Below are 243793 nucleotides of genomic sequence, written 5' to 3'. Positions count from 1 at the left end.
CAGCATGCGTTTGGGAGGTGGGAAGTAACCAGCGTGCCTGGAGAGATCAAGCAAAGAGAGATGCAAACTCACACAGGATGTTCCCCAACCTGGAGTTGAAGGCAGGACCCAAGAGCTGGAAGGCAACAGCACTAAACCACCATGCTGCCCTACAATAATTACAGGACAAGGAGTCTTTTTGTGAATAATTGACTCTTAACAATTTGTGGTTGTGGTTTATAAAAGCACATCCACATTCATAATACTGTCTGCAGTATCGGACAGTGGTCTTCAGCAAACAGGCAGGGTGCATGAGGGGGGCCTGTCTGCCTGCTGTCCAACGCACAGTCTGCAGTCTGTGTACTGAAAGCTTCTGTTTAAATTCCGTTCATCCTTGTTTACACTGCACCTGAATTCTTCAAGTTTGCAGTGTAAACAGTTATTTTCTTTCCAGTTAACGGTTTATTGAAATGGTTTATTTCCACAAGCATATGGATTAATATTTGCTGTTCTATTTAAGAGACATGCAAAATATTATATTAATGAATTGCACTCTCAGAAAAGCCTGTTTTTTCTGAATTGAATTGGCATCAAGAAAAGCTGGACCGCAGGGCACCATGGGAAAAGCTGGTCTCTACTATGGGAAGGCAGTTCTAGAAAGTTCGGAAGTTGCATGTTGCAGTGATTTGTTCTCCAGTGGAATATTTTATGCATATTTACACTTCACCAACAAAGACCATAGCCAGCTTCGTGAAACAGGAAGCATTTGTACATCTGAGCACCTAAAACGACTTGGTTGCCACAGCTGCAGCGAGAGCAGAGTCCTCAGTCAGCCTGTTGGCTCCCAGCAGAACAAGTCTCTTGCTCCATCTGCACCTCCGACCATACACAATTCAGACTGTTCGGAAACGTCAGGGGACATGACTCCCACATTTGCACTTCAATATTTCATCAGTGTGTGGTTTTCTTGTTTTATTACACAAAAAAATGCATCGATATAAATGGGATGCCCTGTATTTTGTTCTGTTTCATATGCATGGACAGAACGACACACACCTGAAGTTCTAAAACAGCTGTATGTCTCTTAACAGTTCCTTCGATATCCTCCAGGTGTCCCTGTAGTCACTCTTAACCCAGCATTACGTTATCAGCACAGGTGTCGAGATTAATTACACAATCAGAAACTAAATACGAGGAGTTCAAAAGTGCAAATAAATACATTGATGTATGAACTACACTGAAGCATGTCAGTGAATGACAGCAACAATAATCCACCTGGTGTCACGGACATGGGTGGAAGTATCTTACAGTATTAGTAGTGCATAACCTGCAATTCATCATTGGAACACACTCAAAACAGAACAAAAGACGGAAATTCAAAACCACAAAAACACAGAAAAGGAAAAACTGACACTAGTGAGACAGTTCTGTGGGAAGAAAAAACGGCAGAAATGTTGGGATGCAGATGAGCCAAAATCTATGATTTTTATCACACAGGCGCCAGTACAAAAACTCAACTATCCCAAGACAGGAGCACTTCTCAACACGAACCGTAATAAGCAGCAGGTCAATTCCTACAGCTAGTCAACGGGTTTCTGCACAGTACCAGCAGATACTGAGGAATGAGGACTCCACATCCCACCGATCTGCACAAAAGATAAAACACTGATCAGATCGCCTCGCAGTGTGTCTGTAGTTACAGAGCAATCTAAAGATATTACAAATTGCTAAGCTTTGCACACTTCGTAATACAAGGATAATGACCTGTGAACTGACATATTCTACCCACACCAGTTGATCAGTCCTCTGAATAACTCCTCAGTGATGCCAGACATAGTGATAAGAAAGATCACTTTATTGACCCTATACAATTTCTTGTATTAGGAATTTGTCTTTTCGCATACCCCAGCTTGCTCTCCATGAGACACAGACAGGTAGAGAAGCTGGGGGTCAGAGCAGGATTCCTCTGCCTGGCGCAGGATTTAAACCGGCAGCCTTCCAGCCACAGGCGCAGATCCTGAGCCACAGAGCCACCGATCCGGCCCTCAGACAACGCCAGTTACACGATCAAGGCACATAACGACATACTGAATGTGTCAGCGAGCCTCGGAGGATATTTGGCCCGCTCACATTATCATCCTTGAGAATATCAGATGGGTAAAGCATTTCCCAAAAGCTGAGAATCTTCTTGCAAATGTGGAATAAAAAGAGAAATTCTACAAGTAAAAAAAATGAATTTTAAGATGATATGAGACATGGAATCAAATTCGAAGGCTCTGTTGTCCTCATACAGCTGCCTTTTGTGTATGTGGCATGAACAACATCATGTGGCACTAGGAATTTTGCTGCAGAATACCTTTCCAAAAACAGCAGATTTTTTTATCACGCCTTTTGAAAAGAACATTTCCTCCAACACACTGCTGGAGGATGTAAGAGGTTTGGAGTCTCACCTCTCCGATTCCAATACACGGCCAAAATGTTCAATCGAATACAGTGGTTTGAGAGTTGTCCACAAAACAAAATAGAACTGAGGAGTTAATAAATACACACACCGCCCTGCCACGACAGATGCACAGCACAAGATCCAGACCATGTTAAAACCTTCAGTGAAGCTGCTGGAAAACGGACTGCAAACCCAGACCAATTGAAAAAGAAAACCCATTTCAACCAGCCAGAACCTCGACCAAACGTGTGCAGTTTGGATCCTTTCTTCTTGGATTTGATCAGAAATGTTAATCCAGAGCAGACAAACAGGAGCTCTGAGAAACCAGCGGGATGAAGGATGTCGAAATTCCAGTGCTTCCTCATTTCAGCAGGTTTTCACACAACAACATCAATCCATGACACAGCAGGTAAACCAATGATAAGGAGTCAAATTATGATGCACTGCAGGATCTCCTTCACTGAACTGTGACCTTTGCATACTTCTCGAGATCTCTTATTTTCGGTCTTACATTGTTTTAATATACGCTACTATATTTAAAGCATCTGAAGCTTACTTTCTGACTTCAGTATTTTTCATCTCTTCAAACAAAAATGGCTCTGTTCACACATATATTGTATATACTGTACATGTCTGTGTCAAGCCTGTGGCATTGTCTGTGATACTAATGATAAGCACGGATGTTAATCTACATGGTTATGCATGTAAAAGTAGAAATTAAATGACTAATTGAGATGATTAAGGTACTGCAATGGCATGATTATTTAATAGGTGGCTTTAGGAGAGGCAGTACTGACCTCCAGATGCTGTAGGACTGAAATACAGGTTAGATAATTAGTCAAGAAAAATGTCAAACAACTATATTACTTTCTCACAGCGTTCAAAACAGGCTGGGCCACAATAGCCTTACACAAAAAAAAGAAACACGTTATATGAAATAAGATGGAGAAACGTACATTTCTGGATAGCAGGGGGGTTAAAATCACGTTCAAGTTCAACACAGCAGGAGCCACGTCTCACAATTTCACACAAAAATACCACACTGGTCACCAAAACCCTTTGTAAGTTTTTGAAAACACAAGCAAAGAACGACAATACACAAGGAGGTGAGAATTATGGCTACTTCTTTTACTTTGAAAGTTAGCATAAGGTCTGTTAACGTACATTATCAAAAAAGGCCCAGCATTATTCCACCTCCGAAACATTGTAAAGCTGCACAATGTGTACCAGATACTCACGAGAATAAAATACACAATGCTACATTGAGTGGTTAAAAATTCATAAAAAGTAGTTTGCTTTTTAAACAATCTTTAAAGAATAAAGATCTTTCTTTTTTAACTAGCAATGATTTAGTAGAAAGTGCATTCTAAATAACAAGGAAAGGAAAATCAACCGTACTTGAAGAGGGGCGCACAGTGTGAGTGGGGACCCCTCCCTGAGCCCTCCCACACAATAACGCAGTAACACTAATGCAGGAGGCGAAGGGTGAGGGGTACGGGCTGGGTGACACCCCGCAGGAACCCCTTGATAACAGACTGAGGGCGAACAACAGCCCAGCACAACGCTCTGGAGTCTGCAGAAATGCAAATCATCAATTTTATGATCGCAGAACATGGTGGAGACACGTTAAAAGAAATGTGGGCAATGACTTCACATCTGGTTTAAAAATGTAGAAATGACCAAGGCAAAACCTGCTTTTTGAAAACAATATTCCCACCCCAGAACCCATCATTCTCCCAGATCACCAACATGCCAGAATTCCCACCCTTCTCCAGGGAATAATATAAAGCTTTCTTGCTTTGCTTTCCCATTTCCAAGTTTAACATACACAGCATTAAAGTGCAGAAGGTCAATATCAAAGGAGTTAAACCTTTTGAGTATTTTTAAGCAGTGAAGGACGAAGAATCGCTCACAGTTTTGTTTTTCCCAGATACCCGTCCAGCTGCTGCTAACCTTGGCAGGAAACAGCCCCCCCCCCCCAGGATGCAAGATGTGAAAAACACCTTCTTGTCACTTTGCCATTCTTGCCTGCACTGCTGCCCCGAGCCTGACTGACACGCTGACGTTCGCTTTGCCAACAAGGTCTAGAAAGAGGAGTCCAGGTGTTGGACATACTGTTAAAGCTGGGGGCATCCTTAAGAGTTACCCTAAAAAAGTTTTAAAATCAAGACTCTGAGAATAAGCTTACTTTGATACCCCTTGCAAACAAGTGTAAAAGACCTCTCTCAGTTCTAAAGAATAGCAACAGTTAGGTCACAAAAATGCATCCTAAATCATACACAGCAAACAAGCTTTCAACCAAATGTGCAAGGGTTTTTTCCACACACAAGGGAAAGGCAGGATCCCATTTCTTGCTTATACAGCTCTTAGCAAATCGTTCCAGAAGTGACTCAAATGTACAGCTTGGACCACACTGGCTGGAACCCTCAGACGAGCCCTACAGCTCATTTTGCAGATGCACGCACACTCGCTCACTGGCAGGCACGCACACACAGTCGTCTATCTACACTCCCAGAGTCCTCCGACAGCTCTGGGGCTCTAGCTGAAGTGGAGAGAAATAAACAAGACAGGCCAACAAACTCAGACCCCTCAGCACCTTCGGCACAACTGCAATCCAGCCTCAAAAACAGCCACTTGCTGAGTTCTCCAGGGCACCAGGTTCAGGAGGGCTTGGGTGACAGAGAGAACCGGCAAAGCACAAGGAAACAGCTACAAATTCCAGGTTTGGACCAAAAACTTGAGTCCATCTGAAGAGACAGATGTCCTACATGAACTGCAAGGACAGAACAGCCCCTCCAGCTCTGACTGCAAGAGTTCAGGCCGGTGCTGAGACAGAGTCTGGGCAAGGCAACGCTGTTATTACCCTCCAGAGAGAAACCAGCAGCGTACACACAGAATATTGTTTAGAAGAAATTTCAGTGTGGCAAAAAGCTGGAGCTCACATGAAGAGCAGAGTCCAGGCACACAGAAGCAGTTTTGTCTGCTTTTCTTTCTAGAAGACTATGATGCCTCATAAAACTAGTGTTTTGAGTCCTTCTGCTCAGGAGCACTTAGGAGAGAGACCATGAGGCACACTTTTATAAAGCTGCTTGTGGGATTAGGGGTTAATTAAGATAGTGACAAGCAAATGGGCAAACTGGACTGAATGGGCTCAAGGCTGTTGTGCGACGCACTGCTAGCTGTGACTAAGGTCTGCACAGTGAATACTCCCTTCCCTCCACAGACAATAGAACAGTACACTTCCTCTTGAACCTTGAACCCAATCCCCGTGCAAGCCACATAGCCCAAAACTCAATCCAGTTTAGAAGTTTGTGTACAGCTACAGCTCCTATTGGAAAGTACAACAGGGCTCCACTTATTTTTACATCTTTCAGTAACAGTCCAAACACATGAATTGGACATACAGTCATTGCAGCAGGTGGTCCAGAGGTGTCCTTCACAAGAGGCCAGAGAGTTCTTTTGTTCAACGAGGAGGGAAAAATAGCTCAAGTTACATTCTTGTAACTCTATAAGCTAAGAACACAACAGCTAATGAATTACAGACTGGCAAAAGGAGGGACCCCAGGAGAAAAACTGCATCTTCGTTAGCCTGAGTGCAAGAGCTCAGCACCTCACACTCATGGCTGATTATCATGCAGCTTTACTGAACATCTTCTCTCACACAAGACGTGCCCGATCAACCCTGGACATTCAGGGTTTGAAATCCTTGTCATTGTCAGAGAACCAGACAGCCATGAGCAGGCCTGGCCAAAGAAAGGCTGCACCCAGCCGCACTGAAGCTGCTGAGCCTGCAGCTCCACACTCCTCAGAGAAGGAGTTCAAGTGTACTGTGGAGCCAGTCAGCAGCGACAAACAAGCTGTGTTTCTACTCTGACCAGGTGCTCTACAGCGCGAGTGAGAAGCCAGAGGCTGTGCCGTGCCGAGGGAGCGCACGCGGCGCTCTCAGCGAAGCTCTCCCAGTGTATCGTCCTGCACCACCCTTCAGCTCGTGTTTAAGATCAAGAACATATCGCCTGTTACTAATGTGCAGCAGAAACCCAGTAACCTACAACTCAAAAACACAAGCCACAAAAACAAAAAGCTCCACATACACAACCTGTAATAAAACTCAGATCTATTCTGAGAGCATGAAGTCAGTTTCACTAAATGTGAACTCTGCGCAGAGCTTATTTGCATTCATCCCAAAGGAAGAGCACACCTCTCTGTAGTGCACAGCCTCTAACACCCGATCGCTGGAGAGCCAAAAACGACAACTACTGTCCACGACATAAGTCGGGCATTTAGACAGATACCGTTGAATTTAACGGCTTAACACAAATAAATGAAATCAATTTAGCAAAGCAATGAGCAATGAAAATTATTATGCACAAAAATTATTTTCAAGAATTGTATGGTGTCCCCCTGCTTGTAACTTTTAGCGATTTCCCTGGACTGCTTGCTTAGCTCACCAGCTCCTCCCAGATAACAAGTCTGGGTCTCACACCCTCTTACACAAAGGGCACCCACCAGAGAAGACCTTGAACTGCTATATACACACACACTATGTAACTAAATACCCCCACATCTTCAACAGCAGAAACTGCAACCGTGTCATTTAAAGAATCAACAACCGTGTAACACAAAGAACATCATGAGGCCAAGTACAGAGAAAGAAAGTCAGCTGAAGAGCATTTTAGCCAATGAGCTCCTGTTAAGCAGAGGAACGCCCACGATCCCCGACGACCTCACACACTCATGCCGCAGGCACACACGCAGACGAGGAAGAGCACTTCTGGAGCGAGGAACTTGTTCAGCAGCCTTCGGTCCTGCCCGCCAAGGCCGGGGTACGACAGTACTTCAGCAGCAAATCCACCCTTGCACATTCCTGGCCAAACTGGGGCAAAAGAGCCATAACAGCATGAAAACGGACACCCGTCCCTCTGCTGGTGTCTCCCCGTCACGCCCAGCGGGTCTCTGGGACCCAGGACCGGGACAGAAGCACGCCAACAACTCACAGCGTGGGGCGGGAAACACACCTTCCCTCAACAGCAGCTGCACGTGCAGGATTAGTAATTAACAGACCCAGGCCTTACACTCTTCTTCGAACTAGGGGCTTTGCAAACAAAACAAGGACCCTTGCCAGGCTGTCACCTGGTTTGAGTGAACAATGTTTAGTGTAACTCATTCTACTAAAGAACATAGAAGCACACAAGTGGTTTTGCCATGACAGACCACTTTCAGGCCCGTAAACTGCCTGCTTCCCGACTTCTGCGCTCAGAAGTTAAAAGAGCAACATATTCTTCTGGTGGGGTTAGCTTGAAAATGTCTTCAAGACACCACTGGAGGAGCTCACATGGGCTCATCTTCCAACTTGTATGCGTTACAGTGATCCAGCAGCGAGACCTTAACTGTATCAGCCTTTATAAGGAGAAAGGCCTTCATCCCAAAGAGAAGCAGAAAGCTACCTGCACTGCTGATGTGACCCGAGACGACATTCACTGACCTTTTAGCTATGGATCCACCATTACCTTAGACTCCATAAAAATAAAAGCTACCAAAAGAAAAACTCTGGGTGACAAACAGACACAGCTTGGGAAGCCCAGGGCCTGCGGAAGGTTTGCAGTACTTATGGAGATATGAATATTCATATTCATAGAGCAAATCAGAGACTGTAATGAAGGTAACTGCCAATTAAAGAAGAAATGGACACTATTAGTTTGAAAGATCAAATATTGAGTCAGGGTCTGATCTCCGTCCTTAGCCGGCATGCTCAATACCTCTTTACCAGGGATTTCTGGTTTATATTCCACCTCTGATCTTAATTACTTAATTGAACGAATTATCTGGAACACATTGGACCACCACCTTCTTTCAGCACATGTAGAACCGGCAGGGCCCAGGGTCTGGTTCCGCAGGGCCAACTCTCCTGGGCCTACAGGTGTGGACAACCCATCACCTGATGAAGACCTGGGAAAGGAGGGATCTATGGCTAATTAAGCGTATAATTTGCTCAAGCAATCAATAACAAAGGTGAAACAGCCCAGAAGCACTGAGGCCCACCGAGACCTGGCCAAGAACCCATCGGCCGTCAGCTGTGAGAGCGGGAGCCAGCGGGCACAGGGCCAGGCAGGGTGACATGTCAACCTCTGAAATCACATTTTATAGAAAAAAAAAAAAGATTATAATTTGATTTTCTTAAATCTGTCATACTACATAGGACCAGCTACACAGGAAAAAAAAAATTACACCGCGCCATAAAATAAATTTCACTTTAAAAATAATGCTAGTAAATATGTCTATGCAAAAAAAATCTCTAAAAGAGTTTTGTAGGAAAAGAGAGTGCGGTAGAAACTAGATACATCAAATCCATTGTTTTCCTCATGTTGTTCCGTTCAACAAAGCGCAGCTAGAACTGGGGACTGCCGTCTTAGCTGGTCTCCAAATTCTTTTTTTGCACATTTTTATAATTTGTTTTTTTTTACAAAAAGCTTTGTTATGATACACAGTGATAAACGTAATGCTCAAGTCCAGTCACACATTCTGAGGAGCTTTTTATACTGGTAAACAGGTCCTAACAAGTCAAGGGTCCTCCAGAAACAGGCTGTGCCAGGAAATTAAAAAAAGCATACCTCATCTGGAAAGAATATCACAAAAATTGGTCTCCGAGAAAAAAAATAACTGACATATTGCTGGCACGAGTTGATATGGGTGTGTTCTTGTCAAAGAGTCAAATTTTTAGGTGTTTAATGCTGTTCATTGTTCTGGACCAGAGGCAGTTGTGAGGAAAGGGCAGAAACTCATCAGAAGTCTTCTGCACCGGTGTGTTTAATGCTAGTAATCACCTTCCGTAACAAACCTGCCAGCGTGAGCCTGAAAATGTGCGCGCATATCTGCCCCTGTGAACCAATCAGAATGCCACAAGAACCACTCGATCCAATCGCACACTGACCAGGGAATCAGCAATACTGTTTCACCACAGTATAGTGACTGAGAACATTTATATTGATCATCCTTTGTTTTGTTCTGCTCATAAAACGTAATCTGAAATGTGATGCATGAGCAAGCAACTTTTATGTATCACAAGATTCAAAAACAAAAGGACATAGTAAAAGGTTTCTTTTTATTGGCACGAAAGGGGACTAAGCTATGGAATGTCAGTCATATGCATTTCTATTTAATGTCACAAATCAGTTTCTGTTGTAGAAATGCCGTGTAAAAATGCATTACTAATTTGATATAATTAAGAAGTTGATATAGTTAGGAGCAGTTTCTGTGACTGAAAATATGTAAAAGTAGAGTAATTCTTATATTGAAAAGCCTTCTGAAATACAGAGGAAAGCTTCTGGACCGACTGTCTGCAATGACTTCTGAAGGTTCAGAGCTCTCTCTTTAAGCAGTCAGTGGCTTGTCTGTGGTTATGAAGACATACTAGTGGCTCAGAAGCAAACAGTTAGAGAGACTCCTTCTCTCCAAGAGTTAGTGCACATTCACACAAATGGAGACTTGTGGAACACGCACCTGAAGGGTCATTCAGTAACATGGCGGGGATGTATTTCATTCCAGTATTGAGTTCTAGATGCATCGCCGTGTTTAATTCCATTCTAGTATGTGAGCAGATCAGGTCAGATGAAGAGCTAGGTGTCAAGGATACCAACCTAAAAAGCAGCTCGGTTCTGATCAAGTTTCGATCTCACTGAAGCCCCATGTCAGGGTTTCCCAACAGTTTTTCAGCAGCGTCAGACAACAGCTTTCCCTCGGGGTTTCAAGGCACAAGGGAACAACCCGTGAAAACTTTTTAACTTTTAATGTACAATTCACCCACCGGTTAGCAAGCAGCAGCTGACTCACTGTGATAGGGAGCCCTCTGTCCACTCACATGCACAAGAGAACGACTCTTGTCGAACAATTCGGGTATCACGTACAGAGTAGAAACAGAACATTAATAACAGAACCTTTTTTTAAAAAGAAGGTTTTCTGTGCGAAACATTTCTTTTTCCAGTCAGAGTACACTTTGTAAAAAACAAAAGGCCAACTCAATGAATGTCAGTAACTGGGAAAACTAAGTGTACCAAATATATACAGCAGCAGAGTAAAGACATTTACCTGTTTCTTTTGCTAAATGTATAGGTTTAAGAATTCTATATTTTCTTTAAATGATTTCACTGAACATAGATATGCCCTGTGTGTGATCTGTCTGGGTTACTGTCCATCTATAGTTTGTCCGGGAAGGAGTGGACAGTTTGCTGTCAGTGTACATGAAAATATGTGTTTCTAAGTGAAACTGTTTTTTCTCTGGGAGGACTTCGAGAACCCACTGAGAGCGCAAACACAGCCTGATAAAACAATCACAGCTACTGTATCTCTCCTGTAACAGTTTGTGTTGCACAGAATACTGAGAACTTTTGTTATACTAAGAAAGATTTTTTGAAAAATCAGTGTTAGGTTTTGCATTAGTGTTCTATGCTATGGTGGTGAGATTTTGTCAAATACAATCATGATGATCTTAAATGCTGTGCTACAACACAAATAAACTAACTTCCTTCACATCCAGCCTCCTACTTAATTGACCTGGGTCACGTTCCCAAATTCCCCAAAACAACGTATATACGGCCATATATGCAGGCACACACACGTGCATTCTCGCACACGCACACAGACAGAAATGTGTGGGGACTCACGTGTGGTTACTGTTACGGAAGGGTTTTGAAATTAATTCACAGACATAGCTATTTGTATATAAAAAATTCAGACAAGGATGAGGTTGTGGGAAACAATAGAATCTGATTAAAAAAATTCACTGTAGAATATGGTAACGCGGGTGTGTGTGTTGGTGCGTGTGTGCAGTACGCTTGTATACAGAACCCGCTGTGTGGAAAAACGGCCAGCGAGTGTCTCAGACCCCTGCCTCTTCCCAGCGCCAGGGGCCGCTTTTAAGTGCTTCACTACGGGCCGCCAGTCCAACGCTCACGGGCTCGAGAGACCAGACCCACCGGTTCAACCAAAATGAAAACCTCAGCAGCACGAGGAGGAGGCCCCGGCAGGACTGGCGCCACTCGCTGTCGGGAAGACCTTTCCAGCTCGGCCGGAGACCCGAGCCGTCGCATCCCAGGAGCGAGAAACAGGCCCACGGTTTCTTTTCTGGATACAAAGGCTTTCACACACCAACACACCCACTTTCTCTTTTTAAAGAGACGCCCAGTTGTGTATGCTCTAGGATCCCGGGTCTGTCTGGCGCAGCCTGGCGGGAGCTCAGTGGTGGTGCGGGGCGCCCGAGTTCTTGTCGGCCAGGTGCCGCAGGTAGCTGTCCTCGCCGTGGCCCCTGTGGTTGAGCTGCGGCTCGCTCTTGAAGAGCGCGGGGGGCGGCGGCAGGTGGGAGACGGGGGGCACCGGGAGGTGGTGGTGGGGATGGTGGGGGTGGTGGGGGTGGTGGGGGTGCAGGTGCAGGTGGGAGAAGGGGTGGCCCAGGGGCCGAGGGGGCGGCGCGCTGACGGGGCTGAGCCCCAGGGGGGCGCCGGCGGGGGGGCTGGTGGGCGACGGGGAGGACGCGGGCGGGGGGGCCGGGGGCGGGGCCTGGGCGGCGGCGCCGGACGAGGAGGAGGTGAGGGGGAGGGGCAGGGCGGGGGGCACGTTGACGGGACTGGTGACCCGGAAGCACTTCTCCTTGTGAGCCTTGAGCATGTTGGAGAAGCGGAAGCGCTGGCCGCACACCTCGCAGGGGTACGGCTTCTCCCCGGTGTGCGTGCGGCGGTGCCTCTTCATGTTGGGCCGGCTGGTGAAGCTCTTCCCGCAGATCTCGCAGATGAAGGGCTTCTCTCCTGGGCCGGGCGAGAAAACACAGGGTCTGATCGCATACAAATCCAAGAAGGATGCTGGGTTCATCCACAGCAAGGGCCTGAACCAGAGAGTTACACTACTGAGTGTGCTGAACTAGAAGCAGCCTGCTATCTGATGCTGCACCTGATTGCCCCACAGCCCAGTCACACAGCCTGGCTGGCACTGGTAACAATCTGCAATCACAGTGTTTCCACGGGACAACTATAACAATGAGCCTCCAAGACTCAAAGAAGAGCTACTGTATGACTGAAAGCTCAAACAATTTTCTTTAGATATGTTTTGTCATTCAGGTCTTACAGCATTAAACACTGATTTTCAAAAAACCTTCATAATGGGAAAAACCAGGGTTTAATTGAACTTTCCAAAGGGCATACACAAGACTGATATAAAAATGGCAGGCAGGCGATATCAACATCTGCAGGTCTCATGGCACAAAATAATTTTCACTCGGTTCCCAAGGTAACCTTGTCCAAGCAGTCGCAAGTACTGATGAATCTGGAAGCTCCTAACCCCACTCCGGAGCACAGCTCAGAAATCACCAGCTATCAGGACGAGTGCTCTTAAGTAAGTCGAAAACAAGTCCACGCACTGCAACTGATCTGTGCTCCCTGAGCGGTCCCAGCCTGAACAGGGGAGATGTGTATTTGTATTTTCTCTTCCTGCACTCTGAATTGCTCAGCAGTTCTTCCTCCAGCACACGGTTTCTATTTCTGGCTGAGGTGTCTGAACAGCTGTAATGAATGGGAACAGAACTGCCCACAGCCACTAAGAGCTGCTTTTAGGACGTAGCCCCACAGATGGAAATAGAGTTTGTGTTTATTCTGGGCTGGGAGGGAGAGATGTATTCCAGGCTTTATTACATAGTGCTGATCAAACTGGGTGTGCCTTCAGCCACAAGTAAAATCCCACAAAGCAAAATATAAATGCATCTTACTGCAACCCAAGAAGGAAAACGCCAGCGCATGAAAACAGCCCTTTCAATTAACTCTGGAAAAGGCAATCTGGGAAACGTCGCCAGTGCCAGGCTGTGCTCAGCCTGCATTAGGAACTGGAGCAAAGCAGAGGCCCAGTTCTGCACCCTGTCATTATCGCCGGGGCAGATGGCGGGGTGATGTGAGCAGCTGAGGGTGCTCCTCCAAGGGCGAGGCTGTCCTTAACACTTTCCTCACACGAAAACCAATACTTCTAAACTACAAATATTATAAATTGCAACCCCCTTCCCAACATGATTACTGTAGTCCCATCTCAGAGGGGACGAGCAAACCAGTTTCCACTGGAGCTACCACACCTCCAGGATCACAGCGCCTCATCTTCTTACCTAGAGCTCAACAGCTGGTACTAATTAGAGCTTTAGGTACTAATTAGCTACTAACTACCAAATGGGCTAGGTGGGCCCATGTGTGACCTTCCTTGTGATCTTAGTTATCCAGCCATTTTCTAGCCAGTTCCACCTATTCAGGGCCATGGGGGAGCAGGAACCTAACCCAGCAAGCAACGGGCCCAAGGTAGTGCTGAGAGTGTGCAGCAATACTGAAGGTCGCACACACAAAACCTGATTTCAGAAGTACGCGCTTCAGGTAAACACTGATCGTACTAGCTAATAGAGAAGAGCAGTTCAGAAATGATCTGTTCTTTTTAAATGAATCGTTTCAGTGAATCGAAGAGTTGAACGAGTCCCCTGAATGATGTGTTCACGATTCACAAAAAGCTTTTGGCTCAGTGAGACAAATTGAGTATTTCCAGCCAAGCAGGTCAAAGCAAGAAATGATTCAAGACTCAGGCTCTGTCCCAAACTCAGTATAAAAAATACAAAGCAATTTGGTGCTCTGTAAGCCCAGCACAAGATAAACGCAGGGTCCAAGCACACCTTACAGCATTATCTGAATTTAAACAGCTTGTCCACAGCTACATTTTGTGATTTAAAAAATAAGTGTTTACATCCCTGCTGATGAAATAAAAGTAGCTTTAGCCTTTAAATGCTACAATTTCAGCCTGGAATGAAATCCCCTTAAACATTTTATAACAACTTCATAAATATAGAAAGCAGAGGTCTGGTTCAGGGTATAAATTGAAGCCGAGTGAATCAATGTTTCCCGGAAATCTTTTTTTAGATACTTTTTGGGCACACACAGGTTTAACACGTTTAGCACGACCTCGAGTGGCGGGGAGCATTGTGAGACACCCGAGTTCACTCTGTGTGGAATCGAGGGAGGGGAACACTAGTCTGACACTGAACAGAAGTGTGTGTCACTTGCCCAACCTTTCTCCCGGCCACCTTCGGAAGTTGGGAGTTGCTCAGGGTCGGTCCTGCCCGCCTGCGGTGACGCGCGGTGCTTCTTACCCGTGTGCGTCTTCATGTGCTCGTCGAAGTACTGCTTCATGTTGAAGTCCTTGCCGCACCACTGGCACATGAACTGCTTGTGTCCGATGTGGATGCTCATGTGGGAGCGCAGCTGGTACTTGTACTGGAAGCGCTCGTCGCAGTTCTGCAGCGAGAGGAGAGAGTGGCGCACAGGAGGGCTGTCAGAGGGGGGGGGCATCTCGAAACTACAAGGCCGCACAGCACATGGAGGCGCAGGCCAGACCCGCAGAGCAGCACATGGAGAACACAAACCAGAAGCACTGCAGGAGGGTGCGCAGGGCGCCCTGATGTTTCTGATGGGACACGCCCCGCAATAACAGTATCAAAGTATTTTTACATGACATATGTACATTTTGAGTGAAATAAAAAAGAGGAACAAGTGATTTTTATGAACACACTGGCCTGTACATCGATCAGTTCAGCTGTCACACAGTGAGTGCATTCTTCTAAAGCACTGTGTAAGTCAAAGGACAGGACAACAGGAACTTCATGAAATCTAAAAGTTTTTTACATTTCTTCTGAAGACAATGCAAAAACTAAAAAGGTTAAAATGCTAACACAAAGAGCATCTACAAGATCGAGGCAGCTGAAAGTCCTCATATAAAAACACTTTTCTAAGCAATAAGAACAGAACAGGGATGTCTGTTAGGAATTAGCTGGTTTTTAATTTGAGCTTCAAGAGATTTCATGAGTCCAAGGGCTCAGCCACTCTGTTATTAAGAGTATTTTTCCTAATGTAGAAAGGCTCCTTTTTCAAAGCTCTTAAACACCAGGTTTAATTTTCCAGCAGAACAATTAAGACCTCACCCTTACTAAACTAGGAGTTGCTACAGGCTCAAATTGTTTAGTGGTTACACTCTGGTGTTCCTTTCCATATAAGTCTGTTTCCAGGGACTCTTACAAGTGTAAGACATTATAAGATAAATGATCCAAACCCAACCATGACTGGGAGCTATTAGAAAAATAAGTGCTTACTTGGTCAAACTAAAGGCCTCTACCTATAATCATCTGAAGGCCCAAAACTTGAAAGACGCACAATCAGTAGATGACCACAGACCCCTCTGCCCCGACAGCAGGCACTGCAAAAATCTGGCGCACTGCAAAAAACGCTTTTATCGCCTTTACCGTTCTTCTTTTCTCATTTCCCTAATCATCCCTGATTTCTTCAAACTGTACCTGCCCTTCTGCACAAGGCCCTTCTCAAACGTGCCAACAGGTCTCCTGTTTTTAACCCCACAGGTGCACTTCTGTCAACAGCAGCTCCTTCGTATCGCGCAAAACCACACAACTGAAGCTGCTGACAGAGGATGATATTTTCTGTCAACGCCTGTCAATGAATTACCAGAACTTTAGGCTCCATAACATCCATATCCCTGGCCCCTACAAGCATGTGTGCCACGCCAGGTGCCATGCTTTGTTGTGACCTGGATATTCAAGGCTGGTTTATCAGTGTCGCTCTGGCACATGCATGCTGGGTACCGTCCAGCACATCTCAGCCTGTGAGAAGCGTCCACGTCCCAGAAACCCCACTGAGCCCCAAGCGCTTCCTCGGATAGTTCTGGCTCCTGCTCAAACTGCATGCCATCTCCCCTGTCCTGCACAGCAGGGGTGACCAAGGTGCTCATTCATGTGGAGCCGGCTCACCTCAACATGGGCCAAGTTAAGTAAATGAGGTAAACTTGGCAATACCACTCCGTTCATTCAAAGCTTCACACGGTAAAATACATTGTCTTTCTATATAAAAAAACACTGTAGGTGCCATCAATCGAAATGGGGTAGTCAGTTAAAAAAATAATTGCTTGATGTCAACACTTTGTACCTGGAATACACGTGTAGCCTAATGAAATAAGATTTTTACATAAAGTATTATGAGTTTTAAACTTTGAAAAAGTTCAATTTAACTAAAACGTGAATATTTTATTTTGCACGGCAACTTCTCTCTGCTTCGATATATGAGAGCGTGTGCCTGCGAGGATGGGGCCAGTTCCCTCGTCAGGAAATATCCTGAGGTTCCCTTCTCACTGCAGTGCCTCAGCTAGGGTTGGGGTTAGGGTTTGAACAACACCTAGAAACTTTCTGACCCATGTACTGTGCTTTAGGATGCTTTGGAAAGGCAGGAAAAGTGTTACTTTGTTGTTTCCTCAAGAAATAAAAATAAAATTGGCCCATTTATGCAGTTTTTGCTAAGCACCTCTCCGGGACTCTGAAGTCCAGCCTGCTGAGCCAGAGCAGAGACTGGGCAGGAGATCACAAGAGCTGTCTGTCCAGCTGTGGACACCAGCAGGAGCAAGCCCAGGCACCACAAATACAATATCAGAGACACTGTTTTTTATTTTAGTGCTAAAACACAAATGACTTATAAATAACGGCACTTCCTTAGGGTCACAATTCATGCTCTCTTTGAAGCCAGCGTCTTGCCCTTGAAGCTGTCTCACCTTGAAGAATGACGCAGCTTGAATTTATCAACTATCTGTCTATGTCTCCACTCTCCTTCAGACCTGAAGGCTCAATCGCCAGCTCGAGACTCTCCGGGCCTGTCCGCCCTCACCCTGACGGCCAGCAGGCGCGGGGTCGGAGCCCTGCGATCCGGACGTACCTCACAGCGGAAGGGCTTCTCTCCAGAGTGCTGCAGCGAGTGCACCTTCAGGGACATGCTGCGCTTGAAGGACTTGCCGCAGGTCTCGCAGGTGAAGGGCATGTCCTTGGTGTGAGCTGGGCAGAGAAGAGCAGCGTCAGACAGCGGTGTGACCAGCACCACAGCCGAGAGCCCAGCAACAATCATCGTTCATTTTAACAGTGGGATTGTGTCGATATCTGGTGCTAGAAATGGATGCGGTCTGATTGTCTGCTTGTGGTTCTTGAAACATCCTACTTTTGTACCAAGACATCTTCACTACAGTGAATGCTTCAGGGGGACCCCAGACAGGGCTGGATCCCCAAGTCTAAGCACTGTGAGGAGTCAGCAAAGAGAAGTGGGAAGAATCTGGAACACCTTCACACACATTAACGGAAGATTCTAATGAAGGGTCTGAATGCTGTGAAGACACTGGAGCTCATTTCCAGCTACATGTTAATTGCTCGGAAACCAGAGCCCAGTGTCCTGCTTTATTCTAAGGGGTGCAGTTCGTTCAATATTGCACACACAGCTGGTTGAGCCTGAGGGTACCCCAAACTTACCACACCCCCCTCCAGTCAGACTAAAATTCCTGCTGGGAACTCTAAATTCCCTTTCTGAGCACTGCCTGTAAGAGGCCAGCCCACCTTTTCAGTGCGAATGAGCGAAATACACAGACAACAAACTACTGCCATGTGAAATGTCAAATTAAATCAAGATTAAAGTTTTTAGCTGTTTTGCCATTTTCTTTCTCCAGAGCAAACTGAGGAATTCGGCCCCGAGTCCAGCAGCTGAAACCTCTGGCAGCTGTGACAGGAATGCGTCTGGAATTGCAATTGGGAAGCAGGACTGCAGCTGTGGCTGTGGGGCGTGTGTACGGACGACCCAGGAAGGTCTGTGAGCTCCGCGGGCTCCTGGGTTCACCCTGCTCGCTCCTCAACTCACCGACCATGTGCTTCCGGACGTGAGCCATGGTGTAGAACTTCTTCTCACAAATCTCACAGGCGAACTTCTTCTCCGCATAGCCGTGGACAATCTTGATGTGCTCGTGCAAAGACCACAGCTTCTTGAAGGACTTGTTACAGGAAACACACTGCAGGCGAGAAGGAATAGAGCATTACACAGCGACCCGCGGGCGCCCCGATCCGGGCGGCACACAGCGACCCGCGGGCGCCCCGATCCGGGCGGCACACAGCGACCCGCGGGCGCCCCGATCCGGGCGGCACACAGCGACTGGCACAGCGTCCAGCACTATGACTATGAATTACTGCCAAGTTCTCCACATTCGAATTATTCATAGAATTTATTTCACACTTTTATACAGTTGTCAAAAACACTGTGCTCCAAACCATGAGTGTGGTTCTCAGCTGCAAAAATGAAAAAGTACAATTAATATTTTATAATGTTAGAATGATATTTTACTGCAGACCAGAGAACTGTGCAACAGTAACAGGAAATGCAGGCTGATGAATTTCAGTCTCACCGGTTGGTCAGAAAGTGTGGATTTGCACTTACGAAGAGTAAGAAAACGAATTTGAATGAGAAAGCATTCCAGTGAGATCTGACTGTACGATTTATTGAAAATAGACAAGAACAGAAGAACAATATTGTAATACAGGTTTATCCGTCACACAATTCAAGCACAAGGGTCCGCCGGAAAAAACAGTCTTAAAACTCTGACGCCCCCTGCTGAGGGAAATGAGATATCAGACATTCCAGCTTTAATCTGCTCCAAAAGTAATCGGCAAAAAATGTACAAAATTATTTACCTAAAGAGAAACAATAACTGTGAAAGTCACAGTTAAAAATTCTGAATGTGTAATAGTTTATTACTATATATTTATATTGTTTTAAAATGAATCTTTCAAGTGTACTTAGAGGTAAGTGGAGGTGTGTATTTTTATTATATAAATATAACTTATTAAATATGTTAAATATTAAGGTTAATATTCTGTACAGTTCTATCCAGAATATCTTTGTGCACAGTCTTCCCCTACACACGTTCTGCTATAAGTTCCAGAACAATGCAAAGTAATTCCAGAAACAGCACTGGAATTTCAACCAGGTTAAGGACTGGTTTTAAGATCATGCAATGCAAAACACTAGTCAGAGCATGTCAAAGATTGTGCAAGATGCTGGTCACCAAACATAGCCAGCGAAGTTAAAAGAAAAACTACCTGAATAATTCCTTGTTTCGGGGAGAGTTAGATACACAGGTAAAAGGCACCAAACATCTTTTATAGACAAGGAGAGCTTAAGAGGGGACTTGACATTAGTACCAAAATCTCGAAAATTACTGACCAAGCCACTCGCGGACTGGACATTGAAATTAAGCGGAAGTGAATCTAACACTGACAAGAGCCACGTCTTTACACAGGGAGGTGTGGGTGTCTGGAACACGCAGGCCAGCTGTGCTGTCGAGCCGGAATCCCAGCAGCCTTCCAACAAGTCCAAACTGTTTCTTCAAGCCAGGAATGTTTTTTATTCCAAGGCTCTCTCTCTGTCTCTCTGTCTACAGTATATTATTTGGGTAACTTACCCTTTGGCTCCGAGAGGACCAGCGGTCTGCCTCTGGCCCACACTTGACACACAACATGCAGTGCATGACTGCTGTGCTGACTGCTGCAACTGACCGTTAACATGCCCAAGTGTTTGCAGGGACAGGACTCATCTTGTTTTCCAGCTGAGCAATCATGGGTTTGTCAGCACTAACTGGGACCCTGGTGCTCAGCAGTGTGAGCCTGGCCAGCACCTGGAGGGGAGACTGCTGGGGAAAGCTCAGGCTGCTGCTGGAAGATGCGTTAGTGGGGCCAGTAGGGGGTGCTCACCCTGCGGTCCATGTGGGACTTAATGCCCCAGTATAGCGAAGAGGACACTGTACTGTAAAAAGGCACCATCCTTAGGATGTGATCTAAAACCGAGGTCCTGACTCTCTGTGGTCATAAAAAATCCCAGGGCTTTTCTCTAAAAGAGTAGGGGTGTTAACCTGGCATCCTGGTCAAATTTCCTGTTGGCATTTACCAATCATGGCTTCCTAATAATCCCCATCTCTGAACTGGCTTCATCACTCTGCTCTCCTCCCCACTGAGAGCCGATGTGTGTTGAGTGTTCTGGCGCACTATGTCTGCCATCGCATCACCCAGGTGGGGCTGCACACTGGTGGTGGTTGAGGGGAGTCCCCATAACCTGTAAAGTGCTTTGAGTGGCGTGTCCAGAAAAGCACTACATTATGTAAATATTAGGTATTATTAGAATAATCAGTAGCATCAAAAGGGAAGATACAGTTGTACTAGCACAGCCTCACCACCAGAGGGTAGAGTTTCCCTTTCTAATAGGAATTTAGCGCTCCACTCCAGCTCTCCTAGGAACACAAGAGGATACAGCATACAGGATCAGAGAAGGCGCAGAATCGTGTCAGGTACACAGTTATCTTTAACATTTATGCATTTGCAAAATCCAGAGGACTGGAATGAACTTTGAGATCACTTTTCCTCTGAAGTAAAAGCTCATTAACAAGTAATTCTCCAGCCAATATTAACATATTAATGAGACGGTTCTCTCCTGAATCTATAGAACTGTCCCGTTTTCCTTCTAATCCTACTTATATGGCCACTATAGGCATATAATGTTGAAAAATAAAAAAAATACAAAACAGAAAATACTAGCATAGATGACGCTAGTTATGAAAGACTTATAAGGAACAAGTAATAGGTTTATTCCATGCTGAAAAGAGAAGAAAACAACGTTTCAGCCATGGAGCCTTCTTCAGGTGTCTTCTTCGGATGAAGAAGACTCCTAAAGAAGGCTGAAGAAGGCTCCACGGCCGAAACGTTGTGTTTTCTTTCTTCTCTTTTCAGCATGGAATAAACCTATTACTTGTTCCTTTGCAGCCTACGCATGCTGACGCAGCTCCCCACCTGAACTGTGAAAGACTTATGTTCAAAATTAACATCTGCTAGACAATGTAGGAACGTAATTTAAAAGGCAAAATGCTAGAAAATAGTTGAAAGAACAGTTTTAAATCAAGGGATGTTAGAATTTTATATCACCTAGTAAAGCATCATTCAAACTAGAGCAAGCAGATACATCCCAGGGCTCAGGGACACTGTCAGGCTGGAGGAGAAGATGAGGAGGAGACCTGAGCCAAGAAATGCAAAATCCTCGTTAGTCAACATTCATGTTTCTGCAGAACATGGGAACCAGATGTTCCCAGGTGGACACTACTCAGAACTGCATTTAAAACTGAGGAAAGGAGGCACTTCTTGTCACAAAGACTGGAACAAGCTGCCTAGACGTGTGGTTGAAGGCAAAATTCTGGTTTCTTTCAATAAAGGGCTGGATGAGATACTGGATCAATTATCGACTAATGAAAAGACTAGATGGACGTTTGTAACTTCCTTATGTTCTTAATTGGCCTCTTTTAACAATCCTGAAAATGACAAAGTCAACTCCGAGCAATGAGATTTGATCCACACACCCAACAGCAATTCTCTGCATCTATATAGCGCTTTTCATCCCAAAGTGCTCCTCGTACAGGAGGGAACTCACTGTCGCTCCGGCAGCGCAGCCCCACCTGGGCGGCTCTGTATTCCAGCCCTACTGCGCAGCACATCAGGTGGAGAGAAACGGAGAACCAAGGGATCTATAACCACCAGGGAGCTCCGTTAGACGTCTTGTCCAAAAGACGCGTAGCTCTAACAGCACAAGGCTCCTGGGCACCATACTGGGGCTTCGCTCTGCAAAATCTCCTCCAGAGGGCAGAGTGGCACCAACACCATGTGCAGCAGCAGACTGACTTTCCCGAGAGGTCTCCCATCCCAGCTGTGAGCAGGCCCAGCCTTGCTGACAATGCCAGGATACACGAGGGTAACACTGCTCGTAACACAGGCCCACAGCCACAGAGAGCATACTGACTGGAGGACACCCCAGCACACACAGCGCTCACGTCAGTGACAGAGCCCAGGGCCCCAGTTATACGTGGCCATTTCAGTGAAAAATTGGGCGGATCTTTCATGGCAGTTCAAACAGAACAGATCTTTCTGCCCTGTATTTCAGCTCACAGATGCATGAACAGCAATGGCCGGCACCGGCCGAGTGGGCAGCAGGCCTGAAAACTGACCACGAAGCTCAAAAGAGAAAACCAGACTGGAGCCAGCAGGCCTGCCATTCTGGCATGTGGACACCAGGAAGCCTCCAGGACTGCGGCTGCATCCACCTCAAGGCTGCCTGGCAGCTGAAGACACAGCAGAGGAGGAGGGCTGGGCTCGATGCTGCAAATTCAGTTCCTTAAGTCACCGGAATTTAAAAAGCCATAACCTTACGGCACGGAAAAAAAACACTATCAGCCCTGCTCCCACACAGGCCCACACAACACCCGCCCCCTCACCAGTAACAGAAACACTCCCTCCACATCCCTCCCACACCTTGTTCCCCACCCCAGCGCTGCTCCAGCTGCCCACACCCTCGTCCCACCACACCGCCGACGCGGCACGGCTGCCCACATGCACTGCTGGGCTCAGGGCACTCCAGACCTGCAGCTGGCTTTCATCTGGACTGGTCACGAACTTCACCACCCCTGACCCCGGTCTCGCACCACACTGCCCTGTGCTCACAGCAAGGCTCCCGGCCGCAGACACACCCACAGCCCTCCTCTGCTGTGGTCTTACCCAGGGAAAGCACAAACACGTCTGTCTGAAGAGCTAGACCTTCAGGCTCTTTTTAGAACCAGCTGATAGAAAACAGAAAGCTCTCCACGCCGCTGACAGCGAGGCCTCCCCATCAATATTCTTAAGTCTTGCTGGAATCGGCAGGTAACTCTCTCTAGTCCAGCAGCATGAAAATCTACAACTCTACCTCTGTGGCCCTGACCTGCAACGTAAGATTTTCAAAACAAATACTTGGCAAGACCCCTCAGGGTGAGAAGGAAGACCCCTGTCTGCACATCTGCCACAGAGAAGAGCTCTCACAGCAACCCCCCTGACCTGGAGCCTTTGTGAGCACACAGGAGCGATGCGATAGACAACCAGGCTGCCGGCAGAGTGAGGCCTGTCACTCCAGCACAGCCTGAGCCGGGCTTCAGGGCCACAGGGCCCACGAGGGGTCAGTGTTCCTCACAAGATATCAGGAACCCCCCCCTGAAAACTGGACAGGCTGTGGCACACCTGACCCATCAGACAGCGCAGCCCTGTTCTGCCCAAGTCTGCCTCCTGCTCCTCCAGTCCCGCACTGCTTGTCTAAATGTGTCCAACCCTGCAGACAGTGACTCTAGGGACACTAGCCAGTGTAGCCACTATTGCAAACAGCTTCCCACAGGGGCACCTTGCAAGACACACCCAACACTGCCAGCATCTGCAGGAAGGGGGTCAGAGCGCCCCCTGCTGGCGCCGGAGCGTACCTGGATGTTCTTCTCGCAGTCGGTCTGCTGGTGCAGCGCCAGCTCGCTCTCCAGCACGAACTTCTTGCCACACTTGTCGCAGATCTGCATGCGCCGGTGGGTGACGTTCATGTGCTTCTCCAGGTACCAGCGGGTGTTGAAGACTCGGGGGCACTTCTCGCAGGTCAGAGTCTCCCTCTCCTCCCCCGCACTCTTGCCCCTGTGAGAGCCCGCGGGGCCGGTGGGGGCTGAGGGGGAGGACGTGGCCGCAGAGGCAGGGGTGGCGGCACCCCCTGGGGAGGACCCCTTGGCTTCTCGGGGTGCTCGCCGTTTCCTCTTGGGCGGCTCAACGCTCTTGCGCCGCCCCCTGGTGGTTACGCAGGAGGCGACAGCACTGGCCGCTGCCATGGCGGCCTTCCTGGTCTTGCGTGGAGGCTGGGAGGCAGCAGGAGCCCGCCGGGGCTTCTTGGCCTTTTCCTTCTGCCGTTCATTCTCCTCTTCCTCCTGATCTTCCTCGGGGCTCTCACTGGCCTCCTCCTCTTCCTCCTCCTCCTCGTCCTCCTCACTGCTGGACTTGATGACAGGAGCCACGTTCTTGGACTGCGAGGCCACCCCCTTGTCGCCCTTGGAGACGTTGAGCGTCTGGTTGTTGAGGTTGACCTCCACGATGATCTGCTCCCGTTTGAAGGACTCCTCCACCTCCTCTTCTTCCTCCTCTTCCTCCTCCTCCTCGGTCTCCTCTGAGCCCTCCCCCTCTCCGGCTGAGGCCTGCCCCCCACCCTCCGGCGCCCCCTTCCCCCCTTCCCGGTAGTACGGCTGCTGCTGCCCCTGCGGGGCCTGGGCCTGCTGCCCGCCGCGCTCCGCCAGATGCCGCTTGCTCAGCTCGGTGTCCACCAGGACGGAGTAGGCCTTGCCGCCGCCCTCCCGCTTGAACAGCTTGGTGGACAGGTCCAGCTCCTGGCCGGGGGCGTGGTAGTAGGAGGGGGGGGCTTGCAAGCGGCGGCTGTCCTCCGGGGACACCCCGGTGGCGCTCTGCATGGCCAGACCCTCCTTGGGCTTCTGGCACGACTTCATGACCGGACGGCCCGGGGCAGGGGTGGGTCAGTGACCAGGGCTCTGCGACTCCTCCTTCTTGCTCCTTGGGAAAGCTCGTCCACAAAGGGGCTTACATTAGCTTGAACCAGGAACGACACCCCACAGAAACACAAAAAGAAACAAGGATTTGAGGTCTACTTCATCTAGCCATCCTGTCCAGGGGATGAAAGCAGGCTTTTGCGCTGGTCCTTGCTCTCCCACGGTCCTCAGACGTGTACTGTATTCCTTGAAGATCTAGCAGCAGCAGACGTAGCAGCAGGAAAAGGCAGACATCGTGCAGGACATTTCTTAGTTGCTTTTCTTCTAGTAAGGTTAAATTTAGCTTAGTTGCTGGTCGGAGCTCGAGGAATTTGTCCCTCTCGTTTTAGCAGCCATCGGCAAAGCTTCACCTGAAGAAGGAAAAAGAGAAAAGGTGTAAGAAATCAAAACTGTACACGCGCTGCCAACTGAATCATTTCGCTACCTGCATTTCTGAATTATAAAAGACAGATTCTCCTTTCAAAATGACAGCATCCTGTATGCGAGTCACCAGCTTAGGTGTAAGATGCAATCTTTGCAACATGCTTTCTAGTCTTTACCACAGTCCTTAATTTCTACATAAAACCACAGGCAATACAGAAGGCTGCAAATCAGTTACCACACTCACTCTTGCTAAGCTGTGGGAAGGGCTGTTTGTTTTTTGTTCTCGATTTGAATTTCTTTCTAACAGTAAAATTATTTCAAAACCCCGAGTGCACGGGCAGCTGCACTCTCCTCGTTGCGAAGACGGGCCTCGCCCCGCTCACACGCACAGCGAGAAGAAGCCGATACGGCCCAACAGGCACACAGGTCCCGGTGAAAAGGGGGCTCCTGCACGTGCAGCAGCGCCCCCCCGGTGCCGAGCGCAGGAAGGGACGATGTTGCGCGGTTGTGACTATACGCGCCGTTTCCTGAAAAAAACACCGAAACTTCAAGTGAATGTCTAAGGCATCTACAGACTAAGGGGTGTGACACGGCTTCCATTCCACAACCTTTTCATCCATTTCACGTTTTATCAGCTGCAAGTTGATGTAAACTGGACTGATGAAGCTGGAGAGTGTACACAGTCCTTTGCTACCATTATGTTTCAGCTCTATGGTTGAGTCCATCCAACACCCTGCAAATAACATACGAATACATCCACCCAGATCTGAAATATCCATCAGCTGCTGCTGGCTGACCGAAAGGAGCCTGCAGCCTGCGGAACCAGACACGGCTCAGGGCGCTGTGCAACAGGAGGCGGTACGTCCATCCCTGCGAGCTGCTGCTCCAGAAATCCTCCCAATTCAAAGGAACACAAATACAAACCACCAGTCAACACTTCTACTCACAGGGGATCTTCATCAGACCAGACAGCACACGCCAGCACCATTTCGACCGATTTAAAGATGATTAATTACAGGTGAAGGGCAAAATTATTAATGGACAGAATATGAATTTGAATAAATATTATCGATTACATTAGTATCAAAGTATAGACACCAAATCATTTCTATCCTCCCTTACATATTAACCTTGTAGTTTAGGAGTTTTAAATATGAACCAACAAATATCCTTAAAGCATTGTGACTGGAGTATTCAGATTCAGATTTCTAATTCACTAAATATGAATCAGAAGGACTACAGACTTGGAAGAACACAGAGTGAATAAATATTTTGGGGAAAACATTTACATAAAAAATATTTATATGCAACATTATTTGACATTTAGTCACAGAAACAGCTTAATATCCCAGTTCCCATTACAATCCCTCGGTGATAATGGAAGATTGAGTAGTTATTAGCATCATCACCCAGAGGGTGTAATGAGAACTGTGATCCAACCAATACATCCAGATCATCACCCTGTGATCAGCTACAGGTCTTGATGAGGTTTGTTTCACCTGCGCACCAGTGAGCAGAAACTGGGGGGGGCACTTCACTTGCACAAAGCATGGTGGGAGTATGGAACAAGCTGCCAGGCAGGCTGTAGAAGGCTATACCCTGGCTGTTCTCAAGAAAGGGCTGGATGAGACCCATCCTTATACCAATTAGCTACTACCTACCAAGCAGGTTAGGTGAGCTGAATGGGTGCCTCTTGCTTGTGTTCGAAAATGCTCTATGGAACAAAGCTGGGAGTATTTGAGGTACTGTATCTCTCCACAGCTCTACTGTCACAGCACTGGGCTTCACTGTACTTCGTGCTTTTAGGGACTTGTACTATTGAGTACTTTACACTAAACACTCAACCACAGTTCAAAACGCAGCACGGTGAGACACGACCTGCAAGAGCTCCTTCCTGTCACCGACTCTCCAAACCAATCCTTCACACAACAGGCTCGGCCACACGTCTCGAGCTCAGACCGGGCGCAGCGCCGCTTCCAGAGCCGGCTTCTCTCTCGCAGCAGCAGGCCAGACATGGGCAGAACAAAATGTCAGGCCCTGAATATCCGAAGGATTTCCAAGCAGAAGCATAAAACTGCGCAGCCTCGCTGTTGCACCTTAAACCACAGCCTGACTCTGCTCAAGCTGAGTGCGTGTGAGGTGACAAACCTCCCCACTGGTGTCTTTTTCCACAGAAGCGTCGCTATTTATGTGATTGAAGTCAGGCCCACTGAAGTAAATAAAAGTAAATAAAATACCTCACACCTTTCTTTTAGAAATCTCTGCGATCTAGAATATGTAGCGATGAGTCACGGGGGTTTGAAACACCGCTAGTATGGCTCCTACAGCTCTAGCCAGGGCTGGGACAGCTGCTCACATACTGGACACTCTGCTCAAGAGAGAGGTATACTACAACAGCTCAGAACTCAAGGCCCAGTACGATCCTCCAGCTCAGCAAATCAGTGCTCATTCGCTTTTCTCTTGTTCCCTGAGCACAGAGGTGCCTCGCTGTGAGAGAGTATCCATCTTGAAGGGCAGAAACTGACCGGGTATTTGAGATCTGAAGAGACCATCTTTCAATTTAGAAAAGCGGGTTGTTTTCACTTAAATGGTGTCCACCAGCTAAGAGAAACCTCTTTATGTTGTACGGATACACTAATTTAGCACTGGAGAAAGCTTCCCTCTAGTTTACCATGAACTTTGTATTTTTGTTTGATAAAATCGTCTCTCTTATACTGATTTTTCTCTCAGATGGGCCTGGAATCTTGCCTCCTAAAGACTAGGTCTTGGTTATAGGCTGGACTCGGGTATGTAAGACTCATTGTGAATATTTGCGAATAATAATTGTGTGTTTTGTATTTGGCTGGTTTTCTAGTCTCCTATTGGCTCAGTAACACTGCTGTGCCAAGAAACAGAGAAGCCACATGACCAGCTCTTGACACTTCCTGACTGTAGGGGAAGTGCTGTTATCTTTCAGAAATGTGCTTCCTAGGTAAGCTGGTGTCTGAACTGACTTTCTCATCTTAAAATGTTACCTCAAGTTTTTTACAGCCCACAGCCTTCCAGTTTTTGTATAATATATGGTGTGGAGCTACTGAGAACATTTATTACTTTAATAATTTATAAATGTATTATTTATGTGTAAAGCCTTGGCAGCAGGTAACCTCAGAAACAGGGACTTCTATGTTTCAGATAAGACCGTTTCCAGGGACAATAACGGGGATCATACAGATTTTGCCTCCAAAACTCCTGATAAGAGAATCTCACTTCGTTTCTCACTATTGCAGTGCAGGACTGGGGGGCTGCTGATGCTGTCAAAGCCCCCTGTAGCTTAGCAGGCAGAGCTCCCACAGCTCAGCTCAACCTGCGGCTCCGGACTAGCCAGCTGGCCAGTACCTGCCGAGTGCCAGACCTCACCAGCGGCCTCCACCTTCTCTGAACTGCAAGATCTTGCACAAATGAGATGAAAACATGCAGCACCTGATTACGCAAGACCGTGGGGAGGCACATGAACTGGAAACTGCTATGCAAAGAGAGTCTTCTGTTCTGCATCAAAGCGCGGCATATTCCCGAAAAGTCACGCACAGCTCAAGCCAGAAAGTTAACATGGCAAGATCTATGTATTGTAGACGATAGTGCACGATGCTACAGCATGGGGCTCAGCTAGTAAATACAGTCTTGCCCCTTACTGTGTCAGTGATGAGGCACAGTAAACACTGAATGAATGAATGCTCCCTAAGGCGGGCACACAAAGGACGGGTTAAGAGATGTACCAGCAGTCAGAGCACCCATGCAATGTGCACGAGCCTTGAACTCAATTCCTGCCATTCAAATACAGACTATAGAGTGAATAAAATGGGCCCGGATGTTGCCTCTTGTCTCTCACCACATGGTGTAGTGTGGTCAGCAGCTCCTGCCATATAAACACATGCACACCTCAGGTGCCCACACGCGAGAAACCTTTAATGCAGTCAAGTCTCTCAGAGAGAACGGAGCTGCTGCACGCCTACTCAGGAGACTGGCGTCAAATGTGTGCAAAGCAAGAGTAGCAGGGAAATCAGACTCCCAGTGCTAAGCAGCCCATAGAAGCCCTGTACGTCGGAGAGGACTCCAAACTGGCTGGGGCGACAGAAAGGCATGGAAACTCAGCCCTGCTTCCCAGACAGGTCAAGCCAATCTCTGTGGCTCAGTCTGGCCACGCTGGAATACACCAGCATGAGCCGAGAAGCGTGGCATTGCTCACTTAGTCTGGTTTCCCTTCCACGCCACACTGACCTCAAAACCCCATCATTTATCTGAAAGGAGAAGGGGCATCTTGAAAGATCGGGGAAGAGACACTGGCAGAACACAACTCTAATTATAGCACTTCCCTTTGCCAAGATCGGGCCCACGTGTACGTAAACACTAAGTGTCACACACCCATGAGTAATGAAACCAGTTCCTCTTTTTCATCACAAATCTCTCGAGCGGAGCCCGCTGAGCCCGGACTCGCTGAGGAAACCAGACGGAGGCTCACTGGCTGCACGACTGCTGAGCTGAAGCTCTCCAAACAGCAGCACAGCGTCAGGCCATACAGCTGCTTCCCCGCTCAACCAGATTAGTCCAGCGAGGTGCAAAAGGCAACCGTGACCCAGGAACAAGGAACTCCAGCGCTTAAGAGCCACAACGAACCAGGTTTTAGCCAAATGATCTAGCAGAACCGCTCAGACAAGACGTCCCATCACCTGCATTCAAGTCAGATGAAAAATGCTTCTACAACCTTGTACGGCTCCAAACAAATCCAACATTTAGCTGTACACTAGCCGACTGTTTAAAACGATATTTACATGCCTCCGTTGAAATGGTTTAGTTAACAACATGAAAAGCAACAAACCACAGGATAACAAAGAACACTGATATATGAAGACACATATATGTATTCAGCCAAATCATTCTTCGTTATAAAGTGTGAAAACAGCACCTCAGAGCACTTCAGAGGAGAACACAGGAACAGATCTGCTGCTCCAACAGCTGCACTGCTGGCTTTCCAGCTGTGACACCTTGTTTCCCTCTGCCGCTTTTACAATTTGGAAAACAATTACTTAAAAGATTAGCAACAGGTAAAACAGGTACTTTTTGCAGAGCTGCTCTTTTGGCAGAATAGTGTCATGATGTTATAGTACTGCTTTGAATAAAAAAGGAATATTCACAGATGCACTCTTCCAATCAGGGAAATATAATATTTTGGGGGGGAATTAAAACCCGAAGAGCTCTCAGCTTATGTCCCACTGTAAACTGCATTCCCCTACAGCTCTGACTGCCACCTGCTGGCAAATGACATCACACACGCAAAGCAACGGGTTTGAGCTTGTGACAGTGAAAACCCTTCTCTGAAAAGCCTGACCGTCACATCGACAGCAGGCGTTTCGGTACCGAGATCCGATCGGGACTGGCAGGGACACCTGCAGAAGGAGCAGTCATGCTTCCCATTCTCAAACATGCCCGGAGAGTGCTACAAGCTGACCGTTTTCACAGGCAGGACAAAGCGAAAGCACTCCGATTCTTTAATTCGGACCTATTTTGGGATCTCTGCCTTGTCCCACTTGTAAATTATATAGGGAGTGTGATGTACAAATAACTGTGCCTGCTTCTCACTTCAACGAAGGACATAACATTCCTTCCCAGCAGAACAAAGTACTCAGGCTTTTGCAAGTGGAGCCATAAATATGAGCTGCAGGGAACACAGGTTCAAACACCCCCACCTCGATTACAAGCAGACGTTGAAAAGAACTAAAGGGTCAGTTTTTTAGCCACCGATTTCCCAAAGAGTACCTTCTTTCAAAATGAAGGACTGTGCCAACAGATGATCAAGAGAGCACCTGAGCAGGAACAGCAAATACAGCACCTTTCAAACATATTTAGACTGTCGCAGCTTTCACACTGCTGATTAAAGCTTACAGTCCATGAGACTTTGAAAGGGGAATTAATACTTCATATTCACCATCACTTTCAAAGATAAAGCCAAAATGTAGTAGGAATAATAGGACAATTCATATGAAAGAAAAACTGTAAAGTCACAATTACAGAAGTATTCAAAACACAAAATTACCTTTTTGAGCCACACAATTAGTTGAGTGGCCTCTGACTGCGCGCAAGAATAGAGAGTCACAATAGAGCAGAATAGATACACCTGACTCTGGGAGGTCTCTTAGTCAGGTTGTGCATTTCAAGCAAGGAGTCAACAAAGAAGAACAAAGAGTTTCCAAAACAACTGAGGACTGAAGTTGGATAAAAGCACAGATCTGGCGTGGGATATTAAAACATTTGAAAGTCCCTTAATATCTCTTTGAGCACAGTGCAGAGGATCACTAACGAGCGGAAGGCACCCAGGCACTGGCTGGATCAGGCTGCCCCTCCAAGCCGAGCCGCTGGAGCAGGAGGAAACCGGAGAGGGTGGCCACATCACAGCACCAACATCCCGCACGGGGATTCCGGCACAGCAGCTGTGTGGCACTGCAGATCCTCACTTGGCATTTGCAAATTCTAAACTTAAGTGTTTGTATGCGTCTTTAAAATTAGAGGAAAGCTTCAGAAATCTTTCAAATGTTTTTTTCAAAAACTGTATCGACCTCCATGAGAGCCCATATTCCACAAGATGAGATTTCCAGTTCACAGCTCCAGTAACTCTGCACAACCCGCCTCCAGCTCAGGTGCTCAAGGTGAAGGAGCAACACAGGCAGGTCACTTCAATCACTCAGCTGCCATTCATTTCTGCGTAGCTGTGTAGAAAGTTAATGACTAGAAATATCCTGCATCTTTCTAGTTTCTGTCTGATGGCCGAAGAACATAAAAATGCTAAGCAGCAGAAGATAATGTCCTTTACATGCAACCATCAAAACAAGCCAACTGTGCAGTGCACATACTGTATATATATACACACACCCATATTTGGAGCTTGTATTGTTACACACTTGATAATTATTAACTATATGATTAGAAAGTTCAATGCTGCTGTTGTATAAGTGTCACACCCCAGATAAATGTCTCTTAGAATTAAAAATAATAAAACAAACTGTACTAATATTTGTGTAGATGTGGGGGAAGAGCTTCAGTCCAGGAACTCTTCTAGCTCACATGTTTGAAAAGTTTTGTTATAATTTGCATTCATACCCTTTTGATCAATTAAGCAATTTACATGGTAAGTTAAGGAACATCTCCTTGAGGGCTCTCAATTTACTTTCCAATTTTTCTCTTGATTAAATTAAACAAATCAGCATCAGAAGATCATAATTAAATTGTTCCAAGTCAGATGAAATTGGCAATCTTATTGCTGCATGCAAGCCCTGCTGGATCGAGGCTCTCCAAAACAGAGTTAGAGACACCCATTGTAGACGAATCGAGCTTGTTCTGCAGGTATGCATTTGCATTTGTGAAAGTCCCTCACTGAGACCGTGCAGGACAGAGGAGACACACCGACATAAACTGAAATGCAGACACAAAACACCTAACTTAAGATGTAGAAATAGAAAGCACAACCTGTTTGATAAAGCTGATCATTTTGAGTTGGAATGAAAACACAGCAGAATGAATGAAACATCAGCCCTGCACCAAGACTTGACACCCCATTCTCAAAGTATCTTGGAAATTTTCCCTTTGAAACCTACAGAATATAAATATTTTATTAGGATAATTTAAATTGTAAGGACATGGTTCAAGATTATTTTAAGCTGATCTAATTAGCATTAATTTAGCATAACTAATTCTAATTCTTATAGTGCAGAGTAAAAAAGTTAATATTGAATAAAAACACTATTATGACTTATACTGAGGTTTAACATAAGAGAAATGTTTTGCTGTCACTAAGTTTAAATATACTGATGAATCATTAAAGGAAAATATATTTCACCCCTGGAGTACTAGTGAATACTCTTCTGGTCTCACTATTGAATGTGTTAAATCAGTAATGTCACATCTACTTGTCATTGTAAGAGTGTGGCACAGGAAATTCCATATTGCGATCGCCGAGATACTGCAGTTATGACACTGGCTCACAGAGCAATACAACCCCCCTCCCTTTGGAAACTTAAGAGAATACAATGATATTTAGGGAACAAGCAAATGTTCAGCCAACACTTTAAACTCTTGCCTTAGGGGGAACAGAATGATAAGTCATTTTTTGCTTGTTACTTCAGAAAACACAATGAAATAAAGCTGGAAAGTTAGGGTGATCAATGTATTTTTATGAGGCTGTGCACAATATGACCTAATAGGGCTGTGCAATTTTGAAATTTTATTTAGGTTTTCTTTCATGTATCGGCCTCAGGACAATACCAGAAATCAGACAAAAGTTTTAAGAAGAATATAGTAAATTTTAGGAAAGCAAAGCTAAATTCAGCTGTAAAGATTCTTCAGCAGTCGCTGAATTTAAAGATGCTGATAATACATGGAATTATTTATTGTATGCATGACAAACTGGTGGTTCAGAATGAAGAAAACTTCTGAACCAAATTCGAACACAGACTTTCAAGTTAAGTAGGCAGATCTATTTCAGTGACCATATTTCCCCAAGAGCACTGACTCACATTGACTACCTACCTAAAACCTGTCAGAGGTAAGGAGCTAAACTTAATTGACAGTGTTACTACTAATCTGCCTACGTGTAACAACCTACTCAGTTACAAATATCAATCTCTTGATTTAAAGAAAATAATACTTGCAAGTCAGAGGACAGATTACGTTAACACGATTTCTCATTAAGAATGATTATTAGCACTTTTAAAAATAGAAAGTGTTGATGTGAATTCTACACATATAGTTATTTCTGTGAACTATACAGCTATGACTAAATTATTTGAGAAAGGATTTAATGAACATATCACAGTAACTGCTGTCATGCCTTGCTGAAAATACCACTTACAGGCTATTTAGACAGAGCCCATCAACCATGACTAGTGACCAGCCTTGTTATAGAATATGCTCTTGTTTGCAGTGCAGAAGTAACTTTCATTTTTTCCTGCATTATTAAATAAAAAAATCAAACATCACTAAATGATTATATATGAATAGTAATATTTGTGCTAGATAAATATTCTAGCACACCTCTACTCAGAAACCCTAAAAGCACACATGGAAGGATATGTCATTATTAATATCTCGTTTCTTTTTCCACTGTGGGACTTGGTGATCTTTACCTTTGTTTCTGAAACCCTGCAAAGACTGACATGCTTCTTGAAGATGGAAATCGAGTTCAGGGATTATCCTGAAGCTTTACTGGTTAGTGAAGGTATTTTGTCTGCTTCAGCTTTGCTCTTGCAGAGCAGCACTTGTGCACAGTTTGCTGTTGTTTACACTCACACTGAACCGCAGCTTTCTACAGTACGTGGGCAACTGCAAACACTTCCTTTGCTCTCCTCTGCACCGTCCTTCCAATTATTTCCTCTGTGCTTAAAAAAGCGATCTGTCTCTCTACACTCTGTGCTTCACACGAAAGCTCTCTAACTTGACAAGTCAGCCCAAGTCCTCAGGCTCAATCGACTCCCTGAATGATGAAAACAAGTGGGAAACAAGCTGATTATCATAAGAGAGCCCCTCCTCTCTCCTCGAGACCCCACACTCGTAGAGCTGCATCCTGCTGAGCAGCTCCCAAGACTGGCTGAGTCGCCAAAGCAGCACTTTCTCCCGGCAGTGAGCTGTAACCACCTGACCACAGAGTCCGCAGCACCGCTGGCTGGAAATCGCCGCTGCCCCGCCCCGCCCCACTCACAGCCTCCACATCCCAGCCCCGACAGCACCTCCAGTGCTGCTCACGTCAACCTCTTCTGCAATCGTTCACGACTTCCTGCTGCAAGCTTCTGAGCGCAGACCAAAAATCCTTTTCACATGTTTCGGCTGGAACGGAAGCCAAAATAAGGCTTTGTTTTATTTTCCCCCCAACTTTCGCACGGGGGCCCTGCAGTGTGTGCCCGCTGGAGCTGAGCTGCTGCAGACGACGCTCACGAGCTGGCTGGCCGCCGTGGGTCGAAGTGCGACGATGTGGCGCAGACCTGGTAGTCGCTCGGGGACTCCTTTCCACAAAAGGCAGGCTTGAAGGCAGTGCATGCTGGGCCTGAAGATCAGGAGACAGACCTTCTCTCACCAAGAGGAGGTCATTCGGTCCATTTAGCGTATGTGGCTCAGCATCTAGCTACACTCCCCACTCCCACAGCCCTTTGTGTAAAGAAGCGCTTCCTGTTTTCAGCTTGAGACTGACTAACAGTTTCGACTTGTGCGCTCTGGTTCATGTTTCACCTGTTCTGAAGATCATGATTCTTGTTATTCTGTGTCGGTACATCAGTATTGGTCTTGAAGAAGTCTGCGGGTTTTAGTTTTTCAGGTCATTTGAGGATTTTAAATGAATAAATAGAAATAAAAGATATCTGGCGTTTTGGAGTACAGTTTTAGTATAACATCCTTTGATTTTAAGTTCTGTACTTTTAGCTACATACTGTATGGCTACAACTTTTATATTCCTTTCCAACATTGCCTGGAAGATGTTAACGTTTCTCTTTCACAAACAGCTTCTTCAAGCTTGGCGACTCCCATCTAGTATCTAATTTGTTTTTACGACTGGCATGGTGCACTCTGCTCTTGTACATTAAACCTCACCTGTCAGGTGCCTGATTCGTCTTGGATTCTAAAGCTTTCTCAAGTTCTTTTGCTGCTTCTATCCCACTTCACCACAGTCTCTACGAAGACTACTGTCTTGGCGTCTTCTGCAAACCTCACTAGGCTACTTGACCAGAACGATCCCCCGATCTCAGGACTGTTAAAAACTGTCTGGAACTGACAGAATGTGCACTTAGATCTCTCACACCATCAGCCTCATCACCAATTCAGCTGAGAGTGACTCAGCTAGAGGAAGGGGATGAAATGTGAGGTGAAAATATTTCACAACACTGTGAAATTCCCATAATGTCTTATGTTGCTCCCAGAGGCACAGCAATGGGGGGTTCCTAATGTTGTGGCCAGAGGATGCTGCTTTCTCTTTTTTGGAAGTCCACAGCTATCAGGAGTGAGGTGCAGCAAACTGATATTTTTATATATTCCATTGTTTTATGAGTGCTGCCCAAGAAGCAGAATCGGGATGCTTGGTTCTTAGGTTAAAAACATAATGTTTACAAGGGAGAGGAAACACTTGTCCCATCAGGCTCATTTGGTAGTTATCTGGATGAGACCCTCTGATCAAATCTCACCCTGGTTTCCTGTAAGAACATGGCCGAACAACTGTCTCACGCTCCCGCTGCCCTCGGTGTAAAGCAGCGCCTCCTGTCCCGAGTTTTAAAAGCATTTTCTTCCCGTCTTCCTCCTAGAGGACATCAACGGGATACCTACTTTGATAGTGGGGAAAAGGGACTGTGCTTCTCCAAATCTGACTCCAGCACAAGCAAGTGAGCCCCCCACTGTAGCACATGTTGTAGCTGTGTAGCTCCGTTAAGGTTTATACCTGTACACCTGACAAACATCAGGAGTCAGCGCTCGAAACCTTTCGACAAACTACCTAACCCACAAGAAAACTTCCTTCCAAGCCAGCCTTTATACACCAAAAGAAACAACAGCTCCATCTAAAAATTAAATCTACTAATTCTGCAATCCTGTGTCTGAATCATTAAAGCTGTACGCAAGAATCTTTCAATAGGGCTCCTTTATACCTACCATGAAAACCTCTTCCCTTCAGATAAAATAAGACAGAAGGCTGGTTGGAGATGAAGTATTTCACAGAGCAGTCGTTGGCCTATGGGTCAGAGGTGTACCACAAGCACAGGTGAAAGCAGACCTGAAACTACCATGATGAGTAATTCAAAGAACTCCGTGCAACTATTTCCTTTTAAAGAATAAAAAAACAGATTTCTGCGTGGAGGTAAGATAACCGTAAGGTAAGCTCTGCGCGTGGGAGGCTTTCAAAGATTTAATAATCGTTTTGTGTTCTACAAAAAAAATTGTCAAGCCTCTGAAAGAATAACCGCAACCTTTCAAGGTTTTAAGAGTTTTTTAAGCCAGTAAGAGAATAACGGTCCGTTCTGCAACAGAAACATCCAACAAAGGAAACAAAATGGCAATTAGCGTAACTCTCAGCCCCACAGTGCACCAGAAACAGCTGCCGACAACATAACCAAAAAGTATTTTGCTGCAGCTGTGTGCACTTCTGGTCTGACAATTTCTCAAATGTTTTTTGGAAATAATGTCTATTACAGCTTGTGTGCAAATTCCTGTTTCTGTGCCTGAGCTCAGGCTCCAGGGATGAAACAGGAGATGTTGCAAAGCCCTCTGCCCCAATCTAGGCAGCAGACTAAGGAGGAACTCAGTCCCTTTATACTGCTAAAGCACTACGGGTTCAAACTTAAAACACTTCTGTGTTACTAATATTGCTTTGCACAAGAAAGGCATCTCTTCACACAACTGTAGAAACAACTTAGAAGCAACTTCATCAGTCTCTTTAAGTCTCTATATCTACACACACACACGACTTGAATTGAACTTTTTGAAGGTTTTAGATGTTCAGTTTCTCCCCCATCACCGTTATGAAACTGAAAACTGAAAAGGGGAACTGCAAAGAGGAGATAACTTTGTTGCCAGCTGAGATTATTAACTTGTATTCACATATCGCAGCATGCTGGAATGAGAAAATATCAGTTTAAGCATTACACAATGTGCGAATGATATTGTATCCTGCTGAAGATGTGAGATTATGTTTAACCCTTTCTATGCACAACCACTGAGCCTGAACCCAAGGTCTGCTTCCTGTAGGGTGTTTTACCAGTTTTACAATCATCCGTTAATGACTACACACCAACTGCAGCACACAGACTGTGTGCAATTACTTGGCTTTATTAGAAAAGATGAATAAAATAACTGTCTTTCCAACGGCTAATTAAATATCCAGCAACTTATATATTCATTTAATTGCCACTGAGCAGCACAGAGTTTGCCACTGGCAAGGGGTGGGTGGGACAAACTTTTAATTTTATGAACCTTTGAAAACAATCAAATCTCTTCCGTCATGTCACAGCTCTTCCAGGGAAGGCTGCAGGCCCGGGCCGAGTGCCGAGAGCTCCGTTCGTGGAGGGGAAAGAGGGCCCAGCTGCACACACAGCGGCCCCCCGGACTGCTCCAGACCGCTGACCTGCTGGTGCGAGCCGGGCCGCCGCAGCGGGTCTCTGAAAGACCAGGAGAAAAGATAATCCAGAGGCTGACATGGCTTGAGGATTTCTCCGACAGAACTACATTCCGGACAGCACAGCGTCCCAGGCTGTGTGGAGAGGAGGGGTGTGTGTTAATTTCATCCCACCCTCTCTCCAAACGTCCACGGCTTCTTCCTCATTAAGTACACTTAAACACTGGTTTAGATACCAGGCACCGTCGCCAAGCGCAGCAGACACCAGGCCACAGACATGCAGCGCAAGACTTACAGAGGCTTTTTTTTTTATCTAGAGGCTTTTCTAGCCAAAAGAGCAACACATTACAGAACTAGAAAGTCCACTTCGGCAGTGCTGGTTTAGCTCTGGGGAGGGGGGCATGTGGAAGCAGGAAACCAGATCTGTACAGAATACCCACACCGACACAGGACACGTTTCACAGCTGGCACGAGGTCAAAGGTCAGATTGGAGCAACACTACTGCCACAGGTCTGACACGAACCTGAAAGTAACCGGGCACAACCCGACTGAGCCCTGCAATTAAGACATCTTCCATTTCAAAATCAACGGAAAGTATTGGTTCCTACCAAAAGCAAGTAAACATGTTTAGAAATAGCAACCAAAACAAAAAACAGGTCAACAGCAACATGTCAACATGAAACTTCAAAGCTGTGTTAAGGCAGGAAGCTGCTCATGAGCAGTAATTCTCAACACACCTGAAGGCAGACATTGCACCCAGGGAAGCCCCGGTCATCAGCATGAACAAAAGACCAGCAGCTTCAAAAAGATCAAAATACGGACTACTGATCCAATTGACCCCCAGCCCAGAGATCCACTCCTCTGGACGCTGGAAAGGCAAGACGCTGAGGTGGCAACAGTTCCCCATGATGCCTCGTGGGAAGGAGTGGAATCGGGGGACACTCACTTCACGGCGATCCACTCCTCCTGCACTCAGCTGAGAAACACCCACACCAGCGCCCAGTCAGCGCCCCGAAAACTCAAGTCAGTTTTCCCAGCAGGGAAAACAAGGGGACACCAAAATCCGAGCGAGGCAGCTGCCCCCCGAGGGCCGGCAGGCCAGGGACAGCAGCAGGAGCCGCTCCTGGAGAACACTGGGCCCCCGCTCAAATCCAAGACAGTGGCCATCACCAGAGCCACGAGACCAGCCCCCTGCTCTCTGCTCCAGGCCGTCTCCTGGACACAGCCCTGCCCGCAGCCACAGGTGACCCGCGCAGGCCAGTCAGTGACCTCTCACACAGAGGCCAGACCGCAGGGCTGCTTGACCTCTGCTGTGCCAAAGACAGTGCAGTCTGAAGAGAAGAGAAGATCAGGTCACTTTATTGGCCATACACAATTTCTTGTATGAGGAAGGGGTGCTACTGGAACCTTCTCAAGCCGCTATGTGAAAACCCCACACCCAGCCAGTTCCCTGATTCGCGCCCGGCAGCTCGGTGTGCAGCTTGAGCAAACTCCCAATCAGCCGTGGGCTCCCACTGGACACTCAACTCCTTGCACATTCTGGACGTGTGTGTACCGAAGAACCTGCCGTTCTTTTGTAACGGTTTTAAATGCACATCCGCACAATTCCCACTTGTGTCCTTTGGTTCTTGTTTCACTGTTCATCTGAGGGCGTCCTCTGGGAATGACTGAAAAGCTGTCGGCATCACACAACTCCCACGGAACAGGCTAAATCCTCCACACAAGGACACAAGGACAAATGTGCGCAAAAGTCAAAGCGCCGCTATACACAAAAGGGTGCAAACTCATTTTCTAGATTCGTTTTTGCACAAGAAGCATGCAGGAGAGTCTCAGTCAAGAGAATCTAGCCTCTTCTCTGGCACTGCTTCCAAGCCACAGCACTTGAGGCAATGACAACACACTCGGTGTTTACCAAGGATCTGCAGATTTCTCCCCATGGTTTCTGCTGTTTGCTCTCAAAGTTCCTCAAACAGAGCAGGTTTGAACTCGCGTGACTGACAAGCTGCACAGCAGAGGGCTGTGACTCCACTGCGCTTTAGCTAGTGGCTCCAGGGAGTGCCTCTCTAGGTCTGGGGAACTCTCACAGCAGAGGACATCTCAGGACAGGCTGCAGTCGGCTGAGCCTAGCCCTGTCCTTTCTACATTTTAAAATGAGCCCCCTTTGAACCACGACAATTATGCCTCTACAACGAACACAAACATCAATTGACCTAATTTTTTTATGGTACGATATTCTAGCAGATTAATAATCCTTTTGGAATTTTTCAGAGCTGTTCAGATCGTAATTTAGGAAGATCATTTTGACCTTGTGTATTTCTTGTGGCAGCCATCAGCAAAAGTCATAGACCACTTTGAAAACGGTTTCATTAACTAAATCACTATTTAAGTCTTCATGAATGACTTTTTAATGTCATTAGCGGAAGACGTTGTGACTGGGAGCGCTGTTTTTGAAGAGCCAGCCTGGGCAGAGGTCTGCTCTCAGCTGGTCCCGACGGGGCGACACAGCGGGGCAGAGCGAGAGCTTGCGAACGGAGGCACGTGGCCTTGCTCTACAGAAAAGCCTGTCACAGCCACACGAACACAAAACAGGGTTCCAAGCGCATCTGATAAGCAAGAGGAAAAAGAGAACTTTAAACAAACAAGCACACAATCCTCTGGACAACATATTCCTTAACACACGTCTGAAAAAACGGGGGGATGAGGGAGAGACAACAGACTCCTGCTCTCCCTCAGAGGGAGGGGGTTCTGTCCTCGCCCTGTGCGGTAGCTCAGCTCAGAGGGGCTCCATGTCTTCGCCAAGCTTCCCTGCCGCCTGTCGGCACGCTGAAGGAGCAGGGCAGGTCAGTGGAATCCACAGGGGGGCGCTGCTGAGGTCCCGATACCATGGCACCCAAGAGGGGAAAGCGATCACCAGCACCCCCTACCTCAGGGGTCACTACAAACCACTGCACACAGAGCAGGGGGGCAGGGGCTTTCTCGGAACACCGCTGCAATCTGAAGATGAGATTATCATTTTCTTAATAAGTGGCATAAAACTGCAACACAATATAAACGTTACTGAATTTCCCCAGACCTGCCCAGCATCCCTCAGTGCAACGACCCATGAAGGTGATATTTACCTGGCCTCCATCTTGTCATAACACCTTCCTGCAAAGTTAAACTGCATTTGCATGACACTTCCCCACACTTCCAGGTTATCTTCTTACTTACAGAACTAAAATATCACAATAAGAACACTGAAACCATTTAACCATTTTACGTAACCAAACACCAAGATCCAAAACTTTTGTTCACAATGGCTCTAAAAACAAGGAAGTGAAAAAACAACACTACAGCTGCTCTATCAGTCGTCTCTGGTAATAAGCCTCCTGCCCCCATGATGACGAGGGCCCCCCAGAGCTCATCCGTGTTCTCAAGCAGCCTCTCAGAGCATCAGTGGCAGTGATGAGGTACTGTCCAAGCTCTTCTTCTCTGCTCATATTCTGTTCTAACACTGTCGTTCTACATGCATCCACTCGGCAGGAGTAAAGGATGTATCATCACCCCACTATAACGAGGGCTTGAGCAACTGCACCCAGCCCTTGTTTAAATGCAGGCTGCTACACACAGCACATTGCATACATTAACCTGAAAAGGCGATACGACCAGTTGCGTGATATTGATAAGAACACAATGCGCTTTCCTGGATGTATACTGTAAGTCCCGCTGTTCTTATCACAGTATGAGAGCTGGAACAGGCCAGCTCTTTAACACATCCCCAGATTCGTTCCCTCGAGTTTTTTCAACCAAATATTCTCTCCACTGAGTGAGGCCTACGTATCGACGGCTGTCCCCTGGCCTCGCCTCCCAGGGCAGAAGTGACAGGAACAACGAGCGCCGTGAGGTACAGGCACCGGTGAGACTCAAGATAGTTGACAAGGGTCAAGCGCCCCCATGCTGCCCCCACCTTCCAAAGGCAATGCAGCCCCCCGATGCCCCCCCACCGCAGGGAGCGGCTGCACACCGTTGCGATGCTACACATCACAGCAACCTGCCCTGTTCGACCACAGCAGGCTGCAGGGTTATGCAACATCGTTAGTCAAAATCCATTCTTAAAAGAAATGAGTCAGATGTCATTTCAGTAGCTATGAAGCGTTAACTTTGAAGTGGGGAGCCATTCTATTTCATGTGGTTAGCAAAAGTAATTAAATGATCACAAATGCTGTTTCTATCAGGCTGCAAGTCCTTTTGATTAGTGTTGCAACTACAGGCCCAGTCCCACAATCGACACCAGCCACAGGGGAAGAAACATCCAGCTGCCTTCGACACGTACCACAGTCCACACCGCCTGGGCTGTCAAAACAGCAGCTGGAACTACCTCCACTTACTGAGCTGAAGATCTGATATTCTGTGAATTTAAACATTTCTTTTGAAAACATTTTATCTATCATTTCATTTTATCATCTGAGCTATTTTATCTTGATGGAAAACAATATATAAACAAATAAATGATGCTTGTTGTGCTTACCTATGTCTTTCATGGAGTGCAGTTAAATAATACAATGTAATAACTTACTGGAAATAAAAAAAAATGAGATTGCATATTGCATACGAATTTCATAGATAATTTTATAAGAATTACAATATAAATACTGAGGAATGTAATCACTCAGTAGGACCTAAATTTGGGGAAAACTTCCACATGGAAAGGAGCTCTGTGCGCGCTCCGGAGCAGGGGGAAGGGCTCTGTGCGCTCTGGACCAGTGTCTTCTGGTTAAATTTTCTGGACTGAAATCAAATTCGCAAATGATTCCCGCTCATGAACTGACTGACTTGGTCCTTTTCTGCATTTCTTCTCCCTCTCTCTCCTCTTCTGGTGCCATTTTGGGTCCATTTGAATTTCTTCCCTAAGGAGGCGTTTCTTTCACTTCTGTTTTGTCGATTCATATATGGAAAAGTAAACTTTTTCACTTCCAGGTCGAGCGCAGCACGGCTTATTCACATTCATCTGTCTCAGACGGCACCCACGGCACTCACTCATCTGATTGCACGCCTGAATTTGACAACTAATTCCAAAATTACTTGAAAAATAAACAGCATTGTTTCTTTTACAGCAAAACAGGACTAAACTGACAGCGAACATAAAAAACAAGAAATATTCAACCCTGTCCAATTCCTGCAACTGCATTCAGCAGATCTTGTTACAAAATAACTGTTTTAAATACACTGTTGGTCCTTGTGCTACTCCGAGGTTTATATGGGGTATCAGGAGAAAAATCGTCTAGATCCCAAACAGGAAGTTCCAGGGCTCATTTGGTTGTTACAATCCAAACAGCACTGTCGGGGTACAGCGAGGGTGTCGGGGTATAGCGAGGGTGAAAACCAGCCATGAGCTTATAGTATTGAAGACCACACATCGAGAAGACGTGATTGCTTCAGTGCGAAAGCAATTCATATTGCAACGATGAATCATACAGAAACTTCGTCTGAATTATTCAAGCACAACGAAACCCACAAACCAGCTTTAACTGTCCATCCTGCGTGTCTACTGTCAAATTTCCAGCAACACTAAGAACCCTGTCGCCTCGACCCTGATCTTCTACCTTCACAGGCCAGTACAAGGCTCAGAGTGTCGGCCTGCCTGCCTTTAGAAAACCCCACGTGCCAAGAGGAAGGCCAGAGCTGTCACTTCCTCCTGCACGGGGGTGCTGTCGGATCTCAGCTCGTCTAGCTTGAATAAAACCAGCCTCAGAGCGAACAGGCAGCCAACACCGAGACCTGCTTGCGTCCCTCTTTCTGTCATTCAGAAGGCGGGCCTCTAAGCCAACACTGTGCACAGCTAATGTACAATTGTCTTTGAAGAACTTTAACTGTAGGCATGAATACGAGACCAGTAGTGTAAGGTCAGTGTGGTCCTATTTCCTTGAAATGGTTTGCCCTGAATCTGCACATTCCAAGGCATGCTGCCTTCGAGATACAGCCCTGCCACTCTACCGTGAAGCCAGGGGTTTCCACCCGACAGGCAGGAGGGGGCGCCAGGGCGGGTCTCCGCCCACGCTGGAACAGCGCAGAGCGCGCGGCGAGGCGAGGCTCGGGGGCGGCGGCACCCCCACACTCTTTCCAGACCCTCAGGTTGTTTCACAGAAGCCTCGCGAGCCGAGAAACCTCAGGTTAACATTCACATGCCGGTTCTGGCTCCAGCCATCTCTGCATCGCTGACACGGTTTAGAAACTTCTGCTTTAGCCAAAATAATGATAAACCCATCTGGAATAAAAATCTGTTTGCAAAACAAAGTTGCACACATTCATTCTCGAGAATGAAGCATTTTTCTTGCAGCACTAAAATCAAATAATCAAATGTTGGCATCGCTGGAGCAAAGGTTAAAAATGACCTGTCACAAATTACAGCAGTTTTTCACACAACACATCGATACACAGCTCTTCAAATCGGTATTTCTGCTGCAATGTTCAAACACGAGTGTCACAATCTCTGCTTCAGTGCATGAATCTCGTGCTGCTACTGTACAACTACGAATTCACTGCTCTGCCTGCCACACGGACCGCTGGGCTGGAACTTCCCAGATCAAGGACTCAGCCCTCTGTCCTGAGGGCTTGATACCTCCGGAGCCCTGCGGCCGACGTCTCGACCGGCTCAAGTCCCTCGGGCGCTGTGCTGTGAATCCATCACCAGTGGGCCGGGCCGCGTGCGACCGAGCACTCACCCTAACCCTTACACGACACTGACTGCGCTCCCGGCTTCAGAGAAACAAGGAGAGGAAGAGAAATTTACAAATATAGAAGCTCTAACAATTGTATAAAACCTCAGTTTCTCGGAGAAACAAGCCTGGTGCTTGGCCACTCCCAGAGCTCACAGGGCCACACTTCTGTTAGTGACCGCTGTCATTATTTCCTTTTCTCTGTAACTTGTACTCCAATGTAACGTCTGCATAAAAAAGGCAAAAATCTAAAAGCAATAACCCAAATATAGTCAGATTTATTAGCAAGGTTTATTAACGTGTTGGTTTCAGAAGGGCCTGGACACATGCCTGACTGTCCTGGTGTTAGTGGGGGACTCCCTATATCTGATGAAGAGGAGGAGCTCGGGGACACTGCAGGTGTCCAGGCCAGCGCCCTGCGAATGTCTGTGCTGCTAGAGAGGACACCAGCTAAACACACAGGCCAGGTGACCACCAAAGAGCAGAAGTGCAATACTTTCAAAACACAAAGCCTAAAAACAACGCTATAAAACACAACACATACACTGAGCCCAGTGAGGACAGTCTGTATGAAGTCTCCAAGGTTAGACAAAAAAACTGCAGACAAGACCGAATAAGGATGAACACAGTATAACTCAAGGGCCAAGTGCATGCTCATGCAGAAAGAACACTGAAAGCCTTTCATTTAAAAGGACCACAAACTGAGTTACATGTTTGCCCAGGACCTGCCTTTTAACGCATGTGACTGACCCGGTCCAGGGGCTGAAGGCAGCCAATGTGCAGCTGCACCTGCAGCTTTCGGACAGAAGTGGCTTTATTTGAAGCAAAACCAACAAGAGGTGCCTTTTCTTTAATTTAACAGTTTATTTATAAGGGAAGTCTAGGGGGACACCCTGTAATTGTGGGGTTCTGCACTGCTGGACACCCCACTCTGGCTCTCTGGCCTCTGCTTGAGGGATGTGGGCCACAGAGGTGATGTGGAGCCCCAAATATAACATTCTGACGTAGCGGAACCCCCCCGAGACCCCCTCTTCTCCACACGAGCACAAAAACCAGAGACATGACGCCCTGTGTGCACACAACAGGCTTGCCTTAAACTGGGGAAAACAGACTGGTGGCCAGTATGGAATATCACACTTCTCTGCTCCATGGGCTTCTACAGCCTGTCATGTGCCAGTAAGAAAGAAGATCTCGTCCCTGCTTGTGCTTGCTTGGGAGACGGAGACTTTTCTGGTTACTTTCATGAGGTAGAGCGACCGTAATGGACTGGGGGATTACTGGAGGATGGGCTCTGGAATGATGTCGGAGGAACAAGGGTTTCATGGCTCAAGAAGAACAAACTCACAAGTGAGGTGAAAGAGCTCCCCGTGACTGACCACCCCAGCGTCCACCTGTCCTGGGCAGCTCCAGGGAAACTCCGTGGGTCACCTGCTGGCACGTGGAAGACCCACAGGTGCCAGGACATGCGGTCCGAAGGCTGAGTCACAGACCCCAGCCTCACGGTCGACTCTGGTCAGACAACTGGACACACCGGAGGATCACCCCAGCCTTTCACCGGACGTCCGAAACGTTTCCACACGACTCCAGCCCTGACTTACACGAGTCAGGATACTGGATGTCCCACACCGAGGAGGCAAGGAGAATTATTCAGGGCTTTAGGCTCGGGACAGTACGGCCACAGACCTGTGCCAACGGTGCGAATTTAGCCAAGCGAGTGCCGACCACTGGCTGGGACATATCTGCAATATCTCCAGCCTGGCCGGTGGGGCTTCCAGAAATCTCAAAGCCACACGAAGTAAGACCTCGGCTCCACTCTCATACAGCAGGTGTGTCCTTTCCCTTTCTGGGTTTAGTCGGTTATGGCCAGCTTAAACATTGCCAGAGGCCGCCCCCCAGCTCCTCAGATAAAACATTAAACTGGGGTCCTGCTTCTGAACGCCACTGTCGGAAGTTTAACGAGGGCGACTGTTAACTGGCTTCAAACCTGAGGAATCTCTGAGAGGCGGGTATGAACACACACCCTCTCTAGCCTGACGATCTCGGCAAAATAGGTCAAAGATTATCACCGCTTTAGGAGAAAACATCACACACAGGCAGACAAAAGCTAGGGGCAAAGAACTAGCATTACTTTGAAAAGATCCATTATATTTAAATTCATCGGAATTTTGCCATTTTCTGGGAGCTGTGCTCTCAAGCATGTAAAGTCCTCTGGGGGGTCATCAAAGACTCTGGGTACCCCCAGAAACAAAATGAAACACTTCACCCAAGTCTAGAGCCCCAAAGTGTGTATTGTCATTATATTGTCACTCTCTGACACTGTCCACCTACTCAAACAGTGCCCAACTACAGATCTCTGAAGCAATTAAAATCTGTAGTATTATTTTAAAAAAGCAATACTATGAAGACTGCGTATTTAAGGAGTTATCTTTAAATTACGGTTTTGGTTGAAAATGATGTAATGAAAATCATGGCATAAAAAAGTTTTGAGAAACTACTTTGGAGCAAGTCTGCGAGTGCAGCAGGAGCATGCTCAAGTCATGTCGACAAAACGTCAGGGTCCCCTAAAAACTCTGCCACCGCAGGCCGGCTGACAGCGCTCTCACCTCGACTTTCGGGGGACCCAGACAGCTGGCGTGCAGCTAGCGATTAGCTGCTCGACACTGTGGCAGGCTTCACCGGTTTGCCTCAGACACAGCCAGCGAGGCCTCAGGACAGCCTGGGAACGCGTACAGTCTGCCAGGGGCTGACACACGTACTGTACGCGGCGCGTCCCTCTACACCCGCCTGCAGTCGGTCTGCGCACCCCGAGAACACTCCGTGCAAACCCCAAAAAGCAAACGACAGCTGACCGTGAAACCGGCGCTGGGTTTCGACCAGAGGAAGAGTAGGGGGAATAAAACAACGAAAAAGCCCAAGCCCGAACACTTTTGCAAAACACTTGGTAGATGTCGTGGCCTACCGATGTCCTACCCCCTCCTCACCGCCGCCGCCGCGTCTATACTGGGGGTATTTCCCCACCATGCCCATCACGAACACCGCGTAGCGCCAGACAATGGACGCCGGGCAGGTCCGGGGGACAGCGGGGCAGCGGGAGCCCGGGAGCCGGGAGCGCTGCGCCCCAGCAGGCGGCTCGGCTCCGGCGGAGGCTGTGTTCGGCGCCTCTTTCACCCCAGTGCATTAGATCATTTAAAGAAAAAAAACGTGTGCTCAAGAAATAAAAGCACGGCAAACTAGCAAGAGTAATGCTGAGCGAGCTACCCTCGTCCCGCAGAAAATAACAGTGCGGTTCTGCAGACGGACACGGATGCCGTGGCCTAGCTGGCGGCTGCAGCCGTCACTGGGCACCGCCAGCGCTCCCACAGCCGCCTCCCCAGCACGACCAGACCCGCTCGGGCCGGAACACTCGCTCTGCTGCAGACGGCAGGACCAGCGCTGCACGGGAACGGAAAGCCGCCCTCGGCTTTGCCAAGGCGCACAAATTAGTGGGAAAACCGGCGCAGATAAAGGGTTAAAAAGGGAAACAAGCCAGGCCGTTTTGTTTTAAGTGTGGAAGTTAAATGCAGAAGAGTTTGCAGAATAAGGAATACGCGCCATCAGCGTTCGACACCCTGCAGGGGCGCGTTTCTCCACATAAAGAGGTGTTACCCCACTAAATATTAATAAATACACCCGCAGGTCAGAGCAGCGACTTCCACTTGTTTCAGACCCCGGTCTCGATCTCCGCAGCTCCGGCTCCGCCGGCAGTGCTCTGGGAGATTAACCGACAAGACGAGGACCGATCCCAGGGCTGCTTTTTAACATTTAAAAGAGAAGGGGGGTGGGAGGGGTACTGAAAAGGGATTCCTGTCTTTTTCCAAACAAAAACAGAAACACTTCGCCACAGACCTCTCCTCCCGCACGACCCGAGCGCACTGCCTCGGCCCCCACCCGCGACCGCCGCGCAGACCACGGCGCAGCGCCCCTTTCTCTTTGTTGTCATCTTGCCATCTTGCTAAATGCAAAAATAAATAAACTTGTGGCTCTCTACTCACCCACGGCCATAGCGCCCTCTCCCCCCATTCTGCTTCATGCAGAGAAAATGTTGCACAAGGAAACCAGTGCACATGAAAACAGATCTCGGCTCTCCCGTCTGCGCGCTGCCGCCCGTGGGTTTTGTTGTTTTGTTTGTTTTTTTTCCGGGACACGCTGTTCCGTGCGGGATCTTTTATTCCTGGGTTTCGGAAAGCCCGTGTTTTGCTCGCAGACTCTCTCTCTCTCGCCTCCGGCTTCAGCGCTACGTGGCCGGCCTGGTTCCGCGCGCCGTCCCGCGCTCGTCCCCGTGCCCGACTGCCCGGGCCGCCGTCTGGGGCGCGTGCACGCGCACCGCCGCCGGCGGCGCTGTTCTCTCTCTCTCCTCTTCCTCCGCGAGCTGAAGGAGAGCGCGCGCGTACGTGCTCGCGCCCGCCGGACCCCCCCTTTAATAACCCTCTTGATCTGAAAGCGAAAGGAACCGACTTCGCTCAAGTCAGGCTGTACTGGCAGAAATGTCTTCAAACTGTCTTATTTTATATATAAGTTCTTTAGACATTTTGATCTGCTGCCAAAACTATCAGTTATTTGTTCCTTTATTACTTTAAGTACCTTGGAAAGAGTGGACCTTTTTAGTCAAAGGGAATTATTAATATATAATAGTAATATTCTCTTTGCATACATAGACTCTGTAGTCTCATTTTTTAACGTTAAATTCAAGTTGAAACAACACGCAGTTGCATACATACTGTGCGAAACAAGAAAACGCATGAGCAGTTTTGTAGACATCATTTATCTTGTAATGCAGCGCATAACAAGAATAATATGTTTCAGTTTCAAGCGATACTCTGTGGTCTATCTACCTAGATACATGTACATTAACATGACTCAGAATATTCTTAGTTTCCCCATGGGAATTTCTTAAATAACAAAAGTGTTACAATCGCGTGATAATCTGTGATTTCTTTCGGCGTGACAATTTAAGAGGAAACTCATATTACACAGAGGCTTCAATATAACTATTGTCGTTTGATTTGTTTCATACTTAGAATATTATTTACCCTTTATAATTAGCTTTACATGTCCCATACATTATCATGAATAGTAATGATTTATCATCTTAAATCGTGCATTGTTAAAATATTCCCGTGAAAAGGTATTTTCCGGGCTTCAGCGAGCGGTGCGCTCTCTTGATCTGTTAACTCTATACAGTTAAAATATAACGAAAGGCGTCGCAGGACTTGTAATCCTGCTGCAGAAACAACTAGTTGATGTAAGCTTGGTATTAAAATCCCACTCAAAAACAAGACCAAGCACATTAGCGTTTTAAAAACGACACACTATTCAGCTGTGCCAACACTGCCCATGCCTGGGGAATTCCGGCAGCGATGTGCAGAATGTCCACTCCGCACTGCCGCCGCCTGGCGTGGACCGCACTGACCGGCGCTGTCACGGGTGGTCTCGCCTTCAAGCGCCGCGCCCGCGCAGCTCCTGCCTCCAGCCCCCGGCCGTCGCTCGTGCACGAAGCCCCCCCCCCAGTCAGCAACGCGTCCCGACACCCGACCCCCCGAAACAAACTCCAAATCGCACAACTTATCAGCCTTTCTGAGACAGCACATTCCTGCTCGTCCCCTCTCTCCTCCCCTTTTCCTGGAGGATTCAGAGAGGGGCGGTGCTCATCCCACCGCATTCCCGGCTCTCCCTCTCCTGGAGACGGAGCCCAGGAGCTCAGGAATCCCGAGTTGGAGTAAAACATCCAGACTCACCGCCCCGCCGGTCGCAGGATCTGACATCTAGCGACAGACGCGCTGATGAAACCCGCGGCAGGCGCGTTCCCCGCAGTCTAACTCAAAATGCAAACACAGGTGTTGCGGGTTCTTGCTCGGGGACGCTCTCCGGCGGCGCTCGGCCTCTCCGCAGGTCACCTGTGTGAGGGGCAGGGGCGCACGGCTCTCTCCGTGTCTCAGGGCTGCGGCGACCTTCTCCCTCCCGCCTCCTCTGCGCCTTTTCCACTCAGATGTGGGCTGGGTACCGCAGCTCCCGGCGCGACTGCGACTCGGCTTTGTCACGAAGAGAAATGTGCAGTTTCACTCAGACATCCCGGGGTAAAGGTCGTGACCGCAGTTGCAGGGAGTTGACACGATGTCTGATTTTCGCACAGGAGATCTGACTGATGACAAAAATTAATAAATTATTAGTAGAAACTAATAGTCGCTAATACTTAAATGTTAGACTATAATGTGCGAAATATTATTGTGTCTGAAGCGTGTGAACTTCGACAGCGGCAGGGAAAGCCTGTGTGACAGTGAAGGAGCCGGAGCCGGTCGGACCCCTCAGTGTGTGTTGATGCGCTGGGCAGGGCTGCATATTTACAGTTTACAGCTTCACTGGCGAGGAACATTCCCTGTTGTTGTTGAGGAGAAGCCGAAGAGCTCAGTTTTATACAAATTCCTCTCCCAAGCTCCTGGCTCCCGAATGTCCTCAAACTCTCTTGCACCCAGCCCCTGTCGAGGAATTATTTTTGTAATCATTATTAATTTGTCAATCGATCAACAATTTGGAAATAGTGTGAAAATGTCCAATATTTAAGGATAATTTGCATACTAATTTGGTGTGTTGTCAATTAGCAACATGAATTCATTAGTAGTTCAGGTGGGTAGCTGCGTCAGCATGTGTAGGCTGCAAAGGAACAAGTAATAGGTTTATTCCATGCTGAAAAAAAGAAGAAAGAGAACACAACGTTTTCCACCTGAAGAAGGCTCCATGGCCGAAACGTTGTGTTCTCTTTCTTCTTTTTTTCAGCATGGAATAAACCTATTATTTATTAATTCATTAGTTCTAACCATAAAATCCACTCCACATAATCAGACGTTTGCATCTCCCAGATTTAGCCGGGGTTGAGCGAGAGCTCTCTGCTGCCCCCTTCTGACCAGCGTGATCCAGAGTCCCAGTGCAGCCCCAGCATCCCAGCGCTTTATCCATGTGACTCCCTGCAGACACCCCTTGACACCAGGGTCTGTCTCCCTGACGTGCCCGTCTCCCTCGAACCCTACTGGATGCCCGCTTGGCCTCTGTAGGCGTCTCTTGTCCACTGAGCCAGTGCTCCTCACAGCCCTGCAGTCAAATGCTTTTCCACTTGGTCCAATGTGTGGTTTCTTCCCATTTCCCTCCTCTTAAAAAGCCCCCCGTCACTGAACACCAGCCCAAACCTGGAAGCAGGGAGAAGGGCAGTCCGGGTGTCTTGCCCAGCGGGAATGCGCGTGCAGGCCGGCAGTGCTGTGCGCTGGCACAGGTGCACACCAGCACGCCGACCGAGAGCCAGGGACGCACTGGATCTGAGGCTTGTCTTACTGCAGCAGGCTAGCCGGAGAAAGACAGGAGGCTCTTCGCTTTTCCAAGCTTCTAGTTCAGATTGAAGTCTGAGCCAGGGGAAGAGAACAGCATTGCTCTCTCTATGACAAAACTGGAACCAGTGCAACATTTCAACCTGGTGTCCATCTAAGGGAGGGAAGGATTGTCATAATTAATTTGCAGGAAAGTTTATCTTTTGTTTCAAAATGGTCTTATCTCCCATTTGTTCTTGGAAACAATAGCAAACAGTTCAAATCTATCCACCAGCAGACCAGGAATTGCACAGAGGCTTGGAGATCTGTGTGGAGAAAAAGCAGCAGATTCCTTTTCCAGGAAAAAGGAGCGCCGTAGTTGGAGGTCTCTGAAGATTCCTGGTCAAGGCCTGGTTTGGGGGGGTTGTACTGGGGAGGCAGGAGGAGACCGGCTGGGAAGGACGGCAGGGTGGCACGACACTGGGGCCGCGCAGGTGCTCAAGAGCCCCCGAAGCTCCGCGCCCAGCACTGGCCCGGGGATGCGAGACCTGGAGTGTGGTTTTAACGTCCACTCAGTGCTTAAAGATGCAGTGCTGTGCTGGAGTCAAGACAGGCCAACAGACCTCCATTATTCTTCTGTCTCCTTCTGCACACTGAGCTGAGGGTCATGTGCTGCCCAGAGGCACTGCCGCACATCACATTTCTACAGAGCTGATGTCACTGCACAGCCCAGCCGCCGTCACATGTGCTGCATGAGTGAGGACGCTCCGGTCTCGGGCAAAGTACAGCGGCTGATATCAGATTGCACAGTGGAGAAGGCCGAAAAAAAGGGAAATGGCCTTTGATCATATCCCTCACCGCTGAGTCATTTCGTCATCACACCAAGACTGCATGGGTTAAGCTTAAAAAAAAACCTGAATATGTGAAATTAATAATCTAGTCAAATGACCTTTCTAAAATCCTGCAACTAGTTTCAGCATGTTTTGTACTGTACAACTTCAACAAAATCAGCCCAGTCCCTTCAGCTGAAGAAAAACAAATTCCAGGCTTTTGGAAGTTCTTTCTTTCCTATGAAGCCAAGCAATATGGGCCTGTGAGGAACACGAGTAGAAGGTGTTTTATGGACAAATGAAAATGAAACCCCGACTGTCCAGGGTGGATCTCAGAGTGTGGTGAATCGATGGTGCACATTTTCTGCCTGCTGGTTTAGGTGCGCTCAGACCCTGTTCCTCTGGAATCTCATTTTAAACCCATTAAGAGTCCAGAATTTGCATTCTCCTTGCGCTAACCAGTCCCCACTTCTTAATAATGCTGTAGGAGCTCAGGCAACTTTAGCAGATAAAGCAATTTCTCTTTTAAATGAGATGATTCAACAGACATTCGGGTCCAAAGGTGCTTGATTTCACTGTCAGCCCCCTGGCTACAACCAGCCAGCAGCTCCTGAGACTGAAAAGCATTCAGCTTCTCAGAATGCTCACAGCAGAGGTGTGTGCAGTGGGCAGTGTGCTCCAGAGCATTCTGCTGTTGAATTCTGCCCAAAATGTGCTCTACACACCTTAGACCCTACACAAAAACACACACCACTCCAAGGAGTGGCTACCTATTGATCTTTAGTACCACAACATGTTTGTTATAGTTTCATTATGACTGTGTCACCTAACGTGGGTTTAGTTACACCCTATATAATATTCTGTCCGAGTCCTGTTTTCAAATTGATCTCTAAACTCCTGGGGTTGTTCACAACATCACCTGTTGTTTTCTGTTCTACAGAAGCACTGAGGCAGCACTGCTGGTGATGATCACTCCCAACTAACCAAGCAGCCATTTCACCTCAGCAGTGACAGCAAATAATAAAAACACCCCTTTTACAGGATAGAAGTTGGTTTTGGTGTGAACATGGTAACCACAGAATTTTTATAACAACTATTTTTTAAACCTTTAAAAACAGAGACATTCAACAAGTACAGAAAAGCACAGCAGTGTTAAAGGTCAGCTCATAGGAAAAAAACTGAAGGGAAAAAGAGCTGATTAAACAGCTTGTAAATGGAAAGACACTTCACAATGGACTCACACAATGAGCTCAGGCCCCGATACGTTCCTTGAGCACAGTTTCCATCAGAGTTTATTTTAATGAAGTGGAAATACAGTGTTGGTTGAGCTGCACGAAAAGTGAGCATACCCCTGAGATGGTAGCTGGGGATGAAAGAATGACCCATTTTCATGTTTATCAGGCTTACTGACCTCAGCTCAAAGAAGTCAGCAGAAAGAAATTTGTGGAAATGTACAATCATATACAACGATGAATGGTCTTAAAATAAGACTGAGCAACGGAAGAAACAGCCGTTTTCACACAACTACACGCTTACACATCAGAGCTTTTTTTTGCCAATACAGACCAGTAACCAGAACTGAGCTCCTAATGAACGCCTTCCTAAATATCGCTACAAGGTTTGTACTTAATTGAATTCAACACTGCGGATTATAACTAGCTGAAATAGTATGGATAGAGACGTCGGTGAGTTTCGGAGCTCTATGCAATACTGTAAAGCTACAGAGCTATCCGTTTACAGACAGGTCGTCTCTAGAACTGCAGGAGCCCGGAGAGGACAAAAGTAATTTTGACTGAGTTTGACTGGAGACGTTTGACTCAGAACTGTCTCTCGGTGTGTGCTGCACGACAGCTTGACCTGGACATCCGTTAAGGACCGGCGCTAAGACTTCCTTCTGGGCGCTAGACTGACTGAAGAAGACGTCTGTATACCGTCTGATGCAGACGCTGTGAACGTGGGCTGCTCTTCAGCATCACGGTAAGACATCTGATGCAAATGAGCAGAAAGCCGCAAACTAAATATATCCGCGGTGCTGTTCAGTCACTCTCACACACGCTCGGCTAGGTGCTCTCGCAAACCCAGGCACATCCTTCCTGTTTCTCGCCCGGCGCCCGGCTCTTCGGAGTAGCTTCATCTGCGCGCCCCCCGCCCTGCAGCGCCCACATCACAGCGCGGCCTCGCCTCCCGTCAGCTTCCCTGGAGGCGCCGGGAGCTGCAGAGGCGAACCTCTCCAACTCAGCGTCCCCGGAAATCTGTGTCCCCCTCAGAAACGCGAACCCGCCGTTACAACCTTTCCCCCTTCCTTCTCCGGGACTCACGAGATTTCTCTTCTCCCACATGTAAAATGATTTAAATGTCACGCCTAAGCCCATAAGAGGCGCACAGCGCACAGCCTCTGAGTTCCTTGTCTTGTGTAAAGATAACTTCAGCTTTCATTCGCCAGTTAGCAGTACATGGTTTCACATTACCGTAATCCCTACCAAACACATTAAATACACAGAGAAACCGATATAAACTCGCGCACGGAGGGCTTTTTATCCATTCTGCAACAAGCCAAGACAAACGTACGCAGTCCCTGCCTGTATTCTTAACTATCCTGGAAGGTTTTGCGTGCGTGCGTCGGGGGCAGATTTCCAGAGGATACTGACTTGGAATCGATCTTTCCCAGAGTCACGGGCGGCGCTGAATAGCGTCAGACTCCATTGAGTCACATTTAAGGAAACGCGCTGTCAAGTCATTTTTTTTCAAATGAGGCATCTGAAGGCCTTCATGTGCCTGAGTGGGCGCGTAGATATGCATAGCTAATTATATACAATCCACACAGCTGTGGTTGGAAGTATTCCCTGAAAAACACATGGTCACTGAACAGAAAAAGCGATCATTGATGTTAGTAGACAGATATAGCTCTTAAAAATACAGAGCTTTTAGGAATAACAGTCATATTAATAAAGCTTTTAATTTTTAGCTCTTTTTTTGGAGTGCTTGTGAGTGAGTTTGGCAGCTCTTGACATCCTGGAGGAGGAACGTTGTCAAGGACTCTGTTTCATTTCTCATCCTCAGCCCAGCAGGGGAGTAGCTGCTTTCTCTAGGCTTGTCCACAGCACCTGAGGGGGACCCGGGGTAATGGCAGCTCATGTCAGGATCACAGAAACGGTATGAAACGCGCACACCCACGAACACCTGGACAGGGCTGCTCACTGCTTCCCGCACTGATCCCTGCAAGAGCCCATGTAGATACCCTAGTAAAATACCTCCCTGAGGAACAGGCTGCGCTTTTATTGTGCAAAAACATACTGTACACAGTCTGGAAATCTGTAAAGAGAGACATATTGCAAGCCAGCGCTGTGCTAGACTTGAGAAGAGTCTGGGATCTCGAGACACTAGCTCCACACCCTTGTGCAGGTCGCCCAGTGCCTGCAGACGAGGTCCTGCCCAGGGTGAGTGGAGTTCTGAGCAGACAGAACTTCGCTCTTCTGAAACAACACCTTCGCCTTCATTCCAGCCTCGTAATAGAAGAGTGGAGAGGTATAATATGATTGAAGGGCAGATTTCAAGACTATAACTGTGTTTAGTGCATTAACTGGTCGTCTCTCTGAGGCAGTGACTGAAGTGTCTGTGATAAGAAAAGTGCCCACTAACGGCCCAGAGGACTTCTAGTGTGTAAAGAAAAAAACATCAACAGGATGCTGTAAGTGATTTCCTGTGTGTGGCGCAGAGAGAGCCTGTAACAGGTGTGTCTCAGGTCAGGTGGTTAACTTGCCTTCTCAGAGACTAACTGTCATACAGACACAAGCACAACCGCCATGAGCCAGGGACAATGACAGAGACAGGTAACGTCACAAGAGTCTTACCACACAGGTCTGTATGCAGACATTCACATACTCAATTCTACACAAACTCTACATGGGATTTGAGCACTTATAAATCTAGAGTTCAAATTTAAGACCATAAGAAAGATTATAAACAAGTGGATCTAATCTAATTGTTTGGTTACTAGTTAATAAAATGATTAAGGTCTTGTCTGGTCATTTTTTAAAGGATCCCAGGGAATCTGCTTTAATAAAATGAGCAGGCAACTCCCACAACACTTTGTGTAAATTCCTCCTGAGAGGAATCGCTCCGAGACTTGCACTCCCCTGCAGTTTGCACCTGTGTCCTGTGATTCATCTTTCACCTCTTCCGTTGCAAATCATTCTTTGCACTCATAAGCCAACAGGTTATAATTGTGTTCTGTTATGTAATATCTATACACATCTGCAATTTTTTGCTACTTTCCAGCCCTTCTAAGTTAATCATGAAGGCTATGCTGTTGTAAACTCTAATTTTATTCAGATCCCTTAACTGTGCAAAAGTTAACTGGTCAAAAATAGAGGCTCCTATGAAGCTGTATTATGAATAAAAATAGTACTGAGAATCAGCCTGAACCTTCCAGGCTTGGGTAGATGAGATATCAGTTCCTGACCAGCAGTGTGCCGCTGGATGGAATCTGAGAGAGGGGACTGCTCCTGCGGGCTGGAGACCTGCACCCCAGGGGGCCAGCGGTGACCCGGGCCGCTGATTGTGAGGCACAGAGGGGGTGCAGGAAACCCCCAAGTGAGCAGACAGGAGATCTGGCAGCGGGGCAGGGGTGGAGTCAGACTGAAAGGGGAAAGGGCGGGGGGCGTGAGCTGCTGCAGTGGGGCTGCCGAGTCTCACTATGAATTCATGTCACCCCAGAGTCCGGGGGTCACACGCGAAACAGGACCCCACCCGGGGCTGGGACCTGCAAGACAGCGGTGGCTGGGTGGGGACGGCTCCCCGCCCTGCGAGTGCCCTGAGCAGCAGCGTGAAAGCACACTTTCAGAAGTGTGAACGTTAGAACACAGGTTACACACAGGTCCTGCTACAACTGACACTCCAGCAGCGCATGATCCCAGCCAGGTGTCACAGAGCTGTACTACACTACACAGGCAGGACAGTAAAAATGTGAGTAAAAAAGTCACATAGTAATCTAGTAATAGTCTCTATTAATGGAGAGCCGGGATACAAGCACGATAGATTAAACATCAGTAATCAAATTCACTGCGTCGCGGCGTGAGACGAGAAAGCTTGTCTCCCAAGTGAGTCTCCCAGTCCAGGCTGCAGGACACAGTGCATCAGCTGAGCGCTGAGGTCAGGCTCCAGAGATCGGCTCGGCTGAGTACAAGCTGAAGACCGGGGCTCTCGCACACCGCATGGAACCCCAATATCCTTCTCCCGCTTTCAGTACAATTACGCTATATCTCAGGGAACAGAGAATGCCCCAGTCTGCCACGACTCGGCGATCTCTCAACAAACTGGGGGACCCAACACTTGCAGACTACCTCTCCAAAGTATTAGTGAATGCCACGTTCTGTACAGGAACTCAAACTCTCCAAAGCAGTGAAAATATCTGTGTATTATGTACCATGAGTCCCAAGAGCTGTAAAGTAGAAGCAGACCTGGCATTTCTTGCCGTATTCTATGCTACAGAAAAGATAAAATGGATATCTCAAAGAAGCCTTAAGACATCTGGACTGTGGGTAACATTGTTTTGCATACAAAAAATACCAAAAGGAAGAGCAGTTGCTGCTTCAAGATGCTACTGAGCTGCTACCCACAACCCAAGCCAACCCTATTCTTGTAACCCTATTCTTAATAAGATAAAATCACAAGCAGCTTAAAACCTTGAAAAACACTGCTTCATTCTGGTCCAGCTCAGTAAATGCGTCAAACTGGTGAACTGATGGTGTGAGTGAACAAACCATATGTTCTTGTGACATTTTATTTGTTCTGGTGAGTTAATTTCTAGTCAGATAAAGGGCCTCTTTACTGCTATCAAAGGGTCAGCTGATTTAGACATTAGAAGTAAGACACATACTCTTATTCAACGGTTCAATATAAAAATGTGGCCTTTTTCTGGAAAAACTTCAAAAGCCAAAAAGACATCAGCTTCATTTCTTTTGAGGAAAGAGTAGTGAAGCTCTTTTGTTTGTACAGTGCACAACGTGAACGGATTTCTGTCCAGTATGGTGTGGCCCCCAGGGGAACTGCTATCTAAACAAACACAGAGAGATGTGACCTTCATCCTTCTGAGAGTTAATCCTACAGCAAGGCCATTTCTCCAGGCCCATAGACCACTGGCTCAATGGTGGCTGGTTTCTGTTTAACTAGATTAATCTCCGGTTTCACCTTGACTCATGTGGGTAGCAGGAAAGAGGATCTCAGAATCAGAGCTCCATCTTTAATCAGGCTTAGAGATGTTCAACTGTCTGCAGAAAAAATCAGTTATAATTATAATACAGAATCTAACCACTTAGTAAATTGGGAAGGAATTCATGGAAACAAAGATGTGATTTTTTAAAACCATTTTGGAATTTTTAAGCCTTCTAGTTTGGTAATTTTATGAGATTTATGTGCAATTATACCATCCTATTGAAAGTAAAATACATCTCCTGCCCATTACTTTATAAATATACTTACCTATGTAAAATTGTCATGAAAGTTTCAATTTCATTCCCATGGCAGGCATGGTCACTAGAAGAAAGAGGGATGGGGGGCTCTGGAGAACAGCATGGGGGCACAGCGCTGGGGCCCCGGTTTCAGCTCCTGGGGTGCTGTTTGTGTGGAGTTTGCATGTTCATGTGCCCTGTGCTGGACTGGTGTCTCCTCAGGGTGTATCCTGCTCCCATGACCCTAAACTGGATGAAGCCATTACAAAATGGGTGGATGGGAAAAGTGGATGTTAATTCCAAGAAAAAAAGAGTGTTTTGATCAAAGATCATAATACAGAAAGTGCTAATAAACTTACAGATGTAATGTTTCACCATTTCTGTCTGCTTTGCCCACATTTAAGGACTTAAAATGAAGAAAGCACAATTACCTAGAAATACGTTAGTATTTGTAATTTTTCTCTCTGTAAGGAGGGTGTAATCTTGTTTGAAATAGCTTGTTCCATTAAATATTCTGTTTGCAGTTTGCATCTGGTTAAACTTTGTGAATAACACAAACGCAGGAATAGCACTGGAACAGAAAGGAGTGTTAACTGTATGTCTCCATTGAAAAGCGAACAACAAAGCTATTAGCCGCTACACAACAATACACTCATTGGGGCAACAAAACCAGCCCTTCAGCTCAAGTTTTTCTTTATGACGCGATGATTTTCAAATTTCAAATAATTATTTGTGCAACCTTACTGTCCCATTTATAGTGCAGCATACATTAAGCTCCTGTGATGGAGACTGTATAGCAAACATTTATTCTGTCGGTACCAATTAACCACCTAAGGTTGATTACCATCACACTGGCATGCAGTACTGCCATCACAGGGGAGAAAGAATTACCTCTGTGCAATGTCTTAATTCTTAGTTGAAAGGCTGCTTTTAATCAGTAACCTTTTTGGACATTAAAAATACTGATAAATGAGACTTATGCAACAGAGAAATTGAAACAGAAACGGTAGTCAAAGTTTGCTTCACCACAACATTCAATACAGACATTATTTTGCCCGAAGAGCAGTCTCCCCCTGGTGGCACTTCCATAGATCAATTAAAGAAGGTGTCTGTGGCTTAGGGCCAGTATACTGGCTGGTCTGCATCACGTATTGATGGATTTCACTTTAAAATTTTACTGAAAAGAGAAGTTTCACGTAAATCATGTGTGAACCGAAACATGTTTACACACCAAGGCATACCAACAGAAGAAATGAAGTTCACATTGTATTAGAAATAGTTTTATTTGGCTAACAGAGACCTGGTGGAACAACTGAAGACTTGTCTGTCTACAATCCTAGGGTGTTTCTTTACTGAAAGATGAAACTCGTAACAGGCTGTTTTCCCTTCTACAACAACTCACACAGAGCTGCTTGTGACGAACAAGATGATGCTTGACTGGGATCAACGCATTTCGCGATCATGAGGCCTTACCACAGGTGCACATATTCATATTCAGGAAGTTCAGGTAAATAATTCATCAGCCAGCAATGGGCAGGACCACCCAGAGCATCGAAACTGCAGCTTGATACCAGAGAAGGGTGTGCAGAGCCCACTGATGACACTCAAGAAAGGACAAGCTGAACAACACAATAGTAGGAAAGGGGGCTAGTCCGAGGTAAAACTTCATTCAATATGGACGCTACCTGACAGAGGTGTCGACCATTCTGCAGACCCCTCCAAAATATACCCTTAGCTACTCGATAGATAAAAACAGGAGTGAACGTAAGTGTCTGTATAAGCATAATCACAAAGACTGTCGGCACTGAAGTACTGCACTGGAGGAACGAGACGGATGAGATCGTGGTCACCTCGGACCGAGATACCAAAATGAAACATTTCACTGGACCACAGAAAGTTGCTAGGCATGAGGAAACGCCAGCGGACAATCTGAACCAGGGTGCAAACAAGATGACACAGTCTCACCTTCAACAAAATTTAATCCCAGTCAAGACCAGAGGCTGCTGCCCAAAGCTGACAAGTGACTGACTTCAGGAACGACAGCCTGCACAGGGAAATGTGATTGAAATGAATTTCTCTACAGGGGTGGGCTCAAATAATAACGTCACCGGTCCCTGGAGGGTCTCTGGGCTCTTTCAGCTCTTGTCGTCACACGCACGTACACACACAGAGGGATCGGCCCTGGGCACCAGGCTACAGTCCTGCCCCGGTCAGGGGTCACTGGGGCAGCTGCAGCAGGGTGCCCTGTCCGGAGGGCAGGTAGGTGATGTTTCGGGAGCGGGACAGCTGGAAGGCGATGTCCTCGGCGGCCTCCAGCTTGCGGAGCTCGACCAGCCCGTCGCCGGCAATGGACAGGGAGTTGGCGATCAGCAGGGCAGCCTGGGAGTCGCCCTCGGCGGAGATGATGGCCGCCTGCTTCTGCTGCTCCGCCTAGAGGGAAAGCAGACAGGACAGCAGGCCGGTCAGAAGCTGCGCAGAAGAACCACTTCAATTCAATACTGAAGACAATGAGACGTGAACAAGTCCAAGAGGGGGGGTGAACATTTCACCCACTTTACCATCCTATTTCTATCTATACCAATACTTAGAATGAGTTGCAGAAAGTGGAGCAGAACCATAACTGTGCCATTACAAAATCACAACTGAATTTTTATGTGTCACAGGAATTCTTGTTCTATTTGTGCTCGAGTGCTTGTTACCATCTGCAGACAAACAAGAATTTTATCATTTCCAACTTAACCAGAGGGGGGCAGGCGTCGGGGGGGGGGTTGTGCTGTACAGGCTCTGTGAGACTGCCAGGTGTGCCCATGGTGGTGAGCACCCTCTGGGGAACACGAGTTGCACTGCAGCTCTCTGCTGTGTACTGCAGCTGTCCAAGGTAATGGGCTCTGGTAGTACAGGCATGCACAAGACCAGATCACTTCATGGAGCACATGTTCCAGAAGCAGGTCTTACAGCCTGCACAAAGGCACCCCACCTTTTCCACGACGAAGCGAGCCCGTTCTGCCTCCTGCTGAGCCACCTGCTTCATCTCTACAGCCTCTGTGAACTCCTTACCAAAGGTCAGGTGCGTCTGTGGGGAGAGTCAGAGAGACATCACATCACCACACTGCTGCTCTCTCACAGCTTGAGCTTAGACTTCTACTGAAGAAACAAACAACGTTCTGTACGGATTGTGGGTCATTAAAGGATACCTCACAACTACAAGCTTGGTTGCTGGAGCCTTAGTCTGCATTACTCAGAATATGGCCATCTCAGGTTCTTAAAGTAGATGCAATTACAGAATGAAAAGGTATTGATGTCCAGGAGATATTTCCTCTATACAGGAGGAAATGTCTTCCAAGAATACAAGCTTTAAACTGCGGAACGTGCGCAGCTGGTATAACTTAATTAGCTATGAGAAGTTTTTTTTGCAGACTGAAAGTGACATTAGACATTTCACAACAGATGAAACAAAGATGTTGGGTTACTGACCTATCCCTGCAGTCACTCAGATTTTTTTTGTACTGGCTAACTGTTCTGCAGTTACACTAGGTTGACTGGTCCTGGACAGACTGTCCGCTGGGCTGACACACCGCTGACGCCGACAGTGCTGTGTGCTGGACAGACTGTCCACTGGGCTGACACACCGCTGACGCTGGCAGTGCTGTGTGCTGGACAGACTGTCCACTGGGCTGACACACCGCTGACGCCGGCAGTGCTGTGTGCTGGACAGACTGTCCGCTGGGCTGACACACCGCTGACGCCGGCAGTGCTGTGTGCTGGAGGCTCACCGTACCAGTGAGACGTCGTCCAGAATCAGGCCGAAGGTGGAGGCTCTCTCGATAAGGTCCTCGCTGACCTGCCGCGACACCATCTCTCGCTGCGTGATCAGCTCTCCAGCATCGAACCGTGCCTGTGGGACGAACAGGGAGTCAGTGCGCAGCCCTCAGCACGCTGCAGCTGGAGGAAACCAAACAGACCGGTTTCCAGAGCCTTTATCCTGATTTCCTATGATCACTGAAAGGCTCAGCTGTCTGATGCCGACTCACTGAGCTTGCCTGAACAAGTTACCAAACCCCCAGTGCTCCACCCCTGAGATAAGAGGTAAAACCCAAGTCTTACCTTGGGCCCTAATGGAGAATGCAGCCAATATCGAAGAGGTTTTCAAGACATACTAGCTAACAAATGTGGACCTGATTTTGGAAAACCTCTTTTCCTGTCCCAGTCACAATGAGGGGACAGTGTCCCACCCTGAAAGCCCGTGGCCACGGTCAGAGAGAGGTTTGTTTCCTCATTGTTCCAGGTCTTCTTCCATGGGCTGCACTTAAACTTGGCCTTTGCACATATTCCAGTACCTCTACGGTCTCAGTGTGAGTGTGCTGCTGAGAGTATTGACTGGTTTGTGTGTTGTTTTAACTTTTTAGATCTGAAGTCTGATTACTTTGCTGCTTTACTGCTGCCCCGTGCACTCGCTGAGCTCCACTTCTCACAAAAGCGACAAATCAGGAAACGAAGGAACAGAACCCCAACTCGACAGCTCCCTCGGCCGTCCCCTGCGGAGGAGGGGCTGCTCGGTCCCGGCGCCGGGCTCTTACCACCACGGACTTGAGCACCTCGGTGGTGATGGAGGGCAGAACCCTTTCGTCGTAGTCCTCCCCGATGCTGGTGAAGATGCGGGGCAGCTGGCTGGCCACTGGCCTGAAGAGGATTCTCAGGGTGATGTTGACGTTCTGCAGGTCTGCAGGAGGAAGAGAGGGACAGGAGGGCGGGGAGAAATGAGGGGGGTGTATCGGATTCACAGAAGTGGAGGTCACGGCGCGGCTGGCTGCGTTACCTTTGCTGCCTGTGATGACGGGCACGTTGCGGGGGCGTGACCGGCAGTCGAAGATGATGGGCTTCTGAACCCACGGGACGAGGAAGTGGGTGCCCTCTCCCACCACTATGTCCTGCACGCCACGGAAACGGTCGAAGATGACCGCCCTGTGGCCAGCGTCCACTGCAACAAACACGGATCAGAGATAAGACACCTTTCACCTCGTTTTGCACTGTGTGGAGCGAGAGGCACAACTGTCTCCCATCACACCGATCAGTCACCTTGGAGAGAACTGCCAGGAGACCAGGGCGTGCAGCCTGGGTTCTGAAGGACCCTTCTGACAACACTTCTTTATTCCACCGTTAATAAAAACCATTAGTAGTGTTCGGTATTATCACATTTTTACCCATTTGGACCTTCCATTTGACAGCTTACTTCCCTTGTGCAGAAGAACAGAGGCTTACGAAGTGAGTTGAACAGTGTCATGACTGCCTGTGTCTGCGCAACACTGACTAGTCACTCACTCAGAGCTGCTCAGAAAGCTACAGGAGAGCCACATGTACAGGGAGGGTTAAACAGCGTTTTCTGCACCCAGAACACACAAACAGCACTGCAGGAACTGCACACACCAGCACTGTGAGGCTGCAATGCTGACCAGTACAGCACCGTGTTGTCCCAGATACATTTGGATTACTAACAGGAAAACATCTTTAAAAAAAGGGAGCCTGAAAGGAAACAAAGCAGCTGTGAAATTGAAGCTGAATCCCTGTGATGTTTTCAGAAATGGCTGGATTGTATTCTCGCATCCTTGGTTACAAATGTGCAAATAAGCACAGCATGTCCCAGAGATTTCTTCCACTTACCACCTGTTATTTGGCTTTTCACCACAAAATTACATCTGCGTAGAAAACAAAACCCAGGACGTCCAGCCCATGACAGCCGACTCACCATTATATAGGGCGGAGTTCACCACCCCCCCTGCGATGGCCAGTCCCAGGCCGAGCTTCCCGATAGCTTCAAACACTCTCGCCATGCTGGTATCTCAGGAGCCCTTGGGGACACAAGGCAGGGATGTTTAGGAACGACCCTCCGCCCAGAAAAGAGAGGATCAGAGAGGACCGGAGAGGAACTACAGCTACAGCAGCAGTACTTACAGCCTGCTGGTCTGGAAGAACCACATTCACTAAAGACAATGGTGACATCAGTGTCAGTGGGGATGAGTTTATATTTTCAAAACAAGACAGCCAAAGGTTGAAGTCAATATATAAGCATGCCGTTTTACTCAGAATAAAAACGCAGGAATCAACTCTAATCAGAACATTAATACCACTAAATGTTTTGAGAGCATAAGACCTAAAAAGTGTAATAAGTACAGCTCACTTTAAACCTAGAACAGGAGGCATTTTACACTAAGGGCTGTGAAAGTGTGGAACAAGTGAGATCCTGGGATCAATTAACTACTAACTACCGAACGGGTCACACAGGCCGAATGGTGTCGGTTCTGGTATCGGCTCCAGTCAGCCAAGAGGGACCCCCAGCAACACGTCCAGGCACTGTAATTTAATTGAATCCGAGAATTAAACAGCATTTTGTAACGATGGCGGAGGCTGCCCGTGCACTTGAAGCCTTACAAGGTCTTGCGCCACGGAAATCGCATCTTCTTCGGCAGTATCAGCATAAAACGGTAATGCTTCGAAAAATAATAATTATAAACTAACATCTATAAAAAAAAACTAACATCTCACGACCCAATAAAATTGCGGTGCCTGGAGGCCATAAATAAACGAACAAACATTCGCAGGTTTTTCATCCATTTTTCCGAAAGCACACCGGCTGGTTTGAACTTGGGAAACGGAGATCCTGGCGAGCCCGCCCCGGCTGCTCTCTGCAGCGGACCCCGGGCCGGTCCGCACCGCGGCGGCCGGGACAACAGTCATAACACCGAGCGCCGCCTCCGCCCCGGTACCGGGCTCGCCTCACACGCGTTTACCAGCGTGGCGGGGATAAACACCATGTGAACTCCGTTTAAGCACTAAAAATCTTCTGTCTAGACTATACAGCACCAACAGATCTTCAACTCTAAAAGTCGTTTTTCGTTTCTTCTTCCTAAAACCGCGCTACTCACCTTTTCCTAGGCACAACATATGACCTCCACAGCAAAACGCGTGAACCAGGTAGCCCAGTGCGCAAGCCTCGACGGCTTCCTAACATTCCCTTTCCTGATTGGCCAGCCTAAGCCGCGAGGGCAGCTGGGACTTGTAGTTCTAAGAGCCTCGACACCGCATTTGAACGTATCTCGGGCCTCGAAGTATCGTGTTTTCCAATTGGCTGAGAGGGAAACGCCGAGGTTCGTGGGAAATGTATTTGTTTGGCACTTGTGTTGGTGTCCATACACCCTGCTTCGCCTGGCTGGTGGTATTACCATTGGGAGAGGGAAAACTAGTCTAGTAAGTAGTAGACTGCCATAAAAAATATGAAAATCAGAAGGACAGAAACAAATCCCCCCTTTTAACTGTACGAGGATAATATTGTTAATGAAATGATTTACACATGGCACTGTGGATATCGCTGCAAAACACGCTTCCATAATACGATTTTATTTTTAAGAGCAAACAAACAAAAAAACAGAATCGCAAAATATACCACTTTACATTATTATATATACCTAAAACAGTATAGATGACCACATCTCGTTAAGGTTAAAAAAGGAAAAAGCTTCCATAATACAGGCTTTAAAAGTTACAGTTCGTTTTTCCACGCAGATGTTTCCCAGTAAATGCACCGCTTATGCAGTTATCTGCCCGGCAGGCCGCCGGCGCCACCCTGTGGTGAAGAGCAGCAGCTCAGACAGGCCTCTCTATTTCCAGACGGAGCTGCGGCAGCCGGCGCGGGTTGCAAAGGAACAGGTAAAGGTTTGTTCCTGCTGAAAGGAGAAGATAAGTAGCAACGTGTCGGCTGTGGAGCTCCTTCAGGTGCCTTCTTCGGTCTCCACAGCCGAAATTTGTGTTTCTTCTATTTTCAGCATGGAATGAACCTTTACTTGTTCCTCAACGCGTATCTTAGCCACCGCAGCCACACAGGATGACCCTAACCCGCCTGTAGAAGTTAATCTCTCAACTAATCTTATTTTAATTATTAAACGTATAGAGAAAGTACATCCCGAGGATCAGACACAGTACGAGACTACAGCAAGCGCCGTCTGACGGGCACCGCCGAGAACTACACCCACAAGTATTCATACAGCATCAGTCTGTTTTTTCACCAGCTCGCCAGGGGAGAGCGCGAACGCAGTCCCCCACTACCAGAAATTATGCAGTCGAGATTCCCACATTTGGGGAATTCGCAGGGGTCAGCACAGCCGGAGTGCAATGGCCGAGCCTCGCCCTGGGTGAACCTCCTTCATGATCAAGGTGTCTCCCCTGCCAGGTAAGTATGACTTGAATATGGTCGCCGCTCGGCACCAGCCTGCAAAACGTATGACTGCCGTTTACGGTGAGGAATTATTCACTCCTTCGATTTTAGTAATTTATAAATATACGTATTATATTATATACGTATAACTTCATTTATGATGTTTCAAATTATTATGGACCTTATAATTAGACAATTTTATTTTAAAACAGAAATCCTCTTTCTTTTACCCATGATGCGTTTCTATTTACATACTCTGACGCTATTGGTCGAAAGCCCAAGCCTGCGACTACGCATGTGTGTGTGGGGTGCTAGGAAGCAAGTTCGTTGACGTCACAATGAACGGATATGCTGCGAAATTTTTGTTAAACAAATCCTTTCAACGTATTTTACGCTGTATTCATGATGAATATATTTTGGATTTCCTTTTACTAGTTAACCAGTAAAAGTACTGTAGTACTAACTAGTTGTGTGTAACAAAGCGATGTAAATGTGAATGTTCAATGTATTCATTTGAATTATATTCAGTAATAACCCTGATAAAACGTCTTTAAAAATAAATTATCTTTGTTGGTAACCAACAAAATGAACCGTACATTATTTGTTCAGAAACATAATTCTCTTATATATATATGGAACCCTGCATACATCTCAGAAAAAAAACCCAAAGAATAATGTGCCCCTCTGCGTGCAGGGTGTTTTCTGTTTTTATTAATAATAATTACTGGAGTATTGCGCTTCTTGGCCTCTCAGCTGACGAAAACAGTGCCTGTAAACCTGGGGCATCGCCCGGTGACAACAAGCACCGCAAACCCTGAAGACCCGTGTAGCTCTGGGGCCGGAGAGGGGAATCTGACGAGCTGATCAAGGCAGAGGGCGGACCCGGAAGTCCGGGGGCCGCAGGAGCGCCGCTTCCGGGCGCTGGAGGGCGGCGGCGCGGCCGGCGCGTGACCGCCAGAGGAAGTGACGCAGCTCCTGCTGTAGCTCCTGCTGTCTCGGGTCCCGGCGCTCTCTGGGAACAGAGCCCCAGTTGTGGAGCGGTCCGGGTTTGTCAGTGTTACAGAAAAAAAATGTCTGGCTAAAAATGTTGTCTTGATAAAAGACGCAGATTTGGGTTGGTTTTGTAGTCTTTTCAGCATGTGTGCACATATACTGTTTAAGGTCTTAAATAATATTGTATAATTTTTGTATTCTGTATTTATTTGTGACAAGTAAATACAGTTCTTATAAAATCAAACAGTTTTTACAGTCCTTTGATTATCTTTGATGGGAAAAAAACGGTCAAATTACCAGCGAAAATCAACTGAAAAAAAAGGTGGAAATGTGGAAGGAAACTGGACACCACAGGCACAGCTGCAGAAGCGCTGACTTCGCTGCGATACAGGAAGTAATTCTTACAGTGAAGTTAACACATCTCCAGTGTTTTATCATCTATATAATTATCAGCGCTGGTCAGGGCTACAGATTTTTGACCAAGTAGTAAAAGTGGAGCCTGTTTCTAACAGCGGAGCAGAATGTTTGGCATCATCGGGTGATATGAGCGACCAGTTTGTAATCACTCACAAATGCTACTGTAAACCAAGGAGAACTCGTTTCTATTAACACGTGGCTTTTCTATTTACTACAGCGGTTTTGCTCCAGAATACAATTTGCTGTGTAAAGCCTTGGGTAGTACAGGTCTAGTAAGACAATATTCACACAGAAGGTAGACGTTACAGGCCTCTAATAGAAAGTCACAGCGTGTTTTTCTGGTACGCTACTCATCGGGTCTGACTTTAAAAAAAAAGTGCAGCAGAGGTTGTGACTTTGCAATGAATGTTTTTGTGTTTAACATACAAGAGCTCCGGTTTTGTGAAGGCTTGCTTTTAAGAAGTAATCCATTGCAGATATATTGGGTACATCACTGACAGACTGTTCTAACCCATTGTCGTCTCAATGACATATCTGAGCTTCGTACTGGGTTAGAAATTCCCAAAGTACTTCACTGCCCACGTCAGGAGAAGGTTGAGGAGGTCTGGACATGGCCTGCTCCAATTTCCCTTTGATATTAAACTGGTGGCGCCCCCTCCTGGACAGAAACTGCCATGGGCGATGATTCACTATTGACTATTGACAGATGCTGTTATCACAAGCAGCTCACAAAAAAAGCTTTCAGGTGGTATGGAGTTTCCGTATAAAACACAGATTCCATTGGCTAAAATGAATGTATAGGTATATAAATGGTTCCAGGTGGATATTATCACAACAAAGCATGACAGAATGACAAAGTGACTTTGAAGTTAGTGACATATTTTAAAAAATATACGTTTGATTTTGTCCCAGATTTCTTCACCACCTTGTTATATGAAACTGTGCCGGGAGAATTTCACACAGGGAAAATATTGCTGGGTACCATGTTTGATTACAATCATCACAACAGAAAGGATTCCTGGTACCTAGTAAGGCTGGCATACACTGCACAGTACATATTCAACGTCACAATGTAATAAATCGAATCCAAAAGAAACTGATATACTGTTGGACTAGCATTCAGAGCTCACTGACTCCGGAGCAACGCAGGTGCTGGAAGCCAAACAAAGAAGACATCTCTCTGTCAGTTCTCAAGATCTGCTCCAGCACTGTAAAAACATGGAGAGACGTTGTACTGGCCAGGTCTCGCTCATGTGGGCTGTAGAAGTGAAACTCCACAAGGCTGAACCCAGTGTGAATGGAAAGCAGAAGTGGGAAGAATGTTAAGAAGCCAAGCTTACTGCTTGGAGACACAGTTGTGTTGAGCTGTGTGATCATGGCTGTCTGCTTTCTCCTGGCCCTGTGCTGTGTGCTGAGAGCAGGTAAGAGACGTTGCTTCGCTTCGGCTGCCCAAAAGAGCGAACTGCGCCGCTATCGGGAAAACTGTCTGGTCACCTGAGATGTACATGGATGACTGGTCAAAACCCAGGGTTGTATGTCAAGGTAAAAGCAATGTAAAGTATAGTCAAACCTGGTAAAATGATAGTAAAAGCATGCAGCGCACAGTGAGGAGTTGCTAGTTATGAAAGCATTGCAGGGAATGCATGTTTTAATAATGGCAAACCACTGTTAAAATATCTTGCATATTTACCACAGTAAACATTCTCAATGCAAGGTAAACACGTCACTCAGGAGAGGTTAATACGGAATAACACTGTTGTCAAAACACCCAGCCCAGGGTTTAAGCAAATGAACATGCAAAGAGGAGAAGAACTGTCTGAAGGCGAGAGTGAAGCACGAGAGAGGGCGAAGTGCTGCCCAAACCGAGCTGAACCGCACTCAGCCCTGCTCCGGCGCGGCCAGGGAGCGAAGCGGGAGAAACAGAGCCCCCCCAGGGAGCGAGCGAGCCACGCGGTCAGTGTGCACAGTAAGAGTTTGGTGCTGCCTGGTGATCAGACACTATCATGTTTGCATGCGGTTCTCACCCCCTCTTGAGACCTGCAATCTGTCATGTCTTTAGTCAAGAGCTTGAGATCCAGATTGAATTGGACAAAACAAATGGACTGTTGTCACAGTCAAGCAACTGAGACCTGGGCCAGAATGAATCCCTGGGGATCCAGGTTGGACACCGACACACATGACTCACATGGTGATGCACCGTTCTGCCGTCTCAGTTCCAATGCTAATGCAAAGGGTTATGCTGGCCATGAAAATAGCCTTTCCCATGTACAGTAGCTGAAAGTGAAACCGGTTCAGGTTTAATCACTGCTTGGCTATTTACAGTCTGGATCCAGAACACTACAAAACACAGGCTGGAGAAACAGCCTGAATATAAAGAAAAGGATAAAAACCCAAATAAGGACCAAATAACAGGAATCCAGGAGAGCCATCTCGTGCTGTGACACAAATGAAACTTTCAAGTTTGAATTGTGGAAGAAACAAAGAAAAAAACTGACTAGCTGCATGAGTCATTCTTTACCAGATAAATAAAAAAAGTTTCTCTTGTGGTGAGAACAGTTTTTGTGTTTGGTTAACACAGCAATATCAGAAAACCCTTTATCTCCCTTAGACAAGGACAAAAGAGTTATTTTTATAACTTCTAGTAAAGTCACTCTACTGACTCTGAGACAAGTGACTGGATTAGTCTGCAGCAATGGACAAATGTCTGTGGGCCACCAGGCTTTGAATGCCTTCAGCTAGAAGCTGAAGCAGAAACACAAGTGTGATCACAAGTGCAAGGGCCAAATTACAACGTAGGTTGACTATCAAAACCTCCAGGGCAAACATTTCTGAAACATTTTCCGAAAGTAATTGTAAAAGTATAAAGCATATCTTTACACAACAAATTGTATGTGTTGGGAACAAATTACCCAGCCATGCTGTTGAATTTTTTTCACCCCTAAGTAGTTTTGGAAAATTGGGTGGAGTTCTCTCGGATTTCCCAAAGGCCTAGCGGATTCTGAAAGCCTCCTGTAAGGAGGAATCGTTGGGAATCCCTGTCCGTGCAGATGGGAGCTTCTGCATTTAAAAACAGTAAGCCAGAGCAAACATGAGTCCTGTACAATGTGATACTTTTTGATTTTACGACTATGTTTTAAACTTTATCCCTTGAGAGATGTCTTGATAAAGGCTCCAGCAGTCACCTGTCATGTTACTGTAAGTGGAGGTCCTTTAGATTACCTGAGCTGCTTTTTCTTTCCAACAGGGGGCGTCCCACCTCATGTGGCAGCACAGAGCCAGGCTGTGGGTTACCTGGGGCAGAATGTCACCCTCAGCTGCTCGCTGCGGGCGGCCGAGCAGCCCATGACCGTGGTCCAGCTATCCTGGGAGCGAGGGGGAAGAGCCGTGGCTGTTTTTAACCCCATTTTTGGCACCAGCTATCCCACCGGCGACTGGGGCGGGAGACTGTTGCTGTGGAACAGGTCCGGCGGGCTGTGGGAGACCTCGCTATCCATCGCCAGGAGCCGACTCGGGGACAGCGGCAACTACAGCTGCATCTTCACCATCTTCCCTGACGGGACACTTCAGGAGCAGGTGTCCCTGACCATTGAAGGTGAGACGCGGCCTAGTGGTAGACCAGCTGCTGCTGATGAAGGTCTCGTCTGCAGGGCACAACGCATTGAAATCCTGTACTTCTTTAGTTGCACCTTTTCAGATTTTGACAAGCTGTCTGAAGGACACAGTTGCAGGTTTTGGAAAGAGTATTTGGAGCATCATCACTTAGCTCAGGGTGCCCAGCGGTGCTTCAGGGCTGATTGGACTTGGTTTCTGTTTCTTTCTCACAGAGCTGGTGGAGATCCCTGTAACACGGCCCTTATCACTGGACTGCCTGGATCCTGACTGGAGCACTACCAGAACCTGGGCCTGGAACACTAGCTCCCATAGAACTGTGCTCTGGTACAGGCTGGGTCCTGCAGGGTCTGACAGGGAACTGGTTCTGGAGGTCCAGTTTGAGGGCAGTTCGACTTGGTGCAGAGGAGATCTGCTAGCACACATAACAGGCTGCACTATGGAACTGGTCCCCAATGGGACCAGAGGGTCGAGGAGATATGAGCACCCGATGTGGACTCCTTCTCCAGCTCAGGCAGGCCGGTACCGTTGCGAGTGGACTAACGGAACCTACCTCTTCCACAGGACTTTTCATCTCAAGGTCAAAGGTCAGATCTCTTGGTGTGTTGTTCATATTGCATTGCTGAATTCAGGGCACCCTGCAGAGCTCAGCTCGTGAGCAGTGCCCTGACTAGTTTTAAGATTACTGTTTCTCAGCCCTTTGTCTCCCTGCAGCATGCAGTCCCCTGCTTAGCCTCCTACCAGTGGTTCCACCCTTATTCTGTCTCTGCTAGACCATGGTGCCTCTTCTTAGCAAAAGCTCAGCACCGAATTGGCAGTTTTCTGGTAGAGGTAGATGTGAAATGTTTATACCAGCCTTAACGTTTCCAGGATTTTCCATGAATCCAAGTGGGGAGGTATGTCAGTGTGCATTCGCTCAAAAGGAACAAGTAAGGGTTAATTCCACGCTGAAAAACAGAAAGGAGAAATACAGCATTTCTGCTGCTGAGTCTGCAGATTCTTCAGCGTGGACTAAAACTACTTGTTCCTTACTTGATCCTTTCCCATACACCATTAGATATTGATCACACCAGGAATGCACAGTGCTTTACTAAACCTTACCCAGCTTTTACCCTTCTGCATCACAGAAAACCTTCAGTCACCTGGTTGGATTCTGTTAAATGCTAACTCAGCTAACAGTAATCGACAGACAACACACTGATTGCTCAGAACAGAATAGCATTGTCTGGATCTTATTTAGATTTTTGGCTTTCTGTGTTGTGCATGTGACATGAGATCATCTGCAGATGAGAAATATTTCCCCTGGCTCCCTCTAAGTGCTGCAGGACTCCCTCTCTCTGTCCCCACAGAATCTGCCCAGAGGCATCACCGCAGCCATGCCACCACAGCCCTGGTCCTGGCTGTGCTGGGCATCACCATAGCGCTGGCTGTGCTGGGACTGGTGATTCGCAGCAGGAGAGGTCATTGGCATTGTGGGTAATGGCCAGCAGTGCTGGTTTGGGGCTCACTACAGCACCCCCACTACAAGTCAGCTCAGTCCTTTCAGTAACAGGGCTTTAGGGGGGACCTCAGTAAACATTGCATTGCAAGTGTGTTTCTGGGAAAGTATTATTTTGGCAGGAAATATGCATTTTTTTAGAAATCCCACACAACAAGATTAACATGTTAACTCCCTCAGCGTACGTGAGATTCTGCACTGCTCTAAGCCAGCATTAGAAACCTCTAATGAAATCTTCCAACCTCTCAGTGGGAGGCACTGTCAATGTCAGACTTACTGTACAACACTGCTCCAGGCCAGAACAGACCCATGACAAACTGGTGGAACCAGTGGAATATGAAGTTCAATTTCACACTCCGTCATTCTTATCTCACCCTCAGGCGTTAACAGGATAGCATTGGTTTGAGCAGAACATGTTTAATTGCCACATATTATTCAATCTAATTCTTTCAATTCACATATATTTGGGTAGGCTTCTAATTTTCTGGCCAGCAAGTGCATGTCCCCATGGCCTGTTTTACATTCTGACACTGGGCTGTGGAAGACCAGGAACATGAAAATCCACTACACTTATTCCAGTTTCCAGCTCTCTGTGAGCCAGCTGACATACTATGTAAATAATACACAACTATTTAAAATCAATTTACAAGCAACTTATTAATTTACAAAAGGAATCCCTTACAAGGGTAACTTATAACTGTAATGGATTCATTTTTTAAAAGTGACTTCCTTTACACTGCCTGCACTTCTCAGTGATTGATTACATCACTGTCTCCATTCCCCAGTGGCCCCCAGCACAGGAGGCAACTGCCTCAAATCAGAAACAGTACTGGGCAGTTAGGTTGGTATGAAAAGTCTGATGTACTACAAATTCCTCCCCACTTATTACTGAAATTCACAAAAGTGAGTTCAAATTATGAGCTGAAATTGTGTCACAATATGGATACATTATGACATTATTATTTAAATAATCATCATGCTTTGAATAAAGTATATTTAAAAAAATAGCATTAGTTCCTTCAGAACTGAATTTTTGTGAGGAGGACATTCCTTTATGCCTCAGAATGTAGCTGGGTGTCATTCCTTGTCATGTGTGCAGAAGTCCACACAGAGCTGACCCAGGTCTCACTCCTGCATCTCTTTTACAGCTGGTCAGCAGCCCATAAGGTACCGAATTGATGTCACTCAGGTGAGTTTCAAGAACTCTCAAACTAAAAAAAAATAATTGAGCTTTCTATAAAAATAAATAACATTCTAGTTCCGGATTCTTTGTGCTTGGTGTCCTCAGACTCGGCAGATTGTGTACTCCACGATCTGGGTGTCCCCGCCACTTGTCCCTGAGGCGACGGAGGCCGACAGGAGAGAAGAAGACCCTGTGTATGTGAACCTGGTGCATCGGAATGCGGAGCAAGCTGTGTACAGTGAGGTCCGGACAGGAGCACAGAGGGAAGGAGATCAGTGATGACCCTCCACCTAGGAGCCATGCTCAGCAAAGCCCTGGTGCTTACTGGCTGTACCACCGCTGTGGTGGGGGGGCTGGAAACGTTAAATGTCGAGCAGGATTTCTAAATCCTCCCACATTGACGCCCCTAACCCCACCAGAATTACTATACTGTGTCATTAAAGTACACTCACACGACACAGTCTAGGGAATGGCTGGGATCATGGCCAAGATGGACACCTGTGCAGTCTCGCAGTCAGAATGTTTTGGGGAGCATACACTGTGTTTATTTACAGACGAGCTCTTGCTTGTATACAAACTTCAAGAAAGGCAATGATTTGATGATGGTCCCTTAGCAGCAAGAAGTTAAGAGCTGGTGCTCCATGTCCAAATCTGTGCAAACTCCAATAAAGGATCTACACAATTGTGTTGTCTGTGATCATTGACTGCTAACTTGAGTGCTTCTTTTTCCACTCATAACAAACTTTATTTTCAGAACTAGCAAGGAACTAGCAACAATACTGGAAAACACAAGATCACACTTACCATACATTCTATTGTTTATTTGTAGAGCTATTCTCATATTCTTCTTTTCCAATGAAGATTCTAGTGTATGCCTAAGAATATATATGATTTCAATACGGCTATTTCAGTTCTGTTCAATAAAAGACAGTTCTATGGCTGGTTAAAAATATTTTGTTTTGGGGTTAGAGTATGACTGTGAGACTGTGTGCCTTTTTTGTTCCTACTTGAGATGTCAGTTAAACAATTAACCCTATAACCATCTAAATTACACATGCTTAGGACTATTCCGAAGTGTAATTTTACTGATTACTCAATTCATTTTCTCCATTAAAGATACAGTTGTCTGTGTCAAAGCACCAGGACCTAAGGAGCTGGGAGAGAATGACTCAGACAATCAAGAGGATAATTAAGTGCCTCTACCGGCTCTGCAATACATTCTTAATGAGGTCTTGCTAGTGCATTGTACAATTTTAATATATCATCTGTCTATTTTCTAACAGAAAAAGCAACATCATCAAAGATGGTCTCTCACTTTTCAATCTAAGTTCATTTTTAAATTTCCCAGCATCTGACCCAATTAAATGCTTCAATGGTTCAGATCTAGTAAAACATTTTCTCTCTTAATTTTGAAGGTTCAATTTTGTCATTAGAGTTTTCAAGCTTTTTTGTGACATAGTTACCAAATTGTTTTTCTATAAAACAAATCCACCTTCTAAACAACATAACTGAACCAAACAATACTGTTGCTACATCACAAAAAAAGACTCCCGGGCAATGGCTCTTTATGCATTCTGCACAGTGACGTTGCAGCCAAAGTAACGCACCGACACAATGTTGCTGCAACATTCACTTGTCAGCTTGGATTCAGTTATATTCTAACATCTAAGTACCTGCAGAATACATCACCAAGTAACATCTAAAAATATATACAAACAGCAAATGTCTTAAGTGTTTGTAAGGCTGCTACATGTTTGGTTATGCGGAATTCACACACAGCATCATTGGAAAACATTGGAAAACAATGCTGTAAAATATTGCTGACAACATTACTGAACCGCAACTTTGCGGCAACATTTGGAAATGTTGTTACAACAATATACATTAGCTGGGATACCCTAATTTTCCGTCCTGTGCTCCTATTGCATGTCTATTCACTTTGGACGTATGAATTTTACTATTAGGAAAATTGGAATTTTAATATTAGGAAAAGCAGAGCTACAGAGGCATTCACCACCCTGGCCCCCTGAAATTAATGAAATATTTCCTGTCCTAATTTCAAGATGCAAATTCCCCCCCCCAGTGGAATCATCCTGGAGCGTTGTTCGCTTGCAAATTGGAAGCTGTGCATTTCATCCCCCTCTTGGGGGGCAGGAAAGGTCTATAAAAAGTGTGTCCGCATGCAGCGTGGAGTTCGCTGGGCTCCTGCAGACATGAGGGTCTCCTGCGCTCTTCAGCTCCTGCTCGTGGGCACCTGTCTGGGTAAGAGAGGGGACGTTTACACCGTTGTGAGTCTCAAAATGTGCAGGATGAGAGCCTGTGTGTCCTAATTAAGTTTTACCAATTACTAACTTTTGTAACAGTAAACTGTGATTTTAGGTAACTTTATCTATTTTCTTCACTAACATTTTGACAGGAATTCCTAAAAGTAATTTATTTTAGACCTTCAGATACTTTACAACCTTTATCTGAGATTTTCTTATCAGATTCTCATCTAAATTTGAGAGAACTGAAATAAATAAATAAATAATGTATAAATATTTATGAATAATATTTATTAAATAAAGTCAGGCTTGAAGGTGCTTTATAGGTAACTGTGTTTCTACTTAAGTACATTTGTTGTGCAATTATCTGTAAAACATCTTTAGAAAAACTCTTTATGTATGTAATGAAGAAATTTGTTAGGTTAATTGTTTAATTGGCTACTCAAGTTAGACAAATTCCAGAAAACACCAGGCCGTCCTGGAACTGAGTCTGACATCCCTGGTTTATGTTCAGATGTTTAGCTAAGTTTTTCTGTTCAAAGTGGTATGAAGAGACTCATCAGTGCACAAAGGAACCAGTGGCAAATCAAGGAGAGAGGGCTCTATATTTGCTACCTAGCTGCAGAACAGAGGTTGAGCGACTTTCTGTAAGACACACACTCCATTTAAAACCCACTACAGGAGTGCAGAGGCTGATTTGGAATTAATAATCATAGAGACACATTGCACAAATACTGCAGTTATCAAACAGAAACACACTCAGTAAAGCATCTGAATGAATTAATGGCCTGGTATTTAATGGCATGGCTTGGGCTTGTATGAAGCATTGCTGTGGGCTGGACGATGGGTAACACTGCAGTGGCCACAGGTTCAGACAGAGCGTTGAAACTGCTTCTGCTGTGATTTGAGCCGCTTAGCTGAGGGCCAGCCCCAGGGCTGCCAGAGGCCGGCTGAGACCCCAGCAGAGCGGAGGGGACCGAGGGCAGCGGGGACAGGGTGCAGGAGAGGATTAGTGACAAGAGAGGGACTAGCAGTTGATACAGACAGCTCTGAGAACGGCAGTGGGAATGATCATGATTTCAAACAGCTGGGGAGAAATGCTTGGTTGTCATCATCTCACCTAAATGTCTGTTAAGAACTTCCATTAAGGATCTTTCTTATGATGAAAAACAGTCTTACAGCTTCCGAAGACGAAAATGAACAGTATCCGTGTCCTCCAACTACAAAGAGCTTGGAACAGGATGGGATCACGTATATTTTGAAACTTTCACTCTCAACCACAATTTCCGACTGGCAGACACTCTGATTCCAGAGTTTCCCGCTCCTCGCTGACACCGAGGCACGGAGCTGTGCTTTTCGCCTCATCCCTCAAAACCTCCGTTTGGAAGCTGCCAAAACGCAATCAGCTGGCAATGGGCTGGTGAACAGAACACCGAAGAACAGCAACAAGATTGTTTCCATATATGAATATACATAATTACGGAGGCCAGCTTCTCTGTCTTTCAGCCTGGTTTACATATCTTTCCCAAGGGAGTATGAGTCTGTATCCAGACATGAGGTCTATGTAAATGTTTCAAAGACCTGACAAAGTCTGTTTTGGCTAAATTCAAATCTAAGCTGGCTGGTTACTGACAAAATAACATTTAAAATATTATCTCATCTTCTTTTTTTACTTATCTACATCTCTAGACACAGAATTGTTTAATCTTATTGAACAACCTAGAACAGATGGCTTGATTTACTGTTGAACATTTTCTTTCATTTTTTTCCATTGAGGTCTCATAGAATAATCATTTGGGGAGCTGATTCATTCACCTGCTTTTTTCTGCTAGATGATGAGAGCTCAAAATGTAGTCATTGAGGGACCAATCTCATGGGATGTAGCAGTCCTGCTCAATTCAACACCATTGGCTGATCTATAATCCAGCTGAGTTTACAGTTCTTCATCTAAAGCCTTCAAGATTTTTAAAGTCTTGCTTTCCTCTTACAGGTGTTAAACATCAGCTATTAACAGGGGCATGCATCCCTGCATCTGAAAGACTCAAAATGATTTTTCAACTTAAATTATAGCATTTTTTTCACAATTGTAAACATCTTACACAGAGAGACAAATAAGACATCCACAGCAAGAATTTCTGACCTAACCACTCAGGGCTGCAACCTAAGAAAACATTGTAAAGCTAAGATGAAATATAAAAATCTTATTTGTAGTGGAAAGAATTAAGGTAAGAGCCTGCCAGGGAACAAATGAAATCCATTTGACACTGACAGAAAGATTTTTTAATGTAACAGTTTCACGTCATTCTCCAGCTCCGTCTGTTTGGAAAGTCCATATTCTAAGTTCTTGTCATGAATCTGATGTGTTGTACAAGCTCTAGACCAGTCCTTTGGTCTTGAGTTCAGGATTATGCGGGTCCCTTCTTGTGGGAGAGAGTGGGGTGAAGACCTTGAGCCTGCTGCTGGAGCTCAGCTGATTCCGAGACCTTCCGGGCCCTGGGGTTCTGCCACAGCGGCAGGGATACACCTGGGCTCCAGTCAGCGTCTTGAGCACGGGAGCTGCGCAGGGTCTGGGCTGCTGTTCTGAATCCCATGTGTTTGGCCAGAATAAAAATACAAAATCCCAAAACTACTCAATGAGGCCAGTGATGCTATCAGCAGGACTCTATCCACCTTCACAATCTGGACGTGTGTGCGTCGGTGTTTGTATCTGGATGTGCTCTATGATGGACTGACAGGGTTTGTGCCCATTGCTCTGCCAGGTTAGACTCCAGCTCCCCCTTGTGCCTCAATTGGATAGAGCAAATAGAAAATGGTTGGATGTTTGTCGTGGTTTTTCGGTTTGGGCTGGAGTTTAGGACACCTTGCCTGGATTAAGCATGGCTTGACTGTGCATGAATGCGCTCTGTTGCAATCTCCCTGTGCAGACCTATGGCTGACCGTTGGGGTGGAAGCGATGAAGCCACATCAGCACGCTCTTCTCTTGCAGGATGTCTGCCGTCGGACAGCGAGGTGTTTAAGTGCAGGCTGATGGCGGGCCTCCTGAGGCAGATTGACGCGGGGGCCGGGCAGGTGTACGGCCTGGAGTTCGATAACAGGATCGTCAGGTACACCGGCGGGTGCTGGGCCCGCGTGGAGGGTCTGCTCAGGCACATCACGGTTGGGACAGGGGGAGTCTGGGGCGTCGACACCAATAACAGCATCCAGACGCTGGTGAACGGCAGCTGGGTCCGCACGGACGGTACGTAGCTCCTGTCCTCCGCCTCTCACGTCACACTGCCAGGCCTCAGATCTCTTGCTGTTGGACAGGAGGGATTCCTTCCAAAAATAAGAACTAAACGAATGCTTGCCTGGTATTTCAAAGTAGAAGGAAGTACACAAATGTGTGGATTTGTTAGGGAAGGAGCTGTTGGCTTTCATGTTGTGAATGAAATGTTTATTTCTTCAACGCATCACACCAGTTGCTGAAGAGCTGTGAATTTGTTTTGATTAATGGAGAACGGAGAGGCTCGTTGTGAGGCGAAGGCTTGTAGAGCTTCACAAGACTCAGCTGTGAGAGCAGACCTGGAAGAGCCTGGTTTGGGGGCAGCAGGCCACAGTTTTCACTGATCTTAAGCATGCTGCTGAAACTGAGTCTCAGCGACAGACACACCCTGGCCTCAGGTTGTGACACATCCTGCCATCCAGCATGCTTTACAGCTTCAGCCACCTAGGAGCCCCCATTCAAATGATTTCCTGGCCAGCACTTTATTACTGTAACCTAATTTTATCTCAATGTCCTTCACATAACAGAAAGCTAAAGAAGAAGTCAAGGAACTTAAAAATGACTAAGAAGGAGGAAGATAGGAAATCAGACACTTCACAGTATCAGAGGTTGATGGCCTTGCCGGTACAGAAGGGTTTTAAGATCTTGTCTGAGATGACAGGGAAGCAGGGTCACCTGGTCTGGGGACCTGCAGCAGATCACACTGACCTGATCTTCACGACCGCGGTGAGGTTTGAAGAAGAGCAGGTCAGTGAGGTAGGAGGGACCCTTCTCTTTTAGAGCCATAAAGACCAGGAGCAGCTCTTTGAAATCGTCTTTCTGGTGGACAGGGAGTAAGTGGTACTTTTCTAGAATAGGGAAAGAATATGATTACCTGTTTCGCAGGGAATCTTAAGCAAATCGACCTCGGGGGCGAAGGTTTTATTGCCGGCGTCAGCTCCTGCAACAGCGCCTTCTGCCTGAGCACCGATCCGGCCGCCCCCCAGCGCCAGACCGTCCCGCCTCCCTGGACGAAGATCCCCGTGAAGCTGGACTACCTCTCCTGCGGGCCGTACTCCTGCTGGGGGGTGAGCGGGGACAGCCAGGTCTTCGTGCTGACGGGCGTCTCCCGCAGCTACTGCTCCAGCGGCGAGAACACCACCCAGACCGACATCCACGCCTCCCAAGTGAGTGGGCACATGGCCAGGATCGAGGTGGGCGCCGACGGCAGCGTGTTCGGGCTGAGCACCAACGGCATCGTCTACCAGAGGTACGGTGAAGCCCCGCCGCTCGGCTCCAGCTCACCAGCCTGCGGTTTCAGATGTGTACCCCTTCCGTCCTGGCTGGCCGGTGCTCAACACGGCATGAGCGCTGTCTGAGCTTCACTGCACATATTAGAGCACAGAGCTGCTAGAACATGTCCCGGGGTTTGGAAACACGGCCAAGACAAGTGAAAAAGATGGAAAGGATTGTCCATTACCATTGCACGCATCACGGACAGTGATCCCTAAATACCACAACAGTCCTTTATTTCCCCAGAACCACCAGAGCACTCACAGACCAGACAAGAGACTCATCCTATATATGTAACTGCCCTTTAACAATCACGAAATTCTCACTGCTAAGCCAGAAAAGGGAAAAGGACAGAAACACACCGAGCCTTAAGGAGACACTATACTGTGTAGACAGACCATACAGTGTCTGACACCTGTTCCCACAAACTAACTTTGGTTACTCTGTGACAATGAAACCGTTAAACTCTATACAATTGACAGGTGTTTTACAAGATGGCGTCATAATGGTAACTGATTGCTAAGGTACCTGCGAGGTCCTGCACGGTGAGTGGGACAGCAGGCTCCACGCCTCAGGAAGCACACAGGGCGCCGCTCAAAGCTCGCTATTCTGCGGGAAAGAGCTCACAAGCGGTGTCCTCAGCCGCTCTCCCGTCTCTGTGTCCCGCAGGCACGGCGTCACCTCCCGGAACCCCGTTGGACACTACTGGCTGCGGCTGCTGAGCAGCGAGGTGTCCAGGAGCCTGTCCTACGACGACGGCGTGCTGTGGCTCATCGGCCAGAGCGGCCGCATCCGGCGCTGCGCGAGGGCCAGGCTCAGCGTCTGACCGCGACCTCTGACCCCAGGGTCGTCCGCACCTGCGGCAAGAGGAGCTAGTGTCTCCATACGAGCACGATAAAAATGCGCCGCAACTAGGGAGGCTATAGTGAAACTTTCAAGCGGTTCTACAGCTCTTATTGGATATTAACCAGGTTTATGTGTGCTATACAACAGGACTGGGCAGCGGCTGTGTGATCTTCTCACTTCTTTTTCAAACGGCGCTCATGATTTTTCTCAGATGCAGTTTTAAGATAAGGGGAATAAGGACCTGTACTCTAAGTAATTGTCCAGTTACACACCAGATCAGAGAACTCCAAGTCACAAATAAGACCGCTTTTTTATCCATTTCTTTTCGTCACCAGTCGCTGCCCGTCTAGTCACGCGGTTAGCAGTCATGACAGGACTCGCCTGAAATTGCTTTCCGCTGTTTGTCTCCTTCAACCTGAATGTATAAGATACCATTATGCTGCTACTCTCTTTGGATTCCAGAAAGACGATGAAAAAGCATGCCTTTACCAGCTTCCTTTAGTTTTATGCTTAATAAACAATCTTGACAACATAAAAAAGCGTGTTTCATTATGAAGTGACCGACACCTCAGAGTAGTTATTCGCAGTATTTAGGGCTTGCAGTCAGTTCCACTTATACTCCTTACGTAAGGGTTTAGTAAAATAAATTATTTTGAAACGTTAGCTATTTTAGCTCTCTCTGTAGTATTGTAACGCATACGGCGGACATTGCAGGTTGTTCGAGCCGGCTTACCAGCGCGGTGACGTCACCGCCCTTCCCTGTGAATAGCAGGAGCGCAGCCGCTGGGCTGAGGGGAGATCTCTCCGGGTCCCTGTTGAGTGACGCCCGGGTTCGAGTCCCCGACAGTGGGGGGGGGGGTGACTTGAGGCGGCAGCGGCAAGGGCGCATACCCACGTGAACCCGAAAACGCTACAATACTTTGACAATGAACACAATGAAATTAGTCATTTCATCAGCACGACTTCAGAAGATTGTCAAAAAAACGGATGAAGCAAAATGAGATCTAAGAAAACCTACATTACAGGGATGAAAATTTAATGTTTAACAGGATACCGCAATAAAAAGAAAAAAATAGTTTTCGTTTTCAAAGACTACCGCTTTGCATTAAAATCCAGATGCTTAGCTCTGCAGTGCAGTAGGACAAACTGGTCCGTTAAGTAATAAATAATCAATGAAACCGCAATTTTATTCCAAAAAGGATCTGAGAAGCACTTCTGTGTGTGTGCTCATTAACCTATTCGGAATATATAGAGAGAGAAAGATGCACGGACACTATATATTCACCCTCGCCGCAGCGCGCATGCGCAAGGCGACTTGAGTCGCACATGCGCAGTCCGGCCGCACGATATTCTGCACAAGAAGGCGAATTTGTGTTGCAGGGATATTAGATATCTATATATATAAACTTCACAATCCCTAGACAGGCAACAATCTATTAGATTTTCTCCTTTCTCCGTTTGTGTTGTCCACTGATTATCTAAATAAAGGAAGATAAAATATAACGAATTTTCGACTTTCTATACGTACAGCACAGCTACGTATATGGTGATGCCGGTTGCTTTCCGCATATGTTAGGAATGTTTTTTTTGTTGCCGTTTCCCTTCACTTAGTATTTATAAATTGTTAGATAACATAATAGCTCCTTTAAAGGATAGAGGCCCGGGAACCAGACACCCATAACTGCTGTGTCACTAGAGCGCCGCCTACTGTTCAAGCAGCGCACAGGTCCGAGCTCAAGTGTTTCGCTTTCTTTTTCTGAAAGTAAATGTGTTTTCCTCGGTCGCATAGGAAAAGGACATTAAGGTAAGCTCGGAATTTGCAGATTAAATAGAAAGTGTTTATTTCTCTACGAAAACATGTTTCTCCCCACGCACATGAACCCAGTCTCGGCAGACGCGGATAATTTCGCCATTTTCCGAAGTGCTGCAGCGCTGCGGACTTCCTTAACCTTTTTGTGAACAGTTTTTGACACCCACGTCTCCTCGGCGATGCGAAAGGCTTTGTTTCTGCACTGGAGTAACAAGTACGATGCGATAAACACTCTACGTCGACAACACATGTACTAGCATATTGTCCGCCTGTGCATGTGTTCAGTTGCGTTTCAGGAGAAAACGTGGAAATTAGGTCTTTCCTCTGTTTAAACTCGACTAATGAGCTAATGGTATCGAAAGGGAATCAAAACCAAAACACGAGATAACGCCTCGAGGTTAACGGTCCGCGGCGAAACGTCTCACTGTTACTAACTCATCAATAATCTGATCGCAAACGGAACCGTGATTGATTGCGGTATAAAGGGCACTTGCTCAGGGATCAGCAAGGCAAGGTTCCAAATGGCTGGGATGCATGAAGGAAAAATATATTTAACTTGAATGTGATTGATGCCCAGAGATAGGAAACGCTAATTAAACAACCAATGACCTTTCTGAATATGATGTGCGTCAGTTCGTACACGATTTTCACCACCACAGTAAACTTATATATTGGTAACGGTGCTCTTGTGCCACATTGCACGTCGTTATTTTACCATAATAATAAGATATTTTAGTACTGTATGTAAGAGGTCTAAGCGGACCTCTTCATTTTACAAACGTTTTAGTCTGACAGTAAATCAGTTCCCATTTAGTTCCCTGTTCATGGTGTCCACGAATACTTGGCTCAGCTGTCGCAGGTGAAGGTTTCGCCATTAGTGTACTTTAAATAACTGTAAATAATAGCGTAACCCCCCTTCTACTACCGGAAGTACAAATTCCAGTGAATTAATAAAATGCATTTGCGTATACATTAGACAGCTTAGACAACACCTATCTGAATTCAGATAGAATGTTTAGTACATTTCAGGGATATGTCCTTCATATTGTTATATGTATTTGACGGGCGATTCGGTCCAAAATAAATTATATTCACACTCAGCCAGATGTGCGTTTCGGCAGGAGCAGTGTCCCACTCAGGACTTGAAACCACAGCCTGCTGGTTACAGGTCCCAGTGCTTCAGGGCACTGAGAAACATCTTTCTTCAGGCGGGGGAACTTGGTTCAGAGTAAACTGATTTGTGAAACATTGAATGCAATTTACACAATTTGCTTCTATCGACACTATTCTTCATACTGGAACACTTAAAGGAGCAGAAAGAATTGCAGGAATTGCCTTATTTTATGATAGAAAAGTCATTCGTCAGGTGGAAGCACACCCCTTTATCCATGTGTACATTACTGTAAATGCCTCTTGTGTACTTTGGCTACTTCTTAAGGTGGCCAGCAGAGGGTTGTAGGCTATCAAGAATGGAGAGAGTTTTATGCTGTGCTTCAAATGGGAAATCATCAATTTCTTTCATATCTTAAATAAATAATCATAAATAGTCATTGTTTTATTTTCTACAGCACCTTTAATGTTAGAATCATTGTAATACGATTTATAATAAAAATGCAATAAGCAAAAGATGAGAGAGAAGTATAAACTCTGTAAACTATAAACACTCTAAAATACTTAAGTGTCCATCATTGTAAAGCCGGTACAAATATGAAAGAACAGAGCACAGGCTAGCGCTCTAAAATTTCAGAAGAAATGCATTATAAACATTTTCGCAACAAAAAATCCAAAAAATGTTTAAGCCCGTATACATCATTTGTGATTCAGCAAAATGAGACATTTGAAGGGGTTGAATAATCCCTTGAAGAAATTCTCTGTTATTTAACTCTTCTGAATAAACAAATCTCTTAATGTCCTATAAGTACAATTTGATAATGTGCTTCTGTGATCCTAGCCAACAGCAATACCCGTCTGGCAGCTGGACACTACTGAATCACCACCTCCCATTTTATTCTGAATGATAAGCTGAAAATATGGCCACAAACTAAAATCTGTTCTTTCAGTGCTTAAGAACCCATGTAAGAGAACGCCAGATGTGAAGTGAGCAGGTGCTTTATCATGCACATGGGGTGGTGTGTTGGCCTGGGTTCTCATGAGGCTCTGTCAGAGCACTGCCACACAGCTTGGGGCTGCGGCTCACGACGTCAAGGTTGATCTTTGGAACGGTGCAGTTGGACATCAGAAAGGCGACAGTCTAGAGGAGGCCATGTGGTGGTTTTTAGCTCCTTTTGTTTGCTGGCAGTTGGTCAGAGATCTGGATCTCTGGATCAAGCAGTTTGCTTGGACAGTGGGGTTTGAGAAGGAACTTCTGTCTTGACCCTGCATCAAGCAGAAAAACTGTCCTCATGCCATGGTTCACCCTTTCAGCCTCACTTTCATGAACACCTCATTGATTCCAAGAGAGATGCTTTAAACAAAATAAAAACCTACAAGCCCACTGGCAGCGCCTGAGCTTTGTGTATTTGGTCAAGGTTTTGTTGTTTTTTAATCGCAGGGTTAAAATAACATGTGGAGGAACAGATAATCATTCCCATTTGCCAAATATTCATGAATATTTATGAAAAAAACAAATTCCTCACGTATTGGTGTGTGGGAAGCAGTGTGTACCTAAAGAATAATCATCTCATCTCACTTTGTTGATTTAGAAAGAACACCTTACCTTCTGAAGACTTCAGAGCTGCACCTCAGTGCAGGAGAGCTTCCTGTTGTTCATTCTGTTGGGTTTCCTGTCTTCATTCTTTTGGTACGTTTTGTTCTCTGAGTCCTGTAGAATTGCTTTCACCCTCAGGATAGATGAACATATTCCCCTTTGGTTTTCTATCCCTGCAAAATGTACTTGTAGAAAGATTGGAAGCCAAGGGTCTCCAGTTTGTGTTTCTGTATCCTCAGCCTGCAGGAGGGGAAGGAACAGTGTTCTTTGGGGTGCACTGTGAGATCCACAGAGCCAGTAGGAGAGGATGAGTAGTGTGCAAAAAGGATTGTGGTTCTTCCACCAATACTGCATTGGTTTTATAAGAAATTACACCTAAACATGTCTTCCTATAATGCATCTGAACTGTAAAGAATGATGCATCATTTTCAGTTGAAGCACCACTTGAGAAATATTTCTGCATTTTTTCACATTTAAACTTTTCATATTCCTTAAATGTCTGGGCGGAGTTCCTCGCTGGACATCATGGTATCTAATTCTCTTTTCTACCTTAGGATGTCTTCATTCAGGAATAGATAAGTAAAACAAACAAACAAACAAACAAACAAACAAAATTCTCCAATAAATCCTGCTTTTTCAGAGCAGCTTTGATTTCAGTTTGAGACTGGGGGCTGCGTGCAGCCCAGGCAGGAGTTATAATCAGACGTGTGGGTGATAGATGGGGGTTTGGTTGGCTAGTGGAGTGGATGCACTCAAGAAGGTAGAGTTTATGCAAACAGGTTTCCCAGGCTTGGACTAACAACTGAGGTAAACAAAACATTTGATTTTGATTTATATCTGTATCCAGACCAGCCTTGACAGTCTTGCCAAACACAGTCTTTAACACTCCCAAGTTCATGTTCATATTCTTTGTGTTCTGAAGAGGATAAAAGCACATTGATCACACAGCATTTAGAAGGTTGATTTAAGAATTCGACAGGCAAGCACAAAGGACTTGGTCTTGTGTTTGATTCCTGGCTAGGAACATAGTGGATGAAAATTTGATAGTTGGAAACACTGCATGAATATAAACTGAACTTGCTGTGTCTTCAGTAGGAAGAGAAAACCTGGAGGGTAGTCTCGGTGTTCCCTGCTGCGGCAGCTGAGCTGGTGCTGTGTTGCAGATGGCAGAGGAAAGGAGGACGGTGCAGGTGACTGGCTTGCCCGCTGGCGTTTCCAAGGAAAGGCTGGCAGACAAGCTGGCCATCCACTTCTTAAGGACTCGGAACGGAGGCGGCGAAATAATCGGCATCACGATACCAGACGACTCCTCCACCACAGCCCTCATCACCTTCGAAGACAGTGAAGGCGAGTGCAGGGCGGGACACAGCTGGGGAACACAGGCCCCTGAGCTCTCAGGAAGACGTACTTCGACCCAGAGGGAATCACAGTTCTGACCCCGCTGTTAAAACCCAACTTCTGTCAAACTGAGAGCTAGAGTCAAGTGCAGAGTTTGAAAGTTGTGAGTGACAAAGGGGTCAGGGTTCAGATTTTATGTTGGCCTTAATGTGACAGCAGTACACAAACAGAAATACAAGCAGATTCTTACTGCGATTAATGTCACCATTTTGTAGTGTTAGGTCTGCAGTGCTGCAGTCTAATTAATAGTAATTGTATATGTCGGTGCTGACTGTGATGATAGTCCTTGTTTGTCAAGAACAGAGGCATAATTGTAACCTTTAAAATTCTGTAACAGCATGCATGAAAAGGACTAAATGGTATTTTGAACTGTACTATCTGATGTGCCTTAGGTGGGCATTCTAGGCCCCAGAGTGGTTTGTGTGGTATAAATGAATTGGACTTGTTTGTTTAGTGGCCCAGAGGGTTTGCAGTCGAGGGAAGCACATTCTAGCTGTGAGTGACCAGCAGTATGAAGTGACCGTGAGCCTTCCCAGCAGTGATGTCAGCCCAGATGAGGTAAGAGCCCCTCCCAGGTTTCTTGATGAGTGTTCAGATTGATTCTTGGCTGCTGCTCCTGGTTTTTTAATTTGCTAACTATTCCACCTAAAAAATAGCTTCTGAGAGTGCACTGCAGTGTAATTATGAGATGGTGCAGAAGGAAAGTAAATTAATGTATCCAAGCCAACTTCCACATTTAGAGCACATTCTGCTTCTCCAGTAATGCCACAAGATGTCAGTCATTAGAAATCGGATTCCTTTGGAAACGCGTAGTAATCAGTGTGCATGATCTCAACAAAGGCACATGCTTGTCAAGGGAAATAAATGTAGCTTGATTTATAAAAGAATGCTTACTTATGAACTTACATTCACCTGCACAGATGATTTCATGAATTGATTTAAGGTTTGACAACAATCTTCTGTCATCGTATGTAAGGAGTATGAAGCAAGATCATTACAGCCTGGTGATTACAGCCCTGCAAGGTCTGTCTCTTAGAAAGAAGTGGTTCAAAAACTCAGAAAAAGTCATTACCGCCAAGATGATCTTATTGAATCAGTAAATTGTGCTCTTAATGCAGTGATAGTGTTGGACATTAAGAATAACTCTGAATATGTGGATGAGTTAATTTACTAATGGGCTGTCTACAGGGACTGAAAGAATTTCCCAGAAGCAAATTTTCTAAATAACAATTACAATGCATTTTTCTGAAATGCCTGATAAGGTGCTATTTCCGTTGACTTAAAGGTGATGTTAAACTTACTGCAATAAAAATACTTAATTTTAAGTTCCATAATACAAACCTATTACAATGACAAAAATAGTTTGTATTTATTAAGGTCTGTGACAGGGAAAAACTATTAGAACTTGTTGCTGGGCTGCAGAAAGATATGGAAAGAAAAAATATATTATTCAAAAGTAACTTGAAATAGGTATTTTCTATACATTCTGATCCTTCTATGCAAGTTTGCATGCTCTCTAGGTGCTACAGTTTCTGTAGGTTAATTGATGCCTCTATATGTTTTGCTGTATGTCTATGTATCTATGTGGTCCTACACTGTCCCCACCAGGGTGTAATCGCTTCTTGTGCCCCGTGCTTGGAATAGGGTTGGGTTGCCACACCCCTCACCAGGAATGATGGGTAAATGAGCTTGAAATGAGCAAGCTGTTGTCCGGTCTTACTAAATTGGCCTAATTAATCATTTGGCTATAGAACTTGTTTCGGTGTTACAAATCTAGACTGGGAAAGAAAACATTGAATGCCGTAAAATATTAAGCCCGAAGAATGAATGAAAGATTCACCCTTTATGGTATTCTCTTCCTGTGTCTTTCCCAGATCTTCCTGCAGGTGGCTATGACTGTGGACTACGGCAGGCTGCCTGCTGGCAGAGCCACGATGAGGACTCTCAAGAAGAACTTTGTGGACGTGCAGTTCAGCTTTGACCAGAGAGAAGAGCTGTGCACTGTCAAAGGTCGCTTCTCTGACATTCAGGACCTTGCCAACGAAGTGCTGAGCCTTCTGCAAACATCTGAGCCTGCTAAATCCCCGGTCCTCAAGACGAGCGAGAAGAGCCCAGGTCCTACTGGGCAGGAAGACCATTCCCAGAAGGCTGAAAGGAAGAAGGAGAACAAGATGAAGGAGCGTGCTCCATTCCCGGTTCCCAGGAGTCCCAGCCCGCTCTGTCCTGAGTCTACTGGGGCTGGGCATCTGGACAGCACAAGACATGCCACAGAGGCTTCGGAGGATTTTAGCTTGATGATGGACTCCGATATTTACAAGTACATTCAGAAGCACGGTGAGGAGAAATACAAGCAAATCCTTTGCAAGCATAAAGTGGAGGTGGTGGATATTAGCACCAAAGACGTGACCACCTTGTTCTTACAGTCCAGCCTAGAAAATTTGGCAAGCATGGAAAGCTTACAGGAAGCCCACTGGGATCTGAGAAGTCTGTACCAGGAGTATGAGAACACGCTACGCAAAGAGCAGATCCTGAAGGAGGATATTACCGAGAGCAAATTGTGTTGCGAAATCCTACAGTTTCGCTATCCCAAGATCCTTCTGAGCGAAGATGAGACCTACATATACATCATAGGCAGCTCCAGCGATGTGTCAGAAGCCAAGCAATTCTTGCTGAATATCCAGATGAAGCAAGGAAGCATTGGAAAATATGACTCTGGTAACCCTTCTGCACTCTTGCCTACCAGGACCTCCCTGGACAATAAAAATGACAAACATCCCAAGCTAGGAGGCTCTGGTAAACCCGATGGTGGCAAAGATTATAGATTGGCTGCCAATTTCAATAGCTGCAAGGAGCCTGTGTGGAAAAGCAAGGTGCTTGGTGACGATGACCTCTTCTCCCGGCTGGGGCCAAGTGAAGGGGCTCATATGTTCTCCAGGGATTTTGCCTCCCAAGGAAGTCAAGCCTTTTCAAGCGGAGGGTTCTACCTGAGAGATCTCAAAGGCCCCGACCGGACAAGTGAAGACGTACTTTTCAAGAAATATGAGTCTTCTTCTGCCGGCAGTAGAATCAAAGACCGCCGCCCCTTCCAAAGTGGCACAACAGTCAGAGCCACAGGACCTGTGAAGGCTGTTCAGGGAGCTGCTGCATCGAGCACCTTCCACCACATGGACCTGTTTGCAGGTGGCGAGGTGCTGAATGACAGAGCCCTCACCACCACCTCACACAACTTTGAGTTCAAGCCTCTGGTGCAGCGGTCCAACAGCTTCTCGGGAAGGATTACATCTAAAGAGGACCGGAAACCGGCTGGTCTGAACAACATACCAACAAGGCAAAACAGAAACAGTAGCAGCAGCCCTGGAAAAGAAGATTCCCCTACAGCACAATTGTTTGTCTCTGAAGTTGTGTGGGTTTATGTGAAAGATGCCTACAGTGATCACATCGCCAGTATGACGTCAGGCATTCAGATAAAGGAGAGCAAAGAAAAAGGCTCCATAAAGCTGCTTCTGCTGGGGCTGGACCAGCTGAAGCTCAGCTTGTGCAAACAGGAGTTGCAGAGGCTGTGCTCAGTGGTGGAAATGGACCTCACCAGCACTGAGGTCAGCCTTTCACAGCTGGGCGTTACACATCCGAAGGATGAAACTTTGGAGATGTTTTGCAAGGAACTAAAAAACAAATATGAAAAAATAAAAATAGTGACAAGTGATTGCAGTGTCCGTGTCTGGGGCCCCAAGGAGTTGTGTGTGCTGGTGACCTATACACTTAAAGAGGTTTTCAGTGCAGGAAGTTTAAAATCCCAGCGATCCGTCTCAGAAGCCTACCCCACTGCAGCTTCCCTCTCCTCTGTAGTGGACACACATGAAGACGAGATCCAGTCCAGCCAGACCAAGGTGGAGGCATATTTGAAGGACCTGGAGTCTGCCTCCAGAAAACACAGCTCCAACAATGGTAGTCTCAGCCAGCACAGACCAGCGAACTCTGCCCTCTTCTCAACAGATCACTCGGAACATTCATCACATGACCTGACGTTGCAGACAGAGAAAGAGCTGAAGGCTTCCACTCAAGACGAGATGAAGGACAACACCCAGGAGACGTGGGTTGAGGAACAACATCAGGACCACTACAATTCAACTCTGAAGGGTAAAAATCATTCTTTAGCTAAGAAGGACAGGAACAGCATGTCAACACAGAAAGACTCTAATGTCACACAGAAATTGAGAAGAGGCACAGTGGATGGAGAGGCCGCCCTGACAATAAAAACCCTGAATACTAACAGGACCTTATCTGAAACCCACTCAAGGCTCATGGAGGTGCCCAAGATGGGTAATAAGACTGACAGCGGGTTGCAGTCGCTGCCTACATGGGCGTACAGTGCCCAGAAGATGGGTCTGCAGAGCAAGGAGTGTGATTTAGGAAACCTGAGAGATCCCAGCACCCGTCAGCAATGCCAGGGCTCCCCTAGTGATCCAGGCACAGAAAGTCCAGGTGCCAAGCTTCCCCTGCAGAGCTCTACCAAGACACAGGATGCCCAAGCTTGCGTGGTGCCCACTGAGACCTGCATACAGTGCCAAAATAGCAGTGTGTCCAGGACAAAATGTGGTATTTTACTCTGCATAGACTGCCAACTGAAGATCCATACCAGCTGTAGAGTTTGTGCTCAGCCCAGCGCAGTTGGCATCAAAGGCTCCATGACCTACACAGAGTTGTCCACCAGTCTGAGTGGACATCCCAGAGACATGACGTTAAAGATCACCTACATCATTCCTGATGGCATTCAAGGGGTAAGGCTGTTCAGAGGGTCAACAGAAAATTAGTCCAAACTGTGTGAAACAAGTCTTTACCTGGGCTGATGTTTAGCATGTGGTTGTAGAAAAATCAGGCTTTCCAGGGATAAGAAAAGCCACATGTTCCAGCCATCCTGTAAAATATATCAATACATATTTCCACAGGAGACTTTGTAAAACACAATTGATTACTTATCTGCCTATTCTGTAGTCTTCCTGACACAGAGCCTTCAAAAATGATTTCAGGGGCTATTTCTTCTGGAGCACAAAGTAAGCTCATTTCCCAGATAAACCTGAGTGTAGCATTTGCAAGATCCAGTGCAACTACAGACATACGAATTGACTTCATGCATCTTAAAATAATGAATTCACTCTAACATATCAGCTACGATGTTCCATACTGAGTGAGTCTTCATTAGAATTTATAGGAGGCTTCACAGACAAAAAAAGCGCAGCTTAACAATAAATCATTTTTATTTTATTAAGAAATTTGGGAAATTTGGAGTGCAAGTTAAGTGCAAGGGTACATCAAATTCCTTTTGGTTTCTACTCAGACTTTTTTTTCCCTCTTTTCCAAAGGAAGGCCACCCTAACCCTGGCTCCCCATTCTCGGGAGGAGCTTTTGATGCTTACCTGCCTTTAAACCCCAAGGGGAAGAAGCTGCTTTCTCTGCTGAAGAAGGCCTTCGAGCAGGGTCTGACCTTCACAATCAGAGCAGGGAAGACAGAGGACAGGGTGATGTGGGGCAGAATTCCTCACAAGACCAAGATGGAAGGAGGAAAGTCAGGGTACGTTTGTGTGGAGGGAGTGGCTACTGCTGCAGGATTATGGGTAGAATAGAACCTACTGGAGCTTTCTTGACCAGCATGCTTTACCCAGAATTCTCCAGCCAGCCCTCTTCCTGAAATGGTGACCTGCGACACGTTAGTGTCCTGTCTGCAGGGTTTCTGTGCTCTCAGTCTGCTTAACACTTAGACTGAGCTTTTACATTGCTTTCATCTCTGTCAGGCCTCAGGCCTGTAAAAGTCTTAAACACAAAACAATCATTTATCGAACATTTACACATGCGAGGAGGCACTTTGGTCCATTTAGCTTATTAGGTTTTTAGTAGCTAATTGATCCAGTGATTTCAAATCCCAAACATATCTATAAATTAGATATCGGTTTCAACACTTAGCTGAGCAGCATGTTCCACACTCTTACAGCCATTTCTGGATAAAAGTGCCTCTGTTCTCCATTTGAAATGCACCCGTGTCCCCTGGTTCGGGGGTCACTGCTTATTCAGCACATCTGAGGATGAAACAGTTACTGAAAAAAGAAGGAATAAGAATGAGATAGGCACAGCAGGCCCCTTACAGCAAGGGATCACCAGGGCTGAGCTGCAAAATTGTAATTAGACAGAAAAATGTAGACAGGCCCTGCCCTTGGCATTGTAAACCTGTCCCCATGCTTGACAAGTTGCAGTCAAACTAGGCTGTGTATATCTGGTATGAAAAGCATGAACATAGATGAAAAAATCAGTCTGATGTTCTCATCTACATTTTGTGTCATAAACTCTGCACTGGATAAGCAGTGGCACGCTGTGTTGTGGAAAAAAAGTGTTCATTTGTCTCCTAGTATATGTACCCACTGTAACTAATCCCACTTAACTCTCCTCCCTAGGAACGGCTACCCAGATGCCACATATCTCAGTAACGTGCTGGACGTGCTGAAGTCCTTCGGAATTGAATCCAGTAAGTAGAGTGAGACTCTTTCTAAAGGAAAATGGACCTTTCTACTGCTGGATCAACAAGCTCGTCCAGAATCATCGTAAAACTCTTCATGCTTACAGGACAGTTTTTGTTTAATTTTATAATAAGGAGGTGTATATTTTTTTATATTTGCTGAAAAATGTTTTCTACCTACCTGCATATTCACAAATGTCCACATGGTGAAGCTACAGCTGTACTGCTGACACTTGTATTCCCTCTCAGTATACTGATAAGAGCTTTCCAGTGTTCAAGGCAGAACAAATTGTGGCCTTTCTTCAAATTAAGATGAGTTTGAGAATGCCGTCATGATTTTAATGGAAAAAAATGTCCCTAGTTGCTACTACTCTACACTGTGGATCTGAATCAACATTTCTTTGTCTTGTATCTGGAGGAAGGAGTTCCCTATCTTTCCTTGTAAAATTAACCACCCTTCTCCCAGTTCACATTCCATGCAGATTTCAATAATGATGCAGCACATCTTCCCTCTTAAAAAAGGACAAATTGTATACAACTGAATACAGTTGATTTCTGTTCCTGTACCATGATGCTGGTAAAGTGGAGTAACCATTTCAGGTAACGTCCTACTTTGACTGTAAAAGTATCATTTAACAGTTTTATATTATTGAATTCTCTCCTTGAGTGATTCCAACACAGAATCATGTAGAGTAATTCACTGGTTTCTTTACTCAGATTCTGAATGTTTTATTGTGAAATGTTTTTCTATAGCTGTTTGTGAATGACATTCCAGGAGTATTAACTGAGATACACAGTCTGAGCGGATCTTAGTGGTCGTCTCCGAAGGCAACTCCTGCGCTCTTACGCAGCACTTTAACTCTGGGACCTGCTTCTCCCAACGTTGGAGCACAGCTTCAATCTGGTTTCCAGTCCTTGCTCAGTGTCTACTGATCAACGCAGTCAGACGACATGAATAAAAACTGCTAAATTTTATGTTACTCCGTGGAGTTCTGTGTGATTATTACTCTTACTCTGGAAAAGACTAAGACTAGAAATTGTCTCACAAAAAAACATTCCAGATAGGAGAGTTTATTAAACAAGATTTTCACTTAGCCTTCAGGCAGAAATAATACAATGGACACTCTGTATGGAAACTTATCTGCAGTTAATCATTGACCTGGTATGTTTATCATAATCACTTGGGCAGACAGGGAACACTTGAGGTGAATTTCAGGTGAAAGTCTGTCTCTGTTGGAAGCCTGTTCTCAGCCCAGCTCACCTGTGTTCGCCTGTACAGGAAATATGGACCAGGGGCTTGGGAGGCCTTGCCAGGGCTGAGCAGGATGCAGCAGCAGCTAGGGGACTGATCTGATGCCCAGTTCAAAGCTGCGATGCTCTATTCTACGTTTTGCCAAGTGCAGTTTACCACAATTATGTGGGTTGAGGCAAATTCTTACCAAGAATAGTTAATCATGAAAAATGTGATGATAGTTATAAGAGTGTATGGGTAAAATTGCTCTTTGGTGTGTGGGTGTGATGACCCCTGTTCTAGAGTTTGTTTTAGATTAAAAGCTTACACCTAGAACTTCATTGCGTTCTAACTTTGTGATACCTGTAATGACATTTTTGGTTTGAGATTATGCACCTTTCCCACAGGGATCAAAATAGGGAGCCGAGGTTTGCAAAAGAAGTACCCTCCATCAGCCAGCTCCGAGGATAGAATCACTGAGCTTCAGGCGTTTTCAAGCTCAAACACTCCCAGCACAGCCACAGGAGCTGGTAACCTCACCCAAGATTTTAAGGCAGAGGAGCCAAATGTTGGTCCTCAAATACCCCTGTCCAGCAGTTTGTAGGACTGGAGCTGGGTCCATCAGCTTTAATGGCATAAATTCATTATTTATGAATTCATTATCTGTGGTGTCCTAATGACTAGTGATGCACATTAGAACTGGAGAAACAAGCTTCTGTTGGAGTGGCTGCCTTGTAGGAGCCATTAGACCAGTGATCCTCGTTCCTGGAGAGTCATTGTGACGTCCACGTCCATTCTACGCTTCTAAGGACTTCTTTGGCCCAGAGGAGACTCAGGCACGATCCTGTTTGCTTGAGATTTATATGGTTAATCGATTGCTTCCAGGTCTGCAGCTCCCCATGATGCTCAGTTACCTAGAAATCCTGCCGCAGCAGGAGTCTGGATCACTGATTTAGACCCCGAGTGCAGCCCTGCTGCACCTCTCTCTGATCTCTTAAAGATCCTCGAGAAGTGTTGAGTCAGTGCAGTCAAGGAGATTTTTAGCTCGATAAAAGCCTGAACATTTTGCAGGCCTCTTGCTCTGTTACCACTTGCTTGAACAGACATATGCAAAACAACCTCATCTTTTGTTATGCTTTTTATTAATTTTGGAAAACACGTAAGGCATGTGGTAACATTAGGCAGAAAAGCAGTACAGGTTCTAGTCCATGTAAACAGCATTGGCACAACATCTTCAATCCAGAGGCAAGCACAGAAGCAGCATTTTTCAAAGGGTTTAAATACAAAGTAGAGAATACTTAAAATCATCACAGTTTGTAAAAAATCCAAAGTAAAAAAAAAACACTTTAAATGTTCACAAGTAACTACATGAGCAGGCAGTGTAAACAGAAGTGTCTCTGAAAAGAAAGAACACAAATGAAGCTCAAAGCTGAAGTAAGAGGAATTACTGAGAACAGGAAACGTCACAAATTAGAAGCAAACAGGGAATAAACCGCTAACAGTGTAGTTCAGTTTGAGCTCCATTCACAAAACAAGCTGCAGGTGAAACAAAAAGACATTTGCAAATGAAGGTCAGTAGATAATTTTTACTGTTATTACTGTAACCAACAGTGATAATCAGAATAGATTTTTAGTTGAAAAGAAAAATCAGAAATTTCAGTTTCTAACCAGCCATCTTCTACACATTATAGAAACTGTCTGGTTCAGCCATCTGTCAGATCTAGTCATCAGAGCGCCACATTCCCGTTACCAGGATGGCGATGGCACACGAGGACTGGCATTGCTGTGCCACACATGGCACGCTGACTCACTCCCTCCCCCGGCCGAACCGCCCGCCACAGCCACCGACAGGAGGGCCGAGCCCCTTGCAGGGCACACACTCCGAAAAGAGGTTTAGAAAACATACAAAGAGGCATCAAACACCAGCAAACGCTCGTGATTCTAATAGCCCTCTACTCATTAAGGACAAAGCCCAGATCTGCCGAATTCCCTTTGTGCTCATATAAACCCCACATGGCCGACTCACAGTTGAAGAAGATGGATGAAACTGACGGTGTATGGCTGGGTATCTGTCACTAAGCATCAAGAGAGACTACAGTCTATTTACCTTCAACTTGCTCTTTTAAGAAAACATAAAAGAGGTAATTGTGAGAGTTATTCTTTGAAAAGCATTTGGAATCTAACTATGATAACTAGTATTGGTCAGGACAGACTTACAGTCCCGCAGTCAATTTTTCATTCTCAGAACACTTTGCAACACACAGATATGGATCGACCTTACACACAGAAAACACCCAGGATTGTACAAAGTGAACAAAGCAACAAGTCTCCTTTTACAGCTTTTTGAACATGTTTAACAAGGATCATTATTAATGCACCAAAGTTGGAATGACCAATTTTCACATTAAAAATATCAGGGTTTAATCATAGAATGTTTTTTTTAAGTTCTTGTTTTGAAATATCCTACAGCTTGTTGCTCTTGTACTTGTAAATCTTCAAAATCAATGATTTCCACATGTATCACAGGTATAGCTAATTTACAGAGCAGAGAGACAAAAATGGGGTTAAAACACTCATTCATAGTACAAATTGCAGGAATGTTTTTGATCCATTCCAGCCATTAGTGGTTCGTTTAAAACAATCGCCAGGCTGTGCAGTCATCCTCACAGAGCTGGGAAAGCCATTATCCCCTCCCAGGGACCTGGACAAATTCCCGTCGTTCCTCCCTCCCACCCTCCTGATCCGTGCTTCAGCTACAGCTTCTCACTGCCAGAACATTTCAACAAACCCCTTTTCTGAACTGAAGAGACAAAAATGGCTTTAAATATCTGGAACTTTCAAAACTATCTTTTATTTCTTTGAAAGTCAGTGCCGTTTTATGTTTGAGCTGACTCAAACCCCTCAGCTATTGGCTCAAAAGCAGAATGTCTCAAAAGGGCCCTTTCAGTGGTTCCTGTTACTTTTACCTTCACAGCACCAATAACATAACACATTGAGCTGAGGACTCCTTTAGCTTCCTACATAACAGCACTTTAAATTACAGGACAGTATTAATGCCGCACTGTCACTGGCTTTAAAAACTACCTCAATAAGGAAAATGTAATTTTGAACTTGAAGCCTTTTTTAGAAAACCTTGATCAGAATAAAAGTTACAGAGGCAAGCTTATATAGTATATACATCGTTCTTGAGTGAAACCATTGCCGCCCATTAGCCCAGTTTAATCTTTTAAGCCCTTGCAAGGCCAAGGATGAATATACCCTTTACCTGAATCGTAACCCCTTTTCTCTCTAACCATGAGCACTTATGACACTAAACAGCAGCTCCCAGAGCTCTGCTGAGCCGCCAGTCGCTCGGAGACTGGGATGGGTCCCTCTCGCTTTAGAACCTGGACTGCATGTTCCAGGAACATCCCATAATGCAATGCAAGTGCTCGAGGTGGGTCAGTTCTGCTTGGTTTCCATGGACAGTTGGCAAAGCAGTATTTCCACTGAAGCTTGAATACAGCCTTATTCCACTGAGAGACTAGGGTGTCTGTATGTGAGCAGCTGTATGGCTAAGGCAGTTGCAGACTGAATAACAAGGCACTAGGATTTAAAGCTGGCAGCAGTTTCTTTAGTCACACTAGACACTGTAGTGTTGCAATCCAGCAGGCATTAAGACTACATGGTATTTTAAAATCAATTATGTGGAATGTGGACAAGTCAGATTTATCTATACTATACAGAAACTGTACTAAGTACCAAGTTATTGGAAAATTACAGCAAAATGCAACATTTCCTTACAAAACTGCAGTCAAGAACAGGCACCTGGTAAAAGCTAAGACAGTAGTTATTGTACCTTAATGGGCAGAAATTCAGACACAGTGCGTTTTAAAAGCCACGGGTTTGAAATTGGGTTATGACTCTTAAATGTATAAAAGAGGAAACATGACAACCGTGCATATAGACATGAAAAGAAAAGTTTTAATGTTGCTCTAAACAGCTGCAGAGGTACTTTTTCTTGAAACAAATCATATTTATCATAACCTTGTGTGCAACATTAAAACTTCTTTTCTGATTAATTTATTGGCAGACTGAACCTCAGCCTACTGTGAAATCCATATATGTAATATACAGAAAAATTACAGAATTAATTAATTGTAGCCATAAATGTATAATAAAACAGAAAACGAGAGTGACTTGAATAACTAAACTTTTGCATTATGTCCTCTGGCTCTGAAAGATAATCATTATAAAACAATTCTGCAGATTTCGCACATGCCTGGAAGATGAGCTCTACAGAGTGGAAAAGCTTTTGGGATAGAAGGTTAAAGGCCAGGCAGATGTTTTTCACAGCTGCAAATTAGGCAGTGATTCTGTTGTACCTCTTCCAAAAACTTTAAAGGCATAGCATTAACAAATTAGCTTAGCCACATTTCTGAGCAATCTTTAAAAAAATGTACTTTAAAGCACTTTGTTAGTTTCTTTAGCTCAGATTTAGACAGGCCCGTACACACAAAGATAGTGTTAATTTCTGTATTAATGGAGAACTATGCTTACCTCTTCCATTTATGAGAAAAGTACAAATCATTTTGTCAGCCCATCACAGTAGAGTCTAACGTTATCCCACTAGGGGACGCCTTCTGCAATCCCAGCTCTTTAACTAGGGTAACACCATCAGCTGACAGAACAGGAAATCTAACTCAAGCCGACCACGGCTGAAACATAACAGATCCACAAATCCATTTGACAAAGAGACTGCCTTTACACTACGCCCATTCTCCCCAGAAACATGAAGCAGCATGTTCTGTTTCATAAATGCCCAGAAAATGAAGACTTGCAAAGTTTAAAATGATATAAAACGTGTCTTGCATGCAAAGTGGCTGTGATCCAAATTATACCACAAGTCTGCCACAGTGCACACCTGGAGCTTGGTTTTCGCTCTGAAAACACTGAGCTGCTCTCACAGGCAGGACATACAGATGCAGGTGGATCAGAACCACCCTGTTTTCTTCTGCACAAAACCTATTTACACTGAAACCAACTTGTGCTTTTAAAAAAAAAAGGGACAGAAGCTGCAGAACATACCGACGCAGCTCTAGCAGACTGGACTGGGCCGGGAGCTGAGGTATCAGAACACTCTTGGTTCTGTACCACGACGACACCCGTTTTCCACAGGCCCTGCAGGTGGAAGAGGGGGTGAGGGGAAGTCTTCCAAACCTCCGCAGACCGAATCCTGCTTTCTGAAACCCATCTTGTCCAAGGCAGCAGAATCGTGCCTATTAGGCCCAGAACACGAGGCTTGTTCCCCGGTTTATTAATTCTTCACCTTCCATAAAATCGGAGAGCCTTTGGGTCTCCTGTCTGTCTGGTCACACCCTCAGAGGGTCCTCCATTCCTCCACCTGATCCTTGAACAGGCTCATCACTGGCAGAATTCAAGCACTAAGCAGCTTATGCTTTTCTACTACTAAAAAGCTCCACTCTAATCAGATTACTAGTTTAAGTTAAAAGGGTTAAATGGGTAAGGAGCTCAGATGGAATACAATCAAGAAGGCAGTGAAATCCTGAGAGGCAGATAGGTTATCAAACTCCAGCCTAGAGATGCCTCTTTGGGGAGAAACTTTATCAGAATGACGTTTGGTTATCGGGGTTCAAATAAAGCGTGACCCCTGCCCCCACACCCATCTGAACGAACAGTTCAAGCTCAGCGGAGGGAATGAGTGAAACCAGGAACGGAGTCTCGAACCCAGGTCTAGTCAGACAGGGAAACGGGGAGATCGGGGCTCGAGGCAAGTGGACCCACACACAGGGGAACTCAGATTTGGCACACGGCAGCGCTGGAATAGTAGCAAAACATCTGTAGACATTTTAAACTGGTGAAATAATTCTATTTGGTTCTTTTTTTAAAAGACAAGACAAAGCCCATGAGTAACAGGTGCTAAAGCTCTGACAATGGATTTTCACAGAATTTGGCACACTTGGTCTTGTGGAAAAAATATTGAAATTATGCAGCAGATCCTTGAAAACGACTTTGAATTTTAAACCCTTAAAAAAAGTAGACCATCCTTCTATTGAGCTTTTGTTACCGACACAAACGTTCTCTACACCATCACAGGTACAAACACAGTAAAACAGGAACCCTTGGAAGTGCAATAAGGTCAGCAAGCGGAGTGCAGAAATATCAATACTGTCCTCACACAGGCACCAGGGCTCGGGCCACCAGCCCCCACCTGCACTGCTGCACTAGACCCAGCAGTGCTGGCCTTCCCCACTCAGCGACTTTCCTAGCAGAATTAGCACAAGCACAAGCAGCAGGCCCTGCATGGCATCAGACCAGGCACTATGGTGTTCATCTATTTTAATGGCCTTGTGTGTTGCAGGTATATTATCTCCAGGTCAAGCTTGGCTTTGCTCTAGTGCAGCAGTAACCGTGTTTGGGAAAGTGTGGAGAAACCAGGGCTAGTTGGGTCTTAGGATCTTACAACAGGCAACTTTCCTTTTCACTAATCAAAACATTGGTTTAAGTTTTATTGTCCAGGTGCATTAATACAAGAGCCGTTTCCTTGTGCAGTGCTCTTGGCTCCCAGCATGCCCTGCTTCAGCCCTGCACCGCCCACAGCAGGGGGACCGGTGCGACCAGGGACAGAGTCACACCAGCCTGTTCACAGCTACAGCGGCTGGATTATCCTGAAGCTCTTGGGAAGCCTCAAATTGCTGTGGCAGATCCTCTGGAAATGCAACTTAAATTAACATTTGAAGGACAGGCTCATATATGGAAAACACTGAAATAAAACCTAGGAAGAGAAGCATTTTAACGTGTGGTTGTAACCATCACTTGCGAAAGACCTGCGTCGCTGCATTGTTAGCAATGACCATTTCCTTAGTCCGCAGGCCGAGGAGCAGTGCCTTTACCTTCACTGCGGACGCAGGGTGCGGCTCAGGTGGGGAGGCTGCTGCCTGAGCCCCTGTGCGGTAAAGCCCACACACACACACACCAACAGAGCGCAAACAGACACGTGTCCCACTCACACGAAGTCTGTCACAACCTCGGCTAGTCCGAACGCTAACCCCAGTGCCAACTCCTCAGGACCCGTAAAGAGACACAGTCAAGCCCAGCATGTGGAACATGGAGATGATATTCCAAAAAGGAAGATGGAAGCAGTTGCTACCAGTCAAAAAGGCTGCATTCTGAAAAAGACACTGAAAGCACCTTCATACCAGAAGTGATTTGCATAACAATTGTTCAGAGATGAAAACAGCAATATTTTACTTAGGAGGCAAGTTCAAAATATGTGGAACTGGTAATTTTCAGTGGGCAATAGGAACAAACATCATTTATCCAAGTACCGAAGGGGGGAACTTCCTAATTCTTCATGCATTTCTGTGCAAGACCACCAGGTGTCATCTGATCACAGCCTTTATAGCTGTAACCTATATACAGGCTGATGCATCATCAAATTGATCAATTTCCCATGCTTGAAATTAGAAGTCGCTAAGAATTGGTGTGATTAGAATAGTAAGAATGTGGGTGTGACTGTCCCTGTACTTGGAAACTTGAAGTGCCTCTGTAGTCCCACCTGGATTTAAACAGAATCAAGTGATCTGGGACAGCAAAAGAAAAGATCTTGCAGGGCTGAGATTTTGTCCCTTTCTTCCAGATTAGCTCACTAGAAAAACATTTGCTGATAAAATGAGTTTATAAACCTCAGATCTTTGCATGAGAAGTTTTAATGCGAGGCAGGAGCGCTGTGCTCCTTCTGGGGCCATGAAGCACAGCGCTCCTGCCTCATGCGTTCGGGGTGAGGGCCGCCAAGAGCTTTCCCGTTTCTGCTGCTGCCTGTTGCCATGCCGACCGCCTCCGCGGCTCCTCCCGCGAGGAGGGAGACGGCGTGGCCGGAATCCGCTTTTTATTTCCGATAGGTCACAGAAGATTGAGATGCCCTGGGTTGTGAGGGAAAAAAAACGCCAGGAACCAAAATCATGAGGAAAAAGGCTCATGTCCCCTGGAAAAACACCTACAGTACACAATGACGAGACCAGCTGTGCTGCTGGGCGACATGTCTTATAGTTGCAGCCATGTGTTCACTGCAGCCAGGTTCTCATTTGCTGGAAGGGTGTAGCACTGACTACGTGCCTAACCATACATCAGTCAGCGGGCATTTTCACATTTGAGCTTCCCTGCTTGTGGAGAGCTCTTAAACCACAGGTATGCTACTTGATGAACTAATTAGGCCACATTCTTGCCATCTGACCTGCACAGCACAAGCAAAAAGTATTTAAGCCTGTTTTGTGCCAGCTTGCATTACCACAGCTGAAAGGAATTAAGTGTTGAGAAGATGTGTGCAAAGGGAAAAGACAGCAGCAGGAAGGTTGAGGCAGGAAGCTCAGAGATGCTCACTTTTTTTTTTTTTACTATGATTCATTTTTATTCTTCGTTCACTTAGGAAACATAGTGCTACTAGATCTTGCAATACCGAGTACAAAAATCTGGAAATAGTCTCTGGCTATAAAGGGTGAGCAACAAACTGATGAGGGGTGACCATCATGCACAGAAATGCCAGTAGCCCTGTTATTCAATAGGTGCGCATGCATTCATGTATTTTTTCAGCAGCCAAACCCAAATGCTTTCAAAGCCTCTGGCTCCTTTGCAACACCAAAAGAGACGGATGTAGACCCAGTCATGTCCAGATTTTAATAACCGACCTGGAACAGCCACCTGAAGCGCTCGTTCCAATCTGCTGAAGGGCCGATTTCCTAACAAAACCAGGCTGGTGTTAGGAAGCCTGTCTGTCTGTTTGCGGGTCCTGAGCAAATAAGCAACTCAAAACTCAAATCACAATCATTTTCAGGGGAGGGCGGAGGAGGGGAGGACTGGGAAATGCCCACTCCTGTTGCAGAGCAGTTCGAGCCAATCCAGGCTGCACTGGGGGCCTGGGCTCAAACTGCTGTGCAATCAGAGTCTGGGATTCCACTCCTGCCTCGGAACATGGCTCCCGAGCGCCTGCCTGACCCGGGTCCTAATTCTCCTCCTTCTTGGCCTCATCTTTCTTGACCTCCTCCTTCTTGGCCTCTTCCGTTTTCGGCTCTTCTTTCTTGGGCTCAGGAAGCAGGATAACTTTGCCGATGTTATTCCTCTCCTGCATCCGTCTCATGGCATCTCCCACCTGATGAGCCAGACCAAGAGAGGGGTTAGGAATAGACTCCTAAGATTCAACTTCCTCCTCCTGCCTTTATGTGCAACATTCACCTCCTTCATTGGTGCGCAGAATCAAGAGTGCCCAGCTTGTTACAAAGACCACTCCAACCAGCTGTTTTCATATCATGCTCATCTGACATTACACAGCGCAGAACCTGGAGACAGCCCATATCTGGGCAAGCCGACTTTGGGCAATGTAATACAAGGTTTCAGAAAGCATTTAGAATAGTTCTAAATCAGAGATTTGAACTGTCAAGGAATTAATTCCATTACAACACATCAAAATTATATTTGCATTTCAAAAAAAGGGCCTCAGCACTTGAGTAATTAGTTTATTACAAATCAGTTGTGTACAATATCCCCAGTGTACAATTCTGGTCAGAATCCCTGGATCAAAATCTGTTGGAATCCCTTCAGTGCAGTGCAATACAGTAGACTGAATACTTAAACTCAGGAATGAACTGACAGTCCATTCAGTTGGCTACTCCAAAAGAGAAATGACCAGGAAAATAAAACCTTTTAGTTCAGGACAAACATGAAAGCACTTTGATGTTGTGAACATCCAGAAAATGCTATTCATTAATGTAGTTAAGTCCTTGGGACCCTTCAACATCTAGTAAAAAAAAAACTTGAGCTGAAAGCATTCTAAATAACCATAATTAAAAAAAAAATTACACCTCAATTCACGACTACAAACCACAGCCACACACAGGAAAATGAATGTCCTTTGCTACACCCACTTAGAGCCACTTGTCTGGTCTTTCAGCACATAAGCAACACTCTGTAGCTGGAGGAGAGGTGTGCACTGCAGACCTCACTGCTCCCATGAGACAAGCAACTCCTGGCCAGCTAATCCAATCCCACCCTCCAATGTCCAGCCAATTGTGCTCTGGTATTTAGGGAAATATTTTTGTATTCGTAGTGATAAAATCCATCTGGGTTTCAGAGGAAAAACCCATCACGTACTCCAAACTGGGACAGGCAAGGGGCAAACTGATGTTCAGGTGGGTAAAACAAGCACTTAGATTAGATTTCATTCTCTTAACCCAAAAATAAGATTCTCAGTTCTGAGCTTATCAAATGTCTGGTAGGACTGATCATTTATCCTCTGAAATCTTCAAGCAACTGTCGCTGTGCCTCCTCCCCCACCCCTAGAAGCTACCTTGACTACCAAGCAGGCATCCTTCCCCAATCCCCAGCAGCCATCGCCACAGAAACATCAGCACGTCTCTTAGCAACACCGAGCAGCTCCGCTCGCCTTGGTCGGCTCTTTGATGTGGCAACAGATTAGAATGGAGGACAATCAAATGCTGATGCAGTTCAGTGGAAGGGGCAACAAGGAAGCTGAAGTACACTCAACTGGTGCAGCTGTAAAAAACACTGGCACTAATCTCTCGCCAAAAATAAAGGGCTTCAATTTGAGATTGAAACTGAAATAATGCTTCATTTGAGAGCAAAAAGGAAACACTTGACTGGAACCTTTAATCCAAAAAGACCAATCACCGCTTAAACTCCAAAGGCAAGTGGTGGACGAACTGGAGTTTCCCCAATTCCAGTCCAAAGCCTGCTGAATTCTGACATTTGGCAAAAGCTCAAGCGCGCCTTGAATCAGCACCCAGAAAGCCTCCTCTTGCATCTTCACTGAGCTCTTTCAGGCTGTGGAGGTCTGTGAAGTTCCCGTCTATCCACCAGGGAGGATGACCTTTGGATACTCCACTCACAGCAGCACTGGAGCTGCCAGTTTGAACAGTCCTGTTTGGCTGAAGACGGGATCAGGCTCTGGCTGAGCAGGGAGGTCAGAGGTCATGCTGCAGGAGTCTAGATTTATGCACAAGCATATAAACAGAAAGGCAGCTTAGGAGAGCAGACAAGCAAGCAAGCTCACTTTGAAGATGAATTGGTGAAATTTACTGCATGAGACCTACAGCCCGGAAGTGGAGGGACCGAGTCGGGGTCATGACATGTCCGTGGCACTGCTGGGGGCAGGATGGGCAGTCGTGCTCTCATCTGGCAAAAGGGCAAGTCCTGCGTCAGCAGTGAGCTTGCAGTGCTGAAGGGGAGAGGGCACCGACAGGGGCTGCAGATCTGCAGTCTTCCTTGCACAACAGCTGTCATTCAGTCAATTACAGAGCCAGTATTCTGTGAAGCAGAATCTCAAACTGGTCTTTTCAATTTACGTGACAGAATCAGAGATTTAGGGGAGAACATTTGTTGCATTTGGCCTCCTCTGAGGCCATCAGTTTGGCTATTTTTTGCAGACTAAATAAATCCACCAGGACGTATGCCAAATCTACAAAGGCTTGTGCCAAAAAAGTCGAGCGAAATAAACTGCTCTAGAAGAACTGGTGTGGTAGACCTCCACAGGGTGGAGCTGTACATTAAAGCAACAAACTGATTAAAAAGATTGAACATCCCTTAGAAAATAATGCATTACTGCAGATTAGCTGCTGTGACAGTGATGAATGAAGGACAAATGTTTTTGATGTATCATTACACAGTTTACAAGAATAGTTCCTCAGAAGTTATTGAGGATTATGGTGCTCCAGTTCTGGCTGTCTACTGCATAAAACTCTAAATCCTGTTTTAAAAAGTCTATTAGCCATAATACAAATGACCACAGGCATAATTGTAACCTTATGCTTGTGCAGGAAAACCTGCGACTAGATTTTCCAGAATGAAGTCCAACTCCTTCATGCATTCAATAACCTCTTTCCAGAGCTAAAAAAAATCCCACATTCTTTACACACATACGCACACAAACTATCAAGACAGCAAAAAAATACTAATTCACAAGACGTGAAATACAACTATAGGTTTTGCAAACCCCAACTGCCTGCTTCAGGTACACTTCAATAGGTTCAGCAACAGCAGTGCTCCAGTTGGAAAAGCAGGGAATTGTGTACTGATGAGGAAAGATTGGTACTGGTCTCCGAACGCAAGAGGAAGCCGAGGCAGGATTGTCTATCCTCTCCCCACCCCCCTTCTACCAGGAGGGTTAGGGCTGCAAACACTGCTCGTTCCATTAGCAGAATAAACAAGCCTTCTCTGACTAAGCCAGGCAGGTAGGCTGCGAGGTCTCCATGGCAACAAGAAAAAGGTCATGTGTACCACTGATGCTGGTCAAAGTGGAGAGCTTTGATTCTAATTCTTGTGATCCATCAGAACTGGGCACTTCCCACATCCCCATAATAGTCCTTATAAAATAAACTTTAAAATGTACTTATTTAACATGTGGAATACAGACAGAAGTAGATGAGCTACAGTTAGAACTGGTATAAGAATCACACCAAACCATTGATCCTGCAAACTTAAAAGGAGCAGATTCATTTTTTAGTGGAATTGTTCATTTATTCCCTAATACATCTGCACCCCATTCACACTAGGTGCTGGATTAGATTAGCCATCAGGTACCACTGTTTGTGCTCAAAGCAAACAAACTCATTTTACCCACACTAGCCTGTTTGGTTGCTAGTAGCTAAATGATCTGAAGATGAGCCAGCTGTTGGTTATAAGGACCCAGAGAATCTGAACATTTCCATTGAACATTTCAAATCTGACAAAACATACCAGAGTCTCTTTGGACTGATTTCAGAGCAGAAACATCTGCGCGCACATGGAGATGCAATAGTGCTTGATATGCTAAATTGTATAACAGTTGAGGCCTGATTTTAGAATAAGATCAGTTGGACACCATAACTAGCTGGATACCTGATATTTTTCCCAAGTTTTTCCATAGGTCACCTCTGCAAGATTACTCACTTGATATTTTTCAGTACCTGCAATGCTGAAGTTACTTAATGTAGATCTGCCAGCTATCTTAAATTTTGCTTAAACCTTTGCTACTTCTACAGCATTTTCCAATCTTATTTTAAGATCATGGATAGTCTAGTTTAACTATAGTATGATTTCTAGATCACAGATATTAGGAAAAGCACTGGTTAATCCAAATATCAAACATCTTCAGATATTCTAAATATATCATACCCTGTGACATGTATTCATTACTGTTTGTTCAAAGACCTTGCAACAGTTGAGCAAGACCTACATTTTCCAATTCCATTCTATACAGTTGCCTAGAAATACTAGGTGACCTTATTACAGGTAAGAAGTCATGCATCTGCCGATATTGAACACTGCAGCTTAAATAAAATGCAGTTCTAAAAATTAAACATGCTCTGTGAACCAAAAAATATACTGTTTAAATACCTCCGACTGCTCTCTTAAGTAAAAATCCTGATTAGGTAAAGCTGGAACAAGTCAGTTTATAAATATCAAGGCATCTGGCTGGATAGTACTTTGACTTTCAAAAGGTAAACCTCAAGCTCAAGTTTACATTGGTTTGTGCTGGTACTCCCCATCCTGGGCTATGCTGAGGTTTACCTTATGGCTATTAAAATTACTCTTGGGAACATCGACATCTTATAACAGTGTTCCGCATTTTTAGTTTCGTTTTTACAGTGATTGGTTGCAACTGTACATCCACTATGCTGTAAAGAATATTAAACGTTACCAACCATTCGGTTAATAAATTGACTGAAACGCAAGGTCAATTGGTTCTGGGTTTAGACCAGTTACTTGCTTGACTGGAATCAATGAGAGCACTCAGCAATGTGATTCACGGGTATTAGACCATTACAAAGCCTGAACTAATTAATTTATAAACTTCTTTGAGAAAAGGTAGTGCAGTTTCCTGAGCCATCCTACAATTTAGCATTTAGTGTTTTTATCAGTGAAGACTTGCACCCAGGGTCTAGAGTTTCTGGGAGGTTCGAATGGTTAGAACTTTTCCAACAGTTTATACTGCCATGTTTCATTAATGTTTTACTCCGCTTTTCTTCCCTGCTGTCATCTGAGAAAGCCTCTTGCTTAGGTTATTAATATCAATGAGAATCCGTCATCAATTATGTTGAATTATGAACCAGTCTGGAATCCCCATCGCTAGAAACAAAAGGCAGGCAGAGAAGGTGGTGACCTCCATCCTCCCACATCCCTGCAGTATCAATTTCTGCGCAATGGTAAATATTCTTCCTGATATTGATAATTTAATTTCACCTTTCAGTAAGATTATGCATATTAAGATCTTTGTTTTTAGAGTGTGCTAGTTAATAGAAGTTGCAAAGCCCTGAAAAACTGCTACAGGCTTCAGTAACCCTGGATCTGAGCTGTGTGGCTATCTTTCCAGCAAGAGCCCTGCCAACCCCTCACCTGCTCGAAGTGCCAGGTGCTGTCCACCTTGGGCTTGATCTTGCCCTGCTTGAACAGGTCCAGCAGCTTGGCCACCACGTCTGTGATCATCTCAAACTCGCTGTCCAGGTAGCCCAGGTTGTAGCCGCACACGGCCTTGTTGGCATGCATCAGGCTCATGGCGTTGATGCTGAATTGGTTGTACCAGGTCTTAGCCAAGGCGATCAGGTTCTTTCTCTGGCCAGTCAACACATTGGCAGCCCCTAGCATTGGAGAGGAAAAACAGTTCATATCTCCAGAAAATCGTCTGCATCGACAAAACACACTGTGGCTCCAAAACCGCACTCATAGTAACTTTTTTAGAACAACCTAAACGGAGGAGAATGGTTCCCTTTTCCCACCACTTCTGAACGTCAAAAAGAATGAGTCTCCAAGGTCAAGCTGCTGTGCAGATGTCAGCACTCTGATATTTAGCCTCCATTGTAGCGGTCAAGGCTACATGTTTTAATGTAGCAAGTCCTTGGAGAATCCAGGACAGCTTCCATCCTAGTGCTTCAATATGGCTCCTTTAAGAACATGGAACTAGGAGACAGACTGAAGAAAGCAGATTCTCCGCCCTCCAACACAAAGCAGCAGAGATGTAGAAGACTGGAATAGCCTGTCAAAAAGCTCAAGATCTAGATACAAGTGAACCAGGTCTGCTGAGCCTTATTTGGACTTGTGAACATGAGAATTACAAGTCCTTTATTTGGTGGAAGAAATGGGGGGTGACTGGAATGAAGGGCATAATCAAATCAGCTTTGGAAAAACTTGTGCGGCAGGAAGGATTAGGAGAGGTTAATTAATACGACCATCATGGATTAATTTCATAGCTATCTGCTTTAGCCGAAAAAAAAGCTGTCAGCTGTGAAAAATTGAGCACTGTAACCTCAGAAGAGACATCATTGTCTCTGCCCCCCTCTGAGGACTCTTTAAGAGCTGCACTCATCTCAATCCCCTCTTTATGCGAAGTGTGGGAGACGAGGTCTTGAGTCACAGTTGAGCTCCTTTTCTTTCTCCTCCGCAGATGAACACTGCTGCCCCTGTGGCCTTCAGACAAAGGGATCTTACACTGTTGGAAGCCCCAGAGAGGGGCAAGTATGTTACGCTGAGATGCATTCCATTCACGGGTATAAAACACCAATTGTTAGTGCATGCATATTTCTGATAGGAGTCTGACAAGCACGTAGAGTCATTTGCTGGGGTGGGGGGGTCAATATTTTCAACCTTGGACAGCAAGCATTTGTCATGCATGCCTCTGCTACCCACTTTTCTGCCTCAGACTGTCACAGCGATGAGACCTGCTGTGGTTTCTGGTGCTCCTCACCACCACAGACATCTTCCCGATCAAAACCCTATAATGGTACAGAGGTCTGGTCTCCAGAACTGCTCTGGAATACGCCTCTATTCTGCATCCATACTCACACCAGAAAAACAGAGACCAGTTTGAGATCCACAAATGCTATAACACTCAACAGGAGAGTCAAACGCGCATACATCTGCACAGTCTGTTTCATTCACTTGCTACAAAGAATGAGTTGAACTGTGTCAATCTTGTTACAGATGATTCAGTGCCAAGAGTATTTAAAAGGTCAATGAACTCCAGCATGAGAAATCCCTTCTAGAATCGAACCTCACAATATAATAGTGAGCAGAGGAGTTGGTAGAAAGTCCACTCAAAAACAAAACTGCATCATTGCTTTTAAAATAAAACAATTAGAATTCACCAGATATTCATCACAAATGACTCATTCCAAAGATCCTCCGTAGTCCATCTGCATCAGTTTCCCCATGGCACTGGCTAGTCACAGTTCCTGTACCGGTATCGATCAGCATTGCCCCAGCGCCTCTTACCATAGGTGATGAGCTTGCCCATCGGTCGTAGGAGGTTGAAGGCTTTGTGGGTGTCCGAGCCTCCCAAGGGGTCGAGGACAATGTCCAGTCCTGCAGAGCCAGAGAGGACACAAGCTCTTGACGGGGCACCAGAGCAGCCAGATTACCCCACTGCCTGAGCCAGGAGGACTACAGCACGCTCTTTCACACCTTAAATATTTAACGGAACAGCTAGATGGACAGTGGTAATCTCAAAGACTGACACTAAACCAAAGCTTATTCAATTGCAGTTTCATTCCCCCCCTCCTTGGCAAGGCATTCAGAATATATGTCCATTAGAATGAGTTTACAACTAGAAAATTGTAAACAAAGTTCAACCTGGGAAAAATTATTTAAACAGCATTAATACACATCTCCAGATAAACCATTTTCATGCATTTCTGACATTCACAAAGACTTGCAATTTCTGATCTCCAACATACAAATGGGTTGCTCTTTGGCTTTTTTAGGTGAACTAGAGATAATTTGAATGGCTCAAAATTTAGAATGTTTTTGATTTAATGCTTTTATCGTTGAGTCTTTGGGCAATCTTGAATGAAGCAAAAGATATTATAACAATTAGCTTGATCATGTCAGACAGTCAGAGTGGGACAAGTTGGGTGGGAGGTGGATGAATCATTCAAGGGGGCACAAGGCATTTTTGTGGGAACATTAATAAAAGCCAATAGAATTCAGCTCATCTTACTTGCACAGGTTGGCTATTTCTTTTAAAAGATGTATAACTTTTCTCCATTAAGAGGGGAATCATATTTCAATACTAGTTTAATGTTTCCCCAAAGAGATTACAGCATGTTGGGATAGAGAGATTGTCTATAACCCATAGCCCGGAGGAATTAAAATGGAAAGATGATCCAACTCAACTCTTGACTGCTGAACAGAACCAAAATTACCAGAAGTCAGAATTAGTAAAGGAGACCAACACTTGAAGCGCTAGGACCAAGTTAGAGACCACTGCCTCAAGTGTCTCTTCTGTACCACCCAACCTTACTTGTCAAAGCTAGATTGGAGTGGCCAACCTACATTAAACTCAAGAGGCATGGCTCACAATGCTATTATAAGATAAGCAGCCAATGCCAAACTTCCACAGCTTCCATCATCCCACTGTGGAATGTAGTGACCAGACTCCTGTGCTGCTCCTCATGCCTCTGCATGTCTGAGAAGAGCTGGAAACCGAACTGTCAAAAACCAGGCTGGTATGAAACAGGAAGAGACCAGGTATCCTGGAGGTTGGCATCACGCCAGCATCGGAATGAAACAGTCAGAACCTGAACCTTTGGGGCTGATTTTGCGGATCTCGTCCACGTAGTCACGGGTGCGGTAGTCGATGGGATGGGTGACGCCCATGGCGCTGATGGCCTCGTGCTTGCTGGCTGAGGAGGTCCCGAAGATGGTCACATCCTTCACCGTTTTGCACAGCTGGGTAGCAGCAACACCCACTCCACCTAAGGGGAGGGAAAATAAAACTGTCCTGAAAGTCTGACAGGCAGGCTTGAGGGAAAAAAAGAAAACACCACCTTGGTCAAAACAGGAAGGGAAATGAGTCAAACTAAAGTACCTCCTCTCTAAGAACCTTTTCAGTCGTTTCCTGTTGACCTGTGAAGAAAGCTGGCAATTTCCCCTTCACAGGTCTCACCACAACACAGCTAAGAGTTGGGCGACTTACATAAAACACTTCTTGTTCAGGCACAAGTTACTTTAGACAACTCCACTGCCCAAGAACTTCAAAATGATTCATTTAAGTGAATGACAATTCAGCCCAAACCAAGATAACATTTCAAAGGGCTCAACAGTGCTTTGATGGTCTGTGATCACTGTACTACAAGACTTGACCTATGAGAAGGAAAGTTGAAAGATTAGCCTGTCAGCTCTCACTGCCAAGAAGCAATATTAGTATCCACAGGCCACTGGAGACTTTCCTATAAACCTTCAACTTCTTGCTCATCATGTGTCCTCATTTAGATCATGTGCAACAAGAAGTTACCAGCAGAGTGACTAATTGATCCTGCTGGATCAAAAGTCTACGACCTATGCACTCCTTCACGTTTGCTGAAAATCTACAGTAGTAATGAGGTGCAAAACACTGATGACAGACTAGGCACCAGATGCACATCAATGCAGCAGGAGTGAGCTTCTGGGTGAGCTTAACAGTCTAGTCCCCAACTTAAGTCGGGAAGATGCCAAGCTAAAAATGGACTGAAAAAAGCTTACTGGCTAGCAGTCCATCCCAACAACAAACACTCGGAAAGTCGCAGAGCTACAAAAGAATGAAGTTTGGCCACAAACATCCCATACTAAAAGGCTTCTGGTCGGGGGGAAAAAAAAAATCCTTTAGCCAAAATCCTACAAGTTGACCAGAAAGCTATCGAACAGCAAGACGGTTAAACATTAAGACTGGAAGAAAGGTGTTTTGACTTGGTTAATCATAATTACACCTTTTAGCCTAAAGAACACCACTATGCTTTACAAAATGGACCCACTTCCTCCATGAAGGAAGTGCAGCCATTCTGCACCCGCTGCTCTGCTACACAACGGATTAGGGAAGAAGAGTTCAGATGCTTCAACCGAATAAAGGCAAACTCTGGCCAGACCAGATTTACTCCACCCTGGGTTTACTCAGCCAGGACACTGGGGTACCCAGCTATTTACAGGATCTGAAGAGTAAATAGTCCAGAACTCAGAACTCAGGTTAACATTTGCAGGACAGGGGCAGTCACCACACCAGAACTCCATGGTCATGAGACTCAAAGGGGACAATGCCCCTGATTACTCATGTACAAGAGCGCTCATGGATCCTGTATCTGATGGGGGGGGGGGGGGGGGGGAACTAAGTGGAGTTTTGTAATAAAGGAAAATGAATACAATAGTTTATACACCTATGGCAACAAAGGAATTCCAACTACCAGGAGATGTGGAAAGAAAATCCCACATACTGTTTCAAACCTGACTGTGGTCCTCCAGTGGACCATTCTAGATGCTACACTGACAGCAGCCCCTGGGCACAAGGCAGAGCACTGGTTGGGGCAGACTGATGGAGACGAATGGCAGCAAGGCCTCGTTAACCAGGCTGCCTGGCCTCCAACAGAAGTGAGCACAGTCATAACTGCAGTCTGGAACAGGCTACCCAGCATCCTGACTTTTCTTAAAGTGCTAGAAACTCAATTTGTCTGACCGTCTCCTCCAGCCACCCAATGAGGCAGAGGATCCAAACGGCCTCCACTCCTGCTGTTGTGCAACTACGATACTGAGCACGAGGCGGTCAGAGGCAGTGTCCTCAGCATGGAGCAGAGCTGGAAAAAACACTGTAAAAAAAAAAGTGGAAAACCTCAAATGAAAAAAATTAAATATGCAAAAAAGCAGTCTGTGAAGGTGCAGTTCCCCTTGCTGGGGCTGACCTGTCTGCGCTTCAGAAGGAGCAGGGAGGTTTCCATGGAAACCAAGGCCAAAGAAAACTGCTGATTTGATACATTTCAATTTTCTCTCTCCCCCCGAACAACGCACACGGTCAGGATGGGTCCCAGGGAGCAGTTCAGCTGCTTAAAAATCAAAACATCGTTCCTTTAATTTTCATCAATTTGGTAAAATGTCACTTTGATCAAATACAAATATTGGAGTCTGGGGGTGGGGAGCTAAATCAAGGGATTGCTATAGCGAGGCCATGGACATCATGAGAAGCGTTGATGCGTACTGAAATGGAGAAAGGCCATGTGGGGAGCCGACCCGAGCCTGACTGCATATCACAGGGGAAAAGGTTGGTTATTTAAGTTCCGAAATGTCTTTTCCACTTTATAGACATTCAAGTGCAGAAACACCACTGGGAAAGTGAAGTTTTTAAAAGGGAGTACAGTCATATAATCCCAGAACACAGGTGGACATCTTCTAAAAATGGAATTAAAACAGTTTTAAAACTCGGAACCAGTACATGGTGAATGTAAAAGACAAGGTGCAAATGTTACAGGGGTCTACGTTCTAATTGTCTTATAGTGGCTGCCATGAAAGGAAGTATAATTTCTCCACTTTAATTTGCCTAATTTGGAGAGTACTCACTTTCTCTGTTTTTTCCAACACAGAAAAAACAGTTTCGCAGACAAATACCAGGACACGAGCAACTCTGGCCATGAGCCCTGTTCTACATGACTGTCGCACAGTAATCCTTGACCAATACCAAAGGGCTAGAATACAGCCCTGCATACCCAGCCTGTTATAGCAACGGAGCTGGAGCTCACTCTTGGCTGCCAGTCAGAATCCATCTCTAAGTGCTAGCAATAAATATCAAACTGCTAGTTTGACAGTTGAAGCAGCCTACAGCTTACGATAAGCTTTTTTCTTTCAACAAAAGTGTTACACTAATCCAAACTTAACAGGATAAAAGTTTTCAATGTAAAACTTGAGTTTGCTTGGGCAACATCACCTGCCCCCTCCCGCCCAGTCTCCCAAGTGTTTATATCTCCCCTGCACACCAAAATAGGCAGCAAGTCGAGACCAAACATCTTCACCCCCTTCCCTTGGCCCCTGCCGACATCCTCCATAACCTCCGAAAAAGATCAAACAAGAACCATTCCTCTAGTTTCAGGTCAGGTGCTTCAAACGGTTTGCCAGAGTCCAGGTTGAGTCATTCTGCCCTTCTGTTAGCAATAATCGCTCTGTCCTTCAACAGTCTTTAAATTAAAAGAGGGCCAAAAATGGAAGAGAGCTGTGTACATACCGTTGCCATGGTAACACTCCATTCAGCTCTTCCACACGTCAGCAGGTTATGAGGAGGCAGCAACACGCTCAATTCAAGTATCAAATCAGTCAGAAACACTAAATGTCATCTGCCATGTTCTCGCAGACTTAAAATAAGAGTCTTGATTTCTTTTCCAGCACCAACAGCACTGCAAGAAAGGCCACAGGCAAGGGGAGGCCATTCCCCATGTAGCTCATTTGTTGCGCTTAGCTAGTTCATCCAAGGATCTCGTCCAGCGGTCTACTGCAGGCTCCAGCACAGCTGGGCAGCTGGTCCCCAGCTCCCAGACGCCCCCTATTGTTAACACTTACCCCAAGCTTACTTCCCCACATTGTGTAGAGGAAGAAAAGGTCTTTTGCTAATCCTCCTATTTTGTATCATGTTTCAACTGCACTTACCAATGATACCATGAGGCAGATCGATATGATCTTGGAAAAGCAGTGGTCTTGTTACAGCCCACTAACTGCAACACCCCAGTCTGAGGACTCACACCGAGCATCTTTTCCACATGCTTTTCCTGGAGTACCTACAATTTGAAAATTGGTCTAAAGATTGAAGACCATCTGAGTGCCTATTTCTTTAACTGAGGCAAGGAACTGTCACAATAGATCGTGAGATCGAGGTTATTCGCTAGAATCCCAATACCATACAGGAGACCCAGCAGGTGTGGGTCCATGGTCCTCATTTCCATAAACTCACATGAAGGTCACAGACAATGGCCGATAGCTGTTTGGTTTGCTCCCTGCGTTACGTTGCTAGAACTGGGGAAGTGCAGATGAATTAAGGAGGCTGACCACAATGAAGGCACTTGAACGGTCTGGGAACACGCAGTCTGGAAGTAACAGTTACCTGCTCGCTCTGCTGTATGGAATCGCGTCAGGTAAGTCTGCGAGAGCTGGTGGTTGAGTCACAGTGAGCGCACAGATTCATGAGCTCCAAGCACCAGGCCAGAGGACAGCAGGGCGCTTGCCGACTGGCATCGGTTAGCAACACCGCTCATGCACGCCTGCCAAGCGCCAGGAGCTGCTGCTTGGCTGGTCAAGGAAGACCTGGCTGGACCTCAAGCCCAGCCAACCCCAGCAGCACCTGTCCACATAATTGCTACCATCTTGACTCAGCAAGAGCTGTGGAGCTAAGCCTGTGCTCTGAGCAACAGGCTTTGTGCAAGATCACTCAATTTGTGTTAGGGCTACAGACAAACATGTCCTGCATTGGTCATCAGTTTAGATTTGGAACACAAAAAGGAAATTCAATAAGATGGCTTCTCATTTCAAGCCCTGAACAAAAAACCCTGCCTTCATCACACACCCAACACTGCACATCGCTGCTGCCCCCGAGCAAATCAAGATCACATTCACAATCGCATAATTCACAGGAGACACTTTTATTTCCGTTTTACTACCTTCTTAAACACTGACAATTTACAGGACCACAAAACCTCTCAGAACTCCAACTATTGCTTTCCCTCTTACATTCTCAATTAATTCAGGCACCACATCACTCATAAAACCCTTAACGTGACCTGCTCCTTCAATATCCACTGTTGGAAAGTGGGCCACAGAAGTGGAGAGCACAAGGCCTCCATGTTGAACCACAGGCTTAGAGCATTTCTAGAGAACCATCCAGAGGTCAAGAGGCAGTGGAGAAAGCTTGGGCCAACGATGCACACATTTAAAACCAGGACAAACAAGGACAATGCTGGCATCCTGAAAGACCCGCAGAGGGACCTCATCCAGAGCCCAAGCGCTGAAGCACATTTACAGGAAATTCACTCAGGACCAGAAACAGGAGGCGAGTCTTTACAAGCAGTGTTGAGCATCTACTGCATGTACCTGCAGATCCATGGGATCTCCTTGGGAGAGCAGCTGGATGACATACTGGGGTTAAAAAGATACTAGCTTGCAAACGTGCTGAATCGGTGGAGTAGTCTGATTTTTTTCATTTTTATCATCTTACAGAGCAACGCGATACACAACTTGGAATAGTATAGCTGTTCTGGAGAAATCCTGACTCCATCTCTTCTCCTTGATCCTGCAACGCGGGAAAGCAAATATCATGAGACCTTAAATCGAAGCTGCCAAAGGGGCCTCGTGCTTCAGAGGCCAAGTGGAAAATGTAACACTGCCCAGGTCCGCGTCAGCATGCGTACAAAAACAAGCTCTTCGTATTCAATTAACCCATCGCTGCATCTGCTCAGAGAGACAATCAAACACTCTGCTGTCGGGAGGAACTTCTTACCTCCTCAAACATTTGCCTCTTGCTAACTAAATTGTGGTCCGATTTAATTCGGCCTCGCATTGATTTAATCTAATTTAACTGGAGGAAATTAGCGGATGTCAAATCGTTTTCTACCGAGCTCTCTCATGATGAAAACCCGAAGTATCTTTTTTTTTTTACCTTTTCCTTCCACAAACAACTTGTCAAATACTGTATCTTAAGGTTTTGAAAGCTTAGATCTGCAGTGGTGACTTTTCAGTTTTGTCCAGGTTCAGCTTTATAACTTGGCCAAGTTGGCCTGTGGCCTTTCTTGCATTTAGTAGTCATATGCGCAACAAGCTCTTCAGTTTTAAAAGGAGACATCACGGACAGAAGGAAGGGCTCTACCTACCTGATGAGGTTGAAAGGTGCTAATTCTTTACCTGTTGTATTGAGCACATTCGTGAAGTGGACTCCCAGGATGTGCTTCAGACAAAAACCCACTCCCCAGCTACAGATTCACAAGCACATTCCACAGCTAGGAGATCAGGAGCACAAAGACTAACTGTGCTACTTCTGGACTGCTGCCTGAGGTCCTCTGGTGCAGAGCTGTTAGGGCTTCCTGAGGCAAGGAGACCCTTACACACCAGGGAGAAACTACATCCTCCATCCAGGATACCTTTGTCTCTTTGGGAATTAGATTGAATTAAATGCTACTCCTAAATGCTAGTCAGTGCAAACTGGTTTACAGGAAAAACGATACTGCGCCCCGTCCATCCTGGTGAGAAACCAGAAGAGGTGTATGGCAGGCCAATGCAATAATCAGCACAACAGTAGCATCAGACACGATTCGGAAAGAGAAGCTGGTACATCTGGTAAATCGTGTGGTGTGCTTCTGTTTGACCTTTCTCCTGGTTTATCAGCTTCAAGGCTGAAGACATGTTCAAGTTTGCTTCAGTGTGGAAATGAGAAACCCAGAGTCACACCAAGGTCCTCCAACACTTGGAGGGCTAGAGGTGCCGTCAGGAAGGTCCCTTTACTAGCTTTGCTAATAAGCTCAGATTGACTTCACTTTCTAGCAACACGGCACTGAATTTCACAAACACCTCACGTTAGCAGTTCCAACTGAAGCAAGACATGAGTCAAACTGGGGCTTCCCAGCAGTCCCTACCAAGTGGGCCACTTGGGTCCTACAGATTTCACCTGTGGTCAGCATTCTTCATGACGCTACACCACTGGCCACACCCTGCTGGGGCTGTGCATGCTTGAGGAGCAGGGGGTTTCCTGGGGGCCCCCTGTAGTTTGCCAGATGCCCATGGGAGGTGTAATTGCAAACTATGGTGCAGTTTGCATCTGGGAGATTCTGTTAAGAAACAAGCAGGGGCTTAACACCAGCACACTGCAGGGACACCCCGCACAGCCAGTCTTTGTCACTGCAGGTGTGAAGGTGGCAGTGCTGTGGCGATTAAGAACTGGGAGACGGGTGGTGGCATTAAGTGACTGTTAATCACATGCTACACTTCTGGGGAAGATGCTCGACTCTGAAGTGGTACGCCTGTATGAAAGCCCTCATGTCTTCTGGGGGAGTGGAGCCTGACGACAGTGATGAATCTCACTGTACACCAAATCAGCAACATCCTGCATTCCACATGCTGTGGAATTGTTTCATTACCAGTGACTGAACACATAATAACTCAGATTCCTGGGCTCCAACACTGCTGGTGGTTTTGTATCTTTTCATGCATATCATTTATACAATTTGCTAAGTTGTTAAATCTCCCAAAGCTGCCTTCTTGGAAAATTAGTCCTCCTTTAGGCAAATTAGATCCAGTCACTATAGAGTTTGTTTGCAAAAGCAGCAACGAACTGTCAGTCAGGACTCGACTCACTCAAACAGCGCCATCAAGCAGGCAGCTTGTTTTATGGTTCTCATAAGGAATCCCAACAGATCATAACTTCCTTCTCCATATTATGGCAAGGGAATCTCACTCTGTGCCACCGGCTCGAAGTGAATTCTCCCAACATCTCGCACCCTGCTCATCGCATCAGCTCTGGCCCGATCTCGTTCACAAACGCCTACAGAGCTCACTCGTCAGCTAGAGAGGGGAGGCCAGCCTGGCAGAGCCCAAGCTTTCAGCACACAGCGGGTTCAGGGAAAGGTTAGAGGAAGATTTAGGAGTGGTGTGGGGGGGTTATGCGCAAACATATTCCAACTATCACTTTTTTCCCCACTTTCCAAAAAAAATTGGAAGAGCACCGAGCACGGGCAGCGTTTCAGGACTGAACAAGCAGCTGAGGATACAGATGTGACTCTTGTCCAAGGGGGTGGGAAGGAAAGAAGTGGACAATACGGCATTGTTCTGCACGAGATGTAGCGAAGCAGTGGGAGGGTCTCTGAAACATTTATTACTGTAGCAGAGGAGGAGTGACGTCCTGTCCTCAGCTCCCACTCTTTACCCATCACTCATCAAGGCTGCAGCTAGGCCACGTTTTCTTGTTTTAAAAAAACAGGGCACTGCTCTCGCACCCCTCTTGACGTCTCAGATTGCCGAAGTGCATTCCCACAGCTGGGAGACCAGACTGGGCTGCACGAGGCTCTAGCTCATCTCCACCCTGACGCATGAGCTCACTTCACTCTGGAGACTTGCTCCACGCACGTGACCACAGCAGGAGGGATGGGCCGTAAATCCAGAAAAATGCCTGGAACATATCTGTTTTGAAAAGTGACAACCACTCCAAGGAGGCCATTTCTGCCAGGATATGCATAAAACTGCAAAATGCACCGTCAGAACAAAGAACAAAAACAAATAGGACAGCTGAGAGAATTACACCCAATACAACAATCAGCAGCTCATGGGCTAAGTCAGTCATCAGTAGGGCTCCACATTGCTAGTTACAGCAAGAAATCCACAGTCCCACATTTCACAGCTCTCAATCTGGATCAAAGTGAAACAGATTCCTGTGCAAGAACATTTAAATTCTATACTAGCAATATGAATATTTCTACACATCTTTAAAGTCAACACAGCCTCAGGGAGTCAAAATACAGGACTCATTTGTGTTCATTTCACCCGAAACACCCTGATTTTTAATTGGCTTCAGCTGGACCGGTTTACTATTTTAAGGACTCAAAGAGCCGATATCTGAAAAGGCAACCGATTCCAAGGTCGGCATTTTGAAACGCATCAGCAAAGCGTGAGTCTTGCAGTTCAAAGCATAATTGAAGATTTGGATAGAAAGAAAAGTTGCCTTATTAGCATCTCCAGAAAAATAGCTAATTAGTACTGTGGTGAAAAAAAAGCCACATGAAAACACCCAGCCATGTTGCTAAAGCTACAACCCTTTCTTTCAAGAAACAGCTGGATGAGATCTTGGACTGATTAGCTACCACGCTGTAACGGGCCTGATGAACCAATCAATGACCTTTCTGAATCTTGATATCTGTGTGGGTACATAACGGAACAAACTTATTTCCAACACGTACTGTACCTGAGAAAACTTGATAAAATAGAACTCATCAGCAATTTGAGACCTTCTTTAGGTTTTCACCAATCCTGAAGAAACTCATTTATCTTACCTTGGTTAGCAGGCTTTATACTAATGATAATCTGTATTTCTTGCAAATATTCTATACCAAGCCATTTTAGTACAATTAATAAAGCTGTCTACTGGTACTTTGAAAAAGCTGGTCATAACTGGACTACAAGTACAATTAGGGTTTTTGTAAACAAATTTCCATAGCAAATTTTTTAAAATCCAACAAGGGCTACAACTATCACAAACTACCTCCTAAAATAAGATTATAAACAGTCATCTGACATTTAAAAAAAACAGTTTGCATCAAATCAACCACAGATTTCATAATATCTGGATTAATAAGACCTTCCTTCCTGCTCTGAAAAGAAATCACGAGCTTCAGAGCCTGAAGGACTCTTCTGGACCAGCTGGTCAGTCAGAGGTGAGAAAGAGCCGCAACGGAGAGTCGATTCAGGAAGCCCAGTCTTCTACACTAGAGCACCCTCTAGATCTGAAGACACTCAAAGTGGAAGAAGGCGCCAAATACCAAGGTTTTCCCAATTGTGCTCATTGGAACACAATGGGAACCTTCAGACTTACATCCATAGATTTCTAGAAATTCTTGAGCTATTGCCGAGCAAAACAGAAGAATGAAGTTTAATGTTTAACAATCCTCTGCCACAGTGGAGGCCTGCGCTACGCGGCTCCCGGGGGCTTCAGGCCGATTTTAAACCCTCCCAGCGAGCAGCTGTCACCGAGCAGGTGGCAAAACTGAACAAGTGCCTGTTAATCCCACCCTGGGAATGGAAAAGTGCCGACTGGCTACGGAGCCACGGCTACTCCCAGAAGTCCCATCTGCTTGTTCTCGGAGCCGCAAGGCTGGAAACACAGGACCTGACGGGCCATTAACGAGAACTCGGCACCAGGACAGGAGTTGCTACAGGAACCCGCGCCCACAACCCCAGCAGGTCCCTGCGCCAAACCACACCGGGAGATGAAGCAAGCGATCAGGACCGCGGCTTCGTTTCCACATCTTCAGCAAACAGCAGGGCCGTGAAAACGCAGAGCTACAGCACACAGGAGAGCGGCTGGGCCTTCCGACTCATGACTGGCGGGTTGTGGGTTCGAGTCCCAGCTGTGAACAGTGCCGTTGTACCTGGAGCAAAGTCCTTGACCACAGCTGTATCAACGTAGGGACAAGCACTGCTGGGGGGGTAATGCCTGCGATATACTGGCAGACCGTCCCAGAGAGAATCACACCCTCTAGTGCGCTTAACACAGAAACCAGGATGAGCTCAGGTATGGGCCTTCACACAGGCACACATGACCAGTGCACAACTCATTTTCAAAATGAGGCTGATATATTTTGATAATGTGCATTTCAAAGAAACGTTTCTTAAAGCAGACTTTTTCCTCCATTATCTTAACTTGTGACAATTTGGCAATAACAGTCACACGCTCTTATCACCAGTGATTTTGCAGCGAGTCAGCAGCCAGAAGGAGTTTGCCGAGCCCCAGCTGGGGGAAGCGCTGGAGCTCAGGGTCACTGGAGCTCGGCAAGCTGAGGCCGCAGGCAGGGCGGGGCGCCCAGCTCGCGCTCGCGTGCTGCTCCAGCCCCGCAGTGGGAGGGGCCGCATGGACATCCTGGCAGGAGTATTGGAGAGGACCCGGCCTGTCCAATCCCCACGAGAGCCTGCAGCTCGCAAGAAAGCCACAAACTAAGCGACAAACTGCAAGTTGGTCAGAAATCTCCTAATGTGCTAGAGAGCTGCAGCACATGTTCTTCCTCCATTTAAATGTGTTGTTGGAACTATAAATATAGAAAAGCTCAACACAAGCCTCTTCTCTGCACCGGTTATAAAGAATAACTTCATTCAAAGCCCTTTTTTCCCCAGCATGGAATAAACCTGTTCCTTTGCTATCTATATTTATATCAATAGTAATATAATAGCCATTATGCACACAGATAAGACAGGCCTGGTAGTGATTAATATATGCGGCCCACGAGACTTGCTTTTAGCCATGGTGGCGGCCCAGTTGATAAAGGTTAAGAACCACGGCTTTAGACAAATGCTTCAAGTTGGACATGCTTGCAGCATTACCTACAGGTTTTGTTGTGCAGAATTAGTTTTGATAATGGTTTCCTTCCTGCCACTGTGCCACACAGGTCAGAGCCCAACATTCTCTCTCATCTTAGTAACTGAAATACTTTAACTACCGCCTCATGTCACTTGCACCCTCTACCTAGTTTCCTTCTTGCCTAGCAGCTCAGTTTGAAGGGACAGTCAGATCTTGGCAGTGTTGTATGATATACCATCCACTTCATACGCAAAGGGATATTCAAGGCCTGCTTGAAAAAATAATTTATACCAAATTCCTGATCTGTGCCTTTCTACAACTTAATCTATGGGTTGTGTTGAAAGATCTTTAGTTTCCATGGTTTATCTTTGAGGTCTGCCACAACAAAGGGCTTGAGTATTAATGCAATCAGGACTTTTCCCATTTTTCTTCCATATAATGATTGGCTTTGCTTTAGATGTCTGGAGTAGCTTGTGTATATAAATTGCTACAGTATATCAAGGTATCTTTAGAGTAATACATGTGAAAATTGTGCAAGAGTCTGAACACTGAAGATATGCTCTTCTACAGTGGTGCATTATGTACACCTGCTGCATACCTTTGAAACAAATAGGGTGTATCAAACTAGAGACCAGCAGAGATGTCATTTTCTACAGCAGTCATAAAATGTCAATGAGCACAGATGTGGAAAGCTTGTTAACGCCTAACTATACATTGGGCAGTGGCATTAATCCAAAGTGACTTACAGATTCCAATTATTCATTTTGTAGTATACATAGATATTTCTGTCTGATGTAACTATTGGAGCAACAGCACCAAGTATTTTCACTTAAGGGTGCAGCAGAGCTACACAACACCCCACCTGAAGTGCTGGAACATGAGACAGGAAAAAAGATATTCAACCTTCGAGGGGACTTTCTAAAATGCAATATTAAGAAATACTACATGAGCAGAAACCCAGCTGGTATTTCTCTCGGTGCAGTACAGCTCTTCAGAAAGATCAGTGATGCACACCTTGCCCATTAGTTGCTATGTAAACAGCAGCTGAGTGCTGATGTGTGAACAGGCCGTTATCATCAAGAGCGGAGAGCTGGGTGACGGCTCAGGAACCCTGGTGCAGTCAGGTGATGCACATCTTCATACAAGGCACTTCTGTACCAATTACACTCCAGTCCCAAGTTGCACTTGTTTCCTTCGTCTGATACATCCAGCTAATGTTTCACCCCACATGAACAAGGACTTGAGCCCTGACAGGGTCATCCAACTGGTTTGATTGTTAAGTGGACTGCATCACAAAGAAACACTGCACCCAGGGAGCCTGGTCTTGGCTTGATCAAGCTCTACCCTCCCTAGAACCGCTCAGTAAATGGCTTACGGAACAAATTAAAGCCTTGCTGAAAATATGCAAAATGCATCAGATACAGGGTGGATTTTCACTTGAAAAGTACGGCAGTCACTTGTCATTTTTGATCACAGAATAAAAGGATATAGACCAGTCTGACTGTTGCCATCATTACTGCCTTGAAGTCTCTTATAGAGTATGGAAAAAAAATGGCTGGGTAACTTCTAGATATAAAGGCTTTGGAGCACAAGTAAAAGCCGTTAGCATTTCTACTGTTACAATACAGGTGACCTTATTTGATTAAGTGGACAAACTAGAACCTTGCATTGTTTTTAAGAAGCTGGAGATTTAAAGACGTTTATAAAACCTGTATAAAGGCAGAATTAAAATACAAAAATGTGATTTTCTACTCTGCAGTGAAAGGGAAGTGGGACCAGTGACAGGCGTGCGCCACAGCCTGGTCTTCACTCCGAGCAGCACAACAGCCAGCACGACGCCTCGAGCTGAGAAAAGCAAGCAGCACAGCCGTGCTGCAAGCTGAAGATCGAGCCCGACAGGAAGCTTTTGTGATCCGCTGTTTATTAATAGAACCTAAAGCAAATCTAAAAACCTACAGCTTTAAAAGCAAAGAATGTTCAGCGTGGCTTTAAACGTTTAGTAGTGAAGCATACAGTCACCTAACCCAACCTCCCACATGCCAACGACGGGCAAGCAAGCCTCTGCCCACATGAGGGCCACCCAGTAAAACACCACATCAAGAGCTGCTGGAATAGCGGAACACGGGTCAGCCGCCGGCACTCACCCGCTGACCTCATTCACACTACATCCCTGCTGCCCCCGACCAGAGCAACCTTCTCCCTCACTTTCCTTGCTCAGCTTCCTCAGCCACAGCAGGCTGGTCTGCTCCACTCGCACTCAGCACTGCAGCAGTGCAAAGAGGATTCAAACAGCTGTTTAAGGTTTACGCCTGGTGAAAAACAGGATGTGGACTCGCATAGCAAGACTGCTGATTGAATCATCTGCCCCAACAACCTAAAGGTCACAAGCAGGAAAGCTCAAGAACCAGAAAACCTTGGATTTGATTTAAAAAAATCTGAATTTCATATTCAATGGCTTTGACAACTTTCAGGACAGCACAACCACCAAATTACCTCCTGCAACAAAGGCCTTATGGCCACCATTACAGCAGGAGGACTTTCAGAAAAGCAGCTGACATTTTTAATTTATGTTGGAAATCATTCTGATGGGAATTTTTAGAACTAAAACATTACATCACTATTAACTATCTTGGCATGAGTTTTCAAGTGGACAGCAACAGTATTTCTGCTTAATTAATAAGAAGCCTTTAATACTCCAGAAGTAACTGCACTCCTCACACAAGGTCCAACATTCCCCCTTCAACTCTAAAGATCTTCTACCAGGTTTTTCTGGAACTACAGCTGGTATTTGGACAACTGGCTTTTACCTGCTGATGAATAGAGAACAGAGGGATTCTGAATTTTCCGTATGATGAATGAGAATTGTGGATGACAACATCCATATATAATTATTGAACTATCAGAGGTTCCTCTAATTTTCTGAAAAATGAGCATATCCCACTAAACAATAAAACATGGAAGATTAATCTGGAAAAATGCATCAAGAATTAGATCTATTCACACATGCAAAGAGCTTTAAATTGAACTTGTGCAGATCACAACTGTCTTCCAGGGAGCCTGGATCAGTACAAAAGTGGCCCCCTCAAAAACAAAGATGAACACACGATGGCCCAGCCCCTCCTCCTCCAAGACCGTGTTGCACGAACGTGTTTTCTGCAGGTTACCTGCCGCCATGTGGATGAGGACGCTCTGATTGGGCCTCAGGTTGCCGAAGTCGAACAGCATCATGTAGGCGGTGATGTAATTCACCGGGATGGCTGCAGCCTCCTCAAAGGTCATGCCCTCGGGCATGAGGAAGGTGTGACTGGCGGCCACGGCAACCACTTCCTGCCACATGCCGGACCTGCTCAGCACGATGACCTTGTCGCCAACCTGTGGGGAGAGGAGGAAGAGGCAGTGTACCGGATTACTGACTTCCCACGGGCCTCCACAGCACCTCGGTCACACCGAGAGGCTACAAGAGTGACAGCCATACAAGAGCAGGAGGCACCTGTGCCACCACCAGGGAATACATCTGGAACACAAGCCATTCAAACTCCACCTCCACATTCAGGGCACGAGTTCCTGCCCGGAGCTGGATTGCATTCGGTCACTGCTCTGCAGACATCCCATGCAAGTTGCACTGCAGTTCCATTACAGTTGAGATGCAATTCAGTGTCCATTCAACAGGCAACCATGATGCTTCACAAATACCAATCTGGAATTATACAATTCCTCCAAAATTACTACCCCCCCGAATAAACTGAGCAATAAAACAGAGTTGCACAAGGACAGACAGGAAGAGGGTTGACATCTGCCGAGCAGGAAGTGGGCAATCTCGGCGCGTGGTGCAAGGTCTTGGTAGAAGCACCATGTCCAATAATAAAAGGAGGAGGTCAGCTGAGACCTGCTCCAAATAGACAGCAGGGCTAAACCATTCCTTACCGTCTTCTACAGAGATGAGACTAATATTTGAGGAAACTAGATTAAAAGCAATAAAGCTCCTTACAATATGATAAGGCCAGCAGAATGCCTGCGGTGACTAACAGTAAGGCACTGCCTAATGACAATAACTCCATGAGAGAAGAGTAATATCTTACACAAACGCACAGCTTTTTAATTAGGTTCAATTGAGTTTGGTGATAAGTTACATTACTAGCGCATTACTCCACACTACGGCACTTTGTTGACTAAAATCTCCTGGGTCAATGCCCAGCCTCACAGATCTGAACACTGACCCCTGCTCAATGAGATGGTAGTGAAACAGTTACCAGACCACAACCATCCGAAACCAGCGAGTATCCATTTAAGAACAAAGAATTTTAAAAACTGCCACTAAAGGTCAACCTAAAAAACAAACAGTTTTGGGATGCATGTTTGGAGAGCTTAAATCCTTTCCAACACAGGGAAACATTCCCTCCAGCTCCAAAAGCTATCGATTTCATTCGGCACACCCAGGGAAAGCCGCGTGCAGACAGGACGCGGCCCGTTGGAAACGAGACCTCCAGCTGCAAAACCATCCCGACGGAAAGCCAATGGATAAATTTCCTGGCCACTTCAGGAAGAGGGAGGTGTTGCCGGAAAAAGCCTTGGTGGGATATTATAAACCTCTTCCTGTTTTCTAGATAGCTCACTTCCAACACCCAAAGTTTTTTTCTTGCTCCTCATCCTTACTAGGACATTTACTCTCGCAGCATCCATCACTGAGTACACTATGGTAAGCAATAAAAAAAAAAGTCCTTAAAACACAAAAAATGAAATCCTGTCTGAGACGTTGCTCATGCCAGGGTAGGATTAATGAAGCCCTTTCAATCCATTCCAATTAGTGCACTCTCTGGATCATTAAATATCATGACATGGTGTTTTCCCATTTCCTTCAATATTTAATTGGGTATAAAGATCAATTAGGCTGACTGTGGGAATAAAGTGCATTACTGAAATGGACTGACAGACCCACATTTGTGCCTGGAAATAAAAAAGGTCCATTCCGAGCCATTTGCAGCGATCAACAGAGGCCAAGCTACTGTCTGCAATTTAATTTCACACTTTTCTCGGGTTTTATTATCCTGTACACTAAGAACTTACACAGTTCATCCCAGGGAAGGTTTTAAAATGCTGTTCATGCTGGGGAAATGTCACTCTCTGTTCTTTGGTTCAGAGAGTGAAGCCTTGTCTTGGAGAGAAAAACCCGAATCTCCAAGGATAACCAATGTCTAGACTGAGTCATCACACCCCTCTATCTGCCCACCAAAACACATCCTTGGAGGACAATCATGCAACTACTATTAGAACGACCAAGATAGGATAATGAAAAATCTTGCACACGACTTCGGAAACCAGACGAACACTTGATTCGCATGAACAAAAATAGAACATGGCAAAACACTCCGGGCTGAACTGTGCCGCCTTCATGACAGCTCTGCCATCAGAATTAATTCCAGTAAGTCTGCGGCAGGTTGCTCACTACACAAGGCAGTCTTACAGCTTAAGAAGTTATGGCCAACGATTACTTTCCCCAGTCAAAACAATAGAAAGGCTCTATAGCTTCACCAAACCCTTTGATTCCAATATCAGGCACACATACTTCCATGCCACAGCAGGCTGACCCACTTCATCCTTTTTCTAGGAGAGGTTTTAAAACGGAAAAGCAGAAATAACACCAGGAATGCGTTCTCTTTAAAACATCACATTGCAGGCTTTGCGAAAGGAAATACCAGGATGACAATGTGGGACAGAGAGCTAATTGAAAGCATACGGAGAGAGTCTGAGCTGGAGAGAGCAGCTTTGTTCTTCTCATGTCAGAATCATGGTTTTTAAACTTGCTCAGTTTTGAAACCTTTTGGTTATGACGGTTCTATATACCTCTAGTTACTAACCTCAGCTATCAGACGGGCAGCAAATTTTTTTTATTGCCAAGTTAAAAACACTGTTTGGCAGCAAACTTGGCATAGCAAATCGCTTCCAGTGGTAAACATCACTGATCAAGATCATACAGTCTGGGTTCCAGGGGTGTCGCAAGCAGCATTGCCACATCGAGAATGGTTTTCTTCCTGCACTTAAGTATGTTCCTACTCTCTACCATTTTGCCCAATTTGCAAATGCAAATTAGGATCTTGAATAAACAGCTAATTAACCAAATTACGCCTGATCTGTGAAACACTGCGATGTCTAACAATTAAACCCTTCAAACTTGGGATGCCAAGCAATCCTCTAACCCTCTTCAGTCCTAGAATGTTACGGCACGTTATCCAGAGACAATGCTGCACAGATTAAACCCCCTTCGCTAACAGACGTGGTGGCATGTGGGCATGGTGGTTGGCACTACTCCCTCACAGCTGCAGGATCCTGACTCGACTTGGGGTCAGGGCTGACTGCAGGTTCAAGCTGTCTTCTCCCAGGGGGCTCTAGGGTGCTCAAGCCCACTGCACAGCACTGCCACTGCACTGGACGGACACAGGGGACTAGAACTATCTGAGCTTGGAGGATTGAAAGGTCACTTGTTACCTGTGGCCCTTCTGAAGAATGCAGGAAGCAGAAGAGTTGGTCAACCTGTCAGGTGTTTTTGTTCCTAAATCTCTTCATAGAATGAACACCTGGAACAGATCCAGCAATAACTTACTCATGTATCCCGTTGAACTCAATGCTCACCTAGGATTAGAAAGCAAGACACCTGGCAGGGTCACAGTTTCATCTGCAGTTTCAAGTGCACCAGTTGCAAACTGAACACTGAAGTAAAAAGCCATGTGCACCCTGTTTAAACTCAAGCACTTGTTAAAGAGAAATTAACTTGTACCTCGGCAGAACACCCGTACATGCTGTGGCTCATGTAATTACCTGCTCACCATGTCTACAGACCGTTATGGAAACCACTGTACTGAAGGCTTTGTGCAGCTGATGTGAATACAGGTTTACACATCCCAACTGAACAGCAACAACTGGCCATTAACAGACAGCAGTTACCACATCACTGGAGAATTCTTTGCTAATAAAGGGATTAGCAAAACACATTTCAGATCATGATTCAACCCAATTGATTATATGGAGATAAATGTTAAAATTTCAAGGAGATGTTTTCGGATCCATCTCTAAAGGGTGTATTTAGATGCTGAGCAGTGCACAATTTCAATGCAATACACAGCTGGGTCCACAGGGAGAGCAGGCCTGGTGTGGGGGCGGTTTGTCCAGGAGCACCGCGGCGGCCCCTGCTGGACCCACCCTGGGGCAGGAGGGGGGGTGGAGCCGCCCTGGGGATCACACCAGGAGCTGAGCCCAGGGCAGTGAAAGTCAGTTCAGCCAGAAAACTGTTGCTCAGTGTTTGTCTACATTTCATCCTGTTGCCAGAAAGCTCCAGTGGGGGGGATACACAACAGGACATCTAAATCAGGCCGTTTATATTCTGAAGGTTTATGACATCATGTAAGATTAAAACGCATTTTTCCCCCCACACAATCATGCTTACAAACGGAAATGTAGTTCATCAGAGAAGTATTCAATTTCTGAAGACGAGTGGTTTGTGACAGAGGAATGGTGGTAGCGGTGTAGCGACCGCAGTCCAGCCCGTACACACCTCTCGGTGTCGGGTGGGGCTGCGCGCACGGCGGCCGCGGCCATTAGCACTGTCAGCTGGAAACAGCGGCCCGGTCCTTCCGAGACAGCCTGACCAAACTGGAGAGGGGTGTCGGCTGCGCTATGGGGTGAGTCATCAATTACAATAAAAAGGTTTCAAGACGCCCGGTACAGTTCTGTGATCGACGTCAAGGCGTTTCTGAAAAGGCAGAACGCTTTCCTAACCCACGCCGCCTTCCACAGCCGACACGCACAAAAAACAGCGAACAGACAAAACGCCATCAATCACAGCCCATCAAGCCGCCCGGCTCATCAGGCGCTATGGCAACAAGTCCGACTGCAGAGCTCACACGTCTGTTCACCTGCAGAAATCAATTAACTCGACCACGGTTCGCTTCGTGTTGGCTACATCCACGTACATGAAGCCCAGAAGGCAACATTTACTGGGCTGATACTAAGCCCTAGTACACCGTCCAACAGCTGCTCATTAGCAGCGAGAAGAGATGGTGCCATTTACAGTTTGAGAGGCTGATTTAAACAAGAGCTCGGAGTGGGCGAGCGTGCCCAGGCTGCCGCGCCTCGCCCTCCCCATCAGTCGCTCCAGGGCGCGCTGCCGGTGTGCATCGTAGTGCGTTATCGACCCACAGCTGGACCCCGTGTCTCCGGTTCCCCCCAGCTGTCGCCCGAAAGGAGACCGGCACTCGACCGCACCTCCGTCTCGGGCCGGGTTCGGTGCCCAGGGCTGGAGCGGCAGCCAGACATGCGCAGAGCGCCTCACGCTGTTGTGCTCGACACAGACCATGGGCGGTGGCTTCTAGACTCATTGATACGGTTTAATTAAGCAATTAAAGCCTCATTTATCACGGCAGTCGTTCTCCAGGATCGGCGTTTATGAATGAAACGAGGGAGATCCTGCATCCGCCGCTAACCCATTTTAATCCAGAGATTAAAATAATAGCGATACATTGTGCAGCTGTGTATTGCTTTTTAAAGCATCCCCAACATGAACTGGGCACTTACAAAAAAAAACGGAGAAATGAAATACAAATAAATACGTGAACTGTCATTTCAAACTTTTTTTTTTACACAAAACGACTGCTAATGTGTCCTGCGTCCATCCTTGGCGAAGCAAACTAGAAGTTTGGCTCCGTGCAGGATTGATAAAATCAGAGACGCTGCTGAGGGGAGCTCACCCCGGCATCGCCCGAGCCAGCGGACCGCGCAGACCGCGACGAGCCCCGACTGCGCTCCTTGGACAAGACAGCCGGCGAGCAAACTTACTTTCCTGTCCGTGACGTCCTCGCCCACCGCCTCCACCAGCCCCGAGCACTCCATCCCGGGGGTGACGGGCGGCGACGGCAGCCGGTCGTACAGACCCTGCCTGCCCAGCAAGTCGGCGAAATTCAAGCCGCAGGCTTTCACCCGCACCACCACCTCCCCGGTTTTGGGGCTCGGCATCCCCTTTTTCACTTGCAGTTTGACTTTATCGTAGCCTCCATAGCCGGACAGCACTAGGGACCGGTACGTGAAAACTTCTTCCTCGACCTCCTTCTCCGCCGGTGCCTCTGCTGCGGGCTTGGACTGCTCCTGCTTCGCCTCCTCGTTCTGCTGGGCGTCTTGCTTTTGTTCTTCGGGCGTCTGCTGCTGTGCAGGTGCTTCTTCCCCAGACATCTTCGGATGGGTAACGAGAACACGCAGCTGTCAAGCAAAAGCAAAGATGCGTTTTTTTTCTGTTGGCCCGCGTCAGCGAACGAGCTGTTGTATGTGAAAAAGCAACGGTGAAGAAGCAGCAGCAAAGTCTTGCAACAAAAGAGAAAGACACCGACCCTCCGCAAAGCCTCGCAGCTCCAGACAACAGTGTGGCGTGAAGACGACTGAGCCCTCCGCTCCCCCAGAAGTTGACCGCTGTGCGAGGCGAGAGCGAAATCCCGGAAAGCGGATTCCTGGAGCGGCGGAGCGCCCGGCTGCTCTTAAAGGCGCAGGAGCAGCGTGTTCCAGGAGCGACACGGATCAGTGGTCCAGAAAACTATGAACGTCTCCACGTCACGTCCGTGCGTGAAATATGAAGTAATAAATCTTCAATTATGTGTAAAAATATGAAAAGAAGGCATAAACCTATACTTACTGTATAATAGAATATATACCAGAAACAGCTTAGGTTACGTGATCTATGGCCGATGGTTTTGGATCATTACAAAACAGCTCTGAACGCTGGATAGTTTACGATCTCTCTGCGTACAGGCGAATTGCTGACAGTATTGGTGTGCCAAAGGTAACTTTAATTATCAGTCATATTGCCCATGGCTCTGAGTCATGGATGTACGGTAATATTGGATTGGTTTTTCGGAGTCAAAGTTCACTCACTCAATTATTCCTGTTTCTTTGTTTAGCCCTGAATGAGGTGACCTATTGTCAGTATTTGACTAATAAAATAAAAACGACTGGCTGTAAAATATAGGGAAGGAGACAGATGGGAGGACTCGCTTCAGCCCATCTGGGTGATTCCTTGTACTAGAATCTCATCTAGGCGTTTTTACCTACAAGGCTGGCCAGCTTGTTCCCAACACCCACAACTCACTGTGTAAAGAGGTGATTCTTACACCACTGCTAGTGCACTCTCTCTTCATCTAAATGAGTGTGCCCAGGTTCTGGTTTTACCAGTGACCCTTAAGCAGTTATTTGGATTCACTTTGCCAACACCTTGCAAGATTTTGAACTTGTTTATCAAGACCCTCGTCATCTCCTCTGCTCACATAGGAGAGACTGGTTTCCTAACCTGTTTGTGCAACTTCTGGTTTACAAATCATGCCACAACTTGAAATAATCAGGAAGTTTAAGTTGGAGGAAAGTTCAGCCTTAATGATCTTGATCAGTTTAACCCCCTAAGATGTTTATTATTTCAGCAGGTGTGCAGTTAGGGATCTCATGCTTTTAGTTAATCTATTATATTCATTCAGTCAATTAAGCAATTAAATCAATGACAGAAGTGAATGTTTGGGTGGAAGAAAATTTGGAAGAGATTCCGATCACTTTGGTCTCTCTCCATGAGGCCCTTCCAATCCAATCCTTTAACTGCCAGCTCTTCATGTGTTTAATTGTGGATCAGCAGGATCAATACTGCAGTCAAGGCGATGGCTTGATGGCACTAATGCACTGCAGTGGGCATGTTGAGTGTCTCTGGTCTAGACCACACTACTCCTGCCCCCCTGGTGCCGGTGGGTTTGCTTCCAGCTAGACCCTTAATCACCAGTGCTAGCTGGGGCTGCAAATGACCTGTTTGCTGGTTTTGACTTTTTCTACACGCATGCCTAGGTTTCATAAATCCACTAAAGTGCCTTATGTCCGGCCTGAGCGCAAAGACCCTTAATCAGCCTCTCCTGAACTTGCTGTGCAGCGGAATCATTTGCTCTCTTATTTTCACGTATGAGGGAGCATGATGAAGTAGCAGTCAGCACTGCTGCCTCGCAGGGCGGGGATCGGGGTTCGATTCTTGGGTTGCTGTCTGTCTAGGGTTTGCATGTTCTCCCCACATCCACATGGGTTTCCTTCAGGTGCTCCAATTTCCTCCCACATTCAAAGGGTAGGTTCATTGGCTTTGTAAAAAAATGGCCTTGGTGTGAGCGTGTTCCCTGCAATGGACTTATTGCCCATTCAGGATGTACTCAGCCCTGTACCCAGAGTTTCCTCGTATAGTCTCCAGGCCTTCATGGCCATGAACTGCAATGTTAGAAGAGGTTATTGAAAGTGATGTGATAATTTATGGCTGAGCAGCCTGTAACAGGTGATCAATTGACACGAAACAGACACAGGTGGTGGTGATACTATCAGACACACCCACAGTGAGTCGGTGTTTTTTCCCATGCTTAAGGCCAGTTGGTTAGATGTCAGTTCTCACACCTGAATGAGGTCAGTCCTGAAGCTGACTAATCAGCACATGGTCCATCCAAATCTCATTCAGCTTTATAAGAGCTGTGAGCAAGCTTAAAATGAATAGAAAATTGTAAAAATTGGAAATAAATAATCCAGTGATCAAAATCTTGGCTGAGCCAGAAGCCAGAAGCCAGAAGCCAGAAGCCAGAAGCCAGAAGCCAGAAGCCAGAAGCCAGAAGCCAGAAGCCAGAAGCCAGAAGCCAGAAGCCAGAAGCCAGAAGCCAGAAGCCAGAAGCCAGAAGCCAGAAGCCAGAAGCCAGAAGCCAGAAGCCAGAAGCCAGAAGCCAGAAGCCCCATGCAGCAGTGACCCCTGGGTGTTAGAGGTCCAGCTGACGCATATCTGCAGACACACTGGGCCCCTTGAATCCAGGAGTGAGAGCCCTGCTCCACAGAGGCGATCCAGGCCTGTGATTCAGCCACCTCCTCGGCTGTTACTTTCGTATCCACCACCGTGTTACACTGGTTTAAAAACTGACTGGTGCCAGACTCCTGGACTCGATCCCAGGTGATCCGGTCCTTTCTGATTTTTGCTCTAACTTAAGTCATCAGTGAAGAAAATAATCTATTCATTTTCTCAGTTTGATACAGACTGGATGTTTAAGTTAATTTACAGCTGATAATTCAAAACAGTTACTTAAAACATGCTTTGGTGCCAGGTTAGTAAAATGGAATTAAATGCATAATTAGAATAATTAAGTACATTATTTTGACTGACAGCTTAAGTAGAACAAAAATCAGAAGATGTCAAGAAGAACTGAATTCAGAAATTCCTAGACTGTCCTTGACCCTAAAATAAACAGGAAGAGCATTTTTTACGTCGATTAAAGAGTGTTGGCAGCTCCAGTCCTGGAGTACTCTGTCCCTGCTGGTTTTAGAAGTATCTTTTCAATAAGACCAGGAAAATACAGCTGATCTGACAGCTTATCCACTTAATTGGTTCAATGAAGTCCTGGAGGTCTGAGATGGAATGAAAACCAGAACCAAAAGCCCCACTGGAGTACTAGAGTTGCCTACTCCTGGTGCTCCTAATAAATATGCAGGGTTGGTTGCCAAACATGGACTGGAAATTCTTCTAAGACTGGATCTGGGAACTAATGGACAGGGGAACTTCCCAAATTGTGACCCTGCATTTGTTTGTTCTAGCTGAATTTCTGTTACACAATCTTTTTCAGTCTTGAGATTCTTTTCTAGACATTGTGCTGTTTAACAGATGAGTAACTGTACATTTAAAGACTTAAAATAATAACAGATTAAATTTAAATATTTAAGGTTACAGAAACTTGCTTAATATACAGAGGATCCTGGCACTGCCCAGGCCAAGTGCAATATATAAGGTTGAATGAGCCATATCTACAGATTGCTCTATTGATGTTGAAAAATATACCTACATACCTACAGCCTTCCTCTCCATCAGGATTTCTTTGTGTAGGATTGTAAATATTTGGACAGCCTGTCATGGTGGACATCAACAATTCAGATTTCGAAAAGTGCCCGAGCCCAAAGCAAAGAGTGTGTGTCTATTGAGGAGGAGGAAATGGGAAACAAACACAGGAAGTTGGATGTTATTTTCCTGTGAAGTCAGCCACTGGGAGTCACACAACAATAAAAAATCCTGTGCTTCTTGTTGATTGCAAACAACAAGAATTCCTCAAAGGTGTGTTATGGAGATAAGGAGGGGGACTCATCCTAGTGATTGAATGGGCTGAGATTTTAACAGAAAAGTGGAATTTAAAGTAACTGGCAACTCAGTGATTTACATGGTCTCCTTGATTATTGGCCTTGTCTTGAAACAGCTCTGTGACAAGTGAATGCAGACTGGGGAAGGATCTGATCTATCACTCATAACCTGAGTCATAGTGTCAATATCACTACTCCTATAGGTCCTGGCAAGAAATCACATCATGCCATTTCAAATCATCACTGCAGTAGGGAATATTTAATTTTTGCTAAATTTCTCTAAAGTTTACAATTTTCAGGTCTGTACATATACTGAGCTCCTAATATTGTTCAGAGTGTACAGCTACTCATTATTTCATTTCTTCTTCTCCTCTGTCATTTCTTCAGCTTTTCAGCTCCTCCTCTGTTTGCTAAAATACTTGTTGGATTCAAAATCACAGTCTGTGACATCTTTCAGAGGCAATGTCCAGGAAAAGTTGTTCAGTCATCCCATTACACTGATGTTTTGTCTGAGGGTCAAGCTGTCACTGACATTGGACTTAAAAAAGCTTCAGCCAGTATTGGCAGTAGAGATTTTGCTGTCTAAACACTGTGCTATAACCTAACATAACCAAGCACAATCAGCAGATAGATGAGGGTGGTTCAAAAAAGCAGGAAGTTGTAGAGGAAAACTCACGAGGCTCCTGAGGTTGGAGCCCCTAATGCAGGCTGTGCGTAATCTCCCAGATGGCTGAGTTCCTTGTTTAAGCTGTGTCCTGTTCTGGTTGACCATAGTGGATGATGGAAACAAAGAGGCACCAAATCTTGAGCTTTCGTCACAGTTTTGGTGCAGCAGAGCGCTGTTCTGAGGGAAGTGAATGTTGAGAATGTTTCTTTGGAGACTGTGAGCAAGATGGAGCCTGCAGCCTAGGTTTCTTGGAAAATTGTAAGAGGCAGGTTGGGCTTGGCAGCAAACCAACCTATGAAAAAGCAAGAAAGAACCACACATCGGCAGAGCTGGTCGACCATGACAATTCTAGATACCCATCAGCATGCTTCCAATGTCAGAACTCATTGCTCATTTTTCTTACTGGTTGCAATGTGTAATCTGGCTTTGGATGATCACCGAGTTTCAGTTTCAGCTGTTGTGAACTTGCTGCTTTAGGCAGTTGTTTGGCTCTAGTTAGGAGGTGGCCAGTACTGCCCCCTGGAGCTGGTGTGATGCAGGAACAATTGGCTGATCACTAAGCGTCTCTGCAAAGAAGCAAACTATAACTTTTAACTAAAGGGGGATCTGAGCATACCGACCTCATCCACTTGCTGGTGGGGAAATCGCCCAGCAGGAAGAGGAATGGGCCAATAAACAGTGGTGTCCCCTCCCTGTGGTCACGATCAAGGTCACAGCCTTTTAGCCTCTGAGTGGTGGAGAAACCCACAGGAAAGGGCTGTTTGTGCATTCCATTCTTCTGCTACAGCCGTGGATCTTTAATGTGAGCAGGCCTCATTGTCATTGACTTCCGAACCCTTAGTCCTGGAAAAGGGAGTTGTTGGCAGTATGTTCACTGTACTACAAAGCTTACACTTTTGTAAAGTGAAAAAAAAGTCAGTCATGTATGGCTGGGGCTTTTGTCAATTGGTTCAACTCAACTTCTTCTTAACTTTTCTGGTCTGTCTTTTAGGTGTTCAGTTTTACAGTTTGCACAACACACCTGTTGTACAAGCTGGAGCAATTGTACAGTACATGTAGATTTATAAAGAAATTATAGTTGGCCTTTAAAAATATAAAGATGTTGTGATTTCTCTATAAAAAAACATTGCTTACACGTCACTTTCCAAATGTGTTCTCATGTCCTGTGTTTCTCTTTATCACACAATATGGGGATCCTTTTCATTTGGAAAAGCATCTCTACTAACTGAATAATAAGTCTTGGACATTACAATGTCCATTTTTTATTAATTAATGCTATTAAACTCCTGATCTTCACTCCTGTTCCGTCCTTCATTGTGAATCAAAGCCATACTCTGGAAAGCATTCAGGCAACACAAACTGCTCCACTGAAATAGTGGTTTTACTGCTGTCTCTCAATCTGGCACAGCACTGCACAATTGTGTTTCACTATTCAATACAGACGTATATCATAGAATCTGACAGTTTGCCAAAACAACACCAAATTTTAAATTGGACATAGAAACTAACACAGGAGTAGTAATTAATCTTTGTCCAAAGGAAAGCTGCAAAACTTTTGAATATGACATGAATTTATCTGTGTTTGTGCTCTCAAAGATTCTTGAAAAAAATAATTCTAATGAAGCTGAGTCACTAGATAATTGAACTGTCTCTCATCTGGGCCTGTCAGAAAGGCTAAGATGTTATTCAGATGCATAGAAGGACACACGAGCCTTTGACACTGATGTAAGGCCATGAGAGACAGCTGCTGGTGACCAGGAGATCTCAAGACAGAATTTCTGGGATGACAAAAGTAAAGAAATAAAAAAAGCAGAGCGAGAAGAAAGTAAATAAATCCCTGATGAACCTGAACATCTGAGAAACTGGTGTAAAGACTCCCACCCCAGGGTTAAGGTGCTAATGCACTGCCTGACCACACAGCAGGGCTTAATCCATTGTAGCTCTGCATCACCAGCTCTCGTTAGACTGCCCTGTAAACCTTCTTCTACACAAATACAGCCACTCTGCATATTCAACTGTGAGAGAATGTTGCTCTTAACATCAGCATGCCAGCTCAGTCCTTTCTAAAGCTGCTCTACAAACTGAAGTCAATAGACCGCAGTGCTTTGATAGGAAGAGGAAGGCACATCTGAAATCACTGACTTTCTTACACAGAGGTACAGTTAGCATCTGGCAGGAAGGAAGTGGTCACTAAAGAAGGTCAAATGCAGTTGTTGTAACTCTGTTGACTGAAACACTGAAGTCACACACTAGGGTGTTGCAACTGTGTTCTGGCCTTGTTTCTTTTTCTGTGAAACATTAATGGAACTGTTCGATACCCTCTGACCCCCATGTGATGAGATCTATGTCACAATAAACAATAAATCCCCTTGCTCTAGAGCTCGAAATCCCCATTAAAGCCAAGCTTGGCTAGTTGACTCTGAAATCGTGATCCCTTCCAAAAACTAAATCCCCACACTGAAGTCCTTTGCAAAAGTGTAGCCAGTGATTCTCATTTATTGGAACAGAGAAGAAAAAAACAAGTTTTATTCCATATCCATGAGCTTGTGAGCTCTTTATAAATTGCAAGGGATAGTCTGGCCCAGGAAGTGACAACGCTTGGCTGATATGATCTGGAGTTGCAGTGAGGAATGTGGAACCTTGGGAAAAAAGGGATGTTATGGACCTGCTTGGATGTCATCAGGCCTGCTTATGACGGAAAGAGATGTTGTCATTGTGACTCTTGAGGTAAGAGGTTATGCAGGCTTTGAGTCCTGGAGGTGACGGGTTCCCTGTGGGGACGTGTCTCTGAAGAGGGTGAACCCTGGACATTACTGACAGCTCACTGGTTCAACTCTCACCCACCACAGGCTGTGGGCTTGCTGAATTCTGCAGGGATTGAAATGAACAGCAGTCAAACGTTATCTTACCATAGCACCTGTCCAGCGCCTTGTCAAACCGCTGGAACAACCTCTCCAAATTCGATAAACCGTAAAACAGAAACATGAGGTGCTGTAGGTTTTGTCAGTCATGGGTTCTTGTACATTAGCCATTCTCACCAATGAACACGTGATGAAGCTGTTTGCCTTGTTCAGTAAATTTACAAAGTGAGAGTAAAACTATGTGAAATAGTGTATGATTTTATGCTAGAAGAATATGCAAATTGTAAAAACTGAAATTAATCGAACTATTGTGTGAAAGGATCATGATTTACTTACTGTACAGGAGAAATGTATGCTGTCATGCTATAAATCGTCATTATTATTTGTATCATATTGTCGCAGGGTGCAGCGTGTGTATTAAGTCTAAGATTAGCGAGATCGTTTCTGATTGCCAAATCTATCGCAAGGAACTTTATCTTTTCAATTCTTAGGCATCAAAATTAGTGGCCAAGACTTAAACTGCTTCCGTGTTCAAAAAGGCTCAGAAAACCCAGTCTTGTTCTGCCATCGTGTGGCGTAAGAATGAATATCATTCTTTTCCGAATGTTGAAGAGAAATGTAATTAACATTAAAGACCACAGTCACACTCCCGATGTACAAACAATGAAGGATATTAAACATCTAATTACAATTTTTGTTTTAATTTATTTATAGTTGTTCATTTTATTTAAAAAAATGTGCCGATCTAAAGAGTTTTTCTGGATCTCAGTGCTAGATTTGGTCACAACAGTGCCGTAACCGGAAATGTCAAAATGACATCTGCACGCGTGTCTGTGCACGACTCGGCAGTTTTTTCCGGCAATTTTAAAACATAATACTACACCATACATATGTGCCAACTTTGGTGCTGACTGTGTGAAAATTTAAAGTGACGAACAGCTGACTCTGCTTACTAAGGGTTAATTTATATCAATAGCAGTCTCTGATATTTTAATACCTTCGCAGTTTTTATTCTCATGGCGCCTCACTCGATATTACCCTTGGGGCGATGCATTTACTTCAACCCCTGAAACTCATACGTACGTACACGTTCTTCTGGAATTATGCTCAAGTCCGCTGAATATTTAAAGGAAAGGTAAAAGCTCCGTGAAGACACACAAGCAATACATTTTCAAGAACATGGTTAAAAATGAAAAGAAAACACCTAACCCAATGAACTAGCATAATAACTCCTCCCTAAATGTGTTTATTCGTGTAAAGGCTGCAAAGTCTGGGGTCAACTGATCAAACAATCACAGCTGAAATCTGGTAGTCGTGACTTTGCTCTTTTGTACGTCACAGCCACGAAAAGAAGGCGCTATATTGAAATATATTGAAACATCCACCCCACCCGATCAGACAGACTCGGAAAACAAATTGCCCCCATTGTTTTCATCACAATCAGGAGCACCGAGTTTGTTGGTACCTGTACAGTTCCTTGTAGATAGTCACATGATTACCCGAAAAAACAAGGCGCTATATCTCGTAAACGAAATCAGCACAAACTCTACTTACAGCGACTCAAACCGGCACAAACGCAGCACTAACGATTGCGGTGGGTTTCGTCGTATGTGCTGTCTGTAGGGGGACAACTTCACGGAGCTCAAGGTAAACCGTGCATGGTATTTTAAATGCAATATTTCGGACGGATTTTAAATCTTCCGTTTGGTGTTGTGTTCATTGTGTTTTGCAATAAAATATTAACCTCAGAATAAGCAGGCATACGAAATAGTTAGAACTGTTACAAGCAACAAGTGAAAATGAGCTCTTGCAGCTTGTTTGTGTGTGTGTGTCCGCCGCGGCACAGTAGCGTCTGGCAGCCTATGTAATTGTTGCTTAACCTGTGTGTGTGAGAGAGACAGTATGTATATATAAGGTTCCGCTAATTCTGCTGTTCGATTATACCGCTCGAGGATTGCATTGTAAATCGGAGTGGGTCCCTATGCTGGCAGGACTGTCAGTTAGAGCCAGGGCCACCCACTTTTGCACAGGCCCACCTTAAACTCAAATCCTGGCTACGTCCCTGGCCTGCAGACCTAGACCTTGTTAGTGCTGTCTGGATTCCGCCCTTTTCCAGGTCCTAATGAGAGGGTCTGTTTCTGTTCTGCTGGTTCACCAACTGTGGATGATCGCATCATTCTCGTATCGGATCCAGCAATTACTCAACACTTTCAAATACTTTGTTCAAACTCACTTTTATACTTTATCTTTTTGTTCCGTTTAATTCAGCTTAGTGTACACCTATCTACTTTGTTTTAACGTACTGTACTGTGTTCTGACGCTGTAAAAGAAAACAATAGTTATTATTGTGCCCCCTAGTGGGCACAGTCATTCACAGCTACAAGCCTATTTATTGTTTACACACAATGTTATCTCGTTTAAACGCAATGATTTTTCTCCGTACTCCGGTTTATCGTACTTGTGCATCAAGTATTGAAGACCTTTTCACAGGCTGTGATTCTTCATGAGAAAACAGAATTGTTGTCGACAAAAATGAATAACAACTAGCAACATAGGTGGATCCTATTTTGTTTTTTTCACCACAGGACCTACTACTTTTGAGAGGGAATAACGTTGTGTGGTTAATTGTAGCTGAGCCATAAGAATATAACAAGAATAACCCTAACTGAAATATGGCTAACAAAATAACAAGAGGAATGAGACAGAACCCCTGTGAGTTCCGTGATTCATAGTGCTTCAAAAATGCAGCAGCGGTATAATGGAAAATACATTTAAACCACCTGTACAAATTGATTTTGATGATGATAAATTGTTCCTCTCTTGAAAGAGGTGGAAACAGGAATTTAACTTATACATGAATCTCAAATGGGTGATAAAGAGGTTGCCCTGAAAGTCAAATTACTTTATCACCTGATAGGAGACATAGGGAGAGACTTGTATCACATTACTTGTTGGACGTGGGGCACATAATCTTGCACTGGATGCTGTGATTGTTGCTTTGGATGCCTTTTGTGACAAAAGAAAAATGAAATGGTGGACAGATGCAATTTCTTTTCTTGGAGTCAGGGAGCAGATGACAGCTTGGATATATACTGATGGAAAAAAAGAAATGCAATATTTTCTGGAATGAGAATACTATAGTTATAGCTTATGTACTTTCACAAAAAGTTGTCAATTTGTTTTAAGCCCTCTGACCAGCAGTCTTGTCTGTTCTTTATTGTAGGAATATTATTATCTTAATATCTGAGCACAAATCTTCAACCTCTCCCGAATACCCCCACACTTCTGAATGCTACACTGGAGCAGTGAGGTCGGGGAACTCCCTACCCTCAGTGTTAGGATGGCAGTGGCAGTTCAGAAGTGCCACAATTAGAGATGGGAACTCCAACTCTACTTCTACAACCAAACTAGAGTCACGGCTAACATTTTAAATAGTTAACAGCGTAGTTTCGGACGTCGAAGTAAACCCAGCTCATGAATAATCCCAGACACTTTCTCATTGGGCGTGTGGCTCGTAGGCTGGGCTACCGAAAACCTGGGATTGCTCAAAACCGAGCGGCGTGCTCAGAGGCGGAGATGCCGCACTGTGTGTGTGAACGCTCCGCGAGGATCCGAGGCGCAGAAGGCAGGACAGCGGGACAGCGCGCAGCTCCACACCGCAGACTCGGGGATCATTGCAGACGCTCTTCAGACCAGCCGGACTGTAAATGAAGAGGAGATACCGAGTCAGTAGGCACGGACGAAACACCATGGAAAGCCCAATGAGCCGCTGTAAGATTGTTGTTGTCGGGGACACGCAGTGTGGGAAAACGGCGTTGTTGCACGTATTTGCAAAGGACTGCTACCCAGAGGTAAGTTTGTTTTTCATAGTGTTGAGACAGTAACAATCATTAAAGGGAAGGCGTGGGATAGGCAGTGGGGTTGTAACAACTGACGAGGCCGGTGAATTGTAAATTCACTGGCGTGATATTACCTTACTGGGCATCGGTGGGGCTCAGCTGTGCGGTAAAGTTTCCAAATTCAGCCGAAAGCAGACAGACCTCGGGGCCGGACTGGCTACGGGGACCGATAGACACCGGCGCGCAGTTTTAATAACAGTTCCCAGGCAAACAAGGGATGAAAAACAGTCATTATAATGTCGCACCACAGATACAACCCCGCCTCTAAAAAAAGAACAAAAACCACTAATTGTCTTGCCGTCTGTATTTTCTAGTCCGTAGTCGAAGGTATATTTTTTTACGAACAAGCCTATGACGAAGTTGAGACTGAATTTCAGATCCGTCTTTTCAGTCAGCAGTGGGCTGAACTGCGGTTTGTGCACTCTTTTCTCCGACACAGGTGTTGGACTTTCCACACCAAGGGCTCACTGTAATCGCACACTGGTGCCGAGGCGGTTGAACACCCCATTCATCCGACCGTGGAGCGTGTCCGGAAAAAACACGGACCAGGTTATTTCCACACGGGAACACAGGCTGTTCAAAAGATTATTTTTAGTTTTGCATTTAAACTAAAGGGGTTGTGCTTTCTTTTCCAGAATTACGTTCCCACGGTCTTCGAGAACTATACGGCAAGCTTTGAAATAGAGAAGCAGAGGATTGAGCTCAACATGTGGGACACGTCAGGTAAGACAGAAGAGCCCTTCTCCATCTGCTCGGCGGGTGAAGACTTTTTAATGTCACAGTCAGCGACTTGCTAACAGAATCTGAAAGCTCCCTGGTGTGTCCAGTTTTTGAACAGATGGCAAAGGAACATTCAGGGATCCTAGCGCCTCTGTCGCTGATCTCATTTTAAAGTTAAAAATGACCAGCCCTTTCAAGGTACAGTACAGTGTCCTGCCTTAAACGCAGACTGTAAATCAAGTGTATTGCACAATGGGTGAACTCGTTTGGTTGCTCTTTGGCATATATTAACCTGAGGAAAAATGAGCTGAACTAAACTGACATTGTATTGTCATGGGCATCTCATTAAAGTTGTAAATCAACTCTCCTGCATTAGAAGTCTTGTTAATATGGCTATCTGACATCTTCTTTGGCTGTTGGATTTACGGGCAAAGCCAGCCCTAGCTCCAGGCTGTTTGCATTCCACAAGCCATTAGCAGTCCCTCTCGTTCTGTTCTGAGCAGTGCGCTGTATGGATTAATGGGCTGGTCCAGGGATTGTGGTACAATGTCCCTGTGCTGTTCCTGTGTTATCACTTGTACCTTCGTTTCGCAATGGACAGGATCGTTAACATTCGTCTTTGCCATGACCTGCAAAGAGAATCAACAGATGTTGTAAATTAAAGTCTTCAACTGGCTTGTGCTTTCAATAGCATCAGTCTGAATGTACTGATCAGTAAATCAATAACTCTGTATGTGGATCTTATCTGAAGAGGAATTTGTCAAAGATGGGGTCCTTCTCTTGCGTGAATCTGATGAGCAAGCGCTTAGACCTGATAAAGCAGGTTACGCACAGTGAGAGCGACTCTCTATCAGCTGCCACACATTGGTTGCAGTTGCAGATGCTGATGGATGCAATCATAGTCCTGAAAGCTGATATGCTCTTCAGAATGTCAGATTGCAGTTTTGTTTGCTTTACCCTGCCTGCTTCTGGAATGTCTCCCTTATATTGCAAGATTATACATGGAAGATTGTTCTTCAGGATGACTTTCTGTGGTAGGGAGGGTTATTGGGACCTTTCCGGGGAAGGGACAGGAGTTTCTAGCATCTTGACCAATAACTGGACGTGTTAAATAGGAGTGAGTGACCTCTCATCCTGCTCTCGGTGTCCACTACAGTCTGCTTTGTGGGTTTTTTAAGGATTTGAGCAAAAAGAACCAAACAACTTTTAGAGGGAGAATAAGTATTTAAGAGAGTGGTGATGGGAAAGAAATCCCTTGTGCTTAAAGGGCATTTTCTAGTAATATGTTGGTTGCCTGGCTTCACGCAAGCCAACATACCGCCGCTGTATCCTCGGAAGTCGTACGGAAGTAAAGGTCCTTCCCCAGAGAACACCACAGGCTCGAGGGAGAGAGGGCCACTTTCTCCTGACGACCAATGTTTATCTGGCCTCTCATCTGAATGATCTTAAAGGAGAGGTTATCAATACCATCACATGTGCCAACAGGAATATGACTCCAGATGGCAAAGCACCACCCCAAAACCACATTTCACAGTGGAGATTACTGTTGTATAATATCATACAATATATATTATAATAGTAACATTTATATAGTGCCTTTAAAAGTAATGCCACAAAATGCTTTAACTTTTAAACTGAAATAAAAGAGCCATGTTTTTAAAACAAAGCAAAATACAAAATAAGCACATACTGTACTGTATAAGAAACACAAGAAACAGTGTAGAAGTACAATAGAAAATACATGATCATTAGAAAATGAAACAGGCACAAACCCTAATTAATAAAAGCCTTTCTGAAAAGAGAGGTTTTCAATCTGTAATAATACACCCAGGGTAGGTGACTCTCCGATACCCTTGGAGACAGAATTCCAGGGTTGTGGGCACAGCAGGAAAAGGCAACGCCACCCTTAGAGTGTAAACAAGCACTGGGACAAACAGGAGACCAGTGTGTTAGGTGGGGAGCAGACCGGTTCTGAGGTGCCAAGCCATGTAGAGTCTTATAGGTGTGCATGAGGATTTTAAAGTTGACTCGAGCACAATGAGTGCAAGAACTCCGAGACGGGAGTGTGATCCCTTTCACACAACCTGGTCAGGATTCCGGCTGCTGAATATTGAATATTGTTTAATGTGGATTTAGATGACACAGCAAGAAGGGCATTGCAGTAATCCATTGTAGAAAAGGTAAATGTATTGACCAGCTTTTCTTATACAGTAACAGAGGAAAACCCAGTGAGAACATACAAACTCCACACAGACAGCACCCCCGTCCAGAACTGAACCCAGGGCCCCAGTGCTGCGAGGCAGAAATGCTCACTACTGTGCTGTCCACATGAAAAGAATATATCTTTCATTTAGGCATTTATAAGTATGGCTTGGTGTCTGAATTGGAGATGACATGACGGGAAAAACCCTGACTTGTGTAGCTCCTGAGGTAGGACAGCAGTGCATCCTACTGCATCCTAGTTTTTTCCTTTGTTTATTTTGAAAAAATACTCTACTTGCATTCGGGGGCTTTGGAGTTTTTTTTTCTCAGCAGTGCCATGAATAGAGGCCGGCGGTAATGACTTTATAATTGGCCATTGTCTTGGGCAATGAAAGCACACCGGCGGTGTGACAGGCCTTGCCTGCAGGGTGTTACGCTGGGACTAAGTGCTGTTTTTACGTCTAACCAGTTTGGGCGCTATCGGTGCAGTGGCCGCAGGGCGCCCCGGGCTGCTCGATTCCCGGCTGCAGCTGCCGCCGCTAAATCTCTGAGCGGGAGTAACAAGTGTGGACGTATTTGCATAGCCAGTTTCAGGAACTGCAGGAGCATTCGCCCGAAGCCCTTCTACCTGCGACTGAATGTTAAAAGCGTTTGACCTAGTGACTGGTTGGGAGCCCCTTCCTGGCGATGCTCCGCTGGCAGTGCTCTGCTCCTCCACCCTTGGGGACTTGAGTCGCAGCTCTGACTTGGCTCTGGTTTCAAGAGAAGTTGTGGGGGAAAATACATCAATGTTCTCTGACTCAAATGTCATATGCTCTGGCTTTCCTGATCAATAATATAGAAGTCATTTATTAATGTAGGAATCCTTTACGTATATTGGGATAGATGTACTTACAATTGTTTAAAATATTAATGTGAGGAATCCTGATATTTAGCTCTGCGTGTCCAGCTGTGAATATATACAATAAAGACACGCAGTCTGCTCTCTGCCGCCCCCTGGCCTTGAAAGCGCTGTGAGACAGCTATGCTGACCACTGTGTACCCTAAAGTGATGTGGACTTTGCCGCAGTGTTTGTGTACTCGTTACAAATGTGTAAAAGTTAAAAGGGCAGTGAAGTTGGGGAAAGAAGACAGAGAGGTAGACAGAGATGCAAGATGTAGGCGTGGTAAAGTCACAGAAACACTGCACATTTACTGCGTTGCCCTTCTCTGAGGGATACCGCGGGCTCCCCTCCAGAACCCTGTGCTGCTCGCCCTGCTGTACCTGGCAGTGGAAATGCTGGCAGGGGGTCGGGGGAGAATTATGTTGAAGCTTTTTGCTCTGGAGCAAACCTTGGCTTCCAAACTTCTAAGTTTAATGGTGCAAATCCTGAAAGTTTTGTTTTTTTCAAGGCTCCTGCTATAGGTGGGATCTTGCCCTGCCAGTCTGTCACTAGGACCGTTGTGATCCTCCCCTGCCTGAGCTCCAGATGAATTCCTTGGGCAATACAAGCTGCCCGAGATAACCAGAGGTGCAATGAGTCCATGACATGCTTTCAGCCAGCAGGCATTTCAGGGAGAGAGAGCCGGGCCTTTCAGCATGTTCTAGTGTTCCGGCTTCTTCTGCAGCTCCCCAGAGCAAGTGACAGTCACTTGTCTTCAATGATGAGGTTGAATATAGGTGTCCTCTAACTTAAAAAAAAAAAAGACAAGTATTGACACCACTGTGTTAAAACAAGGTCATTTGCTAGCTTACTGTGTTTTAATTAGGAGTCATTAAGCTCTACATATTTGTCAGTAACACCTTGTATACTTGAATGAGATGGCAAATGGTAATTCATGTTCCAGGAGTGAGCTCACTGAATTAAGATCCAAGTGCTGTTACTTATGTCTGTTGCTGCAGCTGTGCCAAGCATTGATTTCTTTACATTACAAAGCACTTACAGCTGTAGAGATCTTTAGATGTACTCCACATCTGCTTGTCCATTCTTTGAGAGCATGGCGAAGGATGAGTTGTGGATGAATTTAGTTGTACAACAAGGTGCACACTTTGTTGTTTTTTACATCTGAATCTGTTTTGAGTAGTGAAACCTGTGCTGTCAAGGCCCTTGTGCATATAAACATGTACAGAGCTCCCAGGAATAGAATAAGCAGCCTTTTCAGAAGTCCTCCACCTGTGCAGGAAGGCCCAGGAACAACACTGTAGTCCAGTTCAGCTGGGGCTCCTCACTGCTGGTCAACTCATACAGCACTATCTGCAGCGGCAGTGTTGCTGAAGAGTGATCTCTGAATTGTCATGGGGGGTGAAGTCAGAGACTCTGACAGTTTGCTAATTTTGAGGCCTTACAATTCAAAGTTCCAAGCGTGACGGCTTTTAGAAAACTTGGCCACTCTTCTGGACCCTTGCTTTATAACGCTGAGCCCAGGGATCCATCTACTCTCTGGTGTGCAACACAGAGCCTTAAACCTCGCAGCCTACGGGGCTTGGGAAGGGGAGGGTGGGGTGCACTCTGAGCTGAAGTAGGCCAGGTGGTGCTGCTTTCTTCACTATTTACACAACACGGCTGTGTAATTAGTTCTAGCTATTTCTCCCCCTTCTGTACATTTAGAAATCCTTACCAAACTGATTCTGATCAAAGCTACAGCCAGATATAGTTGGCCTCTCTGATCCTGGCCTGCAGTGTGGGGTTAAATCTGTAAATACCATGCAGGAATTCCAACACGTCAGTCAAATCGGTACAAAACTTCTTTGTTCTGGATTAGAAGCTTCAGTTCTCTTAACCTGCCTGTTTAGGAAAGAGCTGGTAATCCAGAGATTAGTCCTGTTTGCCTCTCATTTCTCCTTTTCTGTATAATGGTGATTTTGACCAGTTTGCACCGAGATGCAGTGGGACCGTGTGTGTCATAGGCACCCTGTGGTTAAGATGTCTTTAACTCTGCAGTATCTGGGACACTGGGACCAAAGCACAGAGTGTTCAGTGCTTTGATTTCAATCAGCGATGGAACACAAACTGAGAACCTTAGTTGCACATCAGGATCTAGATTAAATAATGGGTTTCTTGAATCTTGATTTATTAAACAGGAGTGCTTTTACTTGTGGATACTGCCCAATAATCATTCTTTATGAGGCTACAGGATGGCAAGATTGGTAGATCCTATTTGGAGAAGGGCCAGTTCAGTGAAGTTCAGGGAAATGGCTCTTGTAGAGACATAGGGTTGTGGGAGTCTGTATTGGCTTTAGGCAATAACTGCTCTCCGTTTACACTGATCTACAAGGCAGAAGGATTTAAAAACACCTCTCCCCCACCTTTTCTTGACTTAGTACAGACTTTGTGAGAGCCATGAGGATTCAAATAATACCATCTTTTTCTTGGAAAATGGGAATGCGGGGACTTCGGTCATCATGACCCACAGAATCATGTTTTTTTTATTCCACCTCTTATTTTAATGAAGTAATATTAATATCTTGTCAAGTGATATTAATCACTTTTTATAGGTCTGAAGCACCAGTTTATTGGTTGTGGACATTGGCTTTTTAGAACTACATCTGTGTCTTAAGCCAACATAAAATGATAAAGCCAAAGCAACTGTCTGTTATACATGAAGCTGGAGAACTCTAAGCTCTTAAAGAATCAGAGAGTCTGGATTTTCAGGTTTGGTTTAAGTAGTTGTGTGTGGGCTCTCCGGGTGCTGATGGCACTCCTCAGGCAAGTTGAACATGTAAAGTAAAACAGCTTAATGTGGTCGGTTACTTTGCACTCATGCTAACTTTTACTTTCCAAATGCTTAGGTCTGACCTTATTCCAGTCTAACCTTATGACACATTATGAATTTTCTCAAGAAGACTATATATCATTTTTCTCCCTTTGGGGAATGAGGAAAATGTCACTATCTTTCCTATGCTGGATGTCATCTCTTGAAGATCGGAGAAGGGCAGGAAAGAGCTACCCTTATAGAAGGTGTCTGTGCTTTGTGCAAACAGGTTGTGTAAAATGTGGTTCAGTGATGCAAAACAATCTTGTGAAAATGTCAGAAGAAATCAATGAAATCTTCTATAACAAAACAGTGGCCTCACTGATTGCCATTTAAATATACTGTAAATCAGGTATTTCCTTTAGAGATCTCTTTGGTTTCTGTTTGGGGGGGAAAAATAACTTTGAATCCTAATATCATCAGTGAACTTTTAAGTGTTCAGACTTCATCTTACTTACCTTATAACTTCTAAAGCTCAAGTGTGCTACCAAAAGGTCTGCCAAGTCCTTTTCATTAAAAATGCCCTAATGGGAGACTTATTATCCTGTCTACTGGCTCATTTTTAGAGGTGTTACTGCCAAGTGTTTCATCTCTAGGGATGCTTTGGAGTCCAATAGATGCCTTTTCATTTTGGTCTTCTTCAGTGTATCTCATTAGTCAAACGAGAACTGTTCTTGGCTTATTTGCATGTATCTTTCTATCAAGACAAGGTGCCTGCCTTGTCATTTTCTGAGGCTGCTTAGAAGAGGAGTGTGCCATCGGCGTCGCGGCGCTTGCTGTACCAGCTGCGTAAAGCGCCCAGACTCTCAGCAGTCCAATTAAGTGCTGAGTCACTGCCTGCTACAGGGCTGATGAGCTGCTGCGACTCCAGTGATCTGCTGTGTAGGCTGTGCTGTCCGTTCAGCAGGGTGACTTGTATCATGAGGGGTTATAACATGTCCGGTTTACCTGGGACACCTCACTGCTTCTCAATGACACTAACAACCCAGCCAGTTGTACTCCATGTTTTCTAAATGTAAAGGTGCAAATACAGCAAAGAGACAATGCAGATGTGGACAAAAAATACATTTTTATTTTAGTTTGATAAAGGACTCCCAGCATGTGTGGATTCGTGTAGCTGATTTTGCATAGGTGTGAAACAAACTGATTTCTGTATGGCTACAGCTACAATTTATTTGATTTTTGAGTGATAATGGAAACAAGACTAGAAAAGCAGTGTCCTAATTCAGGTGCCTCACCTCTGCCAGACCTGCATGTCTGGGGCACGTGTGGGGCATATTAGGTTTTGTAGCTGCTTTAAGTATCTGAAAGAATGTCTCGAGTAAAATTATACCATATTAGGAAAAATAAAAACCATAGTGCTTCTGTTTACAAATTCCCATTTCCGGGATTGAGTTTTGTTAATCCATAATCCTTACATTTCTTAATTCTAGATTTTAGCTGTAAACTGCATTAATTGTCTGAGCAACTGGGAGTGCAAATCATGAAATAATGACATGGGACAAACAAAGGTAGATTAAGACCAAAATAAGAGGAAAGGAATCTTGTACAGAACTGAACTTGGGTTTTTTGAATGAAAATGAATAATGAAACCAACACATCCATTTTTCACACGCAACCAGGTATTGACCAGGGAGGAGGAAACGTTTAGTAAAAATGTAATTTTTAATGTTTTGTTTATGTACTTATGTACATGTACTCTGCTGCCCCACTTTGTTGGCCAAACTGCCAGGTAGCTTAAGACTCTGTCCACAAATATTGGTTGGAGATCGTGATTTTTATTTTCATATCGCACTGTTTTATAATTCCTCCACCTCTTGGCAGTAAAATCCCTTGCGCAGATATGATTGTAGGAACTTCCCTCTTTGCTGAAAGGTCAACAGGATGCAGTCTGAGAAGGGGGAGAAAATTGTGGAACAGCTGTTTGGTGTCTGTTTAGAGTGTGGATACGGGACTCCCAGGGTGATGTGTGCAAGAAACGGTGTCTGCTGCTTCTTGAGTGGTCAGGCTGGTGTTAAATGCAGAACTGATGTGGTGGATAGTGTGAGATGTGGGAGGCACGGCATGGAATCAGAAATGCACGGAACAGCTCTTAGTTCTTGCCACTTTGTAAACTCCTTTACAAATCGGCCCCCCTGGGAGTTTGGGAAATTCTGATTGATGCTGCAGAGGTTTCTGTAGTGACCTGATTCAGAACTCCTTTTTCAAAGACCTGTGTGAATGTGGCAAAGCAGAAAATGTTCTACTTCTTCCCGTAATTCTTCATTGTTTCCCAAGTCATTAATTGTGTGGAGAATGTTATGGAGATGGATAATGAAGATTTCAAGATCAATTTCCTCAAGCTAGCATGGGTGAGCTTTGTTGGGATCTTCTGATAAACAGGATGATGTTTGCAATCAGACTGGCCCTTTCACAGTCCTTAACAGTACATTGTTCCCTAACAATTTCTAAAATTTAAATCAAAAGTGTGAAGCAAACACACAAATCAACAGCACAGAACATTTTCATGAAGTTTCAAATGTCAGGGTGACATTTAATGGGCTTGTGCACATTTTTAATCTGGAGACTAAAACTCAAGTTCTCTTTTGTATATTAAGAGCTTCACCTAATCAATTTTTCCAGAGGGATGAATTCTGTGTTTGTATGGGCTGTAGGGGCTCTCGGTCTGATGTCAAGCCCATCACACATCATGTGTCGGGGGCTTGTTTAGGGTCCGGGAGAGCCCAGCAGCGTGACGGGTGGTGATTAATGGAGTTCGCCGCAGGGAGGGGTCTTTCCCGTGATGAGTAACAGCCTGTGTTTGTTCGGCGATCTCTCCCGAGGCCTGTGAGGAAACCAAGCGTGGCGCCCGCTGGAGAGGGTGAGAGTGCGGGACAGAACGTCGATGTGCTGGGAGGCCGGGCGACAGACTCCACTGCGGCTTCCAGACTCTTCTCCCAAAATGGTTTTATAGATCTTTTTTTAGTGTTCCACACATTTTTGAATAACGAGTGCTTGAGTGCCCTCAAAATTCTTGCTGGGTGCCCGTTTATAAGCAAACATGAATTCAGTTACCAAGATGGAAGGTGAATGCACACGTAGATGTTATTGTAATCCTGACTTTAATTTGCCTTTTTATTCTAATGTTTACCAGAACTGAGTAGCTTATCTTAGCGTTTCAGAGTCGGTCCATGTTCCTTTCTAAACAAACATTAAAAACAACCTTATAGAAAGAGGGCAAGTGTCCAAGATGCCACTAATGGAAAAAGGTCCCAGAAACCTGGTGTCTGTTAGGGGGTGTTGCGTTTGTAGCCCCAAATGCTTCTTTCTCTACTTTGTGCTGCACCTAAAGAAGAGGTAAATTTGATTGAGATTCATGGCACTTAAATAAACCACAAATTCCACGTCCCCACCTTCAGTAAAAAGCAGCTACTGAAACTCGCAAAATGACATTTATCTTCTGTAATGGGCACTTCACACCCCTTGACTTGCATAGCTGGGGCCAGTTCAGAGCTGGAGGACGGTGAGAGAGCTTGCTTATGCTCTCTGTGCCTCATTGGCTCGAGGCACCGCATGCCTGGAAGGAAAACGTGTTGTTGTTTACTTTAAAAGGTGCCATGCCTTGTGTTTAATTGTTCACATGTGTTTTTGGTCTGCAGTATGAGTGTGCATGTTTTGCTTTGATGCTGGCTTTAACGCTGCACAGCTGCTGTGCACCTGTTGTGATCATTCAGGCCTCTGTGAATATCTGGTCCTGTTGCACAATGAAGCTTGGGTGAGCTGTTGAAAGCCTTCCTGAACTGGGATGCAGTCGTTAAAGTAGTTCTGGAATAATTGTTGGTCTTGCTGTTTACATTTGATCCAGATCAGCAAGTCAATGGCCATAGGGTGCCACTGTGTGTTGTCTGTTCTTCTAAGGGAAGCTGTAACATTATCATGGCTCTCCTTTCTGTCTTTGTTGGTTGCTAAGTGATGTGAGTATTTATTGCCTTGTCAAACCGGGGTAAAACCAAAATTTATTTATTTGAGCAACACCACTCAAAAAAAGATGATAAAGCTCATGATGTCAAGGGACATTGTGAGTTCTGCTTGATAACTTGCCTACCAGTGGGACTAACTGAGAGGCACCTTGGATGTAGTGTGATGTGACAGTGGGGAAACCCCTTTTTTATCGATCACTTGAAATTGTTTCTTTTTTACTTTACCTTTAACCTTTGACACAAAATAAAGACCAGTAAGTTTGCTTTATGTAGATCAAACCCGATGTCCTTGCAGTGTTGGAGAACCATTGTAGAAAGAGTATCCTTTGTCTCTGTTCTTGCCTTCTGTGCTGTGCTGTGCTTCCACAGAAACGTTCGTTAGCACCTTGGGAAATTAAATTAAAATATCTACACTTTCACTTTCTTTACAGTCTCTTTAGTGCTGCTCCTATCGCTCTGCTGCATTTATATCCATTACAGCTGCTGATCTGCAGTGCATCTGTAGTTAATGAACATGCGTGGCCAGGCTGTATCCAGGCTGGAGTTCTCTCCACAGTAGCCAGGAGCACGTGTCAGCCTGCTGCTGTAGTGAACTGTGCAGTTATGAGTTCTGTACTCTGATTCTGTATATTAAACAGTTTCAAACCGAGGATCAGTTGGGATATTTTAGTAAGATCAGAAGTAAAGATTTAATGGTGTGCAGCTTAAAACTCATTAAATATCAAACACCATCCCGACCTGTTCAGCATGCTTAAGCCTCGGGCTCTAGGATAAATGTTCGCCAAGTGCTTGCGAATGTGCTGTGCTGACAGCAGATGCACTCGCTGCGGGACAGTGGACAGTCCAGTGCTCTTGTGAAAAGATTAGCTGGCCTGCGAAACCCAGAACACAGCAGCGCTGACCCCAAGCCCTTTACACACACTCTCTGAAGTGACCAGAGGTGTGTGTGTGTGTGTGTGTGTGTGTGTGTGTGTGTGTGTGTGTGTGTGTGTGTGTGTGTGTGTGTCCAACAGCAGCCTCTTATCGCAGCTGGGATGCCTGAAGTATTGATCAGCATGTCTCCAGCCTTCTGATTTCCTTGGAGCTTAGAGAAGATAGTGTTTCAGAGGAACCCTGCACCTCACACCGCCTCTTCATCCTCCTCTGAGCTTGGTCAAAAATCATTAGGCCTAGATCTCCAGAACTTCACAACAGAGGAATTGTAGGCACCTCTTCGTGGACTTGGTGCTTCTGTGCAGCCTGATCAGAGACCTTGACTCCCCCAGGGGCAGACAGGAAGGTGTGCATGCATGGTTGGAACTCTTCCAGCACTGCTTGTGTGTATCTGCCCTGTTTTTCAAAGAGGACAATAACTGCGACCAAGCACTTTAAAAATAATAGTTACAGTATTATATACTGTAGGTACTTGCAGTCATGCATTATAGTGACACCTAAAATATATTCTTTTTAGTGTTTTAGAAATATTTTTTTTCCACTTTAAAAAATCTAAATATTGTTAAAGTTGACAACCAAATTAATTTGGTTCTGGAATTTTGTCATAGGCCATTCTGAAGTAATATTTTATATATTTCTCTTGCATGTTTCACCCCAAAGGATCCCAAGGTGCTTTAAAATAGAAAGGGAGCCCAGCTGCGTGAACCACCATCTGCTCTGCTGCACAGTGGAACAGTTCTGTAGGCTTTAGTATTGACAGCGCTGTAGTGCTTTAATGACCAGGCTATCCGGGTCTCATCCAAGCAACAGTAGCTCCCCCAGCACAGTGTGCCTGGTCACCATGCTGAGCCACCACGCTGAGCCATACTGGTTTGGGAGTATCGCTACAGATCGAAGAGTGCCACTTACAGGCCAAATTGAAGACCAGGGTTTAAAAGAGCACTTCTCACAACAAACCAAACCCTTTTCATCTTGAGTAACATGGGCAGTTTCATAGAGGAGTTTTAAATCTGGCTCACAAGGTGTTCAGTGCTGTGTAGTAGCATGAGTAGCTGCTGTGCAGTAGTGTTTATCACTGAGAGAGGAAAGGATAGACCTACTGTAGAGGCCGTGCTATGAACCTATGGATTCTAATTTCTTCCCTTACTGCTAAACAGTAGGTCATACAAATTCCCTGAACTGCTTTTGCTGTTGTTAACTGGTCCTTAATCACATGCTGAAGTGGGAGAGTGGAAAAGGATGTGAGAGATGATGGAGTTGAATTGCTCCTGTATATCGAAGGGAGGGCTAATGTGATGTTCTGCTGTCACACTCCTCTTCCTCCTTTGTCCCATCCAGTGGTTTCTGCTCCAGTCAAAGCTACAAAAGCATTCCTGTCCCCAGCCGGTGGTGGAGTCCTTTCTCATGGTAATCAGGCTGGATTCCTGGGGTCATCACTCTGCCAGCCCTGCTGCGTGTTTCCCAGTGGCTGAATGGATAGGGAGAGGGGAGGCAGCACTGCTGACAAAGGTGCTCGGCTCAGTGCTGGAATTCTTCGCCTGCCCCCTCTTTTAAAGGGAATGTTTCCCAATTTAACACCAACAGCAGAAGCACGTGCTACTGTAAATCAGCCCAAACAACATGCCTTATTAAAAGACGTAGGCATTCTGTTTCTGTAAACAAAATTTCCAAAGACAATCTAGCTTCAACCAGTCATGTTAAATTCATTGGTTTTATGGGATTGTGCTCATTCCAGTGAAGACAAAGGCCTGTGGAGTACTGAAGTTGTGGCGCTAGTTCTTGCACCTTCCAATCGCCTTGTTGCCTTCTGTCAAAGCTCATCTCCATGTCCTTTTGTGTGACACTCTATTAAAAAAAAAAATACAATTTTTTTAATAAGCTCCTGTGAAACACAGTGAAGTGTGACAGGAAAATGCATCTTTGTCTGCGATGGGGTAGTGTGACCTTATTAGATTTAGGAAGTAATTCCCTGTGGTTCCAGCTCACTGGTCACTGGCAAAACTATTTCACAGTGATACGAGTTTTAAAGGACATGTCAAAGTCTTCTTTTCTCTTCCACTGTATTTTCCGTTGTTAGTTTTTCCAAATCTTCACCTAGCAGCAGTTGGCCTGATATGGAAAGATTATGATTTTTGCTCAAGGCTAAAAACACGAGAGAGGTTGTGAATCTCGGGAGGTGGTGTCTCCCTATGGATTCGCATGCACCACAAGGTAGAATTTTCTTGAAGAAGCTGTATCTCCTCTGTCACTCAAGGTTTGTTTCCAGACCAGGTTGCATGTTCCTCCTGTCTTCCCAAGACATGCTAGACTGGTTAATCAGTTCTCGAAATGGAGTCCAATCCAACCAGCCCAGGTGTCCTGTCATATGCCTTAAACTTCCAGGATAGGCTCTGAGTTGCTGCAACCCTTACCGAGAACAAGTGACTTTCTGAAAAAGGATGTGGAGTCGATTTATTTTTAAATTTGATTGTCTCCAAACAATAAAATACAAAAGTACTGTAAAGTGGTACACCCTTACAGGTATCTACCCAAGCACCTCTTAAATCTAGAGTTCAAAGGCCTTGACAACATCGGCAGTCGCCCCCCAGGCTCCCACTGTCCCTTCGCTGACACTCTGGATTTCTGCAGGCCTGAGCTCCATATAAATAGACAGGCTGGGACTTGGTGATACAGGAGAGGAACTGTGGGGGTCTCAGAACAACTCAGCCAAAACTGTTTCTGCCACTGTGAGAGGTCCATATCCACTGAGTACTGAATGTAATTGAGGAAACGTCTATACTCGCGTGTATAATCTGCATAAGATGAACAAGGTCTGATTCCCTGGCTTATCCTGGTGAACTAAATTGGCCATGGATGTTGCCTTAACATTTGACTTGGCTCCTGAGCCACTCGGTGAGATGGATTAATAGCTCAAAAAGAGTGAGGGATCTTTTTTAATGGGAATATAATAGCACTTTCAACATCCCACCCGAAGGAACATTCCTCAATGATTAGTGTAACATGTCAAGGAGAAGCAGATCTAATTGGGACTGCAGTCAGATAAGATTCAGGAGGGATGTCAAGAGTGCAGTAGACTTGTGCTTCGTCGCTTCCTGCGCCAACGCCTGGTACCCCTGCGCTAAAGAGTAAGACCGAGAGAAAGAAGAAACGGCTTACCTCCTCAAATTGAACGTTCAAACTGTGTAGGTTTGAATAAAATTAGAAATGTGGAGATGATCTCTATAACATTGCTGGTCATTCTTTACATGCCAATTTAACTGCAAGAGTTCGTGCAAAATGTTCATTATTCTCAAAGCTAGTAACTGGCTGGGTTGATTGCCATTAACACTTTTCCTTGATTCATGATGAGAAACATAGTGAGATCTTGGCAAAGGTTTTTATTTTTTATAGGCAGGTTAGTTTTCCAGTGCAGTGGTTTCAGTAATAATGAATTGTTAAACATATCCTAGAAAACCTGTTTCAGATTCAGACATTTTCGTAAGATTTATAAAATTCTGAGGCAAATGCAACATCAATCTTATCCTTGCTTAAAACCAAGAAGTCCATAAAATTGTTTGAAATTGTGCCCAAAATGTCTCTCAAATCTTGTAATGTGTTAAAATGCCAGTGGCAGGTATGTGAAGATTTTTTCAGGTACAAAATTCTGTAGACAACAGTTGGTTCTGGCACAGCTGGTTCTGTGTGGCTGAAAAAAGGTAAAAGCCTTAAAGAGTTAAAAATGCAATATATCGATGTACTGTATATAGTTATCGATCTATAACTCTAAGATCAGACATACAATTTCTTAATATCTCAGTTGCTTGAGAATGAACATTACTCTTGCAATTTTGAGTAATCAAGAATACGAATCTTGACGGCATTAATTTCTGCACCCGGTAGAATATCAAAGTCCTTTATAAAACAATCGCGCACCCAGCTAAATTTCCTTGACTTAGGTAATTGCCCTGATTCCCTGGAACAAGCTTTCCCTGCTGGAGGTCACTAATGGAACCAGAGGGCCCCTTTCTGCCCTGCTGCCTACCACAACTGGAATGCCAAATTAGAACACTTCAGCTGGGGGTGAATGGGCATGTTCTGCTGTTCAGTGTCTGTTGTCTCATCTGCTTCCATTATTTCAGAGAAGTCTCTTGGAAGCTAGCTGAATATGCGGAAAATCAATCCCTTTCCTCTCCCACTGAGGGTATCCAACTGGCTATCGATTTCCACCTTCCAACACTTCCTGTAATCCCGTTTCCCCCCGGTCACCTCCTGTGCTCAGAAAGGGCACTCGGAGCGTCTCTGGACGATTGGCTCCTTCACTCCGGGCCCTTTTGATTGTTTCAGAGGGATGACTTTCCAGACGTTTACATTAATAATGCAGGCCCCAACTTGTGATGTGTGCACTCTTGCTGGCTGCTGTGGCTCCTCGCCCTCCTTTGTTTCTGTGTAGCAGCTCAGACCTGAAAGGCTCGATTCTGCAGCCCAGTTCTGCTGGGGACACTTGCTGAAGATGGTTACAGAAATTACACTTCATGAGAAAGATTGGAACAAATTCACAGTCGCATCAAATGCTCAATATAAGTATATTTATTGAAAAGATAAAACATATTTAAGCTTTTACTTTATTTTGGTGTTTAAAACGGCCCTCTTCACATGTCAAGTGTTTTGCACTCAGTGTGGGCCAGACGGTAATCTCTGTATCTGCAGTCTGCAGACCTACACATTTCTACACCTGCTGAAAAGTGAAAGTCTGTGGTTCGCACTAGACCTGGGATACAAAAAGAAGGGGGGTGGAAGTAATGGTTTACATGGTTTGTCTGGGTTGGCCGTGTGCGCCAGCGTGGAGTCTGCTAGGTCCCACTCGGCCTGCGACTGGAAGAGCTGTGGTCGTCCTGTATTCACTCACAGAGCTCTTTCACTTCAAGTAACTGAGGGAACGAAGACGTTGGTAGCCTGAGAGAAGCAGATATATAATAGGATCACAGCTAATCTTTTCTGGCAAAAAGCAAATCCCAGATTAATGGAGCACTTGTTTTCCATCTTAAAACAAAAAAGGTGTCAGAATGGGTTTAGCAAGGGCAGACAGGAATATAGGTGGGGTGATGGGCTATGTTCCCAGTCTCACAGTAAAATCCTGTCATCCTCTTTCACTGCTTGACCTTGCAGTTTAGTTAAAGTTTTTTTTAATTGATGCCTAAGAGTGCTGTGCTGAGCCTTTGATCACAGATCAAGGATGGGGCTCACAGATCAGGAGGTGCATTTCACTCTGCTGGTCCGGACCAGATCCTCAGATTAACTCCCAGTGAGCCTGACTGGAGCAGACCTCTACCAGGTTGGAGAAAGTGAAATATAAGGATAGGGTCAAAGGGAGGGTTAAAGCACCAGAGTCCGCTCTTTCCTTACCGAGTCATTACTGACGGGAGCCACTGATGAGATCTTTTAAACTTAATTTCAGATCTGATCATTTCCTTTGGAAGGTAGTACACTGCAGATTTCCTTACAGTGAAATTTCCAGACTCGTTTATTGATTATTTGATTTCTGCTGTTTAGGTATCTTTTTTTGCCCTTTTCTGTTCTGCTTGTTTTCTTCTCATTATGTGTGCTGCACCTGCACGCAAATTCTGGCGCTCACAAGGAAAAAGATCTTTGCTTCAGGCATCTACCTTTTGCGGGTGTGCAGCTCTGTGTGAAAAGGAAAACTTGAGGACGGGATCGTGCAGCACTTGTTTGCCCCAACAGGCATCTCAACTGATCAGTACGCAACCCACTTTTGTTGTTTTTGTCTGAATTGTGAAGATTACCCAAGGTGCTAATGTGTTTTTCTCATCCTATGCACGTATGTTTATTTGTGAATGGGTTTCTATTGTGTTAACTGTATTCTGTATTGTAAGATCTTTTATTGGTCTTGGCTTTCTGAGTAACTGAGTTCATTTGTCACTAATGCAGCAATGCTCGTGGTGGGATGTTGAACTGGAGGGATTAGGTTATTGAATTGACATTAAGCAATATGCCTTCTTTGTATTGTAGATTAAGGACTTTTTACACAAGGTTACCATCTATGTACACAGTACATTCATTTTATGCAAAATAATGAGAGCTTTTTCCGTGGGTCCCAGTCCCACCATGCTCCCTGGGCTTAGCCATACTATTTCCATCTTTACCAAGGCTTACAGCCCTGAAATAATGAGCAGGCTGGTAATGCACTGGCTATAGTGATGAGCAGCAGGTGTAGCCTCACCTCATTCCCTGGTGGAAACTGGGCTCCCAGGGTCTCGGTAGGCCAGCTGGTCAGAATTGTCTTCCAGTCTAGCAGTGTCCTGACAGATGGTAATGATTATTTATTCAACCCCATCTCCGCTGCAGTCCTGCACCCCAGGCCTGGCTGTGTATGTGGATTCTGTTCCTGCTCATCTTTGAGGTACTTAAATTAGTTAATTTTCTAATGAACTAATTGAGCCTCTTAGAATTGTATTCAGCTGGAAAACTTTTGTAATTTTCAACTTACACTTTTATAGATGACTCCATGAAGAAGAACACTTCAGAAAACCTCCATCCATTTAAGACTCAAATGAAATAGCTCTTAATGCCATAGATAATTAGTTCACTTATGGCTTAAATCTAGTAATTCAATTGGAACAAAAGTCTAGAAACCAGTTGTTTCACAAGGACTTGTTTTGGGGGTATTTGTTTTCACAGTTGGGGTGTGTTAAGATTCATCTCCCTCATTTTAATCACATTAACATGTATTTAGAAAATAAATTCAGGATAGAAATGCCAAGTACTTGATTCTGGATCTAAAGCAAAAAGAAAGAAACAGAGGGAATGCAGATTTTGTTTCTGGTTCGGTTACTGGGATCAGGTAACTGGAAAAACTCTTCACTAGTCTCTGGCATCATGAGCACTGCAGCACTGGTGAGCCTTTCCACCTTTTGATCTTCAATTAACACTTCGTTTTTAATAACGTATCTAGCTTTTGTTTTCAGCAAAAGTGTCGTACTGAAATCAAAGGAGCACGTCCACTTTATTTATAGTGGATCTTCTGTTTTACATCCCCAAAGATGATGCACAAAGCATTTCAGTGGCTGATGTACAGTACCTTCCGTGAGGCTTGAACAAGTTACCTTCTTTATATAAAGTGTTCTATTTCCATACCAGTCCTCCTAACTTCCTTTTTAATACATCACTTGTTCTTTGTGCAAAACATGAACAAAGACTGTTTTTAGGATTAGGATTACTGGTTTAAGAAGATCCAAGAAAGAAAATAGTCTTAAGTCTGCAACAAAAGGTCTAATGACACCATATCCACAGGCCAACCCATAGGAAGCTGGATTAGTTGAACATAGATCACGTGTCAGGAGGGTGAAAACTGGTTTTAAATATTGACTGAAGGCGCTGTACAGCGCTTGTTAATGCCTGCTTTCTCTCTATAGATAGGGACTCAAGTATATACTAAAAAAAGTTACCAAAACCTATTTTGCCTGATTCATAGCAGTTCCTTAAGAGCAATGGTATTAGGCTTGTACCTAATGAAGCCTTCAGATCAATAAACTTCTACCAGATGCTCGTGTAGGGCCTAATGAGCTCATCTTGAGTGTTGCCAGCTGGTAGCTTTTCTTAAAGTGACGTCCAGGTTGAGCAGGCCTGTCATAGGCCCTCTGGGTGTGTTCCTTCAGACCAGTGTGCTCGCTCCTGCTCGGGAGCGGCCTGTGGTGGGATTTCTCATGATAAGTGAGTTGGGCTGTAGCCAAGGAAAACGGACTCAGGGTAAAAGAAAAAAGGAACAAGTTCTCAGTGAAAGCATTGGGCTCTTCAAGCAGGAATTCTACCCCCCTCCCCACTGACACACACTAAAAAGGGAAAAACCCTTTGTCACCTCTTTCCATTCTGCAGCGAGAACAGTCCCAGTTCCCTCACCCCTCAGTTTGCTCACTTAATTCTATTCACTGCAGCCAGGGCACAAAGAGAAGGTTTGACACTTGCTGGGTTGCTACGATACCGCAGACAAATCTTGAATTTTCTGTGCTCAGAAGCAAAGAACAAAACGTAGAAAAAATATTTCACAGAAGACGGGTGAGCAAGAAACACACTTGACTTAATTAGCCCGTTTGTTTTTTTTATTTCAGCCACATAATGGCAATCTAATTTAAAACGGCCTATCCTCTTTCGTTTCTGTAACTGTGCAGCTGTAGGAGAAAATTGCCCTTACTTTCTCAAAGGTGCTGTCCGAGGTGAGGAAAGTGACAAACTCCCACGAGCAGAAAGTTTTCTTTAAGAATTTTTTGAATTTCTTTGAGTCAAAAAGGAGGTTTATTTTTTTGTAGCATTGCAGGTAAGTTTCTGACCTACAGTAGTATTGATCATTGAGTGAAGCTTTTGCATGGCATTGCTTGACTGAAGCCACAAAGAACAGGTAGAAGCTGTTAACCCAACAGATGGATGTTTTTTATTTGTTCTGAATGGAATTTAAAGTAATAGACTTTTAAATACTTTGAGTGGGGAGCTGTGTCAGGGTGAGTTCCTGTAAAGAAATGAGTTGAGCTTAATTCCTTGCTGAAAAGTAGAAGAACTACAGCTTTTCACTTGTTGAGTCCTCTTCCTTCACTCAGACCTGAAAGCTCTAAGTAGTGCCAAGAGTACTGTCTTAACTGGAACTTCCTTTCATAAATGGGAGATATGCTCTACTGTAGATGTAACTGTATTAAATCACCCCAAAGCATTGCTCAGTGTCTTCTGCTCTCTAACCAGATCCTCAGATGTTTGCAAAACCAGATTTGCTGGTGACCATGAAGTGGTAAAAACAAATTGTAATTAAAGCTCGTAAAAGTCGGTGAGTGAAATATTAGTGTACAAAATAAGTGTTTGGAAATTGCCTTATCTGCAAAAAATAAAAAGGATAGCATTCATTTAGAATTGGCGTTACTGAGCAATAAACCTGTTGGCCATGTTTGAGGGAACAGGCCAGAGTTGAATTTGGTCCGATAAGTTAAGTGGGAAGTTGACAGCTGATGGCCAGAGCCCCAGAGAGGACATGACCCTCACACCCTGCACACCCATGGAATCTCTTGGGCCTCCCCTCCTAGGAAAAGATTAAAGATCTGTAACAGACACCTAAACCATAATCCGTTTGGTGATGCTTGGAGAGAATTGTGAACCACAGTGTTGCACCAACCAGTTTGTTGAACAAACTGTAGGAATGCCTGTAAATACTGAGAGTGTACAGTATTATTAACATTATAATAACATACACTTACTGTGCAGGGTGCTCTGCAAGCTGCAGGACTGAAAATCGCTCCACAGGTAGGGGAGAGTAATGGATCTCCTTTCTGCAACGGGCTTGCAGGTTCTGGATCAAGTGCCTGTCGAGCAGTGTGTCTGCAACTCCATCAGCTGCATCCTGCATTTTCAGTGCCATGGGCTGCAGCCTTTGCATTAATGTGAAGTCACATCTCAGATTTGTGCAGTACAGGCTGGTGCCCCTCAGGCTGAGCAGAGCTCTTCAGGTGGTGTGTGAAAGAGCACTGCAGCTTCATCACCCCCTCAACGCAAGAACAGCAGCCTTATGCTCTGGTTTAATTGCTTTTCTCTTTGCAATGTGACACCTATATATTTCTATTGAATAGACTGCAGGCACTGTAGTTGAGAAAAAATCACCATGCTTTGTTTTACATTTTTGTATTGATCCTTTTCGTATAGCAAGGAGAATCATTCAGTTTTGTCTGTGTGAAACTGTCATTTGGAAGAACAAAATGCTATAATTCAAGTTAAAGGTCACAAAATGTGTAATCAGGAATAAATACCTGCCACTAAATTGCCTTCCAAAGCTTCCATCTCCAAGTTAAACAGCAGGTGGTTTTCCAGAATCTAATAGTTCGGAGAAACTGCTGTGAATTTAAAATTTCCATTATCTCCAGCCAAATGGGACGCATCCATGAGGAGTGGCAGACCTCTTTATTTCCTGTGTGTCTCCAGATGAGTATAGCTGTCACTGTCTGATTACAACACTAATGAGCATAATCAGACTGTTGGCTCTTTGATTTTAATGATTCTCCTAATTATTTGTGAATGTTTCTGTGACCCAGACTATTGACTGCGGAGCAATTCTACTGTTCCTGGACACCAGACAAAAATAAGTGACTCCAGTCATAAACATGCCCTGGTGTGGAGATCAAACAGTTAAGAACTGAAGGAAGATATGATGGTTTTCAATCCTCTCCAACATCAGGCTGGATTGCTCACAATTCAGCATCAACTGTTGTGTGTCCCACCTAAAAAAGTTACCCTGGCAACCTGTGTGAATAATAACTACATAAAAGAAATATGAAATATCCTGTATTGGAGCAGGAGATTAGTTTCAAAGTAGCAAACCTCAGAGGATTCTGAAAAATGTATTTTAATAATAGGGAGTTTATTGGAAACTGTAGAATTATTTGAGAATTTACCTTAAACTGAAAGAGCAGGCATGCTAGTGAGAAATTAGTCATTAAATCGCTTGCTACACCTCTCTTCAGCAGGGATGCGGAAACATTTTGAAGATGTCAGATTTCTACCAGGTAAAGTGCATGAAGATTATGAATGCCATGCTTCCAGAGTTTCGGGACCATCAGCACATAAGTCACTGCGACGTAATGAATTTGAGCTTTATATTAGAATGGCTATCAGTTTAAAAGATTTCTAGTGTGCACTAGCGTTCAGGTCTTCAGCAGCTACAGCCCCAGTCCTAGTGCTGCAGCTGGGGCTCCGAGTCTGTGCAGGGTTCGTTTGTTGGCGGCACTCAAAACACGGCAGCAGCAGAATGACTGTCATCACACTTTCACTGTCCTTAACACTGTTCTCACCAAGGTTGACATTCAGTAGGTTAAATCGCCTCATCACCTGGGCCCAGTTGGCTCTTATTAGCGATGTGCTTGTACAGCAGTCACTTGGTCATACCGCAGTCAGTCACTATTCAGTTATCAAAATGAGGCTGAAAAATCGAATCGAATTCCAAAATCTGTAGACTGTCTTTCTAAAACATCTATGAATGATGATCAAATGAAATGAAATGATATGATAGATTTATTTGAATGCTGAGTTTTGTTTTATGGTGGTTAAAGTGTTCTGACAGGACTCTCGCCTTCTTGGCAGTCTTGTGGCTGTTCTGCAAAGACAAAATCTTCTAGTGCAGCATTTCCTATTAATTGGATCCGTACACTCGTACGTGGCACGTGGCCTCTCTCTGCCTCTTGCTTTCTCTTCTCCTTCCCTCACTCCCTCCGTTTTGCAGTGCAGATATCTTTCCAATTGGCCCAGATGTGCCTCTGTAATATTGCTCTGCAAGATCTCTGCAGTGTTGTGCATTTGTTTAAGTTCTCTTTGTGCTTCTTCAGCTCTCCTATTACAGTCCATTTCTCGGACTTTACCACACTGTGTTTTCTTCCCTCAAAGGGAAATAATTCCCTATTTCCCCCTTTCCCCCACTCCCGCTCCTCTGTCTGGCTGGGGTGGCAGCAGGCAAATTATACAGACTCTTGCAGGGTTTAACAACATGCTTTTGCACAGTTTGAAGAATTCTAGTAAATGACAGGGAAGTGTACAGTTGCTGTAACTGTTAGTATAATGGGGAAACGCACAGAGGCAGAAGTGAGGAGACTTGAACTTGATCTGATTCATTATACAAAGCATCAAGCCACGTGTGGCAGGGAGTTCATGTTCAAAGACTTGTTTGGTGGCCAGGTTGTCCTCCAGTGAGGAGTGCAGTGATGTTTCTCGGTAAATGTAGCTTTGGATTTTTCCAATATGCGTAACGTACGTAACATTGTGGTTCCCTGTGGTTTCAACCTACCTTCTCTTTCCTTAATGAGCCACACCCTGCTCTACATTGGGAACATGTCTTTATCCTCATAATATTGACAATTCTTTGCATTTGTACAGCACTTTTCATCCCAAGAGGTTGCTAAACATCAGCTCTATCGTACAGCAGATCAGGTTGAGCAGTAAGAAACTGCCTCGCTACTTGAAAGGGGGAAATTGGAGAGGCCAGACAGTACAGGGCAGAGCAGGTTTAATCCAGCACACCAGGGTTAACACCCCTACTCTTTTGTAAAGTGCTGTGGGATCTTTAAGATCTGGGATTTTCAACATTGCAGGGCTCTGAGTGACTCAACCAGTAAAAAGCACCTGTTTGGGATACAGGTTGGGCAAGTAGTCCCAGTCGCCAGTATCCTTGACTTGCTGAAAGCTGCTGTGGCTCGTGGCCTGTCGGCTACCTTGTGAGCTGGCTCTGTTGTTCCTGGAAGTTGCTGCTGTCACTACGAGCTCAAAATATGAAGGAAAGCCGATGGCGGGGCAGTGTGTTCAGGAGTATGCATCTAAGCTGTGCTGGCAGGAGACTTTGAGACAGAAGTGATAAGCCAAGATTATTAAGTTGTTAGTTGGGGGCAAGAGCAGAAAACTGGTAATTTGCAAATCCATTTTTAAAACAAAAAATCTAGACTGCATTTCCTTATAAGGACTGCACTGGAATCGGGGAAGTCTGGCTCTGTTCAGTGTAGCTGAGGGTGGTGATTGTATCACGGGCCTTCACAATTTGAATAATGGGCCTGCACTGTGCTGCGATTTTGGCAGTGAAGCTGTTCAGAAACAAAACATTTGTAAATCAGCTCTTTTACACATGAAAACAACAGGGGAGCTGTGAAGTGAAACAGATCTGCCATTGAGCTGGAAGGGGAAGAGAGAGGAAGAAGGGGCATCTTTTCACTTTGCATTGAGAAATACGCACAGAAGTTCTAAAATCCGAATATAGGACTCTTTTCCCTAGATACGTTCAGTGTAGCGATTTATTTTGTTTAAAACAAAAGATGCTTTTAAAGGGTGACTTACCAAGCCCAGTCACTCTTCCTTTCTTTCTTTTTATAACAGAGCTTCTGTTATAAAAAGAACTTTGTGCTTCTGCCCTCCAAAAACGTATTCTGGTGTCACATCAGGCTTTGTCTGCAGGATACCACTGAGCCTGAGCTGACATCAGGCTGTGGTAATGCCTGCACTTGACAGACAGTCCAGCTAATTTTTGTACATTGCTGCTACAGACCAAACATTATATTTGAGGTTTTTAGGCTTAGATTTAGAGTGCCAATTACAGAGATTTGGTGATGTTTTGTGCAAATTGGCTTGTCTTTTATAAAAACACTGCAGATAACTACAGGTTCTTACTGCTCTCCTTTTGAACAACAAAGTGAACCACTCACACTTATGTCTTGACCATCCAGATTAGTTAACTGGGAAATATTTTAGGCTCAATATTCCTCTGCTCCCTTGATTTGCTGACTGTAGTACTATTCTGCATTGCAGCTGTTACTTACAAGGCACTTTATATTGTTGCAGTCTGTTTTTCTGGTGCATTCATTTGCCCCATGTGAATTGTTTTTCACTACTGCACACTTTAACACAAGATAACTGATTTTGTATTTTCTTGGCATATACACTGCAGTGCAAAACAATAAGACACAATCAAGAGTTATGGTAAGGATACAATATATACAAGCTTAAATCTACTCAAGACCACTACTAGTGTTTTCTACTATTTTATTTAATAACTTCATTAATGCAGCTTAATTTGGGTCAGAAGAAACCAAAGTTGTGATTTTAGTATCTTCACACTGCTCAGAATCTCACAAACTTCACAGTAACACCAGGTAAACTATACTTGAGCAGCCAAGGTGAGGTGTTGCTGCAGCTAAATGCTCACATTCACCAGGGAAATGTGATTGTCAGGTGTTCCACCTTGTTAACATCATCTCTACCTCTACACATCCATAAAGATACTTCTTTTGTAATTCATATCACAGATCTATCAGGATCAACTGTGAGCTGAAACAAAATGGCTACGGTTTCTGTAGGCGATCGGAGTGGAATTGTTTCTGCATAAACATGAAAAAACACTGAAAAGAGCAGAACAGTGAACACAAAACTACCCTTCGGATGGATGTGCTGTCTGCTGTCTCAAGGCTTAGTCTTGCCAGGAGATTGCTGGTGCCTTGTGTGCACAATCGAAGGGGTCTGTTCTATTGCCAGATCTTCAGGGTCTCTAAAGGGGGGGAGGCCACTCTGCTCATCCAGAAATCTTAACAGTAATGATGTTATGAGCTTGCCTTTAGTCTCAGCACCTGAGATTTGAGTCTCTTGCTCAGACTATTTACCGTTACAGTAACAACATAACGCACACCGAAAGGATATCAGCGATATCAAGACTTTTTGCTGTCTGATACAGTGTAAACAGGTTTCACAACACTAAAGGGTCCCTGAAGTCATGACTTCTCTGAGGAAGCAGAGAACAGCTTGAATGGGTATGAGGGATGATGCATGCATTGTTGAGCTGTCTTCAGTGGCTGTGAAAGTAATGCTTAAATAGGCACATTTTTTCATTCAGCAGAGCCATCTGTACAGCAGCACTGCTGGCAATTGATCGGAAACTTTCTCAACATTATTGCTGTTCTTTTTAAATAGGGAGGGGTTTTGGCCCTTTGCAGTTACATTGTCTCCTCTGTAATTCTTACTCCTGCTCACCTGTGTCCTATCTGGCAGTGCTGCCTGGAGTGCTTGAGGGAAGAACGAGAGAGAAACTGCTTTAGTCACACCAGAACAGAAACGATAAGGATCATTTCAGGTGCAGTTGTAACGGAATGAAAAAATCCTTCTGACTCACTGTAGAAACATGACATTTTTAATGTTGCATAGGAGGAGATCTTTTCCTCCTTGCTCCTTTTTTTTGTATTAAAAATCCCAGCATCTGATCTAGTTGCTTTTAGAAGGATCTTTGTGAGCTTCAGATGAGTTGTTTGTCTGGATACCCACTCTACTCCTTATGCTAAAACAAGCGTTTGTTTAATTTTAAAAGCTTTGTCCATAATGTGAAGGTGTCCATCAAAGGTTTATGACCAGGAGTGTCCCTTTTCTCCGAGTTCCTTTCTCGTACCAGTTGTGCTTTCTTTAAATGATTCTACCACATGATGAAAAATCATATTTTTAACAATGTACTGAAAGCAAATCCAAGTTTATTGTAAAAGTCAGGTCTGGGGCTCTAGCTGCTTAACATGAGGGTTCCTTGTGTCTTAAGCTGCCAGTTCCCAGATGTGTCTTGCAGTGCTTCAGATGCTGAGCACTGTGCATGTGGGAGCTGATGTCATGTGTAAACGTGGAGCAGACTGGCCAGGAGCATCTGTCATTATTGTTCTGAAAGTGATCTTACAGAGTGTTAAATCATAGTAAAGCAATACCTAAAATGATGGCCATGGGAAACTGTTGTTCTTGACCATGGACTTTTGCTGCTTATACAGTAGGCTCAATGTGCTGTCCCATGTCTATGTGATCTGCAGCATTCTTTACTGTGCTTCACCCTGATCTTGCTATGCCTTGCTTTTACTACAAGGAAATGTGAGAGGCTAGTCAAGGTAAGATGAGGATTAGTTATCAAGACTGCTCAAATCTCCCGCACCACGAAATCAGCCTTTTACTGCTGGGGTGAGCTGTATGGATTCTTGGCTGTGACCGGCTGCAGTTTGTGTGCTACAGAAAGGCTTTTATAAGTGGACCTCCATACATATGTAAGGGTTCAAGTTCTTATTGCAGTTATGTTGTCATTCAAGTGTATCTGGGCCCTGATATAAAGCTCTTATCAACTAATAATTGCCATTCTTTGTTGTGAAGTATTTTACTGATAATTGCAATCAGTTCTTTTATTTTGCAAGAAACAGCCTTTTGAAATTGACCCCGCAGTGTTCTGAAGAGTTTTTGATTGGGCACTTTGAGATTGTGGCTGTTTTGAATACGTTACATATGCAAAACTGTATCAGAGATGGGCAAACTGTGCCTCAGAAGGGTAACTTCATTTTAGGCAGAGTTTTATGGGTTGTACTGAATGAAAATGCATTGCAGACTACATTTTGCACACCGACGCGTTTTGCAGTATTGACATCATTATATTACCATGTAAGAGCTGCAACAAAGATGGGAAATGTATTATTTGCTGCACTTAAAGAGCACTAAATTATCTGTGCAATGAATCATCTTCACTTATACCAATCCAGTCTTTCTTCATCTGTAAGCAGCTGAAAAAGAAAAAAGAACATATGTTTTTTTTCCCTGACCTTTTCCTCCACTGCAAACTGTCATTTTCATTAATGAAAATCTGATCCTTCGTAAACAGACCCTGAGTATGTCTGCTTTTCCTCTGATATATTATTAGTAAAATCCACAGGGCATACTAGAAAGTGTGTGTGTGTGCCTGTGGATTAGACAAATGTCTTGCACATTATGTGTGGAGCTACTCCTGCAAGATATCTTTTCTAGACTTGAGAATTGGATAGTTCGCCCTTGTGACAAATGGGAAACCTTCCGTTCACTTGACCCAAAGACCCCTTGCTTTTTTTCTCCTTTGTCCTCTTCAATAAACCCTTTACTCCCAGTTAGCCACCTCCACCCTGCCCAAAGGAGGACCCGAAGAGTCCCCATCACACAGCAGGGGCAGCAGGCCTGGTGGCCCCACAGAGTGGAGAGAGCCCCGTGGACAGTACTGAGCAAGGACAGGGTTAGGGAGGCCAGGGAATACAGTGGAGGACGGGGCCCGCTGCCTTTTCCTTAAAAATTCCAAAAGGCAGTTGCTGCATGGCTGGGAATTGGTCTATTCCATTCCACTATTTGTTGTGAAAGATATGCCACCTTTTTTGAGTTCTTGCACTGCTTGTGAGGTTGGATTCCTATTTAATGAGCTTGAAGTATTTCCTTTTGGTTGACTTTCAGTGGCTTTGTAGACAAATGACTCTGTACTCTAATTTTAATAGAGAATGACTAGACTAGAGATTGAGCTTTTAGTTTACAGTGGTTGCCTATAGTTGCACTGGTGTATCTCTTTTTTCGATGTCATTGTTTAGCAACCAGATTTTCTACTACTGTCTCTTTTGTGGTAAGTGCCAGAAAAGTCTGTAAATGAAGTAAGAGTTTTGATTTAATATAGCCATACTTTTTATTTCTAATGCCTGTGGCTTTTGACAAAACCTGAAAGACATCACAGATAATCCTGTTTTGTAATCTGAAGGAACAGCTGTGCTTTCTACCTCTTTGTGCATTGGGTTTTTAATTAATTTTGAAAACCAAATGAATTCAAGCAAAGGCATACAAATCCTTTATTTCAGATATATTGCTACACTTCCATACTGTTCTTCTTTCCTGGTAGCTTTGCCTCTGGGCCACATGACCTCCAGGAGAATACAGCAGAGGGCACCTCCTCTCCATTCATCTTCCATGAAAGCAGAGCTCGCTGTAGACCTCTCTCCTGCTCTTTAGGCCACATCCGAAGGCTTTCTCATGTCCAAAGCATCTGTTGGCACAGCAGCAGTAGCCGGATCCCAGTTTCATGCGTTAAGCCCTTGTTTTTGTCATAGAGGAGCTGTAGACCTGCTGGCCTTTAATAAACTGTAGGACGTCTTTAATTGGAGGTCCTCCGTAAGAACAAACTAGGATGGTTGTGTACAGGAGGGGACCTGAGGGGAGGAGAGCTGCTGGGACTCGTGTGTTGTTTATAGTCTGGTGGTGACAGTGTGTTATTGTCTTTTTTAAATATTCTTTGGGTGTACTGCACTCAAATCGTCACATTATATATGCTTTGTTAGTCTAGCACCTAGACTGTTTTCCTTTGTTTGGTTAAAGGAGCAAAGTGGCAGTAATAGTCTAATGTAGTTAAGCATTTGGGCTTCTGATTAATTTCCTGGCTGTGAAAACAGCTGGATATATGGGTATATCAATCTCTAGCAAGTATTTAGCATATTCCATGTTTAATTCAGTCTTGTAACTCATTAGAAGGAAACCTTTTCCTCTAGTGTTCAATCACAGGTAGACAAGTCTCAATCAGCAATGAAGTCCAGTTCACATAACGTCACCAACACCTGAGCCTGCTCACAGTATATGTTATCATTTGTTTCCTTGAATTGATGAATACATTAGGAAGCTGCTGTTCCAGTTTCCTAACAAGGTGCAACAAAAGCGTATTGACTCCTTTGGCAATACGGGATTATAGCCCTGTTTATTTGACTTTCTTAAAATGAAGCAGTTTTCAGGCAGAACTGGCTCTACATTATTGTGAGGGAAATTGACTGAAGACTCCTGCTGCCTCTGGTGCAATTACTGGGTTTACAGTGTCCTGTAGAGAAAGAGAAGCCTGGCTCAATGGCCACAATTGAAGTTTAAAATGTGAGGGTATGTTTTAACAGTCGGCAAGTGTGCAAGTACTTCAGCTGGATGTGTCTTGTGTTGCAGGTTCCTCCTACTATGACAATGTGCGGCCCTTGGCCTACCCCGACTCAGATGCTGTTCTTATCTGCTTCGACATCAGCCGCCCAGAGACTCTGGACAGCGTCCTAAAAAAGGTCAGTCGGGGCTTCCTCTCCAGCATTACACACAGCTGCAGGCAGGAGAACTGGTATCCAGTACCCTCAACTACTTCATTCGCCGGACACTGCAGCTTGTACAGCACTCCCCAGGATGGGCAGTGTCCTCTACACCTAGACGAGGTGCCTAATTACTATCGTTTTTAGCTTCATGAAATAGAGGCATGGGCCAGTGCTCGCTTCTGTGAGAATATCGGAGTCTTGGGTTTTGAAGTAGCCACTAAATGAAACCCTGTGGGACTGTGCGGTAGACTATCTGGTGATACCAGTGAGGGTTGTACAGTGTCATGGGGTCTCGGAGGTATTCACTGGTTTGCTATTATTCTCAGTGCAGAAAAAAAAAACACTAAATGAAAACCAAACAAAATCCTTGTACTTTTTGAAACACCATTTCTTTCTCGACTCCTAATTATAATCTAGCCTAAAATCTGTTGGCTTGTCCTTTTCCCTGCATCCCTCAGTGAGAGTGTACGGAGCTGTGCTGGGTGTCCTGTATGTATCCCAGCAGTCTGTGGGTCTGGCTCCCCCAGTGTGTGGGTTTGCTTTTGCAGCTGAATTCTGCTCAGGATGGACCATCTGTTTTCTGGTTCTTTGAAGAGCTACCATAAAAATATTACTTTGTGCAGTCTTTGCCAGATTCTGCCCATAAACTGGCTGGGTCTCCCAATTCTGTACAATGCTGCTTCTGGGGAGGCTGTTTTTCTGTTTTTATAGACAGACAAAAAAGCATCGTATGTCTGAAAATGTGTTATTAACCCCTTACTAGGTCAGTCTGAAGAGGGATAACAGAATACTGTAATTTGTTGCTTATTTAAAGATTTGAGAGTGTTTAATTGGGGTAGACTTTCTAATTTTGTTTCATTATTAAATATGATTTACATTTTTATGTTAAAATCTACATGACACAGGAGTCAGTTATGCATCATCTATAGCTGAAAAATGCCCTTTCACCTGGAGAGAGAAGTTACATTTAATAAACTCAGCTTGAAAGAGAAAACTCTTAACATCTGTAGATTTGCAAAAAAGAACAGCAGGCAGCGATGTTCATGGATTATCCAATGACGGGCAAGTGCAGGTTATATTGAAATTATCTGGCAGTGCACTGCTATCATTGCTGTTGCTTTGCACTCATTGATATCTCTTCACAGACAGCCCAAATATTTGAAACCCCTTTCCTTGTATCAATAAAACCACCTTGGCCCAGTATGTGGGCAAAGAGTCCTTCAGCACTGCTGATTGTCTGGACACCGTTGCTGCAAGCATTTGCTTGAGCCCATTTCACTTGCTTGCCACTTGAGAGAGAAAAGCCCACCTCATCTATTATCCAGGTTGAGAGGCTGCAATGTGCCTTGCTGTTGAAGGATTTGTTTGCTGCAGATATTAAACCTCTTGCATTGAGAGAGGCGTTTTCCATCCTACTGTGCAGCGAGTTTCTCTGCACCAGTAGCTGACTCACCTCAGAGTGGCATTGGGCAGAGTTCTCCACCCCATTACATCAGCCTTTTGAAGTCTTCAACTTGTAATCTAACCTGCAGCAACATCCAATATTAGTCCTCGTTTCTGGAGGAATGAGCATTCTCTGCTGAGCCTGTCTTGCTCTCATTCTACACTACACATCTGGGTTGATAATCCAGTGGCTTAAACTCCCTCAATTGTTTGGCGACAATGCAACACTGTGTTTGCATGTGGTTGGAGCTTGGCCATGCACAGTGTACCATGAGGATGCTGCAGTGATTTTTTTTTTGGCTTGGTTTGTAGTGGAAAACGGTTGTACAGTAAGTACATGGTAAGGATTCAGAGTTTCCAGACATTTACCTCTTAAAAATCACTCCAAGTCAACAAAATGCTTACTGGAATCAAAGTGGTTCTTCTTTTAGATGTTGGTAAACAGTTTGACTTATGAAAATCATAATGGGAAAGAATCCACTCTACTGAGGCAGCAGTAAATATACAAAGACCCGGAATATTACTGTACACAAACATTTTCTGAAATTAAAAATGTATACTTTCATGTTAATAATTTACATTTTTCAATTGACAGCCACATGATTCTAGTAATAATGTAGGGATGTTGATGGGCAGATGTTGAACTGTGAGGAGCCTGTGCCCTGTGAAGATTTGATTCTGTAGATTGTTTTTATGTAGCTCATATGGAAGTCAGAGTCTAAACTCAGCTTAACAGTATCATGCTTATTTCCTGCAAAGACTACAGACTGATTTCAAAATCTTTTAGCTTAAAGAGCTCACTTACCACTAGTAATTAAAAAAACTACTACCTCTCTGTAGTAGTTTCTGGAGGAATAGTGTGGGCGTAGATGTATAAGAGAAGGTAATTTAATTTTTTTAAATTGGTCTTTAAACAAATCTTTAGATCAGCCTGTCAATCCTCATTTACACAAAGAGCTGAAGAAAGGCAACAGCTGAACAGTAGCTACCACAGACAGAGTGGCACTTGTGACACTTGACCTTTCACCTTTGGTAAGGGGGCCCACATTCTTTTGCTGTCAAGTGCTCTGGGTAGGTTTTGCATTAGTAGTGGAGTTTTGATTCTTTGTCATAACAAAGATCTTTACTGTCAAAAATGAAAGGAGTATGATAAACTGTAATTAAAAAATGTTTTTACTGATTTTATTTTCAGTACATTTGTTTTCCTTCAGACTGTGACTAAATGCCTTTTTCAAGTTTGATACCTCAGAAAAACCATTAGACTTTTTTTATTCATTTTTCCTCTTCTAGACATTAATGTATCCTATGTCAACACAAAATACATTGCCATTGAGCTATCCTGGCAGAGATTGTTCCAGGCTAAAAAACCAGGTGAGGTTCTGGATCTGACTACCATCTGATTTTAAACAGGCTCAGAAATACCCTTAGAAATAAGTGGAAGGGAATGAGCAGTGTACCAAACATGCTAAAACTGATTAGATCGTTTAATCTCCTGTACATGACAATTAAGCAAAATGTGATTATGCATAAAAATACAGCTTAAAACCTTTCATAAATCTTTATTTTTGTGCACAGTTTTTCCTCATATTTTGACGGGAAAATAATTTTGATGATGCTCTTATCCAAAGAAACTTCCAATCATTCAACCGGGCGTTTTTCTGGAGCAATCCTAGTAACTGCTCCTTGCTCATGGTGCAATGGCAGTGCTCCACCAGGGATGATTAGTAGGACTGGTGACTACAGTTTACTGAAGATCAATTAAATGAAAGCATATATTTTTTAGATTCAGAAAATCAGTGCAAATGTTAAGGATTTGGAAATGTACCAAAATATTACCGTACATTTTTGATGCAATGTTTAATCAGAAAAAAATGATTCAGTTTATTTTTTGGTAGCATTGTCAAAAACAACCAGTCACAACACTACAGTGGTACCACACTAGTTTAATCCTAACTGGTGACAATTCCAGGTCTTGACAGAGCTCTCACTGCTGTATAGTCTTTCACTTGAACTGGCTGCTGTATTCAGTGCTAAGGTACCAAAAAACAACTGGAAATTGCATCATGTTAGACAGCATTTACTATTCTTTACCTTCAATATAATCTTGCAAGGTACTCAGTTATATAGAATCCACAGTAAGCATATAATATTCAGCATGTTGTTGGAAGATTCATGTCTGTAATGTTGTAAGTTAATTTTTAGCGTAAAAGATACCCATGACAACCGAGAAAATGAGGTGACAGATTCCCTTACACTGTGTGGCTTGGGAGTTTATGCCTGAGTGTCCTTTGAGATGGTCTGTTTCCAAGCCTAGCTGTGTGTGAAGGTCTGTTTAACCCTCAGTCCAGGTTCCCTCCCACTGCTGTTCACAGTAATTCCTAGTAGCAAAGGAGCTCACTGTGGTTCCCCCTAATTAGGCTCTTTACAGACGTCTTAAAGCCATGCGTCGGGCCCAGTGAGTGAGTGTCTTTTGAAGTCGGTTATAATGCTGGTTTATCTTGGTTTTTCACTGCCCCCACCCATCACCACACACACTTTTCCCAAGTCCCCTGAGACTCACTCAAAGATCTTTCAAGCAAATCACAGACTTGTCATCAACAGGTGCAGAACACAAAACAAAAATGATAGAAAAAAGGTCCCTGCTCTTCGAATAAAGATCCTACCTAAATCTTTCTGTGCTCCACAGGGTGTCTCATGGGGTTCGCTGACCCCAGCTGTTTTACTAATCTCCTGTCAACACCAAAGTTCACATCAACCTGATCTACAGCTGTTAGAGACTCTCTCCTAATTAGGCTTTTAACACCATTGACCTGTGACCAAGAGTTACTGGGTTAGAGAAATGGTATGGTAGTTGGCAACATATACAGATACGTATTTAAAAAAAAAAGATAATAGTTTGCTTTTTTCAGGTTAGAAACCAGAATTAGAGAAGTAACTAGATTATGAAAGGCCACTCAAAAACATTTTAGTTCCTGACAATGTAATGACCTTTATTCTTTGAAAGGTCAGATGACCTGCCTCCTGTACTGCTTACTGCTTCGCTCTGTTATCATTATGCTGGTTTATGGCAGTGTGTTATGGATGTAGTCAGTTTTAGGTATTTCACACCATATACTGTGCGTTTCTGATGATGGCCCATGTTCACAGAAGGATCTAAAGAAAATGCAGTATTGAGGTATTCTTTATCTCAAAAAGCTTTATGGAAGTTGAGCTGTATAATCCAGGATTGCGGGTTCTGTCACTAGCCTGTCCCCATGAAAGGGATTAGCTGAGCACTACCCGATTGTAATGTAGAACTAATTGGCCTAGAGTACTCTTGGTTCCTGGCAACACTTGTATCTCCCAGGTGCTTGCAGGCTCATGGTGCTTTCACTGAGGGATGTGCCTCTCCAGTTAGTTCTGAAACCTGCAGCTTGTGATATGACAAAAGACAAGTGGCTAGAAAATAGGTACTGTAGGTTGAAGAAGGTCTACAGTTCCTCATTCTTCATTGAGTATGGGTTTTGTAACGGTGAGTGAGCATGTGCAAGCTCTCTGTGAGAATGAAAATACGTTGTTAGCACACTTCCACAATGCTTGCTGGCAATTCAAAATTCTGTTTTCATTCACTGTTCTATTGGGAGCTCTTGTGTCAAAGAGCATGTGATAGATTACAAAAGAGAGGAAGCCATTTGCGTCTTGCTTGATCGATTAGCTTTCAGATCTTCACAGGGTGCGTGTTTGAGTCCTAGGATCTAGATGTATCTTCTTGTGATCCCAGCTGAAGATTTCATTGTCAACATGTTAAATGTCTGAATTGGCAGCATCCGAAAATACCAGCTTTTTTCAGAAATATTCAGAGCAATCGGGTTTATGCTTCCTATAGAGAAGTGTAGGTTTGGCAATGCAGAGTTTCGTGACTTTAAAAGTAGTTCCTTGGTTAAAAAAAAATCATTGAAGAACTTGAGTTTACAGCTGTTATTAACTTTTATTGATTTTGTGTGACGTCATTGCTAAATATCATTTCACAGGCTCTGACTCTTAAGTATAACAAAATAAAGGTTAAAATAGAAAGGATGTCAATAACCCCATTAAATTTGCCAAGCAGTTAGTTTAGTGATGAGAACTGATATTGCTTTAAATCAGAAATTAGTGTCTGCAATATGAGAATCTGATTTGTGCACACCTTTTACTCAGTCTTTGCCATCTGTTGTCCTGCAGCACCTCAATGTCTTATTGGTATCAAGGCAATTTTCCTAACTCACCTTGGTGAGAGCACCTAGTACCCATTAATCAGTAAAGCTGAAACACTGGGAGCTCCAGCATTGTAACAAGCCAAAGGGAAAAATACACTTTTCCTCATGTTTCTAGAGAAGAATTTCCAGATTCTGCAACTTCATGTACGCAGTCACTAGTAAGCATCCTAGTGCAGTTTTGCTGTTCTGAAATCACACTTTTTTGGGACCGTTTGAAAATGCCATGCATCTTCTGGACTATTTGTTTTGGTCTTGTGTTTCTCCTTCCTTTTCTGCCTTTGTGGCCTCAAGTATTTATGAGTTGATTAAAGATTTGCAGGGCCTTGTGGCTTTTTTTCCACTTGTCTTGCTTAGGTAAGCTTGTAACTTATTAATCAGCCTACATGTTGAGACTGCAAAACTCCCCCCGATATAATTAATTAAACTTGAAGACTATGAGCACATGGCCACCTTGGCAGAATATTATACCATAAGGGTATCTTATTTGACCTTTCAAATGGAGTTTCCTTAGCACGTAAAAAGGGTTAAAACAATCTTTCATTCCAGAAGTAGAATTGATTAACTGCTTTGATTGTGTTTATTTTAAAAAACAGACATGGGTGTTTGGGCAAGAATAATGTAGAGGGTTTGTAATCCTTATCTGCTACAGAAACTGATTTATACATTTTCCCTTATGATTGGTGAATAAAGGCCACAACTTGAATCTGAACCCGACATTGTAGATCTCCAGTTCCACAATATCACTGGAATTGTCAGATCTTAAAACGAAAGGGCAAAAGCTAGGGAGAAAAAATAACTAAAAAATAGTGCAATATGATTTTTAAAATAAGTTACTTGTTTGTGCTTGGCAGAAGACTCCAGGGTTACCAGATTGTGTTTTTCAGTGCCATTTCAGCTTCATAACAACATTCTGCTTTCAGGGCATGAGACCTGCTGCTAAATTAAAGCTACTGTCAATCCTCAGAGGTCTCCCTATGTGGGAACAGGAAGTTAATAACCGGAGGTGAGGCGGGAGCATGCCTCGAGAGTGAACAATATTACTTTGCTTTTTCCAGCCTGGGAGTCTGAGGCACTGTGATCTTTGACCTGTGTCTTCTGGGGCAACCGGCTGCAGCTGGGAGTCAAGGGCCAGAGGTCAAGGGCCAGAGTTAAGGCCAGGCTTCTTCCATTTTTAAACCAAACAAAGATCTCACCATGCCTCTTCTTCTTCCATGGATATAGTCCCACTTCTTCCTTGCAATAGTTTTGCTGCTGTCGAATATGTTGCTTGATGTTTAAGGTCTTTGAAAATTAGACTAGGTATAAAACCTTAGTATACGTCCATTAGCAAACATGAAGTAAGACCTTACCTTTATAGGATTATCTCCTGCAAACCAGCACTGGAATTCCTTTATTGCCTCTTCAATCTCAACCCTCTGACACATTCTGTGGAGGCTTGTCATCTGCACTTTTCTTTGCTCCTCTGTTCTCAACCTTCCTTAAAACTCACAACTGCGGATGATTCATATCCCCTCTCTCTTTTGCTAATCTCATTTGATCTGCTCTCCCTCAATGCCCTTTTTCTCTACAATTCTGGTTGAGCATCCAACCTATGGTGCCAATGGCCCCAGCCTACATTTATCAATCCAGAAGTCCTTGTTCCTCATTCGTAGCCCTGCTACGGTGGTGGGTTTCCCCACTTCCTCCACTTCCCCCCCCCCCCCCCCCAAAGCTTCTCTCAATCAATGTAGTGGATATTTTTTGGGGGAGTTTCTGCTTGGACAACATCCTTATCCATTGTCTTGCAAATTTCACCAAGTGGTAGCTCTCTTCTAACATCTGCATCAGGCTTCTCTTCCAGGTCACCACAGAGTTCCAATCTCAAGATAGCTACTGCTGCCACCTGTTCACTTACTCACGTTCTCACCCACATCATACAAGCTCCTCACTTTGTTCGTTCACCATCAGTATCACCATCAGTATCCCCTCAACATACTAAAAAAAGCTCATGCCTGCATTATAAGAACTTCTCGTTTAGTCAATGTTCATGCAGTTTCTTCTTGGTTGCAAACTATGCTCCCGAATCGACTTGCTTTTAGCTTTCTGTTTGAAATCTTCATCTGTTTTGGGGGGATGTGATCAATGCTGATCTTCAACCATTGCTATCATTATTTCCTCAGCCACGTGAATTACCACCAAAGTACTAAGTACACTAAGCCCTTTATATTGGCTTGTTAGATTGTTAGCAGAACTTCACTGAACATCTGAAATGATCGTTCCTATTATGACCAATTTACTGTTACCAGCTGTGCACAGTAAGCAAAGGCATTACAAGAGCGACAGAACAAAACAAACACTGGGAAGTCTGGAACTGCCAGTTGGGAGATGTCTTAGAGGCATCCTGTCCTCTTTCCACTGATGTAGCTTTGCACCAGGTATGTTTAGAAAGCAGCTGTAGTAAGATAAGCACTTTGAAGGCGCTGTCTACATGAAAGAAGTGCAGAGTTTTTGTACTCTGTGGTTCTGCAGAGTAAATACTCTGTTCCAGAGATGAATCTCTGTATTACCACAAAGCTTGTTTTCCTTTAATTTGTGGCATACTGATACTATTGGGTCAACACCAGTCCTCATTAGCCACAGAGGCCTTTGGTTTTATTTCACGTGTTTTCTAAAATGATTAAACTGAGCTAATTATTTGGATAAGAAATCTGATCACCTGTTTATTTAGATCTTAACTGGCAATAGAAAAGTACCTTAAAAACCTACAGGACACTGACCCTCGAGAACCAGGTCAGGTACCCCCAATCACACTTTCCCCCAGATTGTACCCCCAACTCCTATCAGGGGAGCAGGTGTTTGTCAGATTGTAGCTTCACACTAAGTGTGTTTAGAAAGTATTTGTAATAGATTGCATTAGGATAATCAGATATAATAGGATAAACACGTCAAAGGTTTTGTCTAAATGAAGGAAGAAGTGAAGAGTTTTTGTACTCTGTGATCCTGTGGCGTAAATAGTCTTTTCCAGAGATGAATCTCTGTACTACTACAGAACTTGTTTTCCTTTAATATGTGGCAACACCAGCACAATAAATAAAGGATTTACCACATTCCTCCTACATACGTCGGGAACAAACAGGAAATATTTATGCCTGCATTTTCTCACGCAGCTCTGTCAAGCTGTCGTTTATGTTCAAACATCAAGATTAATAAACAGCCTATAAAAGTTGTGTATGTGACTGTTCAGTGCGTATTCACTACCAAATCAAACAGCTGACACTGAGGCACAACAACAAGGGCATCATAATAATGTTAAGCATAAAATGGAGCATGCATAAACACCATAGTATCTAGTGGTTTGGTCTTCTGCATCAAGTAGGGTCCATACACACAGTCCAGTGGAGACATGACATTGGTCCTGTGGAATAAAATGGTGGAATGTCCTTTGGAATAGACAGAGGGAAAATTCTTCTGCTTCTACAGCTATTCTAAGGTTTGGCCTGCTAATGATGTGTGTGGGATGTAAACGATGTAACAATCATTCCATGGCAATGTTTATTAGAACATAATCCTCAGGAATCTAAACACAAAAAAGTGTATTTACACAAAGATGTGTTGGTGTCTGGAACAAGCTATCCAGCCTCATTGGGGAAGATGGTGCTTCAAGTTGCAGCTAATTCAAAGATCTAGCTGGGATCAGTTATTTGTAACTGAGTATTATGGGTCACAGTCTCCTCTTATCTGTAACCTTGACATGGGTCTACTGTTTATTAATATAATGGGTGGCATTGCCATGATCTCTGATCTTCTTATGAAGTTGTAAAATTCCTTATTGAACGATAACTTCCCAGTTTTATTCAGTTGTTTATTATGTATGACATGCTTAACATAATACTTCCATTTTTAAATTGTCTTCTGTTTATTGCATAATAGGATCCCTTTGCTTTAGTAGGTCTGAGTCATCCTGCATGCCTTTGACGACTTTAATAGTGATAAACAGGTCGTGTCATACATGCGAGAAGGAGGTAGCCTTGTGGGTAACTAGACAACTGTGAAACAAATCTTTAAAAAACATTTCCTGTTGTTTTCATTGTTCTGAATAAGACACAAGTTAAAACATTAGTTTCTTCTGGAAGATTACGTTTCAGTGTTTGTCTAAACAAGATTATAGACCAGCTTTGAAAACATTTGCCACTAATGTTTTGGCAGAGATGAAAACTGTTGTTCACACATTTTGTGAAGAAGAGCATTTTGTGAGGAAGTGTAATCCATTCTATGGATTGATCTACAGTAGCTTCCTTTCTGAATGGAGTGATTAGCAAGCTGTGTGGTTATCTACTTGATTGCAACGGTTTTATTTTTAGTTTGTCTACATTCTGTGCCAAACAAATCAGGCTATCATTTTAATTTTTTTAATACTTTTTGATGCTTCTGACAAGTTGTTATTAAAATATATTTTTCACAGTGCCACAGTCTTGATCATAGCCTGCTCTTGCAATTTTTAATCTGCCTCAAGCTATAAGGATATAATTGTGAATCCCAGTTCTTTGAGCTTCTTCTTGCACAGTATAAGAAAGTCAGTGGCTCTGTCCTCAGCGCCAGGATCAGCTACAGGAATTGGAGCAATTGGAAAAATATAAAGTAAATCTCTTTTATAGTATGAATGTGGTTACCTCCTTATTGAGATGAAAAGCCATAGACTCTTACAGGGATGTCCTCAGTTAAGTTGCTTTATTTGAGCTAAAAAGCCTTGCTGAAGATTTACTTTAAATATACCAAGGCATTATAAATGCAACCAATGAGCACTGGAATCTCTAGCATTAGTTGCGGCTTTTAATGGCTGTCAGTACGTGCTAACAATTGAAGATTTTTACACAACTTAGGTAAATAATAGAAGGTAGAACATCATTGTACAGATAATCGGCTGAAAAAAGATAAGGATGGTTTGGTTTAAACAATCTCAGGACAGAAGTAGAGAAGAAAAATGTAACCACAATACAGTAAATATTTTTTTATTTCTGTGGCTGGTCTCATCAAACTTGCAAAGTCCCCTTGTACCAGGATTAACTTCTTTTGAAGCTGTCCAAGGAAAAACATGATACAGCAGAAGAGCTTACAGATCGAAGTGTGGTAAGAAGGAAATGGACACTTACATTATTTATAGAAAAAGTACAAAAACTTTGAGGAAATGGCATTTTAAAACAAATTTAAAATATTCCCTCGACGATGTCAACATAAATTACATGTATGTCATACATATACATGAACCGAATTCTAGCATTTATAACTGAATGAAACCAATATTAAGAAAGTTTTAAAAGTGCCATAAACACTTTTCAAAGTCAGTCATAAAATACCATTGGAGAAAATTAAAATTCCTAAAGATCTGTTTTTGGCAGTGTTGGAAATCTAGTTTGTGCAAGGACCTAATGATTGTACTAACAAAAAACATTCCTGAATAATTTACCACTTTCACTGATGGAAAACAAATATTCAAATTACAAACCTGCATACAAACACATGAAAACATTTTAAAGTAAAACATTCTAAAAGCCTATACCGTATCATTTCTAAAACCAAAGGTTTAACTACACTTAATTGGCTCCTTAATGAGTGGAGATTAAAAGAGCCTCCAGTACTCATCATTTTGAGATCAGCTAACATGGCCTCACTTTGAACACCTTTTGTTCAATGGAAATTCTTACACTCACAGTGGAAGACACAATGATGAGAGTAATTTCTATCAGCCTCTGCTTTACACAAAGGAATTCAGTGGTCACAATCTAAAAGTTATAAAAAACATAAAACCTGGACAGTGTCCACAGTGGGATTTGGCACTAAGGGACTTTTAGAAAAAGGCATTAAGTCAACATGTACCACCTGCACGAACATCAGGCCCTGCACAGAAATCAGAGGCTCTAAATTGTCACACGGTGTTCACATGCATACAAGTCTAAAGGAGTAGTTTGCTGCATTATCTGAAAAAATACAACCAGATGTGCATTGGAGAAACCAAAGGACAATTAGCTGATCACTCTGTGGTTCGTATACAAAAGAATTCAAGTTAATACCACAGTGTTTCCAGATGCCTGTCACTTCAATAGCATTAATCGCACCTTTCTTCAAACAAAAGGAACAAGAAATGTTCTTTACACTGGGAACATTGGAACCCATTGTAATGAACCTTCAACTCCGATGTCGGAGTGCAGACATTTTAAACTTTGCTTCAGTGTTCTCACCAGCTGATGAAACATCTTCAATCAAATTATTTTTTTGTGTGCAACATACCAGTCATCCTTTTATTTTTAAGTTAGATATTTACCTAAATAAAGAGCTGGTGAGGTACAATGATCTGGTTGGGGAACAGGTAAACGTTTATTCTCTGCTGGAAGGAAAGGAAGAGACACTTGTCTGTGGATCCTTCAAGACGTCTTCAAGGCTCTACAGCCAAAACACTGTGTCTGTTTTCCCTTCCTTTCAGCATGGAATAAACCTTCCAATACCTGTTCCTTTGCAGCCTTCACATGCTGATGCCTCTCCCTACTCAAACTTCACGATGCTGCTAGGTCAACACCAGTCCCTATTGCCCACAGAATCTTTGGTTTCATTTAATGTGTTTTCTAAGTGATTAAACTGGGCAAATTATTTGGATAAGGAATCCAATCACTTCTTTATTTAGGTCTCAAATAAGACAGTATTAGGCAATAGAAAAGTACCTTTTAAAACCTGGAGGACACTGACCCTCGAGAACCAGGTCAGGTACCCCCGATTTTACCCCCACCCTATTTGGGGGAGCGGGTGTTTGTTTGACCTTGTGGTCTAGTCATTTAGAGGTGCATCTGAAGAGCAGTTTGAATCTGATGTCTGCTTGTACTCTCTTGTGTTGTTTACAATAAACACTGATACATTTCCTGTACACCATTCCTGACAAACTGCTTTGTGGACAGTGTAATTGCATTGTTCTTTAATGACTAATTTTATTTTATAGATTTTCTTATAAAATATCTCAAAGTCCTCTTGCCATATTGCATTTTGTTTCCTATTAACTATCAATTAATGTAACACATTAGCAAATGAAGCACAGCTAGACAAAGCTCTTTAAATTTCAAGCAGTTGCAAGAGCCTGATGAATTTTCCACATCTAGAAAGTGTGGAGCGAGGTTAGAATAACAAAACGGAGGCCATGCTAAGCAGGGAGTCGGCAGTGATGAGAGTGGGCTGGTTAATGAGCACAAACAACGCAGTGGTAATGAGGGAGGCTGCAGATTAAGGGAAAGCCAGAGAACACACATGCCTTCAAATTCCAAAAGGCAATTATTTAGTGCCCAGACTGCAGGAAATGTTCTTCTGGTAATAGGAATGCTCTCAGTTATAGATTTCCCCTTCTTTAGTTTTAAGACCTGTAGACCCCAATTTCCATGTCAGACCTGGGTCCCCGTTTGTCAGCAAGTTAAACTGCTGGGGAATTATGTATAGTCATGTCTTTTTAATAAAATCAGGGACGTAGTTACACTAATTGAAATTCAGAAGATGTTGCATATTGAATAACGAGTATTTATATACTGTACCAGTGATAGTCCACAAATAAGATCTGACAATTTTTACCTCAAAGCAATCATGCCTCCCCCCCCGGTTTATCTGTGAGCTGCTTGAGTCATCTCCATGCAGACTTCACAGGCTGCTTGTTAGGAAATACGAGCTAGAAGTATATCTCCTGTCTTTTTATAATGATGTCTAGTCTTTACTTGTATCATTCACCATGTTATTAGGATCATTTTTATCTATTCCACTTTCTTTCCTTTGATTGCCACTGCATAAGTGTGCACGGCTGGGAAATCTGAGGAGAAACAAGACAGGTGTGAGGAAACCAGGAAACTGTTCTTCACATCGCCCACAGCTCAAGGATGACATTTGACCAAACCGCTGCTGGTGTGACGGACCTGGGTTCCCAAGGATCTGGGATGTGGAGACCCATTTTCTGTGACGCTCATGGATGTTTGGTTTTCCAGTGGCAGGGAGAGACCCAGGAGTTCTGCCCCAATGCCAAGGTGGTCCTGGTGGGATGCAAGCTGGACATGCGGACAGACTTGAATACGCTGCGGGAGCTGTCGAAGCAGCGGCTCATACCCGTCACACACGAGCAGGTGAGCCCCGCCAAGCCCCCTCGGGGTCTTCCAGGGGAACGGCGAACCAGAACAACCTGCTGCTCTACACGACCATCGTGAGTTGCCCCTGTTCAGAGGGGTCCCCTGTTCCCGTCCTGAAGGTCCTTTGAGGTTGTTCCCCCCCATCAACAGTACAGCGAGACTTTCCAAAAAAGGTTTTAAACTACTTTGTCATAGCAGTGTAGTAAATATACAATCAAAATTTTAGTTTTGGATTTGTGTTTGCTGATCACATCTTTCACCTACAAAATTGTTCAGTTTGAGCATTCATGTTTTGATTTAAAATGATTTAATTATCTGAGGAAAATCTTTGGAAGGAGATTAATAATTTGCCAGTGCAATATATTTAGCAAAGGTGGCATTATATTGCTGGGAGACAACAATTTTCCACACTTAAATTGGGATATTAATTGGAATATTGTGATACAGAAGCTTAACAAGGTTGAAATAGTTGTCCTAATCCATTAAGACTTAATGCCACTAAGGGAAATAAACCTATTCTTTTCAAACAGCCAGGATATTAAGAGAGTAGAAGTGATAGGGAATAGTGTTTTTTCATGTATACTTTAACTCTTTTTATATGTTGAGCCTAAAATTAGAGTTTATAGTTTTAGAAAAGCAGACAGAGGAATGGAGTGGAGCTTGCCTGGTGAACTGTGACCATATGGATACAGATTCATTGGAAGAAGGATGGTTATACTTCAAACACAATGTTGCAGGCTCCAAATGAATTCATTCCTGGAACAAATTAGTCCAGGTGTAAAAAAAAATGTGACAGCAATGAAAAAGGAGAAACAGCTAAGGCAACAAATAATGCAAAGCTATTTTTTCAGTGCTTTTTTCAAAAGTAAGAACTGCAAAAGTGGAGGTAAACAATTTTTGGGGATGTAATGAGGGATTAATAATATTTCATACATATTTTAGAATAATGTCAAAACATGCCTAATGTTTTATAATGAGCTTTGTCTGTGGTGGGTAATATTACCTTAACAACACTGAAGTCCTGCAGGAACCAGGGAAGTTTACAACTAATTTATCACTAAGACCTCATGTCTTGCTTAAGGGTATGAAGGGACTTTATTAATAGATCCTGAACTCTGCACTTTAAACTCATGAATGAAAGCTGTGCCCATGCTTTGGAGCTCTGCAAATGTAAGTAGTTCATAAGTGTTAGACAACCAAATCACGAAACTATACAGTAGGTCTATCAGTCTTATTTTGATTACTGATGAAGTCTGTAAACTAACCTACTAAAACAAGCTTGTATGTTGTATGATATGATGTATAGAGATTTCAAAGGAAAATTGAGAATCAACCTTTTATGAAGGACTTTGCCACAATCTAAAAGGCTTTATCTTTTTTTAGGCCCTTGGTGGTCTTGATAATTGTCAAACACAGAAAAACAAAGAAGGGAGTGGGCATATACTTGGCAACTGAAATTTAACTTTGAGAATTACAAAGTGATCCACAATGGTAGAAGGAACATTAATCTCATGTGAGTAATTCTGAGCTTCAGGAAGCTTCAAATCAGGACTGTAGGGAAGCAGCAGGAAATCAAGCAACATATGTGAATATCCAGCAACCGTGTGAAATGTTAATCCAGGGAATTTATTTTTAAGATTTATGGTGCCGTAGTAAGACTTTTAGAATACTGTGTTCAGTTTTGACCAGCATAGCGCAGTATATTTCAGCCTTAGAAAGAGTTCAAGGAAGAATGACAAGAATGATTCCTCGTCTCAGGGGACTGACCTATTCAGACAGGTTAAGGGAGCTAAATCTCTTCAGTCTAGAGTGAAGGGAAACTTTACTCAATTATAGGGTCTTAAGGTGCATAGATAGGTTTAAAATAGGAGCCCTACTGCAAGATGCTCTCTGAGAAGAACCAAGACTTGGAGCCTTACTGGAGCCTCAAAGGGAATTAATTTAAAATGGAGATACACACTGAAGCTATTAAACTACCAAACAAGCAAGAACACTGTACGGATCTCATTGATCCTTAATTTATGTGATTTCATTTTATAGTTGAGGGATTAATTAATTTAGGGTTTCTGTCTTTGGCATAGAACATGAAGGAATTTGTGCATTTTATACATTTTTTTAAAACATTTTCACTCTTAATTTGTGGCCATTTTTTCTTAAAGAATTTCTCTTCCTTGGAGCTATCAGCGGGAGACTGCGCAATGTGTTTACCATCTTCCTGAAATCTAAATTATAACTTGAATAAGTCCACAACAAAAAGGCCATCCTGCCAGTCAGAATTATTACTTTTTTTAAATTATAGTACTGTATGCAATATCAAAGGATTAAAGGTTTTCAGAGAAAAACGAATAAAAGTATACAATTTTTATATTTTCCCAGTTCAGTTAGTCCAGAACACTATTCTTTCCTGGATGTAAAAGTATTATGATTTATATTTTTCAGAGAGTTGAATACATCAAGAAACATTATTTGAGTTGAACTACAATTTGCTTAGGAAAAGGGATTCTGCAGAATTCTGAGTAAGATCTGGAAAGATCTGGGCTTTGAGGCTTAGAGGAATTAGAAATACTTAAATCGCATGCTTTTTACTTAAGTGAAGTATTTTAAATTATTTCATTTTTTTCTTAGTAGTTTTTGTTTTCTATTTTTAAACTCAAAATTATGTTTTCCTCCTCCAAAAGTCCTAATCTATAAAGGAAAATGTACTTATGTTCTGTGAATTAATGTTTTATTTAGATTTATAGTGGGTTAATGTAAAAGAAGAAGTACCTCCAGAATATACGAATATCATATTATATATTATGACAATAGATAGTGATACAAAGAGTGATACAGTATGATTTACTCTTTATATTAACCTATATAAAAATACATAAGATATAAGCCACTCAAATTAGTGGTGAAGTGATCAGTAATAATAATCAACACTGCTTTTGTGATTAACTTTCAATCAGTCACTAAGTGTTCCATGAAGCTCAGTCTACCGTTGTTTTCAGTGGTAGCAAAATGGTTAAGACCCTGTGAATTTGGAATACGATTGAAGCAAAGCCACCAGGACACAGGGGTAGCCTCCAAGGATAAGCCAAGATGACCCTTCATGCTCTGTTCACCCCCTCAGATGGATTACTGTGTTACTGCCACTCCAGTAGGAGTGTGCTCTGCATTTGAATGGTGACACAGAGTTAATATGATGTGAAGAGCCCATGTCACACTTTCGCTTCTTTTCCCTGCGTGAGCTGACATTTCTGGGATTCTTCCTCTCTGTCCTGCCTGTCCTTTGCTTTTATGCCTCTGTTGGAGTCTGTGCTGTGCAGCATGCAGTGTTTCAGGCTGAGCCAGTTTCCTTCCATTAAGTGGAAACACTGAATATTTTGTAACGCTGCAGGTTAGACCTGCGTCTAGTTTGCAGTCTAGTTTGTTTTGGCAACGAAGTGTTTGTTAAATTTACAGCATTATAAGTGTGTAATTCTGCTCTTTTCACTGCTGTTCCTCACCAGGGAAGCACACTGGCCAGGCAGATCGGTGCAGTAGCCTACGTAGAGTGTACATCCAAAGTGTCCGAGAACAGCGTCCGCGACGTGTTCCACATCACCACGCTGGCCTCTGTCAACAGGATACACAAGAACCTGAAGCGCAGCAACTCCAAGAGAGGACTCAAGCGTGTGTCCCAGCTGCCTGGACGGACTGAACTGTTGGAAAACCCAGAAATGAGGAAGGACCGGGCCAAGAGCTGCTCTATCATGTAAAATGTCAAAATATTATAATAAGGATGAACTTTGTATTTATTGTTAATTTTTTTTCTTGCACTGGCAACAACAGGGTGAGAAGAAACCTGAAAGAACAGTCCTTGCTTATTTGTTTTACTTTGCTAGACGCATTTGTTTTGGGTAACTAGGCCTCAGATGAAGAGTTGTGTTGGAGGGATGTTTAAATTGCTGAACGTGATTTCGCCCCACCTCTGGTCTTCATGAGTTCTGGATCAGCTGTGGCTGAGCATTTTTTGGGGGAAAAAAAACCAAACTGTTGGGTGAAAGCTTATTAAAGTGGGGAATGTCTGAGGAAGGATGACGTGACTTTTTGTTTTCTGGAGCAGTGAATGGCCTAGCAGTGGCAAACTCCATGTGTTTTGGGAGTTTGTATTGTGTAAGAAAAGGATAAAAAGGAATTGAGTGCTGGAGTGATAGCAAAAGTGAAAGGGTCAAGCCAGAAAGTGTTAAAAACCGTATCCTCCTTTCATGAATCCTGGAAAGGTTTGCTAAATCATGTTACGTACAGGCTAATTCATTAAACCACAAGTGCTTTCAAGATGAAGTCACTTTACATATTGTATCTTCTCTTTTAAACGTTGTTGATAATCTTGAGCTTGGTATGCTAAAGTTTAATATTTTTAAAAATGCTAACTCTTAAGAAATGAATGTGTTAACGATGAAGCACACTCCTGTGGTTTGCAATTTATACTGTTCATACCAGATGTGAAAATAAAACAGCTTGTATTGCACTAGGGACATTCAACATCACTTTGCTTTCTATACATGTGCATTAACAGCACAACCTGAGTGAGGAGAAGCAGCAGTTTCAGACGGCTCTTAACAAGTGGTCTTTCAAAAACTGAAAAACAGCTTTGTGTTTTCTCACATGAGTTTCTTCAGAAGCTCAGTGACTTGAATGGATTTAAAACGGGTTTAAGCTTGGGTAAAACCACCAGCCATAAATTATAAATCCTGGACTTGATGGCGTGTTTCCATTTGACACAAAATCTTCCTAACAAGAAAAGAAGCCTTAAGGATTTGTGATTTATGACTTGTAGGAAGGCTGAAGTTTTGATTCATAGGCCCAAGCTACTGCCTTGTTCATATGCAAATTAAACCTATATTAAGACATAGTACAGCATCTCAACTGAGAATCCCAAGGCAGAAATGCATCAAGGCATGTTTGAGTAGTCTGTCTGAAAGCTTGGTGTGCAAGGTGAGTTACTAAGAGGCTGGGCAAGCTTTACCTGCTCCCTGCCTGCTGGGCTGTGGATCTTGGGGACATCGTCTGACTCCTTTCTCTCAAAAGGAATGTGAGGTGGCGCCATGTTTATCTCTGAGTACTTCAGCTCCCAAATTGAAACCTGAGTCAAGGCACAAGCTTTTACTGTCATTTTACAACTCCTCCATCAACTAGAATGGCTATAAAATACTCTCCCTTACTGTGTAGCCCTCACCAGAGTTCCCATCAGTGTGCACCTTTTTAAGGTCACATTCTCCTGCATGAAAGGTGTAAAACTAGGCAAAATATCAAAATAAAAAGTATGCTATAGAAATTTCCTGCAAGGCTTAAATTAGTAAAGATTTTCTTTTACCATATCACACAATGTATAAGAAGTGTTTGATCTGTAGTGGGGATTTAGAGGAAGTTTCTTAAATTCATTATGATTGGATTAAAACCCTTGACTTTGCTTCTTTCTGATGAATAGGAAACAAAACAAAGTTGTTACTGAAAAATGATTGTGCTGATTTACAAAAAAATATATCCCTTATAAAAAATTTTAATTTAAAGCTGTTTAGCATCTATAAAATAGTTTAATATTCCATACACTGAAATTAGGACCATAAATTAATTTACATATATATTACATCTTAAAAGATTTTATTCAAATCTCCTTATGCTCGGATTAATGAAATTCAAATATTAGTTATACAGTCAGGTTGCAACCAGTTTCAGTATTTCAGTCTGAGAATTGCTTTGTAGTATTGCAAGTGGGTGCTGGGATCCCTTCTAATGTGTTATTTTCATGACAGATCTGATGCTGTGACAAATACCTTTGTAATAGATTAGAATTAAATAAACTCTGACTAGGACCATTTCCATTGAATAGTTTACCTGAGTTTTATACAATGACAGTATAATTTCAGAAGTACATTTTTTAAGTTGATGGGGCTGGGGTTGGAGGGTGGTCAGGGTGAAATCAGGCATCTGTATTTTTTTTTTCCCCAAAGTGTGACAGTCTGCATACTGTACTAGTTCAATCCTGTCAATCCTGTTTTTTTGTGGAAAGATTTCTTTTGAGCACCATCTCAAAGTGTCTTACTCAGTCATGTTCACAGGGTAGAACAACAATACAGTGGAGCAATAATTAAAAAGCAGCCTTGAGAAACACGCCTGAGACTCACCTCAAAGTAGCTTAATTCTCTGGCATCTGCATTCCAGTGCAAACAAGACCATGATTGTACAGTAACTGCGTGCTGATCCTCTAGACTTGCTGTTAAATTCTGTGAACTTTCTACCCTGTGCAAAATAGATGTAGTGCCAATATACCTCAAGCATTTATTTTGCTTTTTAAAAAAAATGGTTTGTTTAATCAGTTGACATGAGAACTGCCACAGGGCCCTGACTGGATTCTGTCAGATAGCTGATGTGGGAGCTCAGGTGAAGTCATGCATGAACTTTAGATAATAATGCGAGTGAAATCTGGCCTGCAGCCAAAAGGGAGGGTGTGGGAGTTGGGTTAAGCACCGATGCTACCTGTTTGAGTTTCAGCAAGCCCTGTTCCTTCACAACAGCCACCAGCATCAACAGATTCTGACCCTGTGCCACAGACATCAGGCACCCATTGGTGTCTAATTGTAAAAAAGCTTTTCCTGCTAAGCAGCTGATAGAGTAACACAAATTCATCCTAAATCTTGACAAGATAATTGACTTTACCCAATAGTATATCCTTCTACTTGATTTAATATTAACAATTTTAGGTTTTGCTGCCTTTCAGAAACAGTGGTTAAAATATTTATTAATTAATAGAAGTGACAAATTGCCATTAACATTTTAAGCCTGGTTTTTATTTTTTTAAGCAATACATTTTTTATATTTTTGCAATATAATTGTTTTTTTGCCACTATCTGAAGGTCTTTTTCCCAATTATTTCCTTTTTCCTTTTTTACGGAGCACAGAGATTTTAAACTCGACAGATGGACTGGAAAAATAAGGGGTTCCAAAGTATTGCAAACAGTATTACGATACAATTATCTTGCTTCACTGGAAAACATGGTTTTATAATTACACTTGTCTGCTTTCACAGGAGCAGAGGAGAAATGAAACAGTGGTTTTCAACCACCAAAGGGACAATTCTCTGGGAAATTTCTTGCAGCTGTGTAATGTGAAACATTAAGGAATGTGCAATATTTGTGTTTTGGCAAAACAATGTACAAACACACAAAAAAATCTGCTTTTCTACAATGACCATCTTCACTTAAGATTAAATAATTGCTTGATTTTCCAAATCTTCTGTTTTCACACTTTTTGGTGTGATCGTCCACATCAGGCCCTGCCTGAACAAAGAGACCAAGTTACCTGATAAATACACTGAGTGCTGGAGTTCACTCTAAAGGTGACTGTTTTAAAGGAAGCGAAGCTCATACAATAGATGAGCAAAACCATACTGATAACCTTTAGATTTGAAAACAAACAAGATGGTCACAAAGAGCCTAAGGCTTTATTCAAACTTTCCGGCATCCGTTCTGTGCTGTGATAAAAGCAATACAGTGACACTCGAAGGAGTCGTGTGTGTTAAATTGCCTTGCTGTAATCACGTGTCGACAAGTGTATGAACACAAGAGGTTGATCCAATTAACTAAGAGCCCAGGAACAGGGATGCTGCAGCTTAAGATCAAGAAAAAGAGGGTGAAGTTGTCTTGCTCAATTGTGGAAAATAAGATCAAAGGTAGAGTAGATTTCAGTTTCATGGTACATCACTTCTGTTCATATACGGTGGTGTAGGTTGTGCTAAAAAATAATCGTGCTGCTTGTTGGTAACCGCTACTTTTCCAAGCAGGTGATCAACTAGATTAACAGAGGTAGCCTGTGTAATAAAAATACAACACATTTAAAGGATAGTCCTATCTCTGTATATTGTACAAAACCATTCCACACTCTTCAAGTAATGCTCACGGAGAACACTAAGCTTTTATTTTAGCATGAAGTGTTCTATCAAGCCTGCATGTTAGCGTCACTTTCTTCATGGCATGTGATCTCTGCACATCCGCACATCCTAGACTGTTTAACACCAGGAATGGAGTCTTTTCCTTACAAACTTGTACGTCACACCGCAGACATGTCTGGGCAGGGTAAGAGTGAATGCTGGCAATCAGGTTCATCTTGGACCTGTGTGAAGATTAGGGACACAGCCCCTGTTTTTGTAATTATGTAATGAAATTTCATACATCTGTATTTGTGCTTAGTTGCCAACCTCTATATCCTAAGTGTCTGGAAGGAAGGAGAAAAGGCCATGTGGAGCTCCCTTTAGATCTTCACACAGTCCAGGGCTGTGAAGATCTGTCGGCATGGGGCTGTTGTGTGAAGTGATTTGAACATCTGTAATCAGTGAGATGTACCATTTTAAAATAACCAAAACAGAAAAAGTAAAAGTTCTCAGATTTCCAGCAATACCTCTGCACCTTTAAAAAAAATCTAACTTGTGACTCCATGCATCAGAGATGGGTGTGTTTGTGCCTGTTCTATTTTGTGCTTGGTGTTTGATTCTCATTGGGTAGAGGCTGCCCATTCTAATATGACAGAGCTGTGTAGTCAGCTCAATAAAAGAGCTGCATAATGGGACAGTGGTCAATATCACTGGTAGGCTAGGTCACAGCTTAAAAATCAACAGAAAGCCTGTTTTTCAGTGGATCACAGTTTTATGTTTTGAACTCTGTTATGGTATGAGGAGATGCATCTATACTAGCCACAGTAAGTTTATAAAAACATTCTGAACACATTTTTGAAAAACAAGAACAAATGTCTGGACACTGAAAAATAATAGATTTGATACTTTCTTTGAAGGTCACTTGTTTCAATTTGGTTTTCAGAATTATTTCATGTTGTTTACACCAAACTGCAAGTGCAAGCTGTTCTTAAGTGTTTATGTGCTCCATGAGAATTTCAGTTCCACAACGGGAGATGTGCCACATTGTGCCTGCTCTTTGGTGAACAGGGCCAATAAAGGTGTCTCGATTTTCCTGTGTGTTGACATACTGATCATTTTCACACAAATAACATTTAATAAATAATACAGATACAATCTAACAATACAAATTAAACATATAAATGCCAGACTGCTTTGCTTCTCTTGCCTGGTACTGTAAAAGAAATGTAATGAGTTAGCTTCCACCTTCACTTTGGGAAGCTAGATATGTAACCTTAAGAGGGATGTTGGAGTCCAGTGATGCCGAAAGTCCAGTGGCCTGGGTGGCTAATGGACTGACTTTGCTTGTGGGCAACGGCCTTGAGCCTCTACACACATATGATGTGTGATCTATCATTGCCTTTTCCTTGTGTAACTATGATGCCTTCCTGTGAACAGACTACTTATTATTTTCCATACTATGCATTGATTAATCTTTTGAGAATTTTACCCATGTTTATGTTCTGTACCAAGTGTTACAAGTTTACTAATTTTTGAAGCAGTAAATTCATTATCTGAATAAAATTGGGAAGTACTGAACCTGATTCCATTTCTTGTTTTTTTTTAGGGTTGTGGGAGTATTGGACAAGCTGCCCAGCCAAATAGATATAAGCAGATATACTGAATTCTTTCAAGAAATGTGTGGATGTGATGTTTAGATCTGTTAACTATCATCTACCAGGCAGGATCAATGGCTAACAGCCTTTTGTTTGCAACCTTTCTTATATTTGTAATGTTCAGACCATATTGCTTTCATTATGTTATGCATGGGGCTCATTTTTTTATTTTTAAAATAAACAAGGGCACAATGATGACCCCTTTAGGCTGTTTCAGTGAGGGCTGCATCACTCTTATGATGGATGGAGACTGTTGTGAGCATAGTGGCTCTCTTGAAAGACCAGTGGAGACACTGAGAAATGTATATTTCAGAAAAAAGAATGCAGTCTTCATTCTTTATGTGCTGGTAAAACTATTTTAGTGACAAAACGGACTTGAATACCAAGTAGCTGTTGCAAAATAGGTGCCGTAAAAGGAAATGAGATTAGAGGAGCTAATTCCACTCATTTGAATGCTAACAGCTTAATTATATAAGAATTCAATCAAGTTATTTCCTGCAGGATCTCATATCATCTGGTTCAACCACAAGGAGCTGCCTTCATGATTCCCACATTCCACTTAGAAAAGAGGACCCTCTTCTGTTTTGAATGCTCTTATTGAATCAATTTATTTTCACTGGTGTCCCCAGCTCTTTGTGTTGTTGCTGATCTTAAAGATGTGTTTGAGTTGCCAAGGTCAGTGCATTCCAGGTTTTTGAATACAGTACCGCTATTAAGGCAATTTAAATTGACGTAATCTCAATTCACTCAATTCATGAATTCCTGTTCTTCCTCTTCAATACCACCCACTTCATATTGGAAAAATATGTTCTTGTTTTGACTCGACACACTCTACTAGCGAAAAGGTAATTATTCCATCCCCTGACATCACTGGATACCATCTGCATGGATCTCTCTACTGCTTGCATCCCTAGTGCAAAGTGCTGGAGTGCTGGAGCTCAGCTGTGGCTGATACAGTCAAATCCTAAGTGCCCCAAATTCTGAGGCAATTGTGATCTTTTAACATGAACAACAGTGTACAAAGTTGAAAATTTGACCAGCTGTCTTTTATTAATTCCAATTAAGATCACTAAAAGTTAACTCAGAGCCTTAAGGATGATTGACTGGAATTTTAAATAAAGAGTAAGCACAAAAAGGAGATTGATTGGATTATTACTCTGGGTGCACACAGTGGAGAAGTGACCCATCATGCTGGTTCCTGTAAACCTAATAGCCATATCTGATGTTTCATGGTTAAAAAAAAACATTGTGGTACAGCATGGGGTGCTCTATTTTTCCAGACCGGAGCTAGAGAAGGATGTACCCTACAACTGAAGCCTGCTCCAGTGATTGTTGGAATCCTTCTCCTGTGTGCTTTGTGGCACCATCGTAGGGGGAATACTTAAAAAAAAAGATAGGATTTCATTGGGAAAGTACTTCCCCCTGAGGACTTAGCCCCTTGTAGCATCACAATGTGTATTTTTCAGAATAAGATACAGTAATCTGCTGATAATGCTCATCCCCCAAATTGTTATTTCTGTTAGGAGCAATTAATCTCTTAATTTTTGAAGCAATCTGTCCTCTGGGAATCTACATTAAGTCTCTCAATGTACTTTTTTCTGCCTCTAAAATCTTGAATAATTTTCACATCAAGGGTTTTTTGCCTTATTTTGATTGTGAAATAATAAAATAAAACTACATCTCATTATAAAAATTTTAAAAAATCAGTTAAATATCTATTGTGTACAGTTTCCTAAGAAATGTTCCTTAGCATTGCTGTGGTTTAGCATTGTCACCTATAATTCATACTACAGCATAACTAGCAGACTTTGAATGTAGTGCTATGAATTGCTGTTAAATACTACCAATTTAATACTCTATTCACAATGAGCTATTATACATTGTTTTATTGCATCTGCTATAACTTTCTAAATCCCTCCTGAAATTTTAGCATCATGACAGGGCTTGGAGCATTTCTATTTATAATCCAGGTAGTGAGAATTAAGAGAATTAAGAATTAAGAATCTAGAGCCCTTCATGTCCAGAAAATTCATAATGTAGGTAACAATGAAAAAGGGTGGAATTAAATGTTGTGAGAGAGTTGCTCGTTAATTTAATATAAATTGGATAGGGTGGCACAGTGGTTAGTATTGCTGTGCTGTCTGACTAGTGACAAGTAATAATCGGGGTCATGCTGGGTAGAGAAGGGTCACTTCACTGAGTGGCAGTAATGATTTATTTTCATCAAGAAGTGCAAAATTGTGGACTATTAAAGTTTTGCTAGCTGATCATGAAACTCTGTCCTCTCGCACTGGCGGGAAAAGAAGTGACCGAGCATTATGGGACAGAAACCACACTGAGTAACTGCAATTGAATACAGTTTCATTAATGACAACCATTGACAGATAAAAGAGCTGTGATTAAAGGACAATGGGTGGAGAATGTTCACTTCTGGATGCCAATCCACATGTGTGACTATATTCTCACCACATCAGAAATGCTTCCCTTTGTCAAGAGGCTTTGTCAGAGAACCAACAATGCGAGAGGGATGACTGGCACACCCTGCAGCGGTATTATTGTGCCACCCACATTCTTTTACTCATTATACACAGTGGTACTCTCCCTGTCCTGTGTCTTAATGCCACAGAATTTACTGTTTATTTATAATGTGACTCGGACTGAAGCAGCCGATATTGATTTTTCAAATTGTTGGCAAGCTGCTACTTCACTAGCTGCTCAAGACAGCTAGAGTGCAGACTAGTTTCCACACGGACTTGAAACAGAGATCAATACTGTATAAGCATTTTGAACTCAAACCTGTAAAATGGGTGAGTTTTGCATGTGTGCACACGGCCAGGAACTTGTATCTGTTGTATCTTGTATCTTGTATCAAAGCCCAATCTGTTGATTATTTTATATTTTATTCCAGTGAATTTTGCATCTTACTGTGGCAGTATGTTTGCCAAGGTATATGAAATATTGCATTCCCTAGATCACTTGAGGTGACCAGACAAAACAGATCTTGTACTGTATATATGGATTCAAAAGTTTACCAAATGCAGAATTTCTTCTCACCAACATTGCATGAGTAAAATCCTTTTTTCTTTAGAAGATCTTCTTCAGAAAGAAAAGAGTGTTGAGCTGTGACAATTATAGAAAATGTTATTTTTTGGTCCAGGAGCTGGATAACAGCAATGCCTAGAGGGGATTGACACGGCACTCACTCCTGGTTATTAGTGTATTATGGATTTGAGGCTGTGGGAGCTGGAAATGGAGTTTTTCCAGAGAGTCTGCAGTCAATAGAAAAGATCAAAGCCAAGCATGATTACATATAATACACAGGACTCTCCAAGGTTTTCAATAAATCTTGCTTGGAGTTCAGTCACATTTACAGAGAGCAGCAGCTCCAATTAATAGCTTGCTCCCGTCGAGGTGTGACGGTCGCTGAAAGTCAAAGCACAAGGCTGACTTTAATCATCCTGAGTTTTATTTTTCTATCTGTTTTTGGGTTGTGCTGCTCTGTTGTTGAACCAGGCACTTGTCTCAAAGCAGCCATGCTCGAGTTTCTTTGGCCCTTCAGCTCAGCACAGTGAAGTCATGGTAAATCACATAGACACAGTGAAACAAGATGCAGGCTGTGTGAACCACAGTAAAGCATGGCAAAAGCATGGTAAGGCCACTGGGAACTCCCAGCCCTGCAAGTACTGTATGGAAAACTTCAATGAGAGTGAGACTATCGGGTTTCTGTTGCAATCATCTCCCATACACTGCAAATTGTCATTTCACCAGCACATAGTAGAAAACTAATGGTGAAGTACATTGGAGTACATTAGAGCACATTAGGCTCTGTGGCTAAGGATCTGCACCAGTGGCTGGAAGGTTGCCGGATCAAATCCCGCAGCCGGCAGAGGAATCCTGCTCCGTTGTGCACCTGATAAAGGCCCTTAACCTGACCTGCTCAAGGGGCGCTGTACAATGGCTGACCCTGCACTCTGACCCCAAGCTTCTCTCTCCCTGTCAGTGTGTCTGTCTCATGGGGAGCAAGCTGGTGTATGCGAAACGACGAATTCCTAATGCAAGAAAATTGTATATGGCTAAAAAGATCTTATCTTATATCATGTTCTTAAAGGCTATTGCTGATGAAAGCATCAAGATCCGCTTTGTATATGAAAACAACTATAAAATGTTGTCTCTAAAAATAACAATAAAATAATAATTAATGAATTTTTCTTCCTGTCGATAAGATTGCAGTTTCTTAGCTGCAAGGTGTGGCACAAGGCTGCCGGTCTGTCAGAGCTGCTAAACCTAAAGAATGAAGAGGAACGTTGTTTCAGAAGGGGAATGCCAGCCATGCCTCATTGTTTCTGATTGTCTGATGTGTCATACAAGACCACATCAAGCCATGACTGTGGTCCCATGGAAGATCTGCCTGTGAATTTGGTTTGTCACATCCCACAGAATTACAGTACAAGACAACCTCTGGTCTCCTTGCAGTATTTTAAATATGTGAAACCGTCTGTACTTCTAAACACATTAAGAAGGGAGGAGACATTCTGTTCTGCTGATTCACCACAAGCGAGACACATGAGGTGATTTCTGTTGGGACCAGGTTCTTCAGGAAAGAAAACTGGAACTCTTTTGTGGAAAGCCACATTTATTTAACTGCAATAATCAGATGTAAAACAGAGATGAGAGCAAAATGCAGCTTCTTTCATTTTTCCAAACAACATGCACACGGCAACCCCACTAGAATGTCCTTCACATTTTTCGATAGTTCTTCAATTTTCTTTCATGGAATAAATCCAGTATTTCCATCAGTAAAGCATAAACAGCTGGCAATGTTAGATAAGTGGTCTTATTTCCCTTCAATCCTCCCCTCCAGATGTGCATTAGAAGCTGGCATTGCCCCACCGGGGGTTTCATAGCTGGTGAGATTTGGGAATTTCAAAAATTGATCTTTATTATTCAATTTAAATGCTTTTAAATCTATTCAAGCTTCAAAGCCGGGCTGAAGATTTGTGCAGAATGATTTTTCTGCACCCACACACGCTTCTGAGAAAAAAATACTTTCCCAAAGCACCTCCGTTAGAATAGTTTTCGATCTAAGTGAAACATCTGAGAAACAGCTTGAACAGCACGTGAAGATCTGTGTAAACCAAGACCAGTATTAACATGACCTGCGTTGAAAAGGATTTGCAATAGGCTAAGACAGGTGAATTTAGTTTTTTTTGGTAAAGCATTTTGTTTATGAACTAAATTTTTTAAAAAGCAGAACAAAACAAGAACACAACAGGACTGCACAGGTCCACTTCTGTACCTTTTGTGAGCAAGAACAAGTCTTTTTCCTTTGCATTAGTCAGTTGTTGACAACCAGAAATGTGCGACCTTCAAAAAGGCTTGTGGTCCACTAGCGAGCCCTAACCACAAAAGCAACATGAAATTGCAAAACCAGCAGCATGCTTAAAGAAATTAAGTATCTTTTATGAGTAAATGGCTTGAAATTCAATTCTAACTTGTGAATCCCATGGGGGTACAGTTTATGTATTTCCTTGGGCTAAAGTGGAACAGCACTGGAGCAGGCGTTTGTAAAAGGATTCTCAACAAAATGTATTTGGGTTTCAAAGCGAGGAACTCCAACAAAACTACAGTACGTTGATGTGGTTTATAGTGAAAGAAGCAAGCCATACTCCATTAGTTTCATTTGTTGTTGGGGATGTTATGTAAAATGCTTTTATTAACTAATTTAAAGGCGCATCACACAGAAACTGTCATGAAGAAAAAAAAACATAATGTTAAGAAAGTGCATGATATTTAAACAGAAATTGCGCGGTGGTGTACTTCTGAGCTTGTACTTCACAGTCCTTGTTCTGGGTTTGTGAAGTAGCACTTTACCCTATAAGCTCTTGAATTGTCTCAAGTTCCAAATTTAGTTTAAAACTGACTGCATACAAGTGTTTTTATTGTAGTGTCATCTGTCCACCTTGTTTGCTTTTTATCATATTTTGTATCAGATTCATATGACTGGATTCCAAAAACTCTAAGATCATCAATAAGAATCAATAAAAATATACTGTACTAATAAACTGTGCCATAAATGAAGCAAGTGAATTAGAATGTAATTTGACTAGAAAGTTTTGGTGGTGCTCATTTGACATGGTAGGTTTTTTAAAGTACTGTTAGTAAAGAATAGTATTTTACCATCTTTATGTACTCTGATAGTAAATAATGTAACATTTGGTCTTGGTGTTCAATAGATCCATTTTATGAATCTATAAGTAGAAATCGTAAATTGCTTTCAACTAAGATTTCCCAGAGCAGTACTGCATTATTAAATTTAATCTCAATTTTTTTTATTGCGAATGCAGGCATAGGTGCTCTTAAGAGTGGCTTTTAAATTCCACCTACTGTATATTCAACTTCATTAAGGAAATCTAAATGTAGCTTTACCACCTGCACATTCATTTGTCAGATCATGCATTTTCTCTGTGCTTATGCCATATATTATCTTAAGAGTATTTTTAACACTAAATCACTTTAAGTGCATGCATTCTAATAGATGCTCAACCCCCCCCACCACAAATAACCAACAAACTCACCGTTCTCGTTCAGCCAGTGCGCACACAAGTCCACAAAGACACACTATCGCCAACAGCTATCGGTAATACTACAGCTGGAGCCATGTATGCAAAATAAACCACAGGCAGTCAACCTCAAGTCCAGCAGACAACATTATTTTATCAGCTGACAGGAACATCGATGCAAAATAAATTTGAATCTATCTTCACTCCGAATTGAGGCACTTGTATTTATTTATCACACATTCTGCCGCCAACTACTAGTTCCTCAAGGCTCACTCATAAAAACATTCTGCTGCAATTTAATGCAAATGTGCTTCTCATTCATTCCATGCTACACGGACTTTCTCCTTGGCTCTCATGAAACTTTCCAGCTGAATTAACAAGCTCTTAGCTTTGTGTTTAAAATCTGTCTGTTTTGGGAATCCATTTAAAGGGTTATGACAATGCAGATCTTTGACCTGGTCAGCCAGGTGAGTTAACACCAAAGTATTTAGTAGCTGTCATTTTATATTCATTGGCATGTTATTTAAATGTGACCGAACTATTGAAATTATGTTATTTAACAGCAGTTCAGAAGGAAATCAAATTCTAATAATGCTTTTCTGCTCCCCTACATATAAATGCTCACTGGCTGCACACAGCTCTGCACCCATCTTATCTGAAATCGATTCCTCTATCCACTTGCAGCTGCCTCCCTGGGGGGTTGTGAGAGCCCTGATCTTTGGCCAGCACTAACATTTCCTCAGGCAGGAGAGTTAACACTAACACAAAAGTACTAAGCATGCTATCCCTTTAAATTCATTGCCTTATTTCATTATTATTCGAATTTGACCGAACTACTGAAATGAAAGATTGGGTTTACGCAAATAAACTTGCCTTTCCAGCATTCTTTAATAAACTGAGTGCATCTGAATTGTTCGCACATCACAGTCTCAAGCTGGTATGAAAATATATTAAATGCAGACACTTTCAGATATTAATGGATTAGTGCAATTAGCAGATAAGAAAAATGGCTTGTTATTATTCACTGTAATACAACAAACACTGCTCTGTCCAACTCAAGCAGATGAAGAAACATTAACAGCTACTTTGTCAATACTTTCACAGCCTTAGAATAAATGTCAGCCTTCTGCTTCCCTGTCTGCTTTGGAGAACTAGTCAGAAGAATCAAGACTCCACTTGCTGGATAAATTCAATTTCTCAGGGCTACTTAATGATAACTGTCTTAAACATATAATTAAACACTATATAAAAACAGGAAATCAAACATTTGTATTGTGAAATGGCTCCATTTCCAACATAAATGCAACTTGATTCAAACATTTAAGACAAATTATGAAGCACAAAAGACATTTAAATGACATGTAGCTGTGATGAACATTGAGAAACTAAGACATAAGTAGCAGCTGAAAAAGAGATGTTGCAGATTCTACATTTTGTGGATGGTGTGAAGACAAACATATTCATGTTGCCATAATGTGAGCACAGCAAAATCTAACAGGAGATCAACCCAAATTTCAGACAATATAAGTGCTATATAAGTGTAAGCAATTATTATTATTTATTATTATTATTATTAATTCTGATCAGAAAGCTTTAGAATAGCTTGTAGGCTAATTTTTCCTTAGTAAACAAAAAAAAGTTTACAGGGTGTTGGGTCAACCTGCTACTCAAAACACGGGTCAGTGCATTCGTGTTAAAAAGTAAACCCTGCTTTTTAATCTAGAGGAAATAATATAATTTGCTTATTTTAGTCAGTTTAACTATCTGAAATGTAAGAGCTTACCAATTTAATATATTATATTTTCACCATCTTTTAAAACTAATTGATGCAAAGCATCAAGAAAATTAAATATTATCTGGAATAGATCACTACCACAATGTTTTCTCAAGGACACCTCTATGCCACTGTGACTAAATAACATGATTTGAGGCAGCTCCAATTTTAGGATTAATAGAAGTATAAAAATATCCATTTATCATTTTAAATGGAGAAGCTCCTTAACTCCAGAGAAGTCAGAGAAGGCAATCAAACTAACAAGTGTCAATGTTGGCTTCATCAAACAACAAAAAAAGATTACAAATTGTAATAGAAGCATAGAGAAAATGACAAATACCTTTGTAAAGCAAAAAGGCAACAAGAATGTTACAGTGGTTAAATCTGGGTGAAATTAAAGACATGAACTACTTTCTTAGCACTAGATCAAAGGAGAAAAGATGTTTTTAATGTGTGATTAAAAATGGTGTTATTGAACAAAAGTTCAGATGGAGGTCAAATTCTAATCTAGCAGTTCCATTTCCTTTAGTAGGAACGCTTCCTGGCTGAACACAATGCTGCATGTATCTTTTTTAGCACTGAGCATTTCGCTGTCGCTGATGGATGCATTTTTACATTTGAGTTTGCCTGGACCTTACCTTCATCTTGTTCATCTACTGTAGGATCGGAGTACCTTTCTTGCTTACAGTGTCAACTGTCCACTGAAAACAAATGGCTCTGGTCCCACTTTGCCTTCTATGCTTTTTTTCAGGTCTCCCAATGTTCACAAGCTTTCTAGAAACTCTGAACCACTGCAACAGTTTTGTCCTCCCTTTCTGTTCCTCTCCTCTCTCACTTCCTAATATTGCCTGCTCTGTTCCCCTTCCCTTCCTTCCACCCTTTTTCTCACTGTTATTTTGTCTTTCCCTTCTCCCCATTCATTCTCTTTGCTGTCTCTGTAGGAGCTCCTGGTCACCGACTCCAACGCTGACCCACGATCCGTCTGGATCGAATCGGGTATCTTCATTCTACCCCACGCTGTCCCTACCCTCCTGTCAGTTGATGTCCAACTTATCAATGTTGGCCCTCAACTCTTTCCCCTCACAAAGCATTCAACTGCAAACATTGCCGACATTGCTTCTTTTTGGGGGGTTCAGCTTGCAATACACTCTCATCCATTTGATCTAGCAAACTTAAGAAAGTGGCAGCTCTCTTCTGTTTCAGCGTCAGGATACTCTTTCAGGTGACTGCAGTGTTTTTTGCTACCCACCACAGAGTTCCAGTCTCCAAGTAGCCAGTACTGCTACCTGCTAACCAGTATCTTCCTGCTTCTGCAATATACCCACCACAGAGCTGCGATCTCAAGCTAACTCTGAAAGTGCATATACATGCATCTCAAATACTGTGTATCTAAATCTACTTCTTTAAATGAGCTGAAGGCAGTGTCATATGCACTTTGCATGTGCATGTGCAATGTGCAATTCCATGTTTGAAATCTGCGTTTTGTATTTCTCCAATTAGTGCTGTCATTTCCATCTGCCTGGCGAGTTAAAGCCAAAGTATCGTTATCTCTTTATATTTGTTGATTTAGAATTTTATGTTTACAATACATTAGAATACAGCAATTGAACTGAAATGTAAAGTCAATCCAATCCCTTTGGATTGCAACTGAGGCATACCGATTGTAACCAAACCCAGACAATATAAACATTTCACCTACACAGAAAGAAAAATGTTTTTTTTACTTTACTTTCTCCAGCTCATTTATAATTGGCCATCTTTATATTGTAGGAGAAGTCTGTGTTCTGAATGCCATAAACTGTTCCGGACATTGTGTATCTAAATGCGTATGTGCCTTTTGTCTCCTTTGCCTTGTATTCACAGATCAAAAATGCACCAGGCCTCCTGCTCCCTTCTGTTCTGGTGTGTGATGTGGTTGATTTTTTCCACCACAGTCTGTCTCTTTTGTGTCTGAGAGATGGAGCAGATGAATTTTGCCTTTTAATTAATTGAGGCAGCTCTATTAGGGACATTGAAGAGATGAACATTTGAAGTCTAGGTTTAAAGCTGTCAGACTTATTCACTCTCGTCCTTAAACCATATACACTGATGCTCACATCTGTTTGTCTTCATTAATTCTTATTTTAAGGATCCTAAAAATATTAGAAAAATGCCAAGCAGTGTATTGTCATAATGCTATTTCGTTATCCTGGAGATCTGTAGTCTCTTGGCTTTTACTCTATCTGGGCGCCTAACAACTTAATGGGGAACTGCAGCACTATTTTCATATTTCAGGGTTTCAAAGAATCAGCATTAATGACTATATTTCAAACCACAATAAAAGTAAAACGTACACAGCAACTTGTAAAACCTCCAACTTATACCACAAAATAGATAACATTTCCAGGTACGTGCAGCGCCATGTTCTGTGATTCAGAACGAGGCAGCAAAACGTCTGGTGACGTTTGTGGCTGTACAGTATGACACTGTAAACAAACAGGCTTGTGAATACATCTCTTTAAATCCAATAGAAGTATTGCTTTTGATTTCAACACCGTTTTATCAACAAATACCATTTACTTATTAACTCTGCATGCAGATCACATTGGAACATTTTTGCGATGAAATGCCTGCTGCAGAACCTGTTTTTATTTGCTCATACATCACGTTACATTAGTCGTTATGTAGACTAGTGAGCAAGAAGGGCTGAAGCATGTTGCAATTCCTGAGAAATAAAATGTGAGTTTGCAACAACATGGCGACGTACAGTACTTTCACAAAGTTCACAATTTTATGCTAAATTTTCCTATAATGTTAATGAATTTATTTCGTTAACGAGATTGAAAAACTGGTCTGAGAAATTGGGACTGCATTTCCTCTTTAAATGAATGATAACATTCCTTCTCATTTAGTGGAATTCACGTTACTCTGTTGGCAGTTGTTTCACCTTAAAATTAAATTCTATCATAACCCATACATGAAATGGGACTGGGCCTTGTCCATCATGGACTTGGGACATTAACAAAATAGGATGGCAATCTTTTTACTGAATCAGAAAATTCAAGGTGAATACCCAGTGTTATTATAGGAAGAACTGTGGGTCCTCTTTCAAATGAGCCATTTAACAGCTATTAAAACCCCAAAAGTAGACACAAAACGTTGGATTTTTCAATTTCAGTCTGCACTGCTCCAGGTTTTATAGGTTTCTTTAAATCATCAGCACATCTTACGAGATAGGAAAACTATTACGGTGGCCCTCCATTACTTGATCTATGAACCACTAAAATAATGGTTCCAATGCATTTTTCATGCAAGTAAGGGCAATGTCAATAGTGTCATATCCAACTTTGTCTTATCAGTTTGGTATAGTGTGTCACAAGAGGTACCTTCATTAATTTAATTACAAATACAATATAACATTTTTGTAAGGATTTTTTTAATTCTGGGGTTTTTAGTTATTTGTTGATTCGTGTATTTAAGACATGTTTTGTAAGGAAACCCAGGGAATTAGTTTCAAAACTATGGGTATGCAGGTTATTCCAGGCACACCAAACTCTTTAAATAAATAATTTCTTGTTTTCAGAACTAAGTCACCTTCCTTTTAATTTCCAATTAATTCCTCAAGACAATAGAAGATTAAATTCCTGTCTTTGGATGGACATTCCTTTATGGCAGCAAATAAAGCCTGGTCATTCTTATATATACTCTCTCCACAGTAGCATTTTTTCATTATATAATTTATTTTACATTTTACATATTTTAAATGAAGTCTTACCAATGCATTGTAGAATATTTAAAATAATATCCTTGAACTAAAAAAATCTACAATTTTCACTTTATCTAATAATATCTTTAGCTGGTGTTTTGCCTTTGTTTCCCACATCATCTAGGTGAAGATACGAAAATACAGAAAGGCCTAGATTTCTTTCATGAGTTGCCCACCATCCTGTATTTCAAACATAAGCACGTTTGAACAGTCTGCCTCTACCCTTCTCTTATCTCCATGTGATAGCAGCAGAATAAAGCTCTGTTCAGGGCTCTACACCACTGTACAGAGAAAGCAACATGTCTGTGCCAATTGCTGACAGTCTTCTTTAAAAATACTGTGCTCCGCTTTGGCTGCAGGCTGCAAGCAGATGGATAATTACTAGTCCATTCATTTAACTGCAGAGCTCTCATCTGCATTGGTTACTCCCACACTTGGCTCCAGATCTGCTGATACAAAGCAGCACCTGACATCATAGCCTCCAGTAGCCAGTGCGTCTGTGACTTGGTGACCAACTGGCACGGTGGCCTCTTGGTCAGCCAGTCCTGCTGGCTGTGTTAACACAGGGAGAAAAAACCCTCACTCATCCTGCCTGCATGTGTTTTTTCAAGCAGTGAAACTCCTTGATCAATGACTGCAAGAGATCAGCACCAGAGTGCATATTAAATAAGCTCTCTCAATGTTTTGCCAACTCGTATAAATTTATGCCCATGTATATAAAATATACTGTTGGCGTGTGTCTCGTGAAAAGTCGGACATTAAAAATGCATAGTCCATTTATACAGCATGTAATATTAAACATATTAAAAATATATATGCTGCATCCACAAGGGGTTTCTGTGAAGAACTGTTTGAAAATCTCAGGCAGCAGACAGCTGGAAAGCAACACTGGTCTGAATTAAGTGTGACCTGTTGCTGGTCATTGTGTCTGAACGCCCACTGCAGTCAGTCAAGTGCTTACAGTATAATTGCTGCACCAGTTCTGGCACCGACAGCTGCACTATTTACAAAGGTGATAGATTAGGATAATGTTAATTTCGTATGATGTGACTCATCTATCCGTCCCCCAGTTTTGGAAGGAACGAGCTAGGGAGCTGCTACAATGGTGTAGAAGGGGATGCAAGAAATACATGAAAGGAAGTGTGCAAGATTAGGATTGAACCTTCCTGCAGAATGTATGTTATTAACTCCATTAATAAAGGTCTGTCACCATGCTGTACTCAGCCCTGTCTGATCACCAGTTTACAGAGAGCGATGCTGTGTGTTAAGAGCAATTCCTTTCATAACCCAAGATGAGCTCAGATGTGTTGTTCTGATACATAGGCCCCTTTGTTGGTAGGTTTTGGTATATTGAGAAAACAAACATCAAACAGGAACAAGGAAAAGATTATGCATACAAAGAACAAAGAAACAAAACTACAGCACCATTGTACTCTGCCATCAGATGTTTACTATGAAATGCACTACCTGTAAGTGTCACCACAGAGACAATTAATGCATGTAAAAGTGTGAGCTGCAGTTTTACTGCTATGGTCAGTGTAGTGCTGTTAGCACAGCTCTCTCTGGGCTGACAGGTAATACAACAGACTCGGGTGTTCACAATACTGCTTGTAACTGTTTTACTGTAGGTATTTAAAGTACTACAATGCCTGAGAAGAGCTTTATTGACTAAGAAAACAGGGTAGTGGGAAACCCTGATCATGAAGAGACTGAAGCCATGGGTATTTCGACATCTTCCAGACACTATGGGGAAGCCAGAAATTTGTTAGGATATACATTAAAAGCATTACATTTAAAGCAACAGATGTTATGTAAGAATTGAACAAAGAACTAATAAGATCTCATTTAAAATACAGTGTACAATTATGGTCACCTCTTTACATAAATGATATTACTGACCTACAACCAGTCCTGAGAAGTCCTGAGACTAGATGAATTCCAATGCTTAAAGGAATGTCCTACACTAAAAGCCTGAACGATTTAGTCTTTCTAGTAGACACAGCAGAGACTGTGAAGAGACCTCATGCAAATATCTTCAGAAAGAACAGTGAAATGTCAATAACCAGACACAAATGGAAATTAAGTGGAAGTACATTTGAAACAGAAAACAGGATGCATATCTTTATGCTAATATTTTTACAATAATGAAATTTGCTGCTCAGTCATATTGTTGAAACCCTGGACACTTTCAAGAAACAGCTGAATGAGGTACTTGGATCAATTAGCTCTAAATGACATTTATAATGAAGGCTGGGGGGGTGTGAAGAGCCAATTTAAATCAGCCTTTATTTAAATCAGTTAGTAAATTGTAATCACTCCTGACGTCAGTTCTCACCTAAATGTTGTAAATACTACACAATTCCATTCTCTTCCTCATATGCCTATTTTACATCCTTCTTTCACCTCATCTCCACTCCTCCCTCCACATGGGACTCCCACCTCCTCATCCAACTGCCCAAGCAGGTGAAGATGCATTTACTGAGAGTGAAAGACTCCATGAACCTTTCAATAAACTTAATTCTTGGGTGTTATTTTTCCTAGCGAACTACCAAATGGGCCTAATGATCTCCTCTCATTTGTTACCTTTCTCATGTTACAATACAGTTTACCAATACTTCCAGTTATTGAGTTTCCTTATTTCATAAGTCATATTTGACAAAAATGTTCAGATTTATTGCAGTGTTGCACAAACCATATTTTAATATAATCCCTTTTTTTCTGATGTGAAATGACTTTATGAAAACAGGCTCTTTGAATAGCACATTTTATTAAAGGAAAAGATCCCAATGGGTTTGTTGTTGATCCAATTATTAAATACTGAACCACAGAGGGAGTCACCATAGCAACAAAATGCAACATAACATCACTTTTACAACAGGAAACCAAAAACTAAAAGCAAGACTGAGAACACTCTGATGAGAAGGGAAATTAATAAAATGTAGCCCAAAATATTAATGCCACAACCTAGAAAAAAAAGGCTATTTTGTCTTCTCCAGTACAGTTTTCTCTCCATTTTTCTAATCAGGTATCTGGAATAAAGAACTAACTAGTCTATCAAAAAGACATTTTTAACATAGTAAAAAGCTGATTAAAATGAAGCGATATTAGAGGTGGCACAGTAGTGCAGTGGTCAGCATTACTTCCTCGCAGTGCTGGGACCCTGGGCTCAGTTCCAGACCAGGGTGCTACAGGACTGAGTTCGCATGGCTTTCCTCCCACTGTCCAAAGACATGCTGGTGGGTAAGTCGGCCCTGGTGTGAGTGTCTGTGCCCCTCGATGGACAGGTTCTCGTCCAGGGTGGGGCCTTGTGCCCATTGCTTGCCAGGACAGGCTCTGGCCCCTGGAACCTTGAGCTGGAAGAAGCCATTAGAAAATGGGTGGATGGGAAATATAGTATATGGATGTGTTTTAAATTTAAATATATTATTTTTACTTTGTTTCCTACTATCTATAGTATAAACAGTATTAGACAATAAAAATTCTACTTTTAACTACAAAATTGTAGGAAACCTGCATATTGTCATTCAACCTTATTACTTTGGATACATATTTTTATGGTGTCCTTACAAATGGCGCAAATAGCTTTAAAAATTTTCAGTGTTCATGTATTTCTTGTAAATGTGCAATTTTAATCTTCGGTTCTATATATTTTCGGAATTGCTCAGTGGCCTGTGATGGCTATTTTCTCTGTGGATTGTATTTGCCAGTGCGCCACGTCAGGCAGTCGGATGAATGATGGCCGAGAACACTCTGTACACAGGCGATAGACGCTCATTAACAGAGCAGGCCATGTTATCTCAGATTAGTGCTGTCACCCTGCGCAGCTCTGATTTCCACTGCCGTGCAGCTCAGTTTCCTAGGTGTGTAGCAAGTTTCAGTGAAATCAGACAGCTATTAGGTCTCTCACGATCCCCGAGAAGGTAGAGTTAATATCTGCCTCCTCAGGTTCATGTCCTGAGGCATGATTCCTAGGCATTGATGTCATAGTTTTTATTTTTCTGGCATTGTAATGTTCTTTTCCCACTGTCCAGATTAGTGCTTGCAGCTTTGTGATGCTTCGAATCTTATTGTGCTCTGGTGTTTAGATCTGAGTAATTTCTTAATATAGAAGAACTTATCTACCTGGAGAACAAAGCATGGTTTAGTCTTGTTACCGAGCTCCTCGCTTCTGTTTACTTCTGCTTTGGCAGGTGTTTGGCAGGATAATACCGTACAAAAACTGAAAGAATCTCACATAAAAGTACACTGAAAGATCAATAAAAAAGTGTTTAAAATGAACAGCTTGCAGGGACTTCAGCAGTGAAAATGACAGCAGCTGGTTTCATATGTCAACTAAGGGGGAGCAGAGTCAGCAATACAATCAAACAACTTGTTTACTAAATTTGTGAATTTGCTATATAGGAGAGGGGCAGCAGCCTGAGGAGAGATTTTGCAATGGATGACACCTGCTGGTCAGTTATGGTATAAAATAGCACTTCAAAAAGCAAATGGAGAACTTTAAAACCTTCAAACTTCCTTCTAAACCAAAACAAACTTTAAGCAGAGGGATTCTTAGCTTCAGTCCCCACTGGCGATGATAATTCATTATCAAAACTAATTCTTTCACCTAGAGCTTTCACCGTATTATATCACTCATTACAGCAGTCAGACCAGAGTTCATGTCACTCTTCAAGGGGGGTCATTGACAGTCTGAGTCGCTGACATAAATATTGGCACCTTGTAGTTGAAAAATGTCATTAGGATGTGAAAAGCAAAACTACACTCATTGGAAAGTACAACTCTGCTATGTATATAGTATATTATATATTATATGTATATAACATTTGATTTGTTGATTTAATTACTGATTAAAATACCCATAGTGTAATATAACTAGTGTTACTATTAGGGTATCGATACTTATGTCTGCAGCTTCATTAGGGATTTAATTACTTAGATCTATTACTGTAATGCCTCTTCATAGCTGGACTAATGACTATCCATTTACGTGATACACAGATGCACACGAGCTTTCAAAAATGCCGTTACTCTGCATCTCTGCCAGACAAACCATCACCATGATGCATCCTCATGGTGCACCTCTGCTAGACACACTGTCACTATCCACTCCTGTTAGACAGGCCCACACTGCGCATCTGCTAGACAGGCCTTCACTCTGCACCTCAGTTAAACACACCCTCACTGTTTTTATTTGTTTTATTTATTCAAATATTGAGTTTGTTCAGCCTGTCAGGATAGAAAATATACCTAAGGCCTGGAATGAGTCTGGATTCTCTTTGTCCAGAGCATTAACTTTTTTAGAATATGCTCATGAGAATCATAGACAATATGGTAATGAGATCTGATAGCAATGTGCCATTTTATTAAAAAAATCCCTTGATTCTACATTTTAACTATATATTATATTAGAAGACAAAAGAATAGTATCTTAATATTATATAGACTAAAGAATATGAGCAGTACTTACAGAACAAGGAAGAAGGAGATTGCCGATATACACCACTTTATTAAAAGGGGGGCAGAACTTCAGTCTGACCTCTATTTCAGATAAAGTGGTGGAAATAGTTAAAGTTAGAGATAATCTGAAAGAAAATGAGGGCATTTTATAAGAAAACCAACACGATTTAGCAAGGGAAAGTCCTGTTTTACTAACATGCTAGAATTCTTTAAACAAGCAACAAGGATAATAGATAAACCTAAGGCACATGTTATCTAGTCTTCCAGAAAGTATTTGCTAAGGTTTTTCATAAAAGTTCGATCACTAACTCATTCCCTTCCTGGTCAATATTAAAGATTTAGACTTTCTATATCATCAGCAAACTAAATACATTTACAGATGATACAAAAATATAAATATCAGCAAAGGAATTACAGAGACTGAGATAAAATCATGGATCGGGCAGACACATGGCAAATTAAATTGTAGCACTGATAAGAGCAAGAGCAAAGCGATCCACACTGGTAGCAGGATCAAACACTATACGTATCGCAGGTGCGATTAACAGTTGCAAAAAGATAAACATGATGGATTTTCTATGGCCTCATTAAGACAATAAAAAACAAGCACTACTTGGGTATTTAGCAATAAGTTGATTAATTTAAATCCATAAAGTTATACTTAAGCTTTACAATGCTGTATTAAGCCCTCACTTAGAAAACTGTATTGATTCCAAGAAATATAATAGCCCTAGAAGGAATATAAACCGAAACAAGAATGATTTCTGGTTTAAGAAGGAAGTCGTAAACACACAGGTTAAGGGAGCTAAATATCTTTAGTCTTGAACCAAATAGATTAATTGGGGGAATTGATTATGTATATAATATCTTCAGGGTTATAGATAGGTTTAACCACAGGAACTATTTCATATCTTCTAGAAAAACAAGGCCACGGTCACAATTAAAATCTAAAAGGGAATTAATGTAGAAATGAAAAATAGGTAACATTCCTTTACACAGCACAACTCTGGGATCCTTCAAGAGAATCAGCTCAGCTACCAAACGACCAAATAAGCAAGATGGGCCAAAAGGCCTCCTCTCCTTTGTACCTGTTCATATTTTCTGCTGTTCTGTTGGCCTTTTAATTCCTTTTTTTATTATCTAGAAGTGGATTCAACACCTGAGTTTTCTCATAGGTAGCATTTTATAGCTACAGTAAGTGTTTCAGGTCTTATGTGAGTAATTAATGCTTTCGCTACCTGAGGCACTCTGCACTGTTTACTGTACATTAAGAGCCACCTGAGTCTCGTATCGTTGCTGTGACTCTCATTTGCGTTTTAGAGCACACAGACAGCCTTGGTGTGCCCATGATGTAAAAATCCTACAAAAAATGTTTCTCTGCCAGTTTGCTCATGCATACTTGTCTTTCTGAAATCAGATGGAGTCCAGACAGGCTGCCTGTATGCAAAACAAGTAAATGCAAATACTGCCTTCGCTCAGACAACCTCAGTACAGATTTCCATCAGGGACCTGTCTGATGAATTTAATGGATTAAATTAATTGCAAAACAAGCAGCTGCTTTTATTGAGGATTGTTGCTCTGTTGGCTGATTAACCTGAACAAAATACAGATGTTTGTGTGATCTGACCTGTGAGATCTACAGGACAATAAGTCTGCAGGAGACAGATCTTAGGGCGAATTTACAGTAAAGGTGAGAGACATATGAGCACATTCCTTTGAGAGGCTTGTCAGTGGCAAAATATCCACCTCGGTATCTTTTGTCTGTAGGAAAATAACACATTAAGGATTACGACTTTCTTTTGTATCTCAACTCACTCATTAAATGTAATATTAATGATTTGAGTGAAAGCCCTCTGAGACTCATTTCCACTGGCTCTGGGGTCCACCCAGGAAGGGCATGTGTTGCACACAGAGCAGACAACTTTCATGACCTCGTGCTGTGTCGCTTATGAGTAACTTTGATTTGGAAGAGGAACAATAGTAGAGCAGTATGAAACAGTATTTGATTATTTTCTCTAAATTGTCTAGATTAATTTTGACTGGGATTATGCTCATTTTAAATTGAAGAACAGCTGCACAATTCTGCAGTATAGCCCTCTGTGACAAAAAGAAACAACAACTGATTAACCTAATTCACCTGGCCCTGATCATATTCAAAAGTTGTTTATATAATTTAAACAGTATTTAGCCTGATTTGCACAACTGATTATAACCTATGAGCTAGGACAAACTCTTTGTTCCAAAATTCCTGACTCATCTTGGTAAACTTAATCTAAAACATAAAGCTTTTACTTAATGTTGCTTTCTACAGTAGTACCTTGCTGTTGTTTTATGCCAGTGCAGGTGAAAAGTGTTCATGTTTATAGCAACAAACACATAAGTGAAAACCAATAATCTCAGCCCTATTGAAGCTCACTGTTTCCCAGGCTTACGTATGTGGAACCCAGACCAGGTTCGGCACTGCTGTGCTCCAAACAGACCCAGCGGTCTGGGTTTATCCTGTCTAGGTGTAGCCCTGGCTGCTTGAGAACGTGCGCCAAGGGAGATCTGCCATCCTTAAACCTATCGAGGAGTCCTCATGCACCTGATGGCTCTTCCATAGCTCTGAAGCTGCACTTAAATGTATTACTGAACAGACTGAATTCCACTGGGAAAATGGGCAAAAAAGAATCTTCTTAATTATTCATTCAGATTGTGCAATGAAGCTATTACTGCTGAGCACAATGCTTTTATGGAGGTAATAAAGCAATAGACTTTAGATTATCCCTTTATTGCTGAAAATGGCCGTTAATGTATTCTTTGCAAAAGACTACATTAAAATAGATAAATGGGAAAGGTTTAAAACTACAGAAACACAGAGAAGCAGAGGTGTGGGAAGGGAGAGCAGTCCTTTCAGACATTAATTTTCTCTATTGCCTTTACAGAAACAGACACACCTTCATACTGTACTTATACAGCATACTGTATATAGTTCAAGACTGTGACCAGCTTTGTTTAGTTCATGGATTAATCAAGGCTTATTGTCCACTTAGCTTTGCTCTCAAAGAGCACCCAAACCACTGCCAGGACCGAAACCAACTTTCTCAGTTTTTCTTCGGTATTAGAACTAAAAATTGTTTTTTTTAAATCCTCATGTTGATTTTCTTTCAGCAATGACGTCAACATGCAGAATTTACTTTCAAAGATACCATTAAGAAAAATACAACTCACTGATGCTCTGGCAGAGATCTGTTTTCACATAATAAGCTGAATTTTGAATTAAGGCTTTCTTTGAATTTCAAATGAAATGCGTCTCTGAAGGCTCATTTGTTTAAGCAAAACAAAGGGATGCTATCGGTTTTATTGACAAATGGACCCCAGTTTTATCTTCACAGGCAGAGTGTGAATCTGTGTATGGAGCTGCTGGGAATTCTGCCACATGTAAAAACTGTTCGTGTTCCACTGGAGGAAATGAGATGTGCACAGCATTAGAGCTTTTAATTGATTTCACAAAATTTATTTTGCAGTTTGAGAAGAGAACAAGCACAGCTGAACCCCACCTTCATCTGAGCTCAGAAGTAAAATCCTCAACTTCAACTATTGTGCGCACCATTGCGGTAACACTTACTGTACATCCAGCAAAAGCATTTGCCTCAGGCCCCTCAAGGCGCACAAGACTAAACTAATCAGATGCAGCCTTCATCCTCCATTTTGTGCTTAGTGTTGTGCCCCAAACATAAAAAAATCTCACATTAAGGGAGCAGGGCTATGTTACTGGTTGAACCAGATAAGACAGAAATAAAAGGAAGATCAGCAGCATCTGCAATTACTCAGTCTAATTAAGAGAACTCTGTAATAAATATTTCTCTGAGAAGGATGAGTGTCATTTAATTCCTTGCAATTTACCTATGAAGCCCCATTACTCAAAAGTCTGTCGAAAGTGCCTAATGTGTTTACTCTATATCTTCATTAGAAAACTTGTTAATGCCAAAGACATGCAGTTTTGGGACTGCAGTATCTACCAAATAAAAAAGCAGAGTAAACAAGTAACAGAAGGACAACAAGGGGCTCCTTTGCACATCAAGAGGGAGGGGCTTCAGTAGATGGCATACACTCCTGGATGCTAACAGACTGTCATCACTGCTGCCTGCTCCTGGAGATCAAGGCTTATCTGCAGAGACCACTGTGCCACACACTGGCACACACCACTCAATGGGTGTACACCTGCAAGGCAAAACGTAGCCATGCCTTCAGCCTCATGTGAGTGACGCCAGTGAAAACTGGATCTTCGATTAAAATGTATACGAATAGACAAAGCAATTAAGTGTACTCTAGACCCTGCAACTAACAGACCTGAAAGAAATAAGGGGTTTTCCTGCATAGCATCTTCTAGCTTAAAATATTATTCACATCATTGTAGAAGAAACTTGGAGATGTTATCAATAAGGATAAGAACATAAGAAAAGTTGTACATATTCGGTCCATATTTTTTTGTTTGGAAGCTTAGTGGCCAAGTAAATTTAAAATGTCATCTACCTGTAGCTATTTCCAGATGGAGTCCAGAATTTAAGCCTCAACCATCTGCCAGGAGAAGCTATTCCAAAACTCCCCAACATCTCATGTAAAGCAGCTTTTCTTATTCTTTGTTTTCCTGAGGTTTTGTTTGACTACACAGTGTGAAACAGTCCCATGAGTTGATCCTTTTATAATCACAGTTAAAAGTGCAGCTACAGGATATGGTAGTTTATACAACAAAGTACAAAGTTTAGGCAGTGCCTGGGAGCATTAGAGCACAAGTACAGTCTGAAGAGGGTGGTGGGGAGCCGTGGAAGGGGGAGGGATTGAGGAGAGTTTATGTACAGTAGGTTGGAGACTGTCTGTGCCCAGTTTCCCAATTTGGGAAAGTAAAAAACAATCCCCCCCGCATGTTTCTTTAGTCCAGGAGACCGTGAAAACCATAAGTGATGTGAAAAGAAATGTCAACATTTTAAATTTTGGGGGGCCATTCTGTATTTATCTTTTAATCTGAAATACAATGTTCAACAATACACAGCTAAAATGACAAATTTCACTTCACTGCCCGGATACTGTACGTACACTTTTCACTTTACATGAGTTGCAAAGTCGGTGATGTGTCTTAAATGTATTTTGTCAAAACACTTAAAAGGTTCTCTTGCTTCTCTTTAACAAAGCATGAATGCTTAATAAATTAGCTGATTGTGAGCCCTGCGGAATTTGATCACTTTAATTAACTTCTCAAAATCAAAAATTAACTGCACATTTGATCCTCCTGATAGTTTGACTAATTTGAATCCCATTTGCAAGCATAAACGTGGTACAAATTAATTCACATTAATTCACTTTTTCTGGGCTGAATTGCTGATGGGCTGCAGTGCTTGTCAGGAGAAGGGCTGGGGAGTGCACAGTGGATGACAGCCTGATGGGGTTTTAAGTGAAAGTGAAGATGCTGAGAGAGGAGCTGATGTCAAATCTAATAAATTGTGTGTAAACAGAGAATCGTGTTTTGTACTCAAAATGAATTAATCCGATTTAATTTTCTACAAGATGCCAATGGAATACAGAACCCTGTTTCCAAAAAATGTACACAATTATTTTAATATACATTTTAGTGCAATTCTATTACAAACAGTATCATATCATCGTCCATTTACTACATCAGTCAGAAAAAATTAAAATCCTCTAACATCATTTAGTGTGGTATTTCTGGGTCTTTCTTCAACAGGAATCCGTCAAAGGCAACAGTCCTGCAGGTGATGCTGATGATTGGAAGAGGCCCCAGAACAAGACCTCAGATTAGTTCAGTTAAGGCCTGAGTGGACCAATCTGACTTCCCTGCACAGAGCAGTCACAGTGCAGATTTGAAAACAGCTTTATTCAGTAGAGGCTCCTGGAGATCTGATCTGACAGAATGATTGTTCACAAGTACCTTTCATACTTGAAAACATCTCCTCTAAGTGTCCTAAATGAGCACGTTTTAGGAAAGGCTTTACGCCCGGGAGACTGTAACATTCCCACGTGGGATCGTGGCTCTCCCGCAGAGCTGGGGATATGATTGTTCATCCTTTTTATTTCCCAACCTGCTCCTGCTACTATTACTAAACTCAAATTTCCAGAGCACTGGTGTGCTTTGTGCAAGGGCACAGCCGCAGTGTCACATCTGGATAACTCCTATTACATTTTGGTTCAGTTATAATAACAAGGGTGAAAACAAGCAATTCCACTCCTACAGCAAAAACTAGTCTACATACATAGCTCAGTACAATTCACTGGCCTCAGCAGTGTAAACCTGCTCCGATTCTGTGGCTGTTGTGATGTTTAGGTATCGTAGAAGCTTTCTTTGTTTGTTGAATGATAAGAGGAAGTTGCCCCAGGCTGTTTAAAAGGCTTCTTTGCTGCTGTGATGACTGAATACTTCCCATGTACAATAGTTCTTCCAATAATTCATGACAGCAGACGTATATCTAATGCTTTTTATATGAGCTCCTCTGCACAGTCCTAATTAATAAGTAAACTATTTGTTGTTCTGAGCTCATGAGAAACTCCACTATGCAAAAACATTCAAACTAAAGATGTGTAACTACTAGAACAGTTTTATCATTTGCAATATATACCCATAATCAAATATTTGACTCAATATATGCGATTAATAGTGCATGCCTTCTGAGGCAACAAACCTGCTTAGTGTTACTCTCAAAGCCACAAAAAAAAAAAAAAGACTTCATACTTCTTTCATGAGCCGTGAGTCTGTAGGTTTGCAATCTAATGAGCCAGGTTGAGCTGAAGAACGTCACTGTTTTTTTTAGAGAACTCTTGTGACTTGCCACCCCCCTCGGGCCTGAACATGCTCACTTCGGAGAGGGATCATTTTCCAGGTAACACTGCAGCTGGCTATTACAATACAGTAATCCCCAGCCCCTCCCCTTGTGTGCACCTCATGTAGGGTGCCAGTTTAAGGTACCCTACATGAGGTGGTGGTCATTACACAAAAAAACCCAGTTCAAACTTTAAAGACAATTTCTCACCATGTGCCACCCTGAATAAGCTGATCGTCTACATGTGCTCTTCCCTTTGGACCCTCAAAACCAAAGTCATGTTAGAAAGTAACACACACCCTAGTTTATGTAGCTATGTTAGATGATGGGTTTTGCAAAATTGCTATTAGTTTTAAACAAACTGCAGAACATGTGTACTCTTAGCCTGACCTCACATAAAACCACAGGAAAAATATCATTAGTGTGGGATTCAGCAGTGCCCCAGGACTCCCAGACACTGGACGTCTGCCACGTGTAAAAATGAAATTAATTTGTGGAGAAAGAATAAAAAAATTCAAAGAGCTTTAACGTCCGCATGGGGACTCTGGTTTCCTCTGTGGCTACTAAAAATGCATATGGACTCCCATTAACTCTCACTTCATAGATCACCTCAACGACTGCCGTCTGCTCAACTGTTGGTGCTAATTGCTTTTAAATGAAGTCACATGGACTCCTCTTGAGCTTAATTAGCAAAAAGACTATTTCAAACGGGAAAATTGTATCCTCCTCTTCGGGGCCTCGCTGGAGTCTTGTTTTGTGGCGACAGCTGGAGTTTGAACCCAGCAGTGACATTGGAGTGATAAGTAATAGAGCATTTCAGCTCTTTCTTCCTTGACAGAGATGACTGCTAAAGAGCCCTTAATGCACAGCAGCCAGGTTTGCTCTGCGGAAGTGACAGCAGTGGTTTTGAAAGCGTGGCGAGAGCAAAGGTTGATTTAGAACAGCAACAATAGTAAAATAAATCATAAACCAAATGGCTAAATGTGCTACAGAAGAGAGAAAGCAAAACAAATCAAGGGCTATTTATAGATTAGATGGCTAAAAGACCCATTCATTTGAGCTAACAAACTGTACTGTACCACTACAGAAGAAAGTTAGTGCACCCTATGTAGGGAGTCTTGATTGATAAATAAACGGCTGTCCTGTTTGGATTCGTGCTGCAGATTCCTCTGCAAGCCTCATCATTCAGAGCACGACTAGGGAACACCTGTCCATAGATGAGCGGAATTTGACACAACGATAAATTAATGAGGAATTTTATAAAGTCCTCTAATATCTTACGGTTTAAAATAAAAAAAATATAACTACAGTAATGTCAAAGTTTATTTCCAGCATCTGTCATCCAGTTTTCACAATACAACTCCATGACTACAGTGTTCCTGGCCATGGCTCCAACTCACCCAGGAGCATTTATCCATTGTTCCCAAAAGAGGAATGATAGAGTCAACAACATATAGTTCAGGACATGATATGATTTAGATATTTTACTAGTGTCTTAATTTTTTTAACATTCTGATTAATCATCTTTATATTAAATCTTTATCTTGGGCTAAAATACAAATGAAGATTGAATCTTTACTAGGACAATGTTCCAAAGCTGAAGAGCTTTATTTACTTCTGCTTGGTTTGCAGGCAGGTAAAAAGACATACACAGATTTAGAAAGAAATTCACTGTGCTTAAGTAGATTAATCCACTCTGGCAAATTCAACTGGGAGCCACCATCTGGATTACTGTACAGGTTCAGCCTCTGGCATCACACATGGACTAACCCAACTTTAAATGTAAGTGTTACACGAAAGAGAAAATCAAAATGCATAAAGTAAAATAAACATTTCACTGGGGAACCTAACCCACCAAAAGTAATTTCGCATGAACACCTTGTGGAATTTATACAACTATGTATTGCAAGGAAAGAGGTGTGAAAATGTGATGGGTTTAGCCAAGGAAATAACCAGATGCGAGCTTTAGTGTAGTTCTCGTGTTAATCTGCTTGAAATGTATAAACATCACAGCACATTGATGACATGGTTAGGTGCCCATCCCTCCACTTTCTAACCACTTCCTCCGATATAGGGTCACGGGTGAGCCAGGGCCTGGGTTACGGTGTCTGTTTTGGTTATTTCTAGTTATGATCCCAAAAAATCGCTTAATTTCCTTTTGCATGAATATGACTAAATCATCTGATGGCACCATGGAAATTGAATTTAATTAAAGAGTATTCTTATCCCCCGTGACTTGGTTCATCATGCCGTACACACAGTACATCTTATTATATTCTTAATTAAAATTCCTCCTTCAGAGTGCATGGCCTGAGCGTGGTTATGTGAGGAATAAAGAGCATTGCATAATTACAGCTTAATGTATTCTTGTTTTGTATTGCAATCCTAAAAATCAGACAACGAGGCCCATGAGAATGAATTCCAGTTTAAATCTTGTTTTGTCCAGATCAGAATAAATAAGAAACAAACATGAATTGACCAGTCTATTAGGAACCCCGTGTGCATCATGCTCAGTGGCTTGTATTGCATGTCTGAACTGAGGAGTATGAGACAGACCTTCTCTAGCCAGAACCCTCATACCTCAATTTTATTTAAAACTGGGGAAACGGGTGAGTGTGCAGCTAAATCCCACATTATTACTCTAATCACAACCTGAACTGAAAGTGAAGTTCTCTGGGGAATCAAGGTATTCTTGATCACCGAGTCCACATATTATTTTGTACCCGTCTACAGGGTCTTCCTCCAACACGGCTCAGAATCTCCACTGACTGTTTTTTCTGCACATTTCCTACACTCCACAACAGCTGGAGCATGGTAAGACCAACCAGGAACAGAGCGGAAGTCATGCGAGAGTGTGATTTGAGAAGGTACAAATGAGACTTGTCCTGTCATTTCCTGAAGGATCCCCAGTACCCAATTCAAGAGGATGGTTGAGTATTTTGGTTGCATAGTTTTGACAGCACTTGCTTCACTAGATATCCTAAAGCAATCCCCTAGGCTGACTTTGAACAGAACTACTTTAATAGACTGCCTTAGTCAATAACTATTTGAAATATAAATATGCATCAATTTGTTCAAAACCAAATCTTTATCATATCAATAAAACTGGAAATTAATCTTATTTCTTTCCTTGAATTGAATCCAAAACTGCAATGTGATTTTTGTGATGTTGTAACTAAAGTTGTACACTATACTGTAAAATAGGTCTTATCAAAAGCATAGCATCAATATTAAATTCTTTACATTTCACAATGCTAACATCTCACTAGTCTTTTTTGACTTTCCCATACTGCCTGTATGAGAGAAACTTTAATTGCTTTAAGTTCAAGTAGCTTCAACAAGCCTTTCAATGATGCTAACATACAAAGAAATAAAAGTATCCCATTCAAGTTAACAAGCCTGAAGGTAAATATCATATGAATGATTACCTAAGGCTTACCCGAAAATGCATTTGGAATGTTTCTTTGGTGATTTATCTCCATAAATTTAACAAGTATGAATTCAGAAAGTCTATCAAACATTGGCTAAACATTAATGTCAAAAGATCCGCGTCACCTTGATATCACATACAATGGCCAATTCATATTTTTCCACCTCACTTGCTGCCTTTTCTGAAAAAAAAAATGAAAAGCTTACTTTTATGAAATCTAATGATTTAAAATGCTTCAGTGGTTTCCCCCCCAAGCAGCTCAATTGACAGAGGCACTTGTCTGAACACTATGATCTGTGATCCTGGGTTCGATTCTGGATCTTGTCACTAGCTGACTGCAACTGATGCGCGTTTGGCTGAATGCCTTTGGGGCCGTCAGCACTGACCTCACGATATAGAAGACCAGTGCGAATATAGAGGAGTCTGCCCACATTTCTCCATTCTCTACTGTGTGACTGCTAAGATCCGAGACAAGAAAGGTGTGAAGGTACATTCTTCTCTGTGGTATTACAGCAGAAGGTTGTACAAAACATTGCCAAATAATGCAACTTTATGTCATCATTACTGACCTAATAACTGAAATGAGAAGCTTACTGCACTTCAGTAGCTTCAGCTCTTTCCTGCTCTGCAGTTTCATTTTTGTTGAGGAGGAAACAGACGTTACACATCATGATGAGAGGAACAGAACATTAACCCCTGCTTTCATTTCAAATTATTCATGCCAAGCCTCGTTTAGAGCAGATCTGTAAATGAATGTGCTAATGATGATGGAGAACCCTAAACGGTTGTTGCTTTTCTACACTCAGTATAATTAGGAAGCCCAGGCATTTCTGTAAAATTAAATTGACATTAACATGTTTATAGTTTTTACCACTACCAACCCTTTATTAAACCTGACTGTTTCCTAAGAATGAAAAATAAGAACAGGATGCCAAACAAAATAAAAGTTAATCTTATTTTTGGGCTGATCAATTACCAAACTTCGGAACATTATTTTAATGTGAGACCTGTGGTCTCCCAACACAAAGTGTAGGCTCCAACAGCCTTCAGCTGCATTTCACAACACATCTTTTATTTTTTGAGTGGTGTTTTAATTAAAAAACAAAACAATTCCTTAATCTCAATGAAATTTAGCAAATTGAGAAACACTACCTTAACAGTTGACTTCAAGGTTAAGCTTGTAGTTACCGAAAGCTTTGCTTTTTGTTATTTTTTTTTTCCCTTTCATTCATACTGTACTGTATAAAATGAAACAGTGTGGAGCCTGGCCAGCGTACTCCAGCCTACAAAACTGTAGAAATGGGGACAATCATTGCAACTGCTGTCATATTGTTGCATCCAAAGTATTCTTGCACTCTTTTCATTAACACGTCAATCCTGGGTCAGACTCTGGGGCTAACTGAAGTCTGTCTACTGGTCCAGATATGGAGGAACAAACACTGAAATAGTCTGGCTGATGACAGGCCTGCTGGCAGTGTACTTTAACATCTGTTATTTACCTTTCGTTGAGGAATACAATTTTTAATTTATAATTTTGTCTCCTGAGGTTTCCTCACCAAACAATAAGCAATTACAAGGTCCAAATTTTCTCTTTCTTAAACAATAGAATTATAAAAAAGCTACCAGGTGTTGAGAGAAGAATTCTCCAACCTCTGTAACATTGTCAGACTTAAAAGAGAACCTCATGAGATATCTGTAAATACACTTTCATTTTGATGTTTACATACAGAGTAATTAATATTTGGCTAGATGCTCCTAGATCTCCATCTTGCTATGAAAAATTCCACATTTTTCAATTAATGTCACATCTATGAAATGAAATTACTATCCGATCTTCCTAATGTACTAAAAGATCCATATTATACAATAGTCTAATGCTGGCTCTCGCGAGTAATAGATACTGTATATTATTTTAAATTTGCCAGACAAATGTATGGGACTAAAGTAACAAATTTTGTTTTTGCAACTGATTGAGTACATGTATGTGATAGACTGCGATTTTCCACTAAGACCTGCATTATGATGAAGGAAAAAAATGTGATGCATTACTAAGCTGCACAGCTATAGAAAAACAAAACCAATTCAGCACTTTGACACAGTGAACTTCGAATTTGAATGCTCTAAAGAGCCCGGTTAGAAATGTTCTGGATGATGATGGATTATTATTATTATTTCTAGACACATCTCAGTCAGTGTCCCAATTCTTTCAAAGACTGCTACAGGACATTTAAGAACCATAATTAGTTAGTGCCTTGGCACAACCCATCATCTGTGTTTCAATACAGGCCTACCATCACCCTCTCACTCCTGAAACATTGCTGCCAAACAGGGAAATGATTGCATCAGCACTGTAAAAAATGCTTAACACTCAGCTTGACTTTAGCAAAGAGCAGGAGGTAGGACCTAATCAATGCACCCCTGTTGCCCCTTGTGGGAAAACTTAGTCATGTCTGAAGCTCCAGAACAAACCAAACTCACAAAGAATAACAAAAGTGTCTTGCTTTGTCTCCTTTGAACAGATTTACATCTTCCTTCACCTAATAGGGCCGAGTGATTTGTTTGCCAATTTGTTCCTGCCGACGCCTGGCATTAGTGAACAAGCTAAAGCCTTCCTGGGCCAGCTGACCAGGAACGCTGCCTAATGCTGCATCAGATGAGCAGGGCCTCCAGAGGCAATCATGCAGGCACAGCCTGTGCTCTGTGCTTCACCACTTGCCCGGACAGCTGGACATCCTGCTAATATCACAAAGGTGCTGGCTGATCTCTCTCCCTGCCGATCTGCTCTTGCCAGCTTCCTGTCCTATTTCTGGGGTATAATATAATTTCAAATATACTAGTAAACAGTCTTCTTTCCATTCATCAGGGCTGTATTTGACTTCTTTGCACTTTGTGCTTGGTAATGCAAGCCTGTTTACCATAAAGACAACATATTACGGTTCGCAAATTAATGAGGGCAGAGAGGGACAGTGCTGAAGGGATTTTTAAAAGCACCTTGTTCAAGATTTGGCCAAAATCCCAGAGATGACACCTGTGTTCCAATAGCCTTGCAGTTTTGTGTCAAGTCTAGCATGGCAATTGCTTCAGATTTTATGGCCCAGTGAGAGAAGAAAAACAATAAATGTTCTCTTTGTTCCAGAAAATTTTCAATTTCCTTTTTAAGAATGAAATATTGTCTTGACAGCACTCAATTGTCTCAAGCACTTGACAGTTTAGTAAGCTGACAGCCAAATTAACATTGTTATAAGTACCTGTACATATGAGTGTGAGGATTATAACCAGGATATTACAAGAATATTTGATCTATTTTTATAAAGAACACAAATTAATTTATTTCATTACATACTCCTACATTATTTCTCACACTAGTATTCCCATATTCAATTGAGCTCGATTGTGGGACTTGATGGTCCGGTTTGTTAACCCTGTTTGTACTCTCATGGTGTAACCATCTCAAGTACCTTGCCCACACCAAGTCACAGTACTTGTTCTGTTCTGATCTAGCATTGCTCTGTGCTTTTTAAAGTCTTAATTTGTTTTGTAAGAGCAGGGTGCACAACTCTGAAAATGAAAAGCGATATAATCTGACCGAAGAGGCAGAGGTTGCACTGATAAATATGTATGGAAAATTATGAGGCAGTGCAGGGTAAATATTAGATTTCATTACTTGCCAGACGTGAGTGGAGAATGAGACCGGAAAAACCTGAAGACCCAAAAGGAATGAATTAGCCTTGACTTGTTATAATTAATTCATAAACATTTTCTCTTTCACTCTTTTTACAGTTGCCTCAGTCAAAACATTTCTTAAACTGCAGCATTCTGGGCTCAGCTGCTTCGGTAATGCCAACCCCTCCGTTTGGTTGGAATGGGCACTTTGCTGCTAAGAATCAAACATGTTCTGACTGCAGGTTTCACACTGAATGATTCTCAGGAGGAAATCAAAAGCACGTACCTGTTTGAAGTCCTGCAGGGGAGAGGATGAATACCAATGCCTTTCAGGAAGGCTGTGGGCTGAAAGGTCATTTTTTCTTTCACAGCCCAGTTGGTTTCCTAGTTTTGCCCTTTGCCCCAAGAATAACTAATCTTTGTTTGTTTTTTTCCTCACAGCTGTCTCTGTTTTGGTATTCTGAGGTTTTGCCTGTATGTGCATTGGAAGGGCAGTTTAGAAAATCATGAAGAGCGCATCTGGGTTTCAAGTTAGATTTGAGCTTGAGTTTCACGTGGTTACAAAACACTCCTCCACATTCAGTCAGACCTGTTAGTGGACACAGCCAATGACAGCCCAATGCATTCTATCCCTGGAATGTGTTTCGAAATGATAATTTAGGAGAAAATACTGTCTATTACTGTTCTTTCTAAAATACTGTGTGTGCTTTCAGGGAAGTTATTTTGTTTAGTTATTGTTCCTGGCAGTAGTGCTGGTGGGTCTGCATTCCTCTTTTGAGCTGATGATTTGCTAAATGGCTTTAATTTGTGAGCCCATTGTGAGGATTCTGTTATTACAGAACTGTAAATCATAAGTCTGTTCATAATGGGTACAGGTAAAAGATGCTTTATTAGCATTACAATACTAAGCTGGGTTCTCTGTAAATATCACTGCAGCAGTCCTTCCTAATAGTCTTTCTCACCTCTCTGTGAGAGTTATCCCTAGATCCATATTTTACATCTTGAAAGTGACAAGATCAGTGCCCTGCCTTTCCAGCTTGATAGGTGAATTACCCCACTGAACAAATCACTTGCTCGATTGAACAAAATGAACATGTTCCTGATGCATCAACATCAATGATTTAAACTTGACCCTTAAAATGCATTCTTGTATTTCTCCAATATTGGCCACTCCAGTTCTCCAGTGGAAGTATTAGGATGACAGAATCCGTATGCTACTTTCACCCAAGTGTTATTAGTTTAGCTTCAGTGTTTTGCTTCATTATGCACTTTTGGATAAAGCAATTTTTCTGTTTGGCAGTGCCCTACCTAAGTTTTGAAAAGTACCTCACATCTTTCGGACTTTTAACTGCCCAGGATTAACCATAAATCAGGACTCCAGGGCATCTGCTTTGCAGTGCTGTACCTGAAGTTTGAAAAGACTCACCTTGCATTTTCAGAACTTTAAAGTGCTTCTGCTCTGAAGGCAATCGGAAGTTGGTGTCAATCCAGGACAGTCTAGTGGGGTAGCTGGAATAATGTCAAACCACTTACGAGTATAGATGAAGAAGACGATTGATTAAATGGCACTCTGAAACCTTTTAAGCAGATTGAGCTTCCATGAAATGAAGAACCCAGCATGTTTCCCCACAGTGCGTACTGCTCTCTTTGATATCTGTAAGTGTTTTTTAACGATAATGTCTCCAATGTAGAGCATAATGGTTTAGTGTGAAAATGATGTGATCTGCACTACTCAATGCAACATTGCATGCTCCACAACTTTTCTATTTTCCTCCTTCACCAGCTACAGTCTGTATTTACAGGGGTCTTATGCACAAACATGAAGCGATGAGCTCACAGTCCTTTTATCTTTGCGTTTTCGGCCAGTCCTTGGTGTAGAATACAGCGTGAGGACACACCTACCCTCTGAAGACCTAGATATGAGTGCCTCAGGTGAAGTCGAGCCTTCTGCAGTCTGCAATGTAATGACCCAAACTTGTTTGCTTATCCTGTTCCATGAAGTTGTCCACCCGCCCATCGAACAGCACAAACGCTGAAACCCACCGCAATCGTTAGTGCTGCGTTTGTGTCGGTTTGTGTCGCTGTAAGTAGCGTTTGTGCTGCTTTCGTTTCCGAGATATAGCGCATCGGTTTTCCGGGTAATCACGTGACTATCTATAACGAAGTGTACAGGTACCAACAAACTCGGTACTTGAACTCCTGATTGTGATGAAAACAATGGGGGCAATTTGTTTTCCGAGTCTGTCTGGTCGGGTGGGGTGGATGTTTTAATATATTTCAATATAGCGCCTCCTTTTCCTGGCTGTGACGTACAAAACAGCAAAGTCATGACCACCAGATCTTTCAGCTGTGATTGTTTGATCAGTTGACCCCAGACTTTGCAGCCTCTACATGAATAAACAGTCTTACATTTAGGGAGGAGTTATTATGCTAGTTCATTGGGTTAGGTGTTTTCTTTTCATTTTTAACCATGTTCTTGAAAATGTATTGCTTGTGTACTCCTTTCATTGGTGAAGAGACACCAGTTTCAGGATGAGCATAAAGTTTACATCAATGCAAGGGAGGATTGGTAAACTAGAAAATCTAGCTGTTGAATAAGGAACTGAAGGAATTGAACTACTATACACTTAACTTTACAGTAATTAAAGCTACAAAAAGCAGCTGTGTAGTATGCCTTATGAACAACAGCATTTAATTCAAAAGAACTAAGTCAGCAATATTGCCAGTAAAATATGCATCTCAGATATACTGTAATTTCAACAGCAGCCAGACACAAATCAACCAAGTCAATTTGATGTCTGAAATGATTCCCAGTGATCCAGAAAACAGCAACATGACCAGTCTTTAGGGGTGAATAACGGCAGACACTTGTGAAGTGCAAGGAGTCTGGTACTGGTCTCAATGGGGTTAGCCCTTTTGCCTTTTCTTCCAAATGGACAGGAGGTGCAAGGTAAAAACTGAGTCTGCAAGCGCAAAGGTCACTCACAGCGGTGACAGAGCAGGTCCTGTATCCCTGCATTCACCCAAGATCTCCTACTATGGGAAATAAAACAAAATTCATCAGGAGCTGGTAGGGTTGTTGCCAATATCTTCTTTCTGCTTTTGTTACATTAAGCATTTTGTTACCTACTCTACTCTGTGGACACCAGGGCTCGTCCTGTTCAAACTTGCCATTTGTCATGCTAAGTTGCTGAAAGTTCTTCTCAAAGCACAGTGAGAGGGGAAGTGAAATGGCAACATTATTCAGTACAAAGCAAAATAGTTTTCATATTGGTTCTGGACAAAAATAGCTTCCGTAAGAAGCTCCTCTGTGGCTTTACTGCTGAAGGCGTGAAGTCCAGACACCGTGAGTTTTGGGTGACTTTCCCACTGAGGCAATATCCCCAAGGCTTGGCACACTTTTAAATGAGCTCTGCAGGGTTGGGCGGATTTGAAAGAGCAACACCATACCCCACGGCCTTGCCAAGCTTCTGGGAGCTCGCACTGTCTGATGCCAGAGCTTCTACTGTTGCTACAGGCACTGTGAAGAACAGCAGTTGCCCTTACAGTCTACACTTTGGGACATGCATACTGTACAGTATGTTGGCTTCATCTCTCCTGCTATGTAACTTTACCTACAGCAAACTATATATACACAGTATAACAGTTCAGTAAAAATGTTAAATAAGTGTCAATTTTAGAATAATTATAAGAGTGAAAACACTTTGTCACTTGGCCAAAGCAGATTTGTGTTAAATAATGTCTAGGAAATGAATGCAGATACAGTATAACCTGACTGTACTAGGCAATATCAGGGTGTTAATCCTGCAAAGTAATAGAATATGTTTTGATTATCAGAGTGACCTAAGCTGTCAAGTTTTTTAATTATTGGCTTGGCTGGATGTGATCACTATATTTGCAAGTTCACAATATGAACACCACATAACCCAAAATATAATACTGTAGCTGAAAACCTCCTTCAGGTCAGAATAAAAGTATTGTTGTGGTGTTTCCTCAACTCATTAAATCCCTGGACCAGCGGGTGTCAAACTCATTTGCTGTGGTGTCATAGCACCAAGCAAATGAGTTTGACTCCTTTGAAGAAGGCCATAATGCCATATATAATCAAAATAGCAGGCACAGTATTATTTGTTTATAGCATTTCACATTTTGGTGTTTATTTTATGACACTCTAAAATGCAACTAGCACTTACTGCATGTTCTGACTTACTCATTGCCCTCTGAGTTTAGTATGAGTTTTAACATTATTAACAGTAATTATTTCAGATTAAATAGTTATAATTTTACTTACTGTACTCACTTTTTTATAGATGCATCTTATTTAACAATGGCTGAAACAAAGTGCACACCAATTTATGATTATCAATTGGTAAACTGTAGGATTGAGTTATATGGGCTCTGTGATCAGCATCACCGGTAAACTCTGCTTGAGGGACTGCTAAAACTAACACATTTCTTGAAGGCAATGTTTTTGATGGGGGTTCTACAAGTGCCCGAGCTAGAGTTAGGGTTAGGGTTTGGACAAAAGGAAAAGTTTTCTGATGCACTTGCTGTGCTTTAGGAAGAATTTGAAATTCAGAAATAGCATTGGTTTGTTGATTCCTTGAGAAAAAATTTTGGCCCACTTTTTTGGTTTTTGCTAAGCCTCACGCTTGTTGCTCACAAATGGTCAAAATTGAAGATTTTAAAAAACACTTCTATATGCTCAGCTTTCTTCTTTCTTGCATTTAAATCCAAATAAAATGATGCTTGTAGCAAAACTTTTGTGGCATTTGTCAAGCTAAACCTTAAATAACACTAATCGTGATTTTATTATATGCCGTTTGCACAGCAGGTGACAAAAAAGAAATACTGTTAATGTAAAACAAATTCAGTGCAGATACACAGGAAATACTATAAAGCATTACTTGAAATGTTTCTGGTTCGTTTGGAGTCATTGTGGTACCTTTTTGAACACATTTCTTGAAGGCAATGTTTTTGATTAGGGTTCTACAAGTGCCCGAGCTAGGGTTAGGGTTAGGGTTCGGACAAAAAGAGAAGTTTTCTGATGCACTTGCTGTGCTTTAGGAAGCATTTGAAATTCAGAAATAGCGTTGGTTTGTTGATTCCTTGAGAAAAATTTTTGGCCCACTTTTTCGGTTTTTGCTAAGCCTCATGCTTGTTGCTCACAAACGGTCAAAATTGAAGATTTTAAAAAACACGTTCTATATGCTCAGCTTTCTTCTTTCTTGCATTTAAATCCAAATAAAATGATACTTGTAGCAAAACTGTTGTGGCATTTGTCATGCTAAGCCTTAAATAACACTAATCGTGAAATTATTATATGCCGTTTGCACAGCAGGTGACAAAAAAGAAATACTGGAAATGTAAACAAAATTCAGTGCAGTGCCTGTGATGATAAGCGATAAGCAGTCATGTAATCAAGCAGTCTTATGTACTTAGAACTGTTTTAGTGTTTTTATCTAGTAAACAGAATTGGCAAAAGGCAAGGTTAAATGAATGTTGCATGACAACAAAACTAACCTTTATTTATTTTCTAGTTATCATAATAGTGGACTGAGGACCTATAGTCTAAATCTATAGCTATTACACTTTGGTAACACTTACCTGTTGCATCCAAATCATTCTGGCTTTCTATTTACTTCTATGATCAAATATACATTTCTTTGCTTCTCTTGACCATATTATCTACTTTTCTTGCTTCAAAATTAGGAGTTTGGAAGATGTGTATATAAAGTACAAGTCTTGAGGTATCAATTTTATCCCACCTTTTTTGACATGTCATTGGCCTATTATATCTGTGACATCATCAAACAGGGGCACTGTAATTGGATAGAGCTTGCAAACCACAGGGAGTGCTGTGTATGCGAGACTGTTATAGCAACATCACCAAATGCTTCTTGTGTGGGCTACGCAGGTTCAGAAAAGAAATGAAAGGAATCTCGACAGTGCACCTGCCACATCAGCTTGTCAAACAGGCTTGGAGTGCTGGAGTCGGGCCAGCAGGCCATGTGATTGGCAACCCTGCTCTAGACCATTAACATTAGACAGGACATGGCTAAAACTTATCCCATATGACCTTGCATGCATCACTTTAGGAACTGAGAAGAGGTTTATATAATCAACATTTTCTAGGTAGTATGATACCATGGGCTTTCCTAATATATCTAGTAATTGAAAAGGATTTTATGAAATTATTTTCCTTAATGTAGAGCTTCCCTGAATATCCTCATGGACTACCAAACAGTGTAATTCGCACAGAAATAAAATGCTCAGGCAGAGTAAGAATGGAAATGAAATGAAGGAAGTATTTTCATATCTTATGGCCTCACGGAAAACAGTAACTTTCAAGAGAGCGGATGTTTCTGTATTCCAGTCACAGTGGCAGCACTTAGAAGGCTCTGAAGTCAACCGATCACTGCACAGATCCTCATTCAAACCACTTAGAACTCAAATGTAAATTTCCCCAAGCTCTTTGCAGTCTTTGCCAAGCACAACCAAGCTTAGGAATCCTAAGATCTGTATTCAGGCTGCCTGAACATACACTTATTATTAATATCTCAATCATCAAGCTTTACTCAATATCACATACCCAATAAAACAAACATATATATTAACTACAGTGCTGTTACCTGCTGTGGATTTAATATATTTGCAATGGCTGCTGACCTGCTCTGGTGAGTATAGCCTGGGACTTTAGCTGTATGTGCCATGTTTATGTACAGTGATATATAAATTTATTGTGATTTGATGGTCAAAGACTAAAAGTAGGATGACTTGTCATGTATGAGGCAAGACCTGAATTCAGTTAGCTCCCAATGTTAATTAAAAAAGGTTCATTTGAAAATTCACTTGAATATGTAACTTCTATTCTTAAATATATCTGGGAAAAGGGTTAAACTGTTGCAATTGACTTTTCAGCTTGTGGGACTTTGTCAAACTATGTAGAGTCCCTAATGGAAATAGTAAATAGTTTTAAATCATGCTACAGATGTTTTTTTCAAAATATGAGGTAAATGTGAATCAAAAGATACAGTTAAAAAAAAAGGTTATTGAACTCACTGGAAAAAAAAATGAAGAATTGTCTTCATATAATGCACTAAAATCCCCATGGATCTGGAATGTATGGACCTAGAAAATGAACAAGTTGTTTTGTCCTCTGTTTATCAGGAGTGAAGACAGGTCATTGAGCTGCATGCTGCCATCTTAATGAAAACAGACTCAAAGACCTCACAGTATCCAGCCTTCCCTCAAATCAACGTGACTGAAGTGTAAAATACAAGATAAAGAAAATATGCACTTCATCCTCTTTTTCATAGGAACTTGATTAAATTCACCTGAAGTAATTTTATAAAATGAACATGACCCAAGGATTACAGACTCATCTGGTCAGTACTCTTTAAGCGGTTTTCAATTATCCAGAGCCTCAGTGAAACACTTCCCTCTCACCCTAGAGACTGTGGTTTCTGTTTATCTTAGGCTTCACTAATCTCCCTAACTTGTCACTCTCTCAGACCTCAATTTTCTCTCAGCCTCAGTGTAAACACCACAAGCCTGTCCTGCAGCCAGAGTGCACACAAAGACCTTAGGTCTCCCTCTTCAAACAAGCTATAATGAGAGTCTCGGACAATTGTGTGATAGCTCTCAGGACTTGCAGATAAAAGCTAGAGCTGGAACGCAAAATATTTCAGTTGTTCTCTTTTGATTTTGTGTTACTTTAAGCCAGGGCATTGAGCTGCATGTACCAAAGTGATGACAAAAATGGCCAATGATATCTGTGAGGTATTAGTTAACTGTTTCCTTGGGTATAAAAATGCTTCATTTCTTCACTATCCAGACACGTTTCAGTTTACTTTTCCAAAACCAATCTTAGTAAAAGAAAGTGAATCAGATAAAACATGATAAAGTAAGACATGATCCACAGAAAGCCTTTGCATACCAACATGCAATAAGCTTATGGTACAGTCACAGAAATACGTAAAACATAATACAAATTACTGTGGTTTATGAAAGCTTTCCTACTGTAAGTATAATGACAGTCTTTCATTTGCTACTTTGAGCTATGGCTCATCTCTATCTAAGCTGCTGTCAGATTTTCTTGTGTTTTTTGTCTTTTATTCAGTCATTTTAATGCTGTTAAACATTAAACTGAGATATTCAGTATTCATCAAGGACCCTTGCTGTCTCTCTGGAACTAAGGTAGCCAACAACATCAAAAGAGTGGACAGGCTCTGACATTAGCATGACTTTCCATAAGAAACATATTCAAAAGACCTTGGAAACAAAGTGAAAACCAAGACCAAACCAGGCATAACTCAAAATGAATTGCTAAGCTGTGTAAATAGTCCCACCTATATGTACTTAAATTCTGATAAACTGATTGGAATGGAATTCTCACATGGGGTTAATTAACAGGGTCTTTGTGCAGTGGCATCAAAGGTTACCTGGGATATCCTAACAATTGGGAACTTGAAATTCCACCTGCCTCACAATATGCCTCCACATCTGGAAAATATGGGCATCTAGAAGTGGTGTCTCGATCACCTGAAACCCACTGAGAGAGAGCTGTGTCAAAGGTGGAGCAGTAGGGACTGGCCTGGAGACCTGGAGGGATCCATACTCTCATCGTTATCATCTTGTTTCTTTTTTGTTATAATGCAGATTATTTTAAAGTTTAGATCGAGCTCGGCAAGGTTTAGTTTAGTATAATTCTATTATTCTGTGAAAACCTCCTTAATCAGCAACTTGACCTTTATTTTAACAGAGTTTAGGGTTTTATGTGCAAAGGTCCCTTGAGCCTTTCTGCCAGAGTCTGGGAGATGTTGAGCACGGGTGTGTATTAGGACCTGTGTTTCCTTAGGTTACGTTGATGAGCGGTCACACAGTAACCTTAAGTGCATTCTGGAAGCATTACAAAGCATTTAGTAAGCTTCACATCAACTTAGATCATTCTTGAAAACAGAAAGACAATCCATTCTTCTTGAACAAATTGAACTCACTAATAATTTGTAAATAAGATTGACTCACAAGTCTTCAAAAGATTTCTTCATTTATTCACTTTTGGTTCAATGAGATGAATCGATTCGAGTATCGAGCCCAGCAAATCAACACGTCAAACTAGTCAAAACTCAAACTCTGTTCCAAACCCGGAGTGCAGAGAACGAAGTGAAAAGAAGAACTTGGAAACTCAAAACAAATGCAAAACTGACAATTCACGACAATTAAATTATGACAATTTGCCAAGTCAATAAAAACACACTTAGCTTCATATTAATAGGGGTGTTGATTTGTCTGCATGAATAATGTATTTTGTATTTTAATTATTAATGTATTTCAGATGGCTGTATTAATGACTGTAATAATACTGGATTTAATTTGATAGGAATGCGCAATTGACTGTAAAGTATCAATAATACAAATTCGCATTACATTTATTTGATGTGTTCAGAAATTTGAATTTAAAAATTAAGTTACTGTTTTATTATTCTCTATTAGTTCTCAATTTATAGTTTAATTTCAGCTTTTGTAATATGCTTGTTTATAAATATGTACTTTTGCAATAGTTTTACTGCACTGTTCCCTTCAAAAGACAACCATAGAATAAGGAAGCTAGGTTCCCATCAACTAAAGTGTGTATACAGTATACAATTTTTCCTTTTCCATGTGAAGAAAGGAAAATGACCAAGACCATAATTTTTAAATTCTTCGTTTCCATTTAGCTTTGTAAAAAAGTGGAAATTAGACTAGCCGAGTAAATTCCCAGGGATACAGTAAATACAACTGACTATGCATTTTATAGAGAATAACTCAAACTGGCTGCAGCATCTCAGATTATCAAACTCACATTTTATGTAGTTATTGCCTCACATGGAAAGGTGACCAAATAATGAATTTTTACACTGACATTTTCTTACACTGAATGAGTCCCAATACTTAACAACAACAGTACTGATCACCAAATATCTTTTTCTTATAATATGATCAAATATATGCCTGGAATTACTCAAAAATAGAACCTATATTATTCATACTGTATCATTCATGATCAGAAATGGAAATTGCATTATTGTGAAGTAAAAAGAACTCTTCTGACTTTCCTGTGCAAATACTTTGGAGGACACTGTATGAATTGATGTGATTTTGTTCTAATTATTATTTCTACAACATCATATTTAATAGAAGTAAGACTTGGTCTACTGGTCTTACTATTGGTCTATGATTGCATGTTTCTATTTTGTACCCATCTCTATGGTGCATACCCTGGATGACACTGCCCCATTAAAATGAAACATTTTATCATCTTATGGAGAAAAAATGCTTGCATACCTATTAAAATAGGGAGCCTTTGCTTAGAGATAAAACTGTGACAGAACATTAAGCAAAAAGTAGAGCAGAGACTAAAAAGGTATTTTGGGCTTGTGCATCATGCAAGACCTGATTATAGTGCAGAAGGTTGATCTTCATTTCATGGGCACAGATGCACAGTTTGAAATACTTTGGGGTGATGAATCTAGTTAACTACTCACACTTCCAAAGACATTTGCTATTTTTGTGAAAGCAATGGCATTACCACTACCACTCTAAAGAAATGAATTACACCCATAGTGCATTACAGGAGATACAGCACTTCCCTGGTTTTAGAAGGATTAAGCTTCTGATTGAAAGGAGACATACACATAACAGATTGGGGATTTTCTTTCTTTTAGCAGTTGAGACTTACAGCACAATACAGAGATTGATACTATCAATCTTTCCCTTAACACAACCAGCAAAGGTCACCACTCTTTCATACCTCAAAGAAAATGAAGGGCAGTGTTTCAAATTTCAGAAAAAAAATGTCTGGTTTTATTCTACATTGTCAAGTAAAAGGATCTGTGAAATATCCCCATAAAGCACTGCAAAGCTACTGAACTTCTGACACACTCTGATTTAATTACATCGAAAAGCAACAGTGTGGCAGCAAAAAGTCTTAACACTTAAAGAACAGAAAATACACTGTTGTTTGAAAACAAGTTTTCATATAGTGACACAACCTAAAGCAATTATATGCACAGAACTGAACTCTGAGCTTTAAAATGCATGATGCTGAAACAGAGAATATGATTGACAGCAGGTTCAGAAACTATCTATACTGTACCTCAAACAACTGATCTTAAACTGGTAGATGATATAATATAAAGAGTGTTTTAAAATATGACCCTAAAATCTGCACTCCCTCAAGTCTGAAATTGATTGCTTTCTTCATGTGAAGAGCAACTCCCTTCACAGGGTTTGATATATTATTTCACTCCCTGAATGAATCCATTTAACAAATTTGTAATTCAGAAGGAAGGGCAGTTAGTTGAAATGTCTATTCGTGCCACTTCCCTGTCAAGCCTGACAAGAGATGACTGAGAAACGCTGCAGCCTTCTATTATTTTCAGACTGGCGCACCCTACATTCCCTTTAAACTGAGCCAGGTTCTTATGCTGCAGCAACAGATAAGACTATGAAAACATGGGTGCTCAATTCTGTAGGAAACAGGGGTGTAGAAAAGCCACAGATTAGGTAGTGAAAGCAGCCTATAGATCCGCTCCAAATCTTCAATTTCTACAACTCAGAGAAATATGTTTGACCCCATGAAAACTACAGTTCCATTACCCAACAGCAATACAATTAACATCACAATATTAAAAGCACAAGATAACATAAAAAGCAAAAACAAAAGGAAACTGATAAATGAGATCTATGGTGTTGCAGGAGTAACTAAAACGTGGATATCAAGGATGATGGGGACAAAGGGCACGCAACGTTTGAAAGAAGCAATGATATGACCACATATCAAATACCCTGTAAACCAAAGAACTAAAGCAAGAGAATACTGACAGTTTCCTGTTGAATTCCAGTCCTTTTCTAAGCTCTGTATCGAATCCTGGAAAGCAGCAGTTACATGCCAGGATCCACACTGAATGGGACACCAGTCCATCACAGGGTACACAGACACAGGCACACACTCACTCACGCCAGGGGCCAGAAGGTTCCCAGAAGGTACTAAACATACCAGCGTGTCTCTGTACATAGATGCCCCTGCCTACAGGGGATATGCATTAAAAAGTGGAACTGGAATGACACCGATTATTCTGTGGGGTGGCTTGGATTTAGGACCTGCAATGCCTTCCACTGTCAGACACATGGCTGGCGAAGCAGAGTATTAGCTCTCGGATAACAGCACCTACACCAGCGCCCACTGGAGTGAATCCTCCCTTTAAATCAATATTTGATCATTGATTTAGAAAATGAGTGGTTAGAACCTGAAGCTTTTGGCAACCAGAGACTCGGTGGCTGGGAAGGTCAAATGGGGCCGATATGAACAAGATGGTGCAGTGCAGCACGATGTCATTCATTTCCTCAGAGTGTCTCAGCTAGCATTCGAAAAAAAGCCTTCATGTAATGTAATGTCTCACCCTGTCCCCATGGCCAGTCTATAACCTCAGATGCCTGTGTGCATCTTCGGATTTCTATAATTACTCTTAGGCAAATTAAGAACTAATTCTGTCTCGAACGAAAAGCTGTGAAAATCCCAGTTACTCATCTCCATTCACAATACACGCTGAGAGAATTTCTAGACCACCTTATTTTGAGGCTATTTCATAAGACAATTAGAAAATTATAGACTGATAGAAAAATTAGGTCCTTAGTGTATTACCAGAACTTCAAAACCCAATTAAATTCTGTGTACAGAACTGAAAAAAACAAGCCTTCAATAATACATTTAAAAGGCTGGAGACAGAAATAGCTTTTCAGGAAGAAAGGTCTGGCAATGTAAAATAATCAGATGGCTTTTTAACAAAAGAAACAGGAAATAATGAAAAAGACTAATATATTCAATTTGAATATATTTAATTTATCTTTAAGTTGTTTAGATTTGGGATGGATGTTGACAATAAAATTTTCATTACATGAAACAGAAATATCAGCTGAAGGAAGGCACAAGTCCT

The 243793-nt window shown here is 43.4% G+C and overlaps 7 protein-coding genes, 1 long non-coding RNA gene and 1 other non-coding gene across 21 annotated transcripts; 4 read left to right on the top strand and 5 right to left on the bottom strand.

The window, feature by feature from the left end:
* Nucleotides 1-3160: 3160 nt before the first annotated feature.
* On the bottom strand, nt 3161-50957 carry znf652 (zinc finger protein 652). 3 transcript variants are annotated; one of them, XM_015361972.2, is made up of 6 exons: nt 50659-50957; nt 23606-25068; nt 18157-18304; nt 17194-17309; nt 14577-14721; nt 3161-12216 (listed from the first exon to the last, which is right to left on the bottom strand). In XM_015361972.2, the coding sequence occupies exons 2-6, from the start codon at nt 24656-24658 to the stop codon at nt 11651-11653; spliced, it is 2028 nt and encodes a 675-aa protein (XP_015217458.2). In that variant the 5' UTR covers nt 24659-25068; nt 50659-50957; the 3' UTR covers nt 3161-11650. The 3 variants fall into 3 exon arrangements, with proteins under 3 accessions (XP_015217458.2, XP_006638152.2, XP_015217460.2); XM_006638089.3 differs by lacking the exon at nt 50659-50957 and adding an exon at nt 48916-49243; XM_015361974.2 differs by lacking the exon at nt 50659-50957 and adding an exon at nt 48770-48798.
* A 9801-nt stretch (nt 50958-60758) lies between these two features.
* Nucleotides 60759-66521, bottom strand: phb (prohibitin). Its single transcript, XM_006638088.3, has 7 exons — nt 66415-66521; nt 65238-65340; nt 64311-64472; nt 64072-64214; nt 63273-63389; nt 62472-62567; nt 60759-61924 (listed from the first exon to the last, which is right to left on the bottom strand). Exons 2-7 carry the CDS (start codon nt 65320-65322, stop codon nt 61712-61714), a joined length of 816 nt encoding a protein of 271 aa, XP_006638151.1. The 5' UTR covers nt 65323-65340; nt 66415-66521; the 3' UTR covers nt 60759-61711.
* Nucleotides 66522-67559: 1038 nt separating this feature from the next.
* LOC138225517 (U1 spliceosomal RNA) lies at nt 67560-67723 on the bottom strand. The gene has a single exon (XR_011183955.1). It is a non-coding gene; the product is annotated as a U1 spliceosomal RNA (small nuclear RNA).
* A 2726-nt stretch (nt 67724-70449) lies between these two features.
* LOC107079255 (uncharacterized) lies at nt 70450-76082 on the top strand. Of its 4 annotated transcripts, none has more exons than XM_015362017.2 (6): nt 70450-70531; nt 72355-72702; nt 72935-73306; nt 74069-74191; nt 75366-75406; nt 75506-76082. In XM_015362017.2, exons 1-6 carry the CDS (start codon nt 70486-70488, stop codon nt 75677-75679), a joined length of 1104 nt encoding a protein of 367 aa, XP_015217503.1. In that variant the 5' UTR covers nt 70450-70485; the 3' UTR covers nt 75680-76082. The 4 variants fall into 4 exon arrangements, with proteins under 4 accessions (XP_015217503.1, XP_015217500.1, XP_015217505.1 ...); XM_015362014.2 differs by having other exon boundaries at nt 75476-76082; XM_015362019.2 differs by lacking the exon at nt 74069-74191.
* On the bottom strand, nt 76066-85175 carry LOC138225454 (uncharacterized). Of its 2 annotated transcripts, XR_011183888.1 has the most exons (4): nt 83778-85175; nt 82727-83055; nt 81801-82315; nt 76066-77658 (listed from the first exon to the last, which is right to left on the bottom strand). It is a non-coding gene; the product is annotated as an uncharacterized lncRNA (long non-coding RNA). The 2 variants fall into 2 exon arrangements; XR_011183887.1 differs by lacking the exon at nt 81801-82315 and having other exon boundaries at nt 83778-84585.
* LOC107079256 (fish-egg lectin-like) lies at nt 77572-83583 on the top strand. Its single transcript, XM_015362020.2, has 4 exons — nt 77572-77662; nt 80651-80902; nt 81812-82175; nt 82868-83583. Exons 1-4 carry the CDS (start codon nt 77581-77583, stop codon nt 83022-83024), a joined length of 855 nt encoding a protein of 284 aa, XP_015217506.2. The 5' UTR covers nt 77572-77580; the 3' UTR covers nt 83025-83583.
* On the top strand, nt 84748-97279 carry LOC107079254 (uncharacterized). 7 transcript variants are annotated; one of them, XR_001480204.2, is made up of 8 exons: nt 84748-84848; nt 87557-87654; nt 88725-88908; nt 89414-89517; nt 90834-93737; nt 94320-94528; nt 95403-96064; nt 97103-97279. XR_001480204.2 is itself a non-coding variant. In XM_015362009.2 (7 exons), the coding sequence occupies exons 3-7, from the start codon at nt 88725-88727 to the stop codon at nt 95479-95481; spliced, it is 3480 nt and encodes a 1159-aa protein (XP_015217495.2). In that variant the 5' UTR covers nt 84748-84848; nt 87557-87654; the 3' UTR covers nt 95482-96444. The 7 variants fall into 7 exon arrangements, 5 of the variants coding, with proteins under 5 accessions (XP_015217495.2, XP_015217497.2, XP_015217496.2 ...); XR_011183886.1 differs by lacking the exon at nt 97103-97279 and adding an exon at nt 96218-96444; XM_015362009.2 differs by lacking the exon at nt 97103-97279 and having other exon boundaries at nt 95403-96444.
* A 541-nt stretch (nt 97280-97820) lies between these two features.
* Nucleotides 97821-135017, bottom strand: vat1 (vesicle amine transport 1). Its single transcript, XM_006638087.3, has 7 exons — nt 134874-135017; nt 134329-134745; nt 128667-128874; nt 114260-114430; nt 112950-113039; nt 111078-111319; nt 97821-105840 (listed from the first exon to the last, which is right to left on the bottom strand). The coding sequence occupies exons 2-7, from the start codon at nt 134716-134718 to the stop codon at nt 105694-105696; spliced, it is 1248 nt and encodes a 415-aa protein (XP_006638150.1). The 5' UTR covers nt 134719-134745; nt 134874-135017; the 3' UTR covers nt 97821-105693.
* A 10713-nt stretch (nt 135018-145730) lies between these two features.
* Nucleotides 145731-199303, top strand: rnd2 (Rho family GTPase 2). Its single transcript, XM_006638086.3, has 5 exons — nt 145731-146033; nt 146717-146804; nt 175892-176001; nt 189689-189823; nt 193321-199303. The coding sequence occupies exons 1-5, from the start codon at nt 145890-145892 to the stop codon at nt 193567-193569; spliced, it is 726 nt and encodes a 241-aa protein (XP_006638149.2). The 5' UTR covers nt 145731-145889; the 3' UTR covers nt 193570-199303.
* Nucleotides 199304-243793: the final 44490 nt, after the last annotated feature.

Source organism: Lepisosteus oculatus, chromosome 28 (genome assembly GCF_040954835.1).
Source record: "Lepisosteus oculatus isolate fLepOcu1 chromosome 28, fLepOcu1.hap2, whole genome shotgun sequence".
NCBI lineage: Eukaryota > Metazoa > Chordata > Actinopteri > Semionotiformes > Lepisosteidae > Lepisosteus > Lepisosteus oculatus.
This window is presented reverse-complemented; position numbering and strand designations above follow the sequence as displayed.

Bases quoted from the DNA above. Each gene is read 5' to 3' on its own strand.
- znf652 (XM_015361972.2), bottom strand. From the start codon at position 24,658: ATGAAGTCGTGCCAGAAGCCCAAGGAGGGTCTGGCCATGCAGAGCGCC. The intron at 17,310-18,156 runs GTGAGTTGAGGA...TTCTCTGCCCAG, and splicing joins CGTCCGGAAGCACATGGTCG to CTCACACCAAGGACATGCCC. The intron at 14,722-17,193 runs GTACGTCCGGAT...CTCTCGCTGCAG, and splicing joins AGAAGCCCTTCCGCTGTGAG to AACTGCGACGAGCGCTTCCA.
- phb (XM_006638088.3), bottom strand. From the start codon at position 65,322: ATGGCGAGAGTGTTTGAAGCTATCGGGAAGCTCGGCCTGGGACTGGCC. The intron at 64,215-64,310 runs GTAACGCAGCCA...TTCCTCCTGCAG, and splicing joins CGTCATCACAGGCAGCAAAG to ACCTGCAGAACGTCAACATC. The intron at 63,390-64,071 runs GTAAGAGCCCGG...TTCGTCCCACAG, and splicing joins AGGTGCTCAAGTCCGTGGTG to GCACGGTTCGATGCTGGAGA.
- LOC107079255 (XM_015362014.2), top strand. From the start codon at position 70,486: ATGGCTGTCTGCTTTCTCCTGGCCCTGTGCTGTGTGCTGAGAGCAG. The intron at 70,532-72,354 runs GTAAGAGACGTT...TCTTTCCAACAG, and splicing joins GTGCTGTGTGCTGAGAGCAG to GGGGCGTCCCACCTCATGTG. The intron at 73,307-74,068 runs GTCAGATCTCTT...CTGTCCCCACAG, and splicing joins TTTTCATCTCAAGGTCAAAG to AATCTGCCCAGAGGCATCAC.
- LOC107079256 (XM_015362020.2), top strand. From the start codon at position 77,581: ATGCAGCGTGGAGTTCGCTGGGCTCCTGCAGACATGAGGGTCTCCTGC. The intron at 77,663-80,650 runs GTAAGAGAGGGG...CTTCTCTTGCAG, and splicing joins GCTCGTGGGCACCTGTCTGG to GATGTCTGCCGTCGGACAGC. The intron at 80,903-81,811 runs GTACGTAGCTCC...CCTGTTTCGCAG, and splicing joins CAGCTGGGTCCGCACGGACG to GGAATCTTAAGCAAATCGAC.
- LOC107079254 (XM_015362009.2), top strand. From the start codon at position 88,725: ATGGCAGAGGAAAGGAGGACGGTGCAGGTGACTGGCTTGCCCGCTGGC. The intron at 93,738-94,319 runs GTAAGGCTGTTC...TCTTTTCCAAAG, and splicing joins TTCCTGATGGCATTCAAGGG to GAAGGCCACCCTAACCCTGG. The intron at 94,529-95,402 runs GTACGTTTGTGT...TCTCCTCCCTAG, and splicing joins ATGGAAGGAGGAAAGTCAGG to GAACGGCTACCCAGATGCCA.
- vat1 (XM_006638087.3), bottom strand. From the start codon at position 134,718: ATGTCTGGGGAAGAAGCACCTGCACAGCAGCAGACGCCCGAAGAACAA. The intron at 114,431-128,666 runs GTAACCTGCAGA...CCCTCCCCTTAG, and splicing joins CCTCATCCACATGGCGGCAG to GTGGAGTGGGTGTTGCTGCT. The intron at 113,040-114,259 runs GTTCAGGTTCTG...CTGGCTCTGCAG, and splicing joins CCGCAAAATCAGCCCCAAAG to GACTGGACATTGTCCTCGAC.
- rnd2 (XM_006638086.3), top strand. From the start codon at position 145,890: ATGAAGAGGAGATACCGAGTCAGTAGGCACGGACGAAACACCATGGAA. The intron at 146,805-175,891 runs GTAAGACAGAAG...CTTGTGTTGCAG, and splicing joins CAACATGTGGGACACGTCAG to GTTCCTCCTACTATGACAAT. The intron at 189,824-193,320 runs GTGAGCCCCGCC...GTTCCTCACCAG, and splicing joins TACCCGTCACACACGAGCAG to GGAAGCACACTGGCCAGGCA.